Source organism: Podarcis filfolensis (assembly GCF_964270895.1).
Source record: "Podarcis filfolensis genome assembly, chromosome: 1".
NCBI classification, from domain to species: domain Eukaryota; kingdom Metazoa; phylum Chordata; class Lepidosauria; order Squamata; family Lacertidae; genus Podarcis; species Podarcis filfolensis.
This window is the reverse complement of record NC_139604.1, coordinates 54,545,788-54,797,701: the sequence shown is the minus strand read 5'-3', so window position 1 is coordinate 54,797,701 and position 251,914 is coordinate 54,545,788. Positions and strand designations below refer to the sequence as shown.

The following is a 251,914-nucleotide window of genomic DNA, read 5'->3' as shown; positions in this document are numbered from 1 at the left end:
ATATATTGAGCCATGCATCAAAATGCTCCAGAACACTATTATAGGCGTGTTCACATGTGGCATTCAAGGAGTGTGCAGTCTGTGTACCTGTCTACACATATAGTGGAGCTGTACATATTAGATAGTTACACTCTTTTGCACAAAGACTTGCAAGTGTGTAGAGAAAACTTGTAACTGTACTCTCTGCAAGCTATGAACAAACCTTGAGGAATTTGTCTGTTGGCAAAAGGTTTATGTATGAAATGACCTTAAAAATGCATTCTCTGTTCTTATTAATCTAGAGACCCTAGGACAAAATTGCAAAAAAAAAAAGTTTGAATCTCTCACTTGCTATATTTTTTTATATCTGAATGATTATTTTAAAAACGACTCATGTTTAGTTTCCTAAACTTTTTTTGTATAAGATTTCTGCTGACCTTTTAAAATTTTAGCAAGTGCTGCAGACTGGAAAGCGGCTTTTAGCAATCAAATACTCTGCTTGAATAAAGAATAGCGAACTGGGAAATGCAAATGTTTTTGTATAGATCCTATTGAAACAAAAGTATTCATCATCATTATTTTTTTTATCCTGCCTAATCCAAATTCATTTCCCATCTGAGAATGTAATGTTCTATTGTTGAATTAAAGAATCTTAAAATGTATGAAATCTACATCTTTGCTGTCTTCCTGGGGCAGGGTGGGGGAGGGGAATCTCTCTCCCAGTGGTAAAAATAGATGTGCAGATGGCTCTCGTTCTGGAGAGGATGTGCTGCTGACTGAGGTTGTGATGCATTTAACAGAACCAAGCAATAGAACTTTCCCTGAATTGTACCATTTCAGGGTGCAGGTGGGAGGTTTCATGTTTAAAAAACCTCCCCGGATATAGAAAGGTAGCATTTCAGGGAAAATATGAGGTTGAACAATTCTCCATGGTATGTTCGTTTTCAATATGAAGAGAAAGTTTTAGATAGGTGGATTTAAACATGGAACCCCACCCCCAGCTGCAACCTGAAAAGCACGCAATCCAGAACAAGCTTTCCCAATTGATTTTGGCTAATGTCTAAAAGGGCTCTGTGTGTGTCAGCTTCTTTCTCCTTGGGCAGAGAAAGTGCACACCCTAATTTGGATTATGCATATGTGATGTGTTTCTGAGCTGTCAATGCCCTTGTCTTAAAGCCTTGAAAAGACTGCAGAAAGGAGAATAGGAGAGGGCAATCTGGTTAAAATTCCTCTTTGAATTTTATTATGATTGATCTCATGCTTGATAGTAGCACTGGGGGGCAGGATTTAAAACTTTCCTCTTCCTGGGATGCTCCCTGTGCTGCTCAGCTGACTGGAGAACAGCTGAGAGTGGTGAAAAGGGGAATAGACTGCAGAAAAAAACGTTAATCATCTGGCGTCTCACCCTTCTTCCTGTTCCTCAGCTGATCAGTGGGAGGGTATTTAATGGGGGGGGGGAGGTAAAAGGGCCAAAAGGTAACAGGGGTGGGTGGGTGCAGATTGCACAGTTCTAAACAAGGGATGGTGCGGGGGGAGGTTCTTGGAGACTATGCATATTGCCCAGAGGACATACAAAACGCAGTCAAGATATGGCCTATTGGAGATTATCTCCTAATGTCTGGAGAATATACAACATTTGGCTGAGATATGGACATTCCCTAAGGCTTGTTGGAGATTATGTACATTGACTGGGAAATGTGCACATTTGCTTTTTATGTGCATATTCTCCATGAGGCCTGGTTAATGTGCATGATGTCTGGTTGTTATGTAAATTAATTGCTCAATTTACATATATAGTGAAGGCACTGGCTCTGGTGTTTAGTGCCTATGGATCATGTTGGTGCTTGCCTATTGTATCTGGAACCACCCAGGTGTCCATATGCACACCTCTCCTCCGGATGCTTTAGGGGAAGACTTGCCCATCCATGGTGGCATTGCCCTCTTTGCTCCTTCCCACTGCAGAAACATAGCAGAAAGCTTCAGAGAGCAATGTTCCCAGTTTGAGCCCCAGCTCAAACAATCTAGTTTGCTCTGCTACCAGATTCCTTGCTGGAGCCAGATGCAAGGGAAACCAAACATTCAAAATGCAAAAAGAGATAAAAACTGATGCCTGAGTGCAAATAACTGCTAGATGCCCCAGTGTTTTCACTACAGAATTCTTGAACTTTCCACTTTCAGATTCCCAAAGAGTGTCACGCTCTCTTACTCTTCACCATTATGCTTTTCATCAGTCACAAACACCAATGATGTCTCCTAGGGCTCCCAGATGTCTGCTTATCCCACATGCTTCTCCCAAGAAAACTCACTCTTTAGTGCTGAATCAAAGCAAACATCAATCGGGTTTTCAGCAGATTGATGTTTGTTCTGATTTAACAGAGCGGGTTTTCCCTGGGAGAGCACTGGGACAAGCAGAAAACAATTTGGACTCGTGCCTAGAAAGCATGGGACAAGTGGAAGCCTTCTCCTTCTTTCATTGCTGGGCTCTCCTCTATTCCCGCTGTCCAGCTAGCTGATGGAGAGGGCTGTGACCCAACATCCACTTACCTGGGAGTAAGTTACATCAAACTCCGTGGGACTCTCTTCTGAGCAGAGATGCATGGAAATGCATTGTGACTGTACCTATCTGACTGCCACCATGCTCCCCCCTTTTCAGAACTTTGCTACCACAACTATTTTAAGTGTAAAACTTATTTTGGGAGTGAGATGTGTGCTAATTAAAGTGGGTACGTTGGTTAAATCTAAATCTAAAATGGTACTTTATGTGTCATAAGACACAATTAACAAAAATTCTTTGGAGCAGGCACACCAGTAGGTTAGATCAGTAGATTGGGGATGCAGCTCACAGCTTCAATCCTCAGCATCTCCAGGTGGGGTTGGGAGATACACCTGCCTGAAATTCTGGAGAGCTGCTGCCACTCAGTGTCAATAGAACTGCTCTGGATAGACCAATGATCAGAGTCAGTATCAGGCAGCTTCCTGTGCTTTGTGTTCAACTGATGATGAAGAATCTGACTTACTTGACTGCTTCACCATAACACTAAAGTGACTAAATAATTGATACAGGAGCATCAGTGCACATGCTGTTTTACCAAGTTCCCCTGGTCCAATCTTCGCAAGCTGCTTTTATACTAATGCAGTCAATACTATCCTGACATCCCACATGCCTTGGGGGCATCACCCTGACGGCAGCTTCTGCTATCTGTTGAGTATTAGGGCCAGGGAGGAATGTGCAGGCTGGGCTATATATTTCTTGGGGAAAGCACATGGATGCTCCTATGGGAAAGATTTATTGTTTATTATTTATGGCATGTCTATCCCACCTTTTTCTGCAATGAGCTCAAGGTGTTGCACAATGCACATGGCTCTCCAGTTCCACATTTAATCTCCACAACACCCCTGCGAGGTGGGTGAGGCTGAGAGGCAGGCCCAAGATCACCTGGTGAGTTACATGGTCTCCCAGATTTACTCTTTTCCCAAACTGGAGCAAGGCGAACAGCAACGTGGACATACAAAATGACCGTAAGCAAATTACCAATGCCACTATCAAACGGTGGAGGATATGCAGCTGTTTCATTTCTATCTAGCCTGCACGACTTCACACAGGCATAATAACTGAATCCCCTGTTGATGCTCTGCTTGTGTGAAACAGCTGCATCAGGTCAGCCATCAATGGAAGAACTTTTCCACCACCTGAAGAGTGCTTGTTTCACCTATGGAAACAAGCAGTTGACACATTCAGCAGCTGCTCAGCCAGTGCATGTTTGTTTGAACTGGCTCTCAAAAGTCCTCTGCTGTTCCATTGGTTTCTTCTCACCCAACAAATCCACCTAATTATTTCAGCTCTTCCTTTGTAGTCTCCCTGTCCTGAAAATAAAGAGGGGCAAATGGTGCTAAACCTCTAGCTGGCAGCTCTGTGATACATTTGTCATCAGGACCCTATCAAGTCAACTACAGGTAGAGAAAAGCAGAGACAATTTTGGAGGGTGGGGGGGGGGGAGGAGAGGGGCTTCGGCTGATGGAACTTGCTAAGTGAATTCTGCCCGTGAATGGCTAGCTGCATCAAGAGCAAAAATAAGTGAATAAACTCCAGGTTTGACGCACAAGTTAAATGAATAATGGTTGAGGGAAATGGATATGTTTAGTTTTGAAATGCTGTTATAGAAGAGGCAAGAGAGGCAGAGGTAATATTTACGAATGTCTAGGAAGAAGAAATGAAAGACTACAAAAGGTGTGGCATCCATTGATTTGAGGGTAAACCTGGAGTTCTCTTGCTACAGTGTAAGAGAAGAGAGAACAACAGTAATAATGAAGGAACAGCGTTGGGATGGCACAGTGACTCTTTTGTCCCTCTCTTGCTGCTTCGGGACAGGCGGGGATTCTGGGCTGCATCTTGAAATTTTAATGGGTACAAAGTTGCAGCCAAGCATTCCCTAAATGTACCAAAACTACCAACACGATCACTGTGAGTGGTGGATTAGTGAGGTTTTTTTTTGTTTTTAAGGTTGATTTACTTCCCCATGTCCCTGAAATTGGATCTGTTTACTTTGCCTTCCTTCTGTTTAGTTTCCACTTCAAGTGTTGCAAAATGTTAATTTCTTCCTGGAGTTCTGTTAACTGCGTCCCTGGCAATTAGATCAAAGCAGAGCCAGCATGTTGTATAATAGTCTCTCCTTAAAATAAAACAAAGGTTTTAAAATCTGAACTGCTAGATCAAGGCAAAGTTCCCGCCCAAAGCTTCAGCATTCACAAATTAAATAAAATAGACTTTGTTAAACCTGAACTGCTAAGTAGTTAGGCAGTGGCTCCCAGTTCCCATCCCACCATCTCCCATCTTCAGTCCCAAATCCACAGAAATGTCAAGGACCACCTGAATGAAGCTTGTGGCCCACACACCAGTTTGGGAATCCCTGGTGACAGAGTTTGTCAGAAAATTTCATGGCAAGGCCTTAATTCCCTTTTCTCTGACTGAAACAGATGCCAAGATCAGACTTCACGTGCAGCGTGGCCTTAAAACATGGCAATATGAAGTATCTTTAATGGCGGTGGTGGTTTGGGGGGGAGGGAGGGGATACCATGTGAATCAGTGCAAAATAATAAAATGTTTATCCTGGTTTTCTCACTTTGATTTCAGTAATAAGAGACAGGGCTTATCCTAAAAGGCAGCATACTAGCCAAAATAGCCACCCCTGGGATTTTAGAGAGGGAGTAGTTGACTGGATAAGCCATTATCAATAAAACTCCTTCATAGGAACATGAGAAACCCCCTCTACATTATCAGACCGAAGACCTACCTAGCCAATATTGTGTTTCCCAAAATGGTCTTTGACCAGATGTCTATGGGAAGCCCACAGGCAAAACATGAGGGCAATAACCCTCTCCTGCTGCTCTGACTGGTAACCCAGGGCACACTGCTTTTGATTCTGAAGGTAGCAGATAGTTATCCTGTCCAATACCCATTGATAACCTTATCCTCCATGAGTCTGTCCGATCCTGTTTGAAAGCTGTCTAACATGGTGGCATCATCACATATTGCGGTACCAAATTCCTGCTCTGTGTGATAAATCGCTTTGACTGAATGGTCGGCCACAGAAGACTAGCCCCATGCCCCATGTGAAAAGTGCAGAGCAAGCGGTCACCAACCTTATTGGGCCTGTGGTCAGATTTGCAAACATGAGAAACTTTTGTGGGCACCACCCACCCACCACCGCAGCACAACAGCCTCTTCTATGGATTACCACAGAATGATTCTTCAAAATTTCCAATTTCAGTGAGGGGAGGGGGTGTATCTTGGGGACAGCAAAGATGGCCTCTGTGAGCACATGTGTCCCCATGGACACCACATTGACAACCCCTTAGAATTGCCCCATCCTCACTTCGCCCCCTTGTTGTGTGGAGTAGGAATGTGGGGCAAAAAGAATGACTGGTAAGGAACAAGAATAGATGCCTGTTCACCTGATCCTGCTTGCAAATATATGTTTAGATGAAACCTCAACATGCCCCCATGAGGCTAGTCAGGCAATTACTGCCCACACATATAAAAGCTGGGCTTGTGGGAGTGTTTGTTTGCTGTTTGCTTCTTATCTGAAGAAAAGTTTGAAGGCTACAGCTGGGTTAATTGAGGTGCTGATTTTTTTTCTTTTGCACACAAGCAAAACAGCAAACACTTGACAGTTGCTTATGGAAATCATACTAAAGATAGCATTTGGCAAAAGGAAAAAACACATCCTACTGACACCTAATAAGGCAATTAAGAAGACCTCAGAAGTACCTCAGGCCAGGCTAATTGATCTAAGCAGGCCAACAGCACCGGGGGTGGGGGTGGAAATAAAGACTGTTTTGAAGTCTATTTAGGCGTTGATGGACAATGCTCCGGGTCTAAGGTCTTCCGCTTACCAGCAGGGCAGCAGTCCACAGCAAAGAACCATTTTCTTCAGTCACCCCTCTCACGGCCATTGCTGACAGAAAAGAATAAGCTGACACTGTGAGGGAGTTGCATGCTCAAACAGCCGCCCACTTCGCCCTCCCTATGTTCCTGTGTGAGGCAGCCCTCGTGGGAGGGATAGTGTTGTTTCAGAGTGCAGCAGCTGTAAGTGCACTTGTCTCTGAGGGAAATGTCTCCTTCCCTCCCCCAAATTAAGCTAAAGAAACTTTGGCAGACTTCTTTTGACTCCTACATGGAGCTGCTTCCGAGGCTGGGTGTCTATTCCCAGCCTCTATGGTACTGCCGGCAAGGAGAATCCTTCACCTAGCAGCCAAGGTGCTGAGGAGGACAGCAGCTGGGCCAAAGAAGCCTACTTACTAGTTCAATCTAAAACTGCTGACAACCACCCACATGGGCTACCCAGAGGCCCAGTTGGCATCTCAGTCTGTGTCTCGTATGAGCTCAGTCCTATAGCCTGATCCTACCTGCGCATTGTTTACTGGGGAGTAAGCCCCACTGAATTCAATGGGACTTTCTCCCAAGTAATACAGCTGAGATCCTATGACCAAAAAAGCCACTCAACTCGGTCACTGTGGTACACAGCCTCCACCACCACCACCACCATTGTACCAGATGGAACAGGCCAGAGAAGTGGTGATTTGAGGGAGAAGGTACAAGGGCAGCCTGCTTTGACCAAGTCATGGGAGCTATGATGGGCAAATACCAGAGCTCATTTGGGGGTCTCTGAGGCTTGATGAGCTTTACATTGGCCTCTACAGAGCTGAGCAATCACAATTTCCTGGGTGTTTTCAGAATAGATACTGCATGGCTCAATCAACCTAAATTCAGTGCTGGCTAACACAGGCTTAAAGTAAGCTAGAGTAGACCAGGCTGCTTGCTGAGATAGATAGAAAAGCTTGGAAGTCAAGATTGTGTAGATATTCAGCCTGAGGCAAGTCCTAGGCCCTCCAGCTCTTTCAACTTTTCCGTGCATGGACTCGGAAAATGCCTGGAGTCTAGACTATCCCTTTGCTTGGAAATGAGACTTCCTTGCTACATTGGATGCCTTTTTTATTTTTGTCTTTTATGAGCAGGGTTAAAAGTGTCAGGCAATGGAGAAATGCTGGACTTGATCATAGCTGTGGTTTGGCAGAAGCATCACCCTGTGCTTCCACAGGAAACAAATGTCAAGGCAGGGACTGCATGCCTTTTCACATGCAGGTCTTATTGCGCAGGGAAAAAGGTTATTATCATTAAGCACAGTAATCCACGCTAATGCCAATACAAATACAGTCCATATTTCTGGTGAGTAGTGGTGGCTGCCCAAGAGTAGCTTATTTTTAATTTTCATTTATTATTCCAATTACAGTATATTCTACCTCTCCCCCCAAGAAACTCATTTCATCCCTGCAACAACCCTGTGTGGTAGGGTAGGTTAAGAGATTTGTGATTGGCCCATGTGCATGCAGTGAGCTTCAGGGCCCAGTGATGAAATGAATCCTGGTCTCCCAGGTCCTAGTCCAACACACACCACTACACCATACTGCCCCTTGGAACAGTCTAGTATTATTATCCTCTCATTATACAGGGGGCTGAACTCTAAGCCTGCAGCTTGGTGTTATCTCCTTGGGTCATCCAGTGCTGCTTCTTCTGGGAAGACGCAGGAGTACACATACCCCTAAACCAGGGGCCAGCAAACTTTTTCAGCAGGGGTCTGTCCACTGCTCCTCAGACCTTGTGGGGGGCCGGACTATATTTTGAAAAAAATAATGAACGAATTCCTATGCCCCACAAATAACCCGGAGATGCATTTTAAATAAAAGCACACATTCTACTCATGTAAAAACATGCTGATCGGTTTTAGAAGGCGATTGGGCCAGATCCGACCCCTGGGCCTTAATTTGCCTACCCATGCCCAAAACTTTTGTGAATCTTTGTACTTTTGTCCATTTACTGTGTTTATTTTTCCCCAATTTGAACTATAAAATGGTGATTTTCTTGAGTCAAAATGAGAGTACCTCTTAAACATTTTTTTTTAATAGAAAAAAAGCACTGGGGTCATCTAATTTATCCTTGCTGCTCTTACTGCAATCTAGGTTCTTGAACAGCCCTCAGAAGTATTGTAGTGAAAGCTCTTAACACCCACAATGTGCAGCTAGGGGCTATGTAGTTGTTGTTTTGGTTTTCCAGCAAGAACGATTGGACACCAACAAATTCTTCAGATTGTAGCCTCAAACTCAAAGCTGAACTCTGACATAATTGCACCCCATTCACTTTCATGCAGATGCACTGCGCATTCACCCCTCCTAACACTGCAAAATGAGGGTCCGACCTCCAACCAGAAGCCAAGGACTCTTTCTGTCTCTATGCATATTTTCTAATTATGTTTCTTGACTCTTGGCTCAGATCTGGGAAGGATGCAGGGCTGATACTGCTGGCAAGATTTCTTTTGTTCGGTCTTGTTTGTGTGACTTTTCTTATCACGGTGATCTCATAATTTTGCACCTTGTGCCAAATTCATAACTCTAGTGGGATTAATTTGTCTCATGATCTAACAAGTATTAAAATAAAAACAAAGCTAAAGGAAGGGTGCAGTAGATTGCTTTGTTTTTAAGTTTCTGAACTTGGATACAAGAGGCGACCTGAGGACTAATTCCATACCAGGGGTGACTAATGCTCAGTTTTGGGGCTTGAACTCCACCCAATAAGCCAATTTTTCTGCCCACCATGACCCCACTATTTTTGGCAGCAATGGCGAAAATAAAATATGAATTAAAGTGGATAGAACCCTGAGGTGGGTGGAGTCCTGTGCCCTAATGCTGATGCAAATAGTCTCTTCCCTGGTTAGCCGATCTATCATTAGATGAGGAGGAAAAGTGTGATAGCCAGCAATCAGCTGAAAATGAGCTTTGGTATTCCAGGGACTGTTGTCACCACCAGATCCCCATCCCTACTGTGCTCTGCAGGATACCATATAAAGATATTATCTCATCAGGAATTCCTTTCTACACAGTTAGGCCTTTAGGGTGGTGGCATCTAACTTGGGGAACTCCCTCTCTTCACAAGTCAGTCTTCTCTACTGTCTTTTCAGCATCTGTCCAAGTCCTTCCTCTGTCAACAAGTATATCTCAGTCAGTATCTGTTTTGAATTTGTATGTGTGTGTGTGTGTGTGTGTGTGTGTGTGTGTGTATGTTTTGCCTGTTTTTATATAAGAAATTGTTTTAACTATTTTAAGGTGTGCAATGATTTTGTATATGGTTTTACTGTATGGTGAAATTGCTTCAAGATGCTTCATAGGAAGGATGAAGATCATCATCATCATCATCAGGTATTGTAATCATACTGTATGAAAAACTGTGGGCCTGTAATAAAGATTCAGGTGTTTTCTGGCTTCCACAAAGAATACAGCTTCTTAAATTAACTTACAGTACAGTCGTACCTTGGTTATTGAATGCCCTGGTACTCGTATGTTTTGGCTCCCAAAATGATCGAAACCAGAAAGTGAGGGTTCCGGTTTTCGAACTTTTTTGGGGGAAGCTGGACATCCAGTGTGGCTTTTGCTATTGTTTCCGGCATGCCTGTGCAATCAGAAGCCAATCAGAAGCCGTGCCTTGGTTTCTGAATGTTTTGGAAGTCGGACGGACTTCTGGAACGCATTCTGTTTGAAAATCAAGGTACAATTCCTATGGTAGAGTTGCCATATTTCAAAAAGTGAAAATCCGGATACAAAAGTTGTTGAGCCTTTTTTTTTTGAAAAATCTAAAAAAAGAAAGAAAGAAAAAAGAGTTTTTGAGCTTTCTTTAAAAATAAAATTTAAAAATTGCCAGAATAAAACCTACACTTCTGACATGGGTTTTTCCTGGACATTTTAGCGATTTTTGCTCGGGCTCTGTTTACAAGAGCCGAATACCGGCTATGTCCAGGAAATTCTGGACATATGGTGGCCTTATAGAGAATGAAATTTGTATATGCAGCCTGACTCTCTACTCACTGCAATACCTTTTGCATGCATGTTGCTCTAAGAGGAAGCAGTGGTGGTGGAAGTGACTTTCCCCACTCATTTTCTCCACTACCGCTCAATATTGAATGACATAGTGTCAAAGAAATGTACCTCTTTTCATCTGACATCTTCTGGAAGATACGAAACTGTTGAAAGACCATGAACAAAGTGTCTCGCTGAAGAATGAAAGCAAAAGAGGGGGAGAAAGAAGCTTGTCGGCTGTTTCCTTTCAGGAGTGGGGACAAGGGATGTGGGCTGCTGTTGTTTTCAGTCCAGAGTGCCATCTATTAGATTTGTCATGCAGCCTCTTCATTTTCCATTTCCTCTCAAGGAGGGAAATGGCCTGAATGGAGTCACCAGAAGAGAGAATTTAAGCAACATGACAGGAAGCAGAGGCTTTAAACCTGCACATTGCCTCAAGAAGAGGAATGGGGCAAAGTGGGGAGGAAGCAGCAACATTTAGCAAAATGTCTGAAGGCGATAAGAAAGGTGACAACATCCTGAGGCATGGCAAGGGGACAGAGAGTAGAAAATCCCTGGGAGAGGTACAGGTATTCATTTGTGTAGAAAAAATAGATTGACCCCATATTAAGTAACTCACTTTAGACCCATTGTGATCAATAGGACTTACTTTTGTCATGACTAATTTATTCCATTGATCTGAATGAGCATAACTGTATTGTGGGAGGGATTCAAGCACATATATACAGTTTTAGGTTTGCGCAGTTAAGGTGGATTAAAGTGCTCTCTTGCCCTAGCATGTAACAAATCCACCTTAAAAAATGGACAGTTTGCAGTTTGGAAAGTGATGGTGAAATGCATTCTTAGAGCCTACACACAACAGAACCTTGAATACTTGCTTAATTAAGAACATTTGTTTAATATGGGGTGATATGGAAGCGGGTTTTTGTACAGTAGCACTGGTTATATAACTTGAACTTATTCTTATTTTATTTTTCATAGCCCGCAGAAATGGGCTGTTCATTGCTGGAACCATAGTAGACAGAAACTGAAATTAACTAGAAAGAAAAGTATAAGAGAGGACTCTTGCTCCAGCTCCAAATAATATGGGGTTTTAATTTATCCCAAGAATGATCAGATTACCACGAAGTATTTAACAACACCCACCTTAGCCATTTCTCCTCTCCAAATCACATTGTCACAAAATGGTTGTTCCTGGAATAAAAAGGCTGTTGCAGTTTGGATAGTGACCTTTGTGTATAATGAATAGTTATTAGGTTCTGGCTTTCCCTAATGAATACAGCACTACCAAACACTGAAAGGCTGTAGAAAGTAAGACTTGCCCATTTTTGCTGAATTGAGCTTTGAGAGGCATCCCGGTGGATCTTCGCTGAAAGAGAGTTCCACACCTGTGTTGCCACCACTAAAAGGCCTTGCCTTCATGCTCAATAATGCTGAATGCCTTGTGATGGTATCCTTGGATAACATGCTTAGACGAGGAAAAGGAATGAAAGGAACCTCACAAATGTACAGATTGTATTAGCAAAAATATTGCAGCAGCACACACACAGTCACAGAGAGACACTGCCCTACTGGCTTCTGGTTGTGTAAACACCATACATTTAAAGCACATCTAAAGCACGTTCAAAGCATCCCCCTGCAAGAATCTAGGGAACTGTGGTCTGCACAGTGCTACAATTCCCAGCGCCTTTAGCAAACTACAGTTCCCAGGATATGTGTATGTGTATGTGTGTGTGTGTCTGTGTGTGTGTGTGTACTTTAAATGTATGGTGTGTATGCAGAACCTGAAGCTGCTCACCCAAGCTATCAAAATTGCAATGACTGGGATATTTCAAGTAACACTCATCAGGCGCCATTCCTCCTTGCCCACCCAAAACTGAGTCTGGAAAGAGCTCACACCTCCCCTAGCAACCATTTATGCCTTTGCAAGTTGACTCCCATTTTCACACATATGCTGAAAGCTGGCGGAAACAAAGAATGTAGATGTACATGGTGATAATTAGCTCTTGACACAGACTTCAATACAGGAGGGCTAAGTAGCTTTTTAAAAGTGTTGCTGTGCTTGAGCATGACCCAAAAATAGGAGGAGGGAAGTGCTGCAGTTGCTCTGCATTAAACAAATGAACAACAGCAACAGCAAAATCCCAGTAAAAGGTTCATTACAAGAAATGTTTCAAGCCTTCAAAGGAAGCTTTCAAATGGAGAGCTGGTGCAGTGTAATAGTTAGAGGGTCAGACTAGGATACCAAGGTTCAAATCTCCACTTGGCCATGAAACTCACTGGATGTGACCTTGGGGGCCAGTCACTGCTTCTCAGCCCTAACCTACCTCAAAGGGTTGCTGTGGGGATTAAATGAGGAGGGGGAGAAGCATGTCTGCTGGCTTGAGCTCCTTGGAGAAAAAGGTGGGGTAGAAGTTTGCTAGATGACTAGATGACCCTTGGGTTCTTTTCCAACTCTACAGTTCTGTGATTCTAAGCACAATAAATATAAATAAAAATATATGAGATTGCATTAGAAGTATTCAAAATTGCATTAAGTAAAAAGGAACCAGTTCTTGCATGCTTAGATTGGTCACCTGTAGATGCTGGGCCTGAGAATTTCAAAAAGGCTGCCAGGGTAAAAACTGTGGGTGCTTCAGAGAAAGAGACTGAGGCTGAAATTTGTTCAGCATGAAAGCACAACATGCAATCCAACCATAAGTGAATCATCCGTTGGCACAGGGATAGAGAAGCTGTGGTCCTGCAAGTGTCACTCCAGCTCCCATCAGCCTCACCCATCATGGCCAATGATCAGATTACAATGGGAAATGTGGAGCAGCAATATCTGGAGGGCCACAGTTTCCCCATCCCTGCTCTAAGGCTCTCTTTGCGTTTGGCAAAAGCATGGCAAAACAGAGAGGCTGGGAGGCAAATTGTAGCCAGAGAGGAATTTTCAAAATAGGCTTGGCAGCAGGGTTGCAATAAGGAAATTTGCCCAAATCTACACTCAACATGGGTTGTCATACGTCCGGATTTTGCCGGACATTTAAGCGATTCCCACTCGGACACTGTTTCTAGCAGCCAAATCCTGGAATTTCCAGGGGTATGGCATCCCTACTTGGCAGTCAGTTTGGTCTCCATTTAGCCAATTATATGTGATAATATAGGAAAGTGTGTTACTAGATGAAGTTTGCACTCTGCAGGCCTAGATACTGGTTGCTAGCCACTACCAGAGATCTTCTTTCCTCCCTCCTGATTCAAGCATGTGACTAAACAGGCAATCCAGCTGTCACAACCCAATTCTGTGCTATGTTTGGCTTGGGGAAGGCTAACCTCTATCTACCCCATATGGCCTCTCAGCTGTGTGGGGAAAAAAAGAATATCAGCAGGTGCAACTTGGCATCTTTAAGCCTGTGGAAGTAAAGTTCACAAGTAGGGTGTTATGCTCACAGCCACCCTCTGAAGTTTGCCTCTGGGTACCTGTCAATCTTTGATCACCTGCCTCTCCCTGCATAGGTTCCATTCTCCACAGATACAAGAAGTTGCATATCGAGTTATATATGCCACAAATTTGTCTAAAAATCCTTTTCCAACTAAAGTGCCAAAATAAGTCTCTTCTGAATGATGAGAACAGGGGGAGAAGAAAATGGGGATGGCATCATCATAGCACAAAGCTACTGCAGAATCAAGTATGAAGAACAAGGAAGGACAGACACATGCTAGACGGAGCAATCTATTGACTGAATTTAAAGCATTTCTAAATCACTTGATATTTAAGCATTTCCGAGTGGTATGCTAAAGTGCCACTTAAAAGCAGATGAAGCTGGCACTGAGTAACAACAGGGCTCAGGGAAAGGCTGGGCAAGAAGATATGTGTTCACTCAAGATGTCTGAAGCAGCTGATGGGTGATGCTCTGTTTGTGGCAGAGGGAGGGGCATTGTCAAATCAATCAATCAATCAATCAATCAATCAATCAATCAACCAATCAAGCAAGCAAGCAAGCATAGGGGCAATGGCAGAAGATGGTCATTTTTGGGTCACAGCCATGTGATATTCTGTAAGGTGCAGTGCCATGAGCATAATTTCCCCAGATGATCCAAGTAATTTACAGGTCTATACAGGGGCAGGTGGGCGTTCAGGTGACCTGGTCTTCAGGGAACCTAAACAAAGGGTGTCTGACCCGGGATATATATGAAGTCAACACATTTTGATTTGTGGCTGTGGGTTTGGGGATTCTTCTCATGCATCCATGTGGCTTCCTTTGCTTTTTAAATGATGATTTAATAAGTTACTCTGTGAAATTGCAATAACTGGTTGGTTGAGAGAAGTTGTGGCATTTGGGGAGTAAGAGATGACCCTCAAAATAAGGGCCAGTTGGCAAGGCAACTCTGGGTTTGGTGACACCCTGAAACAGCCACATCTGAATTTGACATAGACCTTTGTGTTGCCTCGCTAATCTTGCAAGCAAGGTGCCACTGAGATGAACTCAACATGTGTCCTGAGGACCTCTCTGCCAGCAAAGTGAAATCCAGCCTGTTTTGTTTTCCCTTCCTTCTGGGAGACAAGGTGAGGAATTTCAAACCCTCAGATCAAAGGGCTCCATGGTACCTTGTGTTTGGTAGATCTGGCCCCAGCTGTTAAGGATCAGGCTTCCCCTGTGGGAAACAAAAGGAGCAAACTGGAACCGTAAACCAGGAAAGAAGGCTCAAGAAAATTAGCTTCCAGGCCTCTTGCTTTCAGCAAACAGGAAAGATAAATACTGCTGGGCAGGACAAATAAAATGCAGATGGCAGTAAGAGTCATTCTAAGCTTTGCTACTCAATGAGGATGTTAACAATTGGGAGAGGGTGATAAATTCTGTTGCTCAGGATGACAATGTACAACTGAGGTAGTGACAGGGTCTTCCATAAAGAAATGATATAACCTACTCTCTTTTCTAGGAGAAGTGGGTTTGAAACTGGGACCTAGATGTTCTGCCACTGAGCTACCGTCTTTCCTTTTCTTTATCTCCCAAATTGCTGACTTGGCATCTGCCTGCAATGGTCTAGGAGACAATGCTGATCCCCTCTTAGGAACAAACAGGAGCACCATGGCTGATAACTCTTTGGCACTCTTGTAGCAGGAATTTTCTGCCATGTGTCTTCGGGTTGTTGATAGCTCCCTGGAGAGAAGACCGGTCTCTGTCTTCTTTAGCATCTGTGAGCCAGGGCTACATGGCCTTGAGATAGCAGCATTAAATCAGTCACGAACCTGTGACATGGACAAACAGGAAGAATAAATATCTCTGGGGCTGTGAGCAGGATAAGGTGACAGTCAAAAGGATGCAAATGTTATTCTGAAGTTCCTCTTTGAGTTATTGAGGCACAGCCGAATGTCCTGTGTGTGAGATCCAAGTCAAAAATGGGAAGAACAAAAAGACCCCTGGGAAAAGGGCTTTGTGTGGGGAGGAATGCAACCCCTCAAATGGGAGCCACTGTGGTGTAGCGGTGAGGATGTGGGAGCCTGGGAGATCAGGGTTCAAATCCCCATGAACCTTACTGAAAATCCCCATGAACCTTATCTTGGGCCAGTCATTGCCTCTAAGCCCAACCTACCTCACAGTGCTGTTGTGAAGATAAAATATGGAGGAAGAGGACCATATATGCTACCTTGAGCTTCTTGGAAGAAAGGTGAGATATAAAAGCAATAATAAATAAATACATTTCTGCCAGTTCAGTGGGAGCACAATGTATTTCCTCACTACACATGTACTAGCAGTTGGGGTGTTAACTTGCTTCCAAACATAAAAGCTGGGAGTGATGATAGTACTGGCATCTTTATTGAGCTTTCCACTATTACTCCAAAATCTTGTTCCTCATCAGTCACTGGTTCAGGCCCCAAGAACACATACGTGAAATTTAAAATTTTCTTGCCTCAACATATGTCTGCCATTTTTCTACCCACTCACTCAGTTTGGAAAGGTCTTTTTGGAGCTCCCCACAATCCCTTTTTGTTGTATCCATACTGAACAAGTTGATACCATCACCAGACTTGGTCACCTTGCTGCTCACTCCATAACTCTAGATTTAAAAAGCTCAGGTCCCAATAGTGATCCTTGGGGAGAGGGGACTCCACTTTCTGCATCTCTCCATTCAGAAAAATGTCCATTTATGTTGACTCTCTGCTTCCTGCTACAAAAGGACCTCACCTTTAGGGTTGCCATATTTCAAAAAGTAAAAACCAGGACACCCTAAAAGTGTTTTTTTAGGAAGACCCCCCAAATTGTTTTTTTTTTTTACAAAAACACCAAAAAAGTGATTTTTTTGATTGACTGGCCTGTGATCCATGACAAAGCACCACCTTCCAGAAATTCCACCTTGTTGAGCTTTTTTTTTTTTTTTAGTAAAAGCAACAATAATTTTTGAGTTTTGGAGCTTTTAAAGGCATTTTTGGCATGGTTTTCTGGGATATTTGCCTAATTTCCCAAAAATAATCCAGGGCACCATTTTCGGAGGCAAATTGCAGGACATGTCCTGGAAAACCCGGACGCATGGCAGCCCTATCTTATTCCATGATTTTAAAGCTTAGGGCTCATCCACACTTACATTTGTGACATGATTTTTAGGCATAGGTCTAAGAGGCTTTTCATTTGCCCTGCCATTTTCCCTGCGCAACCCACTGTTTACTGCTGAATTGGAACAAACGTCAATTGGGTTTTCTGCAGATTTATGCTTGTTCCGATTCAGCTGTAAACAACAGGTTTTCCTGGGGAAAGTGACAGAACAAAAGAAATTCCTCTTGGACCTGTGCCCAGAAATCATGGGACAAGTGGAAGAAATAAAGGGATAAAGGGAAGTGTGGGTGACTGAGTCCTTACTCAGGAGTCTTTGGTGAGCTGCCCTGTTGAAAGCTTTTCGAAAGTTCACTGTACCACCTCTTTCTATAGCTTTGCTGTCCGTCTCAAATAACTCTTTAAAAGTTAGTAACACTGGCAGAGGAAGAGGAGTGCAGGGGGAGCGCACTGCCCCTGGCCCCACGATCCCGCTGGGGTGCCATTGCAGCTGCTCCCCCGCCCACGCTGGGAGCCATGCCCCTGCAGGATGTGTGCAAGCCCCGCCCCCGCCTGCTTTCCGTCCCCTGGTGCTGGAGCATGAAGCTTTGCCACTGGATAGTAAGACAGGACTTAATTTTTTATTTAAATAATATAAATTATTTCTAGATCTGTATGGATTAGCATATGCAATTAGGGAAATCAGCCACCTGTTTTGTCCTCTCCCCGCCCCGGCAACATGTTACTGATCACCTGAATTGGGGTGGTCTAGCAGCAACTGAAATGTGGATCTCCTTTCCTACCTCCCTTGAAGTGCGTGATGGTTTTTTTTTATATTTATTAAGATTTTTAAAAATATTACAATAAAATAAAAAAATAACAAAAATACAAAATAAAAATAATTAAAAAGACACAAATTTTCCATTGCTTATTTTCCTTTAGCTTGTTTCCCAGACCTCCTCATACCTCCCTTTTTTGTATTCCACCTCAAATTGTTGGTTCAGCAAATCCTTACCATAATGTTTTTACCTATTTACAACCCTTTTTTCATATTCTCTTAAAGCATTACAGCTGGAAACCACTTAATTTCTATCCAACATCATTCTAACATTCATTAATTTTACAATATTTCTGTAGATAGTCTTTAAATTTCTTCCAATCTTCTCACCGACTCTTCTCCCTGGTCCCAGATTCTGCCAGTCATTTCTGCCAATCCCATATAGTCCATCACCTTCATCTGCCATTCTTCCAAAGTGGGTAGATCTTGTGTCTTCCAATACTTTGCAATAAGTATTCTTGCTGCTGTTGTAGCGTACATAAAAAAAGTTCTGTCCTTCTTTGGCACCAATTGGCCGACAATGCCCAGAAGGAAGGCCTCTGGTTTCTTCAGGAGAAGTGCGTGATGGTATTTCAGATTCAGAGCAGGCGCAAATGCTGAAAGTGTGGGTAGAGACAGGGGCATCCACTCCACTTCAGATGTCTTCAGGAGCATCCCCCTCTTTGCCCCTGTGTTATGTGGGAGTTTCTACTAGGGTTTGATTAAATGTGAGTAGAAGAACCCTCTTTGTGATCTGATCACCTGACAAAGCAAGGTCCCTGGTTGTGCAAAGGAGGCTACTCCCATTCCAGCAAGCACAGGCAGAAACCTCTTCCAGATTTCCTTGGGCAATGTAAGGATGGTTGGGGACATGTGCAAAGACTTTGGGAGTGGGCTTGCAGGTGTGCCCTCCATTCCCATCCACACGAGGATGCAGTCGTTCAGGCCAATGGAAGCCGTCTGCACATGCGACGGCCGTGTCATATTCACAACAACCCCATAAGGTAGGGCGGGCTGAGAGATGGTCAGCACTCTGACCACTTTGCCACGCTTCCTCTCAATGTACTTTACATACATTATTGCAATAATCTTGAAGTTCAACAACTTTGCCCAAAAACGTTCAACAACTTTTGTGTCCGGACTTTCACTTTTTGAGATATGGCAACCCTATCTTGGAGGTAAGTCAGCATGCCTACCCTTAATGAATATTGCTATGTAGAAGTAGTCTTGGAAAAAATTATATGCATTTGCCTTGTAAGTGGGTCGTGCGAGCAAAGGCAGGTATTCACAGCTAGACCAACCCTTTGGTTCCCAGCATTTTCTAGAAGACAATCAAGGTGGCATATACTAGTGCAGTTAGAAGTGTTGCAGGGTGGACAAATGTAGGCCTAATAGTAATTAACATTGGCTAATTAATCCAGTACAATATTTAAACGGAGATTCAGGACGACTAGCCTAGAATTGAAAAGACGCTTGAGAATTGATGGCACGGTAACCTAAGCTCCTGCCCCCAGTAAGTTTTGTTTGCCTTCACTTCTGTTACTTCCTCAAGTTTTCCGGCCAGAATCCACCTTTAGCTTCACAATTAGAAAGGTCTGATGCAGATGAATGAGCAGAGGAGATGTGAATGGAATCTGTTGCCAGCACAATGCATCTGGGGATGATATAAGACATATTGTTGGTCCTTGGGGGGAGAAAGCAGGGCAAGGCAAGCCTTCGTAAGGTAATCTCCGCCAGGACATGAGTGCCAGCTGCTGTTTGACCTCTGAGACTTGTGGCCTCCAAATACACAATGTTTGCAGTGACCTCTGACTCCTGCTAATGTTCAAATGCTGTTTTGAGTCCACAGTAGAAGGAAACTTTAAAATAGAAACCAGTCGCTCTCCACACGCCTGGCTCCTACCCTGCATTACCTAGCGTCTTTAATATGAAAAATCTGTGGATGCCCACAGGACTGACTAGGGAAATGTGGAGCAGTCAGTGATGTGGGCACAGCAATAGAGGCAGTCTGCCACCACTGTGCCCATGCTGTGCCCACACCATGCTGAGCTCCCACTGCCTTGCCCTTGCTCTCTCAGCAGGAGTGCCAGCTTGGCCCCACGACTGTGGGTGCCCAAGGCCGTAGGTGCCATGCAATGTGCATGACCCTGGCACCAAAATATGTGAGTGCCCAGCCCCTTCATGGGGAATTCTGAGGGTGCTCTGGCATCCAGGGCCCCAAGGAGTTGGCACCTATGCCTCTGAGCAAGCAGCAGTGATGCATGGTTTTGGGAAGGCAGATCAGCAATACAGCCCCTCCAAGGCTGGCTCCTTGGCGGCACACATGGTTCTTCCCCCACTTTTTATCCTCACAACAACCCTGTGAGGTAGATTAGGCTGAGAGATGGGGAATGGCCTAAGGTGACTTTGGTGAACTTCATGGCTGAGTAGGGAGTGGGGATTTGAACTTGGGTCTCTCCAGACCTGGTTCTAAGTATCCAGTCCGTTTTTCACTTCAAAAGCCCACAACCATTTGCCCAATTTCAGGCAATTCTTCCCTTCTGCCAGCAGCAGATACTCTATCCACAGCCTCCCCATGATACATTTTCCTCTTGGACCCAACAGATATGCATTTTAGGGGGTCACAGGAAGAAGGAACGGATAGGAAACTTTCCCTTCATGAACTTCCTCAACTTTATTCTAGAACCCAGACTAATGTGGTTTGATAGCTTGAAACGAGGCCTCTCAATTGGTATGTTTTACTGATGCATGATTAATTGAAAATGTACTATTTTTGTTTTCAAGTGTATTATGAGACCATTTTCTGGGTTATGGCTATGATTTCACATTGTCCTGCACTCTACACTTTTCTGTGTTGAGTGTTTGTTCGCTGAGCTCTCCAAATAAAAGAGCCAGAGAAAAGGAGTATGTTTTCATTATTGATCTTTACATTCATTGCGATTTAAGTGGCATTATTTGCTTGTTACTATTGTAGTTCCTGAAATGGTTCTTTTTGTTGCAGACATGATATTGGGAGAAATGGTTCTTTTCTTTCAGTAAAGCATAAGGGGACAAACCCCTTTGTCCGTGTTAAGCAAATGTGCTCTCCAGTTGCAAAAAGAGCACCGGCAGTCCTTGTACCTCACATTGCATGGGAATTATACAAAACCCCCAAATCTGTGCAGTTTTGAAATCAGGAGTAAAACTCAGTGCAGTTTCGAAAGGTGCAGTCCACAACCTTGAATCAAAATGTTGTCCAATTGTATCCAAACATAGATAAAGGCCTGCTCCTTAATCTCAGGAACCATCATGCAAAATTTGGCTACTAGCTCTTAAGAGGTGTGCAAGTGCATAATCAACAGACAAATAACTTTCCAAAATAGACAGAAATTCGTACAAAAGCATTTTTGACAAGTAGAGCGGAGACTTTCCCTTCATTTCTGCTATGGTCAGATTGTTGTCGTTGCAAAAATTTTCTAATGTGGTTAGGTTTATATACTTCACATTTTTAGCTTTTCAAAAGACTTTTCAAAATGGGGTGGAATATAAACCTGGCTGCATGCGATGGGTACATTCATAATAAAATCTAACCATCAGAGAGTAGTGGGAAACTAAAGACACTAGGAAGAGAGTTTATTGTGTGTGTGTCCCCCAAGTTATGAGGAAAGCAAACTTTATACATCCCTTTCCTGTTTTATTTTCTATTGTGAAAGGGAATCTTCACAGGAACCCCCAAATTAACCCCTCAGTGAAAACTGATGAAAATTTCCAGACGAAATTCTAGGAATTTTGAGGCTGACTTTTTGCACCTATGGCAGCATCAACCATGCTAACCCATTTAGTTCCTTTTGAGATGGGCTGGGATTCACAATTGGAGAGGGTGCTGGTGTGCTCAGGTCCTCCTTGCCAGCTTCCCATAGACATGTGGTTGGCCCCTGAGAGGCCAGGATGCTTGGCTAGATGGGCCTTTGGCCTGAGGTTCTTCTCAAAGCTGTGCTGAAGAATAACAGGAAGCGTGATCAGGAGAAAGAACCAGGGAAAACACTCCTAATGCACTCTCCAGACTGCATGTGGCTTTTTGTTTTTTCCCTTTATAGCTACAGAAGGACTTTTCTTTCCGTCTGGCCACCGGGACCCTGCGTGAGCAGGAAGGCACATGTACAGCAAGGAAAAATCTGCCACATCCCTGTAGGCATTCACTTCTTTGAACATCCTCTTGCTCACAGAAGACCACAAAGCTGCAAGTTCGCAGGAACGGCTGCATATGCATGATGCAGGCATTGTGCTCAAAGTTATGGCCACCCAGGCTGAATGGACGGGCAGGCTGGCAGTCTCCAAAAACACTGTTGCACAGATATAAACAGAAAAGCAGACTTGACACAGACACCCTGCAACCCATGACACTGTCATTCAGGACTCCTCGTAAAGATGCCAAGCGCAGTGTACACTCACACATGAATACACATTGTTTGACTCCTCATCACTCGATGACTCCGAGATGAACATGAGAATGGACCCCACTGACAATGTCATTATTTGAGGTGTCAGCTATTGGCGGTATTTGATCTTTGATGACCCACTCGCACATGAAAAGCACTCACTGGGTGTTCCAGTCAAGTAAGAGATAATGCTGTATTGTCATTGGTGGAAAAAAAAGAGGCCTTGACAGGATACATAAAACAATGAATGACAAGGAGAACAGGGTCCCTGAAACATGTGGCTGGCTGCCCTTTCCTTTGATTTTGCCAGCATGGGATCCACATGGGGTTTGCCAGGCATGAACACACCACAATAGATGGGCTGAATTTGGCTTGGTTGGCCACAAGTTGTGCATTCATGAGGTTCAAAAGAGGTATGGCAAATAATAATATGCAGCCACCAAATCTACATCTATATATTGAATCTACATAGATTTAAAAACTACATGAATCCCTAGGTCTACGGAGAAACAATTATGAATGTTTCAATTTATTCTGGAAAACATGTCCATATTTTAAGTCACCTTACTTTGTGCAACCATCTCTCTCTCTCTCCCCCCCCTCTCTGTGTGTGTGTGTGTGTGTGTGAGAGAGAGAGAGATGGAACAGAGCCACCAAAAGGGAAGGAGAATGAAAAGAGGAAGGAAAGCCTCATAGAGAGGAAGCAGAACATCATGAGAGATAGCTCAAGATACTCTTAAGAGGAAGTATCACAAAACACAAGATTTTTAAAAAGAAAATACTGTCCCTTGTGAAAGTTTTAGTTCATGCAAAAATGTTATCTCCTTTTGGAATTACTTGTTGGCAAACAAAAGTGCCAGACTCTGAACTTTTAGTTGCTTGTGTTTTGAATGCTCTTTGATTTTGCCCCCAAACAGTTGTGAATACCCGTGAAAATGTTATAGATGCACCCCCTTTTAATAATAATAATAATAATAATAAATTTTATTTATATCCCGCCCTCCCCAGCCGAAGCTGGGCTCAGGGCGGCTAACAACAATAAAACAATACAAAAGTACAACACAAACAACGCTCTAAAATCATTCATTATAAAATTAATTAAGTTCAAGCCACTGGCCACTATTGGGCCAGGGCTCCGCGAAGATTGCCGAGGGAGGGAGTCAGGCTGTGCCCTGGCCAAAGGCCTGGCGGAACAGCTCTGTCTTGCAGGCCCTGCGGAAAGATGTCAAGTCCTGCAGGGCCCTAGTCTCTTGTGACAGAGTGTTCCACCAGGTCGGAGCCACAGCCGAAAAAGCCCTGGCTCTAGTTGAGGCCAGCCTAACTTCTCTGTGGCCTGGGACCTTCAAGATATTTTTATTTGAAGACCGTAAGTTTCTCTGTGGGGCATACCAGGAGAGGCGGTCCCGTAGGTACGAGGGTCCAAGGCCGTATAGGGCTTTAAAGGTTAAAACCAGCACCTTAAACCTGATCCTGTACTCCACCGGGAGCCAGTGCAGTTGATATAGCACCGGATGAATGTGATCTCGCAGCGAAGACCCCGTAAGGAGTCTCGCTGCAGCATTCTGCACCCGCTGGAGTTTCTGGGTCAGTCTTAAGGGCAGCCCCACGTAGAGCGAGTTACAATAATCCAGTCTGGAGGTGACCGTCGCGTGGATCACAGTGGCTAGGTCAGGGCGAGAGAGGTAAGGAGCCAACTGCTTAGCTTGGCGGAGATGGAAAAATGCCGCCTTTGTTATAGCTGCAATCTGCGCCTCCATGGAAAGGGAGGTGTCGAAGATTACACCCAAACTCTTAACGGACGGTGCTGGCACTAACTGCGCCCCCGCAAGAGATGGGAGTTGCCCCCCCAATCCCATATCGTCCCGTCCCAGCCACAGGACCTCTGTCTTCGAAGGATTTAGCTTCAACCGGCTCCCACGTAACCATCCAGCCACAGCTTCCAGACATCTGGTCAGTGTGTCTGGGGCCGAGTCAGGATGGCCATCCATCAACAGATAGAGTTGGGTGTCATCGGCATACTGATGGCAACCCAGCCCAAAACTCCGGACAAGCTGGGCGAGGGGGCGCATAAAGATGTTGAAAAGCATTGGGGAGAGTATCGCACCCTGAGGTACTCCACACACCAAGGAGTGGCGCGATGACAATTCCCCCCCAAGCGCCACCCTCTGTCCCCGACCAGAGAGAAACGAGCGCAGCCATTGAAGGACTGTGCCCTGGATCCCCACGTCGGCAAGGCGGTGGTCCAGAAGTTCATGATCGACCATGTCGAAAGCTGCTGACAGATCTAGAAGAATCAGCAGCCCCGACCCGCCTCGATCCAGCTGTCTACGAAGATCATCTGTTAGGGCAACCAGAGCTGTCTCGGTCCCATGACCAGCGCGGAAGCCAGACTGGAATGGATCCAGAGCCGATGTTTCATCCAGAAACCCACCAAGCTGTTCAGCAACCGCTCTCTCAATCACCTTACCCAGGAACGGAAGATTCGAAACCGGGCGGTAATTGGATAGATCTAAAGGATCTAATGATGTTTTCTTTAAGAGCGGGCGCACTACTGCCTCCTTCAGTTCCCCTGGGAATGTCCCCGTGCCAAGGGACAAATTGATGATATCCCCCAGGAGGGCCCGCACCTCGTCTGGACACGCTCTAATCAGCCAAGACGGGCACGGGTCGAGAGGACAGGTGGTGGGCTTTCCAGCTCGGAGGAGTCTGTCTACATCGGCTGGGGATATCCGGTCAAAGTGGTCCAATACTGGACCCGAGGACAGTCGAGGGGCCTCCAGTTCATTTTTTGTATCCAAATTGGCAGAGAGGTCATGGCGGAGCAACAAGACCTTCTCCGCAAAAAAGCTTGCAAATGCCTCACAGCCGTGTGTCAAATTGTTATTTAAATTTGGCTGTCCTTCAAGGGACGTTAAAGACCTGATTATACTAAATAATTGCGCCGGGCGAGAGCTAGCGGATGCAATGGAGGCCGAGAAGTAAGACTTCTTAGCAGCCTTCACCGCCATCTCATAGGTTTTCATAAAAGCCCTATAAGATGTTCTTGAGGCTCCGTCACGGGCACCCCGCCATACTCGCTCTAGCCGTCTGAGGTCCCGCTTCATTTTCCGGAGCTCCTCGGTAAACCAGGGAGCCCGGTTTCTGCGGGGTCGCAGAGGGCGCTTCGGTGCGATCTCATCGATGGCTGCCAGGAGCTGGATATTCCAGCCCTCAACAAGCTCAGTCAATGAGTCGCCAGGGGGAGCAAGGTCCCGCAAGGCTTGGCGGAATCTATCAGGGTCCATCAGCCTCTGCGGGCGAGCCCAAATCGGCTCGGCACCTAAGCAGGGTGGGGGTGGAAAGTCAATCCTGGATTTCAGAGCGTAGTGATCAGACCATGGCACCTTCATCGAAGGAGACATGATCACATCTATACCTGCACCAAAGATCAAATCCAGCGTGTGGCCTGCTTGATGTGTGGGGCCCGAAACAAACTGGGAGAGCCCTAGTGTCGCCATGGAAGACACCAGGTCCAGAGCCTGTGAGGAGGGAGTGGCATCAGCATGGATGTTGAAGTCCCCCAATACCAATAGGTTAGGGAACTCCAAGGCCCAGCCGGCCACCGCCTCCAATAGGCCTGACAGGGTGGCTGCTGGTGCGCTAGGTGGCCGGTACACCAGCCAGACAGCCAAGCTCTCCTCGGAGCCCCACACTAGGCCAACACATTCAATGCCGGGGATCGATGGTGATGGTAGAGCCCTGAAAGAACAATCTTCCCGGATTAATAATGCCACCCCTCCCCCCCGGCCCACAGTCCGTGACTGGTGGAGGACGGAGAAACCCGGGGGCGCCATCTCTCTTAAGGTAACTGTTGCCCCTTCGCGCACCCAGGTCTCCGTCACACAAGCCAGGTCAACCCCCTGCGAGATAAAGAAATCTCGCAGGGTGGCGGTTTTGTTGCCTATAGACCTGGCATTGCACAGCACCAGTGACGGAGGTGAGTAGTCCTTGCTCGCCCTACCCTCGTCCCTCGGGATGAGGCGCAGATTGGAAGGGGTACGAGCATATCCATATCTCGATCCCCTTCGCCTATAACATCTGCCCCCACCGCCATACCTCCCTCGCCCCTCCACGGTAGCAATCCCAAGCCTCATAGTAGCCTCCATTGATGGCAATTAATGTTATTCTTTCGCAGCCTAAGACAATAAAACCTTAAAACAATAAAAACAAAAAACAAAACAACCCAGAAAACAATAAAACAATACAAATAAAAGCTACAAAATTACAAATTCATCAAAATCTAACGAATTCCCAAGCCCACCCAAACATCCCTCCCACCCCCATATATAAAAATCTAAAGGGAAAGGAGCATTTTAAAACATGTTAAAAAGAACTCTGCGCCCCTCGGGGTCCTCATGGGCAGCAGCAGCATCAGTGGCAACAACCGTCCCTGTGAGGCCCCACCTGGGCCAGATAGTGGCAGGAGCAGTCCTTGTGAGGCTTTAGGCCCCGCCCCAGGCCAGATGGTAAGTGGCAAAAGCAGGGCCCTCAGACACTCACAGGGGAGTCCTCCTGGGCAGCAGAGGAGTTACGGTTTTAACTATTTAAAAACCGTAAGACAAAGTGAAACAAAAGAAAGATTTAAGTGCAAGTTAATTCCTCCCCTCCAGAGTTCTTTGTGTGCTACGATGTGCACATGGAGCCCCTTCAGGAATGGGTTCCTTTCTAAGGGCTTTTCTTATGTTCTTATGAGGTCCCCATGCAATAGAGGGGCCAAACTTGGCTTGCAAAGTTGCATCTCCTTCTATTGAAATGCCCAGGATATCTTTTGTGAGCAGTGGAAATCCTGAGTCCCTTTGCATTTGCTGGATATGGAGCAATTATGTTGATCCCTCCCCTCAAAAACTTGTATGGTGGTTGGTGATCAGTCCATCCATTATTTTAATCAGGCTGCCTGACTTGAAAATGTCCCAGAAATCTGACTGGAATTTGTTTGCTGGTTGAAATGTGTAAGCGTTCACTCTATGGCATCTTCATAGGGCTGCTATATGTCCAGATTTTCCCAGACATTACTGGGATTTCAAAGGCGGAATTGACGTGCGGGGGGGGGGGGATTTTCAAAAGGAGGCACTTTATCCTGGATCTTAGGCAACCCTACTTCTTCATGTATAACATGAGAAAATGTGTGTGTGTGTTTGTGTGCGCGCTTTAAATGGAATTTCCTCTTTTAATCCATCAGCTGAGGATCAACTCGGCTGCTAAGATTGTACAACCTTTGCGCTACCAATATGAGCTGCACTGATTTTCTAGAATGTGGGGTGGGAGTATTCAAAGTGCAACACTGACAGGTGGGAGGATGTTTGTGATGAACCTTTAGTCAGTCTGTAGAATACCCACCCCACCCAATTTTCCCCTAGCAGGTCCCACCCTCCAGTGGATCAGTGTTGCATTGGTTAAAGAGGAGCAGTTTTTGAATAATGGGTGTGCATGTGTGCATGACAGAGAGAGAGGGAGGGAGGGGGAGAAAGAGGAGGGGGAGAGATGGAGAGAACATATGAAAAGCCCTGCTGGATCAGACTAAAGTCCTATCTTGTCTAGCATTCTCATAGTGACCAACCATACTTCTCATAGCAGCCAACCAAATGCCTATGTGAAGCCGTCCAACAGGGGATGAGAGCCATAGCCTTCTCCTTCTCCAGATCTTCAGCAACTGGTATACTGCCTCTGACACTGGCTTTCATGACACTGATCAGTGGCTTTCATGAGAAAGTACGGAATTAGTACTTCCTCCTACTGACCTATGGTTTGCTTTAAATGTCCCTGCATAGCTTATAGGAAATTGGCTCAGCTCACGCTGTAATTTTTAACATAGGGGTCTTACTATTTTGAGACTTTGGCGTGCGCGCGCGCGCGCACACACACACACACCTATGACTTTTGCTTCCAAACTTTCCAAGTTCTCATGCATGGCTTCTGTTCCTTTTCCACTTTCAGATCTTGGTGATCTTGAACCTCTTCCTGCCACAGGTTGTGCCCTTGCCAGATGCTTTGAATGTAAAGGGATGTTTGATCCTATCTCTCGGTTAACAGTGCTCTCTGAATCTCCAACAAAAAGAGGCAATACCAGGTTCATAGAGTTTGATGGAGGGGAAAGAAGTGCCCAGACCAATTTTGTCCATACTTTCAGTTTCAAAACTGTCCTGCGAATGTAAATTTTTTGGAATTGCACCAAATTCAAAATGTAATTGTGATAGTCAAAGCTTTCTTTCAGCCGGAGCTCACCAGAGCTCAGCTTTGGCACCTCTCAGGTGGGCGCCATTGCCATTCTAGCAGAACAAGGGAGAAGTTAATGGTGAGCTCCAGCACCTCTTTTTCTAAAAAAACCACAAAAACACTGGTGATAGTTAGATCCTGGGCTATGGAATCCTGGCTTGGCCATCATTCAAATAAGATTATTGATGACTGGACTATGCCCTCAGAGTTGCATAGCAAAATTTGAATATATATAATGATATGCAAATTTGATCTTAGTTTTAAATGTTCAGTGAAGCCCTGTAAGTTCTCCACATATCTTCGTTCAACAGACAGCTCAGTTCTGCTTATCTCTGGAGAACAGATGCTGTTGGTTCACAAAGCTCCAAAGACTTAGCTCTGAAACTCCTTAAAACATATTACAAAGTTGCATAGAGCCTGACAGATCTAGCACCAGGGAGCACTATATTTATGGATGAGATGCTACAATTCTGAAGTGGGCTGTTTTGCTTTTGGATTTTTTTTTTTATTTGACAGCTTTTTGGAGAAAAGAGAGAAGACAGCATGTGTTAGTAAGACACAGGGCTTGTCCACACTCCTGTTTCTCCTGGGCCTAGAAAGCACCCGAGCAAGCAGTTGTCCTGTGCTTTCGACGCTTGGATCCTTTCTAGGCAGTTTTGCTTTTACCCTACTGGTTTCCCATAGAAAACCCGCTCTTTAGCACCAATTTGAGGGAAGCCAGCCTTAAGAGATGCACCCGCAAAATGTGCTCAGCTTACAAGCAGAAGCATTTATGTCCCACTCAATTAGGATACGTAAATGCTCAGTTGCTGCTTTTTGCTGGATATCTAAAAAACACAAAATCATCTTGGAGTGATCCCTGTGTCTGAAGAAATATGCTGAATGCAAAGAGAGAAGGATAATACATGAAACTAGCTCAGAAGGCATGGCAAAGCTTATTCTCCTTGCATATTTCTGCACTAATAGATTCCACCCCCCTTTTATCAGATCCAGACTTGACACAAAAGAGTACTCATATCTTTAATTTAGAAGCAGACCTGGGAAGTAGATTCCCAGCCTCTAGGATCAGGGTATCAAACTAGGTTTCTTTCCAGAAAATATATTCTCACACAGCTATGCCTACACCAGCAAAAAGCTGCTGGTCAGCTCCACACTGATTACATAACTGCCCCGTGTGAGCTGAATTGCAAAAGGTTGTGAATTGATGTTGGTTCCTGCTCTATATCTGGGACATTTTGCTTGATGCAGATGGACATGAGGATCTGTGCTGAGACCAACATTTATTGCTCCACACCTGACCCACTTTGAGTGACTATGCAATGGGACAGTAAATGTGGGAGGAGGCGTGACGTGAGCATGTTATGGACAATCATATGACCTCCTTCTCACTAGCTGAACTCACTAGCTGAACTACTGCTCAGGTTATCAAAATGCCCTTTTGGTCATTGCCAGCCCCTGACTTCCCCCAAACAAGTGCTGGATTATGATCTCTCTCTCTCTCTCTCTCTCTCTCTCTCTCTCTCTCTCTATCCGGTATACCACATTGATCCTCTTTAAACAGGAACCAACTATGTCAATGCAATCAAAAACCAAGACGCAGCCTGAAAGGCATCCTGATGTATAAATGATGCTTGTTATTTTAATGAGTTTTGGAAAGATTGGACAAAAATCAAGTCAGTCTTGCTGGGATGAATGAGATCTACTGTTTTGCATTGCTGTGCAAAACTACAAGAAAGAGAGGAACCTACTTATCACAGGCCAGCAGACATTATTCTCAATATACATAATAGAAAAAAGAAGTACCAGATGCCATTCTATGTAGTAGTAGTTGTTGTTTTTAACTAGAGCAGACCTATGTTGCTTTTTTCTGTTGGAAAGATCTCCAAATAATTTTTTCACTAGGGTGGCATGAACTTTCAGTATGAAACTGAGAGCTGCCCTTAGCCATGGCTATCTGCGGACGTTGTTCTATTTTCTGCAACTCTAGATTGAAAGCCCATTTTCTCAGTGTGGCCATCAGAGGGACAACCAAGCCAATACCCATAAAAAACTGCAGTGGGGCTGAGATCCTTAAGCGCACCTTGAAACACTCCTCTGCAGTTCATGACAGCTAAATACAGGCAATTCACTACAGCGTATGGGAACAATAATGCAATTCTAGCTTGCAAATGAAGGCCTATCAGAATTTAGCCCTGAATAAACCAGTTTCCAGATCCTGAAAATCACATAAAGGCAAACATTTAGGGTCATTTGATATCACCCCCCCATCACAGTGCTCCCCATCACTTGGTAGTGAGATCAGTGTGAAAATGTGATATTTGTGAAGGGCATGTGACGATTTCTTAGGTTTCCCGAATCTATAACAGTGTTAGAGATAGTCCAACACGTTCTGATGTCTGAAGCTGAACACTGAAGTGCTTCCCTCGTGGTCGAATTGATCATCACCATCCATATAAATGATTGACAACTTGCTGCCTGACATCCTCTGCCTGATGCAGGTTGCCTCACCCTAAAGAATGAAAAGGTTGGCTGCGTTTGGTGAAAACACTCAACTCCAAGCTGATCTCACCATGGAGTGTTTGAGGGGGAAAGATCCTAGCATGGCACATGAAGAAATGATGGTTATGTGAGTGCACTCTGAAAAGATCCTGCCCTTTAAGGACAGTTTTACCTGCTGTCTTCCTGATTTGGGTGAGACTGGGTGAGAACAGTGGAAGTGCTCTGTCCTCCCACCCTCCTCTCTCCAATCCCCCCATCCCTGCAGCTTTCAGTGTCTTGTTTGGTCCTATTTCTATGCAAAACCTAAAAAAAGTACAAGTTTCAAAATACGTTAGCTATGCTCAGCGCACACAGAAATCTCTAAGAGATAGTTATAGGCTTTATAAGGTGGTTCCCCAGCAGGGAACATTGGCTGTGGTCTTATAGTTTAACATGCCAGCTAGGCATCTGAATCCTCATGTCCGGCTTTGTTGCTATGAGCCTTGGCACGGTGAGTCTGGATGGGAACAATGATGCGCAGTCATCGATGAAGGTCCTTGGCTGCATTCGTCTGGTCTTCAGACCAATTTATAGGAGGCGGATTTGCAGACTGAAGACTGAGTATGTAATGGTTGAAGTTGAGATGAATTCAATTTGAATCCCGCCCCTGACATAGGCTTCCTATGTGACCTGGGAAATGCATTGCCTCTTTTTATACTCCCATATGAATTTGCCCCTTTGCTCGCACCTTGGTGGCTTTGCAAGGATAATGGCAGATGAAAATGTTCTGGGGGATGCTGAATGCATGGAGACAGCAAAGGGCCGTGAGAATCAGATGGCTTTGGCCAGAGTCACCTTCCCTTCCAATGCAAACTTTCTTCCCTCCAGAATAGTTGGTTGTGATCAAGAGAAACAAGCAGTCTCCAGCAGAACTAAGCTTCACAAGTCCTTCCAAGCTCCCCCTCACTTGGACTGTGCCTTGCTGCTTTCAGCCCTGACTTGTAGCACCACCTGCTGCCCGAGCTTTGAGTGCAACAACAAAACAACAACTCTCAAACCAGGGACAAACAGGCTGCTATTTTAGGGTGGGATTCAATCACATACTGGCAAATTCAGGTTGCACAATTCTAGTCGACTGGATTCCCCCCCTCCCCCATAAGTGACAGGAAAGTGCACTGGTGCATGTAACATTTGCTTTGTTACAATGTTACAACGTTGTCTAACCTCCCTGCGAACAAATCAGAACGAATAAATTGCCAGCGGCATCTAATCTCCCTGCAGACAAATTAGGAAGGACAAATGTTCAAGAAACAAGTCTGGAAGCACCCTTAAAGTGCTTATTCCGTCTGGGGTAATAGGAATCTGCAACCAGGAATGTTTGGCACCCTCGCCAAATTAGTCTAAAACAGTTCTGAAGAAAAACAAAGCTGCAGATACTAGGGAGGATTTGCAAACCATAATATATCATATCCCTACATGTTTCAAAAAACCAGGCAGCCCTTCACTCCTTGGGCAAGATCTTACCACGTTATCCCCATTAAAAACATCTTTCTCCAGAAAAGTTTTAGCATTGGCAGCTTTGGGTTTCCCCTTTGTAGCCTATATTTTTTCCATTCATGGTTAATTTCAAAGGGAGTCTGCCAATATCATTGGCTCCGGTCTATAGCCTCGGTCTAACCTCAGCCATGTACACTTCAGACCAACTTGGCTAGACTGTGCACTGTCTCCTCCCTTCTGAGCTAAACACTACTGGCAAGGGAACTTGTTTTAAGGTTTCCCCTCCTGTGATATAGTGATTCTCTGTGGGTCACCTATAGAGGGAGATTCTTCTCAGGGGAAGGACTCCACGAAAGGCCACCTAAACCAAAAGCCATATACAGCTAGCAAGGAGCCAGCCACAAAAGCATGAGACACTTGTATAAATCGTAGCACCATCTATGCTAAATAATTAGCAGTTGGACTGGAAAGTAGTTTTATCTGAGGTGGGTTCTCTGGCCCTCATATTTTTGGGGGTCTCCAAAATCTGCTTGGGGAGCTTGATGGCACTGCTGCAAATAAGAATAGATTGAGAGACTGGGCCACTGGGACTTGTTAAGAATGGTTTTAAAAACACAGTTCTTTCATGCTTGGGAAAGAATGTATGCAATGATGGGATGGGATGGTTTGAGAGACAGAGCGCTTCAGACCTCCAAAGAGGAAACCTTTGATTTTTCCAGGCCAGTCAGTGTGATGTGCATGTGCAAAAGTGTGTTTATGCTACAGCCGTGCATTCAAGGCATTGACTGAGAAAGGTGCAACAAGGCGTGAGAGATGAGGAAAGCAAAGGATGGTGAATGGTTCGAGTGTCTATCAATGTCTTTCGGTCATTTTCCAGGACATGGCTTGCTGGCTGTTTCCAGTGCGAAGAGGATTGTACAAGGCACACTTCAATCTCCCTACCCTGGCTGGCCCCATCCCCTGTACCTAGTAAGGGCTCAGTCACACTTACCTTTCACCCGGTACTTTCTAGGCATAGGTCTGCACTTTAGAGTGCCATGTCCCAGCATTCCGCCCCCCGAAAATCTGCTCTTCAAGCAAAGGCTGGAGAACTCGGTTGGTTGGTTGCCTGAATTGGCAATACAGATTTTCCGCAGTTTGCCATTTGCTCTGGTTCAGAGCGGGTTTTCAGTGGTGGGAGCACTTGGACACAGCTCTTTCAAGTGTGGATTGTGCCTAGAAGCACAGCATGCGAGGAAGTCTGAATGAGCCCTCAGAAAGATTGGTGAGCGGCAGTCTGCTGCTCTTGTACAGGGGTTGGTGGTTGGGGGGTAGGCTCAAGGAAATGGCACACCAGGGAAAAGACAAGTCACTTCACTTTCCCTGAACTTGATAGCCCTTGGCTCCCCCCTGGCAGTGGGTGGCGCAGGAGCAGCAGGAAGGAGCAGGCCGTGTGGCTACATCTCCTCATCCTCACTCGCCTTGCTCCAGCGGTGGCAGCAATTGGCAGTGATGCCCAGCAGGAAATTGGTGGCCACAGAAGCAATGGAGACGACAAAGCCCACAAAGGCAATGAAGAGATAGTCATCCAGTGTCAAGGTCAGGTGGCAGGCCTTGAAGCTCTCCTCCGTCAGTGAAAACAAAGGGGCTCCTTCCACTTCGGGTGGCTCCCGGCACTCCGCCAACTCAGTATCTGCAACAAGAACCAAGAGGGTCATGCCAGCACCCACAAACACAGAGCAACACCCAGAGAAGAGAGCCATTTCTCCTCCTTTCCCAACCCATGCCTCTCTGGTCTCATCAGAAATTACAGGAAGCTGCCTACAGGAAGATAGGAAATTAGATCCTTGACCCATCTAGTTCCATGATGTCAAAACTGACAGGCAACAGTTCTCCAGGGTTTTGTGAGGCAGGGGACAATCATAGTCCTACGTGCAAAGAATGCAAAGCAGATGCTCTAGCAATGGCTCTTCAGAACCAAGAGGCAGGTGGCAATAAATTCTCTAACGTTTTCGTGACAAGGTATGTTCTATGAACACCCAGACTTCTAGCTGTAATTAGGGATGCAGGAGGAATTCAGTGTGGAATTCCTGAAACAATAGGTAAATCAAAACACAGCTATCCCCAAGGTCGGTTGGGAGATTATGCACAATGAGAGTAACAACAACAACAGCCAGAAATTGTGCAAAATTCAGTCAATATATGCACACTCTCCAAGACCTACAGGAGATTATGTACATTGACCAGGAAATGTGTACAACTATCCATTCATGGAGAGATTAAATGCACATTTTCTATGAGGTCTGGTAAATGTGCACAATGAGTGGTTGTTCTGCACAGTAACCTCTCAATTCACATTACCCCCTGACATATACAAACAGCTACTTTAGTCTCTTTTTAATACCCCAGTTTCAGTGTTGTTTGCTATTCCACCCCATATGTGTGCAAGTGCCTCTTCCTCTCTACCCCTGAAGATACTTCCAGCCCCCCCTTATTACTGATGTTTATTATTATTATTAACTGGTATTCAGAAGCATCATTGCCCCTGACAGGGGAAGTAGAACATAACTATTAGGGATTGTATCACACACCAGATTAAATTAGGTAGATGCTTTCAAGAAATAACAACAACTGGGCTCATCTTAACCATTCTTCAATTTTCTTTCTTCTACCCAATTACCAGTCTATGATCTCTACCCACATCTCATTCTAATTTGTAACACAGACTATAAGACAGCCTTCTGCATCTTAGTGACCTCTGTTCTGGTTGAGGATGCTAGGAAACCATAACCCAAAACTTTCAGAGAGCACCAGGTTGGAGAAAGCTGCTGCAAGAAAACCAATTTACACCTGCAGTAGAATCACGCCGTGAAGCTTTTTTTCCATGGCTTATAACATGCCAGACGGGAGAGGTGTGTGTGTCTCATTTCTGAATGCCCCCCCATCAGGAAAAAGCAAAACCAAACCAAAATCCTCCTTGCTCATAGACAACTAGAATGCTAGGGAGAAGGACTGCACACTGATATTCTCCCTGATATTCTCCCTGATATACAATGTTTCTTTGATCAGGGAGACTACGACTGGATCTACACTGATCTAAAAAAAAACTAGGAAAAAACGTTATATAGCTCTCAATGCAATTTTCCATTGACTGCTGTACCGCGCCGCCTGGTGTCACATTTTATAACACATTTATAACATTATAACTCACCAGCGTAGATTAGTCCTACATGTGTATATCTGGTGGGGAGTAGGGCTGGGCGATATCTGGTTTTCAGCAGCTAAATACAGCCGTTCCTTGAAAGTCAAACAGAATCCGTTCCGGAAGTCCATTTGACTTCCAAAATGTTTGGAAACCAAAGCATGGCTTCTGATTGGCTGCAGGAAGCTTCTGCAGCCAATCAGAAGCCATGGAAGCCCTGTCAAACATTCAAAAACTGGAACACTCACTTCTGAGTTTCCATCGTCTGGGGGCCCGATTTGTTAGGGAGCCAAGGCGTTTGAGATCCAAGGTATGACTGTACTGAAATATAATGATATATCATAATGTCTGGAATGTTTCCCAGCTGCTTCTTCCTCCCCACCTTAGGGAAACCGAGATACATTGCCCAGCTCTACTGAGCAAGCCTCCATACCACTCTGGCTCAGGAGAGTCAGAGGGGCAGAGAGGCTTCACTGAACTGCTCAGCTGGGGGACAGGAAGTCTCCCACCCCCCAATACCACTCCGGCTCACACTAGCTGGTGTGGGGCTTCCTCAAAGGTGCAGATAGGTGCAGCCCAAGAAGGTACTTTGTCAGAACTTTCTCAGGCTCCATCTGTCTGCCTGCGCCTTTGCTGTCTGCAGGCAATTTGTTAATCCTTGAAAAAGCCAACTGACGTTTGCTCTGATTCAGCAGTAAAGAATCAGTTTGGACTAGCGGAACCGAGCTTTGCAGAGGGTAACCACTACCTGAATGTTAAGCACTAATGAAAACTCACTGGGAAGTTTAGACTTGCCATCTTAAGAAACTATAAGAAGGTGCACAAGACAGATAATCTTCCTCCCTGCTTATGTTTGCTAAGAAGACATCACTACAAATAAATTGGATGAGGGCACCAAATCAGAAAACGAACAGCCACCCCGTGCATCACTGCCAAAGCTGGTGATGGATGGCATCCTTCTCCATCATTGTCTGCTATACATCAATCACAGAGATGGCTGGGAAATGTAAATAGAATTGATGCTCCAAGGAGATGAGAATGATTGCTAAAGCAGGACTGCCTTCTTCTGGCTCCGCAAGGGCAGGATTTCCTGTCTCCAGGTCCCCTCGCTTGCAGCTTGTGAGATAAGCAAGAAGGTCAGGAAAGGACTAATGTCAGGGAGGGGAGAAAAAAATCAATAGAGAGTGGGAGAGGATGCTGATTTATGATTCCCAATGCGAGCTGGGGATCTGTCACTACAAGGACGCAGGGAGAGCAGAGCAGTGTGACGACACGTCACAAGGGCAGCTTGTACAGCACATCTCATTCCCATCTAGCTCTGACAAAATCTCGGCTTTAATGAGCAGAAAGCCTCGGTGTGCTTCTGAAAGGCCATTTGCAGCATGGTGGCAGTCACTAGGCAGCTCCACACATGGTGGCATCATTGTGTGGAAATCTGGTTTTCAGTGGCCTTCAATTATATGGTGAAGTGAGCATTGCCACTGCCAGCCTCCAGGTACCAAAGGGCTCATTCATCTGTCTCCTTGCTCCTTAAAAACTCTCTGTGCAATGGATCTAACCAGGGTGGATTTGATTTAAATCAAATCAATTTAAATCACGATTTAAATCATGATTTAAATCACGAGTCAGTAAGACTTGATTTAAATCTTTTTTTTTTACAGAAAGACTCATTCTTGCTGGTATAATCTTAATATTTACAACCAGATGAAGGTTTCATTTTTGGAATAATGATTTTTCAGAGTAGTTTTTACAGTTATATCAAAAATTCCTGATTTGGTTATACTCTTAGAAATACACAGACCAATAATTATGAAATTATTGTGAGGTTTAATAAGTTAACTGTTTATATTTGGACAACTTTTCTGCTGTACTTTATCAGAAGGAGAAAAATAATCATTTCCTTAATAACAACTTAAACAATTTATTTAGCTAAAACAATAACATTATAGCATATGCATCCATGTTTGTTAAGTGATGTGATTAAATGTTGTTTTTTTAAAGGCTTAGACTGAGTAGAAAACTATCTTCAGAAAGATTTTTCCTCCCAAAAGCATTTTATTTTAAAAATCAAATTTTATAAAAAGAAATAAATTCAATTTAATTTTTTTTAAAAAAATCCGATTTAAATTTAGAAAAACCTGATTTTTTAAAAATTATTGATTTTTATCCACCCTGGATCTAACCTTACAGAGGGCCAGTCGGCTGTTGCCTCTAGCCACATGGGGAGGTGATCCTCACTGTGCTCTTGGAAATCAGTGGATGTGAAGAGTTGGATTGTGTGTGATGAGGTTCAGGCCTTTTTGTGTGTGCAGTTAGAGCTGCCACAGGACTTTTTAGCAGCCGCCATGCTGCACCTGCTTCTTTGCCCCACCTTTGTCCCATAAATAATAAAAAAGTGAGGCAGATGTGTGTGGATAAACTAGGCCCCAAACTATTAACATTAACAGAAGGAGATGGCAATGGGAACTGGCTGAGGCAGAGCTTCCCGGCATTTTCTGCCTGCTTCTACTCCATCTGGCGATGCCATTAGGTGTCGTGGGAGACTCCCCTGAGTAACTACCCCAAACCCCAGGACTCTGCATGTATGCAAGGTCCAGGGGGGCTCTTTTCCAGCTTCCATGTCCCAAAGTCCTGAGCGGCAAAACTAGGGAATCCCTTGTCCCCTCAGAGTGCTGACCAGTGACTATGTTTATAACCCACACTTACACTGTCCTGACCCTGTGACAGTACTTTGATGCCACTTGTTACAAAGCTATCACCCAGACAGTCAGAAAAGAGTAGGAGAAAGAAAAACCCTGCTTCCTTCAGTCAAGGCTTATCCACACTTCCTCTTGCTCTTCCCATGGTGCTCTTTAATGCTCAGTTGGAGCAAAGGGGTTTTCCATGGACTGTTGTTTGTTCTGATTTAAAGCCAAAGAGCAGGTTTTCCCTGGGAAAGGAGACGGGCAAGGGGGAAACTGCCCAGACCTATGCCTAGAAAGGGTGGTTCTAGTGGAAAATCACTTGGACTCAAGCTTTCTAGGCATGGGACGAGCCGAAGTGTGAACAAGCCTTGTTTGTTTCAGAGGCAATTTCTGCTCAGCTCTGAAGTGGCCAGATGTTCTTACCCTGACTCATATTCTAGGAGAAGGAGAGCACCTCCCTCCTCTGCCTAATAGTTCTAGTAGAGCAATTATGATTAGTAACTTTAACAGGCCATTTGGAAGAGAGTAGTGACCTGTTTAGTTAACCAAGTACAATCTGGAATAAAAATTGTAGCGATGTCTGCTGGCGATGCAACACTGGAAAAGGTACTATGATACATATACGGTGGAATTGTTTAAACATCAAACAATTTTGGGAAACAGTATATAACGAAATGAAAAAAATGTTCAGATATTCATTTAGGAAAACACCAGAAGGTTTTTTATTGGGAATAGTACCAGGAAGCCTAAAGGAAGAAGACAAGACCTTATATTTATACGCAACAGTAGCTACAAGGCTATTGATTGCAAAAAATTGGAAAAGTGGTACTGTACCAACAAAGATAGAGTGGCTTGCCAAATTATTGGAGTACTACAATATATCCAAAACAATGGGAGAAATTGGAAGGATCTCAAAAGAGAAGGCAGACAGGGACTGGAAGGTGTTTAAAAGATACTTGCAAAACTATATTGAAAAATCAGAACTCCTATTAGAATAAGCAAGTTTCGTTTCAAATATTGGAATACTAAATAAGATGGATAACAATGTGTAATAGAAAAAGAAGTATGAAATTAGGTTAAAGGTGTGTGAAAGAAAGTAATAGAAGTGGAAAGAAATTGCAATTGAGTAGATTGGAAATCTAACACAAAGGGTGAGGGGTGGTGGATGGTGATGGGAATTATCTGTGGGACTGAGTGTAGGTATGTTGTAGGTATGTTGTAGGTATGTAGGTATGTTGTATGAAATGTATGTTTGTATGTGTATTAATGTTGAATTATTTTAACAATAAAAAATTTAATTTTTTTTAAAAAATCTGTCCTTTATTTAAATTTCTGTATAGCAGTTTTTGTGAACTGCAACTACAGATGCAGCAAAGTACCAAAATCTAATGAATTCACACACACAAATGCTGCATGGTTGGGGAAACTTACAACTGTCTCTAAGCTTTTTTTTTTTTTGCATTGTGTGGTTTATAATTCCTAGGAAACTGTGTAAAACAGACTGTTTCCTAGCATAGCAGGTCTAAATCAGGTAGGGAAATGCAGAATGCCTTATTCAAGGCACAGGATTCAAATCCCATGATCCAAAAATGCCCTTCTTAGCCGCTCTGAGAGAACTGCTGCTTTTATTTCAGCCGAGATAGAGACCCAACATTTTACCCAGAAGTTCACTATGTGTTGTGTAATAGGGAACAGAATGACAGAAATCCCCAAGGTGAAGCTAACAACTGGACTGCCATGTAATTTCACCTACCTGACATGCACCGCTGGATCCTATTTCTCAACCACTTCAGCAGTGGCTCCATGGTGCAACCACACACCCAGGGATTGCCTCCAATCTGAAGAGTCACCAGGCCCGTGAGACCCTCCAGGACTTCAAGGCTGAGGAAAGACAGGCCCCCATAGCTGAGATCAAGGTCACGCAGTTGGACCAAGCCTCGGAAAGCCTGGGGGTGCACCTTCCTCAGCCAGGGATTGTGGCTCAAGTCAATATGCACCAGGTTGTAGGCCTCTTGGAACATGTCAGCCACCACGTGAGTCAAGTTGTTGTAGCTCAAGTCCAAGTGGGAGAGGCGCTTGGATGCCAAAAAGAGTCCAGCGGGCAACTCAACCAGGGAGTTGTTCCGCAAGTCCAACACCCTCAGCTCAGAATAGCAGGTCAGGTATCCGGGAGGAATGGTAGCGATGCGGTTGTGAGCCAGGCTCAGGTTCCTGGTGTCCAACGGAAGGTCTGGCGGCACTGAAAAGAGCCGAAGCCCACTGCAATCCACAACCTGGCTGCGGCATGTGCACAGGACCGGGCAGCCGGTGACGGCACTGGCAAAGACCACCACCGCTGCCACAAGGAAAGGGCTCAGTATCATGGCAGGGCAGCAGTGGGGTGCAAGCTGCTCTCCTCCCAGCTGGACACAGTGGGCGTTCATTTTGGCAAGCTAGAGGCTACATGGCGGAGGGAAGGCCAATCAGGATGGGGAGAGCAGTGGGCAGGGATGCAGCCCAGCAAATGGGAGCCACCAATACAGAAAGCCTGCTACATTCTGACTGGGAGGAAGGGAGGACATTGAACCCCTATTTGTCCTGCTCTTGAGGCACCTATGGGAGAACAATGTGCCAAAAAAGGGCTGTAAATGGGCCAGAAGCAGATGATTTCTGGTAGTTTTATTTAGCTGCCAAAAAAACTTTTTACTGTAAGAGGATGAAGAAGAGGAAAGAAATACATTTACCTGCATACATGCACATGTGACCACCTTGGTCTATGGAGATAATCTGTGTAAATGAAGCTGGTGGTTTTTACCCATGTTTGTTGAGCATTACATATCTTGAGCTTGAATTAAGAGACAATGTGTTCCTTTTTTTTTTTACCTTGAGTTAGCTGGAGACATAGGCCTCTCAGAGAAGTTTTCTGTCACTCCAGAAAAAATATATAATCAGGCCCATAAATGTTGTTTCCAGTGACTCCACTTGTCGAGCATTGAAATGTTCTTCTTCTGGAGTCACTGAGGTGTCTTTTAACAGGAGCATTTATAAACAAAATGTGACTTTTGCGGGGTTCAATGGCTCCCCTTGCTTAATTTCCCATGTGCTGCTGTCCTGGTGTAGGCGGGGCCCTCTAGGAAAGGTGAGGAGGAACAATGGCTGGACACAAGCCACTTAGGAGTCTGTGGTTTCTCTTCTCTGGAAAGAAGGTTGGCCGTCATCGCTCAGTTTGGAACTACCAAAGAGCCACAGAATCCCATAGCTGCACGGATTCATGGTGTCTCTGACTTTGAAGTGCTGATGTGGAAGCCATGTGTGACAATGGCTACAGGATCCCAAAGGCCAAGGGCAAGAGGTTGTGATGCTGTCCTTTAAGCCTGGTCTTCTTTCTCAGCAGGTGGCAACAAGACTCTGACTGTGCAACCTGCCAATGAAAAGGCAATGAGGATCAAAGGCACAGCAACCATGGTATTGACCAGCTTGCATGCTTCCCCCTGATGCTGCTAGAACCACAGTTCCCCAGCCCTTTCATATACTTCTTGTGGTTGTCTTCACTACAGTTCACCTCTTCCTTCACCTCGCTTTACAGTATCAGCCACCATGCATTTTTCACAAGTCGCAACAGCAGCCCCTCATTTCTGATCTGACATATTTCTGGGGACTCCACACAGCTTCCTCCTCTGTGTGTTTCTGATGTTGCAGTCATAGACTTTTGTGCAGAGAAGAAAAGCGGTGGGGGAGAGCTTTGGCATGGCTCATTTGGCAAAGGAGTAAATTCATGTAAAAAAAATAAAAATGCCAAAGCGATCAGATTAAAATGCTAGATTCAACTTTGGGGAAGTCCTTACAAATCTCATCTCTGCAACTAACTCCTACTTTTGTTCTCCCCTGGGTTTCACACAAACTGGTCATTGTCCCTCGGTCAAGATGACCCACATTCTTTTTTCCTAGTCCAGGCTCAGCTGTGGGGCACCACCCTTTCATCCACAGAGGTCTACTGAGAGGCAACTCATAGCTCCTTCCTCCACCATTAGCTGCGGAGGAGCTTTGGGCCTCCACACAAACACACCACTTGAATTTTATTCTGTTGGGAGAACTAGGCCTGCGTTTCAGATTTCCCTGCATCCCTCACCATCCCTCTCCTTCATCCCTGAGTCTCTGCACATGACTTCCTAGAGGCTCTTCCCTAACTTGGACCACACTTCCATTCTTGCCTCTCTCTTCCCACACCCCTCTCCTTCCAAAGCTTTCTTCCTTCTCCACTGCCATTCTCCCCTCTCTCCGTCTCTGTTTTCTGTTGTCTCCTCCTCCTCCAGCAAGAACGACCTGGATGCTCTGCAGAGCTCACATCCTATTTGCCCTCTCCCCTTGCCCCTTGCCATGTCCTCTTTCCACCCATCGCCTCTTCTCCATGACACCCCATTGTCAAATGCACCCTTCATCCTCACCCGCTGGACACACCCTGCTCACACAAGGCAGGGAGTACCCAAGCCTTAGTTTTCCCACAGACGCACAGCACACAGGCACCCCCTCTTCATTTCTCCCCCGTCACATCATCAATTTTATTTTGTTCAAAGGAGACACTTACTCTGAGCAGAGGGTGGCTGTTTTTTGGTTGGAGCTCAGCTCAGCTGCGGACTCCTGTGCTGGTTCCTTCCCATTCAGCTGTGCTTCTTGCTTCCTTTCATCCTTCCTTTCATCTGCACCTCTAAAAGACAGAGATTCTGACAGTCTTCTCATTGAATTGCAGCTACTGTTGCGCGCTCTCTCTCTCTCTCTCTCTCTCTCTCTCTCATTTCAGCCAGGTCTTTCCCCACCTCCTCTTCCCTCCTTCTCCCTCTCCCGACACCCCCCTCTTTTTCCCCCTTGAGGGCCAGGTACTGACGTTTCACTGTCTCTTAGCAACTGCCTCCTCATCTCTGAGCAACAGGAGAGCTGGCTGCAGACCCCACTGAGCTGATGGGGGTGGGGGGAGAGAAGAAGAAGAAGAAGGATGAAGCAACAGAGGATGGAATAAAAAGCGCACCCACGAAATCCCAGAGATGGGGGGGGGCACGTATCCTGGAGGGAGTGGGAAAGCAGAATCAGGCAGACGGGGGCGGCTGGAGATCTAGGAGACAGACAGGGGCAGAAAACGAGGAGGCAAACAGGGACACACAGAGACACGGAAATTGAGAGCGGGAGAAAAGACTGGGAATAAACAAGATATGCCCGGGAAGCAGCTTCTCATTGCTGACTCGGATTCTTAGACTGTGAACACACTGTACATTTAAAGAACATTTCCCCCTCAAAGGATCTTGGGAACTCTCACAGAGCTATAATTCCAAGCACCCATAGGAAACTACAGTTCCCATAATTCTTTGGAGGGGTGGGGGACTGAGCTGAGTGTCTACAGAAATAGGGGCATAAATCTAAGGTCAGAAGGCAATTCCTTGCCTCTTCCTACAGATGATGGCTTTTAAGTTGGAGACCAACTCTTCTCTTTGCCAGTAACCTTGAGGCACCAGACATCCTGCCCAGAAGCCATATTGGCTTTCCCTTTGTGGCCTGTGGCCACTTCACAGAGCTTTTGATTAGTTATTTAACACTCTCCACATGTGTGTGTGGAGTTATTTTCCCTCCTTTCCCTGTGGGGGTTTGGCACCTATTAGGGGGACGTTTCATGTCTGTTTTCCCCATTGCCTCTTGCTGGCATCTGGTGGGAAGACAGATGGTGTAAAAACCCCAGGAGAGAGGTTGCTCTTTTCCTTTTGTGTATGGAGCTCTCCCTTGGGTAGATATTAATTGGTTTTATTTCAAGATCCCAATAGGCTCCAAAGGGACCTCCCACCTGAAACGGACTTCACAAATGCAGATCTATCCTTTGCCAGCTAAACTTCACAAAGGCACAGCGGTGGGTAAATATTGCCTCATTTCCTTCCTCAGAAGCACAGCATTTCTGCCTGTGCTACTTTAGAAACCTCACCAGGTATGACTCAGGAGAACAAAGCCTGCCAAATGTCAGAGAGCAGTCTTTCCCAACCTGGTGCCCTCCAGATGTCATTAGACTACAATTCCCATCTTCCCTAAACATTGGCTTTGCTGCCTGGAGTTGATGGAATTTGCAGTCCATTGATGGGGAACCTGTAGCCCTTCAGATGCTGTAGGGCTCCTGTTCCTGTCAGGCCTAGCCAACGGTCAGGGATGATGGGAGTTGTAGTCCACAACCAGATTCCTCCACTCCTGTTGAAGTCTAAAATATCTGTAGGGCACCAGGTCGAGGGAAGGATATAATAGAGTGTTTTTGATGGTATTTGCCAGTTGTTTGGTCACCAGTGAGATTTGTAGCCTGTAAAGCTACAGCCAGGGTTTAACTTAGCACTGCACAAATCTCCAAAAATAGGCTCTCAGCCCTGAGTCTAGAGACTAGATGGCCTACATCCTCCTGCAAGGCCTCTTCAATATATTTTTCTGCACAACAGCAAATGAGGCACAACAGCAAATGGAACCTATGCAAGTTCCAGCTCTGATAGCCACGTGTGTGTGTGTATGTGTGTGTGTGTGTGTGTGTGTGTGTGAGAGAGAGAGAGAGAGAGAGAGAGAGAGAGAGAGAGAGAGAGAGAAATACACACAACTTAAAAGAGAGAGCTCTTTTCAAATAGTGTGTGACCTGCTATGCCAACTTCGGCAATAGATCAGGACTAAGATAATGAACGTGTACCTCTGTACCATTGTTGTGTGACAACAATGATCTGTTTTGTTTTGTTGAAAAGAATAAAAATATTGCTGCATGTCACCCCAATCTCTGAGTGGTGTGAGATACTCAGGGTTCGTGTTTCCCTTGGAATGAGGCATAGTGAAGACTGGTGTCTTTAGGATATATGGTTTGTTCACACATATCTACTGTGTATCCTGAGCCTATGATGGATGGGTTCACAGCATTAACACCCAAACAGGGCCCTGGACTCGAACAGAAATCAGAGCAATCTCTCTTGGTTCCCAGTTTGCTGCTCACTCCAAACTCTAAACTCTAGCTTTTTCCTTCTAACGATTCACGAGTTGGGGGGCCTCTCCACCTATTTGCCATCTCACGCAGATCCCCTTTCCTTTGTTCCTCTTAATGGCCCATCACCCAGGTGATCGCCTCACCAGGAAGCTAGCCTGGCTTATATTTTAACACTTCCTGTATCCAGGGATTAGAAGAATTCAGGGGTTAGAAGGGTCTCCTTCTAACCCCTGAATTCCTACATCCCCTCCCCCAAACTCATAACATGATATATCATACTTTTTTTTAAAAAAAAGATACACAGAATCCAAGGCCAGCCAAGTTATTTTGACGCCTGAGGTCAAAAAACTTGTAAGTGCTTCTGTCCTGGGCCTTACCTGGCAGTAAAAATACAAGAAAAAATTAAATAACTAATAATATACTGTCCTTTCATTTGCTAGAATTGCAACTGTATTATCACACTTTTAAAATACGATGTTAGCATTGTTTCCTCTGCCCTACCATTATAGCTTCCTGTCTTCTCTATATTTGTTCACCCCCCCGCCCCCCGCCTTTCTTTGTCTAAGATGTACCTGTCATTATCCTTCATGGACCAGCAGTTTTGTGACAGCCTGGAGAAAATGAGACTGCTGGCATCAGCGAAAAGCCGAGGAAGCCCTAGGGTCTATTTAAGCAGAAACTTCTGGGGCGAACAGGAAATGAATTGGAAAGATCAAGAATGACACAATTGGGGGAAGAGGAGACAGCGGAGACTGAGGTAGAATGAGGTAAGGCAACCTTGGATCCAGCTTTCACACAACAGAGGAGGAGAGAAACCTGATAGAATCAGGCCATATTATTTACCCCATAGGGTAAATGTTGGTGATAGATAGCAAGCACCGGCCTCTGAACCCTGGTTGCTATTTCTCAACTGAAAATGGCAATGTGAGGGATCTTTTGTTGCTCAGGGGAGAAGCAGTGTGTTTATGGTGGTGCTCTACCCCTTCTGTATTTACTGCTTTCCCAGCTGCTTTCCTCCACCTGGCACAGAAGATACGCAACCAGGAGGAAGAGGGCTTTCAGGAGGAAGAGTGGTAGGCAGGGTGCGTCTTAAGCCCACCCTGCTTCTCCCCTGCAAGACATCTCTGCAACTTTGCAAAGGATAATATTGGCCAGTGTGGTGGGACCAGTAGTAGTTGGTGGACTCTGGACTTGGAGGGGTTGCTTGGCAGTCCCAGATGCTGCGTGAGCAAGGCCAACTTGCTCTGGTTTTCTCCCCATCCTCCTCCTTGGCAAAGAGCAGTGGACACGTAAGCAGTGCTGCTCTAGCAAACCTGTGATATAATAAAGGAACATCACAATGTGAGCAATTTGTTGTTATCGTGGCTATTATGGCGTGCCTCTAAACAAATGTCACTTCATTTAGATTATCTTCTCTGTAAGAACATTGTGGAAGCAATCCTATCCCATGTACACTTGGCCAAGAAGTGGCGCACTGTGTGACCTTGGTCCAGGCACTGCCTCTCAGCAAAATTGCTATGAAGAAAATGTGTCCCCTTGAGCTTCTTGGATAAAAGGTGGGATATAATCAATCAATACATTGTTTTCTATTAATCATAATCATGTACATAGAGCCCTGCTGGGACAGCCTGGCATTCTGTTCCTGGCCAGATGCCTATGTAAACTGCAATAGCAGAACTGAGCAATGTTCTGCAGCAAGAGAGCAACCGTGCAACATAATCCTATGGATGTTAAGTCCTTCTGTATTAGATGGCACTTACTCCTATGTTAAGTGTATGAAGAAATCAGATTTTTCTAGCATCCTTTTTACATCTTGCTCCAAGACAGATGATGACAAACAAAAATAGCCAAACAAGCCAGGACGTCTTAGGATTCCCATAGAAAGTTCTCTCACATGCGTGGTACCTGAGAACTCTCAACTAAGTTACTTAGATATAACATCAGAGATATCTGAAATCTTACATATCAATTTAACATGGAATTCATGCAGCTTTTAAGCAAAATCCACACCACATCGCACATGTGTGAATACATTTCTAGTTGGAGAAATGCAGAGTGAGAACATTAATCCCCCCAGTACGATGGGGGACTTTGTGAATCTGTCCAGAGTTTCATAGAATCATAGGATTGTGGAGTTGGAAGACGGCTGAAGTCTCACACATCAAGTTGACATGGCATTTGAAGGCTTTTAAGCAAGATGCACACCACATATTCACAAAGTCTCCCACCGTATTAAAAAACGATTAAAACAAATCACAGTCGCAGCAACAGAGTGGCTCTTAAAACTCACACATACTTTAGATGACAAAGGCTAGAGGTTAAAGGACTCTCCTTCCTTGAATGTTTTAAGCAGAGATTGGATGGCAATATGTCATGAATGCTTTTGATGAGATTCCTGTATTACTGGGTCCCTGCCAACTCTCCCATTCTATGAAGATGTCCCAGCCCCTCCTGGCTCTTGGGTTGGGGCTCTGGTAGGACACCCAGTGGTGGTGGGGGATGGTGCCCCTCAATATTGGGGGGCCTGGCCCCCCTGATTCAAAATATTGAGGGGGCTGGAGCCCCCAGCACTCCCTATACCTGGTGCCAGTGCCTCTGACCCAGCCCACTGCAGGGATGTGGCCCCTGCAGGGTTGCCTAGAAGAGAATGTGGCCCTCAGTCAGCATGATGGTATCAGATCTCTTCCCCAACTTGAACCAACAATCCTTTGTGCACAAGGAACAACTGGTATGCAGGAGGCAAGGGCAGGGTGTGTGTTTTCAGGTTCCCTAGTTGATTTTATACAGTTTAAAGTAGCTGAAAAAGACTGCTGTGTTGTGATTATAAGGGGTGATGGCTAGTGCTAGAGGGCTGGGTTGTTACACAGGCATACACTTCTCTGTGTGTTTGCATGGTAATAGTGCTGTCATTTATGCATCTTCATTGTGTAGTCGTCAGTTGCATCTGTTGGTGTGTTTGTGCTGGGCTGACTGTCATCTCTGAGTTGGTTTGACAGATGGATCTTGGCTGGATCTGTATACGATAGTTATTTCTGTATTTTTGGCAGAAAGGCTGCCTTTTATGTATGTGGATTTATGTTAGTTTGTTGAGCCTATCAGTTTGGATATTGACGCTATGCCTCCGGGAGGATTTCCATCGCTGTGTTGACTCTGGGCGGAAATATATGCTGGCAGATTGCATGGGTACCAGAGGGCTGCTCCCTAGCAGACATTTTGTACTTGAAAATGGATTCCCAATAACAAAGTACCCAAATATGTCAGTGAGGAAGGGTGACCCGCTTTAAAAACAAATATTAGTTGAGCCCAAGTAAGAAAAAGTCAGTTTATATCCATGGGATGAGCTCCCTTTGTTAACTGGGAAACCCAGCCAGATGTGTTTTTTAAATAAATGATAAATTATTATTATTATTATTATTATTATTATTATTATTATTATTATCTTGTGTGTCTGATGAAATGGACTGAGGTCCCTGAAACTTTCTGTCATGATAAATGTGCTAGCTTTATAGGTGCCACAAGACTCTGTTTTTGCCACAACAGAATAACACGACTGCTGTTCTGGAACAGTGTAAACAAATATACCTTTTTACTTTTGTTGGAAATTTAGACTGCAAATGGCTCTGGTTACTATCCATTTCTTTGCTTGTCATGTATCGGGCTTTGTATTAATGTTGGGTGAACAGCTTGTCACAGGATATATTTGTGATGTGTCATGATTACTGTACTTTACAGCAGACAAGGGAGTGCAGGCATACAAAGTAATTGGTCAAGCAAACAGTCCCCTCCTAGTCTGACTCACTGACTGCTACGGCTGCTGCTTTTGAGAGAACAAGGTGCTGAGGGTGTATGTGTGGGACCCACACGGCAACTGAGATCTTTGCAGGGGAGGGCTCTGGAGAGAGCCAGGAGAAGGCATGTGGGTGAACAGGCAACATGCCTGTAAATCCCAGTTGCTGGAAATCACAATTGGGGGCTTTTGCTTCTCATCCAGCAGGGCTCTTCTTATCTTTTTACGGAGATGAAGGTAATGTTGAGAACTTATGCATTTCGCTTTGTGTCAAACACTTGAGGGCAATAAATGGTCTGGCTGAGGGAGCCATGGTGGCGCCACAAAAACAGTGGTGGCAGGTGTGGTGGGGCAGAGCCACTCCCCTGGCTGACGTTAGTTTCTCTGCAGCTCACCTGGGCAGCACTGGGATGTGGCTGGGTGGTGGCTACGTTGGGGCTGGAGGAGAGCTCATCAAGGCTTCCTTTTGTGCCCTATTTCCAGGCACAAGCCCACAGTTTAAAGCTCAGTGTCAGAACCCTCTTCCCCCTGACTGGCGCTTCCCCAGTGAAAACCCACTCTTCAGTTCTGCAGAGAACTCAAATTGCTGTTTCTTCTGATTGCTCTAAAGAGTGGGTTTTCCTGGGGACAGCGGCAGGGCAGGGGGAGAGCATTCTGACACGGAGCTTTAAACTGTTGAGCGGCACCATTTAAGTAAGCTACAGCAATGACACTACAGTAGTCTTATCCATACTTTCTCTTGTCCTACTGCTTCCCCCCAGGGAAAACTGCTCTTTAGAGCTCAGTCAGAGCAAACAGCAATTCAGGGTTTCCCCAAATTGCTGTTTTGTTCTGATCTTTTGCTAAAGAGTGGGTTTTCCCTTAGAAAAGAGCAGGGCAAGGGGGAAAAACCACTTGGACCCTTGGCTAAAAAGCGTGGGTCAAGCGGAAAATGGCTCGGACCTGTACTTTTGAGGCATGACACAAATAGGTGTGGACGAGCCCACTGCCAGCTGCTGCTGCCAGTGCTGACTATCTGACGTGGATTGAGGATGTGTGCAGGAAGGTGCTGCACTCAAGTCATTGCCTAAATGTCATTCTCTAAAGAGCCCGAGGTAGGCCTACTACCTGCTCCTTATTTATTCGCGAGATGTAAGTTGCATGAAGCAACTTAAATCTAATACAAAGATGACATATTTTAATTAAGAACTGTTAATGTTCTGCCACACAAAACAGGCATTTTCTTATGGCTGTGTATACACTATAAATCATGTTTGAAACACATTTCCACCTCAAAGAATTCTTGGCACTGTCATTGGTTAAGGGTTGCTGGGAATTATAACTCTGTGAAGGGTAAACGACAGTACCCAGAATTATTTCAGGGGGAAAATGTGCTCTGAATGTGCTTTAAAGGTATAGTGTGTAATTAGCCATAGATAATCTCACAAATGTGTTCTTTATTCTGGAGCTCTTTGGGTGACATTTTTAGCTAGGGGTTAACATCAACAAATATCACAGGCTCAGGGAGACAGCTTTTGTATCAGTGTTTCTTTAGTTGGTGTCATGGACAGGCTGACACATGAAGCAAATGAAATGAATTATTCAGTAAAATGACCCACCAAATGAGCCTGAAGAGGGTGGCCTGAATCACTTCCATGACAAGAAGACTCAAGAGATGTTCACATTATTTAAAAGATGGGAACATAATTGATAATTCTGAACAATATAAACAATTCTAGTGTTCAATCACTAAAATGGCTGGATTAAAAACAAGAAGCACTCTCTGGGAAAGAATTGAATCAAAAAGTTTAGTTTCCTTGCAGATTTTGAAAAAATGAAAATGTGAACCCCCATGAAAAATTCTACCCCCATGAAAAATTCTGGAAGCAAACATTGTATAGGTGTGGATCAAAGTATTGCTTGCACCCCCTAAATGGTGGTGATGTTAATAATAAAAGCAGATCTCACCAAGCTCTGTTCCCTGTGTGACATTTTGGGGCAGCGTGGCAGCTGGAGGAAGCTTTGCTGTGTGTCACAGTCAAAGAAAGCTTCAGCATCTTCTCTTCCAGTTGCCTGACCGCCTTCACCCACGATAGCCCACTTCTTAATGGATGGTGATGAGTGAAAGGTTGCCATGAAAGCTGGTGGGCAGCACTGATTGGTCCTGGCTGAAGAACAGATGTCAGGATGGATATAAACATGGGGGGAGATAAAAGAATGACAGCATATTGGTCAGATTCTTCAAAGGGCTCCCTGGAAAACCTTTGTGCCAAGTTGTTTAGTTTAATCTTGAATTCACCCAGAGACGTGCATGAACTTGCACACACCCATTTGTCAGCCTCCAGGCGTAGAGCAGCTCATATCAGCTGCCCTCCGATAAATAAGTTAACAGGGCTGACAGCAGTCTTGGGGTCACATGAGTTACAAGGCTGAAAGTACTGCCTGCCAATGGGTTTCTGTGAGCAGAAAATGTGGTGGTGTACTATTGCCACCTGCTGGACTTCTCTGCAAACAGAAATTCGACAGATTTAGGGCAGACGAGCTTAAATCCTGTAGTGTATTTATTGAACCAGAGGCAGGGGTTCATTATGTCTATCAGTCACAAAAGGGCCTGTTATCTCTGTCATGTGCATTTTGAGTGCTGCTGGTGTCTGAAGTTGTCACCGCTGTTCTCTGGAAGCTGGCACAAAATCTTGCTCTTGAGGATGCAGATATGGAGAGACAGTGCCGATTTCCCACCCATTCTTTGTAAGACATTTGCCTAAAATATACTCCCAAAGCGCTGGAATGCTCTGTTTCTCCTTTTGGATCTTGAAAAACCCAGTCACCTAGAGAAGAAACAATGGCTTCTTATTGAGACAAATAATTGGGCTCTTTCTAACATTAAGAACATAAGAGGCGGTTTCCTGGTTCAGGCCAATGACCCACCTAGTCCAGCATCCTGTTCTCACAGTGTCCAATCAGATGCCTATGGGAAACCACTCCTCGCTTTTGTGGTTTTCAGCAACTGGTATTCAGTAGCATTTCTGCCTCCCACTCCGGAGGCAGATCATAGCCATTGTGGCTAGTAACCATGGATAGCTCTCTCCTCCATGAATTATTAGCATAATAATTCTAAAAGCCCTGTTCTGATGAAGTGTGCTCACTGAAGGGCTGTACACTTTTTGATCTGCATGGATTAATATTGTGTACACTGTCCGTGCACTTGTTGAGTGTTACATGTGAATAACTTTATAAGTCCAGCTATTTATGCAGAGTGGCGCACTATGCACTCATTAAATGTAGTATGTGAGCCCACCTTATGGGAGGCCTTAAGGGCAGACTTGATAAACTCTTTGGAATACATTCAGGAACAATTCATGTGCAAAAGAAGCAGCTTATCCATATCCTTATCATTTGGCCCTTCAAGGCCATGGGGCTGTTCACAATCTGGGCAAGAAACTGAAAACTGCAAGCAAGTGGTGCTGATCTGCTTCACACTAAATGTTGACTTCATTCACATTCCATTTGTTCTGTTCTATCCCAAATAAGGTGATTTAAAAATTGCCAGGGCGGATATTTTTGTTGGCAAGTGTACTAAAAATACTCCTCCTTTCTCACTTTTCTTCCTCACCTTCATTTGTTTAATCGGCAACCACAAGAACTGAATGAAAAATAAATAGTTCCACCAGCAGCTGTTCAGCCCTCTAAAACTCAGGAAACACACACACACACACACACACACACACAGAGAGAGAGAGAGAGAGAGAGAGAGAGAGAGAGAGAGAGACCCCTTCCTAATACAATCCATTGGAAGAATGATAGCTCAGTTGTGGAATGCATGCTTTTTCATGGGAAAATATTCCTGGTTCACACCCAGGTTCTGTAACTTTTTTGGGGGGGGGCACAGGACCATATTATATATATATAATATCACATCAAATATATTTCTTTGCACACTCCAGTCTTTTCCTAGCTATAAGTGTAGGACTGGGAAAGCTTTCTTGTTTTATGTGCATATCTTCAGAAAGATTAATGAGGCCATATCTTTAAGTGTTTCTCCTACCAGTCCAGGTAATTCTGAATACAACAGCACAGACGAATACAATATAGGAAAGCATTTTTTAAAAAACAGAAAAACCCGGAACATCATAATTAATTAGGAAGAACCATGCAAAACTCCTCTTCTGCAAAACATTTCGGGTGTCATATCATAAAATTGACCACATGGTCTGCTTTGTGGAAATATTTACTGACATACCTACCCCCCCTTCTTTCTTGCAATGAAAAAAGGCACAAAATAGCAGATGCCAGTAAATCAGTCATATTGTCCACCCTACAGAAACAATGTTAATTATATTATACAAGCATACCTTTACTTGCATAAAACGGGTTGCTTAAGACAGGGTGAGCATAAAATTGATTAGGCTCTCTTGCTGCAGATTGACATGCATTTCTGACTTCTAACTGTTGAACAATAACTGCAACTCTCTGATTGCTGAAGAAAACTTGGTGAGAAACTAGGAGCAATTTTTAATGTGAGAAAGCTAGGAGCTCAATCCTATTAAATTCCTGGGCTGAACATATACTCAGAGGTATCCTTTTGCCTTCTTTAATTCTAAGTGTATGGGTGCCTCCAGATCATCAATATTTTTGAGGGAGGGATTAAAATGCATACCAGGAAATTAAAGTTTACACAACTAAAGTGGTTTAAAGTGCTCTGTTGCCTAGCACGTCAAATTTTTAAAAAGAAGTTAGAAAGAAAGAAAGACCTTTTCTGGTTCGAAAGAGGACAGGGAATTGCATTGAAAAGTTTGAACTGAATGATTAATTGTAAAACATATGAACACCCTGCAAACAAGTCAGGATGAAAATTCATTGTTATATAACCTTTCCACAAACAAATCAGAATGAATGCTTAGCAGAGATCCCATACAATATTACCGGTACTTCCACATAAGCTTTGTGCAAACAAAATAGGATGAATACTCAGTAAATAGGTTGCCTGGAGGAGTTCTGTGTCTTGTCAGGTTTAGCGTGTCTCCCACACAAGACACGGAACGCTGGCAGTTTAAGTAGCTGAGGTTTATTTCTCAATAACAGGCTTACAGCAGTCCAGGCTTCTAAAACTCATCCTTCGCCATCAGAGTCAGTTGACTCGACTGGCTTCTGACCCCACCCAAGGCCAGATATACGCCACGTCCTCCCCGGCCTCCTGCTGGCCCACCTTTGCTCTAATTGCTTGCTCCTACTTCTTGGTGACTCAGGTGCAGCCAATTCCTCCTCCCCTGGAGGTGGAGACTCAGGTGCAGCCAATTCTGGAGATTCCTCTCTGCTGGGCATGTCCCTGACATGTTTGTTCCACTATGGGCTTATCCAAACTTACGGTACCTTTCCTCCACTCTTTCCAGGGATGGTGCAAGTGCCCCCCTTTTTGCTCTGGAGTTCCCCCCACAAAAACCCGCTCTTTAAAGCTGAATCAGAGGAAATGTTGAAAACCCAAGTATGTTTGCCAACTCGAGTTGATGTTTGTGTGTGCCACTTATTTTTATTTATTTATTAAATTTGTATACTGCCCTTCATCCAAAGCTCAATCTTAGAGTTGCCATATTTTAAAAAGCGAAAGAGGACGCTATGACGACTCTCATTTTAAATACCCCCACTATATGTAGGCTATAGAAGCTGTGCATATTGCTGAGGGGGGCAGGAGAGGAGAAGAGGAAAGCAAGTCTTCAACCATCAGCTATGTCTATGTCTCATCTAGAAAGTATAGCCAGAGAAATTTTGGCAAATTTAAAAAATCCACCCGGACAGAAAATTTACCCCTGAAAAAGAGGACATGTCCTGGAAAAAGAAGACACATGGCAACCCTAAAGGACATAGAATGTTAATCATCCCAAGGCCAGAATAAAGAGAATGGTTTTTGCCTGGAGCCTAAAGATATGTAATGAAGGCACTAGGCGAGCCTCCCTGGGGAGAGCATTGCACAAACGGGGAGTCACCACAGAAAAGGCCCTTTCTTTCTTTCTTTCTTTCTTTCTTTCTTTCTTTCCTTCCTTCTTTAAAAAAAGTTTATAAGATTTTATTAATACATTACAATAAAAAACTAATCTAAATGAAAACAAAAACAGAAAAAAGAAAAGAAAGAAAAGCACACAAAACTCCTCTTTCACAGGTAAATCCTAACTTGACCAACACAGAGAAAGGTGAACCCTCCCAGCTCTCACGTGGGAACTTCCCTTCCTTCTCCCAACCTCCCACCCTGGGAGATCTTCCCTTCCATGCCAACAACAATCCCAATTAGATCACACAAACCTGAAGTCTAACCACCTCAGGCTTAAGAAGGAGTCCTAGGACAGGCCCACTATTTTCATAGGAACCCCTTTCTCCCGATTACTCTCTTTACAGCATCTTTCACTTCTTTGTTCTTTACACTGTAGATCAAGGGATTCAACATTGGAATCACAACTGTGTAGAACATGGAGACCATCTTGTCCTGATCTTCTGAGAAGCTGTTGCTGGGCTGTACCACATAGATAAAGAAGAGGGTCCCGAAAAAGATGGAAACGGTGGTGAGGTGGGAGAAGCAGGTAGAGAAAGTCTTACGCCGGCCCTCTGCAGAGCGGATCCTCAGGATGGCAGCAAGGATGTAGATGTAGGAGATGATGACAAGAGAACTGCTGAGAGTGCCCAGTGTGCAGGACATGGCAAAGAGCACTAACTTGTTGATATGTGTGTCTGAGCAGGAGAGTGATATCACTGCAGGGATGTCACAGAAGAAGTGATTGATCTTGAACTGACAGAAGGTTAACTGGAAAGTTAAGGCTGTGTGTGTAATGCCATTTAGCAGCCCCACACAATAGGGGCCAGCCAGCAGTTGGAGACAAACTTTCCTAGACATGATGACCTTATACAACAGTGGGTTAGAAATGGCCACATACCGATCATAGGCCATTGAAGCCAAGAGGTAACATTCGACACCCAAAAAGAAGCCAAAGAACCACATCTGTGCTGCACACCCGGGCAAGGAAATCATTTTGCTCCCTGCAACAAAATCCATCAACATCTTAGGGGTGACAACTGAAGAATAGCAGAGGTCCACAAAGGACAAGTTGCTGAGAAAGAAGTACATGGGAGTGTGAAGCCGGGAGTCAGTCCTGATTAAGAGGATCATCCCAAGATTTCCCACGAGGGTGATGAGGTAGACCGCTAGGAAGAATATGAAGAGGAGGATATGCAGCTCTGGAGAGCCAGCAAAGCCCAGAAAGATAAATTCATGCACCATGGTGTGGTTTACATTGGCCATTCACAATGTCTCTGTGTAGAAAAGTAGAAGCTAAGTTCCACTATAGTGCAGGGAATGTAGATGAAATACAGGCTGTGAATGCAATAGGTTGTGAGGAGGGGATTTGCCACAGCTCATGCTCTGCATAAAGAAAGTCCCTGATTCAGTTCCTGGAGTCTCAGTGAAAAAGAGAATCAGGCTGCAAATGACATGGAAGGTGTCTCTGTGCTGGTGGAACACAGAGAGCTGCTGATGGTCAGAACAGACAAAATAAAGAAATACTAGTTTTCTATTTCAGCTGTTGCATATTTAGGAAGCTATTTTAAGAAAAAAAGATGATTTCTGAAAATATGCACGATACCTATAAGGATACCTATAATGTTCTCTGCTTTCCTTTTCACAAGATTCTTGTTCTGCCTAATGCACTTTCTACCTTTTAAAGAAGTCAATGGCTAGGAAAATGTTGCAAGTAATGAAAAGCAGCGGCACTGATGGAACGAGAAGGATTTTTTAAAAAAATCCTATTTGAGGTGTGGGGAGGGAGAAAAATGTGTCCAGACAACCCACATTGTGCAGTTTGAAGCAAAAACCAACTATCCCCACAAGCCTTCCCTATGAGTCGTTAACTTTCTTATCTCTTTTACTTAAAACACTTCCCATACACTTCCCATAATTGTCCTGGCCTCCTTAGGAATGTGGCACTGAAATTTTTTGGCAACTTCTTTTGCTGATTCAATCTTACATCAGTGGTAACATTGAAATGGTGGTAGTAATTTAACTTGTAGCAATTGCTGAGTTGCTTTGGTCTGAGAACCTGTGCTCACTGGAGAGAAAGTCCCATTTGAACTTAATGGGACTTACTTTGGGAAGTCTTGTATAGGATCTCAATGCACATCTTCCAGATGAGGTTTTCTTGGTCTCTCCAGGGTTGTTTACAAAGGCAAGGATCTTTATATCCTTCTGAGTTCTTCGGTCTGGGGCTTTGAGGACCCATTTCTACTGTCAGGTGGTAAAGCTGCAATTATTTTTTGTTCCATTGGGTATGAACATTAATTGCACTGAAAAATGTTTTCCTACAAAGATGCATTGGCCATAGTAAAGCCTGTCTTTTTCATCTGCTATCCTTGTAAAACAAGAATATTACTTTGAATGCCATCACCATTCTGAATTCAGAATAAATGTAGCCTTGTAGAATCTGAAGCTGTTTAACACTTGCACTTGACATTATTTATTTCATTTATATCCCACTTTTTCTCCAAGATGCTCAAGGTGGCATCAGTATCCTGAATTCAGAAAGCACAGCTCGAAGTGGTTTTCTGCTTGTCCCATGAGTCTTGAGTGGCTTTGCCTTCGTCCCAGCGCTTTCCTCTGGAAAGCCTGCTCTTTAGCACTAAATCGGAACCAGCAGCAACCTGTGGAGAACTCAATTGTCATTTGTTCCATTTCAGTGCTAAACCATGGGTTTTCCTGGGGGAAAGTGGTGAGGCAAACAGAAAGGCAAACAGAGCCCTTAATTTTGCCCTTGTAAAACTAAGCAGGGAGGAACATGGGGACAAAAGTAGAATTAATTGGTTTCGCCTGTCATTGGCTCTGGCTGCACCTACTGTTAACCTCTTTGCCTTCTGCCCTACCAGATCCAATGGGCACCAGCCCCTGAGGTGGAGGGAATAGCAAGCAAGACATTCTTGTGGGGTGTAATGCTGCAATGAATTGTTTTGCTGTAGTAGCACAAATGGTAATGTTTTCTGGAAGCGGATAACAAGGTGTTTGGAGTGATAACGTTCATACATCATTGATGCAAAACATTGACTTCCTTTTCAGCATTTGATAGATAATCCAGAACAGCCTTTACTGGGTCATGAGTATTATGGTGACTTTGCGAGCACTTGTTTATTCTTATTTTTGGGAAGGGTGAAAGCAGAAGGACAGAGAGCAATATAGGCTCATAATCTTGCTCCAAGCCAACTTCCAGCATTTCTTCAAGTATTCTCAAAACCATTTTAGATATTCTTTCCCAGCATGTACTTGTATCTTCAGCCTCTGAGATTTTCCTGCTAGAAACCTCACCAATCCCATATGTCTAGCTAGCCATGATGACCTTCTGCCAACTGTTCCCTTAACTAATTTTAATTTTTACATTAACCATGTAAATTAATTACATTTAATTTTTTCCTTTTCTTAGCCGCTCATTGCAAACTCTGCCCTTTTATCCATATAGATAGATATAGATATACATAAAATCAATTTACAGACAAGAAATAAAAACACAGACATGACACAGTTATATATATATATATTTAATAAACTTTTTTTAAAAAAATTCTTTTCTTTACAAATGCCAAAGTGTAAAACAACAAGCATCCACCCCCCACCCCGAAATACCTTCTACCATGCAAACACATATTTATTACATACCAGGTTTCCCCTTTAAGGTCTTAAGGCTTAACTACACATCTCACACATGCATAGGCTGGAAACAAAAGCTGCTGCTGCTTATGCTTAACGTTTCCCTTCCCAAAGCTTATAGGTGTTAGCCTGACCCCTAAGACCCTTTTCCTCTTGCAGTGTTCCAAATGTATATTTGGAAGCCAAACATACATTTGAAATGTTTGTGAAGAAAAGAGGTTCAGTGCAAAACTCGATGGTTGATTTTCCTTAACAAATCACCATCAATGGGTGGAAGGCAAACAGGATCATCATCAAGGTGAGAGGTTTGTAGGGGGCTTTAAGTCTCTGCCCCATCATAGTCCCAATGAGAATCTACCCACACTTGCTATTTCTTCTTTCCCCTGCTCCAACCTTGTGTTATCATGGAAATCATGGGACAAATGTCATGTCAAGCTTGGTGCTTAAGGAGAATTTAAAGCAGAGGAGCTGCGGACAGGGAAAGGGCCAGGGAGATTGGTCGCTGCTGGTCCAAATTTTTGCCCAAGGGAAAAGCATCCATAGATTTTTTTGCTATACACACATATATTTAGTGTGCAGTACCCTGCTTAATGCTAGTGCAGAGTTTGAAATTTAATTCAATGAAGATCATTGAATTTAATTCAATGAACCAGATCATATTGATCTGAATATATTTCTCTGCTTCTTAGACCAGTATCCCCTCTGCTTCTATTGCAATATTTATTTATTTGCTGTGAAATTCCTTTCTTGAACTGTTAGCCATTTAGATATTAGCTGTTTCAACATATAACAGTGCACTTATGTACATGTCTACTCTGAAGTAAGACTTCTCAAGCCCAGACGAGAGTGCACAGAATTACCACCTCATTGAGCAGTCCTCAGGTGGTGGTGATAAGATGGTAGAAGAATCTTCACTTCGCTCCTTCCAGGGCAGAAGGTGTATGGGAGCTGCTTTCCTGCCCTTTTCTTTCCCTATGATATATATATTTTTAAATTCCTTCCCACAAACATAAATGGGAAAGAAAACCACTATTCTACCTACAGGACTCAGAGTTTCATGCTGTTTGGGGGCCTTTTCAACAGTCTTCGCCAACACACTTCCTTTCATGAATTCCCCAAACACAAAGGAATGGAAATAGCAACTTTTTATGCTAAAAAATGAATAACTGCATATCAGGAGAAATGTTTCATTCTAAGCACCCTTTTGACTGCGTCTTTCACATCTTTGTTTCTTAGGCTGTAGATCAAGGGGTTTAACATGGGGATTAGCACAGTGTAGAACATGGAGACTGTCTTGTCTTCATCTTCTGAGGAGCCAGAGCTGGGCCGGACATAGATGAAGAAGAGGCTCCCAAAGAAAAGAGAGACAGCGGTGAAGTGGGAAAAGCAGGTAGAGAAAGCCTTGTGCCTCCCTTCACTGGAGCGGATCCTCAAGGTGGCTGCAAGGATGTAGATGTAGGAGATGATGACAATAAAGCCACTGACTGTTCCAAACATGAAGGAGAGACCAAAAAGAACCATCAAGTTGAAACTTGTGTCAGAGCAGGAGAGCGATATGACTGCAGGGATGTCACAGAAGAAATGGTTGATTGTGGACTTGCAGAAAGTTAACTGGAAAGTTAAGCTGGTATGTGTTGTAGCATTTAGTAGCCCTGCAAGATATGGTCCAACCATCAGCTGGGCACAAATTTTCTTCGACATAATGACTGTATAGAGAAGAGGCTTGGAAATAGCTACATACCGATCATAAGCCATGGCTGCCAAGATGAAACACTCAGTGGCCACAAAGAGACAAAACATAGCCATCTGTGCTGCACATCCTGGCAAGGAAATGCTTTTGCTTTTCACGACAAAATCCATCAACATCTTAGGGGTGACGACGGAAGAATAGCAGAGGTCCACGAAGGACAGCTGGCTGAGGAAGAAGTACATGGGGGTGTGAAGTCGAGAATCAATCCTGATTAATAGGATCATCCCAAGATTCCCCACAATGGTGATGAGGTAGACTACAAGGAAGAATAGGAAAAGCAAGATTTTCAGCTCTGGTGAGTCAGTGAAGCCCAAAAGTATGAACTCATATATGGTGCTGTGATTTTCCCTTGACATGCTTTTTAGTTCTGCAGAGAATGTAGAGAAGAAAACACAAGCGATTTCTGTAAAACTCAAGTTTGGATCACAGAAAACTCTGAATCCTTGTATCCTGCTGGCTATCATGCCTCCTATGGTTATACCTGTGCTGACCCAAGACATTTTGTTGCCTGAGGCAAACTAGAAAATGCACTGCCAGTCATTGAACTAGGACTAGGACACTGAACACTAAGCAGATGATAACTACCACCCTCTTAGACATACCCTCTTAAGCTATTTTTAAAATGCATTTGTTTAGTTTTGTTGAGTGTTGAGCATACATTGAGCAGAAGGTTTGAGTCAGTGACTTCCAAAGTCTGTGCCAACCCTAAAATGATTTGATTTTAGGCTTCCGGTTTCGCTCTGTCTTAGTGATGATTGAGGGTAATTATCCTTGTAAATTTTCCACAGGGATGGGTGTTGGGTGGGCTTCACTCACAGTTTGTCTCGGTACTTGGCTCTTGTTCCGGCATGGAATGTGGGAGTCAGGGTGTCACTGAGTACAAAAGCACTTTGCCTGCCAAAAACCCTCCAACGTCACCATTAAGAAACAGAGGTTCTCCTGTTAATTAGAGCTTAATTGGACTAAAGTACAGACATGTGCTGGAAGAGATGATATCACAAACTGTGGAACAAACTAACTGCAAGGACTTTAAGATTTGAACTTGAGATAAGACTTCATTCAGTGCAAAAGACGGGGGGGGGGAGCCTACGGTCTCTTCATTTAAAGTTTTCTTCTCTACATTTATGATTCGGCAACCCTCCTCTGAATATTAGTTCAAATTATATTTGTAGAAGCAAGGATGGAAGAAATTGGAATTTAAATATGGAATATAACTTCAAACTGAACTGTGTGTGTAAAAAAAGGAAAAAGGGAGGGAAGCTCTATTTTGCAAAAGGTTTACTATGGAAACTGAGAGCTGACTCTTCCCCATCCTTTATTATTTACAATGTGAACTGAATAACACATAGAGAACTTGGAATTTAATTTAATTGAAAGGATAATTGCTCACATATCTTCAGTTGGAAGGAAGGATGAAAGGGGTGTGAACTGCCAAGGAACTGATAGGGCTCTTTATTGAGTCATCTGCAGTTCGACAGACCACTCTTGTTCCCAAGCTGAGACGAAAAACAGGTAATATTTATTTGGACAGAGTGACTTTTGTAGCTGTTGTTAAAGCTGAAAAACAACAGAGCATGGGATGGAGAAATTTCTGGAACAGCAATAGGATATCAGTTCTGCCCAAGGCATGGCAGGCAGGAAGAAACACCATGGACAGAATAATAGCCACACACAGGAAGAACAAGCATATAGTTTGAGTTCCTCACTTTTAGTTTTATAAATCCTTTAATGTGTCAGCACAAATAATTAAATGCAGATTTCCAAAAAATAGCAAGGAGAGACAAGAAGGCCTTCTTAAATGAGCAATGCAAAGAAATAGAAGAAAACAATAGAATGGGAAAAACCAGAGATCTGTTCAAGAAAACTGGAGATATGAAAGGAACATTTCGTACAAAGATTACCATAATAAAGGACAAAAGTGGTAAGGACCTAACAGAAGCAGAGGACATCAAGAAGAGGTGGCAAGAATACACAGAGGAATTATACCAGAAAGATATGGATGTCTCGTACACCCCAGGTAGTGTGGTTGCTGACCTTGAGCCAGACATCCTGGAGAGTGAAGTCAAATGGGCCTTAAAAAGCACTGCAAATAACAAGGCCAGTGGAAGTGATGATATTCCAGCTGAACTATTTAAAATTTTAAAAGATGATGCTGTTAAGGTGCTGCACCTAATATGCCAGCAAGTTTGGAAAACTCAGCAGTAGCCAGAGGATTGGAGAAGATCAGTCTACATCCCAATCCCAAAGAAGGGCAGTGCCAAAGAATGCTCCAACTACTGCACAATTGCACTCATTTCACATGCTAGCAAGGTTATGCTTAAAGTTCTACAAAGCAGGCTTAAGCAGTATGTGGACCGAGAGCTCCCAGAAGTGCAAGCTGGATTTCAAAAGGGCCAGAGACCAAATTGCAAACATGCACAGGATTATGGAGAAAGTTACAGAATTCCAGAAAGACATCTATTTCTGCTTCATTGACTATGCAAAAGCCTTTGACTGTGTCGACCATAGCAAACTATTGTAAGTTCTTTAAGAAATGGGAGTGCCTGATCACTTCATCTGTCTCCTGAGAAATCTCTATGTGGGACAAGAAGCTACAGTTAGAACTGGATATGGAACAACTGATTGGTTCAAAATTGGGAAAGGAGTACGACAAGGCTGTATATTGTCTCCCTGCTTATTTAACTTATATGCAGAATTCATCATGCGAAAGGCTGGGCTGGATGAATCCCAAGCCAGAATTAAGATTGCCGGAAGAAATATCAACAACCTCAGATATCCAGATGACACAACCTTGATGGCAGAAAGTGAGGAGGAATTAAAGAACCTTTTAATGAGGGTGAAAGAGCAGAGCGCAAAATATGGTCTGAAGCTCAACATCAAAAAAATGAAGATCATGGCCACTGGGCCCATCACCTTCTGGCAAATAGAAGGGGAAGAAATGGAGGCAGTGAGAGATTTTACTTTCTTGGGCTCCATGATCACTGCAGATGGTGACAGCAGTCACGAAATTAAAAGATGCCTGCTTCTTGGGAGAAAAGCAATGACAAACCAAGGCAGCATCTTAAAAAGCAGAGACATCACCTTGCCAACAAAGGTCCGTATAGTCAAAGCTATGGTTTTCCCAGTAGTGATGTATGGAAGTGAGAGCTGGACCATAAAGAAGGCTGATCGCCAAAAAATTGAATTATGGTGCTGGAGGCACCTGAAGAAGATTTCTTCAGGAAATCAGCCCTGAGTGCTCACTGGAAGGACAGATCATGAAGCTGAGGCTCCAATACTTTGGCCACCTCATGAGAAGAGAAGACTCCCTGGAAAAGACCCTGATGTTGGGAAAGATGGAGGGCACAAGGAGAAGGGAACGACAGAGGACGAGATGGTTGGACAGTGTTCTTGAAGCTACCAGCATGAGTCTGACCAAACTGCGGGAGGCAGTGGAAGACAGGAGTGCCTGGCGTGCTCTGGTCCATGGGGTCACGAAGAGCTGGACATGACTAAACGACTAAACAACAACAAATAGAAGCTATTAATATTGCAGTTGTTGTATGAGGGATTATTATTATGACCAGAATGTAATAGAAATTAATAAGATTTTGGAACACAGAAATAAAGAAAATAATCAAATCATCAAATCTAGCATGCGCGGGGGCACTGTAACTAAATTATACAATTCGGTATTTGAATTATTGGTATTAGCAATTGTATTATAAATTGGCATTGTTATAATTAGGCTATTATTGGACTGTAATTGAAAACTAATAAAAATATTACTTTACAAAAGAAAGTGATATGATTCTAATCTGAGCAAGAGCCCCCAATTATTGCAATTTAATGGTACTAGTGTAATAGTGTGGATTTTTACTCAGGTGAAGTTACTATATGTTCAGTGGAACTTACTCATGGGAAAGTGTTCAAAGGACTCATTTGTTTGTGGGGGTTCAAAAACCCATGACCCAACCCCCAAGCGTAGCCTTCAGTCTTGAAACAAACATCAGTGGGAATGATAATATTTAAAATAAAAATGAAGTCACTCTCTTCTTTCCACTGCTGACTCCTCATACCACCACCCTTCAGCACTTTCCTTCCCTCAGCTAGTGCCTCTTGCAGGCTCTGCCAGATTAATGTGTGCTTCCTATGTCAGGTAGCTAGTCAGGATGAGAGGGAGGAGGTGAGCTAGGATCCTGATCTCTCTCCCTTCCCAAATCTGCCACAGAAGTGCCCACCTCAGTCAGACTCACTGCAGAGCAGCCTCTGGGCTATATGCAAAATTGTACTGTATTTTCCCGTGTATAACACGCCCCTGTGTATAAGACACCCCCTATTTTTGGGGACTCCAAATGAAGAAAATGGGGGGAGATTGACGAGAGATGTTGAGCTTTTTTGGGAGAGGATTGACCACAGCTGTTGAGATTTTTTTTTTGGGGGGGGGATGCCCAAAGTGTTAGAGGGTTTTATGGGGGGGGGGGAGATTGAAAATTGCTCACCCATCTGAGTTATGCATTGCCGAAAACAACAATCAACTGTCTCATCACTGCCAGCAGCAGCCAATTGACCAGTCAATTGTTGCAGTGACAGCCAATCGATGCCAGACCTCATCGCAGCCACCAATCACCCACCCAATCGCCACTTACTAGCTCCGGCTCGAGGCAGGAACCAATCCCCCGTCCACCCAATGCACTAGCCATGTATAAGATGAACCAAATTTATAAACATAATTTAATCATGAAAAACCTCGTCTTGTACACGGAAAAGTACGGTAACTTTAGGGGGATCTTCTGGATACTGATTCATAATTCAGAATCAATGACTAGGCAAAGTTTGCATTTTTGTCATCCTTTATCTGTTATGAAGCCAATAAATCATATTTTCTGAGCTATGTTGGCTACTTAGTGGCATGCAGGAAGTATGCAAAATAACTTCTGACCTCCACCTGATGATGATCCTACAAATTGCCTCCTCCTGACATAATGCTATGTACAGTATAAATCAGAAATTATTAAGAGAGCCTACCATTGTCCTGATGGCTTTGCTGCAGTTTAATTCCTTCATCCATCATCTATTCTGAGACCCTTTCCCCAAACGTATGCTTCTTCAGCTGAAATTCTGCAGGGTGCTCCTGCTTCTATCACAGAAGTAGCATCTACAGGGATGATATAACCGACGGTCTGCCATAAAGGGATACCTCATTCTGGGAATTTGTGATATGGACTCTCTGAGGAATTTGAAAGCTCTAGTGGCAATTGCAATTAGCTGTTCTACAATGGAGCAATTTTCTCTGGAATCAATCACACCAGGGGTGTCCATAGGTAGGAAAGTCAAGAGGAAAAAACATTGCCAATAAGAAATATAGTCAACCATGTATTAGGTTAACTAATAGGTTACAAATACACATAGGTTACAAATATACACATAATTCAACAAAAGTGATGTGTGTAACAATCAAATGCAATAATATGTTTTTCAAACTAGGGCTGCAGATTTCTCAGAGTAGGCATGAATCTGGGATGAATATCTCTGTCTGTCTGCCTGCGATGTAGTGGTCAGAGTGTCAGACTAGGAGCTGGAGACCAGGGTTCAAATTGCCACTCAGTCACGAAGCTCACTGGGTGACTCAGCCTGATCTATGTCACAATGAGCACTCACACTTTACATTGTGGGTACCCTTTGTGGGATCGCGTGCGGTGCTACAGTTCCCAGGGCAAACAGGGGCTGGCCTGCCTCTCAGTGTTATTATTTGGAGGTTCACGCCCAGCCTAAGTAGTCAAGTTTCATTGCTGGGAGGTGGGGCCAGTCCCATTATATATAGGGGGTGGAGCCGACAGTAGCCATGCAGTCGACTCAGGAGATTCACCCACCCTACCCTCCATTAGTTTAATGTTTTCCTGTTTGCAGGTTAACCTTTTCTTCCTGTTTAGCGGGCGCTGCTATGGTCTTTGACTGGTTGTTGCTGAAGGACCGGGAATACGTTGGCAGGTTTTGTCTTCCCTGTAGCAATTCATCACAACTTTGGCAGTTTATGGCCTTGGGTGGAATCCTTTAGTCTTTTCTTCCCTATAATGGGGGGAGGGAGGCGTGAAGTGATGACTCACCCCCCTGCAGTGGCGATTCCAGGGTCCCCTCTTAAAAGGGGTTATATAATGAGTGTCACTGGCCATACACTGAAAAGTTGTCAGTGAACTACCCTGCGTGCGCCCCCACATCCCATTTACCCTGATGTGCCCCAGTTACCTCGGCTGAGGGGCTGGGAGGGATGCACGCCCAAGGCCTAAGCCAAGGTCTTCGTACATTCGGAAGTTTAATAAAGTTGTGGCCTAATTTTAATTCCATAACACGTTGTCAGAGTCTTTATTCCTTTCTAATGATCCCTGGGGGCAGGGGCTGTCACGGCCTGGTCACACAAAGTTATTGTGGGGATTAAATGAGGGGAGAACTCCTTGGAGAAAAGGTGGGATATAAATGCCATTATTATTATTATTATTATTATTATTATTATTATTATTATTATTATTATTTTCAGAGAGTTGGAGGATTTCTTGGTGGTTTTTAATATTAGTATTATTGACACATTTCTTAACCTTCCCCAAGTGGAGCAGTGCAAGGTACAATTTTGCGACTAACAGCTGCAGATTCCAATCAGGAAATGACATTATCAGAGCTCTCTTTTTTACTTCCAACCACAGTGCTTTGGGGAAGAAGTAGAAAGAACGCTTCAAGCAGCAATCCTATTAACCTAACTGGAAGTAAGTCCCACTAAACTCGGGGCGGGGGGATGGGACTTACCGTACTTATAGGTAGGCATGCATAGTCTGGTGCTGTCGGTGATGTCTCTGCTCTTTGCTTGTTGACTGCCAAGCCAAAAATGATGGTCCCCAGTGCCAGCCCCCTCCTCTCTGGCCACTCCCCTATGGCCTTTCCCTTGGAAAGAATATGTGGACAGTGACTGGCTGGACATCACTGCTTGAAGATTTTATTGTGATGAAATTGTGTCTGCATCTAAGGAGGAGAACTACTGTATACCACCTTGAGATCCGTGGAAGATAAGGGTGGCATATGAAAGAAAGAAAGAACGAAGAAAGAAAAAAAGAAGAAAGAAAGAAAGAAAGAAAGAAAGAAAGAAAGAAAGAAAGAAAGAAAGAAAGAAAGTTGTCATGGGCAGTACTTTGGCTCAGCACCATCATCTCTACCTGCCATATTTCTCCTCTGAACTGAGCATGCAGACTATCATCTATCTGTCTATCATCTATCTATCATCTCTCTCTCTCTCTCTCTCTCTCTCTCTCTCTCTCTCTCTCTCTCTCTCTCTCTTTCTCTCTCATCTCTCTATCTATCATTTATCATTTATCATCTATCTATCTATCTATCTATCATCTATCTATCATCTATCTATCTATCTATCTATCTATCTATCTATCTATCATCTATCTATCATCTATCTATCTATCTATCTATCTATCTATCTATCTATCTATCATCATCTATCTATATCTATCATCTATCATCTATCATCTATCATCTATCTATCTATCTATCTATCTATCATCTATCATCTATCTATCTATCATCTATCATCTATCATCTATCATCTATCTATCTATCTATCTATCTATCTATCTATCTATCATCTATCATCTATCTATCTATCATCTATCATCTATCATCTATCATCTATCTATCTATCTATCTATCTATCTATCTATCATCATCTATCTATCTATCTATCTATCTAGTCTACCCAGTGCTTTTTTTCTGGGGGGATGCAGGGGGACGCATACCCCTAAACATTTTGTGAATCTTTGTACTTTTGTCCATTTCCTGTATTTATTTTCCCCGATTTGAACTATAAAATGGTGATTTTCTTGAGTCAAAATGAGAGTACCCCTAAACATTTTAAAGAAAAAAGCACTCTATCTATCTATCTATCTATCTATCTATCATCTATCTATCTATCTATCTATCTATCTATCTATCTATCTATCTATCATCTATCTATCTATCTCTATCTATCATCATCTATCTATCTATCTATCTATCTATCTTCATCATCATCATCTATATCTATCATCTATCTATCTATCTATCTATCTATCTATCTATCTATCTATTTATCATCTATCTATCTATCATCTATCTCACCACTCTTTCCAGGCACTAGTCCATGTATGAGTGGGTATTTTTTTCCTCGTCTCACTGCTTTCCCTGGGAAGACCCACAGTTTATTGCTGAATCAGAACAAACTGGAATCGGGTTTTCCATGGATCAGATCAATATTTTCTACAAAATCCCAAAAGAGCCATTCTTTTAGTTACTTGAGATTAGTGACTTACCAGAGAAAAGAATCTAGCACAATATATGCCTTTTTATTCTATAATAAAATTCACCCCCAACCTGCTCAGTTGCCTCACTGCACCTGTCAATTCTTTGTTTCTGAAGCTGCAGATCAAAGTGTTTAACTTGGGAATCATAACTGTGTAGAACATGGAGACCATCTTGTCCTCATCAACTGAAGACCTGCTGCTGGGACACACACATATAAAGAAGAGAGTCCCGTAAAAGAAAGATACAACTCTGAGATGGATTGAGCTGAGAGAGAAAGCTTTGTGCTTGTTCTTGTTGCAGCATATTCTCAGGACAGCCATGAGGATAGAATTATAGGTGACAATGACAGTGTTGAAGGTACAGTACAAGACAGACCAAGAAGCACCCTCTGGTATCTGAAAAGGAGAGCGCAAACTGACTGCAAAATCAGCACAACAGGATTACTCATCAGCTGAAGAGCAGCGAGCCGCTGGTGCTGATGTGCCTCTATCTGCTTAACTCTTTCCCCACTGACAACTTGCATGCTTTAACCTGCCCCTGTGACTCTTTTCCTATAGCAGGGTTAAATGTATATTTGGAAGCCAAGCATGCATTTGAAATGTTTGAAGAAAAGAGGTTCAGGGTGAATTCAGACCAGGGTTTCCCAACCTTGGACCCCCAGGTGTTTTTGGACTACAAATCCCATCACCCCTAGCTATCAGGACCAGTGGCCAGGGATGATGGGAACTGTAGTCCAAAAACAACTGGAAACCCTAATCTAGACATTTGCTCCAGTGTGGTTGATATTCTTTTAACAAATAGCTATCACTGGACAGAGGGCAAGCAAAATCAGAATCACAGTAGAGGATTGGTAGGGAGCTTTAAGCCTTTACCCCACCATGGTCCCCATGAGAATCTCCCCTCTGCCCCACGAATGCTCTTTGTTCTCTCCCCCACCCTAGCTTTTTCTTAAAGAAAAATCAACCACACCAGGGAAATAATCATGTGACAAAATTCATGTCATGTTTGGTCCTTAAGGAGGGTTTGGCATGGAGGAGCAGCTAGGAAGCCTTGCTACTTCTTTGCCTCAAATTTAGTCCCAGTGCTGTTTTTACCAAGGAAGGTGGCCACCAGGCTTTTGCTATATTTAGTGTGTAGTCCCTGCCCCCTTAATGCTAGTGCAGAGCAAAAATTTTCGTTCAAGGAAGATTGACCAAATCACATTGAATTTAGCATATTTCTCTGCTACTTAGACCAGGATCCATTAATCTATGTCCCCCATCTTATATTGCAATATTTATTTATCTGCCGCAAAATTCATTTTTAGAACTGTTAGCTATTTAGATATTAGCTTTTTAAACATTTAACACGGCAGTCCTGTACATGTCTACTCTGAAGTAAGACTTCCTGAGCCCAGGAGAGTGTGCACAGAATTACCACCTGGTTGAGTAGTTCTCAGCTGCTGGTGGTGGTAAGATACCTTATAGTAGAAGAATCTTCACCTTGCTCATTCCAGAGCAGAAGGTGCGTGGGAGATGTAGTCATCTTATTTTTTGTCCCATTGTTTCTATCTCTCCCACTTATATAAATGGGAGAGAAAATCACTATTCCACACCCTGGGCTGCGATAGTTATATGCTCTGCAAAGGCATTTTTCAGTTCTCTCCAAAGCACTTCCTTTCATGAATTCCCCAAACGCGAATGGTTGGAAACATCAACTTTTCTTCAAAATAATAAAATAATAAAATTGCATATCAGGAGAAATGTTTCATTCTAATCACCCTCTTGACTGCGTCTTTCACATCTTTGTTTCTTAGGCTGTAGATCAAGGGGTTTAACATGGGGATCAGCACAGTGTAGAACATGGAGACTGCTTTGTCTTCATCTTCTGAGGAGCCAGAGCTGGGCCGGACATAGATGAAGAAGAGGCTCCCAAAGAAAAGAGAGACAGCGGTGAGGTGGGAAAAGCAGGTAGAGAAAGCCTTGTGCCTCCCATCACTGGAGCGGATCCTCAAGGTGGCTGCAAGGATGTAGATGTAAGAGATGATGACAATAAAGCCACTGAGAGTTCCAAGGGTGAAGGAGAGACCCAAAAGCACCATCATGTTGAAACTTGTGTCAGAGCAGGAGAGCGATATGACTGCAGGGATGTCACAGAAGAAATGGTTGATTGTGGACTTGCAGAAAGTTAACTGGAAAGTTAAGCTGGTATGTGTTGTAGCATTTAGTAGCCCTGCAAGATAGGGTCCAACCATCAGCTGGGCACAAATTTTCCTGGACATGATGACTGTATAAAGAAGAGGCTTGGAAATAGCTACGTACCGATCGTAAGCCATGGCTGCCAAGATGAAAGCTTCAGTGGCCACAAAGAGACAAAACATAGCCATCTGTGCTGCACATCCAGGCAAGGAAATGCTTTTGCTTTTCACGACAAAATCCATCAACATCTTAGGGGTGACGACGGAAGAATAGCAGAGGTCCACGAAGGACAGCTGGCTGAGGAAGAAGTACATGGGGGTGTGAAGTCGAGAATCAATCCTGATTAATAGGATCATCCCAAGATTCCCCACAATGGTGATGAGGTAGACTACAAGGAAGAATAGGAAAAGCAAGATTTTCAGCTCTGGTGAGTCAGTGAAGCCCAAAAGTATGAACTCATATATGGTGCTGTGATTTTCCCTTGACATGCCTTTTAGTTCTGTAGAGAATGTAGAGAAGAAAAGACAAGCGATTTCTGAAATGACAGAGCATACATTGAACTATATATCACAGAAAACTCTGAATCTTTGAGTACCACTGGCTCTCATGCCTTCTATTGTTATTGGTGAAATTTTACCTTTGAGGGCATCTTCTGGATTCTGATTCAGCACTCAGTCTCAATGACTAGGCAAAGCTTGCATTTTTATAATCCTTTATCTTTTATGAAGTCAAGAAATAATATTTTCTTATTATTGCCAGCTGCTTAGTTGCATGCAAGAAATACGTAAAATAACTTCTGACCACCACCTGATGATGAACCTCAGTGATATATGGATTCCCTCCTTCTGACATAATGGTACCTCAGGTTACATACACTTCAGGTTACATACGCTTCAGGTTACAGACTCCACTAACCCAGAAATAGTACCTCAGGTTAAGATCTTTGCTTCAGGATGAGAACAGAAATTGTGAACAATCGGATTTTTGGAAACAAAGTTACAACAACCCCCCTAGAGGAGCTTCGGGACATTACAAAGATGGGCGTAAGCCGGGAAAAATACAACACTTCGGAATTTCACAGAACTGGTTATCTCCTGGGAAAGCTGCAAAACTGAAACTGAATCTCGTCTACAGGGTGTTTAGACTAAAAGGAGACAACAGAATACTTTACTGAAGAAGGAAGGGACTGAACGCAAGTTTTTGTTCCTGAATAACAACAACCCATGTAGAGTTACTAAACTTCTGAATAAGAAAGTTTTAGCAGCGGAACAAGAGGAAGCTGGACTATAACCTTGAAAGAACAATGGGGGGAATTTTATAATTTGACATTTTTAAAGATTTAGGAATTAATTTTTAAAAAGTAATCCTAAAAATGGGAAATAATTCTGCAAGGAGTTGGGGGAAAAATGGGATTGATGGACTTAAGACTTCCAGGCTGGAAACATAGATTGGAGGATAAGGGAAATTAAACCGGGGAAGGGGAGGGAGAATTAGAATCCAAAGGCTTGCAACTATTTTCTGAATTGGTTTTCTTTTTTCTAATATATTTCTTATTTTTTTATACTTTTATTCTGTGTGCTTTTACTTTAATGGGAAAAAAGGGGGACATTGTGGAAAGAAAAGGGGGCGGGCTATGGGGAGAGATCTTTTGCTTTTTTTTATCAAGGGTGTTGCATAAGGTTTGTATAAATTTAAATTTGAACAATGGGGTATATAAATTGTGCTTTAAATCAGAAACAGAACTTGTGGAAACAACAATATGAAAGGGGAATACGGTAGGGGTGGGGGAAGGGGGGAGTCCCAGAAAGTGGATGTTTGAAAATAAGGTTCTGAATGTATCTTCATAATTTCTTTTCTTCTCTTTCTGTATTTTGGAAACTTCAATAAATATTATTTAAAAAAAAAAAAAAAGAGAACAGAAATTGTGCTCCGGCGGCGCGGCAGCCGCCGGAGGCCCCATTAGCTAAAGTAGTGCTTCAGGTTAAGAACAGTTTCAGGTTAAGAATGGACCTCCAGAACGAATTAAGTAGTTAACCTGAGGTACCACTGTGCAGTATAAACCAGAAATTACTAAGAGTGCCTACCCACGTGCTGATGGCTTTGCAGCAGTTTTAATCCCTCATCCATCTTTTACTTCTTCAGCTGAAATCTTGCACCTTGCTCCTGCTTGTATCACTGAAGCAGTATCTACAGGAGAATATAACCAATGATTTGCCCAAAAGGGATGCCTCGTTCTGGGAATTTGTAATATGGTATCTGAAGGATTTGAAAACTGGCAATTCCAATTAGCTGTTCTTGCATTTCTGCCTGGAATCAGTCACCACAGTGGCCCCAGGTAGAAATAGTAATAATAAAACAAATGGCAAGAACAAATATAGTAGATATGTATAATTCAGCATTCATGCATATATAATTCAGCAAAAGTAAGGTACATAACAATCAAGTGAAATAATGTATGCTTCCACTAGGGTTACTGATTTGCCTCAGATGAGGCATCAGTCTGGCATGAATATATCTGCCTCAGATGTTTTGGGCATTGCAGGCACTGCTGAAATTTGAGACCCCACAGTCTACCACTTTGGCTGGGCACTGCTGCTTGAAAGCACAGGCGGAGGAAGAGGAGTGCGGGGGGAGCGCACCGTCCCTGGCAGCGTGATCCCGGTGGGGTGCCATTGCGGCTACCTCCCCGCCCACACTGGGCACCACGCCCCTGCACTGCCCCCCCCCCGCTCTCCGCCCCCCGGTCCCAGAGCATGAAGCTCCACCACTGCTTGAAAGTGTCCTGCTCAGTGCTTTCAAGTGTCTTCAGCCACAGCTTCTCTGCTAAAAAAATGTCCCCCCTGCCCAAACAGCTTTTGTTTACAAAAAATGACTATTGCAGCTAGTTGCCAAATGCATTGAGTGTGCAATAGAGCTCTCTAAACTTTTCATGTTGGTGACACCATTAGACATGCATCATTTCTGGGCACAGTAATTCAGTTTTACTAGCAAACTGGAGGTTCAACTAACCCCTTTCCAGCCCCAGGAGGAGAGCGGGGAGCATTCGTGTGACACACCCACAAACTGCGGCCGACATGCTAATGTGTCACAACACACAGTTTGGAAAGCTCTGCTGTACAATGTATAGTTTACCTCTCAGTGGAAAGGTTTTTGAAGACCATTCCTTAATGAGGCCCCAACTTGGTTCAGGCTCTGATACTAATTAATTATGGGGTGAAGTGAGCTGAGAAATGATTCTGCTCTTTTTCAGGAACTCTTCACTCACTTCACCTGTTTCACAGACAATTACCTGGTGATCTAAGATCAAAAGTTGTGGATAAATCTATAGGGAGCATTGCTGGAAGGCAAAGATGGGCAAACACCCACCAGCCAGATAATAATAATAATAATAATAATAATAATAATAATAATAATAATAATTTATTATTTATACCCCGCCCATCTGGCTGGGCCTCCCCAGCCACTCTGGGCGGCTTCCATAAAAACCAAAAATACAATAAAATATCACACGTTAAAAACTTCCCTGAACAGGGCTGCCTTAAGATGTCTTCTGAATGTCAGGTAGTTGTTTATCGCTTTGACATCTGCTGGAAGGGCGTTCCACAGGGCGGGCGCCACTACCGAGAAGGCCCTCTGCCTGGTTCCCTGTAGCTTTGCTTCTCGCAATGAGGGAACCGCCAGAAGGCCCTCGGCGCTGGACCTCAGCGTCCGGGCAGAATGATGGGGGTGGAGACGCTCCTTCAGGTATACTGGACCGAGGCCGTTTAGGGCTTTAAAGGTCAGCACCAACACTTTGAATTGTGCTCGGAAACGTACTGGGAGCCAATGTAGGTCTTTCAAGACCGGTGTTATATGGTCTCGGCGGCCGCCCCCAGTCACCAGTCTAGCTGCCGCATTCTGGATTAGTTGTAGTTTCTGAGTTTCCGAGTCTTTCATGACAGAGGCACAAGGCTGGCTCAAGGTTTGGATCCTTCCTTGGCAGAATGCCCTCTGGTTGTCTTCTTCCTCTGCTGGTGTTTCCTAGAAGGCTAACCTGTTGGCCACAATGGACTAGTGTCTGGTACCAATGCGATGATGAGGATCAGGAAAGTGGATCTGACTCACCATTTAAATTTCCCACAATGCCCTGGAGCAATGGTAGTTCAGTGGTACTGTGGGAAATTTAAATGTTGGCTCAGACCTGGCCACCTAGTGTTCAGGGCTCTGCTGGGTCCCTGCCTGAGGATACTGCATATTGATGCTGGGCCTGCAAAGATCCATAATTGAGACAGCCGTTTCCCCCAGTCATGTATTCTGCCTCAGCTCCTGCCAGTCAAGTTGGCTTCCTGCAGTCATTGGAGCAGAATGTACTAAGCTCTAAACCAGATGTGTTATGCTTTTAGGAAGTCCATCATAATCAACAGCAGGAACTGGGGCCTCTGACTATAGCATGTAGGGCTATAGTCCTTCCCATTGTGTGTCTAACAAAAATCCCTTATATGCCCCAGAAGAATGTCCCTATGGGAGCCACTGGGGTGTTCCTTGGGCTAATAGCAACGCGGTCGGGAAAATGAATTGCATTTTAAGCAGCTGTTAGAGACTACAGCTATACATATGTTTTTAAAAGAATCTTAAATTAAGATTTTTTTGCCATCTTTCCTATGGAAATAGAAATGGAAAGAAGAAGAAGCCCCAGCAAAAGAAGAATGGATACAAAAATTTATGCAGAATATGCAGAAATGGCAAAACTTGCCGGAAAAAGAAATCAAGATAACAAACTTTTTATTAAAAAAAAGGAAATGGTTTTTGAATATTTACAAACAAACTGTAAACAGATAAGAACACTGGCAGGATTATTGTAATAACCTGCAGTTTTATAAGAGTATATATTTAAAGTAGCAAATGAGCAAATGAAGTTAATTTGGATATCCAGAAAATATTAAAAATAAATTCAACAAACTGCAGAAAGAGGGGGAAGGAAGTCAAATTTTGAAATGTTAAAATGACTGTAAAATTATTGAAATGTACAAAACTGAAAATCATAAATAAAATATGTAAATAAATAAATTTAGATTTTAAAAAATTATTCCTTGTACTTGATGCATTTCTATTCTTACTATCCATACCGATATTCAACCTTAAAACATATCAATAAAATGCACACACAAAAACACATCTTGTTAATTAAGGTTGCAGTCCTACTCTTGCATGTATACTTTACTGAAATCTGTGATGATGTGAAATTTAGCAATGCAAAATTGAAAGATACATCAGTGCCAGGGAGTAAAGTTCATCCAAAATATTCTGTAACTTAAGCACATTAGATATAGAATCATAGGAACAAAGGCAGCTGCCTTATATCACCTCAGATTATCACTCTGTCTTGCTCACAGTAGCTCTCTGGGTTTCCAGAACGGACATCCACAGGCGTACCTAGAAATGCCAGGGATTGAAATGGGACCATGCTCTTACACTGAGCTGTGATCATAATCTTTATCCAAATAAATTAAGGAACAAAAAGCAAGTACAGTGGTACCTAGGGTTACATACGCTTCAGGTTACATACGCTTCAGGTTACAGACTCCGCTAACCCACAAATAGTGCTTCAGGTTAAGAACATTGCTTCAGGATAAGAACAGAAATTGTGCTCCGGCGGCGCGGCGGCAGCAGGAGGCCCCATTAGCTAAAGTGGTGTTTCAGGTTAAGAACAGTTTCAGGTTAAGAACGGACCTCCGGAACGAATTAAGTACTTAACCTGAGGTACCACTGTATTCCTGAAGATGCTAGACTTTAGCATCTTCTCTTCTAAAAGATCGCCCAGATAACAAAACATAGTGCTGCAATGAGTCTATTTAAGATAAAATCTTAAAACATTGTGCTGTGTGGAAACAATATTCTCTGTGAAATCCAGAAAGGACCCATTCTTTTAGTTACTTGAGATTTATTATCCATCAAGGAAAGAAAGCCAACTCAATGCATGCCTTTTTATTGCATAGGAAGATTTTTCCCTCTGGCCAGTCGCCTCACTGCATCTTTCACTTCTTTGTTTCTGAAGCTGTAGATCAGAGGGTTCAGCATGGGGATCATAACTGTGTAGAACATAGAGACCATCTTGTCCTCATCAGCTGAAGACATAGAGCTGGGACGCACATATATAAAGAAGAGTGTCCCATAAAAGATAGACACTACCGTGAGATGGGTTGAGCAGGTGGAGAAAGCTTTGCGCCTGCCCTTGTTGGAGCGAATTCTCAGGATGGCCGTGAGGATGTACATATAGGAGACAATGATAATTGATGTACTCACAATGCCAAAGGTACACGATAGACCGAAAAGCACCCCCTTGTTGAGTCTGGTATCTGAACAGGAGAGGGATATGACTGCAGGGATGTCACAGAAGAAATGGTTGATCGTATTGGTGTGACAGAAGGTGAGTTGAAAAGTTAAGGTTGTGTGTGTTGTGGCATTCAGTACTCCTAAAAGGTAGGGGGCGATGATCAGCTGGGTGCAAACTCTGCGTGACATGATTACTGTATAAAGAAGTGGATTGGAAATGGCCATATATCGGTCGTATGCCATTGCTGCCAAGAGGAAACACTCGGTGGCTAAAAAGAGTCCAAAAAACCACATCTGTAGAGCACAGCCAGTCAATGAGATAGCTTTTCTTTTCATGACCAAATCCATCAGCATCTTGGGAGTGACGACAGTCGAGTAGCAGAGGTCTACAAAGGATAAGTTGCTAAGGAAGAAGTACATGGGGGTGTGGAGTTGCAAGCTAATCCTGATTAAAATGATCATCCCAAGGTTGCCAAGCAGGGTGATAAGGTATACTGCTAGGAAAAAAGTGAAAAGAGGGAACTGAAGTTTTGAAGAGTCTGTGAATCCCGAAAAAATGAATTCATGTATTGTGGTATGATTTTCCACAGCCACTTCCTCCTGCACTGTGGTGGAAAACAACAACATTGTATTATGTGGATCTCTCCTCTCTTCCCATTGTATTATCAGGACTCCCCTTTTCAATTATTATTATTATTATTATTATTATTATTATTATTATTATTAAACTGGAGGAGGAAAACCTATTGCTCCTTGGACTATCAGCCCCAGCCAAGTGTGCCAAGTGGTGAGGTGATTATGGTGACTGGAGATTTGGAGGGCCACAAGTTGTGCGCATCCCTGTTGCAAACAATGCAAGCTGCATGATTTTAGAGCTGCATTTGGAGGGTGGTTTTAACACTAGTGTAAGAGAAGTATTTGTGCTTGTGTAAAAAGAAAGAAAGTGGCACCGGCAGCAGTTTTGGGGGAAATGTTGAAATGTTAAAACTGAGGGGTTAGTTTCACCTCAAAGTACCTTTCTAGTACATGCAACAGAATCATTCTGCTTTCCATGCTAGGACATCTATGTGCATTTTGAACTGCTTAATAGGTATATGCAGTGTGATGTCCTCCCTGATATTTGAACAACAGCACAGTCTTTTGTTTAAGGGCCCAACTAAATGTGATACTAAAGGTATCACTATGTTTCAGGCATTATTTTTAAAGGCAAAATTGCAGTTGCAGAGCTAAGGGAGGAGGAGAGGAAGGTGAAGACCACAGTGTGTGGAGTTACCCCTTTCTTCCCACATTGTAGTCTTTGACAAGCTTCCCACCCCTCCCAATGAAGCTGCTATTAGCCCTGCTGGAGGATGACTAATATGTTGGAGAAAATTCCATTGCCCTTCTTTAAATGATCTCTTTCTTATGCCTGTTTATGAAGAAAACATTTTCACACATAAACCATTTGCTTGGTTAATTCAAAATTAGCCCTGGACTCCTTTTTGTTTGAGTTAGTTGTAGACAAGGGTTCAGCATCATGAATCATGCTTTCAGTATCAGTGGCTGCTACTAAAAAAATATTTCAAAAATGCTTTGTTTCAATGACTCTTTGGGGAGAGTGTAAAAATGGTCTGATAGATAGTTGCTGGGTTCCTAGAGAGGGAATCTTGACAGAGAAAGAAGTTTGCATTTGTATCCTCATAGAGAATTACCCTCCTGTGTTTATAATCTGGTTGACTGGGGCATCTTAGCCGAATGGGAAGAGCAGAGAGGAAGGAGAGGCCAGAAGGGTGAAAAGATCTTTCCCTTTTCTTCTCATCTGACTTGGCAGGTCAGGGCGAAGAATGAAAGGATCCCTGGAACAGGCAATGGATGTATGTGGACACATTGCAAGCCTGTAGTTTAGGAAGTGCAATCTGGCCAAAGCCTAATTTGAAAACTAAAATCTAGAAATACTTTTTAACCTACCCATCCTCTTATGACCTTCAAACACTTTTTCCTCTTGCAATTCTTGCCTCTGGTTTGTCGTGTGCATCAAGTTGAACCTCCACTATTTACTCCACTCACTACCACAGGAGCAGCTTTCAGTGATGAGATGAAAAGATGGCTGAATATCATTATGATGCCTACAAATTCTTATGTATCGCAGAATTGCTTGTTGTGTGCAACTTAGTATTTCTGAAACTGCTGTTCAGAAGGGACTTCCTATTCTGAGAGTTTGAAACTGGGGATTTTGTCCTCCGGAAGGATCAGATATCAGGTGGGAATTGCAATTATCTTAATGGCTCTCTGTAGGAGAAGTCAATTCCACTGCAAATGTCCTTACAAAGCAAAAACAATACATTCTAAGCACACAGTGCCAGCACAAATAGTGTAAAAAGCAGATCTAGACTACAATCCAGTAGAGAGCATAGTACACTTAAGCCCACTGATATAATAAGAATGTAAGACGTCTGTGCTGGATCAGACCAAAGGTCTACTCAGTCCAGCATCCTGTTCTCACAGTGGCCAACCAGAGGGCTATGGAAAGCCCACAAGCAAGACATATTACCCCTACTTACCTGTTTTTTCTGTCCTTTCATCCTCAGCTGTGCTCAGGAGAAGTGTGTGGATTTGCGGCCACAGTATAGTCCATTGGGCCCGCGTACGGGCGGTCAGCTGCGGCCTCACGTCTAATCTTGGTTTACCACCTGGAGTTCGAGTTTCCTGGTTTTCAAGAAGAGGCATGCGTTGGGAAGAGCTTATGCCATTGCTGTGGGAGAAAGTAGCCACGTTTGGCCCTCCCGACATCCTTGTCATTCAATTAGGGGAGAATGACCTTGCTAACAGAAGGAGTGTGGACTTGTTGTGGAACATAAAAAGAGACTTGGATGCGTTTGCTGCCTTATGTCCCAGAACGATGGTGTTCTGGTCCTCCTTCCTGAAGAGAATTTTTTGGCGCAGTGCGCAGAGCTGTATGGCCATTGAAAAAACCAGGAAACTCGGGCAGTGGTCCGTTGGGTGCGCTTCATGAATGGCCGAGTCATTTATCATGACCGTATCCGGATCGGCGACCAGGCCTTATACCGGAATGACGGGGTGCATCTCTCAGACCAGGGGAATGACATTTGGCTAGATAGTGTCATCAACAGCATCAGGGATTGGTTACAGCTGTGAGGGTATTGGCGACAAGCCTTTTTCGGCTCGGGTGGCGGTTAGGCATTGGAATAATGTGTTGTGGTGTTGAAGGGCTAGGTGTGGCCATCGCCTATGCCTTCAATTTTTGGGTATTCCGTTAAAGGAATCTGGCGGTCGTGTATTCTGTCCGATGCCTGCATGGCGGGAGGCCATGGCACGACCCTCGGTGACATCAGGGGAGAGCCTATAGTTGGATTAGCATCAACAGGCTCCACCTACTGGTGAATAAACCCCCTTGTTTTAGACATCCAATGCCTAAGCCAATACCTTTTCACTGCTGTAATCAATAAAGTTGTGGCCTTTTCTTGCCCATTAACCTTATATCACGTGTCCTTGCGTATTCATTTCACGTTGCTGGGGTCGGGTCCTCGAACCACAAAGACTATCCTCCCTGGAAGAGAGGGGAGTGACTGTGGGCGGGAGCCCGAGCTCCGCCCCTAGCAGGGGGCGTTAGCCCCCTGCCTCCTCCTCTCACCTGGCTGGCGCCCACGCCCCTCGGCAGGCACCCAACCAGGTGCCTCCGAGGGGGCGTGTACAGCAGCCTTTTGCTGCGGCACCAGCCTCTCCTCAGCCTCATTCTTCTCCGTCGTCTCGTCGCGAGTCACCCACCCTCCACTCCCTTTGAGCTCAGGGTCTTAGTTCATTGGCCTTGCTATGGACCTTAGGTTGGTCACCCTGGTTGTCCAGGGGGCCTGGTAGGAATTTTTCCATTTGGCATTAGGCTTTTTGGTTTCTTCGCCTACCTCGTAGCAATCGTCACAACTTTTGTGGTATTGGTGGGTAGGTTAGGCATTGGAATAATATGTTGTGGTGTTGAAGGGCTAGGTGTGGCCATCGCCTATGCCTTCAATTTTTGGGTATTCCGTTAAAGGAATCTGGCGGTCGTGTACTCTGTCCGATGCCTGCTTGGCGGGAGGCCATGGCACGACCCTCGGTGACATCAGGGGAGAGCCTATAGTTGGATTAGCATCAACAGGCTCCACCTACTGGTGAATAAATCCCCTTGTTTTAGACATCCAATGCCTAAGCCAATACCTTTTCACTGCTGTAATCAATAAAGTTGTGGCCTTTTCTTGCCCATTAACCTTATATCACGTGTCCTTGCGTATTCATTTCACGTTGCGGGGGTCGGGTCCTCGAACCACAAAAACTGTCAGAGGTGAAAGGGTTAGGCAAGTCCCACCCCCAAAGTTGTCTTCCACTGCCCTCTGAATCCTCTGCATCTGTATTCGATTATCAAAGAAAATATGGGAAGAAACTTAAGTTAGATTAAAATTTAATGTATATGCCAACTTTTCCACAGTAAAGGCACAAAACAGAAACCACAATACGTTACACATAATGTAAACATCAATGAGCATTTCGTCACAACATATCAGCAATTTCATTTCCCATATATAATGAGTTAAAGAAAATGTTTAAAAACACTTTTGTTAAAAAACCAGAAGTCTTTTTACTGGGTATAGTAGGCAAAGAGATACCAGAAAAAGATTAAAGACTGTTCATGTATGCAACAACAGCAGCAAGAATCCTTTTAGCCCCCAAATGTAAACAACAAGTACCAACGAAAGAAGAGTGGCAGATGAAAATGATGGACTTTGCGGAACTGATGAAGCTGATGGGAAAAATCCGAAACCAGCATGATCAAGTATTCCAAAAAGGCTGGAGTAAATTTATAGAATATTTGAAAGACCATTGTAAGCAATTAACAACACTAGTAGGGTTGCCTGAAGACTTCTACTGAGCTTTCCCCCCCTCCCTTTCTGCATTTATTTAAACTTTGAGGTATTTTGTAATGAGTTATGTTAGAATTGGAAAATATATAAAGTGCTGTGATATAAAGGTTACTTTTGAAAGCCAAGAGGTGGGAGGGAAGGAAGTCGACAGGCTCTAAAGAGCCAAAGAAGGAAAATGGATTACAATGATGTGATTACATATGTTTAAATGGAAAATTAATTAAAAATATTTTTTTTAAAAAAAACATACCAGCAATTTCAATAGCAATTACTTTCAAAACATAGTGCATTTCAACAGCAATGTGTAGATAAAGCAACCAATCCCCAAACTCAGCAAACATTAAAATGTTCACATTCAAAAGTGCCCTCAACAAAATCAGCCCAATCATGGAAATTTCTCGGGCAATTGGTTTGTTAACCCCTCTCACAATTACATTGACTCTCCCCATCTCTCACCTGCATGAGACCTGGAGAGACCCTGCCTGCTAAAGCAGATAGTCTTGGACCATTTGGAGAAATATTCTGGTCAGCTGCCTACATTCCCATTGTGTAGAATATGGATGCAATCTTGAGTTCTACTGATGAGGTCGTATGAAAGAACAGGAACATGAAATTTAAAGTTGTTCACAAGCAGTTCCTTGAAACTACTAGACCAAGTTAGTCACAAGGATCTCAAAACCCATTGCGATGGGACCAAGTTGTGACAAACTTTAGCAGAATTGGGGGTTTCATATAAACCATGGATGGGGAACTAGATCGAGTCAGCAGGTTGGATCCCTCATCCCCTTTACCCTGTGGACCCAGATGGCTGGGTTGTCAGGTGACTGGCATCTGTTAATGTTCAAAGGAGGTCACTGTAACTGCCAATCTGCTCTAAACATTGGTGAAGTTTCCTCCTAGACCTCATTGTGCTATACATTTAAAGCAGTACCATACCACTTTAACAAGTCATGGCTTCCGCAAAAAATCCTGGGAACTGGAGTTTGTTAAGGATGCTTAGAGTTCTTAGGAGACCCCCTATTCCTCTCTCAGAGCTATGATCAAAGTTCCATGGGAAGAAGGATAGATTGTTAAACTACTCTGCTATGGTTTGGGGCAGCAGACTGGAGCCTTTAGCCCAGAGACCAAAGGTAGACCTCTAATTCTTTCAGTCTGGCTCCTGAGACTCTTTCCAGGATGCACCTTTTCTCCCCTGGGCTTTACCCTGTTCTACATGTGCTCTTCTCAAATGCTTTTGTCTTGGTGCAATGCATCCTCGAAGTATGATAATGCCTCTTGCTTGCCTGGATAATGTATAGAGAGATATGCACGGTGGTGTAGAAATCTCTGACTTTTGCATGGCTGCATAATACAGCTCACTATATAAAGGTCATCATGTCGACTTTTCCTTTAAGCCCTGCCCACCATTGGCAGATGGACCCCAGAAGGTTGCCCACAGGGAAATGTAGTTGTTGAGCTGAAAAATGTTCCCCACCCCTGATTTAGGAACACAAGCCAGCTTCCTAAACTGCCTTTTTCCTTAGGCGTCCTGGTTTCTAGCCAACAGTTTTTCATGAAGCTCTCAATGCCTTTCAAATTCTTCCAGTGCCACGTAAATCAATCACCCCAAAGCTTGTTCTAATCTTAAATCATCACTTCTTGAATGTTTAAACCAGATTTTAGCCCCATAACCTTATAACAGACTCATTTCCTCATCCTGATTAACCTATTAACCACATGTAACATGCTACCTTCCTGCTATAAATTCTGGTTTATCTCTTATCTAATTGCAAGCCCTAGATGAGGAACCTTGAAAATCAGTGTTTTAGCACCTCAAAACCTCCTGGGCTTTGTTTATATTCCTAAAAACCTTCCACTCTTCCTTTTACCTAATAAATTTAATTGAAGAGAGTAACAAAATACATGTCATCAGTTGAGTTATCTTAGCTCCACCTCTTGCCATATTCTGCCAGGCTGGCCTGGCCAATGGTCAGGGGTAATGGGAGCTGCAAACCAGCAACAATAGGAGGTCACAACACTACCTCTGATTCATTCTTTCTTCTACATAACTGAATCTATGGGTCCCCCCCCACCTGACTTAAAAATGGAAATAAGGTTCACATCTTTATTAACTTATTAGATCTAAAACAAAACATAGCTAATTTAACTGCCTTCTTCAAAGCCTTATAGTTCAAGGTTAGAACTAGGTGATCGCTCCTGCTGTTTGCTTTCTTTAGTTGACCCCATCCTGGCTCACAACCTTGAATTTGACCTTAAACTGATTATGGCTCATAATTCCAGTCCACCTAAGCAAGTGCAAAGGAGGAAAGCTGTAATTCTTTGGGATCAATGACTACAGTGGTTTTGCATGTTTATGTCTGAATCCACATGCATGTTACTGCTCATGTGACCTCCAGCATACACTTCTATGAGAGGAACAAAACCTTCAGCACACAGACAGAGGTGCATTTGTTTAAATGTGTGTATACCCTTCACCTTTATTCCCAATAAATTATTTTCCACAATAAGAAACTCTCAAAAGATCGATTTAATGCAAGAAAAAGACAGACAGTACATAGCTTTTAAACACTGAATTACAGTCATCAATACATTCACACACTCTATTCCAAAGAATAAAGAAATCCTAAAGGTATGCAAAAGGAAAGTGTTGAAGATCAACAGGAAATAGAGACGGGGCAAAGATTTATATCTTTCCAGAAGACAATCAAGACACAAAGTCAGGATTATGCTTCTGTGCCTTGTCATGTGGATTAAGCCCTCTCCTTCTTCTATCTATACCCTTGCATTTTGGTTTGACAATAGAGGTGTCTCACCTTCTCCTGGTCTGTGCTGCATGGAGATGCCAACTGAGAAAACTGGTTAGAGTTTGATGTTGTGTAAAGATGCAGTAAGATGTTATGTTGCTAACTTGCCATTGAAAATGCTTGAGTATATTTTGAGGTCTCACTATGTGAACAGAAGGGGTTCTAGGAGGGAACTTGCTTGCTCACAAGCATGACTTTACAAATTCCCCTGAAGTGTGCTTATTCCTTACAATGTGCTACCATGCTGTTGTGATATATTGTGGGACAAAGAGGATATTGTGATATATTGTTGGATGACTTTCTGAAAGCACAAGTCCTCTCCCTTGGTTTGGGGTTGCACATCCACCCAAGAGAAGCAAGTGTCATTTATTTGTTTGAAGCCATGGTGACTCCCTAAGGGAACTGATAACCTGACCTTGCTGGCTGTTTTTGAGCTGATTCTTCTTGCAAACCAGGGTGCTGCATGCGACAGGTGGAAACTGTGCTGATGGTCAGGGGTAGTATTACAAGGGCTGACTGGAAACCATGCAAGCAGGAAATGATCCCACACAGATGAACCAGGTGAAAAGTCTAGGCAAGTACATCTCATACTGGAAAGCTACAAGTGGCAGGATTGGGTAAGAATCTCTTCATAATCTGATGCCACAGGGTGCTAACTACTGTATCCTGCACTTTTCTTCCCACAAGAGGAAGCTAACCTAGCCTAGCATCCCTATAACACCCCATAGGGCCTTCTGCAGATCCCTCAAGAACATCACAGAGCTCAAGGGAAGTAGGCACTTCATCATCTATGAAGAGGTGAGGCAGTGAGTTTATTTATTTAATTCATGAATTTATAGGCCACACATTCATAAAACAACATAACAAGGTGGAATACAACATGTAAAAGCAAGGTTAACAAAGATATCCATTTAAAAGCATTATTTAAAACATCAATAAATACTGATCGGATTATAAAGGAAATTAATGTTGCAAAGGGCAGGCCCAACAAGGAAGACTTCAAGAGACATCTGAATGAAGGGAGGGAGGATCTCCATTGAATCTCTGCAGGCAAGTAATACCATGGGTCAGGGCCTGCCACACTAAAATCTCTATCCCTAGTGGTGACCAACCAGACCTCAGGGATATGGGGAACCAACAGAAGTTCTCAACTGGAGGATCTTAGCACGTGCTGTTTTGATGACAATGATGTCATGCTAGCCCTGCCAAAGACTTGCATGTAAGAGGAGCACCGATCTCACAATTATCACCCACCTGGAAGCACCCAAAGTGCATAATTTATGCCTCAGCGGAAATACCTTTCTTCCTCATGATCCTTTTCAGAGCTGCCTTCACCTCCTTATTCCTCAGGCTGTAGATCAAAGGGTTCACCATGGGTATCACCACTGTATAAAAGACAGCAGCAACTTGGTCTTGGGCATCAGCGTCACTTGAGGTGGGCTTCAGGTAGATGAAAAGGATGGTGGTATAGAACAAGGTGACAGCCATCATATGGGAGCCACAGGTAGATAAGGTTTTCTTGCGTCCCTCAGATGAGCTGATCCGACGGATGGTGATGAGGATGTAGGTGTAAGAGATGAGGATGGTGAGGAATGAACAGAGACCTATCAGGGAAGAGATCACGAATAGCAGGATGTGGTTGAGCATTGTGTTGGAGCAAGCAAGCTTCAGTATTAAGGGTACATCACAAAAGAAGTGGTTAATGACATTAGAGCCGCAGAAGGGAAGACGGAAGGTGGTGTTTGTGTGTATCATGCCGTTGGCACACCCCGCCAGGTATGAAGCCAATACAAGCCAAATGCAGACCTTCCTAGACATGACAACTGGGTAAAGCAATGGGTTGCAGATTGCTACATAACGGTCATAGGCCATGGCTGCTAGCAAGAGACACTCTACAGTGGCAAAGACAGCATAGAAATAAAACTGGGCAGCACAGCCAGTGAACGAAATGGCTTTCTTCTCAGCCAAGAAATCTGCCAGCGTTTTGGGGACAATGACAGTGGAGTAACAGAGATCTGAGAAGGACAGGTTGCTGAGGAAGAAGTACATGGGTGTTTGAAGGTGGCGGTCAAGGTGAATCAGTGCTATCATCCCAAGATTTCCCAGAAGAGTGATCGCGTAGATGGTCAGAAACACTGCAAAGAGGGAAATGCGGAGCACTGGGTTGTTTGTGAATCCCGCAAGAATGAATTCTGAAACGGTGGTTTGATTCCATTGGGCCATCATAACAGAACACAAAAGCTGTAAAACAGTGGAGAGAAACAATGGTGATGTCTTAAACTTGGTTGAAAACTAACACTAACTTAACTATTGCTGCAACAGACCATACCTGTCATCCTCCTAATCATCCCGTATGATGGAAAATGTGGGAAATGGATATGCAAATTTAGGGATTTTAAAAATGTATATATTCTTTATTGAAAAATAAAAAGTAATGTGTATATAATGTATTTCTTGAGCATTTTACATCAGTTTAGATGAACATTGGATAAGTGATGCATAAATGTTGGCAGGTGCCTGTCATTTCCCTAGGCAGGAAACAAAATGCTAAGCTTGTGTGTGCATTCATTTATTTATTTTACATCATTTGCATACCAGCCACTTAGCAATGTCCTCTGGATGGTTAACAATAAAAGTTAACAATGACCAACAAGAAACTCTAAAAGAAAACAGAATAAAACTACAGTACAAAAAATAACACAACTAACTAGAACTAGCAAGAGCAAAATATACCTTAACACACACAATCATAAAGCACTAAGAAGTATCAGGATCATAAAGATACACTTCCTAAGTGTAAAAGACCAAAGGACTCAATTCTAGCTTGATCAGGCATTTAAATCTTCAGGATTTTATCCAGCTAAGCCATAGATTTCCATAGGTCATCTGCTCTCTGATTAAAGTTGGATGCTACCTTTAATCTTTTAAAACATTGTTAAGGCAGTAATATTCAGTATCAGTATGCAAATTTAACATGTTTACACCATTTGGTTTGCAAGGTAATTTTTGCCAACCCACGCTCACCTGCTGTCATATGTGAAACTGAGCGTGGAGCTAGCAAAGAAGTGGCTGGACAAAAAATGTGGTTTGCAGGCATCTGCACAAAGCTCAGCCTTTGCCTAGAGCTGAGTGCGGTGCTTTGAAACCCCAACAACCACCTGGTCATCGGGGCTTCAAAGCACCACACAGGGCTCTGTGCTGAGCTTTGGAGTCCTGGTTATCATCTGATCATGGGGGCTTCAAAGTACTGCACAGGGCATGTTTGCACCTGCAAGGCTTACTTTCAAAGCATGTGGGTCGAATGTGGCTCATGCGGGTGGGGGAGATTCAGTTCTGGCTTGTTTTATTTATTTATTAAACAAAAATTATATGCTGCTATATTATTTAATTCAAAGCACTTTGCAATGATATCTATATATAATAAAAACACTGACACCAAAATTTGTTGGCCAGATCCAGTTCCTCAACCCTGTTTTACAACTTATTTCCTCCCCTTTAGTTCTTACATTCCCTTTGTAAGAATCTGTTACTCAGAACCTAGGAAACAAACTTCTACTCTTAAGGGAACATTTGGGAACTCAGTTCTCCCTGTTATACCATACAGTTTCTAGTCTGAGCAAATGAAACAAATGCATGCATATGACTTTGCAGTGTGCCAGTGAGGAAAGTCAACCCTGGAGTCCATTTTAACTGCTGAATGAGATACAGTGGTACCTCGGGTTAAGAACTTAATTCGTTCTGGAGGTCCGTTCTTAACCTGAAACTGTTCTTAACCTGAGGTACCACTTTAGCTAATGGGGCTTCCTGCTGCCTCTGTGCCGCTGTCACACGATTTCTGTTCTCATCCTGAAGCAAAGTTCTTAACCCAAGGTACTATTTCTGGGTTAGCGGAGTCTGTAACCTGAAGCGTCTGTAACCCGAGGTACCACTGTAATAGGCTGATGTGCTAATAGAAGCTAGTCCCCCTATCCTTCCCACATGGATGTCCTCTAATTTGCCTTGCAGGGTTGAGAGAACACTCAGAACAGTGTATGGGGGGAAAGGGGGAGAACATTCCTTTGGACAAGCAGAAGGGCTTGCACTGATCAGAAAATCAAGTTAGTGCAATGTTCTACCCAAAATCTACAACTTTGCTTTCTAAGGAAGATACTTAGACATAACAAAACAGAGTCACTCACTAATCTGTCTAGAATTGGTGCTCTAACTTTCCTCAGATTTCTGCCTCCATCACCTGGCCGATTGTGTAAGGGCAAATTGCTGTTTTCTTTGGTCTTGCTAAAGAAATATTTTCAAACTACATTAGGTTGTTATTCTAGAGCCAGTATCAGAGATATTTAATCTTACCAGGTTGTGTTCTTGTCTGGTTCTGAGATCCTCACTTATGGGCTGAGTGTTTTGCTTATTCCTGCACTGATTTTGGGTTCTGGTTCTGGGAGTAGCATCTTTGTCTCTTCTGTGGAAAGAAATTCTCCCTTTGCTCCATCCCTTTCTACCTCTACCCAGTCATAAATTTCTGAAATCTCTGCATGCAAAGCAAGCTGCTTCCTACATATGGTATTGCATCCCACAGACAGGAGTCTTTATATTGAGAATTTGCAGCGTGGGGACCTGTTCCCTGGGGATTTTCTGGTCTTAGAAGCACACAGGGGCAAAACTGTCGGAGTGCAAGTCAATGATTAGTCTGCTTATGTGGAGATGAAAACAAAACAAAACAAATTAAATGTCCAGGTTTGATTTTGGAAACTTCAGCTAGTTCAGATTGCAGCTGCCAGAACTCTGAGGGGACTGAGGTCCTTAGATTCTGTTAACACCATGACTGTACTGGTTGCTGCTTTAATTCCAAGCCCAATTCAAAGTGCTGGTTTTTATCTTCACATTTTAAAATGGTTTGTGCCCAAGCTATTTCGTGGTCTTCCTGCACCTATATCAGCCTGCTTGCATGCTGAGATCTACAACAGAGACCTTCCTTGTGTGCCCACTACCTAGATCAGTGAGGCTGATCTACAAGGAAAAGGGCCTTTTCTGTGGTGGCCTCATGACTTTCAAACTCCCTGTCAGTGGACAGGCTCCCATGCTTCAAGCCTTTCAGAAGACCATGACATGACATATTTATGATTGATGTTTAATGCTCTGGATTGTGGCTTGTTATTGTTCTACAAGGTGTTTTAATCAAGTGACTGAAAATTTTTATTGGCTGTTCTCTTGTGGGGAGGGGTGGTTGATGGTTTTTTATTTTTGGTATTTTGAAAATTTTATTGTTCTAACCTATCTTGGATGGGCATTTGTTATTTAAATTTGTATGCCGCTGCTTCATATAAATCTGCCCAGGGGGGTTCACAACAGAACAACAAAAATGCAAATCATTACATCACTACAATGCAAAGCAAATACAAAATCATTTCAAAGCATAACAGCAGGCTAACAAATAGCTCAGTTTAAGTACTAGGAACACTTTATTTTTTAAGTCATCATAAAAAAAATATCAGTTAATAACAAATACGATAAACATTCCAGCATGCCAACAATAATATAACCAGCAACCACTGTGTGGCAGTACTATACCAAATGATACAAAAAAACCTAACCAAGTGTATAAAAAGTTTCATTAAGACTGTTTTTAAAGAAGTGAACACATTTCCTAGCAATTTATAAGATACATAGCAATTAAAATTAATAAATACAAAGCAGTGAATAAAGGATGTTTAACAGCAAGTAGCCAATTCAAGTACCTAATTTAGAAAAGAGGTAGTGAACCTTTCGTCCTTCGGTTGTTGTTGGACCACAACTCTCATCAGCCCCAGCCAGCATTGCCATGGTTAGGGATGATGGGAGATGTAGTCCTGTTCTATCTGGAGGGTCACAGGTTTGCCTGCCTGTTTTAGAGGTACTGCTACTGTATTGGTGATATTATATTGAACTGCTGCCCTCAATGTGCTGTTAGGTACTAAAAACTATTTAGATAAGTGATCACTTGCAAAACCAGTGTGTGTGTTCCTAATGCATTGTGATGCTACTTATACATAGGAATTTGAGAACATTCCACCATTAAGAGAGAATGTACCACATAAATATAGACTTGGGATGGATGAATCAGTCTACTTTCAATCTCTTTCTGTTTTCCATCTAATTTCTACATTTTTTTTTAAAAAAAGCATAAGTAAAGGTAAAGGACCCCTGGACGGTTAAGCCCAGTCAAAGGTGACTATAGGGTTGTGGCTCTCATCTTGCTTTCAGGCTGAGGGAGCCAGCATTTGCCCACAGACAGCTTTCCAGGTCATATGGCCAGCATGACTAAACCACTTCTGGCACAATGGGACACTGTGATGGAAGCCAGAGTGCACAGAAACACTGTTTACCTTCCTGCTGCAGTGGTACCTATTTATCTACTTGCACTGGCATGCTTTCGAACTGCTAGGTTTGCAGGAGCTGGGACAGAGCAATGGGTGCTCACCCCATTGTGCGGATTCAAACCGCCGACTGATGGGAGGGCATTCCACAGGGCAGGTGCCACTACTGAGAAGGCCCTCTGCCTGGTTCCCTGTAACCTCACTTCTCGCAGTGAGGGAACTGCCAGAAGGCCCTTGGAGCTGGACCTCAGTGTCTGGGCTGAACGATGGGGGTGGAAATGCTCCTTCAGGGATACTGGGCCCACTCCTGCTCATTATTTGTTGAACAATAAATAGTGATGCAGCACCAAACTATATGATAAAAATCATGTCTCATTCAGTCCTAGGGCAGATTGGAAACTGTCCAGGATAATGCTTACACAAAGACGATTTTCAAGTGTTGGGACAGATGAGGGTAATTGCTGGCTTTAGATAAATCTCTGCTATCATTTCTGCAAGCTGTGCTTCAGCAAACAACCTCCCCTTCCACACCAATCACACTTCATGTACGGTACCCCGCTTTTATCCACCGAGCTGCAACAGCAGCAGCCTGGTGCTGGACCAACACATGCCCCTCCCATCTTCCATAGTTTAAAATGTGAACTAGGCCCCTGTCAAGAATCCTTGGCTTCGTGCAGTGCTATTTTTCTATATAAAAAAAGCTTGTTCTCTTATAATGGCAATGGCGCCCCCCTGAGAGGTGCCAGAACTGAGTTCCAGTGATTAATGGCTGGAAAAAAAGCCCTGTGTAGAATGCAATATTATCTTACCATACATTGTTTTTATTACATTTTCATTAGCTGCCCTGACAGTGTCAAACAGGTGGGAAGCATGATTGTGTTGAAGGTATAGGATCAACGTAACGGGTGGAGTCCAACATTCTAAATGAACATTCTATTAGTGCAAGGATTTCTGATTGTGCAATGAAACTTTATCCCCCCTCTTCTCCCCCCGTGCCCTCCCAAATTGTTTTGGGGGTTCCCCCAACCCTCTAGAGCATGTTGGGGGAGGGCAAATGGCATATAAGAGACAGGAAGAAGAGTGAGGGAAGTCCAGCTGCATGAGCAGAAATCGTTGCACTGATGGGACAGGTTAGTTGTATACAACCCAAAATAAATAAATAAAGATTTGGGGAGTGTCACAAAATCATCCCAGTTGTGCTTCACATTCCCCAGCGACAAATCTTTCAGATAGTTGTAATTTGGCTCGCATTTGTCTTCACCATGTAATTGGTAGGAATCAATGTTCATATGGGTCTGAAGTCCTTTAGGGATAAGGTCCCAAAGCCAAGACTTTCCTCGATGGGATCGTCTTCTCCTTTTTAGTTCCAAAGAGAGCAAAAGAAACAACATCATTTTTCTGTGATTATAGGAAGCTTCTATATTATTTTGAGGGTTTTTTGGGGGGGATTTTAATTCCTTACTTTGGCAGAAGCATTTTGCTGTGTGCCCCACACAGAGAAACCCATCAAACGATCAGCATTAAACTGGAAAGAAACAGAATGACAAAATGCTTGCATCGCTTAGACAGTGTGGTTACTAGCAGTCTAATTTTTAAGCAGCTCTGTGTTTTTGCTTGCTGGAATATGCTTTTGTTATCAATATCCCTCCAGAAGCAGCTGTGAGAGAAGCATTTTTTTTTTTTAAAGAAATGAACTAAAATGAACTGATTGGATATTTAGAGAAGTACTGAACAAAAGTTTGCAGAAATAGCATGAATGATACTTCACAAGACCAGTTTAAATAAATAGCTGTTAAGGGGAAGATCTAGGACCTACACAGTAGTTTTGAAATTTCCTGCACTGCTTGTCTGATGATGAATCGTCGTCCTATAGAGAGCTCATTCCCAGAGTGTGGATCTTTTGGTATCCAAAACAGAACCACATGAAACATGAGGGAGGTACTGGCAGACTTGAGGAAACCCCAAAGTTTTCTGAAGGACAAATAATATTTAGCAAACATCCTTAACTAAAGGGGACAGAGCCTTCCCAAACAACTCTATGACATAGGCATGCATGGTGGACATGGAATGCTGACTGACTGTTAGGAGGGGGAGACAAAAAACCGGGTGGGTGAGGTGGGGAAGGAAACCGGGTGATGGAATGCTGATCAGGAATACTGCAGACTGCAACACTTTGTTGCTGACCCCATGTGTGCATTTGTACCAAGGAAACATTGCAGAGGAATCCACACAAAATTCATTCAGGGACCAGGTGAGTTGGGCTGTACTGTTTTTCCAAATTAACTGAAAATGCAGCTTTGAAATGTACCCAAGGATACCTGGCTGGAGCTCACTGGGAAGGTGTGTAATGGTGGAAAAGCCACCTTGGAAAGAAGCTTGTATGTCATTGCTTGTTGTTAACTGAGAAATGCCAGGATTCTGTGGAATACAACTGAAAAACCACACATCTACACGAAGATGCAGCTAGAATATTGAGATGAAAGGAAACAAATTATCTACTTAGGCAGTGTTAGGTAAGATGGCAAACTGATATGGAAATGCAAAAGATCACCAGGTAGAAAATAAACCATGTTTACTTGGAACTAAGTCTTATTTACGTCAGTGGAACCTCAGAAAAAATGGTCTCAAGATTTCAGTTTTAGGAATTAAACTTTTTTTGGGGGGAGGGTGTTCTTTGCTGAAAAGGTATTTTAATTAGATACAAAAGAGTAAGGTATACAGCATTATTAAAATTAGTGAAATGAGAATAAATGTGGGGTGTCCAACTCAGGATGAGTTTAAGTGGCTGAAGTATTGAGGGACTTCATTCTGTTCAGACCAGGATTCTTTTATATATATAGAACTTTACAAACCCCTGGCTATTTTGACTTCCATATTATTGAATTGAAGGAACCCCAATGGTCATCTATTCCAACCTTCTGCAATGCAGGAATCACAGCTAAAACAATCCCATTCAACCTCTGTTTAAAAACCTCAAATGAAGCAGAATCCACCACTTTCTGAGATAGTCCATTCCATTGTAAAACAGCTCTTACCGTCAGAAAGATATATACTAACACAGGCTGAGTGCTAGCGATGAGCACAGTTGGGCTTGAATTCTAGCAAAGAACAACACTTGCTCATCTGTTAAAAGTCTGTCTCTTGCTTTTGGCTCTGTAGCACAAACTGCCTTAAAAACCACAATGGTCATGAGTTTAAGCAGGACTACTGCTGGAGCTTCTGTCCATCAGAATTGCAAGGGTAAGCAGATCAGCAATCATATTTTAAATGTAAGTACTACATTCCTTGACAAAGAATGAATCATGAAATATTTCTGGACTAAAGGATATTGCTAAAAAAGAAGTCCTGAAACTGTCCTGGGAAAAGACAGTTCCACAACACAGCTAATTTTGCCCTTATTAGATGTGTATTCAGGTTCAGAGCAAATCACCTGTCTATTCTGAGGCTTCGTGACCTATATGGTAGTGATCATAGTTCTTTCACCTCTGTCCATGACTCTTAAGCAGTAAATTAGAGAAGCTTATTCATGAGCCAGTGTGAGCTGAGATCTGATGCCCAATGTGTCCTAGACAATTGATTGCCTTGGCATGACTCCATGGTTAGACCTTTGTCTAGAACCCCAGTCAAGTCTACAATTCATAACTCTGGGTTATTCACTGTAAACTATGTGATTCTCATACTTTACCAAAATATTTTTATCTAGGTATCATAGTGTTATAAGTGATGCTGAAGCAGCCTGAAAGTTTCTTACTGCAGACAGAGCATTATGCTATCACTTCAGCTAAATCTGAAGAAATCTGCTTCTTTAATTTCCTTTGACAGAAAGTTAGAAGGAGCCCCAAGCATTATCTGGATAAAAATATTTCAGTTTTGGAAAAGAGAAGTAAAGCTGGTTGCTAATGTTTATCCAATATGCCTATCTTGAAATGTTAAAAAGAGAAATATTGACTTCTGTGTTCTTCCCACCTCCACAGCGTCATCATGATGCAAACGGTAAACATCACATTGGTGGACAGCTTCCTACTCACAGGGCTAACAGACCTTCCTCAGGTGCAAATTGCCCTCTTTGTGATCTTCTGTGCTGTCTATGCCACCACCCTGGTGGGGAATCTGGGCATGATTCTCTTAATCAGGTCCAGCTCACAACTTCACACCCCCATGTACTTCTTACTCGGCAACCTCTCTTTCTTGGACATCTGTTACTCCTCATCCGTCACCCCAAAGTTCCTAAGCAATCTCCTAAAGGAGAAGAAAGTAATTTCTTTTGCTGATTGTTTTACTCAGCTTTTCTTTTATGGTGTATTTGCCACCACTGAGTGTTACCTGCTGGCAGTGATGGCCTATGACCGCTACGTGGCTATCTGCAACCCATTGCTCTACTTAATCACCATGTCCCAAAGAAAGTGCATTGAGCTAGTTGCTCTTTCCTATGTGGCGGGGACAGTAAATGCTTTGGTGCACACTGTTGCTGCATCAAGACTATCATTTTGTGGACCAAACATCATTAATAATTTTTACTGTGAAATTCCTCCCATACTGGAGCTGGCCTGCTCAGACATCAGTCTCAATGAAATCTTGCTCTTTATCTTTGTTGGGTTCAATATAACAATAACCATAACAATTGTTCTCACCTCTTACACCTACATCCTGGTCACTATTTTAAAGATAAAGTCCACTAAGAGCCAACGGAAAGCCTTTTCCACCTGCACATCTCACCTCATGGTCATCACCATCTTTTTTGGCAGTGCTAGCTTCATGTATGCACGTCCCAGTTCTAGGCAGAACCACCATCTTGACAAAATGGCTTCTGTCTTCTATGTAGTGGTGACTCCCATGCTGAACCCCTTGATCTACAGCCTGAGGAATCAGGAAGTCAGGAGTGCCTTCCGAAAAATCCTGGGAAGAAAAGCTGCTTCTCAGTCTAGGATGATACCTTCCATGCAAGTTAGACCTTCTCCAGATCACAGGAGAAAGCACTACACGTAAAAGGATGGTCCACAACATTTTGTCTCATAACATGCATATAAAACTGCTCTGCTGTTCGTTTACTCCAACACTTACAGTTAAGTGCATGTAGCTGCTGCTCTACCAGCATGCCAGCAAATCCTCCTCTTCTTCAACAATGCCTTTGGAATATTGCTACATCATGGTATAGCAACAGTCAAAGCTGCAAGATTTTCTTGGGGCAAATGTCTCGATACACACTTGTAGATTACTTCTCCATGTTCCAGGAATAAGCTCATACAGAACATGAACGACTATGAGAACTTTAATTATGCCAAGGTCAGGGTTTCCCATGGTGACCCTTGCTCTATCCTTCCAGAGGACAGACTGCTGTCTGCCTGGGAGAGCTAGCCCCAAACTAGCATGCTGTTCACAATACTCAGGGACACAGCAATACTAACATCTGTTCATTTGGTCTCGCTAGCGGAGTGTCCTCGTAAGGTACACAGAGAGCAACGGAAATGAGAACAGCACTTTGCCAGAAATGGAGCTTTAGTCATAAGTATAGCAAGTGGTACTTTAACATTAAACTGTGAAGGCAACCCCAGAGATGGGGTCTAGAGAGAGTGTAAATATTTTGGATGGCAGAGGGTGGGCGATTTTAGTGAGTGGCAACTGAAATGCTTGTGTGTGAGTGAGAGAGAGGATATATTTCCATCTTTATAGTCCTCACACATTTTCCTCCAAGTAATACACATGCACACCCTTAAGATATGTACTTTTTGAACAATTATCCACACATACCTACATGCCACCACTAGAGTGATCCTGTTCTGGGCAAAAGGAAGGAAACAGCCATACCTTCCTTACTCAGACTCTGCCTGCCTGCACTATGAAAGTTAGGTGCATTGAATAAAGATCCTGATGCTTCATTAAATGTAACTTGATATACAAAAAGTTATGTTTCTCAAATGTTCTTTTTGGGTATGGGGGCAACTGCAATTTGGCCTCCATTGACTTCACTGGGTAAATATTAGATAAATGTTTCGTATTGTCTTGTAAGCATGTGCTTGGGATCTGAGGTACTTCAGGGAGCATTAAGATTTCCCCACTAGTCATAATGAAAGCCAAGTTAACATAATTGTTTGTCATTATGGTAAAAAAAAGCCCTAGAGCCATGAAGAGTTCGAGTATATCTGGCTTCCTTCAAACTACTAGATGGATTTTGCTATTGGTTTCACAAGGATTCAGGTTCACTTGCATTCAGGTGAGAAATCGGCTTGAAAGAAACAGAATGCTTCGAACTATTGAGGTTTCAAGAAAGAGAGTAAGTTCAGGAGCATTTTCTCAGTTTATGTGGAAAAAGGATTGTGGTTACTAATGCTACTATCTGCTGCTTCGTGCTGTTGTTGCCTGATTATGCTTTAGACACAAACACACACACATCATTCCAACCGCAGATCTTAACAAGTTTGGTTTTTTCCCCATTTTGGCAAATAAGGAAAAAGGAGAACGGTTGGGAACTTGAAAGAAGCATTCACTGGTGAAATCTCTGCAGATACAGGATAGCATCAGCAATTAATTCTCAAAACAGGAAAGATTTAGGGCAGCCTAATGCAAGGTGGTGCCCATCAGAATTTTAGATTGCAACTCTCACCATCCCTGATCATTGAACATGTAGGCTGGAAATGACGATAATTCAAAAATATCTGGAAGGCCTCAGGTTTGGAAAGGCTGCTCTAAGCAATAGTATTCAGTCCTCGTATTGGTCAAAACCCCTTTTAATTTTGGTGGTCTGTGAGGAAGTATGTACATCTGCATTGAAATGGAAGGCACACTTTGGTTATGAGGGCTCTATATACATGGTCGAAGTCTGCAGTCAACTGGCTTCTTGGCTGTTTCTTCCTCTTTGAGACTTTGCATATACAGTACTTGTATTTTGGTTGTATAATAACACATGACTCTGCAATGTCTAACATTCCTACAAAAACCTAGTAGGCAGCAATCTGTTATTATATTTCATTGCAGCTTATCTTGCTTATAACCAAAGCCCATTCAAACACTGTTCACCATCAATGTATGTCCAGTATATTTAGGAAATGATATTGATGTGTTAATGCTGTACAATCATACAGGATGTTTTTCACCGTGTGGGCACATCTATCAGAACAAAAGCTATTTCTGAAGAATAGTCCCATCTCTCCGCCTTCTCCAACACTTTGATACAACATCAGAGAAGAATCTGGGCCTTTTTCAGTATTTTAGTTCTTGGGATTCTAAAAGAACAAGCAATGCTGACTTCTGTGTTTTTCCCTTCTCCACAGCATCACCGTGATGCAAACAGGAAACAACACGTTGGTGAACATCTTCCTACTCACAGGGCTTACAGACCTTCCTCAGGTGGAAATTGCCCTCTTTGTGATCTTCTGTGCTGTCTATGCCACCACCCTGGTGGGGAATCTGGGCATGATTCTCTTAATCAGGTCCACCTCACAACTTCACACCCCCATGTACTTCTTACTTGGCAACCTGTCTTTCTTGGACATCTGTTACTCCTCATCTGTCACCCCAAAGTTCCTAACCAATCTCTTAAAAGTTAAAAAAGAAATTTCTTTTGCTGGTTGTTTTACTCAGCTTTTCTTTTATGCTGCATTTGGCACCACTGAGGGTTATCTGCTAGCAGTGATGGCCTATGACCGCTATGTGGCTATCTGCAACCCACTGCTCTACTTAATCACCATGTCCCAAAGAAAGTGTATGCAGCTAGTAGGTCTTTCTTATGCAGCTGGGACAGTAAATGCTTTGGTGCACACTGTTGCTGCATCAAGGCTATCGTTTTGTGGACCAAACATCATTAATAATTTTTACTGTGAAATTCCTCCCATACTGGAGCTGGCCTGCTCAGACATCTGTCTCAATGAAATTTTGCTCTTTGTCTTTGTTGGGTTCAATATAATAATAACCATTACAATTGTTCTCACCTCTTACACCTACATCCTGGTCACTATTTTAAAAGTCGATTCCGCTAAGAGCCGAAGAAAAGCCTTTTCCACCTGCACATCTCACCTCATGGTTGTCACCATTTTCTATGGCTCTGTTAGCTTCATGTATACACGTCCCAGTTCTAGGCAGAATCACCACCTTGATAAAATAGCCTCTGTGTTCTATATAGTGGTGACCCCCATGCTGAACCCTTTGATCTACAGTCTGAGGAACCAGGAAGTCAGGAGTGCCTTCCGAAAAATCCTGGGAAGAAAAGCTGCTTTTCAGTCTAGGATGATGCCTTCCATATAAGTTAGACCTTCTCCAGATCACAGGAGATAACACTTCAGGTAAAAGCAGCTCTGATAGAATATGGTCCATAATTTTTAGTCTCATAATATGCAAATAAAACTATTCTGCTGTGCAAAAAGATCATTAGAATTCAAAGCCAACTTTAAATCCTCAGATGAAATAGTTTCTCTGGCTAAAATCTGATATAGAATTTTATATGATATTCTAGCCACACTTGAGGGAGAAATCTAAGAATGAATAAGCAGTACACCAAGACTTTCCAACACTATGTTGTCAGCAGTTGGAACATCTCCAGAAGTAACCAAGCTGGAAAGATAAATGAATCAAAGGCTTCTGTGTGTGGAGAACAGGAAAAGGGGACTTCGTTGAACTGAGATTAGCAGAGCAATTGCAAACTGAAACCGAGAGTGTTCTTGAATCCAGTTGCACCATGGGACAGCTAACATTTTCTGACTCTCCTTCTCTGAATATTGATCCTTATAAAAGCAAGACAGCAACATCCATGCACAAGAATGAGTCATCGAAAATCAACAAAGCACTGCAGCATCTGACCAAGTGTTGCGGGGGACGTGCCATTTCCCATGCTGATATAAAATGTGATAATTTGGACTCTAACAGACCCAACAGCATCCACCTAACTCCTGCAGGGAATGAGTGCTGGATAGCGGATGTGTTTTAGGGCATCTCCCATTGCTTGCAGTTGTAGGTGGTTTGGTGGTGAGGCATCTTAACCGTCTGGCGGTTAAGGCATTGAGTTGAATCCTAGCCTTCAAGCGTGGGGTGATGTGGCGCATCACCCACTACGAACCAGTGGTGTTTTCAGGGTACCCTGTTGAAGAAGTCTTGGTGGATGTCCCTGTCCTGAGGTGTGTGGCAGATGGGCCATAGGGCTTCCATTGGCGGCCTTAGGATGGCTGACTCAGTAGATCGACATCTTCTGGAAGCTACAATCCTGGCACGACCCTGCAGCTGTTCCAGTCCTCCAGCAGGAGGTTGGAATGGATACACCTAATGCCTGAGTCAAAATTCCTCCTACATTCTGTAATCAATAAAGTTGTGGCCCTTATTAATCCAGATTGTTGTCTGCCTGAGTTATTGATCATATATTATAAATAGACACTGACACGGTGTGGGCGGCACTGTGCCTGGGGCCACAACTAAATATGCACACCACATGTTTTTGTGGACAGAATCTCTGTGCCTTTTAAAAGCTGCATAACAGGCCCAGAACAAGAGATGAGCCCCTTTCCATTATTGCATCTTTAAGTGGAGGCTCATATGGTCCGATTCACATGAGGAAATACCAGGTGAGAGAATTACAGGGATATATGGACAAGCTATGGACATTTCTGGACAAGTTATGGACAATTCTATTTCTATGCAACTTTTGCCACAAAAGAGTGTTACCTCCTGGCTGCTATGGCATATACATGGTCATCTGCAATCCACTCATCTACACAGTCACCGTGTCTCAAAAGGTTTGTGTTTTTCTGGTGGCTGGTTCATACATTGCCGGCTCTGTCTGTTCCCTGATACACAAAGGTTGTTTGACTCATTTATCATTCTGTGGTCCTAATGTCACTGATCATTTTTACTGTGAAAGTTCTCCACTCTTTCAACTTTCCTGTTCTGATACAAGTGTCAATGACTTTGTGATGTTTGCATATGTTAGCTTTAACCTGAAAAGCACCCATGTGACAGTCCTTTGACAGTGACACCCTTCTATCATTGTCACTATTTTGAGAATCCGCTCAGCTGAGGGCAGGCACAAAGCCTTCTCCACCTGCTCCTCTCACCTGCTGGCTGTCATTATCCTTTTACCCCCTTTGAGAATTAGATTGATCGGCTGTGGTACTTAGTACTATATGAGTTATTATTACCTTATATACCAAATGTACCACTTCTCAAGCGGTCTTTCAGAATGTATGAGGGATTTTAATTTAGCTGCAATCAGCTTCACTACATGACTATGAGGTCAATTTTAGATATTTTCTTGTATGTTCTTTGGATGTGAGGTACTTCAGGGAGCATTAAGATTTCCCCAGTGATCCCAAAGAAAGTGAAGGCAACATCATTGTTTGCTGAGACAATAAAAAGCCCTAGAGTCATGTAGAATAGAAATAGATCTGGAAGCATTTTGCTATTGGTTTCACAAGTCAATGGTTCACCTGCACCAAAGACTCAGCTTGAAAGAGTCAGAAAGCTTCAAGCTATTAAAGACACAACTGAACTTTGAGGAAGACAGTAAGTTCAGATATATTTTTTCAGTCATGTGAGAGGCCATTGTGACACTAGCACAACTGTTTTGCTGCCACTGCATATTAGCATTGCTGGAATATGCTTTAGCCATGTGTAATATTTCACTAGCAACAAGTTTTGTGTTTTGGGAAATAAGAAAAGGTGAACCATTTGGATCCTCAGAGAAGCATTAATTGATGTACCCTCTGCAGATACAACATGCATGAGGGTGTACAAAAGCACCTGGAATTAATTCTCAACAAAAGAAAGTTATAGGGCAGTTTTCCCCAAGTTGTTACCCACCCACTGTCTTAGACTACACCTCCCATCATCTCTGATAATCAAAAACAATATTTGAAACTAATTGTAGCTGTAGCCCAACAATATATGGAGCGCCCCTGGTTGGGGAAGGTTGATTGAGGCAATAGTTCTCTCTCTTTCTACCTGTCAAGAACCCTTTTCATCTTGACAGTGTTTGGGGAACTATGTGTCTCACATGGAAATGGATTATGCTTGGGTATATGTCTCCTTCGGGCATGTTGGCCGCTCTGGTATGCCTACATTCTGGCAGCCACTGATATGTTCTGAGACACCTATGATATAGACATTGGGTCCTTCATTCTATATCACTGTGCATTGTATAACACTCCTAAAAGTAAAGCTAAAGGTACCCCTGACCGTTAGGTCCAGTCGTAGATGACTCTGGGGTTGCGCGCTCATCTCACTCTATAGGCCGAGGGAGCCGGCGTTTGTCCGCAGACAGCTTCCAGGTCATGTGACCAGCATAACTAAGCCGCTTCTGGCAAACCAGAGCAGTGCACAGAAACTCCGTTTACCTATCTACTTGCACTTTGACATGCTTTCGAACTGCTAGGTGGGCAGGAGCTGGGACCGAAAAATGGGAGCTCACACCGTCACAGGGATTCAAACTGCCTACCTTCTGATCGGCAAGCCCTAGACTCTGTGGTTTAGACCACAGCACCACCCGTGTCCATGTATTCCTATTTGCCTATAAAAACCTTGCTGAAAATAGTCTTCAGTTATCTTTCATTTCAGTTTACTGTGCTGAAAACCATAACTCATTCAAAACATGGTTCAATATCAATGACATATTTAGGAAATGACAGAGGTTTGATGAAGCTGTAGCAGCACACTGAACATTTTTTATTGTGTGGAGAGCATCTACCAGAACATAATGTTCTTCTGAGGGATCCTCTCATTTCATTTGCTTTTACAATACAGTGATACCTCGGGTTAAGGAATTAATTGGTTCCGGAGGTCCGTTCTTAACCTGAAACTATTCTTAACCTGAGGTACCACTTTAGCTAATGGGGCCTCCCGCTGCTGCTGCGCCGCCGGAGCACAATTTCTGTTCTCATCTTGAAGCAAAGTTTTTAACCCAAGGTACTATTTCTGGGTTAGCGGAGTCTGTAACCTGAAGGTATGTAACCTGAAGTGCATGTAACACAAGCTACCACTGTAAAGCATTAACACAGGCAACTTCCCCACCATGCTTGTGTCAGTCTTTTAGTTCCTAGGAGTCTAAAAGAACAAGCAATGCTGACTTCTGTGTTCTTCCCTTCTCCACAGCGTCACCGTGATGCAAACAGGAAACAACACGTTGGTGAACAGTTTCCTACTCACAGGTCTAACAGACCTTCCTCAGGTGGAAATTGCCCTCTTTGTGATCTTCTGTGCTGTCTATGCCACCACCCTGGTGGGGAATCTGGGCATGATTCTCTTAATCAGGTCCAGCCCACAACTGCAAACTCCCATGTATTTCTTACTTGGCAACCTGTCTATCTTGGACATCTGTTACTCCTCATCCGTCACCCCAAAGTTCCTAAGCAATCTCTTAAAGGAGAAGAAAGTAATTTCTTTTGCCGGTTGTTTTACTCAGCTTTTCTTTTATGCTGTATTTGCCACCACCGAGTGTTACCTGCTGGCAGTGATGGCCTATGATCGCTATGTGGCTATCTGCAACCCATTGCTCTACTTAATCACCATGTCCCAAAGAAAGTGCATTGAGCTAGTTGCTCTTTCCTATGCAGCTGGAACAATAAATGCTTTGGTGCACACTGTTGCTGCATCAAGACTATCCTTCTGTGGTCCAAACATCATTCAGAATTTTTACTGTGAAATTCCTCCCATTCTGCAGCTGTCCTGCTCAGACATTAGTCTCAATGAAATTTTGATGTTCGTCTTTGTTGGGTTCAATATTATAGCAACCACTTCGACTATTCTCTCCTCTTACACTTATGTTCTAGTCACTGTTTTAAAGACCCACTGTGCTAGGAGCCGAAAGAAAGCCTTTTCCACCTGCACATCTCACCTCATGGTTGTCACCATTTTTTATGGATTTGGTGGCCTCATGTATATAAGACCTAGTTCTAGGCAAACCCACCACCTTGACAAAATAGCCTCTGTGTTCTATGTAGTGGTGACTCCCATGCTGAACCCTTTGATTTATAGTCTCAGGAACCAGGAAGTCAGGAGTGCCTTCCGAAAAGTCCTGGGACGAAATCTTACATTTTACAAAAACTTTTTTATAAAATAAATTCTGCTACCTGCTTCCAGGACTTTTGCTTTCCTTACAACACCTGTAACTTAAGACAGGGATGGGGAGCCACTTTTGGCCGGAATATGCTATCTCCCATCGAAGCAATTATAATTAAGAGAGTTAATATGGACAGACAGTAAGGACTTACCGGGAACTCATGGATTCCACAGGTGCGGGGGGACGGGGGACAGACCCAAGCTGAAACCAATGGAAATCCTAAGGAGCCAATTTGTGGATTGGTTGCAATATCATCAGTTAAACATTTTGTTTAAATTAAATAGAAATAATGGGTTTTTAGATTAAAGCACACCTTTTTAAGAAGAACTATTGCAAAATAGGGATAAACCTTTGTCTTATATGTATAATCTTCTATTAGAATGGGAAACAAAAGATGAGCTTCTTAAAACTTCAATGACACACTGGGCAATATATATAGCACACAATATAGATCTTAACCTCTGGGAGAAACTCTGGAAAAGCGACCTGAAATTTACAGCATGATATTCATTGAAAGAGAACTATTTGAAAATGATTCATAGATATTATTTAACTCTGAGTATGTTGGATAAGATTTATAAAACAGAATCAAGTTGAGTGTTGGAAGTATAAAGAAGTGGAGGGAACGTTCTTCCACATGTGGTGGAGATGTAAAAAGGTAAAAGAGTATTGAGGAATGATATATAATGAATTGGAAAAAAATGTTCAAAATTACTTTTCCAAAAAAAGCAGTTCCTTTCTGTTGGGGATAACCCAGACTGAAATTCCCAGGTGTCAGAAAAGGTTATTTATGTATGCAACAACTGCAGTCCGTGTTTCGTTAGCCTCAAAATGGAAAGTGAGCGAGGTCCCAGCTAAAGAGGATTGGCAACTGAAGTTGACAGAATATGCACAACTTGCAGATTTAACTTGCAGATTTTACCCTTTACCTTTAACATATAGATTAAGAGAGCAAGAAGAACATATTTTTAAAGAAGATTGGAAAAAACTGTATACAACTGAAAATGCTGGCAGCATTAAGATAAATTCAACAGAGTAAATAATTTTTGATGTATGTAAAAGTGGAAAATTGATTAGAATTGTTTATAGTAAAATATGCAGAGATGCATGATATGCAAAATGAACCATGGAAAGAGAAGAACGGAAGTCATTGGATATTCTAAAGTTTGTAAAATGTTTATTTGAAATTGTAAAACAGAAAATTTAATTAAAATTATTACAAAAAATAAAAAATAAATTATTTGCATTTATCTTGATACGGCTTCTTGCAATAAGCTTTGGCTGCATATCTGGCATTTAGCTGCTAGATCATACATTGCTGAGTAACCTGTGAGCTTGGGGCTCAAAAGACAGTGAGTGGACTGCTTGACTATAGTCTCTGTGAATCTCAAGGATGTTCAAAAGCAGCCTGTGTTTTTCCTGGCTCAGTATTAGGGGACCACAGGTGTGGTAGGAATGCTACTGGCAGGGTTCATATTCCCTGGGTTATTTTGGGACTGTTCTGAAGAATTCCACAACTTCTTTATGTTGCTTCAGGGAAAGATACCAATATCAAGGTTGGGGGCAGGTATGCTTTGGTGAGAGAACCCTAGCAGAGAATTAAAACAAAACATGCGGCAAAGTAAAGAATAGAAATATAGGTTGTTAGACCTTTAAAATATGCCCCCGTGAGTTCCAAAATGTACATCTTTCCCTAGCATAGAAGAAAACCACATGTTTTGTAAGTTAAAAATGGTTTACTTACAATCTTCCCAAAGGTCAGATTCATGTGCTTTTTCATACAGTACTCAGAAAAAGTTGTGCAGGCAGTAAAATTTGGCTTAGTTACAGTGATGAACGTTTCTAAATTAATGGTATAGGAACTCAAGAGAGACTTGTTAGAGCTATGGAGGCTAAGCTGTAGCAACCAACTGAGTCACTTCACATGCCGAGCTTCTGAGGTAGACTGGAGGGAAATAAAGGCTTGAATACCTAGTCCTTCCCAATGTCAGCTAAGTCTTGCAGACAGCATACTCTATGGTCTTATCCCCATTCATACATTAAGCATGTTGGTTATATGGGCTAGTAATCCCACACTTTATAGGCTGGAAGCTGTTGGACACAGTCTGTGAAATGCTGTAGGCTAGAGGGTAATTTTTCATCCCTCTCCTTTACAGTGGCATCCAGAAGAGGTGGCAAGCACAATTTGCATTCCAGCTTATTCTACTAAACGAACACATTTTCAATCAGACAGTAAAGCCACCTAAATTGAAAGGTGGATGGATCCATGTAGATAAGAATTGTGAGCAGTTGTTTCCCTCAAAATAACAACAACAACAACAATAATAACAATAATTTATTATTTATACCCCGCCCATCTGGCTGGGTTTCCCCAGCCACTCTGGGCGGCTTCCAACACAATATTAAAATACAGTAATGCATCAAAAGCCTCTGCAGTGCATGGACTCCTCTGGGACAAGGATCCTCTGGGACAAGGCTGCTACTGTTGTTTTGAGCAAAAGGAACCCTTTTCATAGAAAGCTTTGCAGTTACTGCAAAGTAATTAATCAACAAGTATAATTGTTTATAGTCTGCTGGCAGTCTCTGGAGATGTTAGCAGAGAATTATCAGAAATATAAGGCACCAAAAGTAAGCAAGAGACCATTTCTTATTGGATAATGTAGAGCTCTATGCACTATGTCACAAGCTGAACTAATTCCATTGATGAAACAACTGCAGATCTTTCACTACGTCTGTAGCTATTCAAGCTAATGGTATGTTTGCTTATCAAACTGTGTAAGATGCATTGTAGAGGACCTTGAATAAATACAGATTCCACTCTTGAACCTAAGAAAGAGCAGATGCCTCAGAGGACACACTGGCTGGAGGGCACAAGTAAAGAACAGAATGATATTCCAGGTAACTTCTTGATTGTGGAGTAGAATGTGCTAGACTGGCCACATGTTCACAAGTAGCCTGACCATTAATCAGTCAGGAGCGGATGCAGGTAGGTAAGGAGGGCCTGGGGTTGATAAGAGTTTCCAAGACTTCAGATTCCTCCTGATGGCTTATGAGCCCAAAGAAAGACATGGCAAAGGAATGGCTGGAAGAAGGCAGAGGTCATTTCTTGGGGGAAGAGAAAGGAACTGCTGGTGGTGGGATGGGTTGTCTACCTACTAACACTATCATCAGGGCTTGTTTGGTCTAACAGGAAGATGGAGAAGATAGCAAGGAGAAGCTACCCTAAGTTCTGAAGGGTCTCGGGTCCCAGGACTGTGAGGCCGATTCAGGGCTTTAAATATGGGCTAATTTGAGAATTCTCAGCCTAGGAGTTATCACAGAACAGAATAGCCCAAAGGTCGCAATATGTGCAAGATACTCATACCTACAGTACATTAAATAGAAGTTGAAATTTCACCTCACATTAGTGAGATGATGCTCAGAATAACCTTCCATTTCTCTCCTGTTAAAACCAATCAAAAGAGAAATTGCAACTGGTGGGGCAGTTTCTACCATATATGATGGGACTGCCCTGTCATGTAGGTGTGCTTGAAAAAGAAGAGGATGCTCACACTTAACCTTCAATTATGAATAGCAATAAATTGTCATAATATTTCCTGTATGGACACTTTAAACCTAATGACTAGTAATATTTTTTAAATAAATGCAACTAAGTACAACACATATATACATTTTAAGAAGATGTTATGCTCAGAACTGCAGGTCAGGGTATCATATTTCAGTAAGAGTCAGGAAATTTTTTTATTGTTTGTGAATGTATATGTGTGGTAATGCCTGAATTGAAATATTCTCAAAATTGAACTGAAAAAAATTAGTGTAATATATGAGCATAGGTTGTCCAGGTGTTTCCCCCCTATTCTTTTGTATATCATAACATCCCTAGTCATACTATCACTATATGTCAAGCAGAACCCACTTTAATGCACCTATGGTGAACACACCTTGCAGACAAGTGTAGTTTATTGTTGATAATCACCAAGTGATGAATACAAACAAGTAGGTCATGGATGCAAGTGTTTCTGGGGAATCTTCTTGTGTGGTCTGAATGGAGGTCCAATCTCACTCTGCTTCCACTACATGAACCCCCCTTTTATGTTGCAGAAGGCTATTTATCACAATATGATGGCAAGTGACAGTGCTTTGAATTCTGAAGCTGAAGAGATGAAAATTCAACACCATCCTCTTAAAAATCCTTTAAAACTCACTGACCTGCCATATTCAAGAGGTTAAAATCTATTGTTTTTAAAAAGATATAGCTGTGAAGACTGATTACCAAATTTCTATGGTTTCTTTTGGCAAACTATTAAGAACCTACCTATTCCTCACCCATCTCCATATTGTTTCTCTTTGATTCCATCAGGGAGAGAAAAGATGGCTGACAGGAACAGCAGTAGAGTGAAGGAGTTTGTGCTTTTGGGATTCACTGACCGTCCAGAGTTGGCTGCCCCCTTGTTTGCATGGTTTCTAGTGAACTATCTCATCACTATTGTAGGGAATCTCGGGATTCTTATGCTAATCAGGTTTGATGCTCGACTTCACACCCCCATGTATTTCTTCCTTAGTAATTTGTCTTTCTTGGACATTTGCTACTCAACTACCATCAGTCCCAGGCTGCTGATAGATCTCTTAAGGGAAAGGAAAGTGATTTCTTTTACTGAATGTCTAGTTCAATTCTATTTCTATGCAACTTTTGCCACCACTGAGTGTTTCCTCCTGGCTGCTATGGCATACGATCGGTACATGGCCATCTGCAACCCGCTCACCTACACAATCACCATGTCTCAGAAGGTTTGTATTTGTCTGGTGGCTGGTTCATACATTGCCGGATCACTGAATGCTATGATACACACAGGTTGTATGACTCGTTTATCATTCTGTGGTCCTAATGTCATTGATCATTTTTACTGTGATGGTCCACCAATCTTTCAACTTTCCTGTTCTGATACCAGCCTCAATATCTTTGTGATGTTTGTAGTTGTTAGCTTTAACCTGATAAGCACCCATTTGACAGTTCTTATCTCTTACTCTTATATTGTTGCCACTATTTTGAGAATCCGTTCAGCTGAGGGCCGGCACAGAACCTTCTCCACCTGCTCCTCTCACCTGCTGGCTGTCATCATCCTTTATGGCAGCTTGATCTTTATGTATCTCCAACCTAATACATCAACAAATGGAGGCAAAGTGGCCTCTTTGTTGTATGCAGTGGTAATCCCCATGCTAAATCCTCTCATCTACAGCTTGAGGAATAAAGAAGTGAAGAGTGCCTTGAGACGGGTGATAGAGAAATATATTTCGTAACAATTTTACACTTAATATTTATATAAAACTCTCTGTTTTATATAAACCTGCTAGAAGGTTGGAGCTGTGTATCTGGTATCTGACTGATGTTTGAAACACAAGAAAGAAAGAAAGAAAGAAAGAAAGAAAGAAAGAAAGAAAGAAGGAAGGAAGGAAGGAAGGAAGGAAGGAAGGAAGGAAGGAAGGAAGAAGATTGCACTGGGCTGGGTGGAGACTTATAGCATCTCCCATGAAAGAGTCAAAGGCATCTACCCAGAGAAGCCTACAAGACTCAAGGAAAGGAACATCCTAGTTGAGAAAGGCAACAGAATATAGTAGAGAAGAATGCTTTAAGATGTTTAAAATATTTTACTGTGTAAATTACTTTGAGTACATTTGTAATGGAAAAGAAACATATAAATATTCTAAATAAATGCTCATAGTATTACACATACATTCTCTCTGGTATCATACAACAACCATGTAAGGTAAGCTAGTAACGCTGGAGAAATCCGTGGTGAAAAATTTGATTGGGCACATTTATCTTGGACAGATCCGCCAGTGACTTTTTACCAGGATAACTACCGTATTTTTCCGTCTATAAGACTCCCCCATATATAAGATGCCCCCTATTTTGCGGGATATCTTGGAAAAGAAGTTTCCTGGGGCCATGAGTGGGGAGTAGAGTGTGTCAACTCAAGAACTAAAGGAAGCAGCAAAGACTTGAGCTTCTTGAGCTTTCTAGTTCATGCCTTCTCTCACACATGAAAAAGGTGACAACTCCACACTTTCAGGTTAGCAAACATTAAGAAAAAAAACTATGGAAGATGAAGTAAGCTGTGTGAGAGGCAGCATAGAAAGGATCTCTCTGCGTGGGAGGCTGGGGGAAGAGGAGGAAACTGCTAGGTGAGAGCAAGGAGGGTTCACTTTTCTCTGTGTGGAATAAGGCTTAATAGATAACTGTGATAAAAGTACTCTCCTAATGCCAATGCAGAATTTATTAACCTTCTTTAGCTGTGGGGTGAGAGAGCCAGCCGCCACTACATAACTCAGTGTCCACCCTTTCCTATGTTTACATCCAGTTGTTCTGGCCACAGTTCACAGCAGATATCAGTGCAACTTAGCTTAACTCCTTAGTCTTGTGAAATTACAAACACCACTGGAGAGAATTGGAGGAGGCTGCAGAATCCTTATTCTCTTGGTATGGAAACTGAGTTACTTTGGGATAGGCTTTCAATGCTTTGACAGCAGAGTCTGCACAACACTGACAATATGTCATGGAAATTGCATTGTTATGGTGATTTCCAATAAAAGATACTGTTTCATGCCACCCCAATCTCTGATTCCAGGGGCTCCAGGCACTTACTCAGTGTTTGGTTTCCTTCGGAATGATCGACATTGGGGACTGTAGTGTCTTTATGATATATGGTGTGTGTATATATATGTGTGTGTGTGTGTATACACACACACAATCTGAGCCTATGATGGAAGGGTACACAGCATTAACACCCCAAGATGGTCTTGCTACTTCCATAGCCAGAGCCTTGAATTCCAGCAGAAATCAGGCATGGTTCTGTCTCCCAGCTGTCCAGCCTGCCAGCTTCTACCTTCTAACTCACACACCCAACCATTGAGGGAGGGGGCCCCACCCATTTTCTGCCTGGCACAAAACCACTTCCTTTGTTACCTTAATGGTCCATACCTAGTGGGCAATTACCTCTCCAAAAAGCTAACCTGGCTATTCCAGAAATTGAATCCATCCAGGAATTAGAAGCGGAGTCAGGCATACTACGCAACACATCCCCCCAACTCATAACAATAGAAAAACGTCATCATAGTTGTTGTGTTTATGACCCACCCTTCAATGCAAAGGAACCCAGGGCAATACACAAAAATCATGAAAATATAACTAAGAAAATGACATAAAAACCAGGGGCTGTATCCCATGTCAGGCCAACTCAAAGCAAACCCATTGAAATCAATGGACATGACTAACTTAGGCCCATACATTTCAGTGGATCTACTCTGGGTATAGGATAGTTGGAAACAACCCCATAATAGCAATTAACATTATAAAACAGTAATCTAGCTGTTTTTATTCGGACACATTTTAGGATAACATGGTGGCATCCAAAAAATTGTCACAAGAAATCAGTGGCTTTGGCCTCCTATGCCTCAGGTGAGCATTTGTATATGCATGCATGTATGAAGCCTCACACATTCAGAAAGCTACAAACTCCAGCGTGGAACTAGTAAGTTGCGTCAGTTGATGAACTTGCTTCACTTTTATAGGCCTGAAGAACCAGGAAGTCAAAAGTGCCTTCTGGGAATAAATAAATATTGTGTTTTACAAAAGCTGTTTTTGAAACAGATAAAGGCACCTGCTTCCAAAACACTTGCTGTTCATACAACTTCTCCAAATGTTGTACTTTAAGAAAGGGATGGGGAACCACTTTGGTCCAGTGGTCCAGATCCAAGGGTGACCATCTCTCTGTCCAAAGACACACCATGGCCTCACATGTTGTGTAAACAATTCCACAACTTCTTTACAGGCTGGAAGCTATGGGACAGAGTCTGTAAAAGACTAGACTACAGGCTAGAGGGTAAATAAATTATCATGTTTCTCATAACAATTGTGGGGAATCTCGGGATGCTTTTGTTAATTAGGGTCGATGCTTGCCTTCACACCCCCATGTATTTCTTCCTTAGTAATTTGTCCTTCTTAGACATTTGCTATTCAACTACCATCAGTCCCAGGCTGCTGATTGACCTCTTAAGGGAAAGGAAAGTGATTACGTATCCTGAGTGTCTAGTTCAATTCTATTTCTATGCAACTTTTGCCACCACTGAGTGTTACCTCCTGGCTGCTATGGCATATGATTGGTACATGGCCATCTGCAACCCACTCACCTATACAATCACCATGTCTCAGAAAGTTTGTGCTTTTCTGGTGGCTGGTTCATACATTGCTGGATCTGTCAATGCTATGATACACACAGGTTGTATAACTCGTTTATCCTTCTGTGGCCCTAATGTCATCAATCATTTTTTTTGTGAAGGTCCCCCGGTTTTTGAACTTTCCTGTTCTGATACAAGTGTAAATTTGTATGCAGTGTTTGCATTTGTGGGCTTTAACCTGGTGGTCACTCATTTGACAGTCCTTATCTCTTACTCTTATATTGTTGTCACTATTTTGAGAATCCGTTCAGCTGAGAGTCGGCAAAAAGCCTTCTCCACCTGCTCCTCTCACCTGATGGCTGTCATCATCCTTTATGGAAGCTTTTTCTTTATGTATCTCCAACCTAGTTCATCAACCAAAGGAAAGGAAGTGGCCTCTTTGTTGTATGCGGAGGTAATACCCATGCTAAACCCCCTCATCTACAGCTTGAGGAACAAGGAGGTGAAGAGTGCTTTGAGACGGGTAGTGGAGAAGTATGTTCGCTAACAATATTAACTATTTGTACAGTAAGCTTTATATCAATATTGACTGCTAGATGGTTGCAGTTATGTATCTGGCATCTGGCTGAAGTTTTACTGAAACTCGAAAAGCAAAAGGGAAAGGGAAGGAAGGATTACAGTGGGCCAGAAACTGATCCAGGTGGAGACAATTCCTGGGCTCCTTTCCAATCTGCCCTCTGGTCTGAAACAGCCAAAAACATCTATCCAGTGGAGCCTACAAGACTCAAGGAATATCCTCTTTGAGTAAGGGAACAGATAATAGTAGAGAGATATGCTTTAGGATGTTTTAAATTGTTGTCCAGTTTTACTGTGTAAATTCTGTTAAGTACATTTGTTATTGAAATGTAGTATATACTGATTCTAAATAAATGGAAATAAATAACTAGATGTTCACAGTCCTTCACATACATTCTCTCTGGTATCATGGAACAATCGTGTAAAGTAATGTGGTGTTATTCTCCTAACTGGGTAAAATCATGGAGGGTAATTTTATCAGGCCATGAATAGAGGATAGAAACCTCAATCACTTTTAGCCAGGATAGTGAAATCAATCCTCTTTGTTCGGAAGCAGTATGCATCAAGGACAAGAAACAGGAAAATGAGCAGCACTATCATTCCCTGTATACAGAAGCAGCTGGCTGGCTCATGTGGGAGGGCATCTCCTAGGGGCCAAGCCATTTTGCCCTCCCGAAATATCTTTGGGGAGGAGGCCAGGTTCCCAACGTTCAAAGGACGTACAGATTGGGCAAGAGACGTTGGACACAATATAATGTTTGAAGATTGGGAAAGGTTGTGGAAGAAAGGGGTTAAGTTTACTGCATGTACGATGTTAAAGGCAAATATAATGAAAATGATGTATAGATGGTACTTAACCCCAGTGAAACTAGCAAAGATCTACCATATGAGTGATAATTTATGTTGGAAATGTAAAGAAAAACAAGGTATCTTTTACCATATGTAGTGGATGTGTCCAAAGTTGAAAGACTTCTGGGAAAAGATATATAATGAATTGGAAAAAATGTTGAAATATACGTTTATTAAGAAACCAGAAGCCTTTCTACTTGGAATAATAGGTTTGGAACTGCCCAAAAAAGATGTTAGATTATTTTTGTATGCCACAACTGCAGCAAAAATTTTGTTAGCCAAAAACTGGAAGTCACAAGAGATACCAACAGTGGAGGAATGGCAGATGAAGATGATGGACTGTTTGGAGCTGGCCGACCTGACTGGAAGAATCCGCGAACAGAAAGAAGAGGAGCATCAAGAAGAATGGAAGAAATTTAAGGACTATTTGGCTAGATACTCTAATGTAATGTAAGTACCAAATTGGCCTAGGAATAAAATAGGTGGAACTGAATAGCATTATGGAGTGGGAACATTATGAAAAGAAAGAAAGATATCAATGGAATAAGTTAATTGTATTTGAATGTGGATATCAGAAAACTGCTAAAATGATTATTATGGAAACACAGGGGGGATCTGAGGAAGTCACCCAACAATGTTATTTAAATTGGGATTTTAACAGTTAAGTTATATGTTTTGTCTGTCTGTTTTTCTTTTGTGTTTATTATAAAATTGGAAAACTAATAATTTTTTTGAAAAAACAAAAACAAAAAAAACAAAGGAGGTACAAGAGGCCAAGTGCAGAGCCGAGCATGGCATGACTTTAGTGGTTGGCACCTTTTCCTTCTACTGCTGTGGAGGAGAAGGAGCAGGGAAGCAGCTCCCAGGCAGTTGTGGTGGCAAGAGGAGGAGGAATGGCCACTGACCATTGAAGGTGTGTTGCTGCTGCTTTCAGCTTCATCTCCTGATTCCTTCCAAAGTGCTGATGTTATGCACACAATGTTGGCCCCCATTCTCCCTTGGAAGTTGGCACCTCTATGTGGGAGACAGAATGCTGGGGTGAATGAGCCTTCATCTAATTCCACCCAAAAGTATGCATGACAGCAAAGAAACAATTCATGAAAATATGATCAAGAGTATGATATGAAAGGCATGGATTGCATCCAGTGTCTCTCCTACTTGGAGTAAGCCCATGGATATCAATGGACATTAAGAATCTAGGCCTATATATTTCAGTGGGTCTACTCTTGGTATATGTTGGATGGATACCAACCCCATATTACCAATGCTTGAAAGTTTTCATCTCCTTACAGAGTCCTAATTAGTCCTTAAGGAGTTGTTCTTTGTTTGTTTTTTACAATAAGAGGGGGAAACAGTTTTTGGCATGTTGTTCTCATGGCACCAGTGCATTTAACAAGGCCCAGGACGGATTATTAAATTGGGAGTCAAAAACATTGATAATACCAGAAATCTTTTTTCTCCTATGACACAATAAACCCTATGTTGTTATCTGTTGTTACAGTTATTTTCAGCATTGAAGGTTTTATGAAGGGGACCTCGCTGCCCATACTGTAAGCTCCTGGATTTTGATAAACAGGTTTTTCATGATTTCAACCCCCCAGAACCTGTTTGACCTCATGCAATGGTAGGGGAAAAGAAAACTGTGCTGCTGAACTAGCACATCTGCTTAACTCACTTTGACATTTTGTCACCTGGGTGGGGTCAAGATGCTTCATCAGCTGAAGCTCCCTCTAGCTCATGAAGTAGGTTCTCTTTGCTAACAGGCTCTAGATGGATATTTGTGGTTAGTTCCTCTTAGTTACAGCACTAGCCACTGAAATAGGGATGTGAGGCTTATATTCAGATAGCCCCCTGGGAATGGGGAGTGTAGAATGGCTATTGATAGAATAGGTAGTGGCAATAATAATAATAATAATAATAATAATAATAATAATAATAATTTATTATTTGTACTCCGCCCATCTGGCTGGGTTTCCCCAGCCACTCTGGGCGGCTTCCACAAAGACCAAAAATACACTAAAATGTCACATATTAAAAACTTCCCTGAAAAGGGCTGCCTTAAGATGTCTTCTGAATGTCAGGTAGTTGTTTATCTCTTTGACATCTGGTGGGAGGGCGTTCCACAGGGTGGGTGCCACTACCGAGAAGGCCCTCTGCCTGGTTCCCTGTAGCTTTGCTTCTCACAATGAGGGAACCGCCAGAAGGCCCTCGGTGCTGGACCTCAGTGTCCAGGCAGAACGATGGGGGTGGAGACGCTCCTTCAGGTATACTGGGCCGAGGCTGTTTAGCTGCTGAATCAACTGCCTTCAGTGATAGGCCATTCTTCCTTCCTTCCTTCCTGTGAGGGAGTTTTACACAATCTTAGTAATGCTACTGAAAAAAAGATAAATGGATTTTACTTGCTTTATTTTATTTACTTGCAATGACACACTTTTAAAATTGCCTGCTACCATGTAGATTTAAATGGTAACTTGTACTCTAGTTTTGATAAAGTAGACAACATTTTAGTGGGCTTTAATTAGCACCAGATCGGGGCCACAGCCGAAAAAGCCCTGGCTCTGGTTGAGGCCAGCCTAACCTCCCTGTGGCCTGGGATCTCCAAGATGTTTTTGTTTGAAGACCGTAAGGTCCTCCATGGGACATACCAGGAGAGGCAGTCCAAACTGGAAGCTGGATTGGAATGGATCCAGAGCCGATGTTTCATCCAGAAACCCACCAAGCTGTTCAGCAACCATACTCTCAATCCCCTTACCCAGGAACAAAAGATTTGAAACCGGGTGATAATTGGATAGATCTAAAGGATCTAATGATGTTTTCTTTAAGAGCGGGTGCACCACTGCCTCCTTCAATTCCCCTGGGAATGTCCAGGTGCCAAGGGACAAATTGATGATCTCACTGAGAGGGCCCCGCACTTTGTCTGGACATGCTCTAATCAGCCAGGACGGGCACGGGTCCAGAGGGTAGATGGTGGGCTTTCCAGCTCAGAGGAGTCTGTCTACATCGGCTGGGGATATCCGGCCAAAGTGGTCCAATACTGGACCTGAGGACAGCCAAGGGGCCTCCAGTTCTGTTATTGTATCCAAATTGGCAGGGAGGTCAGGCACCTCACTTGAGTGCCTTGATCCAATTTGACAGGCCTGATATCTTTTAAAACTTGAGAGTTTTCCGCTTCTTGCCTAATCCTAATTAGCCCTTAAGGGGGTTGTTTACCTGAAGGGGAAACAGTTGTTGGCATCTTGGTCTCATGGCACCATTGTATATAACCAGACCCAATGCAAATTATTACACTGGAAGTCAACCATCTTAGACCATTTTGTATTGGATGATGTTGAGCTGTATGGACTATGTCATGCTGTACATGCTGAACTTTTTCTGTCAGTGCAGCATCTTCAGGTCTGCCACTTCGTAGCAATTCAAGCTCCTTATCAAACAGTGTAAGATGCATTTTATAGGTTCTTGGAGGAATACAGAGTCCACTCTTGAACCTAAGTGGAGCAGTTGCACCAGTAGAAACTTCCACTGGAGAAAGAAAATAATGATATCCCAGGTAATTTCCTGGTGGCAGGGTAGAAGCTGCTAGAACAATCTTTTGCTGAGAAGCAGGTTGATCAGTCATCAGCCAAGTTGGCTACATGTGGGTTAGGGTCTGGTTGTGGCTGAGTCCCACTTTGCCCTTCCTAAAGTTACATGCTTTTATGTTGTGTATGGCTATTTATTGCAACACTATGTCAAGTATTGTAGTGACTCTGTTTTATTTCTGAAGCTGGAGAAATGGAAATTCTACACTACTCATCTACATGAAGTTCTGTTCTCCACCAATGACCATCCTTTAATGACAATACTGCCGTCTTCTAGGGATTAAAACCTCTCTCTTTTTAAAAACCCATATAACTGTGAAGGTTGCTCAGCTCATTTCAGATAGAAAACTACTAAGCAGTTTTCCTGTTTTGTTTCTCTTTGATTCCATCAGGGGGAAAAAGATGGCCAACAGGAGCAGCAGCAGAGGGAAGGTGTTTGTGCTCTTGGGATTCAGTGATCATCCAGAGTTGGCTGCAATCTTGTTTGCATTGTTTGCATTAAATCTCATAGTCCTGACATCTTTCAGGGGTTAAAATCTCTCTGTCTGTCTTTTATTTATTTGTAAGAAAATACATATAGTTGAAAAGACTGATTCCCTTATTTCTGATAGCAAACTAATAAGAATTGTCCCATTCCTCACTCATCCTCATTTGTTTTCCTTGATTCTGTTCGGGTGGGGGGGTGGGGAGAAGAGATGGCTGACAGGAACAGCAGTAGAGTGAAGGTGTTTGTGTTCATGGGATTCACTGATCGTCCAGAGTTGGCTGCTACCTTGTTTGCATTGTTTCTCATGAACTATGGCATTACAATTGTAGGGAATCTCGGGATGCTTTTGTTAATTAGGGCCGATGCTTGCCTTCACACCCCCATGTATTTCTTCCTTAGTAGTTTGTCCTTCTTAGACCTTTGCTATTCAACCACCATCAGTCCCAGGCTGCTGATAGACCTTTTAAGGGAAAAGAAAGTGATTACTTATACTGAGTGTCTAGTTCAATTCTATTTCTATGTAACTTTTGCCACCACTGAGTGTTACCTCCTGGCTGCTATGGCATATGATCGCTACATGGCCATCTGCAACCCACTCACCTACACAATCACCATGTCTCAGAAAGTCTGTGCTTTTCTGGTGGCTGGTTCATACATTGCTGGATCTGTCAATGCTATGATACACACAGGTTGTATAACTCGTTTATCCTTCTGTGGCCCTAATGTCATCGATCATTTTTTTTGTGAAGGTCCCCCGGTTTTTGAACTTTCCTGTTCTGATACAAGTGTAAATTTGTATGCGATGTTTGCATTTGTGGGCTTTAACCTGGTGGTCACTCATTTGACAGTCCTTATCTCTTACTCTTATATTGTTGTCACTATTCTGAGAATCCGTTCAGCTGAGAGTCGGCAAAAAGCCTTCTCCACCTGCTCCTCTCACCTGATGGCTGTCATCATCCTTTATGGAAGCTTTTTCTTTATGTATCTCCAACCTAGTTCATCATCCAAAGGAAAGAAAGTGGCCTCTTTGTTGTATGCGGTGGTAATACCCATGCTAAACCCCCTCATCTACAGCTTGAGGAACAAGGAGGTGAAGAGTGCTTTGGGACGGGTAGTGGAGAAGTATGTTCGCTAACAATATGAACTATTTGTACAGTAAGCTTTATATAAATATTGACTGCTGCATGATTGCAGTTATGTATCTGGCATCTGGTTGAAGTTTGACTGAAACCTGGAAAGCAAAAGGGAAAGGGAAGGAAGGATTACAGTGGGTCAGAAACTGGGCTCCTTTGCAGAAAAATTGCCTGGGCTTCTTTCCAATATGCCATATAGTCTGATTAAACAGCCAGAAACATCTATCCAGTAGAGCCTACGAGTCTCAAGGAATATCCTCTTTGAGTAAGGGTAAAGATAATAGTGGAGTAATATGTTTTAGGATGTGTTAATTTTTTATCCACTTTTAAAGCATAAATTCCGTTAAGTACTGTACATTTGTCATTGAAAAGCAGTATATACTGATTCTAAATAAATGGAAATAAATAACTAGATATTCACAGTCCTTCACATGCATTCTCTCTGGTATTGTGGAACAATCATGTAAAGTAATGTGGTGTTGTTCTCCTAACATTGGGTAAAGTCATGGAGGGTATGTAAACACTGGGTAAAGTCAGGTCATGAATAGAGGATAGAAACCCTAATTACTTTTAGCCAGGATAGCTAAATCAATCCTCTTTGTTCAGAAGCAGTATACATCAAGGACAAGAAACAGGAAGATGTGCAACACTATCATTCCCTGTTAACAGAAGCAGCAGGCTGGCTCATGTGGGAGGGCATCTCCCAGAGGCTGAGCCCCCCCAATATTTTTAGGGAGGGGGCCAGGTCCCCAATATTCAAAGGGGGTGCAGGAGGCTAAGTGCAGAGCCGAGTGGGACATGGTATCAGTGGTTGGCACCTTTTCCTTCTACTGCTGTGGAGGAGAAGGAGCAGGGAAGCAGCTCCCAGGCAGTTGTGGTGGCAAGAGGAGGAGGAATGGCCACTGGCCATTGAAGGTCTGCTGCTGCTATGTTCAGCTTCACCTCCTGATTCCTCCCAACGACCTGATGTTCTGCCCCCATTCTCCCTTGGAACTTGGCACCTCTAAGCGGGAGACAGAATGCTGGGGTGAATGAGTCTTCATCTAATTAAACCGAAAAGTATGTATGGAGTACATAAACCATTCATGAAAATATGATCAAGAGTACAATAGAAAAGGTGTAGATTGCATCCAGTGTATGTCCTACTTGGAGTAAACCCATGGATATCAATGGGCATTAAGAATCTAGGCCTATATATTTCAGTGGGTCTACTCTTGGTATATGTTAGATGAATACAACACTGTATACCAGTGCTTGAAAGTTTTCATATCCTTACAGAGTCCTTATTAGCCCTTAAGGAGTTTATTTACAAGAAGAGGGGGAAACAGTTTTTGGCATGTTGTTCTCATGGCACCAGTGCATTTAACAAAGCCCAGTACAGATTATTAAATTGGGAGTCAAAAACATTGTTAATACCAGAAATCATGTTTTTTTTCCTACGACACAATAAACCTTATGTAGTTTTCTGTTGCAGTTATCCCTGTGAGGGAGTTCTGTTTACACAATCTTAGCAATGCTACTGAAAAAAGATAAATAGATTTTACTTACTTATTTTATTTACTGGCAACAACACCCTTTTAAAATTGCCTGCTACCATGTAGATTTACATTGTACGTTGGACTTGAGTTTTGATAAACTGGCCAACATTTTAGTTGGTTTTAATTTGCACCAAATTGCTCACTGAATGTCATACAAAAACTCCGTGAGTGAACTCTCTTGTTTTCTTATTCAGTTACAAGTGAAAGGAAATCATTTGGAAAACTGTATAATTAGTCTCATTGTAATAACTGAGCTCACAAAAAGAGAATCAGTAGTAACACTGGATCTCAGTTTAAGACGGAATTCTGCTCCTTGTTCTGAAAGCCTTTGTAATGCCTTTGTTCCTCAGGCTGCAGATCAGAGGACTGCATGAAGAGCATGAAGAGCGTTAGAGTGTAGAACGCAGACACCTATTTGTCTTGCTCAAAGACATACACAGAAGAAGGCTTCATGTCAGGGTCCGTGCTGAGGAGGGCTGAACAGATGAGGAATGGTGGGAGCCCCCCCCTACTCCTGATCAGGATCCTGAATCTTCCCAGGAGCAGTGGGACAGTATAGATTTGGAACAGTGGTTTGCAGAGGGACATAGTTCAGAAGACAAAGGTTGGGAGGAACTGTGGGTGACAGCTAGAAGAAGAAGAACAGTGTGTGTGAGAGAGAGTTAACAGACTCTGGTTTGCTGGAAAGTGTCCAGTTGTCCAGGAGATTAAATAAGGTAGCTGCACAAAAGGCACGGTGGTTGCAAGCAGCAGAAGTGACTATGGGGGAAGTGGGTAGAAACCTTAACTGGGAGCACCTTTACTCTGAGATGGACACATTGTTCTTGAGCTGGGTTCCTTAAAATCTCTTTGAATGATAAGAGACTATTTTTGCTTTGTTCGGCTTATCCACAGAAAAAGGGAGGAGGAAGCTGCTCTCCCGAAGCCTGACATGGATTCACTCTAAGGACAGATAAGATGTAAGAGACGAGAATGATGGAGAGGGCAGCAAAGTACTGGGCTGTGCCCCAAGGGAAGGAGATGGTCCTGTTCTCAGATAATAAGACACATGGCATTCTGGGAGTTATAGTAGATGAGCAACAGGTATCACAGAAGGACAGGTGCCATGGGAAGAAGCACCACTCATTCAGAAAGCTATAAACTCCATAGTATCTATAGCATTTATGGAGCTACTCAGGCACCTCACTTGAGTGCCTTGCTCCATTTTGACAGGCCTGATATTTTTACCAGGTGCAAGACCTTGAAAGTTTTCCTCTTCTTACTGAGTCCTAATTAGCCCTTAAGGGGGTTGTTTACAAAAAGACGAAACAGTTTTTGTTGGCATCTTGGTCTCATGGCACCTTCGTATATAACTAGACCCAATGCAAATTATTACACTGTAATGTTGTGATTACAGAGTCAGGGTGTTCTAGTGGACGCTGTATAAAAGACATGGGATTCCATGCAGAAGGGCTGCAAAAGCAGCAGTTGCTCCTCCCCTGGATGAGCATTAGTCCTCAATGTCCCAGTTTCTACCGTCTGCAACATCCCAGTTTCTAGACACTACTCTCATTTCTTTTGTCTTGCTGCCACCTTTCAGTGTTTTTAGCCAAGGAATGAAGTTATAGCATTGCTTCACCTTTTAAGCACCCATTGTCTAGACTCTAGAGAAGGAACTTCTTGCTTTGTTTTTATTAAGCCTTTCTTCTGGTCTCCTTTGTTGGAGAAGTAGCTGATGCACCACAGAAAACAAACAAACTGGTTTTTATAATTTTATTGTAGCTGGGATTGGAGGTGGTATACTGTGTGCCAACTCAAGAACAACAGGTAGCTACAATGACTGGAGTTCATGAGCTTTCTAATTTAGGTCTTCTTTCATACATTAAAAAGGTGATTCCTGCCCTACTGGGTATGTAAACATAAAAAAATGCACTCTCCTAATACCAATAAAGTCAATCATTATACCCATTGTTGTTAAAACCATTTTGCTGGAGGAAGGGAAAGTTAGAGTTGAGCAGCTTTTGCCCATCTGGTGACCTCCATATACTTGTGTTTACTTCCGGTTGGGCTGCCCAGAGTACAGAGCAGAAGTCAGTGGTAGCCTAGTTGGTGCCTCATACTTGTGAAACTGTTGAAGCTGCAGGGAAGTTTTGGAGGAGGCCACAGAACCCTGGTTCTCTTGGGTTACTTAGTATAATATTGTGGTTTTTTGAGAGCAGAGTCCCAACAACACTGACAATGTACCATGCAGATTGCTTTCTAGTGGAGATTCCCATTAAAAAGATCTGATAACATCATCATGCTTCTCCTTAGTGTTGTTGTTGTTGTTCTTCTTGTTGTTGTTGTATTTATAATCCACCCTTCAACCCAAAGGTACCCAGGCAGCACACAAACAATTCATTAAACTACAACACAACAATAAAAACCATGGAGCACTAATCCTACTCAGAATATCAACAGATATGACTAACATAGCTGATAAATTTCAGTGGGTCTACTCTGTATATAAATGGGATAAAACCCGATAATGGCAAATAGTGTTATAAAACAGCAAACCAGCTGTTTTCATGATGACACAATTTTTTATAAGTTGGTGGAATCTTATTTAAAAAATTGTCACATGAAAGCAGTGACTTTGGCTGCATGTATCTCAGGTGTGCATTTGTATATACATGCATGTAACAAGCACCACACATTCAGAAGCCTATAAACTCCAGGATGTTCATTGTGTGTATGGAGTTACACAATTGCCTGAGTTGAGGCCTTGCTCCATTTTGAAAGGTCTGCTATTTTTACAGGAACAGTGGCTTGAAAGCTTTCCTCTTCTTACAGAGTACTAATTAACCCATAAGGAGTTGGTACACAAGGGGGGCGGGGATACTGTTGGCATGTTGGTCTCATGGTACCACTGCATTTAACTTTGATGCAAGGCAGATTATTAAACTGGAAGTCAACAACCTTAGAGCAGTAAACAAGAGACCATTAACTATTTGATGCTGTAGAACAAGGGTTGTCAACCTGGTTCCTACCACCCACTAGTGGGCGTTTTCAGGATTCTAAGTGGGTGGTAGGGGATTGTACTGCACAAGCTGAACCCTCCTTCCATCGAGCACTGGTGAGCGGTAAGGAAATGTTACCCTCAAGAAAGATGCATTAGTGGGTGGTAGGTATAAAAAGGTTGACTACCCCTACTGTAGAGTTTTATGGTCTATGTTATGTTGCACATGCTGAACTTTTTCAATCAATGCAGCAACTGCAGGCCTTTCACTAATATTTGTAGCAATCTTAGTCAAGAGTATGCTTGCCTATCAAACAGTTGTTTGCATCTTAGAGGACCTTGGAGGAATACAGATTCCACTCTTGGATCTAAGAAAGAGCAAATGATCCAGTAGATGCTTCCACTGGAGGACACAAGGAAAGGAAAGAATGATATCCCAGGTAACTTCCTGATGGTAGGATAGAAGCTGCTAGACCAGCCCATTGCTCCTAACCATGCAGACCAGGATAGGTTACAGGTGGGTAAAGGTGAGGATAAGAATTTCCAAGCCTCCAGACTCCTCCTGATGGCTTATAAGCACTATAGTAAGTCATGGAAAAAGAGAGGGTCAAAGAAGGCAGACACCCCTTATTGAGGGAGATGAAAGGAGCTGGTGGGCAGAGCCTGTCTGGTCTGATAGGAGGACAGAGAAGAGAGTGCAGCCTAAATGATGCGAGGAGCCAAAGATCTGAGGAGTCTTGGAGCCCAAGATTGTGAAGTTCATCAAAAGGCTATTGACTGCTTTAAATATGGCCTGATTCAGGAATTTCAACCTGGAGATTACAGTTCTAAAGGTCAAAACATGCGAGATAGGCTCATATCTACAGTGGGTTAAAAACAAGTTCTAATTGAATCCCTTCTCTTGAAAAAAATGAAACTGCATGTTTAACTTATGATTGCTGTTAGCAAATAACAGACCCTCCAAGTGTCCCTATTTTCCAGGGACGTCCCTGATTTAGATAAGTCATCCCAGTTTCTGGTTTGATCCCAGAATGTCCCACTTTCCCCAAGGATGTCCCTATTTTCATTGGATAAATGTTGGAGGGTATGGAGTTATTCGATCCCCAAGCCACCTGAAGACAATCCTGTACAGGGAAGTTTTTTTAAAAAAATGTTTACTGTTTTATTATGTTTTTATATATGTTGGAAGCTGCTCAGAGTGGCTAGGGCGACCCAGTAAGATGTGTGGGGTATAAATAGTAAAATCATCATTATGGAATGGAACGTCCCTATTTTCATCATAGAAATGTTGGAGGATATGAAATAATAGTGTCAATATTTTGTGTTTGGACACTTTGAATAGAATCAATTAACTATTTTTCTCTTAAATGCATGTAACTATTACAAAGCGCACACGCATACACAAACATTACAGGAAGATGGTGTCGTAAGTACTGCAAGCAAGGAAATATCAATATTTCTGCATGCATGTTTGTGAAAGGGCTCCGCTGAAATATTCTCAGAATTAAACTGCAAAATGCAGTGTAATTTAAGAGCACATGTTTTCCATGTGTTTTCTTTAACAGAATGAGATGTGCACATATAGTGGTCACCCTTTGTAGACAGGCCTAGTTCACTGCTGATAATAATCACTTAGTGTTCAATACCAGCAAGTTGGCCGCAGACAGAGGTGTTTCTGGGGAATCTTCACATGTCGGAATGTGGGCTCAGTCCCCCTCTGCCCTCCCTATATCATATGGTTGCCGTATTTCAAAAAGTGAAAATCTGGACACAAAAGGTTTTTGGGTTTTTTGCCAAAGTCGTTTAGCTTTTTTAGTTTTGCCTAAAGCTGTTTAGCTTTTTTATTGAAATCACCCCAAAATGACACTGCCAACATGGATTGCCATGTGTCTGGATTGTCTCATACATTTTTGTCGATTTATAGCTGGACACTGCTTATGACTGCAGTATTCCGTATATGTCCGGGAAGTTCCGGACATATGGCCACCCTACTACATCACCCTCTCTTTGTGCTGTGTAAAGCTATGTATACTGCCTTATTTCAAGGTAATAGAGTGCCACTGCTTTAAATTGTGAAGGAGGAGATATGAAAACACCATCCTCATATGTTAAAGGTCTTCTCCACCAATGGTGATCCTTTAAACTTTATATTCCAGCCATAATTCAGGGGTTTAAACCTCAATTTCTCTATTTAAAAAAGCACATATAGCAGTGAAGACTGATTACCTCATTTCTGATGGTGAATGATTTCCAAATCTTCCCACTCCTCACCCACCACCATTTTGTTTCTCTTTGATTCCATCAGGGGGGAAAAATGCCTGACAGGAACAGCAGTGGAGTGAAGGAGTTTGTGTTCACGGGATTCACTGACAGTCCAGAGTTGGCTGCCATCTTGTTTGCATTGTTTCTAGTCAATTATCTCATCACAATTCTGGGAAATCTTGGGATGCTTATGTTAATCAGGGCTGATGCTCGATTTCACACCCCCATGTATTTCTTCCTTAGTAATTTGTCCTTCTTAGACATTTGCTACTCAACTACCATCAGTCCCAGGCTGCTGAAAGACCTCCTAAGGGAAAGGAAAGTGATTACTTTCAATGAGTGTATAGTTCAGTTCTATTTTTATGTAACTTTTGCCACCACTGAGTGTTACCTCCTGGCTGCTATGGCATATGACCGCTACATGGCCATCTGCAACCCACTCACCTACACAATCACCATGTCTCAGAAGGTTTGTGCTTTTCTGGTGGCTGGTTCATACATTGCTGGAACTGTCAATGCTGTGATACACACAGGTTGCATGACTCGTTTATCATTTTGTGGTCCTAATGTCATTGATCATTTTTACTGTGAAGGTCCCCCACTCTTTCAACTTTCCTGTTCTGATACCAGCCTCAATATCTTTGTCATGTTTTCATTTGCTAGCTTTAACCTGATAAGCACCCATTTGACAGTCCTTATCTCTTACTCTTACATTGTTGCCACTATTTTGAGAATCCGCTCAGTTGAGGGCAGGCATAAAGCCTTCTCCACCTGCTCTTCCCACCTGATGGCTGTTATTATCCTTTATGGCAGCTTTATATTTATGTATCTCCAACCTAATACATCAAGAAATGGAGGCAAAGTGGCCTCTTTGTTGTATGCGGTGGTAATACCCATGCTAAACCCTCTCATCTACAGCTTGAGGAATAAGGAAGTGAAGAGTGCTCTGAGACGGGTGATGGAGAAGTATGTTGCCTGACAATGTTAAAGCTTATAATTGATATAGGACTTTTGGTACAGACTGCTGGATGGTTGCAGCTGTGTCTCTGACATTTGGCTGATGTTTAACTGGAAGATAAAAAAGTAAGAGAGAGAGGGAGTAAGAAAAGAAAGGAAGGAAGGAAATATTGCAATGGGTCAGAAGCTGGACTATTGTGGAAATATATCCAGGATTTCTATCTTGCATGATATCTTCAATAGCCACTTCCTCTGAAGGAGCCAAGAGTAATTGATAGCATCTGCCCAGTGAAGTCTACAAGTCTCAAGGAATATCCTCTTTGAAGAGGAGAAGAAAAGATATATGAACTTCTTGATTATGCACTTGTTGAAAAGCAGTACAGTGGTACCTCAGGTTAATAACTTAATTCATTCTGGAGGTCCGTTCTTAATCTGAAACTGTTCTTAACCTGAGGTACCACTTTAGCTAATAGGGCCTCCTGATGCCACCACGCCGCTGGAGCACGATTTCTGTTCTCATCCTGAAGCAAAGTTATTAACTCGAGGTACTATTTCTGGGTTAGCGGAGTCTGTAACCTGAAGCGTCTGTACCCTGAAGTGTCTGTAACCCGAGGTACCACTGTATTACTAAAAAGTTTTGCAACTGTAATTTAAAATATGCAGAATGTTACAACAGCAGTAAAATAGACTAAAACAATTAAAACTCCTACAAAATTTCTAAACATCTGGGGAGGTTTATCTGAATAAGAATGCCTTTAACAGGTACAGCAAGGAATACAGCAAAGGCACCTGTCCGATATCAAAAATCAGGGAGTTCTAAAGTGTCAGTGCTGGCACACCAAATGATATGTTCTTACAGATGTGGTGCAGGTACTTTGTTGATTTATAAAGGTGCCAATTCTGTCGATTGTGTACACACATGGGGTAAGGCGATATCGTAGGTAGACTGGTTGTTAAGGGGTTTAAACATTAGCAGTAACACCTTGAACCTGGCCCTGTCATAGTTTGGCAACAAGTGCAGATCTCTGAACACAGGTGTTATATGTTTGAGGAAGGACTTCTGGCAGGAGATGGGTTGCACCTCACACAGTGGATGGCAACAATATGTTTGCTAAGAGTCTCCTGAACCTGATCAGGAGTGCTTTAAACTAAATCCTAAGGAGAAGGGAGACAGTATTACAGATGACAGGTGAACACCTGGTACTGGGGATAATAGCTTCATTTGCTGCACAGAAAACTGAAGTGGTGCTACAGAAACTTGGTAAAGGGCAAGCAACTACAAGAAGGAAGCAGCTGGAGGGAATGACTTATGGTTTCTGTTGTCTCCATACTATTGCACAGAGTATGGGAAACAAGCAAGATGAATTGGAACCTTATGGGTATTACTGAAACTTGTGGGATGGGACTCATTACTGGAATGTAGAAATTGAGCTATAACCTGTTCAAAAGAAATTGTACAAACATTTGTAGATCCAAAAATACGAGGCAAAATGTTCAGGCTCTATTCTCATTTGTTTTTTTAAAGAAGCTAGCCTTTCCCTACCTTTCAGTGTTTTTAGCCAATGAACGAAGTTATAGCATTGATTGACCTTTAAAACACCCACTGTATAGCCTGTGTTGTTGTTGTTGTTGTCACCCATACCCTGCTCTTTAGCCAAAATGGTTACCAGAGTGGCTTACATACAATCATTTAAACAAGACACTTCCTGCCTGCAAGTGAGCCCTGCTTCCTGCTATGTAAGCCTGGGGGGTGCTGTATGAATGTAATGCTTTTTGGACCCTTGAGCCCCTGTAGTTTCCACGGTGCAGTACTCCAGGGTGAGTTTCTTCTTTTAGTCTTGCCTTATAGTAATAAAGGATATTTGTTCTTTGAGAGGCCTGCTTCCTTCTGACATGCTTTCCTGATACCCCAACACAACACTTCCCATCTCTCCCAATGAGGCAATCTGATGGAATGCCTGCTTTCAGGTAACTCCTCACACTTGTGAAATTGCAAAAACCTCAATAACGCTTTGGAGAAGATCCATTAGTGATGAGAAATAGCTCAGGTATTGTGCATAGTTCCTTTCTACTGTAAATGACTAGAAAAACCAGAGTAAGTTATGCAAAAAAGCAAAGCTAAAACCTAAAACAACATGTATGTTCTAACTTAATTCACACAGGCTACAGAATCCTGGCTCTCTTGGTGTGGAATCTGGATTACTTTGGAATAGGAATTTGAGTTTTTGAGAGCAGAGTCCTCGCATCACTGATAACAGACCATACAAATTTCATTCTGGTAATGATTTCAAATCAAAGATCTGATAACATCATCATGGTTGTTGTTATATTACCAATTAGCATCTTAAAACAGAAATTCAGTTGTTTCATGACGACAGATTTTTGGATAGCAGTGGCATCTCATCCAAAATTTTGTTATAAGAAAGCAGTAATGTTGCCTTTTTGAGCCTCAGGTTATTATTTGTGTATACAAGCACCACACATTTTAAAAGCTACAAACTCCAGGGTGTTTCAGTATGGAGCTACTCATTTGCCAGGGTTCAGGACCTTGCTCCATTTTGACAGACTGATGTTTTTCACTGGGGCAGTTTCTTAAAAGTGTTCATCTTCTTACAGAGTCCTAATTAGACTTTAATGAATTTGTTTACAATAAGAGGGGGCAGAATGTTGACATATTGGTCTCATGGCACCACTACATTTAACTAGACCCAAGGCAGATTATTAAATTGGAAGTCAACAACCTCAACAGTATCAGAGTACTTTGACTCTTCTCAGTGGCTAGTCTATCCCTACAGCACACCTGTCTCTAGTCCCCCTACACTCTGGTTGCTTATATTTTGTTGTCATTTTGAAATCACTCTGTTGTATTGCTCTCTGAAGGAGTGCCAGAATGAGGTGGTCCTGTGCTTGGGCATGGGGTGGGGAGGAGGAGAGCACATGCCAGGAACCACAACAGAACACACATGATTATTGTGACACTATTAGGATCGTCCTAGGACCCTGGCAGAGACACATGCCCAACTGGCACGTTGTCTCCTTCCTGGTTGGTCATTCGGGAGCTTCAAAAGCTTTCTCCAGCCCGAACATCACAGCGACTGATACCAAGAAGCATCAGCACACTTAGGGATCCTGCAGAGTATTTGCAGTTCGTGTAACAGAACTCAGTAGCACAGCATTTTGGCTAATCTACGTTTATTTACATATAATACACTTGAAGCATTCTGACTTAGCTCCTTCCTCTTTCTCATTAGACAGCAAAGAGAAAGAACAAAGGACAATAGTCCCACTTCGTAGAACACAGTAACACAAACATCCTGTCTCTGTCACTTCCCACACTGTGGAATAAAAACATACACCATCATGTGATAGAACAACAATCCCATGACTGCAAACATGGAGCAAGAATCCTAACAGACACTGGCCAACTTGCAGAGGCGATATTGTTACTTATATTCCCTTGTTCTTTTGAAACCCCACTGTGTTTGAAACCCCACAATACCGGAGAAGGATATGAATTGGAAACTAAATAGATATATGGCTATATGCTTATTCAACATTCATTCATTCATTTATTTATTTAAAACCAAACATTTATTCAAAAGTTACAATGCAGCTTTGTCCACTGCCGGAATATCACAGAATGTTTATTCTGCACATGCCCCTGGTCATGTCTCTTCTAGAGGCCATACCCACAGAACACTGGGATGGGACAATTTGTTCCTTTTCTTTACACTGTTCCCAATGGTTTTATATGACTAAAACACAGAGTAAACCAATTGACATCAATGGACTTTAGCTAGTAATGAGTTACTTAGGCCCATTTATTTCAATGGGTCCACTTTCAGGCACAATTCATTTATCAGAGAAAAAGCTGTGTTGTTTTTACAACAACAAAAAAAGTTTCTGTGGCATGCAAAAAATAAGATACCCCATCAGCACAATCTCTGTCATGTTTATGCCTGTCCATCAGATAACATAACAGTGCTGAGTTGTTGTTTTTGCTTGCTACTTTGTTAATGTTGTTAAGATTGATTTATAGATTATAAATGATGTATTGATTTTTCAATCATATAATATGATTTTTTTTGATTGTAATGATTATTTTATAGTTGTTGCTTTGTTAATAGTATTTTATAGACTGATTGATTAATAAATAGCCAGTGAAACAATTACATTCTTCATAATTTATACTGTATTTGTGAAACTCTATTATGCTCTATCATGTTAATATTTATTGTTCAGAAGCTGCTTTGGGATTCATTTTAAGGAAAAGCAGCATAGAAATATAGTAAATCAAATCAAAGACAATCTATAAGGATAATATTCGAGAGGAGTTGCCAAGTTGTGCTGTTTTAGTGATAGAAAATGTACTGTAACATATTTATGTGTGGACTTGAGCTCATTTCTTTCAAATGAATAAAATGGAGAACAAATATTTTACAAAAATATAGATGTAAGCCCAGTGCAAGACTGAACTTTCACACACGCACACACAAAAGCATGCATGCGTACACACACACACACACACGCGCACACACACACACACACAGAGAAAGCAGAAATACAATATATGAATCATTCAAGTAAAGTTAACAAGCTTTACAGTGCAATCCTATACATATCATCTCAGAAGTAAGTCCTACTGAGGTCAATGGGTCTCTACTCCAGTTAAGGCTGTATAAGCAAAGCTGGGAAACCTATGGTCCTCTAGATGTTGTTGGGTGACAATTCCCATAATCTCTGACTATTTGTCTTGACTGGGGCTGATTGGAGCTGGAATAAATGGTACCTGGAAGGCCACAGGTCCCATTTCCTCATATATAGAAAAGCAGCCTCAGTCACCAGACACCAGATGACACAAACCAATCAATATATTTGATAGTTATTGATTTTATTACCCTGCCCCAAATGTGAGTAGATTACATTATTATTGCAAAAAGGAATCTAAGGCAGAAAGAAACTGCTCTGATCCAGCAATACTCTTCAATGTGAGGTAGGGATTTACAAAAGAGAAGTCACATAATTCAGGGGTTGGGGGACCTGTGGCCCTCTAGATACTGCTGTAGTCCTTCTAGATACTGCCATCATTTGTGACCTTGGCCATATCAGTTGAGGCTGATGGAAACTGGAATCCAGCAAAATTTATAGGGCGACAGGTTGCCATTCATGACATAATTGCTTAACAAAAGTGTTTTTGCACATGTGGCATGTTGCATGTAAATAAATGTGCACAGTGATGCAGTGTAGATGATAACTGGTCTGTTTTCTCATTATTATTACAGATGTGAGGATGTATCTGCATGAATACTGCATGTAGTATTAGCTGTGACTTGTGCCCTTTTGTAAAGGGATATATTTGAAATGAACCTGATAGGCTGTAATTTTCCAACCGCTTACTATTGAGTCATTTCAGAAGTTTCAGCCAACCTCATTCTGCATATTTCTGCTTCTCTAGCTAGTAGGAAATTGAGAATTAGCTATAAGTGAAAGGAAAAAAAAAACATTCAGTAATAACATAGCATTTCAGTTTAGGACACGACTTAGCTTATTGTTGATGGGTTTTCTGAAAGCTTCCTTAACATCTTTGTTCCTCAAGCTGTAGATCAGAGCTGTTTTCATGATGACACATTTTTAAAGAAGATGGTGGAATCTTCCTGTTATGTATGCTAGGGGGTGCTGTATTTGAATGTAATGCTTTTTGGACCCTTGAGCTCCTATGATTTTCATGGTGCAGTACTCCAAGGGGAATTTCTTCTTTTAGTCATGTCTTGTAGAAAGAAAGGGACACTTCTGATATCTTCCTTATATCCCAACACAACACTTCCCATCTCTCCCATTGAGGTGGTCTGATGGAATGCCTGCTTTCAGAATGCCTCAAACTTGTTAAATTGCAGAGTCCACATGAAGTTTCAGTCAACCTCATTCAGCACAGATGATTTTGAAATTGCAAATGACATTGCTCAATGAATGTCAGACAATAACTCTGTGGTTGAATTCCTTCATATTCTGGTTCTCTAGGTAGTAGGAAATCGATGATCAGCTATAAGGGAAAGGAAATCGTTCTGAAACCTACAAGTCAAGTTGGTATGGAACCAATTCACAAAAAAATAATAATTCAGTAATAATACTGCATTTTAGTTTAAGACAGAGTTCAGCTTCTTGTTAATGAGTTTTCTGAAAGCTTTCTTAACATCTTTGTTCCTCAAGCTGTAGATCAGAGGATTGAGCATGGGGATCACTACTGTGTAGAACACAGAAGCCCATTTGTCTTGATCCAAGGCATAGACAGAAGTGGGCCGGAGATACATGAAAATCACAGTCCCATAAAATAAAGTGACCCCTGTGAAGTGGGACCCACAGGTGGAGAAGGCTTTGAGTCTTCCTGAGGGCATTCTCAGGACGGCTGCTAAAATGAAGATGTAAGAGAGAAGGATGATGGAGAGGGAGCTCATCACAACAAAGCCACCAAAAACAAAAAGCAAAATCTCATTAATGTGGGTGTCAGAACAAGCAATTGCCAGCAATGGAGGGACATCACAGAAGAAATGGTTGATGAGGTTGGAACTGCAGAACTGCAGGCTGAAGGTGGCTGTTGTGTGTATTATGGCACTAGTTGTGCCAGCAATGTATGACCCAAGTAGGAGCCAGATGCAGAGGGACTTGGACATGGCAGTGGAATAGAGCAATGGGTTGCAGATGGCCACATAGCGGTCATAGGCCATCACTGCTAAAATGTAGCACTCGGCATCCACAAAGGCAGCAAAGAAGTAGAACTGGGCAGTGCATTCAGGGAAGGAGATGATCCTGCTCTCAGATAACAATTCAGACAGCATTCTGGGGGCAATAGCAGATGAGTAGCAGATGTCACAGAAGGACAGGTGCCAGAGGAAGAAGTGCATAGGATTGTGAAGGTGGGAATCAAGTGTGATCAAGATGATCATGCCCAGGTTTCCCACAACATTGACCAGATAGATGATCAGGAATACCACAAATAATAAGATACTCATACCAGGATCATTTGAGATGCTCTGGAGAATGAACTCTTTGATGGTGGTACTGTTTTCATTCACCATTTTTAGGAAAAGATACAGTGGTATGAAGAAATGTAGGAAATGTGGATGGCAGGGTTGTTTAAAATATTAATTAGTCTATGAGATGTCAAAGTTTGCTTGGGTCCCACTTGCTCTGTGAGGCTGATGATTACATAGCTGGGTCTTACCAAGGCTTCTTGTGGAGATTTTAGAAGATCCAGAGTTCCTGAGTGATGCTCCCCTTTGTCTTTTCCTTGAACCTTCGTACGGGTGGGAGAGACGAACTCTGACGTTTTGATCATTGGTTAAGTCAGCATCCAACTGATCCCTGTAAACTCCTGGATGACTATTTATTGTTCATTGAGTTTCCTACCTCCGAAAAAATGATGCAATAATTAAAGAGTAGAATGGCAGAGGCAGGGAGCTCTGTCCCCAGAGGATTTCTGATCTCTGATTCCCTCATCAGGAGACATATCTTTGTGGAGGTTTCAAGGGTATAGGCATCCCATGCAATTTGCTTTCTCATTGTGCTCCCTGTCATTTCCCCTCCCCTCCTGCAGAAGAAAACACATGACATCCATTTCTCTTGCTTTCCGGCAGGGTTTATCGGGCAATGGGACTAATTATGGTTTGTCAGGGGCCCTCATTTTCTTTTCTGCACCTGACATCACCAACACTCTCAAGGACTGGCAGGACTCTGAAGGGTGTGTAGACAAGGCAGGGGACTAGGGGAGTTATTCAGGCAAGGGGACCATTGATTTATGGGTCCTGACACTGCCTACAAGGCAGGAGCCAAGGGACGAGTGTCAGGTCAGAGTGGGACGGAGGAAGGCACACCAGACGGGGCCGCAGCAGAAGAGGCTGTTCAGCCGGCAGACGGTTCAATAGACTTCGCACCTTCCTCTGCCCGCTGTCTCCTAAATCCAGGAGGGGCTTGAAGTGGGAAGGGCAGTGGCACCTTCCATACCGGTAGAGGTCTCTGGTTGCTGGAGCACAACCCATCAGGGGAGAACATATAAGCAGGTGGAGAGGTGGAATTTAACTGTTGCTGCAACTGCTCCATAGGCTCCAGACCTTCAGGTTCCTATAGGCTAGAGGAGTATATTTGTGTGTGTATCCAGAGCACTGTGGGAGCTGCTGTGTTTATCTTGCCAATAAAGAGTTAACAGATGTGCGTCTTCTTGATCTGGGATGGGCCGTGACGTCAGCTGTGGGACAGGTAAAAATGCAGCTTCCTGTTGAAAACAGAATTTGCAGATGCTGCCAACCAGGTGATTGGCAGTGCTTGCAACCCTCCGATCCCTTTCCAACATCATTTGATTTCATAACCTGTGGGCAAAGGATACAGGGTTTGTAGGCACCAGCAAGCAATTGATCAGCAGAATTATGCAACTCCTGTTCTGTCAGGAACGCTCCTTCCCAGAGCAACAGTGGGGCTCCGGTGACGATGGGGGGGGGGGTGGCAGGCAGAAAGAGATAGAGGCATGTCTTTTTCCCATATGGGGGGGGGGTGAGGTGAGTCCCTCCCATCCTGGAATGCGTGTTGTAAACTCCCAAGACAGCGTGAGGCAGGTAGAGGAGCCACAGATCTCAGACACATTCTCTGGGGAGGAGGGGCAAACTGGGCAAGCTGCTCCATAGTCTCCTTGTACTAGGAGGAATGGTAGAGTCCAGGAGGAGGGGGCAGCCAATGGAGAATAGCCTGTTGGCGAAGAGACCACCCTTCAGTGGGCGCAACTGACTCATTGAGTGCGGAAGACTGAACTGTGTGCTCAGACTGAAACTATTGTGTCAAGACTAATAAATTTAAAGAGTAATAAAGTTGCCAGCCTGCCATCTCTTGGTGTGAGAGGGAGATTGCAAATCCTGACATGTTCCTTTGCTTGCATAGTTTAACTGAGGTGTTAGAGAGCCGCAGCCTAGCACTGAAAAGCCCCCTATCATAAGTCAGCCCCAGCCCCGCAGCCCCAGTAGTGGCACTACGAACAAGACCTCACCTGCTGGTTGTAGATTCAACTCAAGAACAAAAAGGTAACTACAATGACTGCAGAATTCAGGTCTTCTCTGAATTAAAGAGGAGGTTCCCACCCCTCTGGGTTTATAAACATAAAACATGCACTTTTCTGATACCAATGCAGATGAAGTCCCTCATTATTCCTATTGTTGTTAGAACCATATTTCTGGGGGAAGGGAGAGTTAGAGTTGTGCAGCCTTTGCCAACCTGGTGACCTTTATAAGTTGTTGGACTGGAATGCCTGTCATCCCTGACCACTTACCACACTGTCTAGGGCTGATGGAATCTGTTGTCCAACAACATATAGAAGGCACTACTTTTGCTCTACTATTGTATAGCATCTCTCAGTGGCTGCAGTGGATGCATGTGGTGTCCTTACCTGCCAGTCCATCATAAAATCCCTCCTAGCAGCAATTACTAGAAATAAAAGTAACTGCAGATGAAGCTGAGACCTCTTTCAGCCTCCCATCTGTCCAGCTTCCTCCCACTCCTGCCTGAATCCCCTGCTTGCTTGCCACTGTATGACCACAACCAAAATCTTCCCTTCTCCTGATTTCTGCATTACTCTCCTTCCTACCTGCCATCTCCTCTGAGGAAGCATTTTGGTTTGGATTTTCTTACTGCCCTCTCTCCTGCTCTCTTTCCTCTCCACATAGCTATCATGTCTCTTTATGCAGTTGAGGGTATGGGTGGGCGAATCTGTTAGCTTTGCTTTCTCTCAGTTTCTCACATTTTCCTAATCTCAAGCTGCACACATTTCCACATCCGTTTACGGGGTCGTTGTTTGTTCTGGTGAAAGTTCCTCTACATTCCATAGCAAATTTCTCCCAATAAACTTATTCTTGCACACAATTTTGCCTGATATAAAGTATGCTTTTTTATACCCATTGATTTATGCATTCAAATGCACATTTCACCCTAGTTTGTGAATATTACTTGACTGGGGATGTGCATTGCAAAATTCAGAGAAGTCTGAATTTTGTCCGATGGATTTGTATTGGTTCACATTGCTTCAGAAAGTGGAAACTAGGTAAGTTCAGCTTTCAATGTGCGCTGAATCACATCTCTCCCTCATCATAGGCTGTGGGAGGTAAGAGTGCATTGAGTGGTAAGCTGCTAGTGCATAGTTCCGCTATAGGCTTGCCTGTGTTTACTTCTGGTTGGGCTGCCCAGAATGCAGAGCAGAAGTCAGTGGCAGCCTAGCTGGTGCCTCATACTTGTGAAATTGCAAAAGCCACACAAAAGCTTTGGAGGAGGCCACAGAATCCCGGTTCTCTTGGGTTACTTAGTATAGTATTTTGTAATTTTGAGAGGAGAATCTTAACAACACTCACAATGTACTAGGCAGATTGCATTCTAGTGGTGATTTCCATGAAAAATATCTGATAACATCAAGCTTGTTGTTGTTGTTGTTGTTGTTGTTGTTGTTGTTGTTGTTGTTGTTGTTATATTTATAACCAACCTGTCAACCCAAAGATACCCAGGACAGTAAACAAATAATTCATTAGACTACAACACAACAATATGACATAAAAACCTTGGAACATTAATCCTATTCAGAATATAAATGGATATGACTATCATAGCTGATAAATTTCAGTGGGTCTACTGTGGTATAAGCTAGTTGGATGCAACCCGATGAAGAGAATTAGTGTTATAAAATAGCAAACCAGCAGTTTTGATGATGACACATTTTTAAAGAAGATGGTGGAATCTTCCTGTTATGTATGCTAGGAGGTGCTGTATTGAATGTAATGCTTTTTGGACCCTTTAGCTCCTGTGCATTTCATGGTGCAGTACTCCAAGGGGAATTTCTTCTTTTAGTCTTGTCTTGTAGAAAGAAAGGGACATTACTTCTGATATCTTCCTTATATCCCAACACAACACTTCCCATCTCTCCCATTGAGGTGGTCTGATGGAATGCCTGCTTTCAGGTGACCTCTCAAACTTGTTAAATTGCAGAGTCCACAAGAAGTTTCAATCAACGTCATTCAGCATAAATGATTTTGAAATTGCAAATGACATAGCTCAATGAATGTCAGACAATAACTCTGTGGTTGAGTTCCTTCGTTTTCTGGTTCTCTAGCTAGTAGGAAATTGATGATCAGCTATAAGGGGATGGAAATAGTTCTGAAACCTACAAGTCAAGTTCCTATGGAACCAGTTCACAAAAAACCCATTCAGTAATAATATTGCATTTTAGTTTAAGACAGAGTTCAGCTTCTTGTTAATGAGTTTTCTGAAAGCTTCCTTAACATCCTTGTTCCTCAAGCTGTAGATCAGAGGATTGAGCATGGGGATCACTACTGTGTAGAACACAGAAGCCCATTTGTCTTGATCCAAGGCATAGACAGAAGTGGGCCGGAGATACATGAAAATCACAGTCCCATAAAATAAAGTGACCCCTGTGAAGTGGGACCCACAGGTGGAGAAGGCTTTGAGTCTTCCTGAGGGCATTCTCAGGACGGCTGCTAAAATGAAGATGTAAGAGAGAAGGATGATGGAGAGGGAGCTCATCTCAACAAAGCCAGCAAATGCAAAAAGCAAAATCTCATTAATGTGGGTGTCAGAACAAGCGATTGCCAGCAATGGAGGGACATCACAGAAGAAATGGTTGATGAGGTTGGAACTGCAGAACTGCAGGCTGAAGGTGGCTGTTGTGTGTATTATGGCATTAGTTGTGCCAGCAATGTATGACCCAAGTAGGAGCCGGGTGCAGAGGGACTTGGACATGGCAGTGGAATAGAGCAATGGGTTGCAGATGGCCACATAGCGGTCATAGGCCATCACTGCTAAAATGTAGCACTCGGCATCCACAAAGGCAGCAAAGAAGTAGAACTGGGCAGTGCATTCAGGGAAGGAGATGATCCTGCTCTCAGATAACAAGTCAGACAGCATTCTGGGGGCAATGGCAGATGAGTAGCAGATGTCACAGAAGGACAGGTGCCAGAGGAAGAAGTACATAGGATTGTGAAGGTGGGAATCAAGTGTGATCAAGATGATCATGCCCAGGTTTCCCACAACATTGACCAGATAGATGATCAGGAATACCACAAAGAATAAGACTTTCATACCTGGATCATTTGAGATGCCCTGGAGAATGAACTCGGTGACGGTGGTACTGTTTTCATTCACCATTTTTAGGAAAAGATACAGTGGTATGGAGAAATGTAGGAAATGTGGATGGCAGGGTTGTTTTAAATATTAATTAGTCTATGTGATGTCAAAGTTTGCTTGGGTCCCACTTGCTCTGTGAGGCTGATGATCACATAGCTTCTTGTGGAGATTTTAGAAGATCCAGAGTTCCTGAGCGATGCTCCCCTTTGTCTTTTCCTTGAACCTTCCTACAGGTGGGAGAGATGAACTCCAAAGTTCTGATCATTGCTTAAGTCAGCATCCTACTGATCCCTGTAAACTCCTGGATGTCTATTTATTGTGCATTGAGTTTCCTACCTCCTAAAAATGATGCAGTTATTAAAGAGTAGAATGACAGAGGCCGGGAGCTCTGTCCCCAGAGGATTTCTGATCTCTGATTCCCTCATCAGGAGACATATCCTTGTAGAGCTTTCAAGGGTATAGGCATCCCATGCAATTTGCTTTCTCATTGTACTCACTGTCATTTCCCCTCCCCCCCTGCAGAAGAAAACACATGACATCCATTTCTCTTGCTTTCCGGCAGGGTTTATCGGGCAATGGGACTAATTATGGTTTGTCAGGGGCCCTCATTTTCTTTTCTGCACCTGACATCACCAACGCTCTCAAGGACTGGCAGGATTCTCAAGGGTGTGCAGCGAGGGCAGGGGACTAGGGGAGTTATCCAGGCAAAGGGACCATTGATTTATGGGTCCTGACACTCCCTATAAGGAAGGAGCCAAGGGACGGGTGTCAGGGCAGAGTGGCATGCACACCAGACGGGGCCGCAGCAGAAGAGGCTGTTCAACCGGCAGACGGTTCAATAGACTTCACACCTTCCTCTGCCCACAGTCTCCTAAATCCAGGAGGGGCTTGAAGTGGGAAGGGCAGTGGCACCTTCCATACCGGTAGAGGTCTCTGGTTGCTGGAGCACAACCCATCAGGGGAGGACATATAAGCAGGTGGAGGAGTGTAATTTCCATGTTGCTGCAACTGCTCCATAGGCTCCAGACAATTAGGTGCCTATAGGCCACAGGTGTGTATTTGTGTGTGTATCCAGAGCACTGTGGGAGCTGCTGTAAGTGTTTATCCTGCTAATAAAGAGTTAACTATAAGATGCGCACATTCTTTATCTGGGATGGGCCGTGATGTCAGCTATGGGACAGGTAAAAATGCAGCTTCCTGTTGAAAACAGAATTTGCAGATGCTGCCAACCAGGTGATTGGCAGTGCTTGCAACCCTCCGATCCCTTTCCAACATCATTTGATTTCATAACCTGTGGGCAAAGGATACAGGGTTTGAAGGCACCAGCAAGCAATTGATCAGCAGAATTATGCAACTCCTGTTCTGTCAGGAATGCTCCTTCCCAGAGCAACAGTGGGGCTCCAATGACGAAGGGGGGGGGGGTGGCAGGCAGAAAGATATAGAGGCTTGCCTTCTTCCCATACGGGGGGTGAGGTGAGTCCCTCCCGTCCTGGAATGCGTGTCGTAAACTCCCAAGACAGTGTGAGGCAGGTAGAGGAGCCGCAGGTCTCAGACACATTCTCAGGGGAGGAGTGGCAAACTGGGGAAGCGGCCCCATAGTCTCCTTGTACTAGGAGGAAGGGTAGAGTCCAGGCTTGGCGTCAGGCCAACAGAAGGAGGGGGTAGCCGATGGAGGATATCCTGTTGGTGAAGAGACCACATTTCAATGGGCGCAACTGACGTATCGAGTGTGGAAGACTGAGCTGTGTCCTTGGACTGAAACTATTGTGTGAAGACTAATAAATGTAAAGAGTAATAAAACCGCCAGCCTGCCATCTCTTGGTGTGAGAGCAGGAACTTAAATGCTGACATGTTCCTTTGCTTGCATAGTTTAACTGAGGTGTGAGAGAACCTCAGCCTAGCACTGAAAAGCCCCCTATCACAAGTCAGCCCCAGCCCCGCAGCCCCGGTAGTGGCACTACAAACAAGGCCACACCTGCTGGTTGTAGAGTCAACTCAAGAACAAAAGGTAGCTACAATGACTGCAGTTCACAAACTTTCTAATTCAGTTGTCTCTCATACATTAAGGAGGAGGTTCCCACCCCTTTGGGTTTATAAACATAAAACATGCACTTTTCTGATACCAGTGCAGATGAAGTCCCTCATTATTCCTATTGTTGTTAGAACCATATTTCTGGGGGAAGGGAGAGTTAGAGTTGTGCAGCCTTTGCCAACCTGGTGACCTCTATATGTTGTTGGACTGGAATGCCTGTCATCCCTGACCACCTGCCACACTGTCTAGGGCTGATGGGAACTGTTGTCTAACAACATATAGAAGGCACTACTTTTGCTCTACTATTGTATAGCATCTCTCAGTGGCTGCAGTGGATGCATGTGGTGTCCTTACCTGCCAGTCCATCATAAAATCCCTCCTAGCAGCAATTACTAGAAATAAAAGTAACTGCAGATGAAGCTGAGACCTCTTTCAACCTCCCATCTTTCCAGCTTCCTCCCACTCCTGCCTGAATCCCCTGCTTGCTTGCCACTGTATGACCACAACCAAAATCTTCCCTTCTCCTGATTTCTGCATTACTCTCCTTCCTACCTGCCATCTCCTTTGAGGAAGCATTTTGGTTTGGATTTGCTTACTGCCCTCTCTCCTGCTCTCTTTCTTTCCCACATAGATATCATGTCTCTTTATGCATTGAGGGTATGGATGGGTTAATCTGTTAGCTTTGCTTTCTCTCAGTTTCTCACATTTTCCTAATCTCAAGCTGCACACATTTCCACATCCGTTTACGGGGTCGTTGTTTGTTCTGGCGAAAGTTCCTCAGCATTCCATAGCAAATTTCTCCCAATAAACTTATTCTTGCACACAATTTTGCCTGATATAAAGCATGCTTTTTTATTATTATTCCCGTTGATTTTTGCATCCATATGCACATTTCACCCTAGTTTGTGAATATTACTTGACTGGAGATGTGCATTGCAAAATTCAGAGAAGTCTGAATTTTGTCCGATGGATTTGTATTGGTTCACATTGCTTCAGAAAGTGGAAACTAGGTAAGTTCACCTTTAAATGTGCACTGAATCACATCTCTCCCTCATTATAGGCTGTGTGAGGTAAGAGTGCATTGACTGGTAAGCTGCTACTGCATAGTTCCACTGTAGGCTTGCCTGTGTTTACTTCTGGTTGGGCTGCCCAGAATGCCGAGCAGAAGTCAGTGGCAGCCTAGCTGGTAACCTCATACTTGTGAAATAACAAAAGCCACAGGAAACCTTTGGAGGAGGCCATAGAATCCCGGTTCTCTTGGGTTACTTTGTATAGTATTTTGGAATTTTGAGAGGAGAATCTTAACAACACTCACAATGTACTAGGCAGATTGCATTCTAGTGGTGATTTCCATGAAAAATATCTGATAACATCAAGCTTCTTCTTCTTCTTGTTGTTGTTGTTGTTGTTGTTGTTGTTGTTGTTGTTATATTTATAACCAACCCGTCAACCCAAAGATACCCAGGACAGTAAACAAACAATTCATTAGACTACAACACAACAATATGACATAAAAACCTTGGAACGTTAGTCCTACTCAGAATATAAATGGATATGACTGTCATAGCTGATATATTTCGGTCAGTCTACTCTGGGTATAAGCTAGTTGTATACAACCCGATGATGAGAATTAGTGTTATAAAATAGCAAACCAGCTGTTTTCATGATGACACATTTTTAAAGAAGGTGGTGGAATCTTCCTGTTATGTATGCTAGGAGGTGCTGTATTTGAATGTAATGCTTTTTGAACCCTTGAGCTCCTATGATTTTCATGGTGCATGGGGAATTTCTTATTTTAGTCTTGTCTTGTATAAATAAAAGGACACTTCCTTCTGATATCTTCCTTATATCCCAACACAACACTTCCCATCTCTCCCATTGAGGTGGTCTGATGGAATACCTGTTTTCAGGTGACCCTTCACATTTGTTAAATTGCAGAGTCCACATGAAGTTTCAGCCAACCTCATTCAGAACAAATGATTTTGAAATGACAAATGACATTGCTCAATGAATGTCAGACAACAACTCTGTGGTTGAATTCCTTCGTTTTCTGGTTCTCTCTGGTTCTCTGGAAATTGATGATCAGCTATAAGGGAAAGGAAATCATTCTGAAACCTACAAGTCAAGTTCCTATGGAACCAGTTCACAAAGAAAACCCCATTCAGAATAATATTGCATTTTAGTTTAAGACAGAGTTCAGCTTCTTGTTAATGAGTTTTCTGAAAGCTTCCTTAACATTTTTGTTCCTCAAGCTGTAGATCAGAGGATTGAGCATGGGGATCACTACTGTGTAAAACACAGAAGCCCATTTGTCTTGTTCCAAAGCATAGACAGAAGTGGGCCGGAGATACATGAAAATCACAGTCCCATAAAATAAAGTGACCCCTGTGAAGTGGGACCCACAGGTGGAGAAGGCTTTGAGTCTTCCTGAGGGCATTCTCAGGACGGCTGCTAAAATGAAGATGTAAGAGAGAAGGATGATGGAGAGGGAGCTCATCTCAACAAAGCCAGCAAATGCAAAAAGCAAAATCTCATTAATGTGGGTGTCAGAACAAGCGATTGCCAGCAATGGAGGGACATCACAGAAGAAATGGTTGATGAGGTTGGAACTGCAGAACTGCAGGCTGAAGGTGGCTGATGTGTGTATTATGGCACTAGTTGTGCCAGCAATGTATGACCCAAGTAGGAGCCTGATGCAGAGGGACTTGGACATGGCAGTGGAATAGAGCAATGGGTTGCAGATGGCCACATAGCGGTCATAGGCCATTACTGCTAAAATGTAGCACTCGGCACCCACAAAGGTAGCAAAGAAGTAGAACTGTGCAGTGCATTCAGGGAAGGAGATGATCCTGCTCTCAGATAACAATTCAGACAGCATTCTGGGGGCAATAGCAGATGAGTAGCAGATGTCACAGAAGGACAGGTGCCAGAGGAAGAAGTACATAGGATTGTGAAGGTGGGAATCAAGTGTGATCAAGATGATCATGCCCAGGTTTCCCACGACATTGACCAGATAGATGATCAGGAATACCACAAAGAATAAGACTTTCATACTTGGATCGTTTGAGATGCCCTGGAGAATGAACTCCGTGACGGTGGTACTATTTTCATTCACCATATTTAGGAAAAGATACAGTGGTCTGGAGAAATATAGGAAATGTGGATGGCAGGGTTGTTTAAAATATTAATTAGTCTATGAGATGTCAAAGTTTGCTTGGGTCCCACTTGCTCTGTGAGGCTGATGATGACATAGCTGGGTCTTACCAAGGCTTCTTGTGGAGATTTTAGAAGATCCAGAGTTCCTGAGTGATGCTCCCCTTTGTCTTTTCCTTGAACCTTTCTACGGGTGGGAGAGATGAACTCTGACGTTTTGATCATTGGTTAAGTCAGCATCCTACTGATCCCTGTAAACATCTGAAAGTCTATTTATTGTGCATTGAGTTTCCTACCTCCTAAAAATGATGCAATTATTAAAGAGTATGAATGGCAGAGGCAGGGAGCTCTGTCCCCAGAGGATTTCTGATCTCTGATTCTCTCATCAGGAGACTTATCTTTGTGGAGGTGTCAAGGGTATAGGCATCCCATGCAATTTGCTTTCTCATTGTGTTCCCTGTCAATTCCCCTCCCCTCTTGCAAAAGAAAATACATGGCACCCATTTCTCTTGCTTTCTGGCAGGGTTTCTCGGGCAATGGGGCTAATTATGGTTTGTCAGGGGCCCTCATTTTCCTTCCTGCACCTGATATCACCAACAGTCTCAAGGACTGGCAGGACTCTGAAGAGTGTGCAGCGAAGGCAGGGGCCTAGGGGAGTTACCCAGGCAAGGGGACCATTGATTTATGGGTCCTGACACTGCCTACAAGGCAGGAGCCAGGGGAGAGTCAGGACAGAGTGGGATGGAGGAAGGCACACCAGATGGGGCAGCAGAAGAAGAGGCAGTTCAGCTAACATATGGATCAGTAGACTTTCCACCTTCCCCTGCCTGCTGTCTCCTAGAACCAGGAGGGTCTTGTAGTGGGAAGAGAATCAGCACCTTCTGTGTCGCTAGAAGTCTCAGGTTGCAGGAGCACAACCCATCAGGGGAGGACGTATAAGCTGGTGGAGGCGGGAGTTTCCTTGTTGCTGCAACTGCTCCATAAGTCCCTGACTCATGGGTGCTGGCTCCCTCGGGCCCTGAGAGTCAGTGTGGTGTAGTGGCTAATCTCGTAATCTGGTAGTCTCGTAATCTGGGGACCTGGGTTCGCATCTCCGCTCCTCCACATGCAGCTGCTGGGTGACCTTGGGCTAGTCACACTTCTCTGAAGTCTCTCAGCCCCACTCACCTCACAGAGTGTTTGTTGTGGGGGAGGTAGGGAAAGGAGAATGTTAGCCGCTTTGAGACTCCTTTGGGTAGTGATAAAGCGGGATATCAAATCCAAACTCCTCCTCCTCCTCCTCCTCCTCCTCCTCCTCCTCCTCCTCCTCCTCTTCTTCTCCTCACACACACTCCTGTGGAACAATTGTGTCATGCAATGAATTTTTTTATCTAGAATGGGGATGAGGAACCTGTGGCCCTCTGGATGTTATTGGACTACAACTCCCATCGTCCCTGCACATTGATCATCTTGGCTGGAGTCCAACTACCTCTAGAGGGCCACTGGATGTTGAATTACTGTTTCTTCACACAACAGCACTGATGTAATAGCCACCAACACCCAGAACAAATAAACCTTTGCAATAACAGAGGCCAGTTTTATCATATACTTTCTAATTTATTATCATTGTTTTATGAAACAGGAAACATACGATTTTAAATGAAATTGTTATCTTTATATTTTTTTCCAAATTATATCATAACATCTCAACTAAATAAGTGAGGAGTGAAGTTTGTTATGATCATAGATGTTCTCTATGAGAGCAATATATTGATCTAGGATATACACAAGTGGCTAATATTGCAATCTTATGTAGCATGCCTTATAAGAACTAGGTCTCATTGAGTTAAATGCAGAGATAAGTTCAATAAATATCTTAATGAGAAACTGCCTCTAATTTTTTCTTCCAGAAGCAATATGCAGCCCAAACGCAGCCATCCTTTGAAATTGGCACTTCTCTGAATTTTGTGATGCAGTTCCCCAACTAAATTATGTGTAAAAATGCATTGTATTTGGGGAAATGGGCACTAAAGTGCTGATGAATTTTTGTGAGGACTTAAGTGCAGAACTGGAAAACCAAAAAACTGTGGCACATTTAAAATGATAGATTTATATATTCTTAGTTAAATGAGATGCCCCGGTAAGTGGGCATAGGATGGCCGCCTAGGGTTCAGATACTTTATCAGGGAAAATGATCTAAAATGATTGTTATCTGCAGCAATAGTCAGCCTCAAAATGGGGAGAGGGACAACAGGAAGAATTAGTCCAACATGAATGGGTCTTATGAGTATGAAAAATAGTGTCTCACAAATAATGCATTATACAAATGAGGTTCTGAGGACACATCTACATAAAAACACATGACAAAAGATCTTACTAATGAGTAATAATGCTAAGCTACTAGAAACAAAACTGCATGCTTCCAGTTATATTCATTCATGCTGTCCTCCATTTCATTGCCAGTTTCTTCAGAGCATGTTTTACATCCTTGTTCCTGAGGCTGTAGATGAGGGGATTAAGCATAGGAATCACTACTGTGTAGAAAACAGAGACCACTTTGTCCCTTTCCAAAGCATAGCTGGAGCTGGGCCGTGAGTAGATGAAGAGGATAGAGCCATAGTACAAAGTAACTGCAATCAGATGAGAAGCACATGTGGAGAAGGCTTTCAGTCTCCCTTCAGTGGAGCGGATCCTCAAGATGGCAGCCAGAATGAAGGCATAGGAGGCAAGGATAAGTGCAGAGGGTGTAATTACATTAGAAGCCAAAATGAAGTACAACACGGACTGATAGCTCTTGGGCACGTTGCAGGATAGCTTCACCAATGGAGGTAAGTCACAGAAGAAGTCATCAATGACATTGCCATCACAGAAGCTCAATGTGAAGGTTTCACTAGTGATTAAGGTGGAATTGATGAACCCCCCTAGATATGAGAGGGCCACCAGTGCTGTGCACAGCTTTCTGGACATGGCAGTGGCATACAACAATGGCTTGGCTATGGCCATATAACGGTCATAGGCCATGGCTGCCAGAAGGTAGCACTCGCTATAGGCAAGGGCAGCTGAGAAGAAGAATTGGGAGGCACAGCCACCAAAGGAAATGCTCTTGTCTTCAGAGATGCAGTTCACCAAGATCTTTGGCGTATAGACGGAGGAATACCACAGATCCAGGAAGGAAAGGTTCCCAATGAAGAAATACATGGGTGTATGGAGGTGAGAGCTGCTGCAGATTAGAGCAATTAATGTGATATTCCCTGCCAGACTGGCTATATATATTATTAGAAACAGTAAAAATAAGATCAGCTGCAGTTTAGGGTTTGTTGTGAAACCCAGGAGAATGAAGTCGGTCACTGTGGTGAGATTTCCTTCCTCCATGAAGCTATCTGGGATTAGCTGGTAAGGAAATTGAAGATATACACTGAAGTTCTGGCCTATCAGAATAGCATCAGTTCTCAATGAGCTACATCAGGGATGGAGAGCCTCAAGACCTTATCTATGACACACCCTCTCCATGCTACAGTCCCTCTAGAGATGGGCAAGAAATTCTATTCAGGTCTAATTTGAAGCCAAATCTATCAAATTTGCACTTTCGGAACCACTATGCAAACCGAGACACAGTTATCCTTTGAAATTTTCACTCATCCCAATTTTGCTATGCGGTTTGCCAACCAAACATTATTTACAAAAGTGCATATATTAGGGGAATGTGGATATTTAAAACATGTAATTTAGTGAAAACTGTGTATACAAATGTGTTTATTGGGAGAAACCTAAACTAAAATGCTGATGAATTTTCATGAGGATTTCATTATTATTATTTTGCAACTTGCTGCAAAATGTGAAGAATGGAATTTGAAATGGGGAAAACAGAGAACTGCAATAGACAGATCCATCCATCCCATCTCCCCTCCCTGAGGCTTCTTGAAGACTTTGGCTTGGCTGAAATGAGTCCCTGAACTGTGAAAATGCCTTTTACTTGACTGGATGGATCTCTGTTTCTCACTCTCGCTCTATGTATTTGTGTGCCCAGAAACCTCTCATTTTTCCGCAGGCAGAATGCAGCTTACTGTGCAGAGGTGTCACAGCTGCTGCTTCACCCAGTTTTGCCCTGGCCCCTGTACATCACTGACGTGTGGTCCTTGGATGCTTGCCCTTGAGGAAAGGACACCACTGAGCTGAAAAAAGTCCTCACTTCTGAGCTAAATGGCTTGTAGTGTTCTCAGCATCTGGAAAATAAGAGATCTCTGATCTTAACAAGTAGCAGAGGACAACAGTGGAAAAGGATGCAAGCAATGCTCTTACACACTCCAAATTCTTCCACAACCCTGTTGCCCCATCCAATGTGCTATATAAAGATCCAAATTTCATTTATTGTTAAAAGTTTTGATTTACTTGGTCATGCCCACCATTTTATGGCTGATTGGACATTCTATGGCCTTTTAAATGTGTTTATGGGAGGCGCTATTGGTTTGCTTTTGTTTTATTATCCATTTTGTATTCCCACTTTGCATTTCTTATGTCATAAGCTGCCCTGTGGTGTTCAGATGAAGGGAGGCATACAAAGTTTAATAATAATAATAATAATAATAATAATAATAATAATAATAATAATAATAATTTTCTGCCTCTCCTTTGTAAACTCTGATGTTTAGAATACAGTCATACTTCGGGTTAAATGTGCTTCAGGTTGAGTGTTTTCAGGTTATGCTCCGCGGTGACACAGAAGTAACGGAGCGCGTTACTTCCAGGTTTCGCCACTCGCGCATGCGCAGACGCTCAAAATGACATCACACGCATGCGCAGAAGCGCCGAATCACAACCCGTGCATGCGCAATCGTGGGTTGTGTTCGCTTCAGGATGCGAACAGGGCTCCAGAATGGATCCCGTTCACATCCAGAGGTACCACTGTAAGTGTATTTGGAACATAAATAGAAATCCAGTAGAAAGCAATATGTAAGAGCAGCAACTGAAGCAGAAAGGACAGTTGCTTTCCATTTTAAGTGCTTCATTTCTGCTTAAGAAATATGCTTTCAAAATGGGATTTACACATGAATTTATTTTAATGGGAGTTGTTTTAAAGCCATATTTATTATATTGCATTAATCGTTTTTAATCCAATTTTATTATTTTAAAAAATTACTGACATATACCCAGAGGCATTTCAAGCATGCTTTTAAAAGTGCTGCCATTAATACCAATCTCCATCACAATTATAACCTTGTTTTTAATCTGGGCACCCAAGTCTTTGAAGTGTGTTGCCTTTGATTGCCTTACCTTCTCCAGCCCAGGCAATGAGGCTTGTCATCAATCTTCTCCTCCTTGTTCTTTCCAGAAAACATTTCAAAGACAACAAAACAACAAGGTGCATAACATACGCTTTGAGAATTGATTCTCAGATGTGATTTGCTTGGTCAGTCAACTGATTTCTTCTGCGGGCTTTGTGCTGTACAAGCCAGTATGCAGGGAGGAGTGAAAGAGGGTGTGTCTGTTTCTTATCGTATAGAATCAAATATCTATAGAATCAAATAAGCTGAACCTGTTAGGTGATAAAGCTCTGGAACAAAACTTAGCTCTTAATCTTGATGGCACCCACTAGTCATAGGGCACAATATGATAGTCATGGATGATGCTGATTCCAGAAGAAAATGAGTTTATTCAATCTCTGGGCTGATTTATATAAGTGCTGGAACCAGCAATTCACCCACAACCCATTAGTGGCGCCAGATCAGAAAAGTATTATTTGATATTTAGTCAGAGCATTCTATTGTCTCTGGAGGATATTGTCCCAGTGGCCTCTTTAATGACACAAAACTTCTCATGCTCTGCTGGGATTTGGTTTTATGCCTTTGGAATAACCTAATACCCTAAGCAAATCAAGAGTGTTACTTGTTGAGGAAATAGACTTTGAGAACCCATTCCCCAAATCTCTCTAGTGGCCATTTCTTTCTCTGGATGCCTTCAGGTATATATTTGGAAGAGCTGAAAGAGAACAAGGAGATAGGGAGAGAGGGAACATAATGTAGGGGGAACATCAGGATTATTTAGGGGGAGCAGCAGAATAGCTAGTGCAGACCAGAGGAGATGTTTTTGTTACTTCAGTCATCACCATTGTCTTGTAACTAACTGTAATGATTGGCTGCTTCATAAGATCACACACCTATTTAATTAATTAAAGTAGTTTTTACAAACCTCATTTACTCATTTACTCATTTACAAACCTCCTTTACTCCGATCCGTGCAGTGACTTCCTGATCCGCAGAGCTATTGAGGGTTGGGGCAGGTTACAACCCCCTAGAGTCGAAGGCCGTAAGCCAATTTCCTATGGGTTGCTCTCGCAGATACGCACAAAGCTTAGGTCAATCTGTTGGACAAAGTTTGAGGCCCGCCTCTTTGCCGCAGCATATGCTATCGCCTTTTTTGGCGCCTTGTTTTTTTTTTTTTAATAATATTTTTATTTTTTCCATATAAACACAACACAAGAAACATAAACATACAAAGACAAAAACAGAACAAAAAACATGTATCATTTCATATCCTAATTTCATATACCTTTCTTCCCCGACTTCCTCATGCCTCCCCTTTCTGTATTCCAAATTCTTATCGATTGTTCAGCAAATCTTCCCTTATTTTAATTTAAATTTAGACTATTCTTCCTTATTCTCCTTGTCTTAACCATTGCTAATAGTAACCATTTACTTTCCAGTCCAACATCATTCTAACTTTCATTAACTTTATAATATTTCTTTAAATAGTCCTTGAATTTTTTCCATTCTTCTTGCGCTGCTTCTCTTCCCTGGTTTCGGATTCTGCTCGTCATTTCTGCCAAACCCATGTAGTCTATCACCTTTTTGGCGCCTTGAGAGTTGGGGAAGTCGTAGCCGAGGTTAACGCAAGTGGCTCAATGTGCGGCCTCCTTATGGAGGATGTGCAGTTGTCCGAAGCAAGCATAATGGTGCGGATACGTCAATCCAAAACTGATCAGGCCGGTAGGGGTGCTCTTGTTAAGCTTACAGCTTCAGCCCAGCAGGGTCCATGCCCGGTCAAGGACACTAGACGGTACCTTTACCTCAGACTGGACGGCCCGGGCCCGCTCCTGGTTCACGAGGATGGGTCACCTTTGTTGAGACACCAATTCACAAAGGTACTCCGCAAAGCGATTGATGCCTGTGGTTTAGCTTCCCAGGATTATGCGGTACACTCATTCAGGATTGGCGCCGCCACAACAGCTGCACGCTTGGGGCTGCCGGCGGATAAGATTAAGGAAATGGGCCGGTGGAAATCCGACGCTTATAAAGGTTACATTCGTTAGAATGCGTTCTGCTCCAGTACCTCTACTTACCCGTCTTTTCTTTGCTTTATTCTCAGCCGTTCTCAGGAGGAGTGTCTGGATTTGTGGCCATAGTATAATCCATTGGGCCCGCGTACGGTCGGCTAGCTGCAGCCTCACCCCTAACCTTGGGTTGCCACCTGGAGTGCGAGTTTCCTGGTTTTCGAGACGAGGCATGTGTTGGGAAGAGCTTATGCCATTGCTGAGGGAGAGAGTTGCCGCGTTAGGCCCTCCTGACATCCTTATCCTTCAATTAGGGGAAAATGACCTTGTTAGCAGAAGAAGTGTGGACTTGTCGTGGAACTGTGCTGGTCCAGGGGGGAGGTTACCATGGGGCGAGGTCCAGGACCTGAGTTGAGGGTCGGCAGACAGTCCTCCTCGGGCAAAGCGGGGTCCACAGCGAGAAGCCAGGCAAGGACAGGAACTCTGGGGGAACAGGACTGGATGCTGGCCGAAACAGCTCTTCAACGACGTTGCTCCCGCAACCTCTTCTCTGAGGCCAGGGGCGGTCCCAGCCCCCAGGAGACCCGCCTCTCCTGGCCTTAAGGCGAGCACTCCTCCTGGGAGAAACCAGTTCCCTTCGCCTCTCTGCCCTGAGCCTCTGCAGTTCAGGAGAGGCTGAAGGGTTACTGGACCCAGGGGGAGACTCACCTGTAGGCACTGAGTCCTCAACCACCTCCGGAGCCAGAGTGGACTCACCTGGTGCCTGCTCCTGAGGATCCGGCACAGGTGCAGGCGCTTCAGCATCAAGGCCCTGCCCCAGTTCAGCCGGCCCTGGAGGCGGGGACTCCTGTGCAGGCTGGGATTCCTCTGGTTCAGCCTCTGAATCGGATTCCCAGGCCATCACAGGAACATAAAAAGAGATTTGGACGATATCGCTGCCTTGTGTCCCAGAACAACGGTATTCTGGTCCTCTTTCTTGAAGAGAATTTTTTGGCGCGGTGCGCAGAACTGTATGGCCATTGAAAAAACCAGGAAACTCTTAAATCGTGCAATAGCCCGTTGGGTGCGCTTTATGAATGGCCGAGTCATTTCTCATGACCGTATCCGGATTGGCGACCAGGCCTTGTACCGGAATGATGGGGTTCATGTTTCAGACCAAGGGAATGACATTTGGTTAAATAACATCAGCAGCAGCATCAGGGATTGGTTACAGCTGTGAGGGTATTGGCGGCGAGCCCCTTTTGGGCTCGGGTGGCGGTTAGGCATTGGAATAATGTGTTGTGGTGTTGAAGGGCTAGGTGTGGCCATCGCCTACGCCTTCAATTTTTGGGTATTCCGTTAAAGGAATCCGGCGGTCGTGTATTCTGTCCGATGCCTGCATGGCGGGAGGCCATGGCACGACCCTCGGTGACATCAGGGGAGAGTTTATAGTTGGATTAGCATCAACAGGCTCCACCTACTGGTGAATAAACCCCCCTGTTTTAGACTCACCCCTCTCCGAGTGGGTGGAGTCAGCTGACATAATCCAATGCCTAAGCCAATACCTTTTCACCTGCTGTAATCAATAAAGTTGTGGCCTTTTCTTGCCCATTAACCTTATATCACATGTCCTTGTGTTTCATTCCACTATGCGGGGATCGGGTCCTCAAACCACAAACCTCATTTACTGTAGTTCTGCCTCGTATCACCCTGTTTGAAGCGCTGTCTCTACTCAGTGACAGAGACAACTATGGATTAGGAGAAATGTTTACTTGGCCTTTTTTGTCATCATTTTCAACAAAATAATTTCCTTCCTAAACAAAACTCTTGGCTTTATATAATATTTCATTGATTCCCAAAGTTTCTTGACTGGTTTATAAGAACAGCTCAGAAGTTATATTTTATGCCTCAAAATATTTTCCCTCATCTTTCTGAATTTTTTTTATTAACCCTCTTTTCTACTGATTCCATCTTCACTGAAGCTTCTTCACCTTTATTAAAGAAAGCCGGAAGCACAAATCCTAAAATTAAAAGATTAGACAGCAGGTTGCTTGCAGTGTAAGAATTTTACATTGTTGTTGTAGGCATATTTTAAGCTAGATGAAAAGACTTTTGGTATGGAATGAAACAAGTATTAAAAAACAGTTTAATTAATCTATTTTTTCTTTAATATTGATGATACCTTACATTCCTGCCCATCCTCAGTTGATGTCCATGTATTTAATATAATGTCTAATAGTATAGTTATTATATGCACAATTTGTGGGTTCTCAACTTTTGACCTCAAAAGCTTCAGACATATCTATTATACCCTTTCCTTAAATATTTTTGAAGAGGAAAATTGCAGGCACCATTACTTAGATACCTGAAACTGATGAAAAGGAGACTCAGATTTGGCAGAATACTGATAAGCATAACTTCACTCAGCAGGCGTAAAACCTAATTGCAGACTATTTGTAGCACAACAGAGCATAGCTACAAGGGGGTAGAATGCAGCTGAGTCATGTGATTTGGTTGACTGTGCAAATCAGTTGTTACTTTTCACATACCAGTGCAGGAAATTCAAATACTCTCTTCCATGGGAAAATAGATAAAATTATTTTATCTATTATTAACCGTAAGAATATCCTTTCCTATAAATTTCAAGGCAGAGGTCAGATGGCAGAGGTTGGATGGTCATCCTCTGGCATGGGTGCTTTAGTTTAGATTCCTGGATTGCAAGAGGTTGGACTAGATTACCCTTGGGGGTGCCTTCCAACTCTACAATTCAATGAGTCAATGAAGCCCTCAACTTTCATGGGGCTTTGTTCCGGGCAGTGCACCAAAAGACAAAATTTCATCTGGTCAAAACACAATGGGTTCAATGGTGAGTTGGATTGCCTGTATACTGAGATGTTATAGCACAGTTCTGGGACACAATATACAGATGGAGGAATGGGAAAAACTATGGAAGAAAGAGAAAATTTACAGCATGTGTGGTGATTAAAGAAAACTATATGAAAATTATGGTATCTCGTACCTACGGGACCGTCTCTCCTGGTATGCCCCACGGAGGACCTTACAGTCCACAAATAATAACATCTTGGAGGTCCCAAACCTCAGGGAGATTAGACTGGCCTCGACCAGGCCAAGGCCTTTTCGGCCACTGGTGGAACGCTCTGTCAAAAGTGACCAGGGCCCTTTGGGATTTGACATCTTTCCACAGGGCCTGCAAGACGGAGCTGTCCCACCAGGCTTTTGGTCAGGGTTCAGTCTGACTCCCTCTCCCCTTTCATAAGAACTTGCATGAAAGTGGTCTCCCAAATTTCACCCCGGTAAAATTGGCAAAAATGTATAAAACATGTAACAAATGTTGGAAATGTAAAGAAAAAGAGGGAACATTCTACCATATGTGGTGGGAATGTAAGAAAGTAAAAAGCTTCTGGGAAGCAATTTATAACGAACTGAAAAAGATGTTAAAATACACTTTTATAAAGAAACCAGAAGCTTTTCTTTTAGGGATTACAGGAAAAGATATAAGAAGAAAAGACTTTAAACTTTTCCAGTATGCAGTTACGGCAGCAAGAATTCTTTGGGCCCAGAAATGGAAACAAGAGGAAATACCGACGATTCAAGAATGGAGAATGAAATTGACTGACTATGTGGAACTGGACAAATTGACTGGGAAAATAAGATATGTTCGAAACCAAAAGTTCATCGAAGATTGGGGGAAATTTGTTGATTATCTGAAAAATGTATGTGAGGTGCAAACAACGCTAGTGGGGTTTCAAGAAGCACTGTAAAAAAAATTTCAAAGAGGTATTGCTGAAAGTAAATAGAAAAAGGAGGGAAGACAAATGGCAATGCAATTAAAGAAATGCGTATTAAAGGGTAAAAATGGATGATTTTCAGGGAAGTTGAAGGAAGTCCAAAATTTGAACTTTGTAAAATTTGGTAAAATTTGGATAAATGGTATGAATGTATTGAAAACCAATAAAAATTTATGTTAAAAAAAAAAAAGAAAGTGGTCTCCCAAATTTTCCCACAGGCTCATATAAGTTCAGTACAAACAGTTGGGCCTGATGAACGTTTAAGGTCCCCAACCCAAATCTGCAGGTTGCCATCTGATCCTGTACTGATTTTAGGATGTATTTTAATTGATTTTATGTTAATGTGTTATACATTTGATGTTAGCCGCTCTGAGCCCAGTTTTGGCCCAGTGGCGGGGGGGGGGGGGGTTATAAATAAAAATTATTAGTAGTATTATTAGTAGTATTGTTATACTCCAGTTAAATTAGCGAAAATGTACAAAACTAAAGAAAATAAATGTTGGAAATGTAAAACAACAGAAGGCACATTTTTTCATATGTGGTGGGATTGCAAAATTGTTAAGAAGTATTGGGAAATGATTTATAATGAAATGAAGTAGATGTTTAAAATAACCTTTGATAAAAAACCGGAAGCTTTCCTATTAGGTATTACAGGAATGGATTTACCAAGATCACAAAAGAACTTGTTTATGTATGCAACCACAGCTGCATGAACATTATTAGCACAACATTGGAAAGAAGAAAGTATCCCAGCTAAAGAAGATTGGCAAGTAAAATTAACGGAATATGCTGAAATGGCAAAACTGACAATGAAATTAGGAGGAAGAGATGACAACGAATTTAAGGAAGAATGGAAGGACTTTATTGCATATATACAGAAGCAATGTACATTGGCAGGGTTTTAAGAATACTTGTCATTTATTATGAACAGATAGTAAGTAATGCAAATGGTTAAAACTTTATAATGGACATGTAGTACATTGATATACATTGGAACCAAGGAAGAGAATAGGGGGAAGTCAATCTGTTTTTATTATTATTGTTGTTTGCTTTGTTTTTGTTATTGCTGGAAAATGGATAAAATGTTATGGGTAAAAAAGAGAGAGATGTTATAACACAGTTCTGAAGAGATTTGAAAACCTAAGACGGAAGAGAGCATATTTATTGCTCATATTTATTCAGAAACAGTTTCTTCCATTTGAGACTGACACATATTAAATTCATAGCTGTAGGCCATGTGTAGTAGAGAAGGGGAAAAACTGAGTTCTTAATACAGTTCCTCAAATGGGAGATATGGGGAAGGTATGGCAATGAAAGCATACAAATGTGTGCTATAAAACCAGTTTACATTATAAATAAATCTACTATGCCATATATAAAGTATTCTTCATTTAGAAATCTGTCTTTTTTGTCATCAACTTCTTCACAGCCTTTTTCACATCCTTGTTCCTTAAGCTATAAATCAGGGGGTTCAGCATGGGAAAGACCACTGTGTAGAATGTGGAAGCCCATTTGTCACGCTCCAAAGCATAGCTGGAACTGGGGCGTGAGTAAATGAAGAGGATGGAGCCATAGTATAAGGTGACAGCTGTCAGGTGGGAGGCACATGTGGAGAAGGCTTTGCGCCTGCCATCAGTGGAGCGGATTCTCAAGATGGCTACTAGGATAAAGATATAGGAGGCAAGGATGAAGGCTGAAGGGGCAATGATGTTTAAAGTCAGGAGGACGTACAGCATAGTCTGGTAATTGTCAGTCACATCACAGGAAAGCTTCACCAGAGGAGGTACGTCACAGAAGAAGTCATCAATGACATTGCCATCACAGAAGCTCAATGTGAAGGTTTCACTAGTAAGGACAGTGGCATTGATGAACCCCCCTAGATATGAAAGGGCCACCAGTGCTGTGCACAGCTTTCTGGACATGGCAGTGGCATAGGACAGTGGCTTAGCAATGGCCACATAACGATCATAGGCCATGGCTGCCAGAAGGTAGCATTCGCTATAGGCAAGGGCAGCTGAGAAGAAGAATTGGGAGGCACAACCACCAAAGGAAATGCTCTTGTCTTCAGAGATGCAGTTCACCAAGATCTTCGGCGTATAGACAGAGGAATACCACAGATCCAGGAAGGAAAGGTTCCCAATGAAGAAATACATGGGCGTATGGAGGTGAGAGCTGCTGCAGATTAGAAGAATGAGTGCAATGTTCCCGGCTAGACTAGCTAGATAAATGATGAGAAACACCACAAAGAGTATCAGTTGCAGTTTGGGATTTGTTGTGAATCCCAAAAGGATGAATTCAGTGACTGTGGTGTGATTTCCTCCTTCCATGAATCTTCTGTCAATCATTGGCTGAAGGACCTGAAAACACACAGAACACTTAACACTTGGAATGGCACCATGGTGTTCTATTAAAGCTCCTTTTCCTCAATATGTTCTGAATCAGAGAGCTCACAAGGGCAATTAAAAATGGGGAGGGAGGAGATTACTCGTTTAATGGGATTCTCACTAATACACACTTCAGAATTATTTTGGCCTTTCAGATTTCTCACCTGGAACAAAGCCATGTTTTTACTAAGTCTATATACTGTATTGGCCTGAATATAAGCCACACTTGAATATAAGCTGCACCTTTAGAATTCAAGGGGGGGGGGGAAAGAAAACAAGACAATAACCAAATATAAGCCGCTCCCTTAAAATTCTGCAGGCACTCACACCTATTCCAATTTACCACATGTCTGTTTCAGCAGCAATATTGTAAAAGCCAATTTTTGTAAGGTCATGGAATTAAGCCACACTTTAACTTTTCATGGTCAGAATTTGGAAAAAAATTGAGGCTTGTATTCAGGCCAATGTGATAAAATACTTTCTAATCTGACACTTTTCTCAGTTTGTTTGTTTTTCAATCTGACTTTCCTGTTGTTATTTTGCAAAAAAGATTCCGAAGTATCTAGTGCAATGACTATGGCAGTTCAGAGAAATGTATTATGAATGTGCTCTAATTTCTAGAGATCAGAAAATATCATTTAGAGTACATAGAACCGACATAGGAAGATACATACTTCTGGCTCTATCAGTTACATGTTATGAGAGTTTGACCAAATTCATGGAACTAAATCTTAAACAGATTGTTTTAATCATATATAGGAATATATTGCAGTTGGAATGAGACGGGAACCCTCAAAACACTTGCTAGGATACAAGAATGCACTATGACATTGTGTTGCAGATACAACTTATTTAATCAAACAGCACCAAAAGACTCAGCAATTAAATGTAAGAATATTAGTCCATTTGTGTATTCCCTTTCAATTCCAAGCTTCAATCATTGCTGATGTCATGATTTGTGAATTAACTTTATTTAAAGGTGATGGTCGTGAGCCATTAACATAATGCTAGAAGTGGATGTCATGTCTGCGCTGCCGGCCTGACTTCTGTCCTACTGAGTCACTAGAGAGGGGAGGAGGTGTGGTGGCAGTGAGGTTTGCACAGTGCAAATGCACCCGTGAAGTCAATGTGGTGCTCTGCTGGCCCATTCCCAATGTACCAAGTCAACAGCATCACACTCCTTCCCCTCTCTATCCTGGTATGCTGCAGCAACTCATTTGGACAGAGATCAGCAGGGCTGTGCAGCCTTATGTACGTCTTTTGCAGACACCTGGTGGTTCCAGATGGGGATGTTCATCCCCTGCCACATCAAGACACACATGACCAGTTCAAAGAAGGCTTGAATGCCATCCTTGTGTTTGCATCATCATCAGCAGCAACAGCAGCGTAAGTGAAAAACCTACATGCTGATCTCCCTTGATGTATTTGGGTGATCGTATTTGAGGTGATATGGAAGTTCAGCGTATCCTCTTTCCTCCATGATGACTCATGCTTAGCTGCAAATCACCACCTAATGCTGCAGGCAAGACAAGCATGTGAGAACAAGATAGAGAACAGAGGAGGGGAGCCCCTGTTGTTGTTGTTGTTGAACCCTTTTCTAAGGTAATCCTTTAATCAGATGGAATTTTAAAAAATATATCTAAAGGTTTTCCGTTATTATTCTGATATCATACTCATCATAATCATTCTGGCACCAAAATTTCGCAACCCTTTCAACTAACCAAGCCTCATTTCCTTACCTCATCAAGCCCATCCAATGAGAGACCTCTTCTTGTTATTTCCAGGCTCTGCAAAGCTTTCCAAACTAGGATAAATAAAAATAGAACAAAGTTGCAGCGAAACCGGAAGCCAAATTTAGGTGTACTGGGTTATGCTCACATGTTTTCTGTCGCTGGCGACTGATGGCCAATTATTGATAGAGAATGTCATTTTTCTCTTGGCGATAAGCTTAAAGTGTCTTCTGGCAGCACCATATGGAAGAACTGCAAGGTTGTGGAAAGTGTCTCTGTTCTGATGCTGAGCTCTGAAACCAAGAGCTCTAGGGTCTATGTACCCTTTTCCTTGTTATACTAGAAAATCAATAGGTATCTTTAAAGATTTACTTTGAATATAACAGTGGGGAATAAGACATTTTTAATTTCCTCAGATGAAGCTAATCTCAGTGTTCTTCTGTTCCATCCAGAGGCGTAGCGTGGGTTGTCAGCACCCGGGGCAAGGCAAGTAATTTGCGCCCCCTAACCCGTGGATTTGCGCCCTCTAACCCTAACCCCCAGATGTTGCGCCCGGTGCGGCCAGCCCCCCCTGCACCCCCCACGCTATGCCACTGGTTCCATCACATCAAACAGCCCTGATTAGAAAGAGCGAGTGGATATTTATCCAGAAGGTTCTGATTCTCTCTCTCCCCTGCACCCCAGTGGTGCTATCAATGGGACTGCATTTCAGAGCTCTGGTGCAATTAAAGGTTTGCATTTGGTGCCTGTTGCTCTCAGGTGGGTTGCTATATGATTATGTAGTCGGGTAAAGATTTGTTTACTCACTACATTCTTTGTAGAAGGAATAAGTGTTGTGAACATATTCCCTAGAGTTCATGAACTTGTATATCCACAGTCCACAGCCAACCATCCATCAGAATTCCATATTATCTATGAGCTTCAATGAGTATTCATGAGTTTTATATTTTCAGCTGAAATATGCACATTCCATTTTTGTGTCTAATTAATTACCTACACTTTGCACACACACACGAAGGTAATATTTAGCTCACAACTTCTTGAGATTATTTGCACAACCAGCCCCTATGCACTTTGTTGATCTTAGCTCTTTAGTTCAGAGACACCTTGGTATCACCCTGAAGCATGTGAAACCATCCTATATGACAGATCCTATAGGACAGAAACCATCCTATATGAACTACAGGCCAATCATATAGGATGTAGGGCACCATGATGTCACTGAGATGTCTGAATAAATGAACCCATTTGTTGTTGTTTAGTCATTTAGTCATGTCCGACTCTTCATGACCCCATGTACCAGAGCACGCCAGGCACTCCTGTCTTCCACTGCCTCCCGCAGTTTGGTCAAACTCATGCTGGTAGCTTCAAGAACACTGTCCAACCATCTCGTCCTCTGTCATCCCCTTCTCCTTGTGCCCTCCATCTTGCCCAGCATCAGGGTCTTTTCCAGGGAGTCTTCTCTTCTCATGAGGTGGCTAAAGTATTGGAGCCTCAGCTTCAGGACCTGTCCTTCCTGTGAGCACTCAGGGCTGATTTCCTTAAGAATGGATAGGTTTGATCTTCTTGTAGTCCATGAGACTCTCAAGAGTCTCCTCCAGCACCATAATTCAAAAGCATCAATTCTTTGGCGATCAGGCTCCTTTATGGTCCAGCTCTCACTTCCATACATCACTACTGGGAAAACCATAGCTTTAACTATACGGACCTTTGTTGGCAAGGTGATGTCTCTGCTTTTTAAGATGCTCTCTAGGTTTGTCATTGCTTTTCTCCCAAGAAGCAGGCTTCTTTTAATTTTGTGGCTGCTGCCACCATCTGCAGTGATCATGGAGCCCAAGAAAGTAAAGTCTCTCATGGCCTCCATTTCTTCCCCTTCTATTTGCCAGGAGGTGATGGTACCAGTGGCCATGATCTTCTTTTTTTGATGTTGGGCTTCCAACCATATTTTGTACTCTCCTCTTTCACCCGCATTAAAAATGAACCCATGCCAGCATAAAAAAGGCAATCATATACCATGTTGCATCATGACATATTGAATTCATGAATAATATTTATTTATTTGTTTATTTATTCATTCATTCATTCATTCATTCTGCACCCATCAGAAACCTAATGATGAACAAAAAATATGATAAGCATGTTTAGAACAAGAGAAAAGTATTTCATCATAGGGAATCCTATGATGGGAATGCCTGGTGCTTGCATGTGCTTTATGTTTCTAGAAAAAACACTTTTACAGAATTACGATTCCAATCAGTGCCCTCGGCGTTGGTGGATGATCGGTACGGCAAAGTACAGTACAAGGAGAGGCTTTGTCTGTGTGGGCAACCTTGCGTAGAGGACCTGTGCCACTATTTATTCCAATGCCCACTATATATAGAACCAAGAGACCGATTTATAAAACCCCTGCTCACGAATGGAACACACTCGAACAGGGTGGAAAGGGTGAAATGGCTGCTGAGTTATACTGACGACTTCGTAACTTATAAAGTAGCACTATATGCGTTAGCAGCTAAGAAGATCAGGAGAAAAGAACTAGATAAAATGGCGGTCAATTGCAAAGGTGATTCGGACATTTAAGCTGCCACATTCTACCTGAGAACCCCTTGCTATTCTATCGTATGCAACAAATAATTTTTAGGAGAAGTGATTGTGGTTCATTGTATCTGCGGTGCCTGATGTTTTTATGGTTTTTTATGCTTATTGTTGCTATTCTTTGTTCCCTTTGTGAATGATGTCATGGCCATTGGCTAGTGCAATACATGGATGATGATGATAGAAAAAAGAGATGCTGGAATTCACCACAAACACCTCTCTCGTTCTCTAAAAATGGCAATGGCGCCCACCTGAGAGATGCCAGAACTGAGTTCTGGTGAGTTCCAAGTGAAAAAAAAGCCCTGGGTTTACCTTTCTCTTCCCCCCTCCTGCAGTGGCGGAGGAAGGGGTGTGTGGTAGGTGTGGCCCACCCCGGGTGTCATCCCTGAGAGGGGATGATATCGCCGCCCCGCCCCCTGGGACGCTTGCCCTGCCCCTGGGGCGGCTAGCCTCACCCCCGGGTGCACAGCATGTACACCGCTCTGGGTGCCGGAGCAGCTAGCTCTGCCTCTGCCCCCACGGAGTCTCAGGTTTCTCGTTCCTCTACCACCAAAATATGCACCAATCTGGCTGTTCTGTTGCTGAATGCCGGATTGGTTCATAATATGATCTCACTGATCCAAGACTTGATAGTGGGTGGGGGAGCCAATGTGGTGTTTATGACCGAGACCTGAGTGAGGAAGCTGGGAGAAGTGGATCTTATGAAGAAACCACAAAGCCCTCTCTCAAGGGTAGATATTAACCCTTCTCTCACACAAAATGGGGTGGACCCTCCCAGCTCTCATTGGGGCTTCCCTTTCTTCTCCCAGAGAGAGAGAAGCATTCACTTCAGGATGGCATCCAGCTGTTCCTCCTTCTGCTAGGCAATATTTCCCCAGTCTTCAGATCCAGACATTTCAGTTCATTCATTTTTCCTTTCGCACAAGAAGTCTAAAAGTGGTTCTTCAATGATTATTATCAATAAATGTCAACAGTAGTTTTTCTCCATTCCAGCATAACAACTTTCCTTCCAATGTTGAGGAACAATAAATGTTTCATCTTTATTCACAAAGGAGTCTCTCCACTGTGGTCATATACCATATTGGCCTGAATATAAGCCTCACTTTCCCCCCAAATTCAGACCGTGAAAAATTAAAGTGCGGCTTATATTTGCGACCTTATGGTATGCAGCCAGGAGCGTGGGGCAAACAGCGCCAGGAGCCTAGCAAAGTGGTGCCTGCCCTGCACGTTGTCCCCCATCCTCTCCCCCAAGGCCGGGAAAGGAGAGAGTGAGGAAGAGGAAAGGACGCTGGCAACGCAGCACTGCTCCTCCCTCCCCCAGTATGCAGCCAGGAGCAGCGAGGAATGGAGCTGTTTATTTTCGGGTATTTTTTCCCCTTTTTTTCTCCCCCCCGTCCAATTTTAAAAGTGTGGCTTATATTCGGGTGCAGCTTATATTCGGGCCAATACGGTATTAAAATAGTAATCCATTCTAATGTTTATATTTGCAAATATAATAATGAGAATACAATGAGTTTGCATTTTTCATTTCATTAACACTGAGCTGACAACAGTGAACCCAAGATTTCTTTCCTAAGTAGATACATATAACCAATTCAGACTTCATAACTATATACATTGTTAGAATTTATTTGCCCTAAATACCACCACTTCTTACTAATCTGCACTGACTCTCATTTCACTTATTGTTGCCAACTTACAGCACAATCACAAGTCCTTGCTGCTGAAGGACATTGGTGTAAGGTGGAGGAAGATAAGGATGAATCTGTCAATCTTAATTTCAGGTCTCCACATTTGCACAGCAATTTGCAATTTGGTGTTGATGTTTTTTTAAAACATTTAAAAATTTAAATCCTCATGAAATTTTATCACCATTTTAGTGTTCAGTTTTGAGAAATATACACATTTTTGCAAAGACTACACTAATACACTAATACAATGCATTTTTTTCTACACATTGTTTGACTACGTGTCAGAGCTGCATCGCAAAATTGGGAAAAGTGTGAATTTTGAAGGAGAGCTGTGTTTCTGTTCACATCTTGGTTCAAGAAGTGGAAATTAGGTAGTTTCTCATTACCATGCAAACAAAACAGAACACCTCTCTTGGCCCTAGGCAGAGGCCTCCCTCTACTGGGTTCTACTGGTCAGAGATTCTGCTGCCACAGAGGCCACACATCATGCCCACAGAAAGCAAAGGCGATCATAAACCTGAGTAATTAAATCACACATGACATTCCGATTAGTCTGCTGCACACCTATCCTTTGCTTAATCAAAACCACCAGCAGTGGAATGTATGCTATTTAATTGTGTCACCAATGCTAATGCTGTATCCTTATGAAGGAGTCTCAAATATTTTAAGAATGTCTTGGACTGGGAGGTGTGGGGTTCCACCATTTCTGATTCCTCCCTATCAGTGGCGTAGTGTGGGGGGTGCAGGGGGGGCTGGCTGCACCGGGTGCAACATCTGGGGGTTAGGGTTAGGTCCAAGCACCCACAAAATTCCTTATGATGGGCACTCATAAATTTCAGTGCCAGGGCTGCATGGCACCCATGGCCTTGGGCAACCACAGTCGTGGGGCCAAGTTGGCACTCCAGCTCACATTTCCTATGGGACAGATACCTCCATCTGAGACTAACACATATAAAATTGAAAGCTATCGGTCATGTGCACTTGAGAAGTTGACCATTTGAGTTTTCAAAACAGTGCTTCAAATGAGACTTTTGATATTTTAGATTAGAAGTTATGATGATAATAGCATTCAGATATGGGTTACAAAACTATCTTACACACTTATTTCTGATCTATCAAGTTATCTTTACAGTCTCTTTAATTTAGAAATCTGTCCTCCTTGTCATCAACTTCTTCACAGCCTTTTTCACATCCTTGTTCCTTAAGCTATAAATCAGGGGGTTCAGCATGGGAAAGACCACTGTGTAGAATGTGGAAGCCCATTTTTCGCTCCCAATGGCATAGCTGGAACTGGGGCGTGAGTAAATGAAGAGGATGGAGCCATAGTATAGGGTGACAGCTGTCAGGTGGGAAGCACATGTGGAGAAGGCTTTGTACTTGCCACCAGTGGAGGAGATTCTTAAGATGGCTGCTAGGATAAAGGCGTAAGAAGCAAGGATGAAGGCTGAAGGGGCAATGATGTTTAAAGTCAGAAGGACGTACAGCATAGTCTGGTAACTGTCAGTCACATCACATGCCAGCATTATCAGAGGGGGTGCATCACAGAAGAAGTCATCAATGACATTGCCATCACAGAAGCTCAATGAGAAGGTCTTACTGGTTCCAATAGTGGCATTGATGAACCCCCCTAGATATGAGAGGGCCACCAGCACTGTGCACAGCTTTTTGGACATGGCAGTGGCATATAACAGTGGCTTAGCAATGGCCACATAACGGTCATAGGCCATGGCTGCCAGAAGGTAGCATTCGCTATAGGCAAGGGCAGCTGAGAAGAAGAATTGGGAGGCACAACCACCAAAGGAAATGCTCTTGTCTTCAGAGATGCAGTTCACCAAGATCTTTGGCGTATAGACGGAGGAATACCACAGATCCAGGAAGGAAAGGTTCCCAATGAAGAAATACATGGGCGTATGGAGGTGAGAGCTGCTGCAGATTAGAAGAATGAGTGCAATGTTCCCAGCTAGACTAGCTATATAAATGATGAGAAACACCACAAAGAGTATCAGTTGCAGTTTGGGATTTGTTGTGAATCCCAAAAGGATGAATTCAGTGACTGTGGTGTGATTTCCTCCTTCCATGAATCTTCTGTCAATCATTGGCTGAAGGACCTGAAAACACACAGGACACTTAACACTTGGAATGGCACCATGGTGTCCTATTAAAGCTCCTTTTCCTCAATATGTTCTGAATCAGAGAGCTCACAAGGGCAATTCAAAATGGGGAGGGAGGAGATTACTTGTTTAATGAGATTCTCACTAATACACACTTCAGAATTATTTTGAGCTTTCAGATTTTTCACCTGGAACAAAGCCATGTTTTTACAAAGTGTATATACCGTATTGGCCTGAATATAAGCCACACCTTTAGAATTCAATGGGGAAAAAGAAAACAAGACAATACCCAAATATAAGCCGCTCCCTTAAAATTCTGCAGGTACTCACACCCATTCCATTTTACCGCATATCTGTTTCAGCAGCAATATTGTAAAAGCCAATTTTTGTAAGGTCTCGAAATTAAGACACACTTTAACTGTTCATGGTCAGAATTTGGAAAAAAAGTGAGGCTTGTATTCAGGCCAATGTATAAAATACTTTCTAATCTGACACTTTTCTCAGTTTGTTTGTTTTTCAATCTGACTTTCCTGTTGTTATTTTGCAAAAAAGATTCCGAAGTATCTAGTGCAATGACTATGGCAGTTCAGAGAGATGTATTATGAATGTGCTCTAATTTCTAGAGATCAGAAAATATCATTTAGAGTACAGAGAACTGACATAGGAAGATACATAGAGTTCTGGCTCTATCAGTTACATGTTATGAGAGTTTGACCAGATTCATGGAACTAAATCCTTGTTCAGATTAAACAGATTGTTTTAATTATATATAGGAATATATTGCAATTGGATTGAGACAGGAACCCTCAAAACACTTGCTAGGATACAAGAATACACTATGACATTGTGTTGCAGATGCAACTTCTTTAATCAAACAGCACCAAAAGACTCAGCAATTAAATGTAAGAATATTAGTCCATTTGTGTATTCCCTTTCAATTCCAAGCTTCCATCATTGCTGATGTCATGATTTGCGAATTAACTTTATTTAAAGGCAATGGTCGTGAGCCATTAACATAATGCTAGAAGTGGATGTCATGTCTGCCCTGTTGGCTTGACTTCTGTCCTACTGAGTCACTAGAGAGGGGAGGAGGTGTGGTGGCAGTGAGGTTTGCACAGTGCAAATGCACCCGTGAAGTCAATGTGGTGTTCTGCTGGCCCATTCCCAATGTACCAAGTCAACAGCATCACACCCCTTCCCCTCTCTATCCTGGTATGCTGCAGCAACTCATCTGGACAGAGATCAGCAGGGCTGTGCAGCCTTATGTATGTCTTCTGCAGACACGTGGTGGTTCCAGGTACTGATGTTCATCCCCTGCCACATCAAGACACACATGACCAGTTCAAAGAAGGCTTGAATGCCATCCTTGTGTTTGCATCAGCAGCAGCAGCAACAGCAGCGTAGGTGAAAAACCTACATGCCAATCTCCCTTGAAGTATTTGGCTAATCGTATTTGAGGTCATATGAAGAAGAAGAAGAAGAGTTTGGACTTGATATCCCGCCTTTCACTCCCCTTAAGGAGACTCAAAGTGGCTAACAATCTCCTTTCCCTTCCTCCCCCACAACAAACACTCTGTGAGGTGAGTGGGGCTGAGAGACTTCAGAAGAAGTGTGACTAGCCCAAGGTTACCCAGCAGCTGCATTCGGAGGAGCAGAGACACAAACCCGGTTCCCCAGATTACGAGACTACCGCTCTTAACCACTACACCACACTGGCTCTCAGTTCACCCTATCCTCTTTCCTCCGTGATGACTCATGCTTAGCTGCAAATCACCACCTAATGCTGCAGGCAAGACAAGCATGTGAGAACAAGATAGAGAACAGAGGAGGGGAGCCCCTGTTGTTGTTGTTGTTGAACCATTTTCTAAGGTAATCCTTTAATCAGATGGCGTTTTAAAAAATATATCTAGAGGTTTTCAGTTGTTATTCTGAAATCATACTCATCATAATCATTCTGGCACCAAAATTACGCAACCATTTCAACTACCCAAGCCTCATTTCCTTACCTTATCAAGCCCATCCAATGAAAGACCGCTTCTTGTTATTTCCAGGCTCTACAAAGCTTTCCAAACTAGGATAAATAAAAATAGAACAAAGTTGCAGGGAAACTGGAAGCCAAATTTAGGTGTACTGGGTTATGCTCACATGGTTTTCTGTCGCTGGCCACTGATGGCCAATTAGTGATAGAGAGTGTCATTTTTCTCTTGGCGATAAGCTTAAAGTGTCTTCTGGCAGCACCATATGGAAGAACTGCAAGGTTGTGGAAAGTGTCTCTGTTCTGATGCTGAACACTGGAACCAAGAGCTCTAGGGTCTATGTACCCTTTTCCTTGTTATACTAGAAAATCAATAGGTATCTTTAAAGATTTACTTTGAATATAACAGTGGGGAATATGACATTTTTAATTTCCTCAGATGAAGCTAATCTCAGTATTCTTCAGTTCCATCACATCAAACAGTCCTGATTAGAAAGAGCGAGTGGATATTTATCCAGAAGGTTCTGGTTCTCTCTCCCCCGCCCCCCGGCTCAGTGGTGCTATCAATGGGACTGCATTTCAGAGCTCTGGTGCAATTAAAGGATTGCATTTGGTGCCTGTTGCTCTCAGGTGGGTTGCTATATGATTATGTAGTTGGGTAAAGATTTGTTTACTCACTACATTCTTTGTATAAGGAATAAGTGTTGTGAACATATTCCCTAGAGTTCATTAACTTGTATGTCCACAGTCCACAGTCCACCATCCATCAGAATTCCATTTTTGTGTCAAATTAATTACCTACACTTTGCACACACACACAAAGGTAATATTTAGCTCACAACTTCTTGAGATTATTTGCACATAGAAGCCCCTATGCACTTTGTTGATCTTAGCTCTTTAGTTCGGAGACACCTTGATATCACCCTGAGGCATGTGAAACCATGTAGAACTACAGGCCAATCATATAGGATGTGGGGCACCATGATGTCACTGAGATGTCTGAATAAAAGAACCCATGCAAGCATAAAAAAGACAATCATATACCATGTTGCATCATGACATATTGAATTCATGAATAATATTTATTTATTTATTTATTTATTTATTTATTTATTTATTTATTCATTCATTCATTCATTCATTCATTCCACACCCATCAGAAACCTAATGGTGAACAAAAATTATGATAAGCATTTTGAGAACAGAGAGAAAAAAGGATTTCATCACAATCACAAGTCCTTGCTCCTTAAGGACGTTGGTGTAAGGTGGAGGAAGATAAAAATGAATCTATCAATCTTAAATTCAGGTTTCAACACTTCCAAAGCAATTTTGAATTGGGTGTTTTTGTTTTTTGTTTTTTTAAAATAAATCCTCGTGAAAATTTATCACCATTTTAGTGTTCAGTTTTGACAAATATACACATTTTTGCAAAGGCTCCCCTAATATAGTGCATTTTTTTCCTACTCATGGTTTAACTAAAGAATAGCACCGCAAAATTGGGAAAAGTATGAATTTTGAAGGAGAGCTGTGCTTCTGTTCACATCTTGGTTCAAGAAGTGGAAATTAGGTAGTTTCTCATTACCATGCAAACAAAACAGAACACCTCTCTTGGCCCTAGGCAGAGGCCTCCCTCTACTGGGTTCTACTGGTCAGAGATTCTGCTGCCACAGAGGCCACACATCATGCCCACAGAAAGCAAAGGCGATCATAAACCTGAGTAATTAAATCACACATGACATTCCGATTAATCTGCTGCACACCTATCCTTTGCTTAATCAAAACCACCAGCAGTGGAATGCATGCTATTTAATTGTGCCATCAATGCTAATGCTGTATCCTTATTGTTGTTGTTGTTTAGTTGTTTAGTCGTGTCCGACTCTTCGTGACCCCATGGACCAGAGCACGCCAGGCACTCCTGTCTTCCACTGCCTCCCGCAGTTTGGTCAACTCATGTTGGTAGCTTCGAGAACACTGTCCAACCATCTTGTCCTCTGTGGTCCCCTTCTGCTTGTGCCCTCCATTTTCCCCAACCTCAGGGTCTTTTCCAGGGAGTCTTCTCTTCTCATGAGGTGGCTAAAGTATTGGAGCCTCAGCTTCATGATCTGTCCTTCCAGTGAGCACTCAGGGCTGATCTCCTTAAGAATGGATACGTTTGATCTTCTTGCAGTCCATGGGACTCTCAAGAGTCTCCTCCAGCACCATAATTCAAAAGCATAAATTCTTCAGCCATCAGCCTTCTTTATGGTCCAGCTCTCACTTCCATACATCACTACTGGGAAAACCAAAGCTTTAACTATATGGACCTTTGTCAGCAGGTATCATTATTAAGGAGTCCCAAATATTTCCATAATGTCTTGGCCTGGGAGGTGTGGGGTTCCACCATTTCTGATTCCTCCCTAAACATGCCCTGATGCATTCCTTTCTGTGACTGCCTTAAACAGGAGCAAAAGGTGTCTCTTCATTCTCTACCCTGTCTCCCTTCCACAGTTGTTATCTCCCACATAACTTACCGTAGTTGACTAAGAGTTCTGAGGAGATCTGCAAGGCTAAGGTGAAAAAGAGAATCTTTACTGCTCACTTTCATAGGTGCCAACTTCCTGGGGCCTGGGTGCCCGAACACCCACAAAATTCCTCATGATGGGCACTCATAAATTTCAGTGCCAGGGCTGCATGGCACCCATGGCCCCGGGCAACCACAGTCGTGGGGCCAAGTTGGCACTCCAGCTCACACTTCCTATGGGACAGATACCTCCATTTGAGACTGACACATATAAAATTGAAAGCTATCTATCAGTCATATGCAATTGAGAAGCCAACCATTTGAGTTTTCAATACAGTGCCTCAAATGAGACTTTTGATATTTTAGATTAGAAGTTATGGTGATAATAGCATTCAGATATGAGTTACAAAACTATCTTACACGCTTATTTCTGATCTTACAGTCTTTTTAATTTAGAAATCTGTCCTCCTTGTCATCAACATCTTCACAGCCTTTTTCACATCCTTGTTCCTTAAGCTATAAATCAGGGGGTTCAGCATGGGAAAGACCACTGTGTAGAATGTGGAAGCCCATTTGTCATGCTCCAAAGCATAGCTGGAACTGGGACGTGAGTAAATGAAGAGGATGGAGCCATAGTATAAGGTGACAGCTGTCAGGTGGGAAGCACATGTGGAGAAGGCTTTGTACTTGCCACCAGTGGAGGAGATTCTTAAGATGGCTGCTAGGATAAAGGCGTAAGAGGCAAGGATGAAGGCTGAAGGGGCAATGATGTTTAAAGTCAGAAGGACGTACAGCATAGTCTGGTAACTGTCAGTCACATCACATGCCAGCATTATCAGAGGGGGTGCATCACAGAAGAAGTCATCAATGACATTGCCATCACAGAAGCTCAATGAGAAGGTTTTACTGGTTCCAACAGTGGCATTAATGAACCCCCCCAGATATGAGAGGGCCACCAGCACTGTGCACAGCTTTTTGGACATGGCAGTGGCATAGGACAGTGGCTTAGCAATGGCCACATAACGATCATAGGCCATGGCTGCCAGAAGGTAGCACTCGCTATAGGCAAAGGCACCTGAGAAGAAGAATTGGGAAGCACAACCACCAAAGGAAATGCTCTTGTCTTCAGAGATGCAGTTCACCAAGATCTTTGGTGTATAAACAGAGGAATACCACAGATCCAGGAAGGAAAGGTTCCCAATGAAGAAATACATGGGCGTATGGAGGTGAGAGCTGCTGCAGATTAGAAGAATGAGTGCAATGTTCCCGGCTAGACTAGCTATATAAATGATGAGAAACACCACAAACAGTACCAGCTGCAGTTTGGGATTTGTTGTGAATCCCAAAAGGATGAATTCAGTGACTGTGGTGTGATTTCCTCCTTCCATGAATCTTCTGTCAATCATTTGCTGAAGGACCTGAAAACACACAGGACACTTAACACTTGGAATGGCACCATGGTGTCCTATTAAAGCTCCTTTTCCTCAATATGTTCTGAATCAGAGAGCTCACAAGGGCAATTAAAAATGGGGAGGGAGGAGATTACTTGTTTAATGGGATTCTCACTAATATGCACTTCAAAATTATTTTGGGCTTTTTGATTTCTCACTTGTAACAAAGCTTTTTTTTTTTTGCTAAGTAAAATACTTTTTAAACTGACACTTTTTCTCAGTTTCATCATTATTTTTAACCACTTCCTTTTTCATCTTTTGAAAAAATATTTCTGAAGTGTCTAGTGCTGGTGACTATGACTGTTCATACTTATTATTATGTATTATTTAATACATGTGCTCTTATTTCTCTGTTTTCTAATTATTATGTGCTCTAATTTCTCTGTTTTCTGATTATTATGCACTCTAATTTCTATGTTTTCTAATTATTATGCATTATTTAAATGTGCTCTAATTTCTATAGATTAGAAAATATCGTTTAGAGTATAGAGAACTGACACAGGAAAATGCATACTTCTGGACCTGTCAATTACATATTGTGAGAGTTTGGCCAGACATGGCAATTATTCCATGTTCATATTAACTATTATTGTACATTTTATATATGAATGTCTTACAAGAATATTGAGACAGGAACCCTGAAAACCCCTGTTAGTATGCAAGGGTACACTGTGACATATTGGTGCAGATCTCACTTGTTTAATCGAACAGCACCAAAGGACTTAGTAAATAAACTTAAGAATATTAGTGCTTCTGCATCTTCCCACTCTGTTACATATAACTCAATGCTTCAATCACGATAAGGGAGATTAGTGTCCCACTTAATTTCTGATGACAAGAACTGTTAGTTAACTTTATTTAAAAGTGTTGGTTATGAGTTAATAACATAAAAGCAGGCATATGGTGACACTGCCCTGTTCACCAGACCTCTGTCTGACTGAGTCAGTGCAGCATACTGGGTCTGAGAAGGGAAGGGGTGCTGTGGCAGTGACGTTGGTACAGTGCAAATGCACTGGTGGAGCCAGTCTGGTGCTGCTGCTGGCACCTTTGCACCACACCTACCTCACAACCATCACAACCCTCCTCCTCTCTAGCCCAGTGTGCTGCAGCAGTTTGTGTGGATGGAGATGGTGTGAGCTGTGGAGCCTCACTATGGCTTCTGCATACACAGCCAATGGTTCCAGAAGGAGATGTTCTTTGGCAGCCACACCAAAAGACACACCTGATCAGTTCAAAGAAGGCTTGAATGCAAACCAGATGTTTGCATCCTCATCAGCTGCATGAGTGAAAAACCCACATGCTGATCTCCCTTCCTGTATTGGACTAATTGCGTTCGGAGGTGTTGCGGAAGTTCAGTCTGTGCTGTTCACCTGATGCTGCTGACAAGACATGCATGTGTGAACCAACCTACAATATAGAGAACAAAGGAGGTGGGGAAGAGACAGCCTCTGTTCTTTTTTTACCCTCTTCTAAACTAACCATTGAATTACATGGAGTTTTTAAAAAAGCTATCCAGACATCTTCAGTTCTAAAATCATAGTCATCATAATCATTCTGGCAGCAGAACCATCAATGCTTGAAGCCTGATTTCCTTACCTCATCAAATGCAACCAAGAAGAGAGCTCTTCTTTTCCTTTCAGATGCTGCAAGTCTTTCAAAGCAAGGAGACATAAAAGAAAAGCGACGTTGCATGAAAATGGGAAGTCAGTTTTGGGTGTGCTGGGTTATAAACACGTGGTTTTCTGTTGCTTGCAAAGAATGGCTCTGGTGTCTGTGTCCCCTTTTCCTTGTTATATTGGAAAGTAAGTAGGCATCATTCCACACATAATGCATGGGATTCTAGAAATGTTGTAATTGGAATATAAAAAGGGAAAGATGGCATTATAAATCTTCTCAGAAGAAGCTGATCTAAGTGTGTACTTCCGTTCCTTCATGCCAAATAATCCTGACTGCCAAGGGTAGGTGGGGAGAACGTTCTCTCTTTCTGAAGGTCTTGTTCCCAGTGTGCTGTCAGTGGGGTGGCATTTCAGAGGTCTGGTTCAATTAAAAGCTTGCATTTGGTGTTTGTTGCTCTCAGGTGGGCTGCTATATGATAATTGTGTAAAGATTTGTTTATTTACTCTATCCCTTGGGGAGGGAATAAGTCTTGTGAACATCCTCCTTAGAGTTCATTAACTTGCATGAAGCACCTACATTGTGTTTATCTTTATGATTTCAACAAGAAAAAGCAGCAAATGTAAGGGCTGCAGATCCATTAGAAGTCCATATTATTTGGGAGCTTTGACAAATATTCATTAGTTTTTAATTTTCAGCTGAAATCATTGAATCGTAGAATTGTAGAGCTGGAAGGGATCAGAAGGGTCATTTAGTCCAACCCTCTGCAAAGCAGGAATCTCAGCTAAAGCATCCATGACTGATGACCACCCAAACTCTGCTTAAAGACCTCCAAGGAAGGAGAGTCCACAACCTCATGAGGAAGACTGTTCCACTGTCAAACAGCTCTTACTATCAGAAAGTTTCCCCATATGTCTAGTCAGAATCTCCTTTCTTGTAACTTGAAGGTATTGGCTCAAGTTCTATCCTCCATAGCAGCACAAAACAAACTTGCTCCATCTTCCATGTGACAGCCCTTGAGATATTTGAAGATTGCAACCACATCTCCTCTCAGTCTCTTTTCCAGGCTAAACATACCCAGTTCCTTCAACCTTTGTTGAACCTTTGTTTCCAGCCCCTTAATCATCTTGGTTGCCCTCCTCTGCACATTATATATTTGGGTGGTTTGCGGGGGCGGGGGGGGGGGAGGTTTCATCTGGTGCTGAAGTGACTTCAAAGCAATCCATTACAATCTGTTGCAGCCTAACAGGATGGCCCTGTGGAGTGTCTCTCTCTCTCTCTCTCTCTCTCTCTCTCTCTCTCTCACACACACACACACACACACATGAATTTGTAAATGTATCTGTGCTTGGCTACCCAGAACCTGACCTTTCACACATCCTTTCAAACACATGCATTTGAAGAGGAGGAAATGTGAACTTGTTTATTCTCTTTGACTTCTCAGTGGATTTTGATACCTTCAACAATGATATCCTTCTGAAGCAGGTGTCATGACAACAGATTTGGCTGGCATGCATACTTATGGTATGGGAAAGGGAAGATTCATAGAAGCTTTTACAACCATATAATCAGGAAATCATTAATGAGAGTATGGGAGAGATATAAAGACTTATTGGAACAAAAGACTCCGTGGTGGCTTTCACCACATGAAGCATTACTGCTCAAACCACTTGGAAAGAAAGGAAAATGGCTCACATATGCTGATTTATTAAAGGAACATGATGGAAAATGGAAATTAAGAGATTATGATGAGATCAAAGACCACTTTCAGAGTTGGTTGCATTATCAACAACTACATGGAACATATAAAGAAGACAGTAAGAAATGATTTAGTTATACTAGATCCAGGTTTTAAATGGAAGTGATTGAAGGGAAAGTGAAACTACTGAAGGCCACATATAGCATATTATTAGAATGGGAGACGAAAGACGAAGAGGTAAAATCAGTTATGATTAAATGGGCACAAGATGTAGGTCACAACATTATGATGGAAGATCGGGTTAAATTATGGAAAACTGACTTAAAATTTACAGATTGTTCCCTACTGAAGGAGAATTACATGAAGATGATGTACAGATGGTACATAACACCAGTGCAGTTAGGGAAAATGTACAAAACTAGTTCAAATATATGTTGGAAGTGTAAGGAAAAGGAGGGAACATTTTATCATATGTGGTGGGATTGTAAAGTAATTAAAAATTTTTGGGAAATGATATACAATAAATTGAAGAAAATGTTCCATTTAACATTTGTTAAAAAACCTGAGGCATTTTTGTTGGGGATTGTAGGGAAAGACCTGCCAAAAAAGTTGAAAAACATCTTCATGTATGCGACAACGGCCGCGAGAGTTCTGGTAGCACAAGGATGGAAGACTGAAGAAACCCCAACTAAAGAATCATGGGAAGAAAAATTGATGGACTATGCAGAACTGGCAAAATTGGCATATAAGCTACGGGATAAGGATAACTGTGACTTTAAGGATGAATGGGAACCTTTCACAAAATATTTGAAGATGCAACAAAGCGAACTGGACTCCTTGGCAGGTTTTGAATAAACATTCACAATTTTTTTACTGATAATAATTAGCTAAACAGTTTGAGGATCTATACAACTGTGTAACATGCAGAAAATAGCATTATTGGAGAAACCAAAGACTGGAACTGGGGGAAGTCGGGGGGTGGGGTGGGGGGATGGGTTCTGTGGGGGGGAGGGAGGGAAAATGGGGGGGGGGAAATAAGGATGTGTTTTTGGAAAATATGTTTTGTTATAATTTTGAATAATAATAAAAAAAAAATTAAAAAAAAAGAAGAAGCAGGTGTCTGAGTAAGGGGTGGGCAGCTCTACTTTGAAGTGGTTCTGGTCCTGCTTGGATGGTCATTTCCAGAGGCTGTTGCTTGCGGAGTGCTCTTCAAAGTGGGGTTCCTCAAGATTCAGTTTTATCCCCTGAGGCACTGCTAGTGTGTGGTTCCTTAGACCAAATAGATGGGAGGTTGTCTGCTCTTTATGGGATTATGCTTCTTCTGAAGGAGCGGGTACATAGCTTGGGGGTATTTCTGGACCCTTTACTGGTGCTTGAGGCTCATGTGGTTTCAGTGGCATGGAGTGCTGTCCACCAGCTTGGCTAGTGGACCAGTAATGCCCCTATCTGGACAGGGATAAGCTAACTACTGTTGTCTGTGCTCTGGTAACTTCTAGGTTAGATTATTACAATGTGTTATATGTTGGGCTGCCTCTGAAAACTGTTCAGAAACTTCAGGTGGCCCTGAACTTTGGTGTCCAGATTGCTCACCGGGGCAAGATGGTTTGAGCATATTACACTGATCCTGGCCCAACTACACTGGCTGCCAATTAGTTTCTGGGCCCAATTCAAAGTGCTGGTTTTGACCCACAAAACCTTAAATGGCTCAGGACTGCAATACCTCAAGACCTCTCTCCATTTGAATCAATCTGGACCCTGCAATCATCCTCTGAGGCCCTTCCTTGTGTTCCTCCTCCAAGAGAGGTCCGGATGGTGGCAACACAAGTTTCCTGCAGCAGCTCTCCAATTGTGGAATGCTTTCCCAGAGAATTTCCACTGGTGCCTTCATTACCTTTAGGCATCAGGTGAAAATGTTCCTCTTCAACTAGACCTTGGGCTAACTAACTTCCTATATCCTTTTAAATGTGTTCATGGGAGGGAATGGGGGGAGGGTTTTCTTTGTTTTTGTTCTTGTTTTTATTACATATTTTGTGTTTTTATCTTGTATTTTTATGCTGTGAACCTCCCTGAGATCTACAGATGAAGGGCGCTATGCAAGTTAAATAAGTGAGTAAGCCAGTAAGCCAGCCAGTCAATAAAAAAATAAATAAATAACGACAACCATCTGGCCACAAACAGACAAGGATTTCTTGGATTAAACTTTCTTTTTATCCATGTGATTTATCAATGAGATTTATATGCTCATATATAACAAAAAGTTCTCTGAGAAATGTCCAGAAAAAAACAACAACTACCATCTCATTGGCACCAGCTGTCTCGCCAGAACATATTTCACATCCTTGCACCTGGTTGTGAGTTACAGAGTCACACTGGGGATGCTGACACTTTGTCCCTATCTGATTTAGTGAAGGTGGTCTTCAGCATGGTGTTGGAGAACCCTAGGACCAGTGTGCTATTTTTCTAGAAAAAGAGGTGCTAGGACTCACCATGAACTCTCTTGTTCTCTTAGAATGGCAATGGTGCTCCTCTGAGAGGAGCTAGAACTGTGTTCCAGTGAGTCCCAACTGCAAAAGAAAGCCCTGACTAGGACTGTTGACTATTGTCTAGGGGACTTCATTGTCATTGTGTGTGCTGATGACCAGCTCTCACTGGTCTAGCTTGGGCCTTCATGGCCACCATAATAGGCTGATGAAAGGCACTCTGTGCCACTGAAACCACCTGAGCTTCAAGCAATAGCAAAGCGTCCAGAAGTACCCCCAAGCTATGTACCCACTCTTTCAGAAGAAGTGTAACCCCATCAAGAGCAGGCAACCTCCCATCCATTCAGTCTAGGGAACCACCCAGAAACAGTGCCTCAGTCTTGTCTGAATTGAGCTTCAGTTGTTGCCTCTCATTCAATCCATTATCAAGGCAAGACAATAGTCCAGCACATCCCCAGCCACAACTGCAGATGTAAAGGGGAAGTAGAGCTGTGTGTCATCAGCATATTTCTCACAACATACTCCAAAACTCTGGATAACCCCACTCAGTGGTTTCATGTTAAACAGCAAAGCGAATGAAATTGAACCCTTAGGAACCCCACTTTGAAGGCTCCATGGGGCTGAAGAGCACTCCCCAAGCATTAACCTCTGGAAATGACCATTCAAGCTGGACTGGAACCACTTCAAAGTGGAGCTGCCCATCCCTAACTCAGACACCTGTTCCAGAAGTGGCTGATGGCATTGAAAGCTACTGAGAGTTCAAGGAGAATTAACAGGGACACATTTCCCCTGTCTCTCTCCTGGCAGAGGTCATCATACAGGGTGGAACCTGGCTTAAATCCTGACTGACATGTCCATCATTCATTAGTGAGATTTATATGCTGCTTAATAACAAAAAGTTATTTCTGGGTACCATCTGGTCAGAAAAACCCATCATCTTATTAGCACCAATGGTCTCTTCAGAGCATCTTTCACATCCTTGTTCCTTAGGCTATATATCAGGGGGTTAAGCATGGGCATTATAATGGTATAAAACAAAGCAATCACTTTGTCCCCGTCTCGTGAGGACTTCGACCTTGGTCGCATGTACATGAAGATGGCTGTCCCATAAAATATGGTGACAACAGTGAGGTGGGATGCACAGGTAGAGAATGCTTTGACCCTTCCTTGGGCAGTTTGTATCCGCAGCACAGCTAAGAAAATGTAGGTGTAGGAGACAATAATGAACAGGAAGGGAATGAAGACTATGATGATGCTGAAAACAAAGACAACCATTTCAGCAAGGTAAGTGTCAGTGGAAGCCAAAGACAGCACTGCTGGCACCTCACAGAAATAATGGTTCAAGATGTTAGGACCACAGAAAGGCAATTGTAAGGTGAAAACGTTAATAATCATGGAGCTCATCAAACTGCTGCACCAGCAAAAAGCAGCCAGCTGAGCACAGAGCTTCCAGTTCATGATGGCCGTGTAAAGCAAAGGCTGACAGATTGCCACATACCGATCATAAGCCATGACGCCAAGCAGAAAGCACTCTGTCATGCCAAACGCCAGGGAAAAATACATCTGGATCGCACAACCCCAGAATAAGATAGTTTTCCTTCTGGTCACAAGGTTCATCAGCATCTGGGGAACATTGGTGGAGACATAATAAATGTCTAAGAAAGACAAATTGATAAGGAAGAAGTACATGGGTGTATGAAGCCGAGGGTAAGTGCTGACAACTGAGATGATGGTGACGTTCCCAAACACTGTGAACAGATAACAAGCCAGAAACACCACAAAGAGCACCAGCTGCACCCTTGGTTGATTGGAGAACCCCAAAAATATGAACTCGGTCACAAATGTTTTGTTGCAGCCAACCATTTTCATTCACATTTAATCTGTGAGGAGGATAAGGGAAAACAGCAGATGAAGTGAAGTGCAGAATCAGCACCTAGTGACATATACTGTTCCTGGTCTTTGATGCTCACTGAAGTGATGAGAATGGCAACCCTTGCAAATTTTCTTGTACTCTATGGATGTTCCACTGCAGGGGGAAAAGCTTACCTTTCCATGAGAAAAAAACCCCCACAATGCAGCTCTGTGTTTTAATGATAGCGTTTGAAATGGAGACAAGGAAGTAGCATTTCAGTGGTGGGGTGAATGCTAAATTGATGTTCCAAGACCTCTCTTCCAATTTCTTGGCAGTTTTCTTTCTCTGCAAAAGAGACACCCATTTTTCTGTCTCATTTGCAGGCGACTTTAGAAAGCATAAGCTTTCCACCCCACCCCACCCCTGATTAAATATTTCCCCACTGCTCTGTTGCTTCCATGTTCTGCTTCCTAATCTGAAAAAGTGCATGGGAGGAGTTGCTCTATGATGTCTTCCCTGTTCGGAGAAGTGTAGGAAACCAGGAATCAGGTTACTGAGAGCCTCAGAATTTGGGTGGTTTTTTAGGGTTTTTTAAGGGAAGTCCTTCCTTTCATCTTTCAGAATGCCCTCCCCTATTTCTTTAATAGCAGAAGAGACTTCATTTGCAAAACAGCAACAATGAATAGCTGTCAGAAGCATGGTGGACAGCTTCCCCACCACCCAGCACTTACAGGAAAGCTGAACCAAAGATTTTCAAGAAGCAGGGGTTCCCAGGAAGGCTGCAAGCCACTAGAGAGATGCTTTGTACAGTGAAAGAAAGGACAGCCATACAAACCCCCCTTGGCCATCTTGATAGTAAGATAAGCACAACAAGCCCAAACCTCAAACTTTTCTCTTCTCTTTGTTAATTTTCAAATGTAATTTCTTTTCTTGTTAATTTATAGAATGCTCTGAAAATCAGAGGAAAGTGTTGGTACAATACAAGTTTCTAGGTCCTAGCCATAAGTCAGTTGACTGCAGGAATTCATAAGTAAGGGGATGGTTAAGTGGAAAGGATGAGTAGACAGAACCTGCAAAATCCCAGACTGTAGGCCACGAACACTTATGCAGTCATCAATATGTTAGTTTTTAAGGTACTACAATACTTTTTTGTTATTGTGCTGCAACAAACCTAACACAGCTATCCTTCTGGAAATTGTTGTATGTGGAACCAGTTCCCAGTGATTATGAAAACATAGTGCACATTGGTGACTTCCTGTTGTTATTAAAGGAACAAACTAAATAAAATTAAAACATTAACATTTTGCCCCATTTTCGCAACACAGTTAGGAAGCAGTTATATTACCTGGAGTTCTGTAACTGCCCTGCCGCTTCCCAGAAACACACTCCACACTCCATCCCCCCACCCCAAAACCCAACCCAACAAGCGCTGAGCTGAAAAGTTACTATCAAGGATCCGTTCTTACTCCTCTATTATGTTACTGCAGAGGAAAAAACAGGATGGAAAGCAAAGGTTATAGAAAAGTAGGAGAAGCACTTGGGATTTGATGTCTCTGAAGAATCACCTCACATTAATCTGTTACAGCAAACACATACAAAAAAATATTGTGATACGATAAAACAGAGGGCTTAGAACTTCTGGTTGTGGGCCAGATTAGGCCTGGTGGGGGTTCCAGTTTGGCCTGCCAGGGTGTTTTCTCCAAACCACATCCACTTGCCCCACACCTGATGTCATGTGCACAGCAGGTAGAGATGTGATAGCAGATTGGGGGCCAAAAAGTGTGCTTCCGATTGCTTCATTGCAAATGAGTCTAGTTGTCAGTGCTGATCAGTGATGATAACAACAAGCCCCCTGGTTCCTCTCTGAAATTTAGAAATACTTAAGCCGCTTCTCTTCAGAGAGAGGCGGGGTTGCACGTGGGCCGCGCACTTCCAGCCTTTCAGCGGGGGGGGGGGCATGTTTAGGCCCCCACATCACAGGGAGCCCTGGTGCACGTCACAACCACAGCAGGCCAATCTGGCCGGCTGGGGGGCGTGGCTTGCCACATGAAAGCGGCTGCGCACTCAGGAGATCTCCCTCTCTAATCCTGGCTTCCACGGATCTCCAGCCCTTTTTTCTGGTAGTCTTCACCTTGACCTTGCTATGGACTTCGGTTGGTTGCCTGCTGAAGGGACCTGGTAGGAATTTTTCCATTTGGCAGATTGGCACCAGCCACTTGGTTTTCGCCTACCTTGTAGCAAATCGTCACAACTTTGTAAGGTTTGGTTAGGCATTGGAAAAGCTTGGTTTATGGGAGGGGAGGTTGTGGCCATCACCTAACTCTCCCCTTTAAGGGTATTCCGTTAAAGGGATCCGGGGGTCGTGGTTCCTGTCCGAAGCCCGGGTGGTGGCTAGGGCCATGGCACGACCTTTCTGGTCACCATGAGGGAGCTCCTAGTTGATGTACATCAGCAGGCCTCCCCCTACAGGCGGTTAACCCTTGTGAGACTTCCTGCATGGCAGGCAGGAGTCAGATATAGTTGGTACGGGTCCAATACCTAAAGCCAATACCACTCACATTCTGTAACCAATAAAAGTTGTGGCCTTTTTTCGCCCATTAATCTACAGTAAAATACCGATGTCCACATGTTTTATTTCATCAAAGGAGGGGGTACGGGGCCTTAAGGTGCAACTATAGTTTAAATAGAAATACATGTCAATGTAGAGAAGCTGTGTGCCAGGTGACCTGAGTGTGTACTCATTCTGCTGCCCAGGTGCTAAGGATCTTGGGCAATTTCAAGCCCCTTTTCTCTCTTATTTTCTCTCATCTTAAAATGGGCTTGGGTTGGGGAACCATTCAAACAGAAGACTCCATCAAATAGTATTTATTTATTTATTGAATTTATATACCGCCCTACACCTGGAGGTCTCAGGTCAGTGCAGAGGTCTCAGGCCTTCTGAGGGTTGCCTTCTGACTTCAAATATAGGAATGCCCTCTGTAAATTAGTGCACATGGCCACTTACTACTATATTTAGTAGTAAGCCACTTTGTGGAGCAGGGGTTGTTTGAGGATCAGGCCTATCCCTGTAAAGGAATGACTAGTTTTATAGCCACGAGCATCTTTCTGTCATCAATGGTAACTCATGTGGTGCCATCCAGATGTTGTTGGACTACAACTCCCATCATCCCTGACCATTGGCCATATTGGCTGGGACTGGAGTCCACAATATCTGGAGAGCACCATATTGGCTACTTTGGGGGAAATTCCCCTTGAGGGGTTCAAGTATGGAGGCCCACACTAAATTCCAAATCAGATAGACTTTATTCGGTAATGCATTACAGGACAGAATCCTAAGAATCTTCAAAGTACGGTATTTCCACTGGGATCCACACTATATAGGCAAATATAGACATCATTTTAGTTGTTCACCCTCTATCCAACGACCTGACGCTACCCTAGCACTTTGTCATCTTTCATCCAGCCACAGTCCATGAAATGACCACCTCAGAACATTTGCAGGAGCAAACAGGATTGAAAGCAGGATTGTGTATTACTGTCTTGAGAGCATCGTGAGCACAAATCATCAGGAATGTGTGTAGAATTTGTCTTTTGGGAAGCAGCCATACATTCACCTCAGTGACTCTTGTTATGCTGCATCTTTATGAGGACATATAACTTTTCTATGCGTTTTGACCACCATTTTCCACCACATCATTTTCCACCCTCCATTTTTGATGCAAGCCTCACATAAATAATCCCAAAAACTTTCAGTGAGTGTAATGTAGTAAGTAGAACTTAAATGATTACAATGGCTTCAATCCTATACACATACCTGAAAGTCACATTGAGCTTGATGAGACTTACTTCTGCATAGCAAAGGACTGAGCTATTAGCTCAACTCTTAAAGTAATTTTTCTGGAGTGTTTTTTATAGTCCTTTTTCCATCCTGACATAGTCCCTAATATATTTTGACGCATGAAAGGAAACCATTAAAATTCTTTGGACATTTTTGTTGGCTCCAGACCAAGTTAATCACACTTAGTCCCACTAAAATTAATGTGAAAGCTTAGTCATGACCAACTTCAGTCCCATGAATACCAAAGAGACATAACTGTAATTAATTTTCTCAGACTCTAACTCTCTGGGTGCAGAAAAATGTGAATCAATATAATACTCTCTTAAAATGTTTGCTTTATGTATGGCTCATCATCACTGCAATCAAAGTTAAAGTAGAAATTTTTTTTCTAATAATGTTTTTCATAAATAAAAACATTTGAAAGTAAGATATTATCATTAACTCTTTTTGGTTTTGAGAATAATTTTGTGTGTGTGTGTGTGTGTTTAGTGAAAAATACTGGGAAATATTGTAATTATTCTAAAACTTGCATTATATTCATAGAGCCACACACATGGAAACAAATATCACAGCTCTTAATGGAAACAAGTCTTCTTCCCTCTTTTTCTTTAGTAGTATAGAATAGCTATTATCATACTCTGTAAACATCTATAGACTCCTGCACAATATTATATTGCAGCATAAGACATGGAATGTATTCCTTCTCGTAATGTTTTGAACTTAGCATGTCATCACTGAAGGCTGCCCTGCTGCTTTCCCCCAGGGAAACTCAACATTTAGCACTGAATCAGAAGAAACAGCAATTGAGTTTTCCACAGGTTACTGTTTGTTCAGATTTAGCACTAAGGAGTGGGTTTTCTGGAGGACAGCGGGAGGCAAAGGCAAAATCATTTGGACCCATGCCTAGAAAGTCTGAGACAAGTGGGGAACTGCTCAGACCCGTGCTTTCTAGGCAGAGGACAAGCAGAATTGACTAGAAAGAACACTGAGAGAAGATATTACTGGGATAAAACTTTCTTGCTGACAACTCTTCTAAAAGCTTCCTTCACATCTTTGTTCCTAAGGCTGTATATTAGAGGATTGAGCATAGGAATCACAACCGTGTAGAATACAGAGGCCCATTTGTCCTGATCTAATGAGTAACTAGATGTCGGTCTCAGATACATAAACATAACTGTCCCATAAAAGAGGGTGACTCCAATGAGATGGGAAGCACATGTAGAGAAGGCCTTACGTCTGCCTTCAGCAGAGCGGATCCTCATGATGGCCGCAAAGATGAAGAGATAGGAGATAAGGATGATAAGGATGGTGCTGAACTCGATGAAGCCACAGAGGCTGAAGAGGAGGATCTCACTCATGTAGGTGTCAGAGCAAGACAATGCTAGGAGTGGGGGGATCTCACAGAAGAAATGATTGATGATATTGGAGCCACAGTAATCTAAACTGAAAGTCAGGCTGGTATGGGACACCAGGCTTATTAGACCTGCTATGTAGGAACCAATAGCCAGTACCAGACAAACCTGCTTTGACATGACTGTGGTATAATGGAGAGGACGGCAGATGGCCACATAGCGGTCATACGCCATGGCAGCCAAGACATAGCATTCAGCATCCACAAAACCTACAAAAAATGCAAACTGTGTGGCACAGCTGGAGAAGGAGATAATTTTTCGCTGGCGTAAGAAGTCAGCCAGCATGCGTGGGGCAATGGCAGTAGAGTAGCCCAGATCCACTAAGGAGAGGTGGCAAAGGAAGAAATACATGGGTGTGTGGAGTTGCTCATCTACGGTGATCAGGAGGATCATGCCCACATTTCCTACCACATCTGCCAGGTAGATGAAAAGAAAGACCACAAAGAGAGCCATTTCGAGGCGTGGATTATCTGTGAAGCCCAAGAAAATGAACTCTGTCACCTGGCTATGATTGCCCTCAGCCATCGTGGCTGAAGACAAATTGGGGATCTTGGGATCCGGAGAGAAGACAGAAGACACTACTTGAGTCAGAAGAAATGCTTTGTAGTGTAGAGCAATAGAATGGGAGAAGAGGCAGTCTGCCCTGATGGGCAGAGAATACAGCACTCCTTCTGCAATTGGGTCCACCAATCACTTCAAGTCCTCTTAGTCAATGTTATGAAAGGAACATAAACTATCACATTCAGTGTTTCTTCCTAAAGAAAAGAAAGCAGTTATTTTATTATATGGGACCACACTATATAAAATGGAGGAAAGTACAATAATTAAACATTTTTATTCATTTGTTTCCCTGATTGGAATCAAAGCCTGCCTTAGTTAAAGCCACAGATAGAATATGCTGCTTTATAAAGTCTTGATCATTATTTGCTCCATTTGTTGTTGTTATTTAGTCGTTTAGTCGTGTCCGACTCTTCGTGACCCCATGGACCAGAGCATGCCAGGCACTCCTGTCTTCTGCTGCCTCCCGCAGTTTGGTCAAACTCATGTTGGTAGCTCCATTTCTTACCAGATCCCAATAAAGTGAATAATTTTTTTCATATACTTTGCATGCAGATCTAGAAAAGTGTAGCCAGAGAGTGCAATAAAAAGGGGAAACACATCCAGGGGCACATTTATGCAACTGTTGCAGTTGATTGAGGATATGAAGGTTCTGCAATCTTTTCCACCATGGCAGATAAGATTAGGCTAAAGAATGGGACTTGTGGGTGAATAGCTCCTATAAGACACTCCCTCCCCTCTTTTCCTGACATAGGAGGAGTCTGGTGTTATGAGAGATCTTCAACAATTTCCCCCCAAATCACTAATCTGTGGGAGAAGGGAAGGAAGGATCTATACTCTCCTGATGTTACTCGTCTCCTGCTACCATCTCTTCTTCCTGGGAGCTAATGGATCTTCTAGTCTTCTACCCAACCTTCCCTGAGAGAACCATGAGAGCAGCACAGGGCCTGGAACCTTCCATTGTCCTACTAGTTCTCTGGGTTATATCCATGGTCTCTGTAGCACCCTGTTTGCGTGACTTATTCCAGATTCCATTTTATATTTTGGCTCTTCAACTGAAGTGAATATTCCCTGTGCAGATCCCCCTGAGTTGTTAGCTCTGCCTGCTATAAAAGAAGATAATGACCCTGAAATCGTCCTGGTTTTGAATATGTAAACATTAAGAAGCTAAGCAAACCCCTGCTGAATTAGGTTGAAGGCCTCTTAAGTTCAGCATTCTGCTCCCACAGCAGCCAACCAGATGCCTATGGAAAGTCCACAAGCAGGACATGAATGAAATAGCACTCTCTTCACTTGTGATTCACAGCAAATAGTATTGCTGCCTCTATCAGTGAAGGTAGAACATAACCATCATGCATAGCAGCCACTGATAGCCTTTTCTTCCATAAATTTGTCTAATCCTCTCTTAAAGCCATCCAGGTCAGTGGCCATCACTGCATCTTACTCACCAGCCATTTTAATCAGACTACCCTTGGAAGAGCACAGCATTGTGGGTTGTTAAATATTGTTGTGCCTATCTGTTGCCCATTTCTAGCAGCACAACAACAACAACCACAACAACAAATGCTTTCAGGAGATTCTTGCTTGGCTTTCAATGTCAACTTGAGTAAGAATTCTAAGCAAGGTGGACTCTCTAGCATGGACAATGTTTGCTAGGGGATTCCTCAAGCAGAAACCCTGACTTCTTAAATTCCCAAAATTCCCTGAGCTAGCTTGGGTCCACATATCTACTTACACAACCTTGAGCCCCTCCTGCTTTGAAAAAAATTATCCCACCTGAAAGTCAGATGCTCAGTCCATACTTTTGTCCACTCCTCTGCTTCTTAGCTGTTGTAAACTGGCAAGTCAGAAAGGTGGTATTTATTTATTCAGCTCAGAGCCCCAGATGGCTGATGCAAGGATTACATGGCTCCACAGGAAGCCATTAAAAATACTTCTCAAGGGTACCCCTACCCTTGTTACTTTCTCCCTTTCATCCTTACAGAGATAATTAAAAATGTTAATTGAAGTTCTTTCTCTTGAACCTTTCCTCAGCAACACAAATTTTGTGCTGTTATACAGAAAATTATACCTAGAATTGACTCAGTCCTCCCAATATGTCACAGCATCCTCTTCAGCCAAATGTGGGTGGTGCTTCCTTTGAAGTTCCTCTTCTGGAAGTAGAGTACCTCATAATTAAAACTGTCATGGATTCCTCCAAAGATCATTGAAATTATATTTTGAGTGGGTACTTAATGAGAAGTCACTGTTAGACATTCATGTCCCCCACCTCACAGAACTACAACTTCTTCCATGATTCTTTGGGGAAAGGGAATGACCACCTAAATACTTTAAGTATATGATGTTATATACCATAGCCCAGCAGCCTATTTCTTTTAAACCTAAAGTTGGAAGCTTAGTCCTATGCTGTAGTCCTCCTGTATTTCAGAATGTATCCATTGAGGGGTGAGAGACTCTGTGTTGGCCAGAAGGTAATGGCTTTTCCACCTTCTTTACCCCATCCTAAAGCCCTAGGAACCTTCATAAGGGAGCTGTTTCCAGAAGAAGAAGAAGAAGAAGAAGAGGAGGAGGAGGAGGAGGAGGAGGAGGAGGAGGAAGAAGAAGAAGAAGAAGAAGAAGAAGAAGAAGAAGAAGAAGAAGAAGAAGAAGAAGAAGAAGAAGAAGTACTGTTAGGGGAGACACACCCTGTTTGCTATCAGGAGTTGGTTGGTTTCACCTTTGCCACCCCACCTCTAGCCTGAGGAACCTTCAGAAGGGAGTTGCTGCTGCAGGCATTATGTGTATGTGTATTCTAATGAGCTGAACAGAGTGCAAGATTATGAGTCATAGGGGTGGGAGAGTGTGTGTATGAACATAACAGTGCTTAGTTTATTTTCTGGTTGCTATTTTGTTAAGTGTTCCGAATATTATTTTATAGATTATATTATTTGGTAATCATAAAATATGACTTTTGCTTTAATTGTGATGTTTAGTTTATTTTTACGTCATTGCTTGGTTGACAGTGTTTTATAGATTGTAATTGTTTCACTGATTATTTGTTAATTATACTATACGATTTATGTTGTATTTGTGATGTTCTATCATGTTATTGTTCTTAAGCCACTTTGGGATTCATTTGAATGAAAAGCAACATAGAAACACCCCACACACAAACACACACATACACTTCCCACGCTGAATTGGATCAGCAGTCCATTGTGCTCAGTATTCTGCTTCAAAAGTGCCTAATTGGATGCCTCTGGAAAGTTCACAAGTGGGACACGAAGACAACAGCTTCCCTTATTATTTGTCCCTAGCAGCTGGTACAGTAGTCACCTATGGAATGGAGCCTCAGCAGCATTCAGAGGGTTGAGCTTGGATGAGGAGCTCACAGAGTATTTATTCATTCTCTTGTGAGGATTCCCTATAGGCTCTCAATCACATTTATGTCTCTTGCTGCAGAGCAGAGAAAGTCACACTAGGTGTGGATGGCTCAGGATTAGTCTATCTGCCTCCGAACTTGGGTGTCTGCAGCTGACTAAACTCATCAATTTCACCCGAGCCTTGGGAAAATTCCCCATAACATCAAGCAACACACACACACACACACACAGAGAGAGAGAGAGAGAGAGAGAGAGAGAGAGAGAGAGAGAGATTATAATGGTGCCATCTCATCAGGGTCCAGACTTGCAAGGGGCCTAGAGTCTAAGCTTTCATTTTTTAAAAAATAAAAAGTACAGTGGTACCTCAGTTTTTGAATGTCTGTTGACAAACATTTCAGTTTGCGAATGCCATAAACCCAGAAGTAAATGCTTCAGTTTTCGAACACGCCTCAGAAGTTGAACATGCTACGCAGCCTCCACTGACTGCAAGATCCGGAGACCTAGCTGTCGGCTGTCGAGTCCTCGGTTTTTGAACGTTTCAGAACTCAAACGGTCTTCCAGAACGGATTATGTTCAAAAACCGAGGTATCACTGTAAATACCAAGACCTTCTAGAATGTACATGCAACTTTCTAAGCAATTTCTCGTACTATGCATGCGCAGCACAGTTGGGCTGCTTCCTTACTTTCATGATCACAGAGTGCTTTCTCCTGGCGGTGATGGCATATGACCGTTACGTGGCCATCTGCAATCCACTGCTTTATCGGATCATCATGTCCCAGAGAGTCTGCATCCAGCTGGCAGCTGGCCCTTATGCATACAGCTTCTGTGTTGCCTTGTTCCATACCATAGTTACATTTCGTTTGTCCTTCTGCTCTGCTAATGTGATCAACCATTTCTACTGTGATGACCTTCCACTGTTAGCCCTTTCTTGCTCTGACACCAGCACCAAGCAGATACTGATCTACGCTTTTGCTGGTTTTGATATGCTGTGCTCCCTTCTCATTGTTCTCATCTCTTATACGTTTATCCTCTCAGCCATTCTGAGAATCAGCTCTGCTCAGGGACGACTCAAAGCCTTCTCCACGTGTGCTTCTCACTTGACTGCTGTCACCATCTTCTATGGCACTCTGATCTTTATGTATTTGCAACCTAGTACAAACCACTCTCTAGCAACGGATAAAATAGCTTCCGTTTTCTACACACTGGTGATTCCTATGCTCAATCCTCTGATCTATAGCCTGAGAAACAAGGAGGTGAAAGATGCTCTGAAGAGAACAACAGAGAGAATTGTTGTTGTCCGCTGATGGATATTTAGGACATTCTTCCTAATGTATTTTATTCAAGCCAAGAATGGAATGTGTTGTGTGTATGCTTGGAGTGGCCAAAAGGAGGTGATGCTAGAAAGCAACACAGGAGATAAGACAGAAGAGCCTCAATGTAGGGATGGATAGATAAATCAATCTCTTTCTGGTCCATGTCACTTCCACATGTGCTCACTCAAAATGTCATTTAATTCCCTTTCCCCATTAATTTGCTAATATATTTCTTCTCAAAAATCTGCAAGAAAATGTTCAGTCAAATGTGTGCCTCTAAATATATTTTATCTTAAAGTGTACATTTTAATACATTTCGATCATTTCTTTTGAAATGAAATCCATTTCAATAAGGGTTTAGGCCCAGTTCTGGCACAGAAACTGCTTTGGTTGCCCTGGATTATGACTTCTGTCAGGAGAGAGACAGGGGAATTGTGTCCCTGTCAGTTGTCCTTCACCTCTCAGTGGCTTTCAATACCTTTGACCTTGGTTTGGGTTTATTATTATTATTATTATTATTATTATTATTATTATTATTATTATGTATTTTGTGTTCCCACTTTGTATTTTTATGTTTTGAACCACTCTGTGATCTTTGGATAAAGGGCAGTGTACAGATTTATTTATTTATTTTATTGAATTTATATACCACCCTATACCCAAAGGTCTCAGGGCAGTTCACATAACAAAATCAGAATATAAAACCACAAAATATATAAATATATACAGTGGAGCTATATTGACTCCACTGGTGAATTCCTCAGTGTACCATCAGTGTATCTCTCATGGCAATGGCATAGCTGGTACTCTGTCAAATCCTACAGTTATTTAGTTTGTGGGTCTCTTTTGGCAATGTATTTATTTTTGAAAAGTATATTATTTTAAAAAGATTAATCAATTCTAAATCACCACATTTTTGGTTGAATCTGCTCCTGCTCGATTAAATGCCTTAGACCAAGGACTCAAGCCATATAAATCATTCAGTTATTACCAACTTGAGCCCAGTCTTAGGCTGATAAACTATCATCTGGAGCTGAAGGTCTCAGTAACACAGAGGCAAAAGCCACACGTCTCCAATAATAGTATTCATTCAGAAACGTAATTCAGTTTCCACAATTTCCCTCCCTTTTCTTAGGCATTCCTTGATATCCTTCTTTCATTCTGGAAGCTCTTCCTCAATAATTTATAGGAGTTCACGATGAGCAGCTGACCCCAGTAAAATCTGAAACAACAATAGGTTTACTGGTTGCAAAAATAAATCATGTGACCAGACATAACATATGTAGCATTTCCATTTAAAAATCCATTTATTTGTTTATAGAATTATTTCTATACCATCCTATCATGAACTACAGTGGTACCTCGGGTTGCATACGCTTCATGTTACATACGCTTCAGGTTACAGACTCCGCTAACCCAGAAATAGTACCTTGGGTTAAGAACTTTGCTTCAGGATGAGAACAGAAATTGTGCAGAGGCGGCACAGTGGCAGCAGGAGGCCCCATTAGCTAAAGTGGTGCTTCAGGTTAAGAACAGTTTCAGGTTAAGAACAGACCTCCAGAACAAATTAAGTTCTTAAGCCTAGGTACCACTGTATATCAAGATGGAAATCTTCAGAAAGCTTGGGGAGGTTGTCCTTAGTATTGTGTTTGGGAAAGCTTTGTGCCTGACTTGTTTTATCTTTGCAAAAGTCCACCTTAAGGGTTTCTGTAATCTCTTTCTGGTTAGTCCACTGCCAGCAAGAGATAATCCAAGGAAGTGTACACTATGAAAATGCATTTCCCATTTCCTGGAGATTTTTCTGGAGATTTCCATCTTCAAGTGATGCTTTTATCTTTGAATGTAGGATGTGGGATTTTATTAGCCACGTGGTGCTATTTGCATACGCAGGATCCAATTCTAAAAGGCAATCTGTGTGAAGATTCTGTTTTCATGTACAGATCATCCTTATTGTAATGAGGCATTTCTCTCCATCAGGAATTTGACATCTGAAGTAACCAGCTGCTTTTCAGTTATGTCAAATGGATTAAAATTTGGGAAATAAAAAGGGGAGTCATGAAAATGTAAAATAATAACTTTAAGAGACTAGAGGAGATATTAAATACAGTTGCAGTAGAGAGCTCAATTTCCCTGGAAAGAAAGTTAGTAGAGACTGTAGCATATTTAGGATATATGGTTTTATTTACACACGTATATAACCTGAGCATAGGATGGAAAGGTTCAAAGCTAAGAATAAGAATAAGAATAAGAATAATAAATTTATTTATACCCTGCCCATCTGGCTGGGTTTCCCCAGCCACTCTGGGTGGCTCCCAACAGAATATTAAAAACAGAATAAAACAGCAAACATTAAAAACTTCCCTAAACAGGGCTGCCTTCAGATGTCTTCTAAAAGTCAGATAGTTGTTTATTTCCTTGACATCTGATGGTAGGGCATTCCAAAGGGTGGGTGCTACTACCAAGAAGTCCCTTTATCTGGTTCCCTGTAACTTGGCTTCTTGCAGTGAGGGAACCACCAGAAGGCCCTCGACACTGAACGATAGAGGTGGAGACGCTCCTTCAGGTATACTGGGCTGAAGCCATTTAGGGCTTTAAAGGTCACCACCAACACTTTGAATTGTGCTCGGAAACGTACCGGGAGCCAATGTAGGTCTTTCAGGATCGGTGTTATATGGTCTCGGTGGCCACTCCCAGTCACCAGTCTAGCTGCCACATTCTGGATTAGTTGTAGTTTCCGGGTCACCTTCAAAGGTAGCCCCACATGGAGCGCATTGCAGTAGTCCAAGTGAGAGATAACTAGAGCATGCACCACTCTGGTGAGACAATCTGTGGGCAGGTAGGATCTCAGCCTACGTACCAGATGGAGCTGGTAGAAAGATTTTGCCTCCCCATTAGGTTCCCAGGAAGCCATAACTTTGGGTCCAGCACAGAGCAAGGCAAGCCTCAGTGTCTACAGCTTCACCAACCAACATTAATTCCCCTAGCCTATTGTGCTCCTTCCTTGGATTGGATGGCATCCAGCCAGGTGAGAAGGGGAAAGTCTATCTGCTCCTGGACACATCTTCATTTGTCACTATGGCAACATATCTTTTCTTAGCAAAAATTTTGCAATGCTAACAAGGCCAGCCAAGGCCATTACCTTAAAAAAGTAACTAGTTTGACTGATTCACCAGGTTTCCTCTTGTAGATTCTAACCTCACAAAGAATGGCAGGTCTGAGAAGGACCAACTAATATCACCAAAACTGACCCCCAAAACAATAACAATACATTTATCTCAAAGTTGTAATAAATGTTGAGTACAGTGCTGCATCCTGATGGCTCCACAACTGATAGAGAAGAAAACCTGAGAAGAAAACTGAAAATTCCCAAGAAGGATAAACCAAAGAACTGGTGAATTTGAGAATTAAATGCTGGTGATTCCTTAGGATTTTGAGGTACTAAGCTAAACTTTGGTCATATTGTCAGTATCTTCTGGAGATAAAAACCAATAACTAAATGGGAATCAGAAATTTTGTAAAGGACCGAAGAAACCAAACAGCAATAATAATGCATCTAGCATACAATAAACTTCACACATTCATAAGCTTTAAAATTTAATTTCCCTTCTACTTGGACATACTGTGGAGACAACCTCCTTATTTCTTCATTTTTTTATTCATAGCAAGTGAATGAATAGACATCTAATGTAATAATACTTTCCTCTGCATTAATCTCTTCAGGGCACCTTTGACCTCCTTGTTCCTTAGGCTGTAGATCAACGGATTCAGCATGGGAATCACCACCACATAGAACACAGAAACTATTTTCCCCTGTTCTAGGGACACGCTAGAAGGACGCCTGATGTACATGACAAAGAGTGTCCCATAATAGAGAGTGACAACTGTCAGGTGGAAGCCACATGTGGAGAAAGCTTTGTATCTCGCCCCAGCATTTTTAATTTTCAGGATAGTGAAGAGAATGAAAACGTAGGAGATTAGAATAACAACGAGGGAGCTGATGAGGTTAAAACTGGCAGAAAGTAACATCAGGGTCAGTTTGACATGGGTGTCAGAGCAGGACAGTTTCATGAGAGGTGGGTCAGCACAGTAAAAGTGGTTGATGACATGGGAGCCACAGAAGGTCAGGCGGAAGGTGAATATGGTCTGTATTGTGGCATCTAGGAAAGCATATGCAGAGGGAACTGCCACCAGCCACATGCAAACCTTCCGGGACATCTTTGTGGTATATGTCAGTGGATTGCAGATGGCAACATACCTATCATATGCCATGACGGCCAGGATGAAGGATTCAGTGAGACTCAGTGCAATGAACAGGTCACACTGTATCACACATCCAGTGAGGGAAATGACTTGGTAGTCTGCTACTAAATTTGCCAACATCCGAGGTGTGACATTGGAGGAATAACAAATGTCCACAAAGGATAAGCTGCTGAGAAAGAAGTACATGGGAGTGTGGAGTTGCGAATCCATCCTGATTAATGTGATCATTCCCAGATTCAACAGCAGGGTCATAATATAAACAAATAAAAACAGCATGAAGAATGGAAACTTCAGTTCTCTACGATTGGTGAACCCCAAAAGAATGAAGTCATACATCATTGTCTGATTACTATCAGCCATCTACACATGTATGATGTCTTCTGAGAAGAAAAAAGAACATATACACAAAGTGAATGCAGACACATTATTGGATGTACTGATGAAACAATACTCTTCTCTGGTTTTATTCTGTTGTCTCAAACCTCTTCTATGATTGCGTGCAAATTGGGGAAGGAACTTTTGGTCCTATTTTTTAATGCCCCCACCTTTTAACACACAATAAAACTAGCTTGAAGACAACACATTTTGTTTTCTAATAGAACTGGTGCTATCAAAATCTCAGGGAATGCAAGACAGAAAGACAGAATGTATTTTCACACATGCACATAAACAAGCTGATACACTTTGGAAAGGAGAGAATAAGAACATAAGAAGTACTTTGTTGGTCACCCTGATGGATGACCTGTGCAGAGAGGGGGACAGGGAGACTGCGACCTTGCTCCTACTTCTTGATCTCTTGTTGACTTTTGATACTATCGACCATGGCATCCTCCTGGACCAACTCTGGGGAATGGGAATTGGGGACACTCTATTACTGTACACTGGTTCCAATCCTACTTTCAGGACTGAGTCCAGAGAGTAACATTGGGAGAGTGCTTTTCAGTCCCCTGGCAGCTATGTTATGGGGTTCTGCTCTGTTATCCCCAGTACTATCAATATCTACACGTAGCCAGTGGGAGCAGTCATTCAATGTTTCAGGATGAGGGCCATCAGTATGCTGCTGACACTCACCTCTGTTTCTCCATAACATTAGAATCAGGAGAAGCTGTCCAGTCCTGGCCATTGCCTGGATACAGTGGTGAAATGGATAAGGAAAAACGAACTGATCTTGAATCCTGGCAAGACAGAGGCACTGTGAATGAGGCAGTGTGGTGTAGTGGTTAAGAGCAATGGGCTCGTAATCTGGTGAACCAGGTTCGCGTCCCCACTCCTCCACATGCAGCTGCTGGGTGACCTTGGGCTAGTCACACTTCTCTGAAGTCTCTCAGCCTCACTCACCTCACAGAGTGTTTGTTCGGGAGGAAGGGAAAGGAGAATGTTAGCCGCTCCTTTGGGTAGTGATAAAGCGGGATATCAAATCCAAACTCTTCTTCTTCTTCTTCGTCTTCTTTTTCTTCTTCTGCTTCTTCTTCTGTCTGACAAATTGTTCAGTTGCCTACCCTGAATGGGTTCGTACTCCCCCTGAAGGAGCAGGTTTGTCGTATGGGGGTGCTCAGTTCCTTTTACCAACTGCAACTGTTTCAACAGCTATGACCATCCCTGAACCAGGAAAGCCTTGCCACAGTAGTTCATGCATTGGGTTACTGAACTCTGTGTGGGGCTTCTCTTGTGCCTAATCCAGAAGCTGCAGTTGCTGGAGCACAAGTGCTGACAGGAGTGCGACCTTGTCAGCAGATAAAGCTGCAGGAAAATCATGGCAGCCATTTTGAAATTTGCCAGTTTCCATGCCCTCATAAGGAGCGACTTTGCCAGCAGATTGCGCCCATTTCTAGCCCAAAATAAAAAGGCATAAATGCTTCTGAATGAATTGGCAAGCCTGCAAAGCACTTCACACTGAGGCAATCTGTTTTCTCAAAGTGTGGAATGGGAGAGGAATGAATCTTATCATTGGTGGATACACATCTAGTTGCAAGTGATTTGGAAATGAATGTGACCAATGCACAACTGCAGTCTTAGTCAACATACCATGCTATAGAAATAAAATTTGCAGAGCCAAAGGCACACTTGGCTAAATGCCTGGATAGATATTAGACGTATCACACCTGAATATAGTTAATGGATGCTGGTAAAACCTACCTCAATGAGAGAAGAGACAGTCCCACAGATTCCTGATAGCACTGACAGCTGCATGAAACAGAAAATTTTATATTCATCTGTGAGTCAAGGGACAGAATCTCCTCTGTTTCTCTTGTTGTTTTCTAGAACCTCGAGAGTAAAATTACCGCACTCCATAGGATACTTAGTGGCTGCTGTTGACAGTGAACATGTGTCCATGCTTTTTCCTGTTTAATTAGACTATTGCATCTATTGATCTAGTATAATTTAGTAGTTAATTTTTTGGCTGAAGATATTAGAATTCCTGTTCTCTTTTACCATTGACGATGTCATTATTTCAGTTCATCACTCATGGAAAAGGAATGAAATGTGAAAGTTTGGTAATAATACCAGGAATAATTGCAGAAGAGAAATCCAGTATTTAAAATAAGAGCTAGTGTAATCATTTATATTAACTGTGAACTCATTCTGAGATTATCAACCCTTATGTGGCTAAAAGGAATCATCCATGCCCAAGAGAGAATTATTGGTAGCCTTGGGGTAACTCCATGATTTGCAGAAGTACAAAAAACAAAAACAAAAATCAGGGGAAGAAGGGACACAAATGTAGCCCAGGAAAGAATATGTTCAATGGACACAGGATGCAGAATCCTTTTAGTGATTAGGTTGACATAAATTCAGTTGGGACCTGTCCTTTTATGTTTTAATTCATGGTCTTGTATATCTGACTTGATTGGCATTTTTGTTAGAGGAATTCCTTTTGTTGATGTTGGTCCAGTCATTTCTTCAATGCATATGCCAAGTACTGTAGCTTTCATTGCACCCCAGAGAATATGAGGTTCGACATTGGGAGAGGCATTGCCAACAAAGTAATTTCTTGTGGTACAGCAGGAATGTATGCAACCACCATATCGAGTCAGGGATAATGGGGCCCTGTATTTGTAAAGAGGCCTTAGTAGGGGGGTGGTCAGATAGAGTCATGGGTTCTATGTTCAATAAAATCAAAATTAGGGAGACAAGAGATTAAATCAAAATTCATTCCTGAATAAGAATGAAATTTCAGAGAGAAATATGTGTGATAGCTTGCTCCCTGATTTATCTGACACCATGCATTTTTTAGATTGTATCTGTTTAAGAGTGGGAATATACATTTATTTCCAGAATAGCTGCCAAGAGACACATTGGGAAGTCTATCCAAATGCTTACTACAGATAGCATTCAAATTGCCTGCAAAAATAGTTTTATTTTTTTTATTAAAGATTTTCTTGTTTTACAAAAGTGTTTGCAATGTCTGTCTCATATTTTTTCCCCCATGTAACAATTTTACAAATCAGTTTCATTTGTTGAGACATTGGGAAGAAAAGGGGGGAAGAGGTGGAGGGGGGAGATGGGTGGGGGTGGGGTCGGGCGACGGTGTTACTATTTTACTTACTATATGTAGGGTTTGGTGTCAGCGTTGCTTGTGCAGGTTCTTTGTTGTTCACTTGTGTTCCTTTGGTGGTGAGAGAGGTTGGGGTTGGCCTAGGGTGTGGTTGTTCATTTGTGGTTGGCTGTGGTGGTCTTTGTTTTCATGTGTGAGTGGTGTGGGTGGGAGTTTTGAAGGTAACACTCAGGTCCCATTTTACAAATGCTTGCTATGTGAAAATTCACTTTTCTGAACAAAATGAATTAGTATCCATTCCTCACTATATGCACTACAGATTGCATACTCAAGAGTGCATTAGAATTTTTCCAGTAGGAATCAGTGAAAATCATTGACTTGCTATGCAAACAATTGCCTAACAAATGATTTCCATTGTGTTCATAAAACAGGACCAGTGTTTAAACCAATGCAAATAAGAGTGAGGGTACCTAGCATTCCAGCCACACACAGAACCCTTCCCCATAGGTCCTGAAAATTACAAGATTTGGACAGTGGTTCCCAACTGGTAGTCCGCAGACCCAGGGGGTCCATGTAACCCACCCAGGGGGTCCGTGGCACCATTCACATAACAAAAACTACCATGAAGATATCACGATTTTCAAAAGTAGGGGTCTGTGGCTTGGCTTTTGAAAAATACGGGGTCCACAGTACTTAGCTAACTGGGAAACATGAGATTAGGACATGGTTTTCGCAACACCTCTGGACTGCTTATTACCTGGAGCCATATAATGTTTGCTAAGGTATGAGTAGGATAAGAGGCTACTGCTTGTAGCTGCATCATGTGTCTCCTGCAGAAAGAAACAATAAAGGGCTTCTGCCTCCTAATGTACTCAGAGTTCCTCCATTGCTTGATTACATCATCTAAGCCTTGTACCTTCAGTGAAACACTATAGACATCAGCCATGACAAAAGAGGAATCCCATAATGATACACAGGCCCAGGGCAATCACTAAAATCTAATGTGTGTATTCTATAACAAATTCCACATCCCCAAAACTCCCCACCCCAACTATTCCCTCCCACTCCAGACCCTATCATGCCTAAGCAAGCATCCTCAGAAAGACTAAGGAACTTGTGGTGCAAACAAATGGTTTTCTGGCTTTCAAATGGTTTGTGTATGAGGCGGAGGGAAACACTACATCCACATGAATATAAGGAGCATTCTTTTCATTGTAAAATCCAATAAACCAATAGTAACATTAATACCACCTCACATTAACACCACAAGTTTAATTTCTTGGAGAGCCAAATAAAGAATAGTATATATACAACCAAAATGAGAGGTAACACCAATAGGATAAAGATACTCATTTCTTCATTATAGTTGATGGTCTCATGAAGTTGGGGGCTCATGGAGAAAAAGACACCAGGCTAGGCTTTGGGCTTCGGTGTTTCTTTGCAGATGTAAGAAGGATTCCATACCTGGTGCTGACTCCAAGTTTCTCTTTTTCCCCAGGAGATTCACAATTTGAGGGTGAAAATGTAAGTCAGAAGTTTCGGAAGAGGCTGCAAAGAGCATCTCACCTACCCATTAGGTGCCATTGCAGTGTGTAAGCAATATGTCCACCCAAACACCCTGTTTCAATTTTGAAGAACTGGTGGATCTGAAAATTAGATGCTGAAGATGAGTGAGAGATACTATGTCGTATTTGGGCCATACTGTCAATATTTTATGGAAATGGAAACAAAAAACCAAAACTGAATTGGAAAAGTGGGGAGGGAAGGAAAAAAACCAGACAGCAAGTTGCAAGAACTCATCTACCACATATTAAACACCATAAGCTGTAAAATTTCATATTCCCTCTTCTTCACCATATGGCGGACACATCTTCCTCATGGATCATTTCATTTCATAACTAGTGAATGAATAGACATTTAATGCAATAACACTTTCCTCTGCAATAATCTCTTCAGGGCACCCTTCACTTCCTTGTTCCTTAGGCTGTAGATCAACGGATTCAGCATAGGGATCACCACGGCATAGAACACAGAGACTATTTTGCCCTGTTCTAGGGACACGCTAGAAGGACGTCTGATGTACATGACAAAGAGTGTCCCATAGAAAAGGGTGACAGCTGTCAGGTGGGAGCCACATGTGGAGAAAGCTTTGTACCTCGCTCCGGTATTGCGAATTTTCAGAATAGTGAAGAGGATGAAGGTGTAGGAAGTCAGAATAACAGCTAGGGAGCTGATGAGGTTGAAACTGGCAGAAAGTAACATCAGGGTCAATTTGACATGGGTGTCAGAGCAGGACAGTTTCATGAGAGGTGGGTCAGCACAGTAAAAGTGGTTGATGACATGGGAGCCACAGAAGGTCAAGTGGAAAGTGAATATGGTCTGTATCATGGCATCTAGGAAAGCATATGCAGAGGGAACTGCCACCAGCCACATGCAAACCTTCCGGGACATCTTTGTGGTATATGTCAGTGGATCGCAGATGGCAACATACCTATCATATGCCATGACAGCCAGGATGAAGGACTCCGTAAGCACCAGCGCAATGAAGAGATAACACTGTATCAGACATCCAGTAAAGGAAATGACTTTATAGTCTGCTACAAAATTGGCCAGCATCCGAGGTGTGACATTGGAGGAATAGCAGAGGTCTACAAAGGACAGGCTGCTGAGGAAGAAGTACATGGGAGTGTGGAGTTGGGAATCCATCCTGATTAATGTGATCATCCCCAGATTCCCCAGAAGGGTGATAATGTAAACGACTGAAAACAGCATGAAGAGAGGAAGCTGCAGCTCTCTACGATTTGTGACACCCAAAAGAATGAAGTCAAATACAATTGTGTTATTTCTTTCAGCCATCTACACATTTATAACGTCTTCTGAAAATGAAAGGAACATACATGCAAAGAATGTGAAATCAGACTTATTATTTGATGTGCTGCTGAAGAAATATTCTTCCCTAGTTTTATTATGTGGTCTCAAACCTCTACTGTTTTTGTGTGTGATTCAAGGGAGGATCTTGGGGTCCTTTTTATCTCCATTGTTTTAACACACAACAGAAACAGCTTGAAGACAACATATTTTGTTTCATAATAGACTTTGTGCTACCTGAATGAAAAGGGAATGAATAATAGAAACATAGTTAAAATGCACACATGAACAAACTTATAAATTTGAAAAAGGTTAGTATTATATGAGGGAGGAGACTACACAGAGAATAAGAACACAAAAAGCACCATCTAGTTCAGTATTTTCTTTCCCACACCTGCCAAACAGATGCATTTAGAATGTGACAAAAAACTGTGTGAATGCTATTCTGACTTGTTTAGCTTCAACATCTGATCATCAGAGGTATCCATATTCTCATGGGTAAAGCAGGTGATTAAAGTGGGGACCTTGAAGTGCTTTCTGGTGCACTGGTGATCCAGATATTATCAGACCTTATATGTATGGAGAAGATAGAGCTATGGATCTCTTTTCTATATACAGTGGGCCCTCCAGATATGAATTTAATTTGTTCCGGGGGTCCGTGAGCACCCCAAAAAATCCATAACCAGAGGTGCTGCTTCTGCACATGCGTGCAGCAAACCCAGGAGAATACTTCCAGGTTTGCCACATTCGTAACCTGAAAGTTACGTATGCAGAGAGGTACGTAACCCGAGATTCCACTGTACAGAAGAAAGAGGTGGTTACATTGACTCACCATATTTTTTTGGGGGGGTATAGCTAAAGTAAATTTCAAAAAAGAACCTGAAAGCATACACAACCATAGCACTCCACTCAATATTCCAGAGTCAGAAAAACTACTTTCAACCTAAAATCAAACAGCTTGTCAATAGCTCCAAATTAGATGAAAGGGGAGAAATGAAAACAAGATTGAATGAAAGCAAATGTAAAGTGATTCACACAATGGGGCAAAATATCAACAACTGACATATACAGGAAAGGGATCTGCTGATTATGATGATGACATGGCGTCTTGTGATCATGGTAGAAAGAATTTAGAATGGTAGCTGCATTTGGAATACTATCTACTGCTCTGGCCACACAGTATCAAAAGGGGTATTGTCGATCTGGAAAAGGTGCAGAAAATGCCAGTAAAATGATCACGGGATTGGCAAACCTTTCCTTTAAAAAGTAAGGTGTTTGGACCTCATAGAAAACAGAGAAGAGTGGTGTGGTTAAAGTTAATAAAAATATGCATACTGTGGAGATGGTGAACAGAGACAAGTTCCTAATGTTGTTGTCTAAATAATAATGCTAGCACTCAGGGTCATCCAATGAAAGTAATTGGCAAGAGATTCAGGACAGTGACTGCCTTTGAGGATTTCAAAGGCAGTTTCAGTGGGAGATTCATTCATTCATTCATTCATTCGTTTATTGAATTTATATACTGCCCTATACACAGAGGTCTCAGGACGGTTCACAAAAAAAGAAGATTAGACATGTTTGTAATTTTCAAACCAACTACTCATAAAACCCCAGGCGTGGTTGATTATTTTTTACCAACCTCCAAACTGTAAAGCTACAGGGAAAACCACAACAGCTATTCTAAAATTTGACAGGTTCTCTGCCCTCTTTAGCAGATGACTTTGCCTGCAAATCTCATCCATTCCTACCCTAAAATAATAATTAAAAGGTATATTTTTTCTGACTGATTCGCCAACTACTTCAGACTGAGGTCTGTTGTTTTCCCACAGTTCTGAATTGGGGTCCAAACTAAATCTTGCTGTTGTTGGACACATCTAGCTGCAGCTAATTCAGAAACAGATAAGACCACTGCACAGTGGCAGTCTTTCTCAACACACTATGCTATAGAAATAGAGCCCAATGGATGTTAGGTTGAATGCCTCAACTGATATAAGATGTACCACACCCAAATATAGGCAATGGGTGCTGGTAAAACCTACCTCAATGAGGAAATAGGCAATCCCACAGACTCCCAAGAGCACCGGCGGCTGAATGAAGCAGAAGGCTTTATATTCATCTATGAGCCCAGGGAGATTGTCTCTGAAATGGCTCTTCTGCTCTACTTGTTGTCCTCTAGAGCCCTGAGAGTAAAATTACTGCTCTCCATCGGATTCCTGGGAGCTGTTGTTGACAATGAAAATGTGCCCCCTTTCCTGTTTAATTAGATTATAGTGGTATGACCTTTTGAACTAATATGAATCAGAAGATCAGAGATTGCCATCCTGGAATGTGCAGGAGCCATGATGCTTTTGAAGGGTTTCACTGCTGTCTCTGAGCTTTCATACTTTATTTCTTGAAAAAGCAACCCTGTAGCCCTCCAAAAATGAAAGTTATAGGACAAAATGTACAGTGAGTGGGTGTGGCTACATTGTATATATATTTTTTCCTACTGAAGAATGTCCCCTGTTGCCATTAGACAGCAACGGGATCAGTGTGTGTGTGTGTGTGTGTGTGTGTGTGTGTGTGTGTAAAACCAATATTGTGTGATTTCCAGAATCAAAACCAACACAACACGCAGTAGCTGATTTTCCATAATAAGCATAACTTTGTTGGGGGTAGCCATATCTCTTTTGCTTTTTCTGGCTACACTCCCCATGGCAGCCATTTTGTCTTATGCCATAACACTTGTTTATTGACTGGTGCCTCCAGCACTCTCAACATTTGAAATCAGAGTTTTCCTTCCCCTAGATGGGCAGCCTTCCCAGGTTGATGAGCCCCATATGCCTCTACACCATGTGCAGAAACCGCCTTCTTGACCATTGGACCCACTATTGGTCTCGTCCACTCAATCCACTGGAGCCTACAGGGCTTCACTCTTCACCTACAGGGGACAGACTAGTCCCTAACACACTGAGGGTTTAAGACCCATTGGCTATCCTCACCTGGTTTAGCCGGCCAATTGAAGCAATTTCCTAGGTTGTGTTGCATGCTGTTGCATGCTGACAGCTTCTGGAAGCTACAGGTGAGAGCCAAATGCAGGGTGGGGATCAAAGGTGGATAAACTACCCCAGAAGGAGCATGACGTGCCCCCCACCAGAGGTGCTACCCCTCCCCTAAGACCCCAATATCTGTCTTAATTTACTAGAATAAAAGGACAAAGATTTGCAGGAGTTTCACAACAGCAATTGATTGGTTGTTAAACTACAAAGTGATTACAGTAGAAATAAAACTGAGCCAATACCCAAGAATGACATCGATACTGTCCAGTAAAGTTTTTAATCCTACAGTGATTCACCTTTTGTTCCCATTTTGTTACATATGTTACAGTGGCTTTGTAAAGTAAAGGTAAAGGACCTCTGGACAGTTAAGTCCAGTCAAAGGTGACTATGGGGTTGCGGCGCTCATCTCGCTTTCAGACCGAGGGAGCCGGCGTTTGTCCACAGACAGCTTTCCGGGTCATGTGGCCAGCATGATTAAACCACTGCTAGGAAGCCGTTTACCTTCCCACTGCAGTGGTACCTATTTATCTACTTGCACTGGCGTGCTTTCAAACTGCTAGGTTGGCAGGAGCTGGGACAGAGCAGTGGGAGCTCACTCTGTTGCGGGGATTCGAACCACCGACCTTCCGATCGACAAGTCCAAGAGGCTTGGTGGTTTTGACCACAGCGCCACCCAGGCCCCAGTGGCTTTGTAAGTCTATATCTCAAAGAGGGTAAGAAGATCCTGTTAGCTCAGTTTCCTCCATACTGAAGTTCTGTTCAAAAGTATCCCTCACACATTGGGCCGGTGCATAAGAGACTGGGCCTGCTTTGACAGGCCTTGCACCTGCCATGTGCCTACACTCTAACATTGGCCTGTACAGTGCAAACGTCTACAAGGGGAGAACCTTTAATATATGTATGATTCCATACAGTGGTATGTGGGAATGCTTTCTCCTGCAAATGAGGAGGAGGTAGTTGGTTCATGCAATCTCCAGGTGGGCTAGTCAGCATGACCCCACTCTTCACATGAGGGATATTTCTGAATTGGATTTGAGTTGCCAAATATTTGACTGCTGAGCATCATGGGTTTTTTTAAAGGACATTTATTGCTCTGAAGGAGCTCTGAATCACCCTGAACAGGCTTACATTCACAATGGAAAACAACATCTTCTTTTCCTTCCTTTTCTCAGAGCTCCATCTTTCGTCTGATGTCTGCAACAGCAACCTAAATGGGCAGGATCCCCTGTGTGTTTTCATAATACATTATGTATTCCAGGCCTACCAGCAGAATGATAAAATGGTGTAGCATTGTACCAAGGGATACTTTTTTCTGTGCAGTATGTATATTTGTCATACATTCAGTGTAAGGTATTTTATTGAATAAACCAGGTGTTTTGTGCAAATGAATTACATTTCCCCCTCTTGTCCCCACATTCTCAAGGCTAACTCACCAAAACCTCACAAGGCCCTACAGTGTGGAGTACAATTTTACACCAGAAAACTTCCAGTGAGCATCCCTAACGTGGCATCACATGTGAACACAGTCTGTGTTGCATCTTTAATTCATCTTGCTCTGCTAAATTTATCTTTTTGTAAACCACTTTGAGGCTTTTTCTACAATCAAGCGGCATATAAATTTTTTGAAATAATTATAATTATAAAATAAATTCTGCTACTATTTAGTTTCCACTGAAGGTCATGTTAGATCTGGAAATTGATAACGCGGGGGGGGGGGGGAATAATACAATAGTGCTTTATCCAAAAATATTTTAATTATATTTCTAGAATTGAGAAAATAGATCATCTTTATGAAACCTTTAAATAGTTTGGATTTCAATTTGATATTTCTTTGGTGATGACTTCAGGGGTAATCACCTTGGTGCCCTCCAAACATTGTTGGACTGCAGCTCCTATTATTCCTGATTATTGATTATGCTGGCTGTGGCAAATTGGAAATATAGTTCAACAACACCCAGAAGATACTACTTTGGCCTGTAATAAATTATTCAGCATATTTTAATTCAGCAAATGAATTAAATGCAGACAGAAGGGCTCCTTTCATTCATGTAGGGCTTTTGACTGGCTGAAGGATCAAAAGAAAGAGGTGCAGGGTTGGGGGTTTTTTTTGGCCAATTACACCCTCCCATTGAAGCCCCTCACACTGTTCTGGAAGGATCCAGAACCCTCCTGAGCAGGTTTCCAGGGGTGGAAGTGACTGCATGGGGAAATGGCAAAAATCACCTTCTCTGTTGCTGCTGATGGAACTTCACTCAGAGAAAGCTCCTGTTGAAAGAAAGGAAATTAGGATCCAAGCCTAGGGGTGGCATTCAATGCTAGCCCTACTCAGAGTAGTCCTGAGTTAATACACATTACTAACTTAGGTTCATAAATTTCAATAAGTCTACTCTGAGTAGAACTTAGTTGACTCTAGGTCCCCATAAGTTATTTCTGTGAAATCTGGATATCTGGCTGAATTACAAGTCATTAGGTTCCATTATAAGGGACGTGGGTGGCGCTGTGGGTTAAACCACAGAGCCTAGGACTTGCTGATCAGAAGGTCGGCGGTTCAAATCCCCACGACGGGGTGAGTTCCCGTTGCTCAGTCCCTGCTCCTGCCAACCTAGCAGTTCGAAAGCACGTCAAAGTGCAAGTAGATCAATAGGTACCGCTCCTGCGGGAAGGTAAACAGCGTTTCCGTGAGCTGCTCTGGTTCGCCAGAAGCGGCTTAGTCATGCTGGCCACATGACCCAGAAGCTGTACGCCGGCTCCCTCGGCCAATAAAGCGAGATGAGCGCTGCAACCCCAGAGTCGGTCACGACTGGACCTAATGGTCAGGGGTCCCTTTACCTTTACCTTTAGGTTCCATTATACAGTGGTACCTCTGGTTACGTACTTAATTCGTTCTGGAGGTCTGTTCTTAACCTAAAATGGTTCTTAACCTGAGGTACCACTTTAGCTAATGGGGAGTCCCGCTGCTGCCGTGCCACCGTGGCGCAATTTCTGTTCTCATCCTGAAGCAAAGTTCTTAACCAAGGTACTGTTTCTGGGTTAGCGGAGTCTGCAACCTAAAGCGTATGAAACCTGAAGCATATGTAACCCAAGGTACCACTGTAATGAAGTTAGGGATATAAGAAGCTGGCTTATACTGAATCAGATCATTAATCAATCTAGATCAATATTATTTACATTGACTGGCATGGAATCTCCTGGGTTTCAGACTGGGGTCTCTTCCAGCCTACTTAGATATGCTCGTGATTGAACCAGAGGACCTTCTGCAGGCAATGCAAATGCTCTTCGACTGAGCTGCAGCTCTACCCCAAACAGTCTGTTCTTCCCAACATAATGAAAATATGAGCTAAACAGTACTGGGTAAAAATCAACTGATAACATTTACATTTAACAATACATTTTTAAAATTATGCTAAAGCCAGTTGACACGCCCAAAGCACACATTGATAGTCTTCCAGTAGGCAACATGTTAAAACACGGCTTTCCTACGCACAGCTTTTCTCAGAGCATCCTTTACCTCCCTGTTCCTCAGGCTGTAGATCAGTGGGTTCAGCATGGGAATCACCACAGTGTAGAAGACAGAGACTATTTTGTCCTGGTCCATAGAGTGGCTGGAGCTGGGTCTCAAATACATGAACAGGATTGTTCCAAAGAATATGGTGACTGCCAGTAAGTGGGAAGCGCACGTAGAGAAAGCTCTGCGCCTCCCTTCTGAGGAGCTGATCTGTAAGATGGCAGAGAGGATATAGATGTAGGAAATAAGAATTGTGATGAGGCAGCTTAATTCATTAAAATTGGCAAAGACAAAAATGATGATCAGGTTGATGTGTATGTCAGTGCAAGAGAGTGCAAGAAGAGGGGGCGAGTCACAGAAGAAGTGGTTGATGATGTTAGAATCACAGAAGTGCAGCTGGAACGTGAAATAAGTGTGAATTGCTGCATTTATAAATCCAGCTAGAAATGAGGCAATTACTAAGTAGCTGCAGACTTTCCATGACATAATCACCTTGTAGAGGAGTGGGTTGCAAATGGCATTGTACCTGTCATATGCCATTACCGCCAAAAGGAAACCTTCGATGCCCGCAAATGAGCCAATGGAAACAGTGCCTGCTGCTCTTGAAAAGCTATCTGAAAACCAACAGAGCTCAACAAGGTCTATGATGAGCACCTTACCTTTTGTTACTTGCCAATCCAAGGGATTAATCATGCAAAGTAGCCCAAAAGGCTTCTGGCTTTTTCAGGTACAGTATGTCCATGATGTAAAAAACTCCCGCAGATCCTGTGGTGATTCTCTTCTGATATGATCCTTCTTAATCTTTCAGTTTTAGATGGTTGGGACTAAAAATTAAAAGGAAACAAGGAGAAGTCTAATTTCCAGTGGAGAAACAAGGATCACTTTGCTGCCCTGCTGTGTACTGTTGAAGGCGGTGATATGTATCAGGAAGTCACACGCTGAATGTCCCGTGCAGCTTCTGCAGCTTCCAATTGGCTTCAGGATGCTCCTGCAGCCGATCAGAAGTTGCACCTTTGTTTCTGAACATTTCGGAAGCTGAACGGACTTCTGGAACACATTCTGTTCGAAAACCAAGGTACAGCTGTATAGATAACCAGGACTTCACAGAATAACTCTGCTCTACTAGGTACACCGTGCATCCCTTTCCTCATCAATCTCTATGAACCGCCTCATAGTTATAACCAGAGTTAGTGTGAAAACATTTTCTTGCTGATGATTCTTCTAAATGCTTCCTTCACATCCTTGTTCCTCAGGCTGTAGATTAGAGGGTTCAGTGTGGGGTTCATGAGTGTGTAGAACACAGAGGCCCATTTGTCCTGATCTAATGAGTAGCTCGATGGTGGCCTCAGATACATAAACATAACTGTCCCATAAAAGAGGGTGACCCCGGTGAGGTGGGAGGCACAGGTAGAGAAGGCTTTACGTCTGCCCTCAGCAGAGCGGATCCTCAAGATGGCAGCAAAGATGAAAAAGTAGGAGATAAGGATGACAATGATGGTGCTGAACTCGTTGACTCCACAGAAGAAGAAGAGGAGGATTTCACTGATGGAAGTGTCAGAACAAGACAACGCTATGAGTGGAGGGATCTCACAGAATAAGTGGTTGATAACGTTGGGCCCACAGAAATCGAAGCTGAATGTGAGACTGGTGTGGGCCACCATACACATCAGATCTGCAAAGTAGCAACTAATCCCTAGCACCACACACACCTTATTTGACATGACTGAGGAGTAATGGAGAGGGCGGCAGATAGCAGCATAGCGGTCATATGCCATGGCAGCCAAGGTGTAACATTCAGATTCCACAAATATCACAAAAAACACAAACTGAATGACACAACTGGAGAAGGAGATGACCTTACGTTGGCACAGGAAGTCAGCCAGCATGCGTGGGGCAATGGCAGTGGAGTAGCCCAGGTCCATTACTGAGAGCTGGCAGATGAAGAAGTACATGGGTGTGTGAAGCTGCTCATCCAGGAGGATCAAGAGGATCATGCCCACATTCCCAACCAAATTTGCCAGGTAGATCAATAAGAACACCACAAAGAGGATAACCTCTAGGCATGGATCATCTGTGAAGCCTACAAAAATGAACTCTGTCACGGTGGTGTGATTGCCCTCAGACATCACCAGACAATTTCAGAACAGGAGATGAAGAGGAGAAGTGAGGAAAGGCAAAGCCTGCACTGCCAGTTCCAGAAAATAGTAACATTGTAACCTGCTTCAGAAAAGTGGAGAATTAGTCTGCATTGCCAGATACTGCTTCTTTAGCCTTCTCTATAAAACTGAGAAAATGCTTCTCAACTGATGTATGCTTAGAAAGGAACACAATCTATTAAAACTTGTGTCTTCTCTAGGGGTAAAAGTTACTCTTTCAAATAATTACAATGGCGCAGAGAATGAATGCAGTAAAAAATATAAAAACTCACTGGGTCAGAGCATCCCCAAAGCAACAAATTTCTCCCCTTTCTCCCCCTCCATCTGCTAGTGCTGGCTGAAAGAGGGGAACTGTGAAGGTGAGGTGGGTAGGGCAAGCTAGGGGGAATCAGGCAGCCATCTTACACAGACAGCCTGTTAGCTCCATACCTGAGGCAGCCATGTTGAAAACTGGAGTGGGACACTCTTTATGTTCAATTAGTTCATTCAGAAAACTTTGCCTATCATTTGCTCTGCCTCTGTCCACCCTGGGCATGTGCCCTCCATGCCAACAAATTTCCACCAAAGGAATGCAACCCTTGGCAGTAGAAGGCTGCCATTCCCACCCTTGGATGTTTTTTGCCTGTGTGATTCAGGTAAGAAAGAGGAACAGTAAGTGCACTTCACTGACCCACTACAAGGCCACATTAATTAAGACACAACTACAAAGTGAATGCGGGTGGCACTGTGGTTTAAATCACAGAGCCTAGGACTTGCCGATCAAAAGGTCGGCGGTTCGAATCCCCGTGACGGGGTGAGCTCCCGTTGCTCGGTCCCTGCTCCTGCCAACCTAGCAGTTCGAAAGCATGTCAAAGTGCAAGTAGATAAATAGGTACTGCTCCAGCGGTAAGGTAAACGGCGTTTCCGTGTGTTGATCTGGTTTGCCAGAAGTGGCTTAGTCATGCTGGCCACATGGTCAGATCACATGGTCTGATTTCAAGACAGTAACTCTACTTCAGAAAAAGTCACTAACATGTTCCCTCACCAATTCTTCAAAAATAAGCATGATAAAGACTTGAAACAAAATCTGCATTAAAAACAGAGGTCTGTGAAATTATTTTAATGCCATGGAGGTGAGAATACCTAACCTTCAATTAATGTACAAAGTTGAAAGTTGAGAATCATGGGGAAAATTTTCCCTTCAGGTAAAAAATATGTATCATTTAGATGGGTTTTTATTTCATCAAAATATGCTAGGAAATTATCTGAGCAACAACTTTTCCCTTGTTATGGTCCATACCATTAACTACTTATTAATCTATTTATTATTTGAGGCCTTTATATACTGCCTTTCATAAATACTGATTCCAGTTGATTTTCAATGCATTTTCAATACTCATCCAAACTCCACATGTACACTTTTAAGATGTATTTTGCATCATATCATTCCACAGTGTGACAAATACTCTAAGGGTTATTTTGTTATGGGACAAACAAAGCACATAGGGAATAATTACAGACTGTGCTACAGAGTTCTGTATGTTGCAATTAAAAATAATAGGACTTTATCAGCAAAGAATGCCAACACTAATATCCTCCTAATAATGTCCTTTGTACACAATTATTTATTCATTTGCTTGTCTTCTCTGGGGTGCAGAATCCAGGAAATGTTTGTTTTAATAAAGACTCACAGGGCAAGCCACAAGTCATTGAAGAAGTTACTAATTAGAATCAAGATTGTTAAGTAAATGAGGATCATTTAATCCTACAAGTGAACCAAGGCCAGAGCTGTAGCTAATCAATTTACTATATTTGTCAACCTCTGTATCCTGAATATTGTCAATACATCATGTTCTGTCTACATGCCATTGCCTGTACTCTGACATCACACACATCTCCTAAATCTGTATGGAAACTGTACATCAAAGTGGCATAACACCAGTGGTTTATAGTTGTTGTTTCCGTTCATTAGTGTGGCAAAGAGAATGTAACACAGTGTTTCCCAGACTTGGGTCTCCAGCTGTTTTTGGACTACCATTCCCATCATCCCTGACCACTTGTCCTGCTAGCTGGAGACCCGAGTTTGAGAAACACTGATGTAACACTACTGGGAGAGTGAAAAGTTAATAATTGTAGGAGAGCCTATCTGCCATCCAGAGGCAACATGGGAATACGAACATCTGGTTGGGTTATTGATAAAGTGGCTGCCAATAATTAGAAGCGATAGGCCATAACTGTGTTTATATTTAAATATTTTTAGAAGGGAAAAAGTCATCATGCTGCAGTTTGTGTGGCCGCCAATAGGTGACCATGTGAACTGCAGCATGACAACAGTGGATGGAACGAGCAAAACCGATAGGATGACTATGTGAATGAGCAGGCCAGCAAAATGAGCAAACACACTGGCGGGCAGGCAGTCCAGGTGGGCTTTGACCTGTTCCCTGTGATGCTGCCACCCGCCTGTCTGCTTCCATGATTGCACAACAGAGGGAAGCCTGGGGTCTGAACGAGCAGACGGCTTAGCTGAGTGAGTAGGTGGGTGGGGTGAATGAACAGGCAGCCTGGCAGATGGCCCAGGAAGGCCTGCAGTCCTTTACACAACCGTCATCATTACTGCTTTCCATGGTTCACACTAGTTGGTTGTTTGTTGCTTCCAGAAAATAATGTATAAGGAAGTTCTTTGCTCTCCCTGCAATGGTTTTTCTTAATTTATAAAATTTGGCAAGTGTAAAAGCAACAAAATGGAAGTCAAACAATATAGAAAGATGAGTCTTCCTGTATGAATTAATAAATTATTCTTTCATGAAATTCCTGAAGCCAACCAAGGTTATGAGATCCCCTAGAAAATGCTTTAGAATGAGACTTGACTGATTCTCAACTTCACTGGTTTTGTGGTTATCTTGTTCTTTCTTTGTCTTCTCCTCCCCTATTGCTCAATCCTTTACCTGCCTTTGGACTAGCCACACTCAACCTGCTGCTAGGGAAAACCCGTCAACCAGCACTGTTTTGAAAGCAATGGTACCTCTCTTTTTCAGTGATGTCATGGATCCCTTAGAATGAGTGCCTTGTGCACCCTTCTCCTCCATCCCATAAATAACCTTCTATATGTTATTTGTCCACAAATAAAATATAGAGAACGAATATTCATGTGGAGGGGTAAGCTGTGTGAATTTCCCCTATACTTACTACAGTGGTACTTTGGGTTACAGATGCTTCAGGTTACAGACTCTGCTAACCCTGAAGTAGTACCTTGGGTTAAGAACTTTGCTTCAGGATGAGAACAGAACTTGTGCTCCGGTGACGTGGCAGCCGGAAGCCCCATTAGCTAAAGTGGTACCTCAGGTTAAGAACAGTTTCAGGGTAAGAACGGACCTCCAGAACAAATTAAATTCTTAACCTGAGGTACCACTGTATTCCTATACCAGTTACAATTTTGCTCCCAGCCTAAAATATTAAAACCTGAGTTATCCATAGCACAACACATGGCCTCTTGCAAAAAATATAAACTAGACTGGACTGAGGAATTGAGAAGTTTGCACTTATTTTATCTTTAAATACCCAACCTTTCTCAGGGCTTAATCAAATAGTCAAATTGGATTCTGGGAAACCATACAGTATCCATTCTGGTCCTCTGCTATTATTGTGGTTGCATGGCCCTTTGGAATTGTTTCCTGTTCCTTGCAACTTCCTAGAGGGTTTGATTCATTTATTTCCCACCATCCATTCCCACCATTTTAACACATTTTCACAGGCAGCCTGCAATAACATGCCAATAACATGCCAACTATAGGGCCGGTTGCATTTGCTGACTCCAAGCAAAACAGAAATATACTATCACCCCAATGCTTGGTGACAAATCATACCGGGAACAGGTCTAAATCCTTCCAACCCTTGCCATATACAGTGGTACCTCGGGTTACAGATGTTTCAGGTTACAGATGCTTCAGGTTACAGACTCCGCTAACCCAGAAATAGTACCTCGGGTTAAGATCTTTGCTTCAGGATGAGAACAGAAATCATTCAGTGGTGGCGCAGTGGCAGCGGGAGGCCCCATTAGCTAAAGTGGTGCTTCGGGTTAAGAGCAGTTTCAGGTTAAGAACGGACCTCTGGAACGAATTAAGTTCTTAACCCGAGGTACCACTGTAGTGGTTTCATCCAAATTTTCTTTAAATTAGTTGAAGTCCTTCCCATCATCCTCTGTACAGAAGAAAGGCTGCATTGCAATACTCTGTATTTGCAATAAACCCCACCTTTCATTTTGTTGAGATATAGTTTTCTGCCAAAGAATTAAACATTGCAATAAATTTCATTTATTAAATTTGTATACCACCCTTCATCTGTAGATCTCAAGGCAGTTCATAGGTATAAGATTTAAAAAACAACAACTAAAAAGACTTAAAAGCAACAACAAATTTATAGTACATGTTAAGTCCAACCAAAAAGAAATATGAAAAACAAAGGAGTAAGTACCACAAATAATAATGCAACCACCCACCAAAGACTATGATTCCACCAAGGGCGAGAAACTCCCTGGTGATGTTCAGGTCCAGACCATTCAGATGGAAATTTTGAAAAGTCTTCTATCTTAGTATTTTCTCTATCAATAGTTGGCCTTCCAAAAGGGAAACTGTTCGTTTCAGTTTACCAGTCTTTCTGGAAAAATGCTTCAGTCTGGTCATCTGCATCAGAATAGCCTCAAGGGGAATATCTGTGATTCCGCCAACTCCATTTGTGCTTCTCGTTCTTGTAATTTTATGGTCTGGTTCTGGAGCAACCTTTTCTAGGTCAGTCCCTCAGTTGTGCTGCCCCGAGGCACCCGGTGTTCCCCTAACCTCAAGGGTAAGAACTGCAACAGGTCAGGAACTCATTTTAACTTGCATGCAGCGAATCCAGGGGTTGTTTCCTTCTCATTTTACAGAGGGATGAATGGCCAGAAGTTCCTGATGAGGGCTATCCCACTGTGACTCTAGGCAATTCTTTCTTATTACCTACTTTACCAGGACTCATTCACAAGGTTGCAGATCATACAGGGCCACATCCAGAGGCCAGGACTGAGTATTCCTAAAGAGCGTAAGAGCGAGAGTCAATGCATTCTGGAGTTCTTCAACATGTTTAGCCAATTTTTAATCTCCTCCCATTAGTGAAGCATATAGAATGCATGATGGCCCAGTTAACTGAAATAATCTTCCAAAGAGGACTTCATCGGGGCTCAGGCTTGTACCTACCATTGAGGTGATTCTAAGCTAAGTTTCTTCACCAAGTTTTCCCAATCCCACCTGTTATGTACTGAGTTGAATAGGATCCAAACTGCATCAGTCTGATTGGTCCTAGAACAATAGGATCCAAAATGCAGCAGTCTGATTGGTCCTAGAACAATAGGATTCAGAATGCAGCAGTCTGATTGGTCCTAGAACAATGCAGCAGTATGATTGGTCGGCAGGAGCCACCCAATCCAGCTCCAGATAGAAGTGAATCCACAACCTGATTGGCCTACAGGAGAAGTCCAGAATTAGCCAATCACGTGCAGCCCATTGTGTAAATAATGTATATAAAGCAGATACTTTGAGGGGACTTTCATTCCTCCTCACCACTATGAGCTGAATAAAGAGCATGAAATCACTTTGCGATTTCACCACCTTAATTTTCCCAGTAGTTTTCTCAACAAGCCCTTGATAACTGTGGGCAATGCAGTGGATGCAGTTGCTGGGTTATTCCCAAGGATGTAAGCACTGTTTAAACAGCTTGATTATTGAAGTGGGATCCCAAATCTGGCTCTGTTTTTTGAGGACCTCCAAACTGGGGGATGATATCCTTCAGTAGAGCTTTGACTACTGAAGCAGCCCCTGCCTTTCTGGTCAGGAAAGCCTTGACCCATTTCAAAAAAGTACAAATCATTAAATCTACCACTTCCTTCTCAGTTTCCTCTATCCATGCTTTACTCAAAAGATGCCCATAGCCCTGGCATGGAGGCATAACTGCAAAGTCAGTGTGTAATCTCTGAAGGGGGCCAAAGATGTTACCTGGAATACAACTCCCATCATCCCTGACTATTGGTCATGATTGCTGGAGAAGATTGAGAGTCTAGCGACATCTGAAGGGCCTCAGGACCCCATCCCTGCTTCAGAGCAAGGAAGGAATCAGGATTGTGTCACACATTACAATTACCTGATGAGACTAACATGATGGTGATTATTACCGTGTGGTCTCTCTAGGATGAGTGTCATGGGAAGTTGTCCCCAAGGCTTTCCGTTGTTCAATAAGCACATATAATCTCATCACCTCTAGAATCAGTTCTTTAAAACACATGTACACTCATAGCCTCTAGAATCAGTGCACAATATGAAGAAAATTCTGTTTGACTACAGGTAAGGCTGAGGTGATGCAATCAGATCCTATAATATACATGCTGAGTTTTTATGGGGAAGGAATCTTTCTTCTGCAAGAATAGTAGTTGCCATTACTGAAAGTATTTATCCACACTTAACTGGGTTTTTTTTAAAAAAATAGGTAAATATCCATTTTAATGAACTTTGAATCTTTTGTTTTCAGTTAGTTTGAGTAGCTGGAAACCAATGAGTATCTAGTTGAGGATGCAGGGCTTACTAAACTGTGATTTCTGAATTTAGGGGGGGCACACTGAATGGAGTAAACTGCTTTAATTTTGGCTTAAAACTGCTTTTCCCCACCCTCAGTGTCACCTACCCCTGCTTACTCTACTCAGACCTCTGTCATTGTTCAAGATCGCTCCTTTCCCTCTCTCAATTTTTCTACATGCCTGCTTTATTCAAGCCTCTGTTGTTTTAAATTTGGCATTTTTCCATCTTGGCTTTCCCCAAACCTCTGCTGTCATTTAAAACCACAACTTTCCTCTGTATCATTCAATCTCTGCTTTATTTAAACCCCAGTTGCTGTTTTAAAATGGGCAATTCCCTCTATGTCTTTCCATTCCCGCTTTACTCAAACATCTGTTCTTGTTTAAAACCACAATTTTCCTCTCAGTGTTTCTCCACCCCTGCTTCACTCAAAGTTCTGTCATTGTTTAAAATAGTCACTATTTTTTATTTCATTATCTCACACATATCTCATGTGTGAGATATAAAGGGTGTGGAGCCCTCATATATTCCATTGTAAGAAGGTACTTTACTTAAACCTCTGCTATTGTTTAAATTCTTCCAGTATGATTACTGGAGAATTGATGCTTTTGAATTATGGTGCTGGATGAGACTCTTGAGAGTCCCATGGACTGCAAGAAGATCAAACCTCTCCATTCTTAAGGAAATCAGCCCTGAGTGCTCACTGGAAGGACAGATCGTGAAGCTGAGACTCCAATACTTTGGCCGCTTCATGAGAAGAGAAGACACCTCATGGAAAAGCCCCTGATGTTGGGAAAGATGGAGGGCACAAGGAGAAGGGGACGACAGAGGACGAGATGGTTGGATAGTGTTCTCGAAGCTACCAGCATGAGTTTGACCAAACTGTGGGAGGCAGTGGAAGACAGGAGTGCCTGGCGTGCTCTGGTCCATGGGGTCACGAAGAGTCGGACACGACTAAATGACTAAAGAACAACAGCAACAATTGTTTAAATCCACCTCTTCCTTCTCTGTTTCCTCTATCCATGCTTTACTCAAATGTCTGTCTTTCTTTAAAACCACCACCTTACCCTTCTCAGTGCCTTTGCCTTCTCATTCCCAGGTCATGGTCATGGCTGGTGTGCAACCTCCATTCTCTTTTGCTCCCATACACCATGGTAATTTCATGCAAACCCAGGCTTGTGATGAGGCAGTACAAATCCTCCAATGGGGGCTGCATGATGAAGGGAAGGCATGGCCAGTTGGTCCCTGAAGAGTTGAGAGTGGTAAAGAAAATCTGAAATGATGGCACATTTAAAGCCCCTCATTAAAGCCCCTCCTGTCTTTTTTATTTTTATGAATGTACACAAATATAAAATTAACTCTGGAGTGGCCATGCATTTGCCTAACGTAAGTGGAGTTTGCCTCATAGTGCAACATGAAAAATATTTTTGAAAAATATTTTTGAAAAATATTTTTCCAAATTATATAAAAGAAAATCAGTTTCTTTTTTTAAAAAAAATTAAATGTTTCCAATGCACACTCTTATATTATCTCAGGTTTTCACTATGATTTTCAATGTTTTCTCTTATCTATCCTAATTTTAGCTCTCATTACTGATTGATGGTTAACCATACTGGAAGAATGGAAGAGGGGAACAGGACCCAGGTGTCCGAGTTCATTCTCTCAGGATTCACAGATCGTTCTGAAGTGGAGATACCCTTGTTTTTGCTCTTCCTATTGATTTACCTACTGACAGTGATGGGAAATCTGGGTATGATTGTGTTGATCCAGACAGACTCCCTTTTGCAGTCTCCAATGTATTTTTTCCTCAGCAACCTGTCCTTAATTGACATTTGCTACTCCTCCATCATCATTCCCAGGCTGCTGTATGATCTCCTTACAGAGAGGAAAGTGATTTCATACAATGAATGTGCAACCCAGATGTGGTGCTTCACCCTCTATGCTACAACAGAGTGCTACGTTCTGGCTGCTATGGCTTATGACCGTTTTGTTGCCATCTGCAAACCACTGATTTATCCTATTGCCATGGCCAGAAACATCTGTCTTCAGCTTGTGGCCGGGTGCTACCTGGTGGGGCTTGTGAATGCTATTGTTCACACCTGTGGAACCTTTAGTTTGTCTTTCTGTGGTCCCAATGTAATTAGCTCCTTCTATTGTGACATCCCTCCTTTGTTGCGACTCTCCTGCTCAGACAACTATGTTTCCAAGGTTGTACTCTTCGTCCTTTCCACTTTTGTTGTGGTAGGGAATGCAATTATTGTTCTTGTGTCCTATGCTTATGTCATCTCAGCCATTTTGAGGATGCGGTCATCCACAGGCAGACAGAAGACCTTCTCAACCTGTGCCTCACACCTGACTGCCGTTGTACTGTATTACGGGTCCTTGACCTTCATGTATGTGCAGCCTGGAGGCATTGAGGCAGTGGAGCAAGACAAGATTGTGTCCGTCTTCTACACCATTGTGATCCCCTTGGTCAACCCCATGATCTACAGTCTGAGGAATGAGGAGGTGAAAAGAGCCCTGAAGAAAAGACTAAGCAATAATATCTTACCCCCACAGCAAAAGCAGTGAATATTCATGTGGTTCTTGTTGTTAAAATGTTGTCCTATCTTGCACCTTTGTCTCACACAATATTGGATTTGAGCCAAAATATATCAGAAGTCATTTTTCTGGAGAGAGAGAAAATATCACTGTTTTCCAATTTCAGGCTGGGTATATTCCTAGCTCTGCTGCAACATGCCAGGAATTGAACTATGGCTTCCTACTCCTTTTTTATTTGTCTCCAGAAATATATGAGAAAACTCCTTAAAAATAGCCCATTGATGGGTCTTGACCCCAGCCCATCTTGCACATATATCTAAATTTGGGTCCCCTATGTGTTGGAAGGTTTGTATCGAAAGAGCACATGTGGTGGTCTTGCAAACATGTATACGAATTTTGAGAAGAGTTGATGGAAGAAATTTCTGAAATAATAGGTGAACTGTTGCCTTTAAACCCGTAACTATGACTTTTATCCATTTTTATTCGTTTAATACACACTTAATATGTAATTCTGTGAACTGCCCTAAGACCCCTGGGTATAGGGTGGTATATAAATTCAATAAATAAATAAACAAGCCACTTACATTTTTTTTCCTAATAGGAGCTGCTCATTTGACAATATCACAGGGCTGGAAGGTGTCCTCAGGTTTTTCTTTAAATATTTGGTTCTATAAAATAATGCTTGTTCCCATTTTTGAGAAATTGACTTATACATTAAGGGTATATCCAGATCTAGGTAAACCTATGGATCTTGCTTCCATTTTGTGGCCATTTGTTACTTACCGTATATAATACGCCAATCATGGGGGTGGCAAGTCTCAATGAAATATGACTCTATTTGGTATTCATAACATTTGTTTTGTACCAGTTCTGTATCAGTTTGGTTTTTGTTGTAACATCTAATTCAATGTGTGGTCTGCATGATTAATCCCTTGACTTGGCAAATAACAAATGGTAAGGTTCTGGTCATAGACTTTTGTAGAGCTCTTTTGGTTTTCTGAAAGCTTTAAAGAAGTAGCAGCCCTTGTTTCCAATGGTAGAAACCTGCTGGGAAATAGCCAAATGATGAAGTTAGTTAGGGTAATTAAAAACACAAAGACCAGGAAAAATTCTTGTCTTGCCCTCAGATAAAACACCTGTTTAATTGGCCAAAAGCCTACTGAAGGAAATTTACTGCAGTTTCAATGTGTTCTTGTACCCATTGAGGAAATTGATTGATTGTAAAGAGTTCTCTTTTGTTTTCTAGTTAGAATGTCAAAACATAGGCTGTATACCTGTGCAATATACTTGGCGAAGGAATCAAACTTTATTTAGGACATTGGTTTCTGGTAGTCATCGTTTTGGAATCCATTAACTCCATTCTCCAGTCCAATATATACCAGCAGAGAACCCATTTGTCAACTGTCAATCCTTATGTTGCAAATATGTATCAGCAGGCTTTGGGTGGGAAAACCCAAAGGATTGTAGAAGTATCCAAAAGACAACAAACCTGGGTGGCTTGGGGAAGACACAAAAACAGACCAATGAAGAACATGGTCAGTGGCTGGAATACACTGTTCATTATCCTCTCTGCTCTTCTCCTTTGCATCTTGGCACCACTCCACTCCCCCAGCCCTTGCACCTCCCAATTCTTTAAATTAGTGGTGACCAACCTTTTATGCCAGACTGAGCCCAATGGTAAATTTGGGATTTTGAGTGAGTGAGTGAGGTGGGCTCCTGGTGGTAGGGATGGTTCTTGACACAAAATAACTGCCATGAGCGGGTGTAGCTTGAAAAAAATGGGGGAATACTACTGTTCCTATATATGTATGTGGATTTATCCATATTTAATGTTTTCTTTTTCTAGATGTTAACATCCATTTCACTGAACAGGTAGGTGAGGCTGGTGAAGTCAAAGACTTGCAGACAACCTTCTAATACGACCTTTCCAAGTGTTTGCCTTACACCCCCTTTTCCTTTTTTGCTGTTGCTTTAGTCTGCGAGCCTGGGGTTAAAGACTGTCTTACCACTGATATTTGTAAGCTGCTCACAGAGACTTTTGTCAGTTGAAGAATGGGGTCAAAAAGCTCTAAATAAATAGACTTGGATGGTGATAGAGGGTTGTTCTCAGTGTCTAATTTGAATTTTCTCAAGATGTGGCAACAAGATGTTTTAATTAGGTCCACAGAGCATTTATATTGTTATGATATCCAAAAGGACTTCCAAAACCAACTATAAAATCCTTGTTTCTCCATTGGAAGTCACACTTCCCCTTGACTCCTTTTAATATTAAGCCTTGACCTGCTAAAACTGAAAGATTAAACCAGAAACATGGACCATATCAGAGGAGAGTCACTGAATGATCTACAAAACTTTTTTATTTCATGCACGTCACTGCTAAAGCCAAAAGGTAAACCAAAAGGTAAGGTGCTAATCATAGACCACTGTAGAGCTCTCTTGGTTTTCTGAGAGCTATAAATTAGTAGCAGCCCCTGATTCCATTGGGAAATAGCCAAAGGATTGAGTTAAGGCTTTTGCTTTAAACACACCAAGATAAGAGACAAATTCTTATCTTACCATCAGACAAGCACCTGTTTAATTTGGCCAAATATCTATTGAAAGAGACTTATTGCAATTTCAATGCAGTTTGTGTGTCCTTGTACCCGCTGCAGAAATTTGCTGAGTGTAAAGAGTGCTCTTTTGTCTTCTTGCTCAAATAACAAAACAGGCTATCAAACTAGGCAAACTATTTAGTGAATGGACCAGACATTACATATGAAATTGGTCGGTGATATTCATCTTTTGGGGACACTTTCCCTCCATTTCCCACCCCAATCTATACCAGCCCAGAACTCATTCTTCAAGCGTCAATCCTTACGGAGCCATGAGAGAGGTGCCAGCAGACTTTGGGGGAACTGAAAGATTTGTAAACATAGCAAAACCTGGTTAACTTGGGGAAATATACAAAAACAGACCAATGAAGATTGAGCATGCTCAGTGGCCAGAGAACAATGTTTATTCAGGGAAGAGTGGGAAAGAGATAGTGGGAATGGAATGGAGTATCCTGCTCCATACAGTTTCAAAGGGACATAGTCATCCATTAAGAGAGCTATGGCTGAAAGTGGGGCATACATTGATAAAATACTCTGGGCTGTGAACTTGCTCTCTTCACTGACTAACCCTGTCTACTCTAACCCATCTTAACTTCCCACTTGCTCACCAGGTGCCTACAGGGCTGCACTGCTTTCAGAGGTGGGAAGGAGAGCAGCAGGAGAACAAAGCCCTTTGTGATCCTCCCCCCTTCTCCTTTGCGCCATGCTTTGTTGGAGCTGCAATCATGTACATGCACACACACACCACCCTACCTCTCTCCATTTCTCTGTTGCTCACAGAACACACACATGACTTTCTCCCTCCCTTATAAAAGCCTATCCAGGCTTGCAGACAGTTGGAGAAACAATTAGGGCAACCATCTCAACTGCTTCTCCAACACTTTGGTCATTATGTAACAGGAACAAATGTTTTTGAAAAGTATATTTCCAATAATTGAAATCACAATTTTAAAAGATGGTTTGCAATGATTCTTTGTTTTATAGAATATATATAATAATATTATGTTACTAAGCAAATTTAATAAAATGGGGGGGAAAACTTAAAAAGAAAAAAAGAAAAAAGATGGTTTGCAATGCACCCCCTTGTATTACCTCAGCTTTTCACTTTGCTTTCCAATCCTTCCCCTTATCTATCCTAATTTTAGCTGTCATTCCTGACTGAAAGTTAATCATATTGGAGAAATGCAAGAGGTGAACAGAACCCAGGTGTCTGAGTTCATTCTTTTAGGATTCACAGATCGTTCTGAAGTGGAGATACCCTTGTTTTTGCTCTTTCTACTAATCTACCTCCTAACAGTGATGGGAAATCTTGGTATGATTGTGTTAATCCAGACAGATCCCGTTTTGCAATCTCCAATGTACTTTTTCCTCAGCAACCTGTCCTTCATTGACATTTGCTACTCCTCCACTATCATTCCCAGGCTGTTGTGGGACCTCCTTACAAATAGGAAGGTGATTTCGTACAACGCATGTGCAACCCAGATGTGGTGCTTCACCCTCTATGCTACAACAGAGTGCTACCTTCTGGCTGCTATGGCTTATGACCGTTTTGTTGCCATCTGCAAACCACTGGTTTATCCTATTGCCATGACCAGAAATGTGTGTCTTCAGCTTGTGGCTGGGAGCTACCTGGTGGGACTTTTTATTGCCATTGTCCACACAAGTGGTGTCTTTAGGCTCTCCTTCTGTGGTCCCAATGAAATCAGCTCCTTCTACTGTGACATCCCTCCTTTGTTGCGGCTCTCCTGCTCAAACAGCTATGTTTCCAAGGTTGTACTCTTCGTCCTTTCCACTTTTGTCGTGGTAGGGAATGCAATTATTGTTCTTATCTCCTATGGTTACATCATTTCCACCATTTTGAGGATGCGGTCATCCACAGGCAGACAGAAGACCTTCTCAACCTGTGCCTCACACCTGACTGCCGTTGTACTGTATTACGGGTCCTTGACCTTTATGTATGTGCAGCCTGGAGGCATTGAGGCAGTGGAGCAAGACAAGATTGTGTCCGTCTTCTACACCATTGTGATCCCAATCGTGAACCCCGTCATCTACAGTCTGAGGAACGAGGAGGTGAAAAGAGCCCTGAAGAAAAGACTGAGTAAGAAAATCTTTCACCAGAGGCCACAGTAGCAAACATTCATGTGGTGTGGATTATTATGATTTTGCTCAGTCCTGCGCAATTGTCTGCCCTCTCACAACCTATCTATGGGTGATTGGAGCTGAGCCTAAATTTCTGAGATGTGATTTTTCTAAGGCAATTTCTGATATTCTTTTTCTTTTTTGAGTGGTATAAAAGCTTGGTGAAATAAATAAATAAATGACAAATCCAAGTAGGTTTGAAGCACTGGGTGGGTAGGTGTTGTGGTGGTGGTGGGGATGTTGGTCAGGCTGCCAGCACAATTAAAGGTAAAGGGGACCCCTGACCATTAGGTCCAGTCGTGACCAACTCTGGGGTTGCGGCGCTCATCTCGCTTTATCGGCCGAGGGAGCCGGCGTACAGCCTCCGGGTCATGTGGCCAGCATGACTAAGCCACTTCTGGCGAACCAGAGCAGTGCACGGAAAAGCCGTTTACCTTCCTGCTGGAGTGGTACCTATTTATCTACTTGCACTTGACGTGCTTTTGAACTGCTAGGTTGGCAGGAGCAGGGACCGAGCAACGGGAGCTCACCCCGTCACGGGGATTCGAACCGCCGACCTTCTGATCTGATTGGCAAATCCTAGGCTCTGTGGTTTAACCCACAGCGCCACCTGCGTCCTGCCAGCACAATTACTGCTTTCCAAATACTGGGCATTAATGGAGTATTGCTTCTGCTGTTCAGGGTGAAGAGATAAGGGGTGATGCAGCCACAGTAGCAAAAGCATTGAATTGTCTCTGTGCTGAGGCATCAAAGCACTGAGCACCATGCCTGAGTCATCTTCTCCCTCTCCCTCTCCCTCTCCCTCTCTGGCACTGGCAGTGACACTTGGCATTGGGAAGGCATGTGAGCAGTGCCACGATGCCTGTGCTGCCTCATTGCCTGCTGCAATTGCTATTGCCATTTCCAGTGGCAGCAATTTTAAAATTCTTTTTTTAAAAGAAGCTGTGCTGCTGCCGCTGCTAATGGTGAGCCCCACTTCTGAGATACTGTGATCCCTGCCCCTGACAGTCCCTGCAGAAATTTAGTAAAATAGCCCACCAATTTGTCTATCCAGAAATATGGCGGAGAAATTTGAGAGGCTATTTGTGCACACCCCGATCCTATATATTGCATGTATTTTACTGTCTATACAACGCTATCAGTCTTCAACATCTGGCAGAATTTCAGGATGCAATCTGATTTATTTATTTTTTGAATAGCGAACCTTTTCATTTATTGCTCTTTTGGAATTTTGAGTTTGAGGACTGTTTTTGAGGAATAGTTGTAAAGCAGGGATGGAAAATGCCCAGATATTATTGGACTACAACTCCCATTATCACTGGTCATTGGCCATTCCAACTGTGGCTGTGGCTTGCTCCCACCACCACAACGAGAAGGATGGATTAGCTTTGACTGGAGGCATACCAATCTGGTCAGTGTGCTGCTATTGCCAGCACCTCCCTCTGCCCCCTTTGACTGTGCACAATAGCTACACACAGGAGTGCTGACCTGGGCCCCCAGGTTATGAGTGCCCAATGACGCCTGTGATGTAACGTGAGGTCATGATGTCACGACGTCATGACTTCATGTTGTGTTGGTGGCACAGCAGTGCTTCCGAGGCCTTGCGGACTCTCGGAGGTTACATCCGAGGCCTCATGAGACCTCCGATGAGATTTCCTGTTTCTACTGGAAGTCATGTTCAGATGCTGGCAGGGCCTCGGACATTGCTTCTGAGACCTCGCAGGGTCTCCGAGGTCACATCTGAGGCTTCGTGAGACTTACATGGAACAAACACAAGAAACAAACACCTAAGACTGCGGCCAAAATGGAGGGCGGAGGGTGCACTAGCCAACTAAGATAAAACACGGGCAACAAACAATGTTTACTTATTTATTTACCGATTTACTGACTTGAAGGAAGGGAATGATTAATTGGCAAAGGACAGAGAAATGAACAGATAATAGGCTGGATACCAATAGGCACTGGATGGGAGAACAAGACAAAATAATTAATATAAATAACTACTAATGAATTAACCACTAATGTTAACGAAAGCTAAGCAGGGTACTACTGCAAAGATTCACACATACACACATTCACACACATGACAAGATGAAGTGGAACACAGAACTGTAAAAAAAAAAACAACTAAAAAGCTTTAGATAAAAAACAAACTTTAACTCCTTGGACAGAGAACAGAAGGTGGTTCTCAGTGTCATGCTCTATTTACGAAATGTATTCTATTTACTGTTTTGAATTTTCTCAGTATTTGACAACTCAGATTTTAATTAGGTCCACCGAGCTTGTATATTGTTATGGCATCTCAAAGGACTTCCAAAACGAACTATAAAATCCTTGTTTCTCCATTGGAAGTCAGAGTTCCCCTTGTTTCCTCTTTATATTTAGCCTCAACCATCTCAAACTGAAAGACTAAGCCAGGGACATGGATCATATCAGAGGAGAACCACTGCAGGACCTGCAGATTTATTTATTCCTTTTAACACCATGCACTTAACTGCAAAAGCCAGATTTCTGTGAGGCTGCTTTGCATGATTAACCCCTTGGCTTGGCAGATAACAAGAGGTAAGGTGCTGATCCTAGACCTTTGTAGACCTCTCTTCATTTTTCTGAGAGCTTTACATGAGTAGCAGCCCCTGATTCAGTTGATAGAAACCTGTTGGGAAATAGCCAAATGATTGTTAGGGTGTGTGTGTTTTTTTTAACCAATTCTGCTTGTCCCATAACTAGAAAGCACATGTCTGAGTGGTTTTCCACTTGACCAATGCTTTCTAGGCATGGATCCAAGTGATTTTCCCCTTGCCTCACTCCTTTCCCAGGGAAAACCTGCTCTTTAGCTCTAAATCAGAACAAACAGTAATCAGCAGAAAACCTGATTGCCGTTTGCTCCAGCTGAGCACTAAAGTGGTTTTCCCCAGGGGAATTGCAGTGGGAGAAGAGGAAGTGTATATGGATAAGCTCCAAGTGGCGAACCAGGGGACAAATTCCTGTCTTGCTGTCAGACAGCACCTGTTCAAATGGCCAAAAGCCCATTGAAGAAAACTTACTGCCGTTCCAATGCAGCAGCCCCAAGGTTTGTAGAAATACAAATAAATTTAAAAACCTAGGTGACTTGGGGGAAACCCCACAACAGCTCAATGAAGCATGTGGTCCATGGCCAGAGAACATTGTGTGCTCTGAGTGGAGCAGGGAAGAGATCCTGGGAATGGAATGGACTATCTTCTACAAACCCCCTACAGCATTGCACTGCTCTCAGAGGTGCAAAGGAGAGTGGCAGACCCTCCAATGTCCCTATTTTCCAAATACGTCCTGGATTAGAGAAGTCGCCCCAGTTTCTGATTTGATCCCGCAGTGTCCCACTTTTCCTTAGGATGTCCCTATTTTCATTGTAGAAATGTTGGATGGTATGGAGTTATCTGACCCCTGAGCTGTCTGAAGGCAATCCTGTATAGGGAAGGGTTTTTTTTTTAATGTTTAATGTTTTATTATTTCTTTATATATGTTGGAAGAAGCCCAGAGAGGCTGGGACAACCCAATAAGATGTGCGGGATATAAATAGTAAAATTATCATTATGGAATGGGACATCCCTATTTTCATTGGACAAATGTTGGAGTGTGGGGAGGAGTCTCTTCTCTCCTTTGCACCTTTGATGTCAGAACTGCAAAGAAGAAGAGGAGGATTGCAACATGCTGCATTATTTGGATCTTCCTAACTGAACCTACTGCAGTAAAAGGAGAGAGCTAATTATACAGTGATAGTACACATGGCAGAGGCAGAGAGTTTGCTTTTCTTCCCTAGCCCATGTGCGTGTGACTTCCTGATACGTATCATGTTGCAGCCAGCAAAAAAAGCCTTGAGGAAGGAACCTGATCTACCGAAAGACCTAGCAGAGGAACAAAGCGCACAGGATCATGCACTGGGCTCAGGCTAGCAGATGCGTTGCATTCTGATTGCTGCTAACAAGATTGAATGTGGGAGGGGAATCTCACTTAAGGAGGACAGGGAGAGAACAAAGTAGCAAGCCACCTTTGGCTAAACAAATGGCAGGAAGGGATGGAGAGGGAATTCAATGTCTCACAAGCAAGGCTGACAATGCCCATCCATGACTCACCTTCTGTTGCTCACACATGCAGCTCAGCTAGATTGGTAAAGAAAAAGTGTTTTATATGCGTTATTTATGTGATATAGCACTGTGACTCCCGATGGCGCTGTGGAGTCCCGTCTTTCCCTACCAGATTTCCCTGTATGAGTTTACAATGCGTTTAACTGAATTGCTTCTTTGATGTGTCTAGATCCAGCCATGCAATCACCATGTACATACAGAAACACATGCCTATGCATACCTCCTTCCCTCTCTCAGTTGGCCCAAGAGTATTTCTCTGTCTCTCATAGAACTGAACACACCTCTCTCCCCCTTACAAAAGCCTTCCCAGGGTAGCAGACAGGCAGAGAAGCAATCAGGGAAACCATCACAATTGCTTCTCTAAAACTAGAAGAAGAATCTCTTTAGGGCATTGCAAGCCCACCACTGCCTTCAACAGTACACAGCAGGGCAGCAAAGTGATCCTTGTTTCTCCACTGGAAATTAGACTTCTCCTTGTTTCCTTTTAATTTTTAGTCCCAACCATCTAAAACTGAAAGATTAAGAAGGATCATATCAGAAGAGAATCACCACAGGATCTGCGGGAGTTTTTTACATCATGGACATACTGTACCTGAAAAAGCCAGAAGCCTTTTGGGCTGCTTTGCATGATTAATCCCTTGGATTGGCAAGTAACAAAAGGTAAGGTGCTCATCATAGACCTTGTTGAGCTCTGTTGGTTTTCAGATAGCTTTTCAAGAGCAGCAGGCACTGTTTCCATTGGTAGAAACCTATTGGGAAGTAGCCAGATGACAGATGACTGAGTCCCAAGAACACTAGAGGATCACGTGTTCCCCAGGCCTGTTCTATAGACTTGATATCATGACTGGAAAGGAAAGAAAGGGAGGAATTGATCAACTGTTTGGTATTCACTTTTATAAACAAGTTCAGGTCCACATTTTCCCCCAATATTCTAGGATGAGAAAAATTACACATGGGGAGGAAATGGCCATGGAGAATTACACCACAACGACTGAGTTCATCCTTCGTGGACTGACAGATCAGCCAGAACTGAAGATTCCCCTCTTTGTGATCTTTCTAGGGATCTATGCTGTCAGCATCATGGGTAATCTAGGAATGATTGTTTTAATAGGAATTGACTCTCGACTTCACACGCCCATGTATTTTTTCCTTTGCTACCTGTCCTTTGTTGACTTCTGTTACTCCACCGTCATCACTCCCAAGATGCTGGTGAACTTTGTAGCTGATGCTAACATCATTTCATTCCATGGATGTGCAGCACAGTTCTACTTCTTTGGCTCATTTGCGGGCATCGAAGGTTTCCTTTTGGCGGTAATGGCATATGACAGGTACAATGCCATTTGCAACCCACTCCTCTACAAGGTGATTATGTCATGGAAAGTCTGCAGCTACTTAGTAATTGCCTCATTTCTAGCTGGATTTATAAATGCAGCAATTCACACTTATTTCACGTTCCAGCTGCACTTCTGTGATTCTAACATCATCAACCACTTCTTCTGTGACACGCCCCCTCTCCTCGCACTCTCTTGCACTGACATACACATCAACCTGATCATCATTTTTGTCTTTGCCAGTTTTAATGAATTAAGCTGCCTCATCACAATTCTTATTTCCTACATCTATATCCTCTCTGCCATCTTACGGATCAGCTCCTCAGAAGGGAGACGCAGAGCTTTCTCTACGTGCGCTTCCCACTTACTGGCAGTCACCATATTCTTTGGAACGATCCTGTTCATGTATTTGAGACCCAGCTCCAGCCACTCTATGGACCAGGACAAAATAGTCTCTGTCTTCTATACTGTGGTGATTCCCATGCTGAACCCACTGATCTACAGCCTGAGGAACAGGGAGGTAAAGGATGCTCTGAGAAAAGCTGTGCGTAGGAAAGCCATGTTTTAACATGTTGCCTACTGGAAGACTATCAATGTGTGCTTTGGGCATGTCAACTGGCTTTAGCATAATTTTATAAATGTATTGTTAAATGTAAATGTTATCAGTTGATTTTTACCCAGTACTGTTTAGCTCATATTTTCATTATGTTGGGAAGAACAGACTGTTTGGGGTAGAGCTGCAGCTCAGTGGAAGAGCATTTGCATTGCCTGCAGAAGGTCCTCTGGTTCAATCACGAGCATCTCTAAGTAGGCTGGGAGAGACCCCAGTCTGAGTCCCTGCCAGTCAATGTAAACAATATTGATCTAGATTGATTAATGATCTGATTCAGTATAAGCCAGCTTCTTATATCCCTAACTTCATTACAGTGGTACCTTGGGTTACATATGCTTCAGGTTTCATACGCTTTAGGTTGCAGACTCCGCTAACCCAGAAACAGTACCTTGGTTAAGAACTTTGCTTCAGGATGAGAACAGAAATTGCGCCACGGTGGCACGGCAGCAGCGGGACTCCCCATTAGCTAAAGTGGTACCTCAGGTTAAGAACCATTTTAGGTTAAGAACGGACCTCCAGAACGAATTAAGTACGTAACCAGAGGTACCACTGTATAATGGAACCTAAAGGTAAAGGTAAAGGGACCCCTGACCATTAGGTCCAGTCGTGACCGACTCTGGGGTTGCAGCGCTCATCTCGCTTTATTGGCCGAGGGAGCCGGCGTACAGCTTCTGGGTCATGTGGCCAGCATGACTAAGCCGCTTCTGGCGAACCAGAGCAGCTCACGGAAACGCTGTTTACCTTCCCGCAGGAGCGGTTCCTATTTATCTACTTGCACTTTGACGTGCTTTCGAACTGCTAGGTTGGCAGGAGCAGGGACTGAGCAACGGGAACTCACCCCGTCGCGGGGATTTGAACCGCCGACCTTCTGATCAGCAAGTCCTAGGCTCTGTGGTTTAACCCACAGCGCCACCCACGTTCCTTATAATGGAACCTAATGACTTGTAATTCAGCCAGGTATCCAGATTGCACAGAAATAACTTATGGGGACCTAGAGTCAACTAAGTTCTACTCAGAGTAGACTTATTGAAATTTATGAACCTAAGTTAGTAATGTGTATTAACTCAGGACTACTCTGAGTAGGGCTAGCATTGAATGCCACCCCTAGGCTTGGATCCTAATTTCCTTTCTTCAACAGGAGCTTTCTCTGAGTGAAGTTCCATCAGCAGCAACAGAGAAGGTGATTTTTGCCATTTCCCCATGCAGTCACTTCCACCCCTGGAAACCTGCTCAGGAGGGTTCTGGATCCTTCCAGAACAGTGTGAGGGGCTTCAATGGGAGGGTGTAATTGGCCAACCCCCCCCCCCAACCCTGCACCTCTTTCTTTTGATCCTTCAGCCAGTCAAAAGCCCTACATGAATGAAAGGAGCCCTTCTGTCTGCATTTAATTCATTTGCTGAATTAAAATATGCTGAATAATTTATTACAGGCCAATGTAGTATCCTCTGGGTGTTGTTGAACTATATTTCCAATTTGCCACAGCCAGCATAAACAATAATCAGGAATAATAGGAGCTGAAGTCCAACAATGTTTGGAGGGCACCAAGGTGATTACCCCTGAAGTCATCCCCAAAGAAATATCAAATTGAAATCCAAACTATTTAAAGGTTTTATAAAGATGATCTATTTTCTCAATTCTAGAAATATAATTAAAATATTTTTGGATAAAGCACTATTCTATTATTCCCCCCCCCCCATGTTATCAATTTCCAGATCTAACATGACCTTCAGTGGAAACTAAATAGTAGCAGAATTTATTTTATAATTATAATTATTTCATAAAATTTATATGCAGCTTGATTGTAGAAAAAGCCTCAAAGTGGTTTACAAAAAGATAAATTTAGCAGAGCAAGATGAATTAAAGATGCAACACAGACTGTATTCACTTGTGATGCCACGTTAGGGATGCTCACTGGAAGTTTTCTGGTGTAAAATTGTACTCCACACTGTAGGGCCTTGTGAGGTTTTGGTGAGTTAGTCTTGAGAATGTGGGGACAAGAGGGGGAAATGTAATTCATTTGCACAAAACACCTGGTTTATTCAATAAAATACCTTACACTGAATGTATGACAAATATACATACTGCACAGAAAAAAGTATCCCTTGGTACAATGCTACACCATTTTATCATTCTGCTGGTAGGCCTGGAATACCTAATGTATTATGAAAACACACAGGGGATCCTGCCCATTTAGGTTGCTGTTGCAGACATCAGACGAAAGATGGAGCTCTGAGAAAAGGAAGGAAAAGAAGATGTTGTTTTCCATTGTGAATGTAAGCCTGTTCAGGGTGATTCAGAGCTCCTTCAGAGCAATAAATGTCCTTTAAGAAAACCCATGATGCTCAGCAGTCAAATATTTGGCAACTCAAATCCAATTCAGAAATATCCCTCATGTGAAGAGTGGGGTCATGCTGACTAGCCCACCTGGAGATTGCATGAACCAACTACCTCCTCCCCATCTGAGCATTTGCAGGAGAAAGCATTCCCACATACCACTGTATGGAATCATACATATATTAAAGGTTCTCCCCTTGTAGACGCTTGCACTGTACAGGCCAATGTTAGAGTGTAGGCACATGGCAGGTGCAAGGCCTGTCAAAGCAGGCCCAGTCTCTTATGCACTGGCCCAATGTGTGAGGGATACTTTTGAACAGAACTTCAGTATGGAGGAAACTGAGCTAACAGGATCTTCTTACCCTCTTTGAGATATAGACTTACAAAGCCACTGGGGCCTGGGTGGCGCTGTGGTCAAAACCACCAAGCCTCTTGGACTTGTCGATCGGAAGGTTGTGGTTCGAATCCCCGCAACAGAGTGAGCTCCCACTGCTCTGTCCCAGCTCCTGCCAACCTAGCAGTTTGAAAGCACGTCAGTGCATGTAGATAAATAGGTACCACTGCAGTGGGAAGGTAAACGGCTTCCTAGCAGTGGTTTAATCATGCTGGCCACATGACCCGGAAAGCTGTCTGTGGACAAACGCCGGCTCCCTCGGTCTGAAAGCGAGATGAGCGCCGCAACCCCATAGTCACCTTTGACTGGACTTAACTGTCCGGAGGTCCTTTACCTTTACTTTACAAAGCCACTGTAACATATGTAACAAAATGGGAACAAAAGGTGAATCACTGTAGGATTAAAAACTTTACTGGACAGTATCAATGTCATTCTTGGGTATTGGCTCAGTTTTATTTCTACTGTAATCACTTTGTAGTTTAACAACCAATCAATTGCTGTTGTGAAACTCCTGCACATCTTTGTCCTTTTATTCTGGTAAATTAAGACAGATATTGGGGTCTTAGGGGAGGGGTAGCACTTCTGGTGGGGGGCACGTCATGCTCCTTCTGGGGTAGTTTATCCACCTTTGATCCCCACCCTGCATTTGGCTCTCACCTGTAGCTTCCAGAAGCTGTCAGCATGCAACAGCATGCAACACAACCTGGGAAATTGCTTCAATTGGCCGCCTAAACCAGGTGAGGATAGCCAATGGGTCTTAAACCCTCAGTGTGTTAGGGACTAGTCTGTCCCCTGTAGGTGAAGAGTGAAGCCCTGTAGGCTCCAGTGGATTGAGTGGACGAGACCAATAGTGGGTCCAATGGTCAAGAAGGCGGTTTCTGCACATGGTGTAGAGGCATATGGGGCTCATCAACCTGGGAAGGCTGCCCATCTAGGGGAAGGAAAACTCTGATCCTAAACCTCTGCTGCCTTGTGGAATATTTTCCGGCTAAAGTAAACCCTACATAAATCTGGAGTGGAGTCCCTAAGGTGGTTGGAAAGTGCCTTGTATGCTTCCTTTCAGCAACTTCTGCAGCAAAGCTGGTGCCAAAAGTATTGCTTTGCCTTCCTTTGGAGCACATCAATGAGGCCACCTGCTGGTGGTGGTGGGGTCTTCTTCCTGCTTTGGAATGGCTTATAAAGGTGCATCGGCCTTCCTTGCCAAACACCCTGCCCCTTGACAGCCCAGGTCACTCTGCATAGTCCAAGGCAAACTGGAGTGATCCAGGACTGTCTAACTCTCACCCCAACTTCGTTGAAGCCGATTTCCCCCCTTATCATCCCATTTTGGCCTGGGAGTTGGCTGAATTCAGTGCACAGCCCTTGTGCCCAAGCTTTGCTGTTCTAAGATAAAAAGAATCAGGGCCTAACACTGCACAAATAGAGCTGTCATTGTCAATATTTTTGTGGGGGGCGAAACCAACGGGTTTCTCTGGGTCTATTATAAAGGCAATGTTTTACTTCTTTATCCTTGGAAGACTTACAAGTTTCAGCCCCAAATTAGTGACTTATCTAAGGGCATTGAGGTTTCACTAACCTCTGTTTTCTCCCTTGTCAGCCTCCCCAGTGTTTCTTAGGGTTAGAAACAACCACTAACAATGTGGTAGCTGCTTTAAAGCCTTACTGCATCACCACTCTTGACAGAGGCAATTGTGTTTATTTTTTAGTTTGATGGAAGCTCTGAGAGCCACTCAGAAATTGATGAAAGTGAGGAGGAGTGGAAGAAATGGCAATGCTGGGCCTACCATGTTATTAGAGTTTACTATGGTCTCAAACCTACATAGATGTGTGAAAAGTCTATGAGCAGTGAAGGCTCTGGATAGCACCTTCCTTTGCCCATGGCTTCCCATCCCCAAGTCTGCCAGACATGCATACATTGGATGTCATGTTTGAATAGCTACACACAGCTCCAAAATCATAATGACCATTCTATACAACACATGCCCTTAAAATCAGAGATAATAATGGGATGGGCAGCTCTAATTTGAACAACAAGGCTGCTATTTTTCAGTAGCAGTTCCATTTCATTTGTAATGTCCACTTCTGTCTTTAGACTATATAAATGTACAATGTACAAAGCCAGCTTCCCACTTTATAAGTATCAGCAAGTGCAGGTGCCATAAACTGCAATATTAATTTCATCTGAAACTAGCTCTGATCAAAAATGATCAAGAGCTGAACCCATTCTGCTGCAGTAGTTGACCAACATGGCTACTTGTTGCCTAATGCCTTTGGCATTACAAGCAGAACAGAAACACACAACACTCACAACCGTTCTTTATATAAGCATAGACTTCACACTATTTATGGAAATAAATAATAGTGGATATTAACCTTTAAATAAGGAATTAATGGACATTATCGTTTACAGTGTATATTAGTAAAGTACTTCCCTACCAGTCTCTTCATGGCACCCTTGACCTCCTTGTTCCTTAGGCTATAGATCAGTGGATTCAGCATGGGAATCACCACTGCATAAAACAAAGATACTATTTTGCCCCGTTCTGGGGACAGGCTAGAAGGACGCCTGATATACATGACGAAAACTGTCCCATAAAAGAGGGTAACCGCCATCAGGTGGAAGCCACATGTGGAGAAAGCTTTGTACCTACCCTCAACAGAGGGTATCCTCAGGATCGTAGAGAGAATGAAAATGTAGGAGATTAGAATAACAGCGAGGGAGCTGATGAGGTTGAAACTGGCAGAAAGTAACATTAGGGTCTGTTTGACATGGGTGTCAGAGCAGGACAGTTTCATGAGAGGTGGGTCAGCACAGTAAAAGTGGTTGATGACATGGGAGCCACAGAAGGTCAGGCGGAAGGTGAATATGGTCTGTATCATGGCATCTAGGAAAGCATATGCAGAGGGAACAGCCACCAGCCACATGCAAACCTTTGGTGTCATCTTTATGGTATATGTCAGTGGATTGCAGATAGCTGCATACCGATCATATGCCATGACGGCCAGGATGAAACATTCTGTGAGACCCAGAGCAATGAAGAGATAACACTGTATCACACATCCAGTAAAAGAAATGTATTTGTGGCCTGTAATTAAATTTGCCAACATCCGAGGTGTGACATTGGAGGAATAGCAAAAGTCTATAAAGGACAAGCTGCTGAGGAAGAAGTACATGGGTGTGTGGAGTTGGGAGTCCATCTTGATTACTGTGATTGTCCCCAGATTTCCCACAACAGTAATAATATAGACCAGCAGGAACAGAACAGAGAGTGGGAGCTGCAGTTTAGGATACTCTGCAAATCCCAAGAGAATAAATTCAGATCCTGATGTATTATTTCCTTTCACCATTCTGCTATGCATTTTGCCTTTTGAGATACAAGAATTGAAATGCAGGCAGTCTAAGTGCTTTTCCTGAAAGACAAAACAACCCAGTTTATGTTTCTTCCTTCCTTCGGGCAGACATTGGCACAATATACAACAACAACAACAACAACAACAACAACAACAACAACAACAACAACAATAATAATAATAATAATTTATTATTTGTACCCTGCCCATCTGGCTGGGTTTCCCCAGCCCCAGAACATCATCATCATCAATAAGTTTGTTGTTCAACTGAAGGCCATGACAATTGAGTAGAATATCTATGGAAGAATAAACATGGAAACATGCTGCTGAAGGCTAGCCTAGAACATACTGTGGAATTGGATTCTGCAGGATCTTTTCCAGTCTTTTCCCAGTCTACCCTTCAAGCCCATCTAGGCACAAACAAGCCCCAGATAATTCCCATTGAAAGTATAGAGGAAAGTAGGAATTCCGTGTGTAAGTTTATGCCATAATCACTGGGTCAGGTGCCATGTGCCTGAAGTTTCACAGGATGGTTCACTCTTTGAAGTGCTGCCAGATGACAGTCCTCAGTTTGAAGACATCTTCTGTTTGAAGGGCTGTGTGGTCCAAGTCCAGTTTTAAGATAAAGAGCCATAAGAAGAGATAGCAGAAGCCTTGAACTTGCTCATCAGCAATTAGCCCCTGGACTGTAGAATGAGCAGAAACAAAGGTCATCCAGTCACATACTTCCCCATCAGGGTGAGATATATTGCATTTCTCCTTAAATTATCATAATTCTTTCAACATTTGCACCTATACATGCAAATTAGGATGTGCTAATTACATGCCAACCCATGTCCTCTTTTTTGATGACAAATGATTAGCTACCCTAATCACAGGATTATTTTGCCAGCACAGTATTGCCATTCTGTAGATTGGAACAACCCCACCCCCATAGATACAGTGCTGTATGGGATTACAAATAATGACTGTTTCTGGGACAAATAATGAATACTTTTTACAGCCATGTTCAGCCTACCAGTTCAGGAAATGTTGGAGACATTTCCACCCAGAGTCCAGAGCAAGGGCGGGTTTTGGTAATCTTTGGTAGTATGGCACCCTGAGTGAATCCAGAATTTGGGGCCCCGAAATGAATCTTCTCAATGATGGATCTTCTCAATTTTGTGCCCCCTGTGCAGGGAAACTGCCCTAAATCTGGCGCTGTCCAGAGCACTGATACTGGAGCTAGGCAGAAGAATAGTTTTATACTGTCATCCTTAGCTGTACGACATGTGACCACTAACATTTTCCTGAACTTCCTGACTAGCATGGATCCCCAAAGACATGACACAATCATTACTTTAGTGCAGCCTTGGAAGTCAATTAAGAATACTCTGAGAATTTCTTTCCCCCAGAGTTGCTAAGAACAGAAAAGCATATTTATGTTTGTGATTCCTGTGGGGTTTTGAGCAGGTGAAATCCATACTCTTTCTACAACTGTCATAGCCTGGTTGAAAAGATGCATTTAATTATTTGTTTTCTTTATTTATTTACATTTATCTATAGGGTGCTCTTTGTTGAATGCTTTCAATCCCAGAGGGGGGAACAAAGTAATAAAAATAAGCAGAGAAAAGCAAAAAATACAAGGATCATATTGTAAGTTAAACCAGCAAAAATACAATGCAAATTAATATTTCCAATTTAACAAAACACAAGCCTCCAGGTTGGCGGGGCTACCAGATAGTGATGTGGAGATGGATTTGCTGCCCCGCCATCTCTCTTCTCCTTACTTGCTGACACAGACAGCATTCAGGTTCTTCCAGGGTCTTGGGAGGAGGGTCTGTGGCGTCTCTCCTTAAACAGGGAACAAACACAGTTTCTTCACGGTATGGAGATAGAAGCATAATTGTTAGCTTATAAACCAGCTCCTCCCCAAACTGAATGAATGAATGAATGAATGAATCAATCAATTAATTTTTTATGGTCACAGACCAGAAATTCCTCCCTAAACTGCCCCAAACTGTGTGGTACACACCCGTCCTGCCTTTGTACAGTGTGAACTTTGCTAGATGCTTGTTGAAGGGACTGAGTAGAAGTTCTTGGTAGAGCACCTAATTACCCTGGAATTTGGCCTCTTTTTCACCTACTTTACTCTCCTGGGAGTTCCTTGTTTGGAGTGGAGTTCCTTATTTGGTTTAATCTGGCCCTTAGTCTGGGCAGCAAAGTGGAATTAAGATCTGTTGAGTAAATTCCTGAGGTATTATGCAAGGCATTATTGTTAAATGCACTCCTTGGTCAGCCTCCATTGCAATTGCTTTGTGGCTTATTGCGGGTGTCATGCAGCATATGTACTAGGGAGAACGTCAAACCAGTGGGCTGTGATGCATTGTTTGGCTCAAAAACCCAAGGCCCTGGTAGCAAGGAGGAAGTGTTACTTCAATATTTGCTGTGGGGGTCATAGGTTGTACCTTGCCTAGGAGCAAGAAGGGATATGATCTCTCCATCAGTGAGGAACTTTCCTGCTTGGATTATTTGATTTGTCTGATCAGTTCAATTTTCTATTTGGTTATTGCAGATCCTCATTGTTATTTTCATATTCTAATAAATATAACATTCTCCCACTTTAGTATTGTGCCCTGAGTCTTCTTTGGGGGTATGATGGCAATAGGAGCATTTTTGGAACAGAAGATGGGGAATGGGAAACACAGGACAGAGAAGCAGAAACTCACCTTTGAGCTCTAGAAACTCATTTGTATTGTAAATGTCTCTGGTGATCTGAAATGAAACGCTGCCCTGAAGGATGAAAGCTGTCTGCCTCCAGCTATGTTCTATTTGCATATTTCCACACATACTTTTTTTAAAAATATATTAATTTTTTACAAAAAGCCGTAAGTTTTCAGTGGTCTTATCTCCCAAACTCAGGTAAGTGCTTCCACTTGGAATCTCTAACCATGTGAGGAAGGAGGGAGCATATAACAATAAATACCACCTCTACTTTATTTGTTTATTGTGGATCGAGGGCCCGACCCCCGCTAAGTGAAATAAATACACAAGGACACGTGATATAAGGTTAATGGGCAAGGAAAGGCCACAACTTTATTGATTACAGCAGTGAAAAGGTATTGGCTTAGGCATTGGATGACTATAGGAGGTGGGTTTATTCAACAGTAGGTGGAGCCTGTTGATGCTAATCCAACTATAGGCTCACCCCCTGATGTCACCGAGGGTCGTGCCATGGCCTCCCGCCAAGCAGGCATCGGACGGAATACACGACCGCCAGATTCCTTTAACGGAATAACCCACGGTAGATAGCATAGGCGATGGCCACACCTAGCCCTTGACACAGCACAACACATGAATCCAATGCCTAACCTACCCACCAATACCACAAAAGTTGTGACGATTGCTACGAGGTAGGCGAAAAAACCAAAAAGCCTAATGCCAAATGGAAAAATTCCTACCAGGCCCCCCAGACAACCGGGGCGACCAACCTAAGGTCCATAGCAAGGCCAAAAACCTAGACCCTGAGCTAAATGGGAGTGGAGGGTGGGTGACTCGCTGAGGGACGACGACGAATGAGGAGGAGGCGGAGCTGGTGCCACAGCATTAAGCTGCTACACACGCCCCCCGGAGGCACCTGGTTGGCTGCCTCCGGTGGGCGTGGGCACCAGCCAGGTAAGGAGGGGAGGGGGCTAAGGCCCCCTACCAGGGGCGGAGCTCGGTCTCCTGCCCACAACCACTCCCCTCTCTTCCAGGGAGGAGAGTCTTTATTAGCAAGCTTAGGAAGAATGTAGGCTCATGTTCACCTTAACTTTCTATCTCCTAGTTGTGCAGTACTGCAGTTACGGTTAACATTATGGTCCATAGCCACTCAGATATCATTTGTACCATTTGGTTATTTGGTGTAGGTTCCTAGGGATATGGCACAAGACTCCACTTCTGGCTCCTCATCCCCAATTCAGAACAAATGTACACATTATGTGCTACAGGGGTTGCCAGCCCTTTTGAACTAATGGGTACATTTCAAATGTTGAGAGTGCTGGAGGCACCGGTCAATAAACAACTGTTTGTTTGTTTTTTAATAAATTTTTATTAATTTTCCAACATATATTAAAACACAATACAAGACAATACATAAACAAACAAACATATAAACACGTATAATTTCATAACCTCTTTTTCTTAAACCTTATTTCAACGACTTCCCCATACCTCCCTTTTCTGCATCCCTGTTTTAAACTTTTCCAGCAACCCCTAATTTCAATTACTTATAATTCACTTTCTTTAATCCTTTTTCTCTTACCCAATTATTTGTCACTGCAATTCTGTTTTACATTACCCATGACATTTTAGCACTCATTAATTTTACAACAGTTCTTAAGATAAACTTTAAATTTCTTCCAATCTTCTTCCACCGTCTCTTTTCCTTGGTCACGGATTCTGCCAGTCATCTCAGCCAGTCCCATATAGTCTATCACCTTCGTCTGCCACTCTTCCAGCGTGGGTAGTTCTTGTGTCTTCCAATACTTTGCTAAAAGAACTCTTGCTGCTGTTGTAGCATACATAAAGAACGTCCTATCTTTCCATGACACCAATTGGCCCACCATGCCCAGGAGAAAGGCCTCTGGTTTCTTATGGAAGGTACACTTAAGGACCTTCTTAATTTCATTATAGATCATTTCCCAGAAGGCCTTGATCCTTGGGCACGTCCACCAAAGGTGGTAGAAAGTACCTTCAGTTTCCTTACATTTCCAGCATTTATTATTGGGCGTATGATAGATTTTTGCAAGCTTGACTGGGGTCATGCACCACCAATAAATCATTTTCATAATGTTCTCTCTTAAGGCATTACATGCCGTAAATTTTATACCGGTAGTCCATAACTGTTCCCAGTCAGCAAACATAATGTCATGACCAATGTCTTGTGCCCATTTAATCATAGCTGATTTAACCATCTCATCCTGTGTATTCCATTTCAACAGCAAGTTATAAATTCTTGACAAATTCTTAGTATTGGGTTCCAACAATTCTGTTTCTAATTTTGATCTCTCCACCTGGAAGCCAATTTTCCTGTCCTGTTTGAAAACTCAATAAACAACTGTTATGGCATAAGACAAAATGGCTGCCATGGGGAGTGTAGCCAGAAAAAGCAAAAGAGATATGGCTACCCCCAACAAAGTTATGCTTATTATGGAAAATCAGCTACTGCATGTGGTGTTGGTTTTGATTCTGGAAATCACACAATATTGGTTTTACACACACACACACACACACACACACACACACACACACACTGATCCCGTTGCTGTCTAATGGCAACAGGGGACATTCTTCAGTAGGAAAAAATATATATACAATGTAGCCACACCCACTCACTGTACATTTTGTCCTATAACTTTCATTTTTGGAGGGCTACAAGGTTGCTTTTTCAAGAAATAAAGTATGAAAGCTCAGAGACAGCAGTGAAACCCTTCAAAAGCATCATGGCTCCTGCACATTCCAGGATGGCAATCTTTGATCTTCTGATTCATATTAGTTCAAAAGGTCATACCACTATAATCTAATTAAACAGGAAAGGGGGCACATTTTCATTGTCAACAACAGCTCCCAGGAATCCGATGGAGAGCAGTAATTTTACTCTCAGGGCTCTAGAGGACAAGAAGTAGAGCAGAAGAGCCATTTCAGAGACAATCTCCCTGGGCTCATAGATGAATATAAAGCCTTCTGCTTCATTCAGCCGCCGGTGCTCTTGGGAGTCTGTGGGATTGCCTATTTCCTCATTGAGGTAGGTTTTACCAGCACCCATTGCCTATATTTGGGTGTGGGACATCTTATATCAGTTGAGGCATTCAACCTAACATCCATTGGGCTCTATTTCTATAGCATAGTGTGTTGAGAAAGACTGCCACTGTGCAGTGGTCTTATCTGTTTCTGAATTAGCTGCAGCTAGATGTGTCCAACAACAGCAAGATTTAGTTTGGACCCCAATTCGGAACTGTGGGAAAACAACAGACCTCAGTCTGAAGTAGTTGGTGAATCAGTCAGAAAAAATATACCTTTTAATTATTATTTTAGGGTAGGAATGGATGAGATTTGCAGGCAAAGTCATCTGCTAAAGAGGGCACAGAACCTGTCAAATTTTAGAATAGCTGTTGTGGTTTTCCCTGTAGCTTTACACTTTGGAGGTTGGTAAAAAATAATCAACCACGCCTGGGGTTTTATGAGTAGTTGGTCTGAAAATTACAAACATGTCTAATCTTCTTTTTTTGTGAACCGTCCTGAGACCTCTGTGTATAGGGCAGTATATAAATTCAATAAACGAATGAATAAACGAATGAATGAATGAATGAATGAATCTCCCACTGAAACTGCCTTTGAAATCCTCAAAGGCAGTCACTGTCCTGAATCTCTTGCCAATCACTTTCACTGGATGACCCTGAGTGCTAGCATTATTATTTAGACAACAACATTAGGAACTTGTCTCTGTTCACCATCTCCACAGTATGCATATTTTTATTAACTTTAACCACACCACTCTTCTCTGTTTTCTATGAGGTCCGAACACCTTACTTTTTAAAGGAAAGGTTTGCCAATCCCGTGATCATTTTACTGGCATTTTCTGCACCTTTTCCAGATCGACAATACCCCTTTTGATACTGTGTGGCCAGAGCAGTAGATAGTATTCCAAATGCAGCTACCCTTCTAAATTCTTTCTACCATGATCACAAGACGCCATGTCATCATCATAATCAGCAGATCCCTTTCCTGTATATGTCAGTTGTTGATATTTTGCCCCATTGTGTGAATCACTTTACATTTGCTTTCATTCGATCTTGTTTTCATTTCTCCCCTTTCATCTAATTTGGAGCTATTGACAAGCTGTTTGATTTTAGGTTGAAAGTAGTTTTTCTGACTCTGGAATATTGAGTGGAGTGCTATGGTTGTGAATGCTTTCAGGTTCTTTTTTGAAATTTACCTTAGCTATACCCCCCCAAAAAAAATATGGTGAGTCAATGTAACCACCTCTTTCTTCTGTACAGTGGAATCTCGGGTTACGTACCTCTCTGGATACGTAACTTTCAGGTTACGAATGTGGCAAACCTGGAAGTATTCTTCTGGGTTTGCTGCACACATGTGCAGAAGCAGCACCTCTGGTTATGGATTTTTTGGGGTGCTCACGGACCCCCGGAACAAATTAAATTCATATCTAGAGGGCCCACTGTATATAGAAAAGAGATCCATAGCTCTATCTTCTCCATACATATAAGGTCTGATAATATCTGGATCACCAGTGCACCAGAAAGCACTTCAAGGTCCCCACTTTAATCACCTGCTTTACCCATGAGAATATGGATACCTCTGATGATCAGATGTTGAAGCTAAACAAGTCAGAATAGCATTCACACACTTTTTTTGTCACATTCTAAATGCATCTGTTTGGCAGGTGTGGGAAAGAAAATATTGAACTAGATGGTGCTTTTTGTGTTCTTATTCTCTGTGTAGTCTCCTCCCTCATATAATACTAACCTTTTTCAAATTTATAAGTTTGTGCATGTGTGCATTTTAACTATGTTTCTATTATTCATTCCCTTTTCATTCAGGTAGCACAAAGTCTATTATGAAACAAAATATGTTGTCTTCAAGCTAGTTCTGTTGTGTGTTAAAACAATGGAGATAAAAAGGACCCCAAGATCCTCCCTTGAATCACAAACAAAAACAGTAGAGGTTTGAGACCACATAATAAAACTAGGGAAGAATATTTCTTCAGCAGCACATCAAATAATAAGTCTGATTTCACATTCTTTGCATGTATGTTCCTTTCATTTTCAGAAGACGTTATAAATGTGTAGATGGCTGAAAGAAATAACACAATTGTATTTGACTTCATTCTTTTGGGTGTCACAAATCGTAGAGAGCTGCAGCTTCCTCTCTTCATGCTGTTTTCAGTCGTTTACATTATCACCCTTCTGGGGAATCTGGGGATGATCACATTAATCAGGATGGATTCCCAACTCCACACTCCCATGTACTTCTTCCTCAGCAGCCTGTCCTTTGTTGACCTCTGCTATTCCTCCAATGTCACACCTCGGATGCTGGCCAATTTTGTAGCAGACTATAAAGTCATTTCCTTTACTGGATGTCTGATACAGTGTTATCTCTTCATTGCACTGGTGCTTACGGAGTCCTTCATCCTGGCTGTCATGGCATATGATAGGTATGTTGCCATCTGCAATCCACTGACATATACCACAAAGATGTCCCGGAAGGTTTGCATGTGGCTGGTGGCAGTTCCCTCTGCATATGCTTTCCTAGATGCCATGATACAGACCATATTCACTTTCCACTTGACCTTCTGTGGCTCCCATGTCATCAACCACTTTTACTGTGCTGACCCACCTCTCATGAAACTGTCCTGCTCTGACACCCATGTCAAATTGACCCTGATGTTACTTTCTGCCAGTTTCAACCTCATCAGCTCCCTAGCTGTTATTCTGACTTCCTACACCTTCATCCTCTTCACTATTCTGAAAATTCGCAATACCGGAGCGAGGTACAAAGCTTTCTCCACATGTGGCTCCCACCTGACAGCTGTCACCCTTTTCTATGGGACACTCTTTGTCATGTACATCAGACGTCCTTCTAGCGTGTCCCTAGAACAGGGCAAAATAGTCTCTGTGTTCTATGCCGTGGTGATCCCTATGCTGAATCCGTTGATCTACAGCCTAAGGAACAAGGAAGTGAAGGGTGCCCTGAAGAGATTATTGCAGAGGAAAGTGTTATTGCATTAAATGTCTATTCATTCACTAGTTATGAAATGAAATGATCCATGAGGAAGATGTGTCCACCATATGGTGAAGAAGAGGGAATATGAAATTTTACAGCTTATGTTGTTTAATATGTGGTAGATGAGTTCTTGCAACTTGCTGTCTGGTTTTTTCCTTCCCTCCCCACTTTTCCAATTCAGTTTTGGTTTTTTGTTTCCATTTCCATAAAATATTGACAGTGTGGCCCAAATACGACATAGTATCTCTCACTCATCTTCAGCATCTAATTTTCAGATCCACCAGTTCTTCAAAACTGAAACAGGGTGTTTGGGTGGACATATTGCTTACACACTGCAATGGCACCTAATGGGTAGGTGAGATGCTCTTTGCAGCCTCTTCCGAAACTTCTGACTTACATTTTCACCCTCAAATTGTGAATCTCCTGGGGAAAAAGAGAAACTTGGAGTCAGCACCAGGTATGGAATCCTTCTTACATCTGCAAAGAAACACCGAAGCCCAAAGCCTAGCCTGGTGTCTTTTTCTCCATGAGCTTCATGAGACCATCAACTACAATGAAGAAATGAGTATCTTTATCCTATTGGTGTTACCTCTCATTTTGGTTGCATATATACTATTCTTTATTTGGCTCTCCAAGAAATTAAACTTGTGGTGTTAATGTGAGGTGGTATTAATGTTACTATTGGTTTATTGGATTTTACAATGAAAAGAATGCTCCTTATATTCATGTGGATGTAGTGTTTCCCTCCGCCTCATACACAAACCATTTGAAAGCCAGAAAACCATTTGTTTGCACCACAAGTTCCTTAGTCTTTCTGAGGATGCTTGCTTAGGCATGATAGGGTCTGGAGTAGGGGGGAATAGTTGGGGTGGGGAGTTTTGGGGATGTGGAATTTGTTATAGAATACACACATTAGATTTTCGTGATTGCCCTGGGCCTGTGTATCATTATGGGATTCCTCTTTTGTCATGGCTGATGTCTATAGTGTTTCACTGAAGGTAGAAGGCTTAGATGATGTAATCAAGCAGTGGAGGAACTCTGAGTACATTAGGAGGCAGAAGCCCTTTATTGTTTCTTTCTGCAGGAGACACATGATGCAGCTACAAGCAGTAGCCTCTTATCCTACTCATACCTTAGCAAACATTATATGGCTCCAGGTAATAAGCAGTCCAGAGGTGTTGCGAAAACCATGTCCTAATCTCATGTTTCCCAGTTAGCTAAGTACTGTGGACCCCGTATTTTTCAAAAGCCAAGCCACAGACCCCTACTTTTGAAAATCGTGATATCTTTATGGTAGTTTTTGTTATGTGAATGGTGCCACGGACCCCTGGGTGGGTTACATGGACCCCCTGGGTCTGCGGACTACCAGTTGGGAACCACTGTCCAAATCTTGTAATTTTCAGGACCTACGGGGAAGGGTTCTGTGTGTGGCTGGAATGCTAGGTACCCTCACTCTTATTTGCATTGGTTTAAACACTGGTCCTGTTTTATGAACACAATGGAAATCATTTGTTAGGCAATTGTTTGCATAGCAAGTCAATGATTTTCACTGATTCCTACTGGAAAAATTCTAATGCACTCTTGAGTATGCAATCCGTAGTGCATATAGTGAGGAATGGATACTAATTCATTTTGTTCAGAAAAGTGAATTTTCACATAGCAAGCATTTGTAAAATGGGACCTGAGTGTTACCTTCAAAACTCCCACCCACACCACTCACACATGAAAACAAAGACCACCACAGCCAACCACAAATGAACAACCACACCCTAGGCCAACCCCAACCTCTCTCACCACCAAAGGAACACAAGTGAACAACAAAGAACCTGCACAAGCAACGCTGACACCAAACCCTACATATAGTAAGTAAAATAGTAACACCGTCGCCCGACCCCACCCCCACCCATCTCCCCCCTCCACCTCTTCCCCCCTTTTCTTCCCAATGTCTCAACAAATGAAACTGATTTGTAAAAATGTTACATGGGGAAAAAAATATGAGACAGACATTGCAAACACTTTTGTAAAACAAGAAAATCTTTAATAAAAAAAATAAAACTATTTTTGCAGGCAATTTGAATGCTATCTGTAGTAAGCATTTGGATAGACTTCCCAATGTGTCTCTTGGCAGCTATTCTGGAAATAAATGTATATTCCCACTCTTAAACAGATACAATCTAAAAAATGCATGGTGTCAGATAAATCAGGGAGCAAGCTATCACACATATTTATCTCTGAAATTTCATTCTTATTCAGGAATGAATTTTCTTTTTAATCTCTTGTCTCCCTAATTTTGATTTTATTGAACATAGAACCCATGACTCTATCTGATCACCCCCCTACTAAGGCCTCTTTACAAATACAGGGCCCCATTATCCCTGACTCGATATGGTGGTTGCATACATTCCTGCTGTACCACAAGATATTGCAGAGGCAATCCAAATGGTTATAACAAATTACTTTGTTGGCAATGCCTCTCCCAATGTCGAACCTCATATTCTCTGGGGTGCAATGAAGGCTACAGTACTTGGCATATGCATTGAAGAAATGACTGGACCAACATCAACAAAAGGAATTCCTCTAACAAAAATGCCAATCAAGTCAGATATACAAGACCATGAATTAAAACATAAAAGGACAGGTCCCAACTGAATTTATGCCAACCTAATCACTAAAAGGATTCTGCATCCTGTGTCCATTGAACATATTCTTTCCTGGGCTACATTTGTGTCCCTTCTTCCCCTGATTTTTGTTTTTGTTTTTTGTACTTCTGCAAATCATGGAGTTACCCCAAGGCTACCAATAATTCTCTCTTGGGCATGGATGATTCCTTTTAGCCACATAAGGGTTGATAATCTCAGAATGAGTTCACAGTTAATATAAATGATTACACTAGCTCTTATTTTAAATACTGGATTTCTCTTCTGCAATTATTCCTGGTATTATTACCAAACTTTCACATTTCATTCCTTTTCCATGAGTGATGAACTGAAATAATGACATCGTCAATGGTAAAAGAGAACAGGAAGTCTAATATCTTCAGCCAAAAAATTAACTACTAAATTATACTAGATCAATAGATGCAATAGTCTAATTAAACAGGAAAAAGCATGGACACATGTTCATTGTCAACAGCAGCCACTAAGTATCCTATGGAGTGCAGTAATTTTACTCTCGAGGTTCTAGAAAACAACAAGAGAAACAGAGGAGATTCTGTCCCTTGACTCACAGATGACTATAAAATTTTCTGTTTCATGCAGCTGTCAGTGCTATCAGGAATCTGTGGGACTGTCTCTTCTCTCATTGAGGTAGGTTTTACCAGCATCCATTAACTATATTCTGGTGTGATACATCTAATATCTATCCAGGCATTTAGCCAAATGTGCCTTTGGCTCTGCAAATTTTATTTCTATAGCATGGTATGTTGACTAAGACTGAAGTTGTGCATTGGCCACATTCATTTCCAAATCACTTGCAACTAGATGTGTATCCACCAATGATAAGATTCATTCCTCTCCCATTCAACACTTTGAGAAAACAGATTGCCTCAGTGTGAAGTGCTTTGCAGGCTTGCCAATTTATTCAGAAGCATTTATGCCTTTTTATTTTGGGCTAGAAATGGGCGCAATCTGCTGGCAAAGTCGCTCCTTATGAGGGCATGGAAACTGGCAAATTTCAAAATGGCTGCCATGGTTTTCCTGCAGCTTTATCTGCTGACAAGGTCGCACTCCTGTCAGCACTTGTGCTCCAGCAACTGCAGCTTCTGGATTAGGCACAAGAGAAGCCCCACACAGAGTTCAGTAACCCAATGCATGAACTACTGTGGCAAGGCTTTCCTGGTCCAGGGATGGTCATAGCTGTTGAAACAGTTGCAGTTGGTAAAAGGAACTGAGCACCCCCAAACGACAAACCTGCTCCTTCAGGGGGAGTACGAACCCATCCAGGGTAGGCAACTGAACAATTTGTCAGGCAGAAGAAGAAAAAGAAGACGAAGAAGAAGAAGAAGAGTTTGGATTTGATATCCCGCTTTATCACTACCCAAAGGAGTCTCAAAGCGGCTAACATTCTCCTTTCCCTTCCTCCCCAACAAACACTCTGTGAGGTGAGTGAGGCTGAGAGACTTCAGAGAAGTGTGACTAGCCCAAGGTCACCCAGCAGCTGCATGTGGAGGAGTGGGGACGCGAACCTGGTTCACCAGATTACGAGCCCATTGCTCTTAACCACTACACCACACTGCCTCATTCACAGTGCCTCTGTCTTGCCAGGATTCAAGATCAGTTCGTTTTTCCTTATCCATTTCACCACTGTATCCAGGCAATGGCCAGGACTGGACAGCTTCTCCTGATTCTAATGTTATGGAGAAACAGAGGTGAGTGTCAGCAGCATACTCATGGCCCTCATCCTGAAACATTGAATGACTGCTCCCACTGGCTACGTGTAGATATTGATAGTACTGGGGATAACAGAGCAGAACCCCATAACATAGCTGCCAGGGGACTGAAAAGCACTCTCCCAATGCTACTCTCAGGACTCAGTCCTGAAAGTAGGATTGGAACCAGTGTACAGTGATAGAGTGTCCCCAATTCCCATTCCCCAGAGTTGGTCCAGGAGGATGCCATGGTCGATAGTATCAAAAGTCAACAAGAGATCAAGAAGTAGGAGCAAGGTCGCAGTCTCCCGTCCCCCTCTCTGCACAGGTCATCCATCAGGGTGACCAACAAAGTACTTCTTATGTTCTTATTCTCTCCTTTCCAAAGTGTATCAGCTTGTTTATGTGCATGTGTGAAAATACATTCTGTCTTTCTGTCTTGCATTCCCTGAGATTTTGATAGCACCAGTTCTATTAGAAAACAAAATGTGTTGTCTTCAAGCTAGTTTTATTGTGTGTTAAAAGGTGGGGGCATTAAAAAATAGGACCTCAAGTTCCTTCCCCAATTTGCACGCAATCATAGAAGAGGTTTGAGACAACAGAATAAAACCAGAGAAGAGTATTGTTTCATCTGTACATCCAATAATGTGTCTGCATTCACTTTGTGTATATGTTCTTTTTTCTTCTCAGAAGACATCATACATGTGTAGATGGCTGATAGTAATCAGACAATGATGTATGACTTCATTCTTTTGGGGTTCACCAATCGTAGAGAACTGAAGTTTCCATTCTTCATGCTGTTTTTATTTGTTTATATTATGACCCTGCTGTTGAATCTGGGAATGATCACATTAATCAGGATGGATTCGCAACTCCACACTCCCATGTACTTCTTTCTCAGCAGCTTATCCTTTGTGGACATTTGTTATTCCTCCAATGTCACACCTCGGATGTTGGCAAATTTAGTAGCAGACTACCAAGTCATTTCCCTCACTGGATGTGTGATACAGTGTGACCTGTTCATTGCACTGAATCTCACTGAATCCTTCATCCTGGCCGTCATGGCATATGATAGGTATGTTGCCATCTGCAATCCACTGACATATACCACAAAGATGTCCTGGAAGGTTTGCATGTGGCTGGTGGCAGTTCCCTCTGCATATGCTTTCCTAGATGCCACAATACAGACCATATTCACCTTCCGCCTGACCTTCTGTGGCTCCCATGTCATCAACCACTTTTACTGTGCTGACCCACCTCTCATGAAACTGTCCTGCTCTGACACCCATGTCAAACTGACCCTGATGTTACTTTCTGCCAGTTTTAACCTCATCAGCTCCCTCGTTGTTATTCTAATCTCCTACGTTTTCATTCTCTTCACTATCCTGAAAATTAAAAATGCTGGGGCGAGATACAAAGCTTTCTCCACATGTGGCTTCCACCTGACAGTTGTCACTCTCTATTATGGGACACTCTTTGTCATGTACATCAGGCGTCCTTCTAGCGTGTCCCTAGAACAGGGGAAAATAGTTTCTGTGTTCTATGTGGTGGTGATTCCCATGCTGAATCCGTTGATCTACAGCCTAAGGAACAAGGAGGTCAAAGGTGCCCTGAAGAGATTAATGCAGAGGAAAGTATTATTACATTAGATGTCTATTCATTCACTTGCTATGAACAAAAAAATGAAGAAATAAGGAGGTTGTCTCCACAGTATGTCCAAGTAGAAGGGAAATTAAATTTTAAAGCTTATGAATGTGTGAAGTTTATTGTATGCTAGATGCATTATTATTGCTGTTTGGTTTCTTCGGTCCTTTACAAAATTTCTGATTCCCATTTAGTTATTGGTTTTTATCTCCAGAAGATACTGACAATATGACCAAAGTTTAGCTTAGTACCTCAAAATCCTAAGGAATCACCAGCATTTAATTCTCAAATTCACAAGTTCTTTGGTTCATCCTTCTTGGGAATTTTCAGTTTTCTTCTCAGGTTTTCTTCTCTATCAGTTGTGGAGCCATCAGGATGCAGCACTGTACTCAACATTTATTACAACTTTGAGATAAATGTATTGTTATTGTTTTGGGGGTCAGTTTTGGTGATATTAGTTGGTCCTTCTCAGACCTGCCATTCTTTGTGAGGTTAGAATCTACAAGAGGAAACCTGGTGAATCAGTCAAACTAGTTACTTTTTTAAGGTAATGGCCTTGGCTGGCCTTGTTAGCATTGCAAAATTTTTGCTAAGAAAAGATATGTTGCCATAGTGACAAATGAAGATGTGTCCAGGAGCAGATAGACTTTCCCCTTCTCAGCTGGCTGGATGCCATCCAATCCAAGGAAGGAGCACAATAGGCTAGGGGAATTAATGTTGGTTGGTGAAGCTGTAGACACTGAGGCTTGCCTTGCTCTGTGCTGGACCCAAAGTTATGGCTTCCTGGGAACCTAATGGGGAGGCAAAATCTTTCTACCAGCTCCATCTGGTACGTAGGCTGAGATCCTACCTGCCCACAGATTGTCTCGCCAGAGTGGTGCATGCTCTAGCTATCTCTCGCTTGGACTACTGCAATGCGCTCCATGTGGGGCTACCTTTGAAGATGACCCGGAAACTACAACTAATCCAGAATGCGGCAGCGAGACTGGTGACTGGGAGTGGCCACCGAGACCATATAACACCGGTCCTGAAAGACCTACATTGGCTCCCGGTACGTTTCCGAGCACAATTCAAAGTGTTGGTGGTGACCTTTAAAGCCCTAAATGGCTTCGGCCCAGTATACCTGAAGGAGCGTCTCCACCTCTATCGTTCAGCCCGGACACTGAGGTCCAGCGTCGAGGGCCTTCTGGTGGTTCTCTCACTGCAAGAAGCCAAGTTACAGGGAACCAGATAGAGGGCCTTCTTGGTAGTAGCACCCACCCTTTGGAATGCCCTACCATCAGATGTCAAGGAAATAAACAACTATCTGACTTTTAGAAGACATCTGAAGGCAGCCCTGTTTAGGGAAGTTTTTAATGTTTGATGTTTTATTCTGTTTTTAATATTCTGTTGGGAGCCACCCAGAGTGGCTGGGGAAACCCAGCCAGATGGGCAGGGTATAAATAAATTTATTATTCTTATTCTTATTCTTATTCTTATTCTTATTCTTATTCTTAGCTTTGAACCTTTCCATCCTATGCTCAGGTTATATACATGTGTAAATAAAACCATATATCCTAAATATGCTACAGTCTCTACTAACTTTCTTTCCAGGGAAATTGAGCTCTCTACTGCAACTGTATTTAATATCTCCTCTAGTCTCTTAAAGTTATTATTTTACATTTTCATGACTCCCCTTTTTATTTCCCAAATATTAATCCATTTGACATAACTGAAAAGCAGCTGGTTACTTTAGATGTCAAATTCCTGATGGAGAGAAATGCCTCACTACAATAAGGATGATCTGTACATGAAAACAGAATCTTCACACAGATTGCCTTTTAGAATTGGATCCTGCGTATGCAAAGAGCACCACGTGGCTAATAAAATCCCACATCCAACATTCAAAGATAAAAGCATCACTTGAAGATGGAAATCTCCAGAAAAATCTCCAGGAAGTGGGAAATGCATTTTCATAGTGTACACTTCCTTGGATTATCTCTTGCTGGCAGTGGACTAACCAGAAAGAGATTACAGAAACCCTTAAGGTGGACTTTTGCAAAGATAAAACAAGTCAGGCACAAAGCTTTCCCAAACACAATACTAAGGACAACCTCCCCAAGCTTTC

At 42.7% G+C, this 251,914-nt stretch overlaps 30 protein-coding genes across 30 annotated transcripts; 11 read left to right on the top strand and 19 right to left on the bottom strand.

The window, feature by feature from the left end:
- Positions 1-29,993: 29,993 nt before the first annotated feature.
- LRRC55 (leucine rich repeat containing 55) lies at positions 29,994-43,176 on the bottom strand. Its single transcript, XM_083574227.1, has 3 exons — positions 42,784-43,176; positions 39,973-41,619; positions 29,994-34,026 (listed from the first exon to the last, which is right to left on the bottom strand). The coding sequence occupies exons 2-3, from the start codon at positions 40,640-40,642 to the stop codon at positions 33,791-33,793; spliced, it is 906 nt and encodes a 301-aa protein (XP_083430353.1). The 5' UTR covers positions 40,643-41,619; positions 42,784-43,176; the 3' UTR covers positions 29,994-33,790.
- Positions 43,177-55,295: 12,119 nt separating this feature from the next.
- On the bottom strand, positions 55,296-60,871 carry LOC310749587 (uncharacterized protein; the record flags this gene model as incomplete). Its single annotated transcript, XM_083586813.1, has 2 exons — positions 59,799-60,871; positions 55,296-56,231 (listed from the first exon to the last, which is right to left on the bottom strand). The coding sequence occupies exons 1-2, from the start codon at positions 60,864-60,866 to the stop codon at positions 55,296-55,298; spliced, it is 2,004 nt and encodes a 667-aa protein (XP_083442939.1). The 5' UTR covers positions 60,867-60,871.
- A 9,538-nt stretch (positions 60,872-70,409) lies between these two features.
- LOC310743368 (olfactory receptor 5G3-like) lies at positions 70,410-71,374 on the bottom strand. The gene has a single exon (XM_083573551.1). The coding sequence runs from the start codon at positions 71,342-71,344 to the stop codon at positions 70,412-70,414; it is 933 nt and encodes a 310-aa protein (XP_083429677.1). The 5' UTR covers positions 71,345-71,374; the 3' UTR covers positions 70,410-70,411.
- Positions 71,375-76,820: 5,446 nt separating this feature from the next.
- On the bottom strand, positions 76,821-79,937 carry LOC310744833 (olfactory receptor 5G9-like; the record flags this gene model as incomplete). The annotated part of the gene is made up of 2 exons (XM_083576566.1): positions 76,821-77,773; positions 79,709-79,937. 2 exons carry the CDS (start codon positions 79,935-79,937, stop codon positions 76,821-76,823), a joined length of 1,182 nt encoding a protein of 393 aa, XP_083432692.1.
- Positions 79,938-85,822: 5,885 nt separating this feature from the next.
- Positions 85,823-87,090, bottom strand: LOC310769862 (olfactory receptor 5AP2-like; the record flags this gene model as incomplete). The annotated part of the gene is made up of 1 exon (XM_083629708.1): positions 85,823-87,090. The coding sequence occupies one exon, from the start codon at positions 87,088-87,090 to the stop codon at positions 86,143-86,145; it is 948 nt and encodes a 315-aa protein (XP_083485834.1). The 3' UTR covers positions 85,823-86,142.
- Positions 87,091-93,332: 6,242 nt separating this feature from the next.
- LOC310769000 (olfactory receptor 5J3-like) lies at positions 93,333-96,197 on the top strand (the record flags this gene model as incomplete). The annotated part of the gene is made up of 2 exons (XM_083628025.1): positions 93,333-93,462; positions 95,186-96,197. Exon 2 carries the CDS (start codon positions 95,193-95,195, stop codon positions 96,195-96,197), a length of 1,005 nt encoding a protein of 334 aa, XP_083484151.1. The 5' UTR covers positions 93,333-93,462; positions 95,186-95,192.
- A 2,292-nt stretch (positions 96,198-98,489) lies between these two features.
- On the top strand, positions 98,490-99,449 carry LOC310769514 (olfactory receptor 5J3-like; the record flags this gene model as incomplete). The annotated part of the gene is made up of 1 exon (XM_083628965.1): positions 98,490-99,449. One exon carries the CDS (start codon positions 98,490-98,492, stop codon positions 99,447-99,449), a length of 960 nt encoding a protein of 319 aa, XP_083485091.1.
- Positions 99,450-100,232: 783 nt separating this feature from the next.
- Positions 100,233-189,715, top strand: LOC310749581 (olfactory receptor 8U3-like; the record flags this gene model as incomplete). Its single annotated transcript, XM_083586803.1, has 3 exons — positions 100,233-100,315; positions 103,278-103,656; positions 189,146-189,715. 3 exons carry the CDS (start codon positions 100,233-100,235, stop codon positions 189,713-189,715), a joined length of 1,032 nt encoding a protein of 343 aa, XP_083442929.1.
- LOC310743690 (olfactory receptor 5AP2-like) lies at positions 108,616-112,966 on the top strand (the record flags this gene model as incomplete). Its single annotated transcript, XM_083574128.1, has 2 exons — positions 108,616-108,732; positions 112,157-112,966. The coding sequence occupies 2 exons, from the start codon at positions 108,616-108,618 to the stop codon at positions 112,964-112,966; spliced, it is 927 nt and encodes a 308-aa protein (XP_083430254.1).
- LOC310743427 (olfactory receptor 5G9-like) lies at positions 118,118-119,044 on the top strand (the record flags this gene model as incomplete). Its single annotated transcript, XM_083573669.1, has 1 exon — positions 118,118-119,044. The coding sequence occupies one exon, from the start codon at positions 118,118-118,120 to the stop codon at positions 119,042-119,044; it is 927 nt and encodes a 308-aa protein (XP_083429795.1).
- Positions 125,872-126,798, top strand: LOC310743559 (olfactory receptor 5AP2-like; the record flags this gene model as incomplete). Its single annotated transcript, XM_083573894.1, has 1 exon — positions 125,872-126,798. One exon carries the CDS (start codon positions 125,872-125,874, stop codon positions 126,796-126,798), a length of 927 nt encoding a protein of 308 aa, XP_083430020.1.
- On the bottom strand, positions 132,911-133,849 carry LOC310742317 (olfactory receptor 5AR1-like; the record flags this gene model as incomplete). Its single annotated transcript, XM_083571616.1, has 1 exon — positions 132,911-133,849. One exon carries the CDS (start codon positions 133,847-133,849, stop codon positions 132,911-132,913), a length of 939 nt encoding a protein of 312 aa, XP_083427742.1.
- LOC310742268 (olfactory receptor 5AR1-like) lies at positions 138,021-138,959 on the bottom strand (the record flags this gene model as incomplete). The annotated part of the gene is made up of 1 exon (XM_083571477.1): positions 138,021-138,959. One exon carries the CDS (start codon positions 138,957-138,959, stop codon positions 138,021-138,023), a length of 939 nt encoding a protein of 312 aa, XP_083427603.1.
- Positions 143,150-144,356, bottom strand: LOC310742178 (olfactory receptor 5AR1-like; the record flags this gene model as incomplete). The annotated part of the gene is made up of 1 exon (XM_083571200.1): positions 143,150-144,356. The coding sequence occupies exon 1, from the start codon at positions 144,086-144,088 to the stop codon at positions 143,150-143,152; it is 939 nt and encodes a 312-aa protein (XP_083427326.1). The 5' UTR covers positions 144,089-144,356.
- On the bottom strand, positions 146,539-147,474 carry LOC310744832 (olfactory receptor 9G19-like; the record flags this gene model as incomplete). The annotated part of the gene is made up of 1 exon (XM_083576565.1): positions 146,539-147,474. One exon carries the CDS (start codon positions 147,472-147,474, stop codon positions 146,539-146,541), a length of 936 nt encoding a protein of 311 aa, XP_083432691.1.
- Positions 156,549-157,484, bottom strand: LOC310743022 (olfactory receptor 9G19-like; the record flags this gene model as incomplete). Its single annotated transcript, XM_083573069.1, has 1 exon — positions 156,549-157,484. The coding sequence occupies one exon, from the start codon at positions 157,482-157,484 to the stop codon at positions 156,549-156,551; it is 936 nt and encodes a 311-aa protein (XP_083429195.1).
- Positions 164,700-165,635, bottom strand: LOC310743091 (olfactory receptor 9G19-like; the record flags this gene model as incomplete). The annotated part of the gene is made up of 1 exon (XM_083573193.1): positions 164,700-165,635. One exon carries the CDS (start codon positions 165,633-165,635, stop codon positions 164,700-164,702), a length of 936 nt encoding a protein of 311 aa, XP_083429319.1.
- Positions 170,595-171,531, bottom strand: LOC310742764 (olfactory receptor 9G19-like; the record flags this gene model as incomplete). The annotated part of the gene is made up of 1 exon (XM_083572262.1): positions 170,595-171,531. The coding sequence occupies one exon, from the start codon at positions 171,529-171,531 to the stop codon at positions 170,596-170,598; it is 936 nt and encodes a 311-aa protein (XP_083428388.1). The 3' UTR covers position 170,595.
- Positions 178,321-179,256, bottom strand: LOC310742966 (olfactory receptor 2G3-like; the record flags this gene model as incomplete). The annotated part of the gene is made up of 1 exon (XM_083572932.1): positions 178,321-179,256. The coding sequence occupies one exon, from the start codon at positions 179,254-179,256 to the stop codon at positions 178,321-178,323; it is 936 nt and encodes a 311-aa protein (XP_083429058.1).
- Positions 184,076-185,014, bottom strand: LOC310770406 (olfactory receptor 5AR1-like; the record flags this gene model as incomplete). Its single annotated transcript, XM_083631103.1, has 1 exon — positions 184,076-185,014. The coding sequence occupies one exon, from the start codon at positions 185,012-185,014 to the stop codon at positions 184,076-184,078; it is 939 nt and encodes a 312-aa protein (XP_083487229.1).
- A 3,690-nt stretch (positions 189,716-193,405) lies between the features above and the next one.
- On the bottom strand, positions 193,406-194,344 carry LOC310770598 (olfactory receptor 5M5-like; the record flags this gene model as incomplete). Its single annotated transcript, XM_083631580.1, has 1 exon — positions 193,406-194,344. The coding sequence occupies one exon, from the start codon at positions 194,342-194,344 to the stop codon at positions 193,406-193,408; it is 939 nt and encodes a 312-aa protein (XP_083487706.1).
- Positions 194,345-199,397: 5,053 nt separating this feature from the next.
- LOC310742413 (olfactory receptor 5M5-like) lies at positions 199,398-200,336 on the bottom strand (the record flags this gene model as incomplete). The annotated part of the gene is made up of 1 exon (XM_083571905.1): positions 199,398-200,336. The coding sequence occupies one exon, from the start codon at positions 200,334-200,336 to the stop codon at positions 199,398-199,400; it is 939 nt and encodes a 312-aa protein (XP_083428031.1).
- A 6,510-nt stretch (positions 200,337-206,846) lies between these two features.
- Positions 206,847-207,584, bottom strand: LOC310749579 (olfactory receptor 5AP2-like; the record flags this gene model as incomplete). The annotated part of the gene is made up of 1 exon (XM_083586786.1): positions 206,847-207,584. One exon carries the CDS (start codon positions 207,582-207,584, stop codon positions 206,847-206,849), a length of 738 nt encoding a protein of 245 aa, XP_083442912.1.
- Positions 207,585-208,078: 494 nt separating this feature from the next.
- On the bottom strand, positions 208,079-209,017 carry LOC310770558 (olfactory receptor 5AR1-like; the record flags this gene model as incomplete). Its single annotated transcript, XM_083631440.1, has 1 exon — positions 208,079-209,017. The coding sequence occupies one exon, from the start codon at positions 209,015-209,017 to the stop codon at positions 208,079-208,081; it is 939 nt and encodes a 312-aa protein (XP_083487566.1).
- Positions 209,018-217,239: 8,222 nt separating this feature from the next.
- Positions 217,240-218,190, top strand: LOC310747271 (olfactory receptor 5AR1-like; the record flags this gene model as incomplete). Its single annotated transcript, XM_083581624.1, has 1 exon — positions 217,240-218,190. One exon carries the CDS (start codon positions 217,240-217,242, stop codon positions 218,188-218,190), a length of 951 nt encoding a protein of 316 aa, XP_083437750.1.
- Positions 218,191-221,933: 3,743 nt separating this feature from the next.
- On the top strand, positions 221,934-222,881 carry LOC310770014 (olfactory receptor 8U9-like; the record flags this gene model as incomplete). The annotated part of the gene is made up of 1 exon (XM_083629918.1): positions 221,934-222,881. The coding sequence occupies one exon, from the start codon at positions 221,934-221,936 to the stop codon at positions 222,879-222,881; it is 948 nt and encodes a 315-aa protein (XP_083486044.1).
- A 5,066-nt stretch (positions 222,882-227,947) lies between these two features.
- On the top strand, positions 227,948-228,910 carry LOC310769338 (olfactory receptor 5AP2-like; the record flags this gene model as incomplete). The annotated part of the gene is made up of 1 exon (XM_083628526.1): positions 227,948-228,910. One exon carries the CDS (start codon positions 227,948-227,950, stop codon positions 228,908-228,910), a length of 963 nt encoding a protein of 320 aa, XP_083484652.1.
- Positions 228,911-234,080: 5,170 nt separating this feature from the next.
- LOC310747263 (olfactory receptor 5M11-like) lies at positions 234,081-235,031 on the bottom strand (the record flags this gene model as incomplete). Its single annotated transcript, XM_083581613.1, has 1 exon — positions 234,081-235,031. One exon carries the CDS (start codon positions 235,029-235,031, stop codon positions 234,081-234,083), a length of 951 nt encoding a protein of 316 aa, XP_083437739.1.
- Positions 235,032-242,863: 7,832 nt separating this feature from the next.
- Positions 242,864-243,802, top strand: LOC310770485 (olfactory receptor 5M5-like; the record flags this gene model as incomplete). The annotated part of the gene is made up of 1 exon (XM_083631374.1): positions 242,864-243,802. The coding sequence occupies one exon, from the start codon at positions 242,864-242,866 to the stop codon at positions 243,800-243,802; it is 939 nt and encodes a 312-aa protein (XP_083487500.1).
- A 5,071-nt stretch (positions 243,803-248,873) lies between these two features.
- On the top strand, positions 248,874-249,812 carry LOC310742139 (olfactory receptor 5M5-like; the record flags this gene model as incomplete). The annotated part of the gene is made up of 1 exon (XM_083571053.1): positions 248,874-249,812. The coding sequence occupies one exon, from the start codon at positions 248,874-248,876 to the stop codon at positions 249,810-249,812; it is 939 nt and encodes a 312-aa protein (XP_083427179.1).
- Positions 249,813-251,914: the final 2,102 nt, after the last annotated feature.

Bases quoted from the DNA above. Each gene is read 5' to 3' on its own strand.
- LRRC55 (XM_083574227.1), bottom strand. From the start codon at position 40,642: ATGAACGCCCACTGTGTCCAGCTGGGAGGAGAGCAGCTTGCACCCCAC. The intron at 34,027-39,972 runs GTAGGTGAAATT...TTCTTGTTGCAG, and splicing joins GATCCAGCGGTGCATGTCAG to ATACTGAGTTGGCGGAGTGC.
- LOC310743368 (XM_083573551.1), bottom strand. From the start codon at position 71,344: ATGTCAAGGGAAAATCACAGCACCATATATGAGTTCATACTTTTGGGC.